Genomic DNA, 288,358 nt, shown 5'->3' on the forward strand with positions numbered 1-288,358 from the left:
AAATCCAAAAGCCTTTACATACATATATGAGAAATAAAGTATTTGAACTAACTTCAACCTAAGTTCACTATTTCATAAAACTTAGAAAATACACGTATATATATATATATATATATATGTGTATGTATGTATTAAAGCATGTGCAGAGATGTTTGCTATTCAACGCAGCTCCAGCAGCTGCGCTAGAATTATGCTTTTTTATTCTAATCTAAACATATGATTTAATCCTCTCAACGCACCAACACTACTAAATACTAGAATTAGCGGCAGCTGCAGTAAAAATTTACGATTGAAAGACGAGCACAGAGATCCAATTCGGAAAAGGTTTGAATAAATTTGCCACTCTCGCAGAAATTATTATTCCAGTTATGGCCAGTAATTTAACTTTATTATAATTATAAGGGTTTACTATTTTGTTTTAAAAATTATTTCGGGTAAGTAACCGTCTCAGCTGAGTCGAATCAATTCCAGGCGATAGGTTCTATGTTCGACCACTTTTTACAACAATTGGGGTCGAATGCCAAGATTAACGCGCCAAGTATTTACTTCCAATGCGTCAATCGTTTCGGATATCTCTGCATACTCAAGCGGCTTCACATAACCACACAAAACATTGTCCAGCGCTGTCGAAAACTCACCATCTCACAAGGCATTTCCTTTAACTAATTGGTTGTTTCGTTGACTGTTCGTCCACATCAGCATATTCCACCGAAAAAATTGTTAATAATGGTTCTAAACCGTTCCTCATTGACTGTAACATTATGAGTGGCATCAGTTTTGAGGAAATATGGATATAATTATTTTCTCTCTACCCATGGAGCAAGGCAAAGATTGACTTTTTGAACATGTAACGGCGTCTCGATAGAAGCAGGGGTGGATCCAGAAATAGTTTTTTGGGGGAGGCGGGATTATTATATTAAATATAGTAGTCTTTATACAGTTTAATATCATGGTGGAAATTTTGAACATCTTGTACATTCTGCTGTAGTAGCTCGTCGCAGGAAGTGTGCAGAATATGTGAATAAAACTATGAATTATGGAGTAAAGGTATACATCGCAGTTCTTCAAGTCGGTAATTTGTTGTCTTTTGACTTTTGCTTCTGTCCCCAATGGCACTGCCAGTGATTGTACACCCTTGAGCTTCAAATGTCGCATGACGTTGTCATTATTCAAAAGGTCTTGGAGTCTATCTATCAAATTTATTGAAAGCACATACTTTTTCTGTAAGCAGCAAACTCTGTTGATATCCATCCAATATTACTCTAGAAAAGCGTGTCTACAAATCTTCTCCGATTGTTCCCAACAGAGGAATGTAACTGAGACCCTGTTGTATTTTTGCCAAGTTCTCACACAGAAATTTTCGCATTTCATGGTTTTTCTTCATCAACTTTCAGTTCTGCTGCTACAGACACGAAAAAAATCTGAATAAATGGATCGAAAATGTTCCTCTGTTTTTTGTCTTCGATTTCGCACCGTTACAAGCAGCTCACCTTGCATATCTGATGACTATTAGTTGGAAAACTTGGAGGACAAACTGCGAATCGAACAGATCACAGATGGATCTGAATGCAGGATCTCTTTTAAGTTCTCTATCAAGTCGCGTCGCTTCAAATGTAGGAATCCGCCACTGTTAAAACCATGTGATGAGATTCGTCGCTGAACGTGCGACGCACTTGATGGTCATTCCGTCTGTTCATTATGAAATTATAAACTAAACTGAGTAGAAACCTAATAAGAGCTATCAAAACGACCAACACCGAAAAATATATTGCCTCACTGAAAAACACAAGTCTAAAAAAACATCCTGACTTTACAAGAATGAAATCTTGGACGATATCTTGAGATAACTTCTGAGAGCATAACTATGGGCTACACATAAAAAAATTTGTAAGTAAATATGCTTGAAGTTTACTGCAAAGAATAGGTTTGCTGTTAGGACCTATGCATCTCCTCAAGAGCTTAACTGGTTGGGCTTAAACGACTCGTGAAATATCTGAATCACGTGTAAAGGGTTGGAATAGCGCACTTGTACTAAAGACTACGCAGACTGTATAATACAATCACCCTTAGACTCTATAACATCACATTTACTTCCACTACCTATAAAGGTCTCTTAATGACTTTCTAATATCTCAAAAGTATTCGTGCTTTCATTGCGCAGTCCACACTGTATTTTCACTATGCAAATTCGCCGGGACTGAAATGTGTTTTTACCGCGTGTGAGTGTGAGCTAAGCGTGTGCCGCTGCTATGCGGGAGTAAGTGTTTCCAAGCGAGTGGATTTTATCGCTGCACTAATGTCGTCACAACAACACTATCACCGGCTTCATCAACATCACGCAAGCGAACGCGCACACACAAACAAGAAAGGGTGTGTGGGAGTCAGCGCAAAGGCAGGTGAAAAAGATGCTTTGCTGGTGCTGCAACAGCTGATGCACTGATTAGTTGATGTTGATGTGTCCGCTCCTATGTTGAATTTATGTGTTAGCTGGTTTGATTTTTCTAGCCACGCACACAAACATACATATTCACACACATGCACGCTAGAAGATGGGATTTAGGCTAATTAAGCTGCAGCAAAAACTTTAACTTTAGGAAATGACGCTAAAACGGCGCTTAACGCTACGTACACTTTCACATAGTCTACATAAATATTTATATTTGCATATATTACGCCGCTGAAGTGCTTAGATATGCATAGTTTTTATTAATATGCATATGGTGTACTCTTAACGCACTCAATCACAGAGAGGCACACACATGCGTACTTATTTTCGGCATTAAGCCCGCGAATTTCCGTCATCCACCGTTTAATTTATGGCATGCAGAGCTTTATAATCACGGCGGTACGTCGGTATCTGCTACATGCGTGTGCAGCGATTACATTTACGGTACTTAAATGCTCTATAGAGTGTGTATGTGTGTGTGCATAACAATTTCCGCCAAAAATACTGCCAGTAGGGATGCGCCCTGAAATTAAGCGATTCATGTTTGTGTTCCTTCAATCCGAGATATCAAAAATAATCAATTGAAACGTTTGATCTTAGATTTTGAGTTTCATGTACACGGGTTCCTTGGTAAAAAAATGGGGACGAGTTTGTATGTAGATAGGCACAATCGGACATTTACCACCCCCAGCAAATACCATTATTCGAAAGTTTATAAAATGTCAAAATTTAACACTTAATTAAGTTATAAACCTGTATTTGATAAAGGAGATTGCAACAGTGAACTAAAAGTTTTAAAAAAATAGGCGTGGTCCCGTCTAAAGGCGGCAATAACCAAATTCGATTAGGATTAGGAAACAGTTTATTACCCTCATATAATGGCGTTGCTAAAAACTTCTAAAAGATCTATAAATCAATAACTTCAAGGAGGGTTCCAAAGTAAACAGGAATCTAGCGCCCCTGGTGGCGCCTTCTATATGTCCATCGGTGCGTTAGAATCTGCTATCTTTATCAATTTTCGAGTGAGAATTTCATGACATTGCATCTATTGGAAGTGAAATTATTACCTTTTAAGTGTCAGTATGTTTGTGTTATCGGTGCGAAAATGAGCTTCGAACAAAGAGCCAACATTAAATTTTGCTTTAAAATTGGTAAAACTTTTACCGAAACGTTTCAATTGATGAAACAAGTTTACGGCGAACATCTCCAAAACATCGAATTATCGCATTTTGACCGAACATTTGGGCTTACGAAAGGTGTATGCACGTTTTGTTCCGTACAAATTGACTGATGACCAAAAATTGCTCATAATCCGTTTCATCGATCGACGCTTGTGACCAAAAATCGCATTTTAACCATTAACCACTCCCCATATTTACTTGATATGGCACCGTGCGACTTCTTCCTTTTCGGAAAAATGTATTTGCCCATGAAAGGAGAGCGTTATGCAGACGTAGAGGCCATTCAAAAGGCTTGTACCGGCATACTGGCGGCCATACCGGCCAACGAGCTAAAACACTTGTTTGACATGTTTTTGGACCGTGCAAAAAGCTGTATTGAAGCAAAAGGAGACTATTTTGAATAAACTAAATTGATTTTGCCGAAAAACCATTTGTTCTGTTTTTATTTTTTAAAGACCTGTTTTGAATAAAATAAATTGATTTTGCCGAAAAACCATTTGCTCTGCTTTTATTTTTTAAAGACCTGTTTACTTTGGAAGGCTCCTTGTAAAACCGCCAGAGGCAATAATTTTTACATTTAAGATGATACTAGAGGGGTTTATGATAGCCGTTGTCAAAATCAATCTGCGAGATATGATATTGAAATTGCTGGAAAATGTTGATTTGATAATAATATATTCTTATGTCAATAATGAGTTGACTCGGGTCAATACTTCCCCAAACCCCCTTAAACATAACACAAAGATTCCAGCTGACTTTATATCACATAACTCAACCAATGTGGGAGTTTATTAATTTATTTTTTTTTTTGCATATATTTTCAAAAATATGACCTTGGAAGGATTTTTAAAAATTCGACTTATTTTCGGAGATACAGCCGATTTTGTGACGTGGCGTCCGTGTTCACTAGAATTGTCTCCTAAACTTTAAATGCGTTTTTCTCGAAACTACTTTTTTGAGGTGGTTGACATGATATCTCAAGTTTTACTAAACCGATTCCATTGAAATTTGGTACATATCTTTTTTATACAATGCTCTATCGTGTCTGCCTTGGATTTCCAAAAATTTTGTTTGGAAGTATTTTTAAAAAATTCGAAAAGGTCGAAAAAATCGGGTAAAAAATTTTTTTTTTCAAGTCGACGCCATTTTGTTATTTTTTTTTTTTTTTGAAAATGGTCAACCCGATAACGACATCCTTACTAATGAAGAATCTTCTTGTTTTTTGTGTTTTAGATCTCTACAAGGGTTGAAATCACGTCAACCAGGACGCACCGTTTTTTTGAAGCCCCCACTCCACCGGCCCGTATCTCGACGAATTTTGGTTTTTTTCTTGCAATTTTTTTATATTATTAAAATGTCAATAAAAAACATATAAAAAAATGGATAATAAAAATGTTTTTCATTTTTTTTTTATATTAGTTTAACTAAAATGCATGCGTCTGGACCAGAATATCCCCTTAAGCAATTTTTATACCCTGAACAATGTCCGTTAAGTTCGCCACGACGTTTGTGTCATCAGAGACTTTGTAAAGTTTATAAATAAAAATTATCATCGTGACTAGATGAGTCCATTTTGCCATATCCGTCTATCGGTTCGTTTTGCACACGTCATTTTCTCATGAAGGAATCACCGATATCGGACACCTATAGCTGAAAGCTGACAAACAAACAGACTGATCCATCTCAATCCCTTACACGGAAAACTTTTTTCATTTGAGAGGGAACCTTCACAAAATTTAGTATAGATTATTATCCATGGCATCGCTAGAATAGCCGAAGAAATTACTTACATCGGACAATTAGATAATATCGTTTGGAAGAGGATAAATCTATTTTTTAATTCCGCAAGCTTTCAATAGATATTTCAACTTGTTTATTGATTTAAATATAAAGTTTCGTTAATTTTGGGGCGCATCTGGCATTTCTTAAGGGTTTAATATAGGTTGGAAGGCTTAAGGGTAAAAACCCTCAGCAGTACTGTATATAAAATCAACCTGGACTGAAGCTAATTCCAATAATTAATTCAGTATACTTGTATTGATTGTAATCAGCGAAAGTCTTTCCCGAAACGATTTGGTCTTCATTAAAAGATCCCCTAATTTTCCTAAATAATACCTTCTTAAATCTGTGATTAAGAAGACACACTCCTAAAAAAATATATATATAAAATTTAAAGACAATCCCACTGTGTAAATGTAAGCCACAATTAGAAGTCAACAAAGAGGAGAAAACAAAGTCGGTAAAATAAAATCGTAGTCAACCCAATAAAAGCTAAAAATGGAATTAAGGGCGACAGGAGAAAAGCACAAATCAAGCAATTAAATTATTTAGTTAGAAATGTTGAAACGTAAAATTAAGAATGTCCATTGGCAGTTTACGAGCGAGCTGACGGAGCAAATACGAACAGTCCGAGTAATCATTAAAAACACAGTACAACACAGTCAACGTCCATAGATTACGAGCCAAACGCTGCAGCAAAGAGAAGCAGAGGGAGTGGTAAAGTAAGTCAATCATATGAGTAGAGCAAAAACGAGAGTTAAAGCGACTTATGTGGCCATTTCGGTTTCACTACCCAAACAGCGTGCCACATAGTGGGGGGTATTAACCACAAAATCACATACAGATGCGCATTTACACACATTCATGATCTATGAATACACAGTTATATTTTTTCGAAATGTGTCTTTTTATACTCTCGCAGCATGTTACATCAGAGTATATTAGTTTGGTTCATTTCACAGTTGTTTGCAAAGCCTTAAACTAATCGAGGTAAATAAAGGGCTTTGCATAGAAATTTTGAAAGAGAATAATTAATACTGGATATATCTAATGCCTAGAACAAAATTGAAATATTACTTAAGAAATTTGAAACACAGGTTTTAAATTCCCCTTATGAGTGTGAATCCGTCTAGCGGAAAGTGTCAGAAGCATTAAAATTATCCGGAAAGATCGTGAAATGGGATTGCAGTTGAATTGCTGGGCGTGCCTCCGTCTACTTTCAGATGAAACCTCAAGAACTGCTCCATAAAGTCAGACCAAATTTGGAACATAATATTATCCTAGCCTCCTTACGCCACACATTCAAAACCCGAAAAAATGGAAAACAACAGCTATTAATTCCTCCATTTTTATCTTCTTTATCATTTAAAAATCAGTCACTAATGAGATAATGCAGGAAATTTTGTTCAAAATACAGATCTCGTACATAAATTAGTCAATCCGGAATATAGCTTTTCAAGCCACCAAATACCTCAAAACATACGGCGCGCTTTATTCTTACAATATTAACAACTTTCTGAAATACACTTTTGCGAACTTTTGGTAATAATAATCTGGTGTGAAAATTTTGTCTTAACCCATATACCTTGTTCTTACTTTCGGTTGGCGTTATATGGTACCTTATACATCGGTTAGTATATAAAGTAACTTAACAAAATTATAAGAACATACTATATTAGACATGCTTGAGGTTAGGTTAGGTTTGATGGCTGATCACTCTACACCGCAAGGGATCACACTTAGACTGTTATGTCCAGTCTTTTGAGAAGCCAAAACTTTCGTCGAAACGCCTTGAACTTATCACAAATCTGCTTAGGTGCTTTACTTCCAGTGCCGTTATTCCATCGTTATGATTAAAAGTATGAGATCCGAGGATGTGGCAAAGGCGAGAAATTCCAAGGGAGAGTGTTGAGATGATTCTATCTCATCTTCCAAACAGCTCATACAGCTGGCATCCGGTCTTAGAACTCTTACGATTTTCTCTATAGTCCAGCATGCCACAAGGACCTTGCGATCGCTGAGCAACTAGTAGTTGACCAACGCTTGCTAAGATAGTCTAAGATCCAAGATTAAAGAAGTGGACCATAAGGAGTTAACGGAGCTCCCATCCGTTCCCATTCCGTAGTTTTTGAGACTGAAATACCGGTTTTTACAAGCTCATCAACCTTGCAGTATCCTGAAGTAGCTCTGTTACACGATATCGAAACCAGTCTTATCATGTAGTGATTCGATGATAGAGATAAAAATCTAAACAATCCTTAACTAGCCTTGAGCGCAAAGTTGGCGAGATCAAGGTTAACATCCCTGCTCTAGTATTGGAGAGTATTGTCACAATTTTTAAGGAGGCTGCCCTCCGTAGCAGTGGATCTAATAATGCCTTTAAGGAAACCATCTCCGTTTGGAAGACACTTCAAGAAGCCTAAAACTGGAACTTATGAGATGTGAGGAAATAAAAGTGTACGAGGATTCCAGAGTGCTTAGTCAAGCGCCAGCTAAGTACTCAAACTCTTTGAGACTGAGAGCAGCTTTTGCAGCGGTTCTGTTCAGCTAGGCATTCAGCGCCATATTTGGTGTGGAGACCTGATGAAAACTGAAAATAAAACGTTCGGTTGTAAACGAACTTCGCCATTTCTTGGTTCTTTTTCAAGTTTTTTTTATAACTTTCTTTTATTTTCGACTACTTTGGTCAGCACGCAATGCACACTTCGTTAAACACACCCCAGAGAAGACTTTGCTCGCAGCAAGTTCCGACAACGGCTCTGTAGCTGACTATTGTGGTCGCTGGCGTGCTTTCTAGCAAACGCTCCTACTAATAATTGTATACGCTGTTGGCGACCACAACAGACCGACAAAGGGAAAGCAAAGGAAACTGACGACAATATAAAGACAGGAAATAAATATAACGGGGAAGGCGAACAGAAATGTGTGTGTGGCAAAAGCAAAAGACAAAATTCCGCAGGAAAATGCTGAGCAAGCTGAAATTTATTGTGGCGCAGGCAGTCGTGTTCAAAATGCTGTTTTATTGTTGTTATTAGTAGAGCGAATTTCTGTTAGTCCAAAGCGGACACGTTTCACCTTGGCTGCACACAGCCGGCAAATGTTATTAATTCTATTTGCCGAAGCATGTTGTGGCAGCGTTGTCGATAGCAACGTTACATATCTCCTCGCTCCGTCACGCTGCAGGCCAATGAATAGCTCGATTGGTGTCCAGTGTATGCCGGCATTGCAGCCCCCCGCACTGGCCCTGCTTTCGACGCTGTCAATTCTATGCCAATTCACATATGGCTTGAGGGCACTGAAGTTTTAATGGAAATTGAATCAATCTATGTCGTCGGTTATTCAAATACCAACGCATTGTAAATATGTTTAAATGTGAATAAGTGAAAGGCAAACACGGAATCTATTTCGGAAATGTGTATTTTCATATTTCTGTGCAAATACAAATGTTCAGGCGAAAACGACATTTTAAAGCCCTACAGGAACCAGGAACGCGCAATTGCAGTGTCACATAAACATTAGATAACTGTTTTACTTGAGCAGGTGCAGAGCTGAGTTCTGCTTAATGGAGCCTTATCTTCGCTATGGGGTCCGCCCTGAACCATACAAAATATGTTTCTACAGCTGATTTTGTATATTTTACTGTTTGACAGGGTCTAGGGTCCAGATAATAGTCTCATTCCTGTTATATAGTAATTGAAAGATCATTATCTTGAGCTGTCTTTTGTACGAATTCTTTAACAGGTTTAAAAAGTAATATATTAGAGTCGGCTCTCTGTTACACGAAGTGATAGAACATAGCATTGTAGATTACCAAAACTTTTAGGAAGAGTTAAAAAAATCACTTCATCTTTTAAAGCCTTCCATTTTCATTAAAGATGTAACAAGATCTAGGTTTTTCTCATTTCCCAAGAAAATTGAAAAAGAAATGCTTAAAATAGAACGGTTCAAATGTCAAGTATTATCCTCCATACATAATATATTCGAGAAGAACAATAACATGAAAAATCGTACATTACTAAATTGTTCCTCATTTTATTTCTATTGCAAAAGCCCCTTGGGAAAAGCTGGGATCTAAAACAAAAATTTTGGCAACTCTGGTAAGTTAGGTTACGTTAGATAAATGGGCTGATATTTCATCAGATCCTGAATAATCCCATTTGGACTACTAGAAATGCTTGTCCGTTGTGAACTTCTAAGTACGAATCGGAAAGGCCCTCATATATCTACAAACCGCCTAGAGTCGGCCACAAATTTATAGAGCAGGTCAATATACATCTACACCAGCTAAATGACCTGGTTCGTAGAAAATATGGCAACCTCATGCTTCATCCTTAAAGTGGCAAAAGCTGAACAGTGAAGGAGAAAGTATATAAATGTTTCCACCTCTCGTTCCGTCGTAAGTTCCGTCCTTCAAATTCTTTAGCCTCACCTCTAGTTAGGGCACCTATCGTTGCGGCCATGGGAACCTTGCTCAGAGCCTGTTGTTCCATTGACCTTTTCCATTCCACTCTCGGGGGCAGAACCTTTTGCAATGATAATTATACATTAATCCACTCTACTAAAATTCAATATTCAGGGCTCAGTAGCTGCATTGGACTAGGTACGTGGAAACGACATTATATGCTTTAAGAACAAGATTTTCAAATGATATTTCCTTCGAGAAGGATAATAATTGTAATAGATTACCAAAAGTAAAGTCGAATAAGTTCTAATCTATCCGATAACCTTAAGCAAGCGAATAGTTCCGCTTCTGATTTATACAGAAAATTAAAAAGCTGAAACACTGTCTTATGCTGGAACCTTCAAGAAGGAGTTCAAATCTCAGGGTTCACTTAAAAGATTTAGAACAGAAATTCAACTTTAAATTCCAGAAAAATATTTAATTATGGTCACCCTTCGGCAAGCAATTGTTGGATTTAGAGAACTTTTTCATAAAAAGTAAAAACTGTTCAGAACTGGCTGGGAACCTAAAGGCCCCCCAAATTTATCAAATACCATGAGGAGATCTAGCAGAAAGTAGAAGAAAAGCAAATCGCCTGAAACGTATGAAATAATATTTGATAATAATAGAGCGGCATAACCTTAGGTATAAATTCTTTACGACTCCGCGGACAATGTGCAAAAAAAGTAAAATAATTCGTTGTCCAAGTTGTTCGAATATCGGGGGAGTTTGATTATGCTAGACTCAGAGGTGGACCTTAACCGGAATCTCACTTGAACATCATAAAATTTAGATATCTACAGTATGATGTCCAGTAAGAACTGCTACGATTGCGGCCAGATGAACTATGCTAAGCGCAAGTAGTTTAGGAGATCTCCTATTTTCTAGACCAAAAGGATCTTGCAGTCGCACAGAGCCTGGTCATCAACCAACGCCTGCTAAGCACCCGCAAGGTTCATTGGTCCAGTACCAGAACGCATGATGACAATGAAGATCTAACTCGTTCTCATTCAGACGTGAGCGAGGTTCGCCGTTTTTTCAATTACCAGCGACTCTGCTATGTTCATCCATCAGATTGGTGCTGTTTCTAGTGAAAAACGTTGGAAAACTCACTGAACTCACTGTGGCCATTTCGGAAGTATTTCTCGTCAGCACTTTTATAAAGCCCGAGTAAGCAGAGTTCCATGCCGCACTGACCTTTTGCAATTGCATTGAATAGTATTTACATTAGTTGCAAATAAACTCTTACAGACTTCTGAAAAGTGTAGACTCATAGCAAAAATGCCAAGCTACTAGTGCTCACACACAATTCGCCGCCACAAAGCAGCCATTTCCGGTGGAAGTGCGAGTTGATCAGCAACGGACCGGAACCCCCCACCAAAACACACATAAGGTACCGTCTGTGCGTTGCACATGATAGTCAACAAAAAAGCAACAACACTTTCGGCCAGTGTGTGGCAAACAACTTTTGACGAATGAGTAAGAGTAAATATGTATTGTATGCAGGCATGGACATGTATATCATTTGGCAAACTGGCTAGTCGAGGCTTGCGGGACCGACCACTGTTGTTGCGCATAAAATGTTGCAAATGTTGCAATGACCGAGCCGTGCAGCCAGCCAGACAGGGGCCAATAGGCGGAGCGGACAAACAGCCGCGCGGACGAGGGGTCAACGAGCAGCAAGCAAACAACGATACATGAGCCGTTCGAAACTGGAGTGCAGACTGCGGTTGTAAGTGCCAGCAGACACACGGGCTTACACATTTATAAACGGAATTGCTGAAAACGCCGGCGGCCAAAGTGGGGATGACGAGCGATTGTTGGACCGAGAGTGGCAATTAAATGAATTTGAAAAGTGCAAGGGTATATTTGCACAGACGCATAAGTGAGTGTGTTTGCGCTCGCCTGCGTGTGTGTGTGTGCGTGTCGTTTTGCATTTTTGACAGCTTGCATATGCATTCTGTCATTCATGCGCTGCCGAGCGCTGGTAAGTGTGTGCGTGGCTCTTGTATCGCTTGCAATGATTTGCTTGTGCCAACAATCGCTTGAAAAAAAACAGGAAAAAGAAAACAAAATTTAATTTTGAAATGAAAATGTGTGTTTGCACAGCCACACGCACACACACAAACAAGCAAACAAGCTGAAATTTACTCATCTACACACACACACAGACACATATGTGTGTGCATTCTTAATTTTTCCAGCAATCGAGTGCAGACTTAAAACGGTTGCGGCCCCTCACTGCCGCCACAATGTTGCACGTACACTTGCCGCCGCTTTCCGCTGCATGCCAATCCACATAATGAGTGCCATATTGTTACACCCTTTTTATGTAGCGTGCCCGGGTCGCATCGTTTGTTGCACTGTTGCTCGTTTGTTGTTGCTTGTTTGTCGGAAAATTCATTAGAGTTAAACAAAAGTTGCACCATGGCGGAGTTTTAATTTAACCAAAAGTTCAACCAACTGCATCAATGTGGCTTTCGCACAAAATATGAGCACACGAACTCTACCCGCAACAACAACGATAACTGCAACGACACAGTGATGTGCGGGTTGCCAGGGTGACGGCGGTGACGGTGGTGCTGAATGACTGAATGCGTTTTCGTTGACAACTCGTGTGGAGTGCGAGGTGCGCGGTGAGGTGGGTGGAGGGGAAGCGAGTAATTTGGTAAGTGGACCAGTATTTAGTTAGTGGAGCGTGCTTTCGAGTGCATTATTATGGAATATTTAAAAGGTTTTAAATGGAAACTGCTCGACAGCGCACTTTCATGCACTTTCCGATGAAATAAAACATGTGACAGAGAGAGAGAGGGAGAGAAATGAAAAATTCAAGTCAAATAAATAACTGCGATTTTATATTTAATGGGTTATTTTACCTCGACCAGTAGCGCTTCTCCTGTATTCTTGATACTTGCTTATATTTAGTTATCCATTAATTCTTTTGTTAATGTGTATGGTAAGTCCACAGAAATCTCAGCACCGTCAAAAAATTTTCCGAAGATTAAAGTTTTCTTTATTGTTACTAAGGGTTGTTGGTCTTTACATATATTGAAATAGTTAGGTTATGTATGAAATGCTCTAATAACGAAATGAAATCTATTTGTTCATCAGTTCGTAAGATGCAATGTGGTAACTGACGCTCAATTCAGCCAGTTTTTTTCATTTATGGACGTACGAACAAGATGAAGAACAATAACAACAAAAAAACAAGTAAGGAAGGGCTAAGTTCGGGTGTCACCGAACATTTTATACTCTCGCATGATAAAGTGATAATCGAGATTTCATTATCCGTCATTTACATATATTTTTATTTTGCTGTAAAATTAATTAGAATTAAATTCTGAGAGATTTACCGATATTTTCGGTGAAAAATTAGGTTAGGTTAGGTTAGGCACTGAGTTCTTCGTGTTCGATATCAGGGACCTTGAAAAGTTATAGTCCGATCACGACAATTTTACCTCTGCTCAAATACCATATTTTTGTAAAGTTTTATTCCGCTATCATCATTGGTTCCTAATGTATCTATATATTATACAGAGAAGGCATCAGATGGAATTCAAAATAGCGTTATATTGGAAGAAGGCGTGGTTGTGAACCGATTTCACCCATATTTCGTACATGTCATCAGGGTGTTAAGAAAAATTATAATATACCGAATTTCAATGAAATCGGTAGAGTAGTTCCTGGTACCTGAGACATGGTTTTTGGTCCATAAGTAGGCGACGCCACGCCCATTTTCAAATTTACAAAAAGCCTGGGTGCAGCTTCCTTCTGCCATTTCTTCCGTAAAATTTAGTGTTTCTGACATTTTTTGTTAGTCGGTTAACGCACTTTTAGTGATCTTCAACATAACCTTTGCATGGGAGGTGGGCGTGGTTATTATCCATTATCCGATTTCTTCCATTTTTGAACTGTATATGGAAATGCCTGAAGGAAACGACTCTATAGAGTTTGATTGACATAGCTATAGTAGTTTCCGAGATATGTACAAAAAACTTAGTAGGGGGCGGGGCCACGCCCACTTTTCCAAAAAATTACGTCCAAATATGCCCCTCCCTAATGCGATCCTTTGTGCCAAATTTCACTTTAATATCTTTATTTATGGATTATTTATGACACTTTATAGGTTTCGGCTTCAGCCATTTTGTGGGCGTGGTAGTGGGCTCATCTTCGAACTTAACCTTCTTATGGAGCCAAGAAATACGTGTACCAAGTTTCATCATGATATCTCAATTTTTACTCAAGTTACAGCTTGCACGGACGGACAGACAGACATCCGGATTTCAACTCTACTCGTCACCCTGATCACTTTGGTATATATAACCCTATATCTGACTCTTTTAGTTTTAGGACTTACAAACAACCATTATGTGAACAAAACTATAATACTCTCCTTAGCAACTTTGTTGCGAAAGTATAACAAGCCAATAAGAACGACCAACAGAGAAACGACCAGGCTGGACAATCTAAGAAACCACAGCCCTCTTCGCCGAATATACGCTCGACAGCGATCAGCAAAAGGTCTGGCGGACAAAGAAGAGAAAATAGTCCTTCTTTTTCCGAGCTTACTCCGAAGAGAAACATTAAAAACAAACCAACACTCAAGACGTAGATGTATTTGGAGGCCCCTGTTAAAAGGACATATCGCGATACGAAGAAACACGAATCGGAACAAATTTCAAGCAAAGGAAAGGCACGAATGATACACAAAGAGTGTCTCATCCTCGACAATTTCACTGAAAAGACGAAGAGAAGGAAGAACATCGCCGAGGGAACCTCGAAGACAGGAGCGGACTAAACAACTCAGGACTAGACAACTCAGAGTAAATGAAGAAGCAACACATGTGACTCGCCAGGCAACAACCGTAAATGTAGCAGTGTTATAGACAGGTCCTCTCTTTGCACACGTTGTGGAAGCTCGGGATATGTGTCAAAAGCATGCACCAATACGCCAAATTGCATGCTGTGCAAAGGGGAGCATTCAGTTTTGAGCACGACTTGCCCTAAGTACATGGAGTTTGCTAAAGACAACGAAAAAATGAGAATATTGCAGCTGAACTTAAATCACTGCGCCGCAGCACAAGCACTGCTGCAACAAACCATAATTGAAAGCAACATTGATGTCGCCTTACTGAGTGAGCAATATTGCCAACGTTCGGAAAGTACTTGGATCACAGATATAAGTGGCAAAGCTGCAATATGGTCCTGCAACGGACAATCATTCACAGCTTGCTGCAGAGAAGCAAAAAATGGTTTCACATGGGCGCAAATAGGAGGAATATATTTCGTAAGCTGTTATGCCCGTCCCAGCGCATCCATTAGAGAATTTGAAGACTTCCTCCTTGAGTTGTCTTTAGAAAGCAGATGCAAATCACCGATAATAATGGCAGGTGACTTTAATGCATGGTCCACTGCTTGGGGTAGCAGATGTTCAAACCACCGTGGGCGCCTGGTTCTAGAGTTCCTGAGCCAAACCAGCCTCACAATTATTAATAGTGGCACCAAAAACACATATCACAAAGGAACTAAAGGCTCTATAATAGACCTGATGTTTGCGAATGACGTACTAAGCAGACACATTAAGTGGGAGGTGTCAGACATGTTTACATACAGTGACCACATGGCAATCATTGCAAAAGTTTCGTTCTCTCGGGCCCAGGAACGCTCACGCATTAACACTACACGTAAAAGAAGCTGGAAACAAACAGATTTTGATACTGACGTCTTTGAGATAGCCTGGAGCACAGCAGTAGCACCGGGCGAAGGCAGCGTCCACTTAGTAACCGCATTGCGAAAAGAACTGGTGGCAGCATGCGACGCTACAATGCGAAGGACGAAATGTCACAATAGGCGAACCCCTGTATACTGGTGGAATGAAGAAATTGCCACGCTGAGAAAGCTCTGTCACGCAGCTCGACGTCGCCTACAACGCAACCACAGCGACGAAAACGAAAACCGTCTGAAAGAAGCCTTTAAAAGCCACAAAAAGCTCTTAAAGTCAGCTATAACCAGAAGCAAAAGAAACTGCTTTGAAAAAATCTGTGGAGAAGCGAATATAGACCCCTGGGGGACTGCTTATAAAATCTGTATGTCCAAATTTAAAAATAAGCGGCAGCAACCCAAATGCCCTACGTTCATGAAGAAAGTCGTCGAGGCATTATTTCCGACGCATGAACCGTGTACTAACGATGAGCAACGAAACGAAGATGCTGAATCACCCCCACTGGTTACAGAAGAAGAATTATTGGCCATAGCCAAAAAAATCAAAAACAACAAAACAGAGCTCTAAAGGTAGCCATAATTTCGAAGCCCACTCTTTTTGCCAAAATGTACAACGCATGCATAAAAGAAGGGATGTTTCCCGATCCCTGGAAAGTCCAGCGTCTGGTTTTAATCCCAAAACCAAAAAAACCACCAGATGAACCTTCTTCGTATCGACCTCTGTGTATGCTCGACACAATGGGCAAAGTGTACGAAAGCATAATAAGAAACCGCTTGGAGTTTGCAATTCAGGAAGCCGGCGGACTATCAGAAAGACAATACGGCTTCAGAAAACAGAGGTCGACTATCGATGCACTGAAAGAAGTTGTCGACACTGCGAAAGGAGCAGTAAGTGGAAAAAGATGGAAAGGTGGTACAAAAAAATATTGTGCGCTGATCACCCTGGATGTGAAGAATGCATTCAACTCTGCTAAATGGGAAAATATATTCGAAGCCCTATACGGAATACGCGCCCCTCAGTACCTCATAAATATCGTTATGAGTTATTTTAAAAATAGAAAGCTGATATACGACACCACCGAAGGTATCAAGAGCTACCCTATTACAAGTGGAGTACCACAGGGATCTGTTTTAGGCCCTCTCTTATGGAATCTAGTTTATGATGGGGTGCTAAGAATTCCACAGCCTAAAAACGTTAAGCTAATCGCATACGCGGACGACCTTATAGTGGTAGCAGTAGGTAAACAACTTGATGACCTACAACATAAATGTAATGAATGCATAAATAGTCTACGCCAATGGTTTTCTTCCAAGAGTTTGGAACTGGCTGAGCACAAAACAGAGGTATTGCTCATAAGCACCAGAAAAATTGCGGAAAAAATAACTCTCACTATAGGAGAGTGCGTAATTACTTCACAACCACAGTTGAAATATTTAGGGGTAATATTGGACTCCAAACTGAAATTCAAGCAGCACTTGGCAAACATAGCAAATAAAGCAAATAAGATTTATAACGCCTTATCAAGAATGATGGCAAATAGAGGCTGTGTGCGCTCCAGCCGCCGACTTCTAATCGCAAAAGCTATGAGTTCAGTTATACTATATGCAGCTCCAGTATGGATACAGGCACTAAACATAAAAGCATATGCCAAACCAATAAATGCGGTGCATAGACTCACAGCAATAAGAGTAACAAGTGCTTTCCGAACTATCTCCATCGAAGCATCTGAAGTACTAGCTAGTATGCTGCCCATAGACATCCAGGGTGACGAGCTCACGAGATTATATGAGCTATCAGTGCCAATTACAGAAATTCAAAAGAGAGAAGAGAGAAAGAAGAGCATAACTATATGGCAGCAACGGTGGCAAACCTCAACTAAAGGACGGTGGACCCACAGACTTATACCTGACATCCATACGTGGATAAGTAGACGACATGGGGACCTGGATTTCCACCTGACCCAAATATTAAGCGGGCATGGGTGCTTCAGAGGCTACCTATACAAATTTCAAAACGACGTCAGTCCGTATTGTTCGACGTGTGCGGAGTCCATAGAAGACTCTGAACACGTGTTTTTCCATTGTCCTCGGTTTCGAAACATAAGGGAAAAGTTAGAAACTGCAATAGGTGGTAGCCTAACGGTGGAAAATTTGACTGCATTTATGTGTCAGTCCTCTGACAAGTGGATAGCTGTCCGCGAAGCGGCAACTTCCATCATGACTATATTAAGACAGTTACAGCAGAGTAGGCGTCAGTCCGTCCGTGTTATAGAGGAGACGTAAAATGTCTTGACACTCCCATGAAGTAATACCTTATCTGGTGGTTCCGTGGGAGAGTCTTGAGTTGGGAGTAGGTTAGGTTTAGCGGATTAAAGTCCCGCACTCCGGCTTTCGATGCTTCCTCCTACTATAAAAAAAAAAAAAAAAAAAAAAAAAAGGCAACAACCGATCATAAACGGAGCGATCAATCACCAGTGTTGAGGACCTCAGACCTCTACTAAGGAACATATCGCAAACGAGAAGTCACAGAACAAATAACCCAAGGGAGCACAACACTGAACAAGAACTTCCCAGTGTTGAGGGCCTTAAACCTCCACACAGATTAAATTCTCTGAGAAAGCACCGTCAGAAAGAAGAACGATGAACATGGGTATCTACCGTAAATACCACCGTACGTCACGCAATGAACGGAACGCACCTGGAAGTAGGGAACAATCTAATAAAGAAGGAACCACTTTCAAAGTAGACGATCTGGACGGCTCGAGTGAAAACACTCTCCGCCAGCAAATTGAAGAAGAGCCAGCGGAGGCACACAGAGGGGAACAAGCCTCGCCTCCAAGTAAATGTTAAAATAAACACAGGAGGCATAGAGGGCTAAAAGTTCCTGACCTGGGACGTTCTGGTGCAAGAGACGACCTAAGAAGACAGGGACTGAGTGGAGCAGGAATCGTAAGATACCTCAGGAGTCTGGAAATGAGTGTGGGACCACAATTTGCCGAGTCCAAGCAGATAAAATTGACCAAAAACCAGCTCAGCAATTGCCACTAGAGTTCAGCCGTCGAAAAGGCCAAGACCAGCATGCTCAACCAGACAAATGAAGCGGTCAAATGTTCCGAAGCCACAAACAATAAGGCCAGGAGAGTCGTTGACGCGATGTTACACATGTTTGCACAAGCTTAATACAACAAGTATCTGTAAAATAGATATTTCTTAGATTTGGAAGACGATTCAATTAAATATTCTCAACGTGAGATGACACATTATCTTGCTGAAACCTAATTTTGTCAAAATTTGTTTCACGCATTTTGTTTAGATTTCTTTTTACTGTAACCCAAAAATTGTGTGTTCAATTTAGAGGGTCAATCAGAGGCACATTATATAATAATTCTCAATTATTTTCAATTATGCCTTGTGACCAGAATATCCTTCCCTTTTTCTTAAATATTTGTTTCTTCGCAAATGCTACGTACATATCACTCTCCCAGTCATCCTTAAGTCCCTTACAAATCCCAAACTCCACCGAAACTTCATTAATAACACGAAAATGAGAGATTTATTTTTAATGCTCTGTAAACTGCAAACACGCACAGTTTAAGAAATGGCCATTCAAAGCGGCCAAAATGACTGCTTAACAATTATAATAATGACAAGCATAACAATAACAACAACAATAACGATATTATCATAGCAACAATAAAAGTCGTTTATTTATTATTGCGTAAAATTTGCTGACAATAAGCCACGGCACATAAATCTCTCAACGCAAAAGCGCAAACAAAACAAAAACGCAAACAACGGGGCCAAGCGAACGGCGCACAGTGTGAGATTTAGTCAATCTGGCATCTCGAAATTCAAAAAAAAAATGTTTTCGTAACTCGCTCATATTTTTTTTTACGTGAGAAGAGACCCCAATTGTAACGAAAACAAACACAAAAGAGAATAAAAAAATGTTATTGGCGTGATAACAGCTATCAAAACACGTGCAATTGCATAGCATGCTACAATTGATTTGCAAGCTTGCATTGATTACAAAAGTTTGAGTGATCAGGTCGAAGTTGTGAGCGGTTTTTTTGGCCTAAAATATTTTTTGTATTGAAGGTTATTACTTAAACTTAAAATTCTTGTTTTATACAATATTTATTTTTGCTCTCAAGTATTTTGAAAAAATTGTTTTATAACCACCTGAAAGGTAAGACAAATTTTAAAGTTTTCAAATATTTGATAGACTAGAACTTCCAAGTCCCACGGAGTTCCGTGATGGGAATGCCAACAGAATCTTTGTTAATGTGCCCAAAACAAATTTAAAAAATAAAATCCTGCCCATTTTTTGCCTTTTTTTAGTATGAGTGAAATATCGCGAGAGGAGCTGTTTTGGATTTGGTTGAGCAAGGTGAAAAGCGAAAAAACAGAAGCGGTCGAAAAGCACGTTATATCAATTTTTGGACCAGATGTTGACGATAGCAAAATTAAAGATCGTATAAAATAGCTTTGCTTCCAATTTCAATCGCGATGGAGCAAATGTCACCGTGGTAAAGCAAGATTTATGCATGACAATGCTATTTGGCTAAGTTCAAAAATGTCTGCTGTTGATTTTGCTCTTGATCACGCACCATCAGGTTCAAAACAAATACCTCAACGCGGAAGGCGAGCTTTATTTGAGTTTATATCCTTGGTACTATATGCCAGTAACTCTCCACAAAATATTGTTTCATGGAGGAGCTATCATTTCTTCATGCATTGTTCCCATAGGAAACTTTTCTGAAGAAGCGCAAGAAGCACGCAATAAAGAGTCGAGACAGTATCGCGAACTGTTCACAAGAAAAACGTCCCGAGTTGACACCAACATAGATTTATTGCAAAGGTTGCTTATCACGTCAGACCCTTTGATCGCAGTTTACGTTTGCACCCAAAAACCAAGCGTTCTACTTTACCTTCTGAGGTCATTGCACTTCTGTCTGACACCCAACTAAATGATGAATTTGATGATTTAGCATAAAAAACTCTGCTTGCAGCTCTCTTGAATTTTTATTTTTGTATAAATTCCTTATTTTATTTTTTTTATTTCTACTTTTCGCTTTTTACTTTTGCATAATTTGTATATAATTTCTTTATTTTGGTTGTTGATTAATATCTTATTTTGAATATTCTCCATTCTTTTAAGAACTTTCGTCGAATGTTTTAGTTTTTCCTTTTTATTATGTTTTAGATATCAATAAATTTAACATTGAAACAGCATTAACTTTTTATTTTTCTCATTTGCAAAGAATCATCGAAAACTAAAGTTCGAAACTTGAATAATATTATAGAAATGGTTGTATGTGGGTGCTTATATCAATATATCTACAAGTTTTTAGTTAGAAGAGAAAAAAAGAAGAAATTTTGAATATACATAAATGTGTAAAAAAATTGTCCCCAACTAGTGTTTTTGAGGATAGTTCGGAACTAGTCCCCTTTGACACTAGTTGGAACTAGTTGTCTATCACCATATTGAAGCTTATAATCTCCTTAACGATCGTGCCAAATTTCAAGTTCATATCTCTACAACTTCATATAAAAATTAATTTTGAGATGCTAGATTGACTAAATCTCACACTGTGCGGCGGCGGGGATTTTTACTAGCGGCGGCAGGAAGCAGTTAAGCAAGTAACTTTTTAGCAGGCCGTCAACGAAAGCCAAACGCAAAGGTTTAACTATATTTATGGCCAGTGCTATGAATATAGCACGTGCGATTATGCCCCGCTAAGTGTGAGTGTGCGTGCGTAATTGTGGGAGTGTGTGGGTGCGTGAGCTTTATATCGCCTTCTGAGAAGTGTAAGCGAATATTAAGAGTGCTTAGTAAACACAAATAAAAAGCGACACGAAGAAAGTTCTTAAAGCCAAAGCAAAGGCTTTTTGAAGAGCTACGCTTCCATACATACACACTTACACGCATGTGCTTTGTATATAATATATGTATGTAGTATACGAAGAGCATATAATAAATTAAAAATAAACGCAATAGAATTTAGACTCGTAAATTTTGCGAACAAGCGAAAATGTGGTTTAAATGTGTGAAGGTCAAGTGAGGGTAGTCTTGGGCTTTTACGCAGGCACGCACGAAGCACTCTTCCTAAGACAAAGCTTATAATATATGTGATGGTAATATGTTTTTGAACTTAGTGGCTGTATAATTCATACAACAACATTATTTAATGGGTTTCCTTCTTAAGTGGTGAGGGCCAAGAACCGCTGGAGGTCTCAAACAACTCATATAGTTATTATACATACCTATATAAAGCGAAGCAATGAGGGTATTACTGACTAAACTATCAAGGTCACGTTTAAATAATATTTTCATCCGCTCTGCAGTAGCTGAGTATAACTTTTATGCTCAAAGCAAGAACTTTGCCACAGAATCGGTTACTCACTACAATACAGATAGGTCCAATAAGGCATGCGTAGACCACTTTTGATTCTATGCGATACCATATGGAGTTCAGTTTTTAGATTTAAATGGAGTAGTCATCGTTTAGTATGCCTGCCCTTGCCTCGAATTTTAACTGACTCTGCGGTCTCTCTAGATGCTTACTGCATAGTCTTGCCAATGCGAGACAAGTGCGCAAGAAATACTCCATTTTTTTCCTAGTGTCCTGCTCTAGACATTTCTTGCAGTCTTCTCGTTCTGTCAGTCCCATCCTGCGGCTTGTGTCGCCACCAGAGAGAGACCTGTTAGTATTCCCACCATGTTCCTGCAGTCTCTTTTATCGAGTGCCTATAGGAATTTTGTGTACTACCGATCTACAATGACTTTTGTAGTTTTCCAATCAAGCAGCTCTTTCCATCGGGTTTTTATTTTCTCTACCATGCTTCTATCAAGATCGTCATATAGACAATGCGCAGTTTTCCAATGTTGATCACGTTTTTGATGCCTTTGTGGCTTGGCACTCCGTAGAAGTGAAGTTGCTTGCTTCTGTCAAGAATTTCCAGGGCCGCCCTGCTTCCCAAGACACTTCTGACCGATATGCGATATGAAGTTACCGCCTTGATTGCTGCTTGCCTTGCGGGATTGGATCTATTTGGAGATATTTAAATACTAGAAACGCTTTCCGGTCATTGTCTTCACAGCGACGATTACATCAATTAAATAAAGCCTCTTGTTCTGAAAAGGGATGTGCTCCCAAGAAGGAATATATTTGTGTATACGGATAATCAAGTGGCTTTAAAATCAGTAAAGTTTCTTATAGTTTCGTCGGGCATAGTGAAAATTTCTTAAGAGTTCTGAGGGATCTAACATAATATTTCATGATAAACCTGCTATGGGTTCCAGGCCACAGTAATATTCCTGGCAACTCCAAAGCAAGCGAACTAGCCGTATTAAGCACAATTAGTCTTCGAAAAAAGAGATTTATATGCTTCTGGCTATACCATATGTAGATATTTAATTAACAAACCTATTATAGATAAACCTGAATATCGGAGGAATTAATCCTTAAATTGCTCAACAAACAGAAAAACGTGGCACGAATAGAACATAGGCTTCGCCATTATTGAAATTCGAAAGGAATGACATAAGCATTTTAGTGAGAGTGTTAACAGGTCACTGTCTAATTGACAGATATATCAGCAGATTGAGAATGACCTATTAAAAAACTGTCAAGAGGTAGAAGAAGGAGAGACTATAGAACATCTTATATGTGAAGACAAAGCTTTTAGTAGGAAAATAATCGGAACTATTGGCTAAAGTTTCAAGGATGCTAATATTATAAAATGCTATAGTGGTTCGATCTGAATAACTTCTTCGAAAACTTAAGCGCTACATTGGGTAATAATCCGTTCCAAATTTCGTGATTATATCTCTTCAAATAAAAAATATTTCCAAATTTATATTGGCTACCATATTATTACGAATGCATGGATATGTTTTATAAGGTCTCCGATGTTATCTTCTAGGTGTTATAAACTTCCTGGAAGACTTAATATACCGTGCTCTCACAATTCTATAGCCGAATCAGATCCTTTTTGATGCACCCATGTACAGCGCATTCACATTGAGTGTTTCGATTTAAGTACTGCCAACGGCAGTAACTGATTTGCCACGTACGCCATTTTGGCCGTGAAGCAGCGCAGCACCTCAGCACGGCCCCTGTCAGTGTGAGCAGCGCTCAGCGCGAGCTCCGAAATGCGTACGTCAAAAACAGCGACAGCAGCCTGACACGCGAGCAGCACTGTGACCCCCCTGAGCGCACTCAACGCAAACATACGCGCCCGAGGCGCTGGTGTCTGCTGCAGGTTTCAATGGCGCTGCCGCTAGCGACAGCCATCGGCAGGCGAGTGCATGAAATATGAATTTAGCTTGCCAGCCGTGCCACCACTAAAGCCACCTAATCTACCGAGTTTGCTGCCGCAAAATATTTCAACTTGCTGTAGGTTTCGGTGAAAAGTTGTTTATTTTATTTTGTGGCACTGATTTATTTGTTTTGCTGTTATTGTTGCCACTTTGTTGCCACTTCCCGATTTGTGAAAGTTTTCTTTGCGCACATTTCTCCGCTGCCTGCTTATTTCAGCTGCTGCTTCTGCTGCCATTTCTAATTTTCGAAGTTTTTCCTTTCGCTTTTCGAAATTCACACTCTTGCAGCTTTTTGACAGCACTTGAGCGCTAAGCACTCTGCACTCGACAATTCAATAGCGTGCAAAACGCTTCAGTTCAGCTGCTGCAGCTGAATTTTTGGACCTGCCGGTCGACCTCACTCGCGCATTTTGCAGCGCATTCATTTTCTCTAACACCCATCCCACCACTGTGTCCCGTGACAATTGGCATTTGACATGTGGTGTGGGGAAAAAGTTATTTTCCAACTTTATTGGGTGTTTGCGCTTTTGATGCTGGTCTCATTCTCTCGCTTTGTTCAAATTTAATTTTTTTTTGCATATTTGCTGTTGTTTATTGTGAACGCCTTTTGAGAGGAAAAGTTTTTCGGGATCAAATTTCAAGAAGTTACCAAAAGTGTGTTCTCTATTAGATTTGAGAAATGCCATTCTAACTTAAAGTTCAATTAAATGTGGAGAAACCGTATTTTTGTTTTAGCAATTAACATAAATGTATAAATTATGATTAAATTTATAACTTCATATGTGCTCCTGTAATTCCTGTCACCTTTTTTGTAGTTGAAAAAGATATGTTTGGTTATAAAACTCTCGAATAGCTTTTACCTAGAGTATTGTCCGAGTGTTTGCTTAATATCCAATTGTGGTGGACTATTAGGATATGCTTCCGCCCCTTACGATTCAGTTTTTGTAATTACTCATAGTTTCTTCTTCTATTAATATTTTATAACAAAGTAGGATATACACAGAGGGTGTTTTTAGACATGTGGTTTTCAAGAAGAAATAACACGTTTCTCATTTGTTGGTCTAAACATGGATTTTACCGAAGTATTCTCTCAATAAATCCGTTGATTGATGCTATGTGTGGGAAGTGGCACCGTCTTATTGAAACCAAATGTCGCCGAAACAAATTGTCGGTTATCCTGGCCAGATAACGGTTGCCATTGACGGTTACGATCTCACCGGCATCATTTTTAAAGAAATATGGACCGCTGGTCGCACTGGCCAATAAGCTTCATCCCAAATGGGGCAATTCTGCTTGTTGGCATACCAATTGAGCCTGATCGCTAAGCAAAAGTTGGCTCGAATACATCGGATCTTCTTGGAACTTTTCAAGAGCCCATAAAATGAACATAGAGTGAAGCGAAGCTTTCAATTTAAGGTCTTGATGTAAAATGCGCCAAGTCATTCCATACGACAGTCCGAGTTGCTATGAACTATGAATACTGATTCCCAAAATGGGTGATGGTGTTGCGAATAGTATGCTCAGTAGGCCGATAATAATGACCAAAACGAACGAACATTGTTCAGTTAGAAGTGTTTCCATTATGAAATACCAAACACTACAGAACAGAAACCACTTGGCAGCTTGACACGACTCACGCGCGATCCTCTACTTGGATCAGCCCTTATGAGCACTGTGTTCACATATTCAGTAGCTAAGGGATTGAACAGTTTTGGTTCGATCTGGATGACTTTTAGTTATAAAGTGCCACAATTCAAGGGCACTCTATGCCGAGCAAAGTTCTATCCTGATATATTAATTGATTGAAAAAAAAAAATAAAATGTAATATAAAGCTCCCTTATTTGGGCAGTAGGCGTGGATTTAGTCAGCAATACTGTTTTCGGTGAACACTATACTGCATCTGTGAGAGTATGCAATAACAACCCGAGTAAACAGTGTGCGAAACCGAACTATGGATTCAAATATTAAACGCCGCGCTCGACGTATCGCCTGAACCTAGCCATTATTTTGGTAATAAATTTGCACAATTTTCGAAGTAAATCTGTTTATATTGAAATGGCAAACCAAGCTAAGTATACGCCAATTTCCAACTGTCAAGAAGACCAGGTCCGAAAAATTGTATTTCTTCACTGAAATCCAGACATGTAATAAAAATGTCCTTATTAAAATATGAGTGGATTTAGGTGAGCATTTATAATAAGGCTGTGAAGCTATTTGATATCGTGAAAGAAGAAAATGAGCTAATATCACTTCCTAGCATAGATAAAACTTAAAGTTTCGGTGAATATCTACCAACTGCCCCAAACATTGAATATAATGCTTCCATCTGTCCGTTCTCTTTCATAAGTAAGCTCCGACATACTATATATTGATAAAATCAGGATGACATTCTTTGCTAGGACTTTTATGTACAAGACCACTCAAATAACTTTCCTATAACTTTTCTATATCATTCCGATTTTATAGAAACCGTAAAAGTATTCGCAAAGAGTTGAGTCTAAAGCAAGTGCAAGTGAATATTCCACAATTTAAATAGTATTGAATTTGGGGTCAACCAACCACGCTTAAAACCAAGGACATAGTATTTATACATACTCACATACATTTGAATATAGATATGTATCTAATGATAATTCTCACAAAAAAGAGGACTTAAAATATCTATGCGATTATCCGTAATTTATTTCCCTCTCACTTTGTGCCAGTCAAAGTGTTTGCATAAATTCGCAAATGGGCCAAATGATTCACAGATTTCAAATACTGAAGGAGCACTCAAACGACAGCTACTAAGTAGATTATTGCTAATGATGTCATAAAGGGGAAAGCCACAAATAATCAGCAATGAGATAAACGAAAGCAAGCAAAAGCAGAAACTCCGGAAATATTATGGTTAGCGGAAGGCGGAAGGAATAACGGAATTAGTCATGTACATAGCGTGTGTCTGTGTGTATGTGTGTGTGGATAGACAGCTATGGCAACTGTTCTTCGTATGAAAATCAAATAAGCCCGCTCTCCAACGCCACGCAGATTGACAAACATCAAAAGGGTAAACGAATCAAATTGGAAGTAGCAAATAAAGTAAAAATAACTCAACATCAAATCCCTTTTAACGACGAAAATCCGTAGAATTCAATTCAAATCCACAAAAAACAACAAAAAAAAACCACGCAAAACATCTATGCGAGTGCAAAGATGCACATGTCGAGGACCATAAAGGAAGTGAATCGAAATGAAATCAAATGAAATGAGGAAGGGCCAACAGCAGGTCACGACGAATGGGTGCGAAAAGGTTGGATTGAATGCACGATTATTTGCAATTCGACAGCTGCATCCGCCCGACAGGAAGGAGCTCGGCGAAGGATAATGCGATGCAGAAATTGAATGCGGCGAATAAACAGACAGACACACACCCGCACACACAGCCGCACACATAGTTCCAACGAACTGCGCACGGTTAGACCGAGCAGATGCACTGCGGACGCGCCGCCTGCTGCACCAGGCATTAGTGCAATCGCAGAGTCGAAGAAACTGTGAATGGGGCACAGCGAAAAGCGAGGGAATGCCAGCTGTTATCATTCTTAGCACTGCCGCGCGCTTCAGCGTGGGGGACTGTCGCCAGAAGGACAGAAGGCAGGCGTGAAGTGCAAAGAAAGCAGTGCAAAGTTATTCATTGATTTCCGGCGACAGGACAACAACGATAATGATGATGATCAGCTTTTTGTTGGTAGAAAGGGAAACAAGCTGCATAAGCGAGTGCAATTCATTCACAGCCCCGACTGTTGTACACACGTTTGTACACATTCAACAAGAACAACAACTGCAATGGAAGAATTTATATTTACGCAGCGTTGTTGCGGACGCACAAATTTACCCCGATTTCTCTTTGAATGAGTAAAGCATAGGTGATGACTGACAGCGGGGCTTTTGCTTCCATTAATTTGGTGTGAAATCAGCTTACATGGAGGGAGTATTGTCTTTCTTAAATGTAACCAACTTTTCTCAATCTTTAAACGGGATCAATAGAAGTAAGTAACTGAAAATAAAAAGAGAACTTTGGAGCCAAAAAGATCTGTCCGAAATCAGAAAAGTCTCCTTTGGTTATCAATAATACGTTAGTATTAACCCCAGCCAAAGTCAAGGGCATTGTGCCAGCTTACTTTGATCACCCATTATTATTGAGAATTGACCCTTTATCTGTGACTTCCGTTACCAACACCTAAATAACCTTGTGTGTTACCAGTTTGAGTTGGTTTATCTCAGGTCAAGTGAAGAGTACCATCAACTTCCCTATATCCTGACATGCTTGAAGGAGGTTTAAAAAATGAAGGGTTCTCCATTCATTTAATAACTTTGCCACGCGAGCAAAAATATGGAAAAATAGCATAAAAATATTTTATAAAGTCTTCCTTCAGACAAAGTCGGTATCATCATCCATATCATAACCATTTCCAGGAACTTGAAAGAAACCTGGTCCGAGCAAAGAATCTTGCATGAGAACAAAACCATTTCAAATGGAAAAACCATTGGCTTACTCGTATGCGACAGTCAGACATACTCGTACATAAGGACGTAGTCAAGCAAGTCAACAAGCCAGAAGGAAACAAGGAGAGCAAGTGCAATTCCATGTTTTACACACTCTTATACACTTTCTTTGGCATTGCTTGAGTATGGAATGCACGTATGCATTTACATATCCGAGCACACTGTTTAAGAATGACTTCATTCCTCTGTATTGACATCCAGCAATGCCACAAACGCACACGCCGGATTGTGCAATGAGGTGTTGCCGGGATTTGCTAAAGCCGAAAGTCAATGCATTATGTACACACACTTGTCAGTTATAATGCCAGCCACATACACACATACAGACATACAACATATGCCGGTGTTTGACTTAAGGATAAAGACAGGCTGATGATTGAACGCAGTCACACATTTGCACACACCAAACACAAATGAATGAGAGCAATGCTTAATGCAGACCAAGTGCAGAATCCGTACCCGGTCACAAATATGAATTTAAAAAGTTTTTTTTTATAATTTTGTATGGAAAAACTCTTAAATTCTTTTAAAGATATTATTATTTATTTTTCTATAATTTTGTTCTGCTTTTCGTGCACAATAGAGTTCGATTAAAATGCCAACTATTGGTTATGATTATAGAAAGTTTTAAACTTTAAGCCGGTCAACCACAAAAAACCTAATTTTGGATCGAATACATCTTAGTGATAATTTGCGAAACAAATTTGACATATGGTTCCACTTTTCTTATTTTACATGTTATAAATAATATTTCATAAATTATACTTAAGGAAATAATAGGATACCCTCTACTCTACCTCCGATTTATTTCACACGTTCAAGAATACAAAGAAGCGTGTAATGTGGTAAAGTTATTCTTCTGAGTAAGCGTTACAGCCGTAGGACTTTACCCAATTCCTAGCCTTGCCTCCTGTAACGCACCCTGGTAACTTGAGTACCCATTGTGTAAGATTCGGTAGCCAACCCGCGTCGAGCTTGTGGTCACGGCTAAAAGGTTGGTTTAAAGGTTCGCTGAAGTCTAATTGCAACATGCAGAGGTCGGTCTTGGAAGCGTCGGTCTTGCAACAAGTATACTACTCGCCTAGCGAGTTGACCTGGAATTGGGTACCGCCACGTACAAACCACTCGCAATGGAAATTAAACAACAGCCATGGATGAAAGACCACACTTTTGATTACGACCACAGCAAACATAATAAAGATTATGATAACCTGGTACCCCAGGTGGTTGATGTCCTCGTTAAAGTAAAGGCTGACATCACCGCCGTCCAAGAAATGCGATAGACGAAACAAAAACGGAGGTGAGTAGGTCCTTGTGATATTTACTACAGCAGCCATGTATATAAGACCAAATTCTGTGTGGGACTCGTGGTGGGAGAAAGCTGCAGTTGTCGAGGCCTGGCACTCACTCTGGTGGATGATCCTCCAGCCGCAATCCGCATCAGAGCATAATTTTTCAACATAACACTGATTTGCGACCACGCCCCGATGAAGAGAAAGACGATATGACCAAATATGCCTTTTATGTGTGGCGGGGACGCATTTCCGCCAATTGCCCTCGCCACTACTTTTAAATTGTGCCTGGCAATTTTAACACCAAAAAAGATATCTTTGGTACATCAATCGAAAAATTCAGTCGCTATGATGACTATGCTACCATCGTTGAAGATGGAATAGACGTTCCACAGCTCGACTATGATGCGGTTCGAATAGCAAGTACCCGCCTGAAGTACAGAAAAACGGCATGGGCCGATGGATTACCCGTCGAAATATTCAAATACGACTGCGAAGAACTGACAGGGTTGGAACGACTGGAACATAAGTGTGCTTTGTCCAATCTAAATACAAAACGAGATATCTTACCATCTGTGCCAATTGCTATGGGCTAAGCCTTGCATATAAAACCTTATCGAGCGAACTGTTTGAAAGATTAAAGCACAACGCCAACAAACTGATTGGACCTTATCAGTATGGCTTCTAGCTTTAAACTCACCAGATATTCACTATGCGCCAACTCCTGAAAAAGACTCGTGAAAATAGTATCAATTAAAACCACCCCTCGTCGATTTTAAAGTCGCCATCGACAGCATGAAAAGGAACTGCCTCAATGCCGCTATATCTGACCTTGGTATCCCCGTAAAGCTAAAACGGCTGTGCAAGCTGACGTTGAGTACCAACAAAAGCTCCATCAAGGTCGGAAAGAACTGTTATTTTTCTTTTCTCCAGACTGGATAAGGAAGCGAAGCAAATGGGTCTGGTAGTGGACGAGGGTAAGACGGAATATCTCCTGTCATCAAACAAACAGTCGTCGCACTCGCGAAGAGGCTCCCTCATCACTGTTGACAGTCGCAACTTCGAAATCGTTGATAATTTCGTCTATCTTGGAAACAGCATCAACACCTACAATAATATTAGCATCAAAATCCAAAGCAGAATAACTCTTGCCTGCAGGTGGAGTAAGTAGGCAATTGAGAAGCAAAGTCCTCTCTTGACGAACAAAAACCAAACTCTAGAATTTCCTCATCATTCCCGTCCTGCTATATGGTGCGGAAGCATGGTCAATTACATAATTGGATGAGTCGGGCTTAGGAATGCTCGAGAGAAAAGTTTGTTGAAGATGAATGGTCCTTTGCGCATTGGTAACGGCGAAGACCGCATGTCGATGAGCTGTACGCAATCTACGGCGACAGTGACATAGTGCGGTGAATTAAGAGACAGCGACTACGGTGGCTGGGTCATGTTGTCTATATGAATGAAAACCACACATCTAAAAAGACCGTTTATAATTCCGACCAGTATGACAGCCTAGCCCCAATGACATTCGCAACCAACTTTTCTGAACTTAAGTGATGTTATGATGTTATCAAAATATAAACTTTTCAAAATCACATTCCTTCCATGTTTGACATATCTACAAAACCTTGTGCGTATGTGGCAAATTTGCACTTTATGATAAATATTGGAAAACAAATAAAGCTCTAGCACATCTCCCTTTTTACTTTTAGAAAAATTAAAAGCTGTGCGAAGTGAGGAGTCACCTACACCTTATTCCTATAAATCGTGATTTTAGCACCTAAATTATGAATTTTTTTTTCAGTTTTATTACGATCTTTACCAAGCTCAACCATGAATTGCTTTCAAAGGTGTTATTTCTGCCGTCCACAGCCTTCTCCGGTTTTTCATACCAATTTATGTTTCCCATCATCCGGTAGTTTGTTTTAGACTACACCTTTCCAAATCACACACACCTTTATTCAAACACACATATGAACTAAGATCTATTTATAGGCGCCTTTAAAAAGATTCTACTGCTAAGAATGCTAAAGCCTACCACACTCATCTCTCACTGCAAGATAAGAACAAAAAATTCTTAAGGACACTGCGGGCACAATACCTGCAAATGTGGCGTAAGGATGTATTTGAAATGGAAGCAAGGATTTATTTTTTTTTGTTTTGTCTTTCGCTTGGCAATCATTCAACTACACGCTTTCACTGCTATTCCACAATCCTTCTTATTCTGCTTCGTATTTGCCTCAAGTGATGGCTAAGGATTTGGAAAATGACAGTTATGCATAGGTAGGTATGCAATGAGTAAGGGAGGTCTAAGTTCGGTCTCAGGCGGATCTCACAATTTGCATATTGAGTTTTAAAGACTAATACGAAAAGAATTGCAATAGGTATGTATATAGTATATGGTTTAGATTATGTTCTGGTCCAATACCAAAGACCTATAAAATGCCATTTTTTTAGTTTTCAACTAAAAAGGGCAGTACCACGTCCATTCTCATTCCGATTCAAAAACATACTTACTAGAATCATGAAATTAAAATTTAATGTGTCCGGTGGATATCGGAAGGGAGTTTGATAGTTTTAAGTCGGATCGGTATAGACGGTAGATTTCTCCGTTTTCTTATCAAGAAACCGTAAAGTTCAACACTCCTTGCAAATGTGGTTTAAATAAAAGTAAAAATTTGAAATATTTGTGCGTAAAACACAGTAAAATGAGTTCTTTCGAGTTTTTTTGAAGATTTATATAACGATTTCGTATAGACATTACCAACAAACCTTGAGGTGGAAAACATTTTTACACTCAAGCCAACATAATGCGACAGCATAAAATGTAAGTATGTATGTATGTTGGCAAAAACCGTTGGGAATCTGTTCGTGAGTTAGTGTGAAAACTGGCACAACATTTGTATTCATAATTCGCTTTTGACCTCAATAACTCCGGCTCTCGCCGACACAGCGACACACGCACGTGCACTCAATTTGCGGTCTTAACAAGTTCTCGGTTTGTTGTTGTCTTCTTTATCTACAACGGGATTGAGATATTCTCCTTTCCTTGGCGCTAAGCTTACTCGTGTTTGATGTTTCCTTCTTTTCTCATGCCTTCGCTTCCAACTCTTCAATGCCAATCACAAATTGCATTCAACATTTATTGCAGTTTGGCTTGCTGTCTCATCGTTTGCTATTCTTCGACGAATTTCATATGCAAATTATGTCTGCATATTTCGAAATTGTTTGCATTGTATTGAGAATTGGCAAGGCAACTAGCACTGGGATTGATTCAATGCGAGCCACCTTTATTATTTATAATGTGAACTATCTGCAATTGCGTATTTCAGCTGAAAGTGCGAGTGGTTTGGGAGCAACATATAAAGGGAAGTTTTTAGAAGGTCTATGGTTTTCAAGAGGAAATAAAATATTTTAATATGTTTTCCTGACCAAGAATTTAGCTTAATTATAAAGATGACGGTTTGACATTAGCGGCTAGCTTAAATAACTTACGTCCACCTTTAGTAGTAATAGCGCGCCGAACATTTTCTTTCAAAGCAACAATGGTCTCGAGATTTCACATATCCCTAAAAAATATAGTCTAGCATTGTGTTCGATATTGGATATTGGAGACCACGCCACAGGCCTACGGGGCGAGATAATGCACACCCGAAGAGTCTTCAGTAAATAGGACTTGCTGGAACCAAAAGTCGTCCATATCAGCACATGCCATTTTAAGCACGAAAAAGTTATTAAGCATGGCTCTATAGCTTTCTCCATTGATTTTAATACAATACTATAACCGACTTGATACCGAGGAATGATTCCCTCTGCTCATAGAGAGGATCAAACAGTGACTTTTTTGAAGATGTTTCGTGGTTCATTCATTGCATGTGCGACGCGTTTCGTGGTCGTCGTTCGGCTTTTAATCTCGCACGAGTAGTGTTTTCTAAGCCCGCAAACCTTTATCATAGTTCTTTGAGAATTTTGTTTTTCGCTCTGCAGAGGTAGAAGTTTTACTCAATATCTTGATGAAAATGATAAAGAATATGAATCTATGTATATTTTTAACAATAAATATATCCCTGAACCCTGTTACACTTAACTTTACTTTGATTGTGAGGAAGCTAGTGCATATTTAATACAAAAAATTTTCGACCAAGACCATTTCTATGTGCATTTCTAACAATGGCAGAAATAGTTAAATACTTCCTAATGAAAAGAGTAGACATATGACGGGTCTTCGGTGCTGAACAATTTTATTGAAAGATGGAGAAGTCAAAAGATCGTAAAGGTGGAGCGCATCAAAATGCATAAAAATGAGATTAATATCGTGTTCTATAACGTTAAATAAATCAAAGTTAGCTTAACTTTAAGAGCAGCTATAGATATAATACTGTTAGATATACCCACGCAAGCACTCTTGCTTCATTTTATATCAAAATTAATACCGAAACCAAATCACATTAATGAATCACAACAAATTAGCCATTGTGGTATTAATTACTGCGGCACGGCAATAAACTGTCCTTGACATTGACACTAACTTGTCTCTTAATTCGGTTCACAGCACTCAGTGGCGCACACTTCGTCTCACTTTAAGCACGTTCAAACGCATATACACGTGTAGGTATCACTGCTGAGGTCAATACAAATACTCAGTAGTCGTATTACAAGCCACCCATGTGGCCTTTTGGTTTTGTCATTTAACAACATCAGATTGAAATTGATCCATTGAACACAAACGGTAAAAGTTAGCGGAGAAAAAAGCTAAGAGGATCGAAAATCCAATGGGCAAACTCTCACAAACTCTTATCTGAATACAAAGGGGATTATACTCGTGCAAACGAAATGATGCAGTGTTAGCATGATGCCCAGTAAGAATTCCAAAGCCTTTTTCAAGAAAAATAATCTAATATTCTATGTTGTTGCGATTTGGAGAACCATATTAGCTACATCTATTGCTTATCAACTTGGCTGTGGTTCGACTTCTGTGCTAGGAAATGTAGATACATCTTTAAAAATAATCGAATTTTGCTTGTTATTCAGAACAATCAATCACCTCTTTCCTTTAACTCAACCTGTTTATTTGTCTTTTGTCCTAACCGTTAATCTATAACAACCAGATAAATTGAAAACTTCTCAACATTTGACTTGTTAGCCGTCTAACGTCTTCTGTCGAGAGCTCTTCATCAACTCCAATTTCAAGCCTTCAGACCACTTTGCTGTCTTTCAAGCGGAGGTGGCTGCCATCAAGGTACCATTAGATTAACAGCTCCGCAGTTCAGCTTCTTTCAGAGATCTGTGTATTCACACCGTTAGTCGAGCACCCATACCGGTGAGCATTACATTACCTCATTAGCAGCAGCTTCAAGCCTTTATCATTTTATACTACTCCGGGTATCCAGTCACAGCGAAATTGTCGAAAGCTGCAAAGCCAATGAGTTTTCTAGAAACCCTTATCCTTACATCAGTTGCCCGATGTTCTCTTCAGTCCTAGCGCTAGACGTACAGACCTCTAGCGAGCTCGGTAAGCGTTGGTCATCTCTGTGACTGTGAGATATTTCTGGCTCGGAGTTAACCATAAAAGGTGCTTCAAGTACTTGCACTTTCCAAAGTCAGCATCGCTGCAATTGTTGGTCTTCTGGCTGAACACCGTCCAATGGGTACACACGCGGTGTGACTAAATATGTTGGCGATCTCTCGTTGCAAAGGCGCATGAAGTAAGGTGAGTTGGAATCATCTTGTCACATCCCCTACTCCTCGGCTTTAGCCAGACTTAAATCGCTCCATAAGTGGTGCACTTTAAGGGGATTTTAGGATAAAACAAAGGACAGATATCTGTCCAGGGAGATTCATCGACTTCGTTTAATCCTAATAACTTAGATCCCTTTAAAATAATATTTAACATATTGGCATTCCTTTTTCTTGGAATTTAAATGTAAAACCAGCAAATGCAAATATTAGTTATACAAAAAGGAAAACATTAATGTCAAATAATCGTTTGCGATCTTACGAACTTAACGGATTGTTGAACACTTTCTTCTGATCAAACGGGCTTGCTCATCGTTTTTATTGTATGCACTGCAAGGATGACAACACAAGGACAAACTAAGCCGGGCTGGGCTGAACTAACTACTATTTGACTTTGGTATGGAATTATGGTAAGATATAGCCGTTTTCTGAGACGTGTTTTTGAAACAGTATTACTACTAAAACAACAACTTACATACTTCTTCAATTTCCATTGAGAAATGGGAGGTGTATATCATCGAGTTTCCGCACACAGTCCTTCCACTTTTAAAGATTCTTGTAAGAAATACTCTACAATCCACAACATTACTACGTGTAAACCGATATGTAATAGGATTTCTCACAGGCCCTAAACGTAATCAAATTAACTTCGGTGAGCTTAAAAAATATGCTCTTAGTGATTCGAAAAAATCACTGCAACCCGGAGAAAAAATGCAATATCACGTTACACACAGTCTGCGTGTGTGTGTTTGTTTGCGTGTATATAAAACAAAAAAAAAACAGCAACCACTGTATATATCCATAAATCCGTGGTCAAAAATCGAAAAATAAAGTGCTGACGAAAAGCATTGAACTGCTGTTGCATGCAACCAGACTAACCGAAAGAACAACTGACAGCGGTCGCAAAAACAATGACGAGAGAGTAGCAAAAAACGCATGCGAAAAAGCCTTTTGAAATTTTTGCTGACAGCTTGAATTGTGTACGGAACAAAATTTCAAAAAAAAGATGTTAAAATCAAAACAAAGATGCAAAAAATTCCCACACCCGACCTAACCTCTGGTAGGCGGTGCAACACTGTGATGAAACTGCACACGCACAACAGCAACCAGAGCAATCAACAGGCGATGGGAAAAATCCAAAAAATTTAAAAATACAAGAAATGGCTCTTCATTCCGTTGCACCGTTAATGCTGTTGTGTTGTTTTACTTTGTCGCCAGTCGCACTGTTACAACGAGGTTTTACAACTCTGTTCACGTAACGTTTGGTGGCAACAATATTACTGAAGCGTGTTAAATGTATCAATGAATAAAATTTTGGTAGTAGTATTTTAGAAGGAAGGAGGATGGAGTCATGTGTAGAAGTTCACGCAAGTGAGGAAAGTTCTCTGAACGCCATTCACTTGGGAGTGGCCAGAAACGATTCTTTTACATATGACTCAAGCAGCTCACCAAGCCCTTGACCAAGTATCCTCTGGGTAGCCTAAGAACATCCGTTTGAAGGCGAGCTAAAGTGAGAAGGCGAAACATCCCCTGCATAGGGTTGTGCGCTGGGTTTGGGACCCGCCACGTAAAAAACACCCCCAATGAAAAACCACCAACAGCCTTTGATGAGAGACCCCCCTTTTGATGACGACCATGGCAAACGAATTAAGGACTAATATTTGAGGGCATGCACCTGGAGTGTCCGGTCCCTTAATTGGGAAGGTGCCGCTGCCCAGCTGGTTGATGTCCTCGTGAAAATAAAGGCTGACATCACCGCCGTCCAAGAAATGCGATGGACGGGACAAGGACAGTTACGAGTAGGTCCTTGTAGCATTTACTACAGTGGCCATATAAAGGAGCGCAAGTTTGGTGTGGGATTCGTGGTGGGAGAGAGACTCCGTCGCCGAGTACTATCATTCACTCCGGTGAATGAACATCTAGCCACAATCCGCATCAAAGCGAGGTTCTTCAACATATCATTGATTTGAGCCCACGCCCCGACGGAAGAGAAGGGCGATGTGACGAAAGATGCCTTTTATGAGTGCTTGGAGCGCACTTATGAGAGATGCCCCCGACACGATATCAAAATCGTGCTTGGCGACTTTAACGCCAGGGTGGGCAAATAAGGTATCTTTGGCACTACGGTCGGTAAAAAAAATCGAATGCTCTGGGACTTTTAAGATCCTATAAGAGTGAAGCGATGTCGCTTGCGAAGGTCGAACAGCTGCAGTTCTTGCATAAGCTGTATTTTGTACGCTCTCAATTTCAATTTAAAATCTCAACGCAAAATTCGACAAGTCGTTCAATGCGTCAGTCCGAGCTGCTGCGAACGGCACCGGCTCTCCATGGTCTTTGTGTACATTCTCAGCTACGGCTGCAATATTTACTTCACTGCGTATCGGAGGTGGTGTATTCTGTTGAATATTATCCATTAGTGAATGCTGGGTCTCAAGATTGGTGACTATGTTGCGAATAGTATGCTCAGTTGTCCAAAAGTTGAGCGTAGCGCACGAAACACATTCTTTACAGAAGGGGAATTTTCATAATAAAGTTGAACGATTTGTAAACGTTGTTCGGGCGTAAGTCTTTCCTTGATAAATGCCAAACAATGCTGAACAAAAATAACATTACAGTTTGACACGACCGAACCACGCTTGATCTGTCAAAAAATGGCTATTGAAGGAAGTACCTCTACCTGCACTCTATTTTCATCAAAACTCAAAGTATTTTATAATTACAAACGAAGCTTTACAAAAATCTTTATTGACTCCGAGCGAAAGTTGTTCTTTCCTACTTCTGTGTAACATGGGCTTTAGTGGATTTCTCGTTGGTTTTTAATTATCGGCATAGCGACAACAAATCCGTTAGCTACCATAAAAAATATTGTGTTTGCTGATATCCAGCGCCATAAACACATATGTAGATATGTCTGTATATCAAAAAATTTTGCTGCTGAGGTAATTTTTTATTTTTTGAAACAAAGTCTGGAAGCAAATATCGCCAGGTAAAACTATCTGTATGTTTTAGGAAGAATGTATACACATATGTAGCCATGAACAACAATAATAACATTGTTGTGAATTCCAGTGTGAGAGTGGTGTGTGTTGTCAGGGTTTCCAATTACCAAGCTCACACACATGTGTGGAGAACATAGTAATTGGTAGGCAAAGTAAATATTTTGATAAAAATTCCATCAAAACTAAACAGCAAGTATGCAAACGCTTAATCCGATTTTTCATAGAACAGTCGTATGCCTCGGGTGGTTTGGTCTTCAGTGCCTTCAGCGAATGACTTTTGGTAGCTTCAATGGTCTCCAGGCGCGTTCTCCGAAGCGGATTTTTCACATAAGAAAACAGTCGCAACACCTCAAAATGGTCCCATAGTATTCCTTATTGACCCTTTGTCCCTGTGGAACGAATTAATCGTGAATCACAACACAGGAATCAAAGAAAACGTTGAGCATCATATTGTTTTTTGAGCAACTTTGACTTGTCCTTTTTGCTTTCGGTTCATTCTTGCCATACGCTAGACTGTTGAACAGTTTCGACACCATATTCATAAACCCCCTATCATCATGACTAATCAAAAAATGTAGTCCTCGGCTACATTGTCAAGTATCTCTTTTGTGACCTCGATTCGACGTCGGGTTGTAAAATACAAAATTACAGATCAGGCAGGGTATTTTATTTTGAGGGTCTGTTTTAACAGTCTGAATACAGATTTCTATGCTCCTGCACACAGCGTAGCAAAAATGGGGTTTGCTCTTCTTTTGCAGTGATTCAAACCATACAAATTTTGCATTAGTTTTACAGCTCTTTCAGTTGTATCATTAACTGCCGTTAAAGAAAGCACTTTCCTTTTCGCCTCTGAATAGGCAACATCTTCATCCCATGTAGAAAGGGGTATTTGGAGGAAAAATTTGCAAATTTTTAATTGACAAAATAAATTTGTTGTTTTGACAGTCACAAAATCACTTAATGATTTTTTTGTAACAATAAATAGGGCAGTATTATTAACAATTTATCGAAAACAGTATAAAAATAGTTCTATTTAAAAACATACAATAATTTCACAATATACAATAAATAGTATTCATACAATTAATCAGACATATCTTTTTTAGATGGAATATATCTCTTGCCAGAATCATACAAACTCTCTCTTTGGAAATTCACTATAATGTTCGTTTTGGGTTGTTCATTAATTTCATCATCAAAGAGTGACAAAACGGCAATTTTTTCTGACAAGTACCAAGGATGTTGACAAAATTTGCTCAGGACAGCTTTGGAGATCAATTTGTCAAAAATTTCAGTGACTTGGTGGAAAAAGACACATTTTAAAACCAGTTCGTAAACGTGATGGAGGAAAGCAAAGAGTAGCAATTTCCTGTTTAGTTTTGGGTCCAAACGTACACAAGCTCCTTTCCATCGGCCCGTATTAGACGCAGTTGTATCACAGCACATTATTTGTACTTTGTCATCGAGGTTCTAGTCCTAAAGTGCATTCAACACAGCTTTAGCTTGATCCTGGCCAGAAGAGCTCTCCAGTTTGGGTACAGCCAGAAGTTGTTCCTTTTCTCCAAATGAAATTAGAATTGAAAGCCGTTCTCCTTTAGAACTTCTCACGTCAAATCCAGGTAATAATTTCCCATCTCAGGTATGCTATTCTGAAAATCTGATTTTATATATTCTGCTCTATCTTGAATACTCTGTATCACAGCTAAGAGTTAGTGCTTCTTATACAGCCTGAAGTATATAATATAGACAGAATCCCTAATGATTAATTGATATCTATCTAAACCTGTAACTAACTTTGGCGTGATTTTCCTTCCTCGTTTTGTAGTAGTTTTTGAAGTTTGAGAGTTGGATGCCAAGGGTTTCTCAAGGCTTTTATCAGAGCTGCTAAGTTGATCGTGAAATTCTTAAAATTCTGTTCACTGCTCTTGTAAATATCTTGTAATTATACCTTGAACAGGGTATATTAAGTTTGTCACGAAGTTTATAACACCCAGAAAAAAGCGTCGGAGACGCTATGAAGCATATATATAACTGATCAGTATGTTGAGCTGAGTCGATTTAGCCATGTCCGTCTGTCCGTCTGTCTGTATATATACGAACTAGTCCCTCAGTTTTTAAGATATCGTTTTGAAATTTTGCAAACGTCATTTTCTCTTCAAGAAGCTGCTCATTTGTTGGAACTGCCGATATCGGACCACTATAACATATAGCTGCCATACAAACTGAACGATCGGAAAACAGTTCTTGTATGGAAAACTTTTGCATTTGACAAGATATATTCACAAAATTTGGTATAAATGATTTTCTAAGGCAACAATGTAATTTCCGAAGAAATTGTTCAGATCGGTTAACTATAGCATATAGCTGCCATACAAACCGAACGATTGGAATCAAGGGCTTGTATAGAAAACTTTCACATTTGACAATGTATCATCACGACATTTGACATGGATTACTGCCTATCCTAATGTAGATGCTTAAACTATAAAGCGAGTAGAAAACAGTTTTTTTTATTTTTACTGTTGAAATTTTAATAAACGATTACTACCGTTCATACCAATAAGTAAGCGCCTCGCCTTGGACCTAAATAGTGCAACTGTTGAACATCAAACAAAGTCGTGCAATCTAAGGAAAATACTGAGTAATCTTAAATACTGATTCTAATATCGACAGTCAAGGAGTACTAGCGCCGATTATGAACAGTCGAATCTGCGCAATCCAAAAGAATCCATTTTTTTTATCTATAAGATTATCAACTCGGTAGCATTTCATAAAATTATTTGTGGAATAAAAAAACCGAAAATAAACATACATCGGAAAGTTTGGGAAAATGTTAGGCTTGAGTTTTATAATTTTACAGACAAGGAACTCAAAGCTCAATGGTTAGATTCAAGCCGAAGAGCTTACAGAACTCAAAAAAATACTGCCGAACTTAACCAAAAGGGTTTTCAGAGACATGATTAAGAGCAAGAAAAAGTAATACGACCACCTTTGACCCTGCCTAATTAAAAATATCTGTTTATTCGAAGTATTTATCTTCGCTTTTTCGAGCGAATAATGAGAAACAGCCACCAAATTCAAATAAAACAAACAACAGACCAATAAAATCCACCTTTACTGACCAACATCTTCACACAGATCCAACAATGATGCAATGAGAAATATAAATATGTATATTTATGTGGATGAAGGCAGATTGTAGGTATCCTGCTGCAGGTTTGTGGCGTGTAAGGACATGACAGCCAACATGTGTAACTTGCGGCAGCCGTAATAACAACACGGGCAGCTACAAATTTAATAAGGCTGGCAGGCTGGCAGTCTGGCGTGTGTGTGTTTGTTGGGTTAAAGCTGCGGCTTGTCACCGCAACAACAACGGCAATAATAAGAAAAAACAATCGGACAATAAACTGCATTAACCTGTCAGATGGCAACCTGTATCCCAACCGCTGCTGCCACCAATCCACACATACCCACAAACCACTGTACCAACGACTTGACACTGACCAACAGCACAGCTCAACGACGGCCCTTTGGACGGCGATGCATACAAATGTGCTTACATACGGTACTTAAGCCGTGGGACCAACACACTTACGCTGCGAGCTCCTTGTGCAGTTGCGCCTACAACGAGATTGTGGAGTAACCAGAGTGACAGCAGCGAAACCCCAAAAGAAAGAATTCAAAAAAATAAAAAAATAAAAATAAAAATCGGAAAGCAAATAAAATTGTGCAAAAACAACTGCAGGCAAAATGCAGCTTGCTTTCCGATTACATATGCTCGTAAGTGCTCGTTTTTATTTTCGTCTCGCTTAATTTTCGTTTATTTACTGCTTCCCTGACTTTGGGCCACGCACAGCACACTCCCGCCAGAGCAGCAGCTTTTAGTGCGAAATAATATTTGTTGGTCAGCCAGTTGTTGGAGCTCACGAAAAGTACTGCCAGCAAACTGATTGCGTTGCAGCCTGTGGCTTAAAGCCGCTGACAGACTTCCTGTTTCGCAAACACGTGGTCTCACATATGTACGGCCACTGTTGGCCCAGAGTGAGTGTAATCATTGCTAATAATTTCTCAGCATTTTTCTTCCGATTGCAACTGCTGAAAAGGAGCTCTACATAATAGCTGTAAATATACAGTTATTTCTACGCCTCAACCCCTGTAGACCCTTTCGTGTTCGGAAAACTCAGCTTCATATACATATGTGTATCAAAATACTACCGTTAAGTAAAAGGAGAATATGAAATAATCGCGTGCTTTGCATGGAATGACTACCAACTACACGTGGAATTGCACTCACAACTGTACACATCTGTTGCGAGTGCATACTTTTGTGCGCCAACGCAAAGCCAACCTGTATTGATGAATACTTAATACCACGGAAAATGCACGTTTACCGGAAATAATTCCCAAAAGTCCATGCTTAAACTTGATTGCAAGCGTTATGTGCTCGCAGTGGGTTTCGGTTACTCGTGTATTATATTTAGTTGTGTCAGTCCACAGCACAGACGCTTTGTAGCGCTACGGACAAAGTATTCATTTCTGTGCTTTTGTATATAACAACCCGTTACGAAAATGTTCGTCGGGACTCACTAATACACCTGTCAAACTGAACGAGATACTACTGTATGCAAAAAATAGTAAAACTTTTTAATTTAGCAAAAAAAAAATTTGACTGTCAGTGAATATGTGGTCATTAGTGTTTAGTACGAGTAAACTCTTTTCATTCTGAAGTACATTCAACTGATGATCAACATCATACGTCAATAAAATAACATTTTTTCGAAAAACAATGTCACGTTAACATCTGTGAAACATATATCAGGATATCATGAAACGTATTATGCTTAGGATCTGGAAACAGACGATCAATCGGCCGAATTTCGTGGAAAAGATAAACCGAAAAAGCCGAAAAAACCACGTCACAGCAGGTCAAAAATAAAGGTTATATTAACATTTTTCTTCGATTATCGAAATGTGGTGCATTCCGACCGATCAAACTGTTAACAAGGAACACTATTTGAGTGTTATGCGTTGTTTGTGCGAAGCCATACGTAAAATGAGTCCGGAATTATGGGGTAACAACTATTGGTTTTTGCACCATGATAATCCACCGTCGCATACTGTAATGGTTCTTCGTGAGTTCTGCCGAAATTTTGAACTATTTTGAGGCACTGCATCCAGTTTTCTTGTTTCAAAATTGGAATTTGTCTTGCCAGCTTCTTCTTCTTATCGAAAAATTTCTTTTCATTCAGCATGCGTTTGAGGTTTAAAGGCAGAAAAAGACGAAAAAGGGTTTGATCACAAGAAGTAGGCGGTTCATCATAATTATTTATCGCCCACAAGAGAAAAATGATGGATTTATTTTATTTCCATGGGTATGCTATTATTCGACACTCCATGGACAACTCAAGAACAACTAAGTCAAATCAAGCTCGCATGCATCGCAGCTAGCTCTAGCTGTTTCATAAAAGCTACTTGTGACATTCTACACTGGGCACTGCGAGCTCAAAAACCAAGTATATAATATGGGTATGGCCTTTGGTATGCCTTGCGGTTATGTCGGGAGGGGTCACAAGTTCGCTCATCGCAATATTGTCAAGTTTGATGGACGTTTTAGAGCTCACCTGCACGCCAACTCCAGATTTTGTTCCAATTTAGAGGCAGGAAATTAGAGTTTATAAAATCGAACGTCATCTACTTTAAGCTTGGTTTTATCTAATATGAACTTCTATTATTTGAAACTTCCTGAGTTCCATAATCTATAATTGAAAGCCGCAGAACCACCTTATTTACGCTTTTCGGTATTTCATATATTAAAATATTGCACACCGCTACGCAACGGCGAATGCTGAAAATCCAGGACAGTGAATGCGTTTCGCTTCACAAAAACAACGATTGCGAGTAGACAAACTGCAACACAACAACAACCAGCGCAACATGCGAGTAATTGTCAGCAGCACGTCCGCAAATAATTCATCGGTGACGTGTGCAAATCTCAGACACAAAATTGCAGCGTTACCCATGACAGTGACACTCGGAAACAGAGCAATAATGACAACGCCAAAGTCGACGCAAACAGCTACGAAACAAAAGAACCGCATTGTGTACGTACCGGCGCTGCAAGTAGGATGTAAAACATGGACGGCGTGATGATATGGCTTTTACGAAACGTACCGAAAATCTAGACATTCCGTGAGTGTCTACTAGTGCGTATAAACGCATTGCAGTTGAGTCCAATGGCAAGTCTCACTAGTTTCCCGAACTACAATAGTCCATTGTTCCCTCTTGCAAAGAATGATCTTGATATCAAAGACGAGCCATTATGCAGGGATCACTCATGCTAAATGAAGTGAATAAGGTGTTTTTCTCTTGTGTATTATTTTTTCCCCATTCGCACATATTTTTTTTGGATAATTCCCGATATCTTACCAATCCAGGTATACATTTTCAATAAATCTGGTCATTAATTATTTTTGAATGAAAATTGGCCATGCGGTGATTGGGATGAAAAAGAAATATGGTAGATGGCCTGGTCATTAAACTATTTTGTTATGCAAAAATTTTTTCAAAATTGCATTAAATGAAAATAATCTAATTAATATGCGTTAATTTGTTGCCTAAGAAATTATCGATTTAAATGAAATGCCAGAATGCACTCCGCATTGACTATATCGCAGCAGTAAATAGTAAAAACATGCGTTGTCAGTATCAAATGTAAGGGGCAGTTGAAATTCGCCAGAGTGCACCGAAATTAGGTAGCAGATGACTTGAAGCTTGTAATCTGATTAATCGAATCAAAATTTAATTATTTTCAACCGGTTGGCAAATAATGCTGTTGGCATTGCCATTCAAAGACACTTAAAGGAACAATTTTACACAAATAGTGAAATATGGTGGAAGGGCCGTTAGGGTATGGGGTTGCTTCCCATACTGGCATGTAGTACGTCTACAAAATTCTCAGGAATAATAAGGAAAGAAGACTACCCGCATATTTTGCAGACCATATAACCTATTTTTTGGAATGGAATGCTTGTCGTAAAAAAGAAATCATATTTCAACAACATGACAACTCAAAGCAAACAAAATTAGCTACATATTTTCTGAAAGTTTCTATAACCAAATTGAGCACGTAAGAGTTGTTTTGGTTTTATTTGTTTTTTTTTTTTTTCTTAGAATTATCTAATATATAAAATTTCCATGTCACAATGTTAGTTACCGTATTCCTCCGAAACAGTTTTACCGATTTTTACCAAATTTTATATGCGTATTCAGTAGGTCTGAGAATCGCATACTATCTATTTTCCATACCCCTAAGCTCCAAAAGTTAACTTTTTTCTACATAATTTTTTTGTTTTGTTTTCTAATATTTTTCTTTATAAATTATTTGAATCGTTCAATTTCAGTCGCTTGCTTTTTTATTCCGGCTATTAGAAAAATTATTGAAAATTGTTCAGTAAAAATTTTATGTGTGTTTCACACAAAGTGATCAATTACAGATTGAAATTTGCTACGAAGCCATGAAAACGTCGCGCTAATCTCGGTCGGCGTTCTCTTTGCCATCAACGTAAAGCAGCCCAAGACACATGAACGAGTACTCCCAGGATGATATACATGTAGAATTATGGATCGCGGTCAATCAGCAAGCGATCGTCACGATGTTACAGCACGACTTTTCCAATAACAGTTACGATGTTTGATGAACTTTACCTTTAAGCAACGTATGGTATATATGGACGGTGGTTACACCAGATCAAATTTATGAAATCATTTCTGCGGAAATTCCTGATCTCGAGATAGATCCAGAATTATACGAAGTGGTGAAAACCAATATGGTTCATGGACCTTGCGGACATCACAATCCCACTTCGGTTTGTATATCTGACAATAAATGCATGAAACACTATCCTCGTGCTTTTCTTTCGGAATGGTTACGCAGAAAGCAAGGCCAGATGGACATTCAGGTGTGTTCTCAACTAACGCATTAGACCGAATTTACACAATCCCCCGGAAAAACAAAGATTACTTCTACTTTCGGTTGCTATTGATTAATGTACGCGGTTCAACTTCACGATGGACAATGCGATAGCTACTTCGCATGCCACTGAAGTTCGCAAACTTTTCGCGATGATCAATTCGACATATCAGCCTTCAAATCCACATCACATATGGGATAAGAAAATAATGACATTGCCGAAGACATTTTAGATCGTATTCGCTAAGAATTAGAAACAGGCAAACTTCGTTTGATACTTCCAGTGGTTTGATATCAATTCCACCTTCTTTTTGTCAATTCACTTAAACGAAAGATGAACCCAACACGAATGATTATCCGAACATTGGCCAAATTATCGTAACTACGATTGCTTGAGTGCACGCGCAAAAATAACGATGTTTAGGACTTAAACTGGAAGATTCAAAGTCAAATTCCGGGGGTTTGCGCTCATACAAATCCATCAATCGTCCTGACAATAAATGGAATTTCTAAACGCTTTGGAGAGGCTTGGTATGTGTGGTTCGTGGCGTGCTCACAAGTTAAAAAACCATCTTCCCTGGACATTTAAGCACCGGAACAGAAACCAGAAAAAAATATTCTTTATCAAGCTGCGCTGCATTAAAAAAATGTAGAAAAATCACAAATAAATGATTTTCAATACAATATAAATTCAACTTTCTTCTCATTTCAAAACACATAATTTCACGCAGGACAACGCCTTCGGGATCAGCTAGTGTATATATAAAATTGCTTGGATTTCAATCCACAGGTTGACGTTTTACAGCATAAGGTATTTCCCTTTTATACTGACAGACACATAAGGTTTGTTAGAAAAACGAAAACCACTATATGTAGTACATATGTGGGAGTTGGAGTACTTAGTATCGATCCGATTTTATGCCACATATTAAAAAACCAATAATATAGAGTAATTTACCTATTTTACGCACAAAGATACCTTCATAAAAATCGTGTTAGACGATATATGCTATACAAAGTCGGCGGAAGTTCGAAAATCTTTATACTTGGTATATGGGGGCTAAGGGAACGATCGTAATTTGTTGTAATAACGAACCCGGAACCAAACAGACAGTTCTTCGATATTGGCAACCGGATTTTTTCATAATCTTGATCATTTATATATACAGTGTCGGACAAAACATATTGGACTGATGGCTATGAATGCTAAAAACATGTGGTATACTCCAAATTACAATTTTGGATATCAAAAAAAAATTCCCTTATTATAAAGGTATGTTGTTTATTTAGTGAAACAATGAAATACCATATAATTTTTTTTAATAGTTTACATTTTGTACGAAAGAAATTACAAGTACCCAATATACACTGCGACAAAACATATTGGACTAATCGGGTTTTTTTGTGATAAGAGTCGAAAATCCCGTTATTTTCTGACGATTTTGCATTCTCTCCGCAATTTGAACAACGACATAAAAAATCAGCATCATTTTAGTTTAACTAAGTTTCTTTATAAAGAAAGAAAACATTCAATTCTATTAAAGACATTTGTAACAAATTTTATATCAACAAATCCACAGTGACCTTTATTATAAAGAAATTTAGGGGCAGTGGATCTGTGAAAACTAGATATCGTGAAATACGATCCAAAGCTAGAACACGACATGATGATCCAAAAAAAACTTAGAGAACTAAACTAGTTTCCTGATATGTGGGCAGAGAGCGGGGTTAAAGCTTTAAATTTAAAAGTTCAAGCCGTAATGTACAAAGAAGAGCGTGTGCGGGTGGACTAACAAGTTATGGGGCAGCTAAAAGCCTTTTACATCAAGTAAAAATCGACGAAGAAGATTAAAATTTGCTCGGGAATGCATCAACTGATCAGTGAAACAATGAAAAACAATACTTTTCTCTGATGAATCACAATTTAATTTGAAAAATTCCGACGGAATGAGAAAAGTTCGCCAACCAAAAATAAGAGGTCAGATACCAAGGCTGGGTTAAGCATCTTGACGGTGGCAATATGGTATGAAGATGTTTTTCCGAGCTTGGTGTTGATCCTCTGCATTGAATCAATTGCAATATGGATCGATTGATATACAAGGATATCCTTGAGAACGTGATGCTTCCCCATGCCGAATGGATAATGCCACTTTCATGGTCGTTTCAACACGACACGACCCAAAGCACACGTCGAAAGCAGTGGCAAATCGGTTCGTAGCTCAAAATATTAATGTCCTAAAGTGGCAAGCTCAATCGCCGGATCTCAATCCTTTTAAGAATTCTTGGTATATAACAAATAGAAGGATAGACAGAGAAGGAGTGCATGGAGATAAAAACAAAATGTTCGAAGCTGAAAAACAAGCCTGGTTAAGCATTCCACAAGTAGTTATTAACAATATTATAGCTTCTATGCCAAATAGATGCAGTAAAGCAATTAAAAATACAATAATGATTATGCTATAAAATATTAAATAACAATGATTATTCCAATATGTTTTGTCGCACTGAATATTGAATATGTTTAATTTTTTTCGTATAAAATGGCAGGGAATCAAATAATTTCTACGGTTTTGTATGTTTTCATAAAATAAATAGTTATTCTTTAAATTTTAGTGATTTGTTTATATATAAAATGATAATTTCGAGAATAGGAGATGATAATGTAATTCCTTGATATGAGTCCAATATGTTTTGTCCGACACTGTATGTATATAAACCCTGCAGGATGGAGTCATGTGTAGAGGTTCACGCCAGTGAAGAAAGTTCTCTGATCACCATTCACTTGAGAGTGTCCAAAAACGATTCTTTTACACATGGCTCAAGCTGCTCACGACTTCCGGTCTGGCGCCACGTAGCGAAAAGAAGGAACGACTGGCGCGCTGTTGTTAACTCGGCTATAATCGCGTAAGCGGTGTCACGCCAGTAAAGAAGAAGATATAAACCTATATCTATCTCGTTTAGTTTTAAGTGATACATATAACCGTTAGGTTACTCTGTAGCAACATCTTGTAAAGGTATAAGAAGAGTTGGGTTGATTTAAAGTTTGCTTCAACTTCAGTTGAAAACTGTTCTGATGCTATATGTGAAATCTTGTTACAAGGGTATGAAATGTACGATTACACCCGAACTTAGTCACTCCACACTCGTTAAGAATAATACTTCTTTTACTTCTTGTGTGTTTAAAAATGCAGCACACGCTCTTTTTTCCATTCACATAAAACATAAAACCTCATTTAATTATTAATAATGCAGAAAAACTGGAGTCAGCCACCTGGAGCTAATTCCATAATTGCGTTTCGTGCATTCCTAGTGATTGTCACCTGCATGCGATATTTTATCAATTTGCAACATGATTCCTCGGCGAAGGACAACGAATGTGCCACATGCGCTGACAACTAAAATTGATTTCGCTCTAAAGGCAGACATGCAAATTATGCTCCTTCGATATTGGCAACAAAATAAATGGCAAGTTAATGACATGAAAAACGAGCGCATAAGTAGCCGCCGGCTGGACAACACAGATAGCACATAGAAAAACTGCCAAACGCAGCAGCAGGCAGACAAACAAAAAGCAACAAAAAATTAAAAAAAAAACCGAAAAAATGTGCAAAGTGAATAGAATAAATGCGGCAAAAAATAGGCTGGCGAAAATTTGACAGCGCCGTAGAAAAACTTCATGAAAACATAAACAGTTTGCTTATGAGTTGCGAGAAATTGAATAAATTGACAAAAAATGCAGAGAGCACATGGCGAGCTGACGCCTGGCTGAGGGCTCCGGCTTTGCTGTGCTGCAACGAATGTGCAAAAATAAAGTGAAATTCGCAAAGCACGTAGTCAAAGTGTTGTAGCAAAGTAGGGAATTTGCTTATTGTAATTTTGTTGTAATCATAATTATCTTTTTCGGCATTTTCGGTTCCTTACTTTGCTTCGTTAATTTTGTATACCCTAAAGTGCAGAGCGTTTGCGGCTGTCATGCTGCACTAATCACTACTGACCGATGGCAGCAGACAAAAAATCAAAAAACAAAACAACATTAAGAACAACTACTCATTATGTGAACAGCTGCTAAGGAGCAGTCAACCACAATAAGCATCTAATGCACTCGCAGGGCTAAACAAGAAAATCTATATCTATATAGCCAAGTATGTATTTGTGTTTGTGTGTGTGGAGCGACTGCCAACAGTAACAGTTAGCAGCTGTTGCTGGCAGCATTGACCACGCCGTCGGCAGGTGCAAATGTTTATATCACCGTCACCGCCAGCGCACCGCGTAGCACACACTCACACACACACATAAAACCATCTACCTGATTTAATCTTATGCTGCCAGCGCACAACGCTCCTTCGCCTTCAAGTCTCTCACTCACCCGCCAACCACCAGGCGCAAGTCAAATGATGTGCTGCCCGTTCGTGCGCTAGTTATATCGTCACATCAACCCCCACCAAAACCAAGAAGACACCAATAAATATAAGAACATATCATTAAGTTTATTTTATTATTTAAAACAATACAACAACTGTAAATAATACTTACTTCCTGTTATCAACTTTTGTGCACTCACTATTGTTTTTATTTTACTGACTCATCAAATTTATTTGCTTGACTTCATAAGACACCAATAAAATAATAAGAACATATGTATCATTAAATTTATTTTATTATTTAAAACATTGCAAAAATTGTAATTAATACTTACTTGCAAAAATTGTAATTAATGCTTACTTCCTGTTATCAACTTTTATTTTTACTGACTCATCAAATTTATTTTACTTGTTTGACTTGATGTAAAATTGGTTTAAGAATAAAATTCATTATTGGTGTAACCTTCGAAGTAATAAGGTGTTTCATTTTATTGAACGGATTAAAAGTTTGAGTTACATAACTAACGGATTAAAAGTTTGAGTTACATAACTGGCGCAGTCGAAAAGCCAACGGTTCGAGTCGAAAGTCTAAAAGTGCTATCGAAATAAAACTTTGTGAATCCTTGGACCACATAAGGGGCCGCCTGTTCTAAATCCGAGGGAATATCGGACGCAAAACAAATACCAAGAGAACATTGGTATAAGGCCACAAGGAGATACATAAGTGAACCGGTGGAAAAAAGGACCTACACCCCTCATGCACACCATTCTCATAGGGGCTCTGTAAGTAAATGAGCGGTTATTGAATTACATATATATATAAAATAAAACAAATAAAAATAAAAATAAATTTTGAAGAAAAGTTAACAAATGTACATAAATATATTGCGAAAGTAGACGAAATTAGAAAATTTGAAATAAAAATATATTAATTCAAAAGAAAGATTGGAAAGATCAAAACAAATTTTTTGAAGAGAAGTTAACATATGTATAATGCAAAAGTATATGAAATTAGAAAAATTTTAAATAAAATTATATTAATTCAAAAGGAAGATTGGAAAGATAAATAAAAAAAAAAAAAAAAAAAAAAAAAAAAAAAAAAAAAAAAAAAAATTAAGAAAAGTTAAGAAAAGTTAAGAAAAGTTAACATACTCGTATGTACATAAATATATTGTGAAAGTAGATAAAATTAGGAAAATTTTAACTAAAAATATATTAATTCCAAAGGAAGATTGGAAATATCAAAAAAAAAAAAAAAAAATATATATATATATATATAATCTTTACAATTTAAAAGAAAATAGTTATATTTTCTTGCCAAAATCAATAAAATTAAAAAGGAAAAGGACGAAGTGGAAAAGTGAAAAAGTGAAAAAAAAAAATAAAAAAAAAAAAATTTAATTACATATTATTTTTGTGTAGGCATTATTTGATTCCAAATTCCTAGCAATCGGAACCAAATTATCCTACGTAAATAAAACAAGTCATTATTTTTAATGAATAATAAATCTAGAAATTTTCCATATCCTAAAAGTTTTAAGATTTTTAAGTCAAGAAGCCTACCCGTTATATCCGAGGACAGTACATTAAATTTTAATATGCTTTCAAATACAGAAGTTCCAAGTATATCAGGGATTCAAACGACAAGTAGTAGTAGTATGAATAATATCGACATTTTTAGCTCACTTAGGATTCCAGATGCAATCAAGGACCTACCCAAATTTGATGGTAATCCAAGATTGCTCCACGAATTCATTAGTAATGTGGAAGAAATACTCCTTCACATTAGGGGAGCAGATAACACTCCTCATGGACTAATCCTCTTGAGGGCCATAAGAAATAAAATAGATGGTCAAGCCAATGAAGTCTTGAACATGTATGGCACATCCCTCAATTGGGATGAGATCAGAGGAAACTTGATATCGCATTATTCAGATAAAAGGACAGAAACATCCCTAATTAGAGATCTTCATTGTTTAAAACAATACGGCAAACCGATTGAAAAATATTACAGCGAAATAATGGAAATTCAATCAGCTTTGTCTAATAATTTATCTATCCATGAGTCCGACACTAATGTAATTAATGCAAAGAGAAATTTATTTTCTGAAATGTGCCTAAACTCATTTTTGTCAGGTTTACGGGAACCTATGGGATCTACGATTAGAGCAATGAGACCAGAATCATTGCCGATTGCCCTTGACTACTGCATCAGAGAACAGAATATTCATTATATTAGGTCCAATTTGAATAAACCCAAATATCCTCAATGGAGACCAAATTACCAATATAATCCATATCCTAAATATCCACAAAATTTTGTAAATAATGCACCAAGACAAGAAAATTATTACCAACCTAAAAGATATTCTAATTTTTCAACCAGACCTTACTATGTTAATAACAATAACTTTGAGCCAAATTCAAACAATCAGAATCGTAATTTGTTACTCCAAAATTCCCAAGTACATCGCGAGAATTTTTCAAATTTTAAACCCAGCCAACGCTTCGATAATTTTTCGAGACAAACAAATTGGAGGCAATCACAGCCTCCACCAGAACCTATGGATACCGGTAGTGGATTTTCAAAATTTGAAAAGGGTACAAACAAATTTAAAACTAGCCCAAGCACTCAATTTAGTAGGATAACAAATAGGAATGAAATGAATAATATTAACGAATTTAGAAGTCTTCGAAATGAAAGCTCTGTCCCATGTCTTGACCACGCTAACAAGATAAACCTGGACCAATATGAAAATTACAATATTGACGATAATCAGGATTTTTTACAGTTAGCCTCAAGAAACAAACAGGATATATAGACTGCAATAAACATGGTAGTATTTTACCCTATATCAGTATAAGCTCTCCATTTGGCAGACAATTAAGATTCCTAATAGATACCGGAGCTTCTTCTTCATTTATAAACCCGGAATTTATAAATCCCTTAGATATCAAGAAATGTACTCCAATAACTATATCTACCATCTTACATAAATATATAATTGACAAGCAAGTAACATTACCAATTTTCAAGGAAATTAGGAAAACAGGAACTCTTACATTCTTAGTTTTTAAATTCCATGATTATTTTGACGGACTGTTAGGCTTAGATTTTCTGACAAAAATTAAAGCTAAAATTGATCTTGAAAATAAAATACTAATTACAAATAATATTACAATACCTCTTAAAATGAAACCAAATTTTTCCTCTGATAAATTCACAATAGAGGCAAATTCGAAACAAATTGTAAAACTGCCAGTTGATTCTAAGGAAGGAGATATTATGATAAATACAATAACTTTGGACAACGGCTTAATTATTTCTCCAGGCATATATTTTGCGAAAGACTGGTTTAGTACAATAGAAGTAGTTAATCCCACGGGGAATGACCAAACAATTTTCTTAGAGCAACCCCTGAAAACAAGTCCGTATGATTCAGAAAACTTCGTCGAACTTAATAACTTTAATATGCATTGCAAATCAAACAGTGAAAGAATTGCAAATTTATCTGACTTACTCCGAATGGAACATCTGAATGGCGAAGAAAAGCATAAACTTTTGAAACTATGTACTAAATATAGTGATATCTTTTATAGAGAGGATGAAAAGTTGACGTTTGCAAATGAAATAAAACACAGAATTAGGACGACGGACGATATTCCTATTCATACAAGGTCTTACAGGTATCCTTTCGTTCACAAAGAGGAAGTTCGAAGACAGATATCAGAGATGTTGGAGCAAGGGATTATTAAACCGAGCTTTTCCCCATGGAGCTCTCCAGTATGGATTGTTCCAAAAAAGAAGGACGCATCGGGGAAAACGAAATGGAGACTGGTCATTGACTATAGGAAGTTGAACGAGAAAACCGTCTCGGACAGGTACCCACTCCCGAACATATCTGAGATCTTGGATAAACTGGGCAAATGCCTTTACTTTTCGACTTTGGACTTAGCAAGTGGCTTCCATCAAATTGAAATGGATCCACGGGACATATCAAAAACAGCCTTCACTGTGGAAGGGGGTCACTACGAATACGTAAGAATGCCTTTTGGCTTAAAAAAACGCACCCTCAACTTTCCAGAGGGTCATGGATAATGTCCTAAATGATTTAGTTGGAAAAATCTGTCTAGTGTATTTAGATGACATTATTATATTTTCGACGTCCCTCCAGGAACATATTGAGAATCTAGAAAAAGTCTTTCTAAAGTTAAGATGTTCAAATTTTAAAGTCCAGATGGACAAATCAGAGTTTATGCGAAAAGAAATTGCTTTTTTAGGACATGTAGTCACGACGGAAGGCATAAAACCGGATCCGACAAAAATAGAAGCCATACAGAAATTTCCAATACCACGAACTAATCGTGAAATAAAATCGTTCATAGGCCTACTTAGTTATTATAGGAAGTTTATCCCGAACCTGGCAAGACTTGCAAAACCAATGACAGAATGCTTAAAAAAGGGCAGAAGCATAACACTAAATGCCAGATACCTAGAAGCTTTCGAAACATGCAAGAACATTTTAATGAACGATCCAATACTGCAATACCCTGATTTCACAAAGCCATTTTTACTCACAACAGACGCAAGTAACATTGCGCTTGGAGCAGTCCTTTCTCAAGGTCACATAGGTAGTGACAAACCTATTTGCTACGCAAGTAGGACTCTTTCTGAGAGTGAGATTAACTATTCCACTATTGAGAAAGAGCTTTTAGCCATAGTGTGGGCAACCAAATATTTCCGCCCATATCTCTTCGGTCGTAAATTTAAAATAATTACTGACCACAGACCACTTACATGGCTAATGAGTCTCAAGGAGCCCAATTCGAAATTGGTGAGATGGCGCCTGAAGTTGGAAGAGTATGACTACGAGATCGTATACAAAAAAGGAAAATTGAACAGTAACGCAGATGCATTAAGCAGAATAAAATTAGACCATGATAAAACCGCTGATATAAATTTGTGTGATTCGGAAGAACTGTCTACAGTACATTCATGTAAAGAAAATGTGAATGATGGCATACCAATTTCAGAAAAACCTTTAAATGAATTCAACTTGCAACTTTTATTAGAAAAATCTGACAAAAAACCCAGTATGACTGTTGAAACCATCTTTAGAAACAAACAACGTAGAACTATAAGAGAAAAAGAATTTTCTCAAGACACAATAGTTCAGATTTTCAAAAAATTTATACCCTCAGGCAAACTAACTGCCATTTTCTCCGATGAACCAACCTTCAGAACTATTCAACTGATATACTCAAAATACTTTTCAAATGGAAAACAATTTCGTATTGTCCGATGCACTAAAATCCTATCAGATGTAACTGACAATGATAAACAAGTTGAACTAATTCGTACCTGTCATGAAAATAGGAACCATAGAGGAATTACCGAAATTTATGAATACTTAAAGAGACAATATTATTTTCCCCTTATGCAATCTATAATAAATAAAACTTTAAATAATTGTGAAATTTGCAATACACTCAAATATGACAGACATCCACCAAAATTAGAATTCCAAGTTACAGAAACACCAAATGAGCCTCTTCAAATCTTGCACATTGACATATATACTATAAATAGTAAATGTATTTTGACCATCATCGATAAATTTTCTAAATATGCGACAGGCTATACATTACCATCAAGAACAAGCGTTTGTGTGCTTAAAGCTTTAAAAACATTTATGAATCTTGCGGGAATACCTAAGAAAATTGTTTGTGATCAGGGTACCGAATTTACATCTAACATTTTTAAAGATTTTTGTAGACAATATGAAATTATACTTCACTTCACTTCATTTCAACAATCCAGTAGCAACTCCCCAGTAGAACGACTTCACTCAACCCTAACTGAAATATACAGAATTATAATGACAACCAGAAAATCCAAGAAATTAGAATTAGATCACGAAGAGATATTAGATGAGACGTTCATAACTTACAATAATACAATCCATTCATCTACAAAATTTACACCATATGAGTTATTCTTTGGAAGACCGTATAACTTCTCAAGAGACATAAAATACGACAACAAACACGAATTTTTAGTTAAGTTAAATGAATTTAAAGAAAAACTATACCCCATAGTTAAAGAAAAAGTTATGAAAGCTAAATTAAAAAATATTAGTCGTCTTAATAAATCTAGGAAACCTCCAGAGCGTAGGAACAAAGAAGAGGATATATATAGAAAAGAATGTAGGAGAAACAAAATAACTGCACGATTCTCAAAACATAAAGTATTAAAAGATAATGACGTTACTTTGCAAACTACTAAAGACAAAAAATTACACAAATCAAAAATTAAACTGAGACCACGAAAATAATAAACAATTATTTACCTTTAGAATAGCCTTTGCTTATGGACAAGTCTTGGAAATACAAAAATTTGACGAAGACCAGAATATGATAGCCCTGAAGATTGGACACGCGAGAACGATTGAAAGTTATTTCAATTTCATTCATATAATAGACTTGGACAATTATAATTCGCAAACTTCAAAATTAATTACTATCGTAGACAAATTTGAAAAAAATAGCCTTCTAAAAGATGCTGCTAAAATTTGTAAGATGAAACTTAAGGGACTCGAAAACAAACTACAGACACTAAATCCATATAAACGTACAAAACGGGGACTATTCAACGGCTTAGGCTCTGTAATAAAATATGTAACTGGGAACATGGACGCAAATGACGCTATGACTATAAATAAACAAATACAAGAACTACAGGACACAACATTAAATTCAAAAATAATAGAGGAAAATCAAAAAAGTTTGAATATACAAATGATACAGAGATTTAAAAATTTGACAGAGCATATGAATAGCAATCAGGAAAGCATTACAAACTTTTTAGAAAAACTCTCAACAAAAACAACTAATCATATTCTAAAAGAAGACAATGCGCTATTAGAAATCCAATACATGAATCAGCTTGATTATAATATAGATTTATTATTGAACCATATCTCTGACATAATAGAAGCTGTAATGCTCGCAAAACTTGGTATAGTATCAAAGCTTATTCTTCATCCAGATGAATTGGATGAAATAAGACACCATTTTAAGTCTCAGAATATTGACTTAGTTTCGGACGGACACCTTTACGAACTTCTGGAACTCCAAGCATATTATAATAATAGCAACCTAATTTTTAATATAAAACTTCCAAATTTGGCTAAAAGTACGAATTCGCTTTTCCATCTCATTCCTCTTCCTATGAATAATACGAAAGTAATTAAAACAAAACCATACGTAAGTTACAATAACCACGAGCTCCAGTACTTAACAGAGATTTGCCCAAAAATTGAGAATGTGTATTACTGCAAGAGGTCAAATGACTTCGAAAGCACCAATAATTCAACTTGTATCGGGAGAATCTTAAATAATAAAACACCAATATGTCCTGTGAACGATGTGGGGCCCACATCGAATATATTCCAACCGGAAGATAATTATATAATGGTTATCAACGTAAAGGGACTACCGATAATCTCTGATTGTGGGCAAAACTTCACAATTGAAGGAACCTCTCTTCTCCACTACACGAATTGCTCCGTCACGATAGCGGGAACAACATATAAAGACAACCCTTCAGTCCATTGGGACACAATCTTCGTAGCACCACCAAATCTGGAGAAAGTGCAGATATCAACAATAACAGAGACTTTAAGCCTAGAGAAGATCAAAGATTACAGTTTCATCAACAAAAATGATATTACGAGATTAAGAAAGGATGCAGTTCAAAGGAGAAACATAACAACGATAATAACATTGATACTCATCACCTTAACTATCACTTGTGTAACTCTGTTATGGAAAAACCCCAGAATTCGGTACTACCCTAAGCCTACTGAAGCCGCTCTGTCTCCACCAACTTCGTTGTGGCCATCGCTCTACTCTAAGGGGGGAGGAGTTATATCGTCACATCAACCCCCACCAAAACCAAGAAGACACCAATAAATATAAGAACATATCATTAAGTTTATTTTATTATTTAAAACAATACAACAACTGTAAATAATACTTACTTCCTGTTATCAACTTTTGTGCACTCACTATTGTTTTTATTTTACTGACTCATCAAATTTATTTGCTTGACTTCATAAGACACCAATAAAATAATAAGAACATATGTATCATTAAATTTATTTTATTATTTAAAACATTGCAAAAATTGTAATTAATACTTACTTGCAAAAATTGTAATTAATGCTTACTTCCTGTTATCAACTTTTATTTTTACTGACTCATCAAATTTATTTTACTTGTTTGACTTGATGTAAAATTGGTTTAAGAATAAAATTCATTATTGGTGTAACCTTCGAAGTAATAAGGTGTTTCATTTTATTGAACGGATTAAAAGATTGAGTTACATAACTAACGGATTAAAAGTTTGAGTTACATAACTCGCGCATTCGCTGTCCGCAGGCCCTTACACCGCCGCGAACACACACATACGCACACTATAGAAATCACGCACTCACGCGATGCCTTTGCTTTTTAGATGCTTTGGCATTGATGTTATCATTCAAGGTTGTTGCTGCCGCTGTTTGATCGTGCATGCACAGCGCAAAAACACACTCTCACTCATGCAACACACACACATACACAAAATACCCCTGCTTGCTCACTTTAGCGCTGTTTATCCACTCCACTGGATTTCTGCGTTTCTTTTTTATTTGCTTTCGGGCGCTCCTTGATTTCTCTTTCGTTTATTATGTATTCGTCGAAAATTGTTTAAAATGGATTTAAGTGGTCGCGTGCATGGACCTGCGGCATGTGGCACATGTTTTGTAGTTGCTTTTCGTACGTTTCATGCTCTTATTTGAAGTAGGGTTTTTGCAGTCTGATTTTATAGGCCTGTCCCCGCGGCGTTTCGACTGCTTGGCAAATAAGTCATGCAAAAAATGAACACCTGAGTTTACCCACGGCTGAGTGGCAGCTGTTTTGGCAATACACTCACACACCAATACATACCGACATACGCATATCTTTAATATACATATGTACATATAAACGTGTTTGTAATATTTCGGAAGTCGTACGGTTTTAAAATTCTGCGGAGTGGGGGAACTGGCTTGCTGGCAAGCTTAAGTGCGCTCGCTGGCACTCCTGCGCCTTCTTTTGGAAATCCAAAAGCAGATTAGCGAGCACGACAGAAATCAATAATTGTATCTGATATGCCTTGAAATGCATCTCTATGCGCAGAAATCAGTAGATACCCACTACACATGGTTGCCTGATCGAAATCATTAATATGATTTAAGCGGCTGTCATCAAGCGTCAAATAACTGTCAAATTTCTTCACTTCCATGTAATTTGTATTTCAATTTTATTTCAATGCCTTCCTTTTGAAGCTGGATGCTTGGGTCTAAAATGAGAAAGAGGTTAACAAAAATACGAAACCTACTATATGTTGAAATACTTGGATTAGAGGCTGATCCCAGTAACAGATAGAGCGTCTTTTTTGGGGAGTAGTTTTCAATAAAGCAATACTGTTTCCGGAGTTGATCCCTTTGATGGCTGCTACTTTATTTGTACTCAGTTTTGCTTGCTATTTGATGAGAAAACTTACTTCGGAACAAAATCTTTAAAAATGAAGCCGGCTATAGAGTAACAGTCAATGGGGAACGCTATAAAGCAATAATTAATGACTTGTTCGTGTCTGAATTGGAAGATATTGAAGTGGGCGACCTTTGGTTCTAACAAAGTGGCGCTCCATGCCACGCAGCCCATGAAAGCATCAATTTATTGAAGAAGAATTTTGGTGAACGCATTATCGTGGATGCGAATATTCGACGAGTTATTGCTGCCACACGGCTCCAATTATCAAAAAAATGGTCGAAACTCCGCTAATATATATCAAAGAAACACGTTTACCAATTCCAGCCAACTCGCTCGTTTTCATTAAAGTAATGAGACGAAATACTATATGTCTCAATCTCTGTTATTTCCACGATAAACAGCCTTAACGCTTTTCCTCTGCTTCCACCGGGGTACTGAATCGAAAACCTTCAAGGCTGGAGTGTTTGCTTCCATCCGGACAATATGACCTAGCCAGCGCAGCCGCCGTTTCTTGATTCGCTGAACGGTGACAATGGCGCCGTATTTATCGTACAGCTCATCGTTCTATCGACTGCAGTATTCGCCATTGCCAATACGCAAAGAACTTGCAACAAACTTGCGCAAAAACTTTCATTCCGTTTTTGGAGTTTTAAATTCGGTCACAATCGTGGCTAGATGATATGGTGCATCATTGTGTAAAATCTATGAATTGTTTTCATACAATTCCGATCATTTTCGACAGTTGTGCTCACGCAAACGCCTTAATTAGGCCAAATAGAACTCCTTATTGACCGTCTGTCCCTCCGGAAGAAACTTATGATGCACCAAACTAAGAATATCGAAAAAACAATGAGTATCATCTTGAGTTTTGCCTGGCCTTAGATTGGTTTTGTTGGTTTCATTTTTTCCCTCCATTCCGATGATTGTTGACTTGTTTGCATGTCAAAGTCATAAGCCCCATGTTATAATGCTCTCCATGAATGTGGGATCGGAACTCGCTCGATGAAGTATGCCCAAAGAGACCAGCTTATGGTACTGTTGAAAAAAATGCATCCTTATTGGGACGAGGCGAGATAGAACGTGTTTCATACCCAAAATATGTACCAGGATCATTCGAACGAACTCGCGATCTCTCCAACACTTGTATGACAAGTTGCAACCACAATATCCTTCTCTTTTTTTAATATATTCATCAGTTGAAAAGATCGAAGGTCGTCCAGAACGAGGCATGTCTTCAGTGATATCTCGACCGTTTTTGGAGGCTTTGTACCACTCGTAAGCTTATGTTTTTGACAAAACTGAATCGTCGTAAGTCTTTTTTTACATTTGTAACGATTCCGTTTATGAAATTTAGGACAGTATTTAAGGACAGTCTTACCAACTTAGCAAAAGAAAAAAACATTTATATCAACGAATTTGATTAAAGATTTGAGAAGAAGCTCTGACAAATAAGCTCACAAGGTTCAAGGAAAATACTTTTTGGTTTAAGTGGGTTGTAGGAACACTAGCTGTTATTCAGATAAGTTCAACTGGCTGAATCAACGTGTACTCGTAGTAGGATGGCAGCGTTTTTGGCTAATAAATAAAAGAGAGTAGTCTTTGCAATACTCAACTTTGTGAAAAATGTGGTAAAGATTAAAAGTCCTTAACAAACGTGAATTCAGTCTCATAAACGTGGTTTCTTCCACTCATTTTTGGCAAGGGCGAAGCTTTGTGATTTTTCAGTCACCAACGTTTCTGCATATCATAAAAAGAGTTATAGGCAACATCTGTGTCTTTTTCTCTCTCTGGGCTCTTACTTGAGTAACATTTATTAAAAACAAAAAAAAATATTAAATTTATCACTCCGACTAGTAAATAAATGCTCTAAATTCTACTAGTACCAGTTCAGCTAACCAACTGTACACAGATGCATACACGGAATGTATGTATGTATGCAGACGCATGTGTGAGTAGTAGCAACAGCTGCTGCTATTTGCATAGAAAAAGCGCATCATTTCGTTGCGGATCGTTGGACAGCCTTTGAAGTGTCATTGTAGTGTCGCATAGTCATTTACACTGCATACCAACACACACACACATGCTCGAGCACGTACAAAAACGCAGTCACAACGCGACTGAAAATATCGATATGTATGAGTGTGCAACTATTTTTAGAACACCACTTGACTGGGCAGCTGCAAATGAACGAGATTGAAAGTAATGAAACATGTAATCAAAGCAATTCCCTGTGGCAGGTGTCATTTCAAAAATAGCTCGCCAATATTTCTGCATTTGTAAACTAACTATATTGATGGCATTTTTTGTCACATAGCAACAAAAAAGCGATACGAGAAAAAAGTGCGATTATTAACATTTTTATTGCCATATTATTGAAAGACAATAAAAAGCGTTAAGTTCTGTTGAGCCGAAGCTGCTATACCCTTTAGAAACATAAAACCCAAATTCATACAAGAACTTGATTTCGATCGTTCAGTTTGTATAGCAGCTATATGCTATAGAGGTCTGATCTGATAAATTTCTTCGTAGTGCAACATTCTCTTAGATAACCACCCATGCGAAATTTCATGAAGATATCTTGTCTAAGAAAATAGTTTTCCAAGCAAAGACTTAATTTTGAGCGATAACTTTATAGGGCAGCTATATGTTATGCTATAGTGCTCCAATATTACTGGTTCCGACAAATGAGCAACTTTTTGAAGAGAAAAAGTATGAAAAATTCCAGATTGAGATCTCAAAGGCAAAGGGACTAGTTCGCGTATAAACTGGCAGACAGATGGACATGGCTAAATCGACTCAGTTGGCCACGCTGCTAATTTATATGTCTTTACAGGGCCTCCGTAGTCTCTTAATGTGTGTTACAGACTTTGTGGCAATTTTATTATTTTACCCTGTTCAGGGTATAAATATCAATTTAAAAATGCGTGCATAAAAAACCTGTTGAAGTACTCCGCTTTTTCTCCCTTACTTTTACATATATATTTTTAACATATTTAACATACTAAGTTTATATACACATGCACACACCTGTAAGTGAGTACAGTTGTGCAAAAGCGTGTGTGATAAAAATTGCACAGCGAGAAAAAAGACTAAGCACCGTATGCCATCACCATTGTTAGCGTTCCACGCCATTAACCCCAAAGTATGAACTGACCATAATGCGACCGCCAGGCAAAAACCACCAGTCACCGGTCGCCGCCACCAAACCAAAAAGCGAGGCAAAAGCCCAAACAAAAAACAGCCAACAGAAGGTTAATAAAAATAAATGAAAAGGGAGAAAAGTTTGCTAAAAACAAAAAAACAACAAAAAAGTTCAATTTAAGCCATGACAAACTCACTCGTTTCATTGGCAATAAAAACAATAACAAATGCTAACGAAAAATCAACAACACTCAATTGACAATAAAATTTAAATATGCAAATATCATAAAGTGAAACCGAGCAATACGAAGCGTCGAAGCTCGCTAATAAAATGCAGTTTGTTAACTGAAATTCACCCCAAGCTAGTGAGCGAATGACAACAAAGCAACAAACATGGGTGCGCGGGAGTGCGGGAGCGGCAAGTGACTCTTGGCATTTGCAATTGTAAATGGAATTTTATGTGTGAAGTGTGTTTTATTTTAAACGAATTTAGTAAATGTATGGACTTGAGGCTAGTAAGACTAGCGATTAATGCACTAAGCTGGGGTTGAATAGTGTTGAATAACAATTATTTCAGGACTTTCTCGAATTCTAACTCTAAATTCCTCAAAATACTTGCCGCTTTCAATAATTAGGTGGTTAAGAGAGTAAACTTTACAGAGAAGTTTAGTTTTATTATTGGCAGTAAGACGGAATGGAGTGATTCCACACTCGACCTACTACTGAAGGCATTGAAGCAGAAATTGCGGGACCGCATACCAAAGTATCCATACCAATGAATATCGCCATAATCAGTGATAGTCAAGCGGCACTAAAAGTGATCTCAGCTTATGAGGTCAAATCGCAAATCAACATCCCCCGAGACAAATTCCGTATCCTTACCGTTCTCTATACAGGGCACTGCATGCTTAGGAAGAACTTCTCTAACATGAGCCTAGTATCTTGCAACAGAAAAATCCAGAACACCCGATTCTAGATTGCCCAGCAATTTGTAGAAGCAGACTCAATGGCCTCGGTTCCATTTACGTCACATGGATGACATCACCTCAGTTCCGTTTACCAAGCTTCTTCAGAGTGCTGGACCTTTATGACCATATGGGATATAAGAGAGGGCATAATAAGCTATAGGTCACAGTGCAAAGACTCAATTATTTTCCATCTATCTATCTATCTATCTATGTATCTTATCTTTATTGAGTACAGTACTTAAAACAAGTTTTCCTTCAGTAGTTAGTACCAAAGATAAGTATGTGTATATTGGATTTTAATAAGACAAGCGACTTTAAGTTCTGCGGAGGCATTTTTAAAAATTCTTAAAACTGGATACTACTACCTGATCCACCGAGTTGCTGTTAGATTCGGAACTAATGAAGATCGTTTTATGAGAGTACTAATATCAACTAAGATTATATACGCACTTTTATCGAAGTTCTTTGCTTGGAAAAATAAAAGTTCATGATAGTTCTGACATTAATTTACACTACATACCGCTTTATTAAGAGGAAGCTATTGGGCTACCCAGACCTAACCTATCCGCTTGTTGATTTATGAGACATATATAATTTAGAATAAACTGTTATTGATATTAAAAACAAAAGATGGTTGAAAATCAATGTCTTGTAATAATGAGGTTATTCGGGCTCTGCGTCAGCCAAACCACAATCTAAACTACATATGGACCATAGAACTGAGGATAATGTGCCAAGTGGATATCAAAATGAAGCTGTTACGAAATAAAAAATCAAAAAGACCAAGAAATAGTTTTCGATGAATATAAAACATAACCATTTGGGCTCACATTACTTATGCAGTAACTTCACTCTCTGGTGTTGTTAGGTACATCGCTGCAACCCTGGGTTGAATTAGCTTTTCATGTACTATTTTAGTTATAGGACCTTATAACGTACTGTTGCTTTTGCGTTATGCTACTTATATCCGTTATGCCACCGTTTTGTGGACAGTCATTCAAGGTTGGCTGCCTGATGGGTTTCATGTATTCTGTTTCTGGCTTGCGCGTCATTTGGGCACTGTAATACGAGGGCTGCTATATATATTTCTGGCCTAATAATGAAAATAGGCATATTTATGAACGAAAATGTTATTTTCTTTTTTTTTTTTTCGTTGGATGTCGGGCTCATACGCATAGATCCATGATTCGTCACCTGTGACGATCTTATAAACGTCTTTTGAAGCACCGCTATCGTATTTTTCAGCATTTCTTTTCACCAATCCACACGAGCCTTTTTTGAGCGATTGTCAAATTGTGTGGGATCCAACGAGAACAACCCTTTTTTACGGCCAGGTGTTCATGCAATATCGAATGTATGCTGGTGGGAGAAATGCACAGGCATGCCTCTATCTGAAGCTATGTTACATGACGTTCTTGCGTTATCAGTTCACGTACGGCATCGATGTTTTCTGGCACAACGGCTGTTTCACGGAATTCGACTTTGAGCGAGCGTCGGCCACGATTAAATTCGTTGTAACAGTTTTTCACAGTGCTATAGGATGGTGCTTCATAGCTATATAAAGATTTTAGTTCATCGATGCACCCTTGTCGTGATAATCCACGTCGAAAATTGTGAAAAATGATCGCACGAAAAACGTTCTGAGTGATGTTATGCTAAAAAATGTCAAACTTTCCAATGGAAATGTCAGATTGCACCTGGCAACGCTTAGTGTTGCCTAGTCCAGAAATATATATAGCATCCTACGTAGAAAGTGAAAAACGGGTTCCTTATTCCCTAATAACTTACAGCTGTGGCTAATACTGTTATAGGGCAGATCCATTTTTAGCGCGTATTCTCCAAAAGGCCAATGCCCCGTTATAGGAGCTGTAAGTCTGTAAATATTATTTGCTAGAACTACCATGGTATGTAACATGTCCTTTGCTTTAATTTTATCATACTTCGGCTTTATCTGCTTCGTTATCTTGCAGTTGGTTATTTAGTTATTTTTTCAAAATGAGTTAAATTTAATCGCTGGATAAAAGGATCCCTCTTTACTCCAACATCTCCACCGGGAATATCACGATTTCTCAATCAAATTCGCTTATAAACTTTATACTTCATATTTTTCGCTTATACATATATATCGGAGAATACGTAGGCTTAGAAGGATAGTTTTCTAGTGGTGTTGTTTGTTACCAAAAAAGACTTGATAAGGCAGGTAAGTATTTACAAACACACACATATACTCATATATACATGTGTACAATTTTTAAAGGAGCATACATACATACATACACACGCCAAACTCTATGAATAAAATGCTGGCATTGTGCGCAAGGGTCACTGTTGCAATTTGCGTGCTCTTTGCCAAGTAATGGAGGAAATCACTTAAATGAACAATGACTATGTGTGCGTGTATCCACTCGCTTCCACACGCGTTCACACATACACTCTATTGTTGGATTTTCGCAAACTACAGCTCACTATATCGTGTGTAGGTACGCCACTACACGGCTACAGCAAAGCATACAGGGATTAACTAACTGCGCATACTGAGTTGAGGTGAATTAAATACATAAATATGCACATATGTATGTATGTATGTAATAATGTGGCTTACAAAACAATAGTGCTAAAGTGCAAAATTACTAGAGCAAGCAGGAGAAGGTCAGCGTAAATAACTTTGTTGAGTAGAAACTTTTATATGAGGGGGAAAGTGTATGAATGTATGAAAGTGTGAAATGCTAATTAAAGTGGAACTTAAGTCAGTAACTTAATTACCTTAATTGGTGTGGAGCTGACTTAAGTTCAAAGATACATTTATATAATGTAATTTCCAAGGAACACACGTTCCATTACCAAACTGCGAGAGAATTTCAATATCAATGGCGTGACTAACAAATAGCAAAGCTACGAGAACTGATGAACCGCCGGCGAGACGAACTCTTAAAATGGGGGCAAGACGTTGATAGGGTGTGTGGCCTTATCTGATGGGTAAATAGAAGAGCGGAAGTACATTCGTAGATTGAGATCTTTACGCGACTTCGGCAATTCGAAACTACGTGCTGGAAATGTTCAAGTTCTTATCGAATCAAGTGTGAACAAGTTCAAAGTAAGTGACAATTTTTGTTGAAACATTAAGCTTAAGAACTTGGAAAAATATTGAAGATCGCAGGAACGTCTAGTAAGGCGTTGAAGCCGGTCTTCTTTTCAGTTGTTTCTTTTTTTTGTAATTTTTTGTGACCCACACAGTAATCTAATATCATCCATCAAACCCAACTTTTCATTCATTTTCGAACAATTCTCAAACCTAACCAAAGACAAATGACAGAAGAGATATCGTTAATACTTAAATAATAAAAACAAAATCGGAACAAGATGACTACCTTGCAGAACACCGAAGGTGACATTAGTAAATTGAATCTAAAAGAGTATCCCCCAAATTTCACTGCTTGCGTTTAATTATAGAGATTAGGAAGATTCCCATTGAATGAATCTTAGTTGGAAGCCAAGAAAATCTAGTTTATGCACGAGAATCGAAATATTTATTTTATCGAAAGTTTTGCTAACGTCTAAGCAACATCTGCATGCTTTTGCTCCCTAAAATTAGTTAATATTTTTATACTCTCGCAACAAAGTTGCTAAGGAGAGTATTATAGTTTTGTTCACATAACCGTTGTTTGTAAGTCTTAAAACCAAAAGAGTGAGATATAGGGTTGTATATACCAAAGTGATCAGGGTGACGAGTAGAGTTGATGTCTGTCTGTGCGTCCGTCCGTCCGTCCGCCCGTGCAAGCTGTAACTTGAATAAAAATTGAGATATCATGATGAAACTTGGTACACGTATTTCTTGGCTCCATAAGAAGGTTAAGTTCGAAGATAAGAAAAATCGGCTCACTGCCACGCCCACAAAATGGCGAAAACCGAAAACCTATAAAGTGTCATAACTAAGCCACAAATAAAGATATTAAAGTGAAATTTGACGCAAAGGATCGCATTAGGGAGGGGCATATTTGGAAGTAATTTTTTTGGAAAAGTGGGCGTGGCCCCGCCCTCTACTAATTTTTTTGTACATATATCGAAAACTACTATACCTATGTCAACCAAACTCTACAGAGTCGTTTCCTTCAGACATTTCCATATACAGTTCAAAAATGGAAGAAATCGGATAATAACCACGCCCACCTCCCATACAAAGGTTATGTTGAAAATCACTAAAAGTACGTTAACCGACTAACAAAAAACGTCAGAAACACTAAATTTTACGGAAGAAATGGCAGAAGGAAGCTGCACCCAGGCTTTTTCTTAAATTGAAAATGGGCGTGGCGTCGCCCACTTATGGACCAAAAACCATATCTCAGGAACTACTAATCTAATTAATTTTACAGCAAAATAAAAAAATATGTAAATGACGGATAATGAAATCTCGATTATCACTTTATCATGCGAGAGTATAAAATGTTCGGTGACACCCGAACTAAGCCCTTCCTTACTTGTTTTCTTCTTGAAAATGTATAAAATAACATTCTCTATTTCAACTTATAAGGCCTATAAGGTATGTAGGTTGACAAATTAAAAGTTTTATAAGAAAGTGTTGGTTAACGGAATTTTAACTTTTTTGTCACTTGAAGTCTCATATTAATTTCAGCATATACGAGGGTCACTAAAAGATAACATGCGAATGAAAAAATAAAAAAAATAATAATAAACGTAAGGTTTTCTTTTTTCAAAACCATTAAAAATATTGGAGAAATTGTTGCTTAATATAGAAAAAGACTCATGATTTGTGGCAATATTTTCTGAAGGTCTTTTCGAAGAATCTAACTATAACTAGCTAGCATTCCTGCTCACCATTTCCACTGATAGAGCCTCTCCATTAAGATATGTTCTGATGAAATCTGTCGCCTTGTTCGCTTATGTATTTTAAAGAACATATTACACCCCAATATTTTATATGAAATTATGAGTTCATTATTGCTATTTTTCTAACTGTCGTTTCCAAGGAAATTTTGGACAACATTGACAGAACATTTTCAGGCAATTTTTGTTTTTTTTTGATAGTTCAGGTTTTCTTCTAAAGTCTTATCCTTTATCATCTGTAAGTGTTTTCAGATAAAAGATACAAGTTTCGAAGTAGAGTTGTAATTTTCTGGCCGATTTTGAGGCTTTGTCGTAGACAATGCGCCACTATGTAGAATGAAGCTGTTGTCGAAGACAAGCTTGGATACTGAGAGCCCGACAGAAATAACAATCACTCACACGGTACATTGGTATAACAAATGGAGTATGTCTTGGTTCTTATATAGTACTAACCTAATAATAGTTTCATACACTTTACACAACATTTATCTTGAGATTGAATAGTTAATACTCCACACACATGCTTTTTGTTATTTGGCGCAAATTCGAGTTGTCAAGTGCAGCCAGGTCTTTTTCCACCTGATCTGTCGAATGGAGTGGAGGTCTTCCTCTTGCGCTGCTTCCATCGCCGGGTGAGAAATTTGTTCAGATCGAACCCCTGTAGCATATAGCTGCCATTTAAACTTTCGATATATCAAGGAAGAACCAGTAAAACGTTTACCGTAGAATATGCTCCGTTGCCCGGTTACGATTTCCGATTTAGATATAAATATAATTGTTAGAAGACAGACCACTGAGAATCGCTTTGATGTAGTCAAAGTGAACTTTATTTTTGCTTTTTAGCAACTTGGAAAATCATTCTGCTGTTATAAAGGCGAAAGTTTGTGAGTGTGCATGTTTGCTACTTCTTCACGACTAAAGGACTTAAGCGATTTTACTAGGATTTGACATGTAGTTAGCTGACATCCTAGATGAACATATAGACTACTCTACTCTTTCACTGTGAACAATGCTTTATTCGAATGTGGAAACCGATGGAAATGAATTCGCGGATAATGTATGGAGAACTTTGTACATAATTTTTCCTTTAGAACGCGATGCTTAAAATGACGGCCAATTCATACTTACGCTCTTCGAAATATTGAAGAGTACAGTAGGCATGTTTTTGTTTCAACATCATTATCTTTACTGTTAATATACAATTTATACAATTTATTTTTCCTTATAAACCAGGGGTAACACCGCAGGGCAAAGACAATAACTAATAACTCGCTTTAACAAAGAATTTAAATTTAATAGTTATCTTACTAGACACTATATAGATATAAATTGTATACGAATATTGTCTGCAAATAAAACAGAAACCGAAAACTTATTACAATTTAATTTTATTTGCCATAAAAAAACCCAAAATGTTGACTAGCCAAGCGTACTCGCATAAACACGAATAGTGCTAGCCACAGATGGCAGTGCTGTTCGACACTGGCTGCAATAAAGTGCAGAAATTTGAATATATATATTCCGATATCATTCTGCTGGACATATGAACAAGTACTTGTGCAACCAACTGTTCTGAATGGCCACTGTTGTGCACCCCATTTGTGAAGTGACACAGCGTGGAACGCCGGTAACAGTTAGCACGCATATGCCAACTATCAAATATACAAACGCAACAACAACAACAGTGGTAGGCAACGCGATTAACACCGGCAATAGGACTGGCGAATTTGGCAGCGGCATAAAAAGCGAGGGTGCATGCGAAATGCGACGCAGCAACAACAAAAACAAACAACAACGTGGCAAACAACAAAGCAAGCAATAACAATAAGCGAGTTCATAAGCAACAGCAGCAGCAGCAGTTGGAGGTTGGCAGAGAAAAATGAATTGCGAGCCGGCAGACAAAAGGCTTTCCGTTTCCACCAACACTTGCACCAATCTGCTTGTAAGTGTGTACCTGCTATTAATAAAAGCAAGCAGAAATGTAACAGTCAAAGGGAGGATCCATAAACTAGTACAACAAAAGACCGGCTGTCGAGCGGTGGAGAGGGGAAGCGGCGCGAAAAGCACTCACAACTGGCGAAATTTGCGAAAAAGTTAAAAAACAAAATAACCACACTATAGTGGTTCTACGTACATATGTATATGTGTGTGTATGTGTGCATACATGTAAATGTTCGAGAGTGTGGAATGAGCGGCATTACTACAGTTTATAAATATTGCTGGTAAGCGTTGCAAATTAACAAACAAACAAGTGGGTAACACTTGCTACCAACTGCTGTTTGTGGCTGCGTCAGTTGTTGTTATTATTTCAGTTGCAAGTTGTTTTTGTTTGCACATCATGTCTTCTGCGCTGCTCCTTTGCTAACGTGAAGCCTTCAGAATTTCGAACATCTGTCGTCTTTCGTGCGAATTTCTCTCTTCTTTTGCTTGTGCTGCCGTGAGCGAGCGCTCTTAAATTACTGCCGGCGCCTTTTGAGAGTGTAAGCGATATAAAATTCGCGGCACAGTGTAGCAACGAATAGACGCAATCGAAAAACGGAACTCTTGACTTTGCTTTCGAAATCTATAAACTTAGAGGCTTTGTTGAGTAGTTTGTAACGTCTTTAAGAAAAACATATTTTTGGGCAAATTTTATTTAGTTATTGCTTACATGCATATTTCACAAAATCAGTTTTTCGAGACATTGAATCGTAATTAAAAACGTGTGGATTAAATTTTGCTTCAAAATAGTGCTTAGTCTCGATGATTGCCTGCTCATTATCGTTGAATTTCTATCCGAAAAGTATACTTTGGTTGTCTGAAGACAATGATAACTGCCGTGGTTCTAATATATAGATGGTGAAAACGAGAGCGATTTGAAGCCCAATTATTCAGTTCTCATTACTTTACGATACGGTGAATTGGTTTACTGGTGCAGCACTTTTCTTCTATAAATAATGACGTTTTCGCCTCTTCAAAATAAAATAATACCCAATTTTTATAGTTAACCGATAAAATCTGAATGATGAATATCTTTATTGGTTGAACATTTGCCAGTTAAGACATAAATATCAATTAATATTCCCTCTTTCAAAATTTTAATAGCTGTCTTACCGAAAAATTACTGGCTACTTCAGCGTAGGGAAATAATTTTTACCGATAAGAAAACATCCGAACCTATTTCTCAAATCGGTAATTGCCTTTGAATTTGAAAAAAATTGATACTACGTATGTAATTGAAATTGTTTGAAATGAAATAAAGCGATTTTCCCTTAACGTCTTCTTTGAATAATTGGAATTATCACATTCGTGGCTAAGGTTGCCCTTCCATTTGTGAGTCTCGTCTCGCTATTATCTGACAATTATTTACGTAAGTCGGATGTCTCTTGAAATGAAAGTCGTTATGGCAACTAGAGACTTCAGCAATTAACGCTTTTGTTCATTTAACTAAGGGGTATAACTTTATATTTGATTTTGAATAGTTAATCAAGTTGAAAACGTCTTACTATTTTTTGCCCAAAATCTGTATAGTACACGAGTATATGTACATTAGGATGATTCAAAAATAAATGTTTTTTTTTTTTCGTTTGGTACTCGGAAAAATAGGCTCCTAGACACCTCTAAGAAAGCCTCTCCAAGCATGAGTTCTTAATTGTAACGGGAAGGTCCTCCTTCTTACAGTTTTCTATTTTTTCTTATTATCAGATAGAAAATTTTATATCTCGCTTCCAACTACTTGAAATAATATCTTGTTCGTTAGATTTTGTAGAAAATTTACTGCTCTATAAAAATGGTCTTCTATGATTTTTCGATTAAGTTAAGCGTTTACGAGATATTCATCGTCAAACATCAATGTATATTAGGGTGAAACAAAAAAATTTTTAGTTTTGTTTGGTACACTGAAAAATAGGTTCCTAGACACCTCTAAGAAAAAATATTTTTTTTTGAATCACCTTAATATATAAATATATGTATGTAGCATATACCATATATACATATTATATGTGAAGTTTCTTCAATGCAACATTTTCCAAATATTAACATAATAAGTAACAGCTTTGCGCTCAAGTGTAAAAAAAATTATATTAACCGAAATAACACGTTCCGTCTCTTTACAAACGCTTGACTAATTTGACTGCAAATATAACTTTCAAAGCCACTGTGTCACTAAGCACGCTTCGGCCGAATCAAATTTTAGTACAAGGAGAGCAAAAGAGAGACCACTCAAGGTAATTTGAGCGTGAGCGAACAACCTGTTTGCAAACACGTTAGCGCTCTTCGACGCTCTTCCAATTGGCAGCAACAAAAACGGCTTGGTGCTGGCGAATGTCGGCAATTGGACACCAGCACCGCAGCCATAGGACAGATGGCAATGCGAAGGTATAAAAGGACGCACCGAAACGCGCGTTATTCAGTTTTAGTCCTGACAGCCCTTGCGGTAGAACGTGTAAAGGGAACTTGAGTATACCGACGAACGCGTAGATGAACAAATTGGATATAGAAAGCAAATAGTGTTGGCTTAGCTGAGCATGTGCGACGGTGTGTCCACAAGTGTACTTCTGTTACGGAAGGTGCAAAGCCATACAATAACAATAACAAACGAATATTGAAGTACAATAAATTATGCAAAAGCAAAGTTGACAGCGAAAAGTGTGTTAAAGTAACGGAAAATCGAAAATACGCAAATACTGTGCAAGTGCAAACAAGGAAAATTGGAAATATTTGTATGAATTATATATTTGTGAAGTGTGGCAAAGCATACTTTTGTGCGCACAGCCGTATATACCGACGCGTGATTGTGTGTTTGAGTGATTAAAGTGTGAAGAGTGACCGACAATCGCACGCATTTAACGCCAGCGGCTTAGTGGGCTCTTGATTTATACCCCATTGCTGCTTTTATTGTGCTTTTAACGGTTTTAATGGGCGTTGCGTGCGACGGCTCCGCAGAAAAAACAAAATAGAGTTGCGAGAAAAACACAAAAAACAAAGAATTACCGCATTTACGGCGGCAAAGTTAAAAAGTAGTAGAAACTACTAAGTGTAAGACATCGCAAGCGAACTTACAAACTTGCAATCGTACAACAACAGTGACAACAACAGTGTCGAATATGTTGCTTTTCACTCGCGCGTCGCTTTTTCGGCGCTCCGGCGCTTTCGTGTCGTTAATTGGCATAATCCTTGTTGCATGCCTCATGCAACTGCCCCACAGCGCGGCCAGTGTAGTGCACAGCACGCAACAACAACAAAAGGCGCAACAACAGCATCTTGGCAACATGTTGCGTGATGCCGCCTATAATAAAAACACTCCCAACGACCAAGTGCTTAGCGATAATGACGTTGCAACTGTCGACGAACTAGATGCCGACAATTATGTCGGCGATGATTTTGCTAACGACTTCGCCGCTGCTTCGGAGCGCTACGCGGCCAGCGATGAGTCCTCCAGTGTTGAGCTGCTGCGCTTTGTCGACGAACGCGACGATGCAACGCTGATACATGCAACGACAACCGGTGCGGCCAGCGCCACCACCACCACCACCCCTAGCTCCGCAACAACCACCACAACAGCGGTGCCACCGCATGAGCAGAACGCCGAGGCACTGCCGCTCGCCGAGCAGGTGCAATTACTTTCCAAGCAATTAAACGCGCTGATGATGCGCCGCCGTGAGGACTACGAGCTGCTCGAGCATAATTTGCGCAAATCGCTGAAAATCGACGCGACTGCGAACGATGCGCTGTCGGCCAACGCTGTCGATATGGATATGCGCACCGAGTTGCAGGATTTGCGGTAAGTAGCGGCATTTAATCGATCGATCACGCACGCATACAAATTTCACAGGATTCCGCGAAATTTGCATCAAGTCACAAATTAGCTGTGTAATAGGCGTTCGTGCGCTTGCTAAGTAGGTCAGTTGGATATCTATAAATAAACACACAGTTCACTGGCGCAGACAACGGCCTTGCCACAATTACCTTGTTGCAGCAGTCGTGTTTCCTCTGCGTTTGATCTTCGCTGTTTCCATTCTTGCACTTGCTTTGCCTGACCGACTTTATTGTGTTCCGCGTTGCAGCCACCGTTGCTGCCATAATTATTGTGCCCGTGGCTATCTTTGCGCTTTCTTCCTGTCCCTCTTGCTTCGCTGGCACATCGAAGTTTCGCCCATTTTGTCGTTGCTGCTGTTTGATGTGCAAATTAGTTATTGAAATGTTAATTAGCCAGTTGCAGCGCAGTGCCTAAACCTTCTCACCTTACGCTTCGCCTATAATTTCTGCTACACCTCGGCTCTTATAGTTGTGTGCTAATTAATATGCCACAGTGTGAATTGAAAATGCAGAATATATGTATTAGTTATGTGAATGCGTAATTTATAGTTTTTCTCCCTTTCCTCAGCTGTTTGGCTTTTGCTTTAAAGCGCTGAAATATTGGTTAAAGTGTAGAAAAGAGTGTTGCAAAAGGAAAATATTTTAGTGTTTAAAGCTAAAAAGCTTTAAATGATTAATTTTTACATAAAATTAAATATTTTAACAACTTTTGCTTATGACTTCAAAATTATTTTTTTTTTTGTGTACTCAAGCCTCACTAGTTTTTCTAAACAAAGAAAAATTTAAAGAATCGTATATTTTGTTTTCAAGTAAATAAGCCATTAAGACTAAATTTAAAAATTTGTAGAATAATAAGAAAGTATTATCAATCTTACATTCGTCAGTGAAAATATTCATTTCTAAAAAGTCACTGCTTTTTGTTAGTAATTTTAAGTTTCAAACTTTCCGATGTGTGAATTTTTCTCCAACTTATACTTAAAAAAAAAGCTATAATACCCTTCACAAATATAAAACAGTAATATATACAAATATTCAGGAACTTTCAATCTAAACAATTTCTTCAGAGATAGCATCGTTACCTTGGACCATAATTAATGCATAATTTCATGAAGATATTTGGTCACATATGAGTTTTTTCCATGCAACGACTTGATGCAGATCGTTCAGCTTGTATTGGGAACTTTATGTAATAGTGGTCCAAATTAAGTATAATTTCTTTGGATATTACAACGTTGCTTTGGTCTACAATTCAAGCCAAATTCTGTGAAGATATCTCGTGAAATGAGGTTCAGTTTATATGTATAACAGTCATATGCTAAAGCTGTCCGATATCGACGAAAGCGACAAATAAGAAGCTTTTTTGGGATACATGGTCGTGTACAAAATTTCAGGTCGATATTTAAACAAATGAGGGACGAGTTCGCGTATGCAAAGACGGACGCACGGATTGCTATATCGGCTCAGTTTATCATTCTGATCAATCATATACATATATATTTTATAGCGTACCCATTTTCTTCGAGATATTACAAACTTCGACCCTGATCAGCGTTTAAAAGATAATGTCCTTCAAAGAAAATCGCAAATCGCGTTGGAACTTTAAAAGCTTTACCTCCTTGATAGGATGAAGTGTATTGAAACATATTTTATTGAATAAGATTTAGTGCTAGCTTATAGCACATTTTGCTCAGTTACCAAATTAAAATACTTTGGCGAATTTTTTCTCACGTTTGTACCATCGAATATTTCGTCCATTTGGGTAATTTGGTTTTTATAAACCAATCGTGAGGTTTTAGTTAGCCCATCAGCTTCTTTTCACTTAGTTGTTTTTATAAATAGTCGTATTCGCATTATTAGTAATAAAAGAAGTTAAGTTTGATTTGTTGTAATATTTTCTGGACCAAAAATAGTAAAACTTTTTTATTTAAATTTCGCGCAAAAACCCATTTGACTGTCAGCGATATCTGTGCCAAATGTCGTATCAAAATAATCATTAGTGTTTAGCATACGTTTGTCCCCCAGACGTAGGTACATGAAGTGCATTCGGCGATTTTTACGATTAGTGAAATTATTCAACAAAAAAGTGCCATTAAATTTTGTGTGCTAAATCAAATTTCTAGTGCCGAAACGTTCAGAGTGTTTGAAAACGGCCTCGGTGATATTTATTTATCGCAAGCAAGTATTTTTGATTGATATAAGCTATACAAAGAAAGTTGAGAACGTGTTGAGTACGAACCTTCCAGGACAATACATCAACTGATGATCAACACGTCAATAAACTAAAAGAACTGGTGCTTGAGAATCAATAATTAACAGTTTAAGATCTTACTAGTTTTTGGAATATCGGAAAAATTAGTGAACACAATTTTGAAAGTGGAAATTTTGAAAAATGTAAACACGATTGGTTCCAAAATGATTAAATTTCTTCGAAAAACAGCGCGGCGTTAAAGTCTATGAAAAAATGCTACCAAGATGTCATGAAGCGTTTTAATACTGGCGATGAGTATTGGATCTATGCTAATGACCTGGAAGCAGACAATCAATCGGCCGAATATCGTGTCAAAGCTGCGTCGAAGCCGAAAAAACCACTCCAAAGCAGGTCAAAAATCAAGTTTATGTTAACAGTTTTCTTCGACTTTTTTATAAGCGTTGTTTGCGCGAAACGTTACGTAAAATGAGGCCGGAATTATGGGCTGACAACTCTTGGTTTTTGCACAACGACAATACACTGTCGCCTACTGCTTTGATTCTTCGTGAGTTTTTCGCCAAATTTTCATTCACATTATTACACCATATTCGCTTGATTTAACCCCGTGTGACTTCTGCCTAATCAGCAAACTCAAACGACCGCTCCGGGGAAAGGGTTTTGAGATATCTGAAGGCATTAAACGGCTATTCCGGAAATCTGAACTGTATATTAAACTAACAACTGATTCGAGGATTGCAAAAAATGTTGTTGCAAGGGTATTAGTGTCCAAGGAAGAACTTTGAGGGGGAAGACATAGATTTTGAAGAATAAATTAATAGTTTTAAAATTATGAACAAAGTCTTACTAGTTTTTGCTCATAGTAGTGTATATATTTAAAATAGTGTTTGAAACGTACAAGAGACAAGGTTTTACAGTATTTATATCAAAGGGAGTACCAGATCTCACAGCAAATCTAATTACTAGCCAACCAAATGCTGAAACTTTGCAATACACCAACTAGTCCATAGTTGAGAAATGGAAGTAATACTTCGTTTTTTGTTCGCTAGTATTTAATTTTGATCTAAATATGCTTCCACGCAGCACAATACTTCCTCTCTATATTCTTGTAGAAAGATAACTGCCAAATTATTTATAGTTTAATAGAGTGAAGCTAACTGTTTAGTCCGTCAAACTCTTTCTGTGGAGATGCGTTAAGTTAAGGTCTTATGCTATTCCCCTAAATACTGTTCAAATATTAAATATCATAATTTTAATATTTAATATTAAAAGCTTGGTAAATAACAGCCGATGCATATACATCAGACACCAAATAATTCAAATAGTACTGCAAGCACGGTTTCACAAGAATCACAATTTGCTAAAACGAAACTTTAAAGGATAAAATCATAAATTTTTACAAAAATTTTTTAAAAATTGTTGTTGGATTACATACAAAAATGAGTTTATGAGACTATATGAACCCCTAATTAATTATAGAAGGTGCAAAGAGACATACATAAGTCTCGAACGAGGAGCAAGAATCCGCATCAATAGAAGTTTCTTGGAAAAAAAATTCTCAGATAATATTTTCAACGCTTCAAAGAGGCTTGTCGTTTCAAGAGTCTTTCGATTCGGTGAATTTTTAGTATCAATTTTGCAATCATCAAGTTATACGAGATTGCGGATAAGTATAAAGAGTTTAGAGAAGTCTGGTTGCTAGACATTTTAATACAAAAATATTTTGTTGATTGCTGTGAGCTCACAATTTTGCTATTATTAATTCATGGAAAAGAATTTATGCTCCGTCATACATATATTTTTAATTTAGAAAGTAATGGAAAAAGGCAATTATAATAAATTATGCTGGAAATAGGAGTAAAAAATTAATGGCTTAATGAACTAATGGGATATTCAACAATTTCCGTTATTTTTATTTCATTCTCCTAAATACAAATAAATAAAAAGTCAAAAGTAGAGTCATCAAAAGTCACTGTGGTGAATAATAAAACTGGAACTTGAAAAAGAAAAGTTCTCAACAAATTTTTACTAAAGTTTTAAAATGTTTACGATGCCAGCTAATAAAATGGCGGCGTGAGTGTGTTAGTGACTGAGCTATTTATGGTAGAAGCAGCCAGCGGCAGACATCGTAAAGCAAATGTTGCTTTTTACGTTTTTCCACCACTTTATTGAAGCATAAAACATGCAAATCAATCACGAATGAAAAGGAAGACACTAAAAATTCGCTCAATATTACACAAAGATGCAGGCGAATAGCAGGAACGGCAACTGCCGCTAATAAAAAACATATCTCGGCAAGGCACAGCGGGCAGACAATCAAAATCCCATGTAAGGAAAAATAATAGGCGCAATAAAAAAGCAGTTGGTGGAAGGTAGTTGCCAAAATTCCCTCAAACCAGGCGGCAATACATCAAACTGTGTCTGCCATTCAATGTGACTAAGGAAGAGAGGGATCACATGCACACATATTTACATACATATGTATGTGTAGGTGTGTATATACACATGTAGGTGTATATGTTTGGTGTACAGAGAAGATATTGTATTATTGTATGTTGTCACAGCAGCATGTGGTAAAACATCAACGAAGTATGTAACTACAAGCCAAGCATACACACACACACCCACACATGTTCGGCTGAATGTTCGAAAATGTGTACAAAATTACACGCAGAGTTGTCAGGCATAAAAGACTACGAAGAAATTCACCAACACAGTTGCAAGCATGCGTGTGTGTGTGCACGTGGCAGGTGTGTGTAGCAAGGATGCCCGCAGGACACACCTACAAATGTACGTGCCGCTCAGTAAAGCAAAATATATCATAAGAGTAAACAACTACAAACGCATATACAAGTATCTGGCTGTGTGCTGGCACAAAAACAGTTACGGTGTGGCACGGAAGCGTGTGTGAAATCAAAAACCCGGCAGGCAACAAGATAAGCAGCGTAGTAAACGTGGCTGCAGCAGCCGAAGCAGCAGCAGATGTTATGCAATAACAATAGCGCCAATATGAATGCGAAATAAAGCAGATTGTAGTGACACACACACACACGTACACAAATACATACACTAACAGAACTACGAAGCAACGCTAACACTGGCGTAAATAGTCGAATAGTCTTGTAGTTGTGGTCTCTTACAACAACAACAAGGAAGGATTCCATAGAACCTGTTTATAACCGTACGTTTATGCTTACCTCACATACCCATACACATAACTACACACGTACATACAGACGTTCGAGCATCCCTGCCGCATACGGCACATGTGTATGTTGCCTTGACTCTGGGTAAACAAATCCACATTTCTGTTGTTGCGCAATTTGTTAACGCCTGCGGCTGAATTTCTAAATTTGTCTGCTGTTTGCCGCATTTTCGATGTTGCAACATCTTTTGCTCTCTTTATTTATTTATTGTCTGCTCATTATGTTTACTTTGCGTTGATGCTCGCACAGCAGTTGCCAAAACACCGAACCGGAAAGCAAAACAAAGACATAAAATATCAGTTAATATTTCATAAATATGCCTTAAAATTACTGTTATGTTGCTGAATTATGCATTAGCATTAATATAATTTTAATTCGTCGGTGTTTTGTATATGTTTTTACAACTGTTTCTGGTGCGTGAAGCTGGGTGTAAGCGGAAAGTGAGCCATAACTAGCTGGAAGATATGTTTTATTGCTTATTTGTCTTTAAAAATATTTTCTTTATATTTAAATGAACTTGCTTGATCAAGAACACTTTAAAATAAAAGTTGTTTAAGCAGAACTTTTAACATTAATAACTTCCCTAGCCTGATTACTGAGCCAAAGCAGGCAAATATCAGCAAATACTTAAAAAATATTGGAGGCATCACTGCGAGTTCCTAGCTTCTAACAGCTACTTTTCGAGTGTTACTTATCTTGCGCTCTGCCATTAAAATGTGGAAGAAGCTTTTTTAGTGGATCTCATGTAGGAAAAAGGCATCTTAAACTCCCACCCAATCGACTTTTTTTATGGGTTCCCTATCGTCAAGCATTCACCTTGCATTACCAAAAATTAGACCATTTTCTTTACAATTGTTACATAGTGATGACTCTTACCTTTAAAGCAATGGCTTGTTCATTAGTTTTGATATCGTCAGTAGAAAGAAAAACTCGTTTCCCTTTCCACTCGTCCAGAGGAAATAAACAGATTGTGGGATTGCAAGAAGCAAAGTGAGATAGACCAATAGAAAGGGATGGAGCGCATAAACGGCTTCTAAAATTAGCCGAACCTTTACAGCAATACATAATCCTTTGAAATTGGTTGCGTCTAAGAAAAGATAGGCATAAAAGCATAAAAACACTTTTCACAAAACGCCCATTGACTACTCCAGAGGAAAGGAAAAGATTGTAGGATTGTAGTAGGCAAAGTGAGATATACAAAATATTGATATAAAGACAGTTGGAAAAATAGATTCAAAAACTTTTGGGCAGAAGTGAAAACATATAGAAAAGAGATGAGACGATCAGGCAGGAAGTGGAATTCAGATGACATTCTCTGTATTTATAGAGGCTATGTTACTTTGTTAATGTGCTTACAGGGGTCAGAGCTTTAAAAAATTTATTACTTTCATAGTTTAATTTAATTAAATATCAGGGTCAGGGCTTTAAAAAATCTATTACCTTCATAGTTTAATTTAATTAAATCTCATCTCTAGAATATTGTCTTAAGTTCTCAAGTAAATCCGAGTAAATATTTTAAGGCCATAACGTTGTGTTGTGCAGTTCAGTTATATACTTATTCACTTAAAAATTCTAACTCGATTTTCTCAAAAATGTGCTTTCAAAAAAAATATTGAAAACACATTGTGAAAAAAAGTACCCGTAAATTCTACATAACACAAAAAATATTTAATGATTCATCAATATTTATTGTGTCGCCTTCAAAGTAATACCCACCAGATGTAACAGATTTATGAAAACGAGTTTTCCAGTCCACGAAACACTTTTCACAAGCACTTTTTGCGATGATCATCAGATCCACGGAGCAGCAGTTTCAGTTTGTGAAACAAGAAAAAATCACACAGAGCCAAATCTGGTTAATACGCTGGTTGATCGATGGTATCCATTGCGGTTTTGATCACAAACGTACTCTTTCTGAAGAAACATTCAGCTTTATCGGGACGAGTCAGGCAAGTACGCGTTTTATAGCCAAAATATCCACGAAAAACATTCGAACGGACTCGTGAGAATTTTCAAGCTCTCTTACCATCCCTCTAACACTTGCCTGATGATTTTCAAGCACCATCTCCTTTACTTTTTTAATATTTTCATCAGTTAAAGAGGTCGAAGGTCCTCCAGAACGAGACATCTCTTCAACAATCTCTCGACTGCCTTTAAAAATACATATTGCTGAAGTGTCATTTGCCCAGAAAGTTTAATTACAATTTTGGGTGGTTTTTCTTTGTTCGAGTCAAATGGATTTCAACAGCTTTAGAAATTAAATGTGAAGTAAAACAAGAATTATTTTTCTTTGTTGCAGTTAGTTTAGGGACATGAGTAGTCTCAAAAATCTGCTGAGTTGACTGATAAATTCATAAATAGTTAAAAAATTGCATCTATCATTTAATAAAAATAATAATATTTCTCAAGAGATTTTAAAATGTTGCTATAGTTATATTTTATGAGATTATTTTGGCGGCTTTCCTTTGAAATTAATTTTTTAATTGTAAATTAAGACTTATAAAAAGTTAAAGCTTTACATACTACTTATCATTATGTATCAGAAACTGTTAGTTCCAAGTCTGCACAATTTTTGAGAATGTATGCGTATTATTTTTCATCATTATTTCCATTTCTAAAATTTTTATTTTCAGCCTAAGCAATGTTGCATGCCAGTCATCAATTTATGCCTTGCTTTCCGTATTATTATATGTTAATGCCTTGTAAATATTATATTATTTACCATTAGAAACATAAATTGTTGAATTTTGCTTGATAAAATTGAAAAGAAAAATTACACACGGCCTGCTTTGCCCTCAAATATAACTATTTAGATTGTATGTTCTTTCATACTCGTAAATGCATGTATATATATGTATGTATGTGTAAGTACATAAGTATTCAAACACCGACCTGCCGCAATGCGAACTGGCTGTGTCTGCTTCAGTCCTGATTTTTAAAGCAACAATTTTTGTATTCGCCACCGAGCCAAAGTTTCGAAGCCCTGCAAGCATGTTAATGAATACCTGTGCGTATGTACTTGCAAGGCTGCGTATGCATAGATGTGTATGTGTGTGATATGCTGCAGAACAAAAGTGGGAGTATGCGTTCATAAATACACAAACAAAAGCATATTTACTTAAATGTTGATATCGGATATGCACGCAACAGGGGGAGACTCTGTTCATGCGAATTTCTACGTCGATACAGAAAGATGTACAAATATGTACATACATATATCTGTGTGGGTGGGTGGGTAGAAACTTTGCAGGCTTAAATAGCATCGTTATTCTCACTGAAATGCGAGACACATCGGTTAAACATACACACATATGCACATATCGAGGGAAGCATAGATATAATTGAGGTTTTGTGACAAAGCAAGTTGTCTACTTGAGTAAAAATGAGAGGCTTAAATATGTACTATGCATACTTTTCATACCCAATATAGTGCTTAAGAGTTTATTTTTATATAATTTTTATATATAAAATATTTTGAATAATTTTCAGAACATAAGTAAGTGAATATGAGAGCTTACAACCACATGTGCATTAATATGCTTCGAATGTTTCTGCTTTAAAGAAAAAATAATAATGAAATTAAAATATGTATTTAAAGACAATTTTCTCAGTTAAGTGTGTACTTTACAAGGACAGCAACATATGACTTCATATAATAAATGGTCACACACGCTGCCATACTCTGCTGTTATATACTGTCTATGCCAGATTTCTAACTCACATTATATAAGCATATCAGCTATATTGAATATTCAATATTTTCTTTTGTATGCTTATCGATTTTTCATTCTGCTCTGAAGCGTGCCACAGTGACAATTGATTGTTGTCTATTTTTAGGCGCTATGACGCATGTGTATACTGAATAGGTGTTGCTAACTGAACATATTAATTTCAAATTCAGCTAAATTGGTAATTTTATATTTTTATTAAGAAGTGAATGTAATAAAATGCATTTGGCAGTGATACGAAATTCATTTGCGATATCTTTTAGTTTCCTAATAAACATTATTTGAAGCATACCTGCAGGCGACAAATTTTAACAATTTGATAGGGAAATTTAAATCATTATCAAATTATTTATTTGAAAAACACTGAACCCAATAGAAATAAAAGCAATATTTATTTGTGTAATTAGTTCACGTGAATTGAAAATTCCAGTTTTTGCGTTCATGGGAAAATAAGATCCGTAAATAATGTTATGGTTCAATTGTGATAAAATAAATATAAAAGCCACTACACATTTAACAGCAGAATAATATTATACGGTCTCTTTTAAATTTTATATATCTTCATCTATCTCGATTTTGTATAGCAAGTTTGTAGGGTGGCTCTAAGCAATAATAGTCTGATTTAAAGATCTGAAATGAAAAATGTTTTCCATATAAGTACTTGATACCTTGTATGCCAGCTATATGGAAGGTCCAAAATATGAACAGCTTCTTGGGCAGAAAAGGAATTGTGTAAAATTTCAGCGCGATATCTGAAAAAATGAGGAACGATTTCGCGTATATACAGACAGGCGAACATAGCTAAATCAACAGAGCTCAATCATGCTGATCTAACTACGAGCCAAAATTAAGTTATCTTGTTTGGGGTATACAAGTAAGCATGCCTTGAGAAAAACGCTTTAAAAAATAAGCTGATGGAACTAATTAAAGAGAGTTACATCTTAGAAGGCTGTAAGTCAAAAATAATTTAAGGTACTAATATAATGTTTAAGTTTGTTGTTTTTGGAAGGATAGCATATGGAAATATGAAAGAATCGAAAATCGACTAAATATTGAAAATATCGAAAATATCTAAATTGATTAAATATCGAAAAAATCGAAAAAATCGAAAACGGTGAAATATCTAAATAATAGAAATCGATTATATATCGATAAAAAACTAAATTTATTAAATATGGGAAAAATTAGATCAATTAAGTATCAAAAATATCGAAGTCGATTAACTTTATAAAAATCGAAATCGATTAAATATCGAAAAAAAATCTATGAGAAATCCTTAAAATATCGAAAAAATCAAAATAGATTGAGTGTCGAAAAAATAAATATCGGTAAAATCGACTAAATATCGAAAAAATGAAATTCCATGAAAACTCGACAAAATCGAAATCGATTAGATATCGGATATCGAAATCGATGAAATTTACATTATAAGAGTGCTCGTAAATAACTCCAAATGAATATTAATGAATATTTAGTCAAATTAGAATAACAATGAATGCGCGTTGTGATTTTTATTGCATTTATTATTATCATTCATTCGCTTAGGTTTTTCTACTTCAGTTAATCCTATGAAAATGCATAATCTTTGCTTAAAAAACTAACGTTAAATTTTAATTATTTATACCCTAGCGCAACCAAACGCTTTTCAATTCATTAATTTGACCGCAAAAAACGCCTCGAAATGAATTATACGCATATTTAATCACTAATAAAAAAAGCTTCAATTTCTCGAAGATACAATTTTAATATTTCACCACAAATTATAACACACGCGCACATGCTTACGCACGAGCTGCTAAATAAGCGGATTTATTTCCCAAAAAATGAACTTTGTGCTCTTAAATGTAATTAGCATTTCACACGCAGCCGCAAACCGCACGCAAACGCACACACACACGCCGTCACACCGCTTTTAAGCCGCCATAAATACGAATGAAAGCCAAATAAGTGCGGGGAATTTTAAAAATATTTTATTTATCAATAAAATCGTATATCAAAAATTTTTTTCTGTTTTCAATTCGCATATATAGATAGTAGATATATACAAATGTAGCATGCGATTAACAAATTTAACTCTAACAATGCCAATTTTTACACAAATCCGTTATACATAGATAACAAAATACAATTTCCGCACCGTGCCACAAGTTGCCATTAAAAATCAAAATCTGCGAAAGGTTGCTGACACGCCACATATGTGCAGGCACACGCCGGCAAATCAAATCTGCGCGCGATAAATCAAACGTGCGATAAATTACGGCAGAACTGGAAAAATGTCAAGCACGGCCGCGAACGCAAAACTAAAAAATCAAACAACAAAAAAATCTTAAAAAAAAAATAAAAAAAAATTCACCAAAAAACTATAAAAAGTCTCAAAAAAAATGTTACACATTGCAACAAACCCATAACACTGCGCTCAGGATTACCTAACGCTAAGTGCCCGAGAGGAATAATAATCCATGCCACCGCACATACATACATATATCAATTCATTCATTTATTTGCACAGTGATGCGTTCAGCCATTCATTCTAATAAATACACGTGGGTTAGGCGCACAGCAACCGGTTTATATATTTAAGTGTGTATTTTATGGGAAAATCGTCATGCAAAAATTCCACACGAGTTTTCACACTCTCGATAACCGCGTGGCGGGAGCAAAGTGCGCACGCTGAAGAGGAAAATTCACAGATTTTGTTGTTGTTGGCGTATATATATATTCAAATATTATATAAATATCCATCTATAACTGTTATTCGGCAGCAGCAGTCGCACTCGCAGCTGCAAAAGTATTTATTTTCAATATTTTCCGCAAATAGATTTTCATATAAACACACACAAATATACATATTTTTGTATCCATATGTGTGCGGTGAAATTTTTATTTTTATCTTATTCATTTCCTATTCATGGCGCATCGACTGTCCCATTTTTTGTTTCCTCTTCACTTCCGCTACACTTGCAAACAATATTCATTTAAATATCCGCTATGCGATCTAACGGATGAAAGTGATATCCGCCGCACATACACATACTTGCAGGCCAATACAAATGCGTGTATGCGGTCTGAGTGTGTTTTTTGTGTGAGTGTGTTTGTGTGCTTATCGTGTGAGTGCAGAGTGCACGTGAATGCGAGTACATTCATTCTCATCAACCCAAATATGCATTCGCACATAGCCTTATCTATATTCTCGCTCCAATAATACCATTGAAAAATTACGCTTCATAAAAAAGTGTGGAAAAACTGTTATGGATTAAAAGTGCGCTGGTGTTAGTGTTAGACGAATTGGATGCGAAATTGAACTAATGGAGGTTTAAAGATTTGTAGCAAAAAACATATAAATTCAGTTGAAATCAAATTTGGACATAACAGGGAGAAAGAAACGCAAAATTTTTATTCACAAAAATTTTTGAAAAAAATTTAAAATTTTATATAAATTATATTTTTTATAAATACCAGCATTTTAATCAGTGAACCGTGTGAAATTTAAAATTATGCTATAACTGTTTGCTAACATTTTTTTCATAATTATTTTACCAAATTTTATTTTTCAACTAAAATACGAATGTTAATATTCTGCTCATTATAGAGAAAGCGACATCTGCCATCTCGTTGAGCAAGCAATGATTAAATTGAAGAAAAATATGATATTTTTTGTTAGTTTTATATAATTTGGTTTTCCGCAATTTAATTGTGTTTGAATCAATTTCCAATTTTTTCGCATATTTTGGAATAAATTTCCATCAGTTAACCACGATTTTTTACCGTCAATGGTAGGCTTGCTAGTGTACACTTCGCTTCTCCGATAGCAACAGATCAAAAATGAGATATCGAAACTGAAAATCTAACCAGAGAGTGTTTGACTGATATTTGAGGAAAAATTGATAGTATTATTTATGTTAAATGTATTATTTAAATTATGTACAAAAAGAATCCTATATAAAAAAAAATTTTAATCATACTGATACATACAAAATGCGCCGGAGTATAGATCTATTCTGGATTAGGCTTGAAATTACCAATTTAAAAATTCCCAAAAGTACTCATTTTTGCATAAGTGGGACTCAGCTACGTTCAAAAATTTCCCCAGCCGATTCAACAGGGGCGTATGATCAGTTCTTTCATTCATTTCTGAGCTAATGAGAAAGGTTCAAATGGTACCTGTTAGTCATTATACTATTGAAAACTTTTAACGTTTTACTTCAATTAATTTCTATAATTATTTGAAAAAATTCTGAGAAATTTTGTGTATTTTGCAAATTATGGAGTTCAAGTGAACAATCATCTCTTTGACAAGGCTAAAGAAAAGGGCTGATTTGCAGTAATGTTTCTTTAGGTGCTCCATATTCTTACATAACTTGTCGACTTTGTGAGTGACATAAGTTTTCGAATTGTGAGAAATAATCGAAGTAATATATATTTCTTTCATTTATTCATTTTTGTACCCTACAGAACACAACATATCTGAAAACTTTCTTAGTTAAAGTGTTTTCTAGTATTTTCTTCTCCAACAAGTTTCTTAATATAGCAACCATTGAAAGCACTACATATGATATTATTTTATTTTTATACCACGCATAGAGTAAATCAAGTTTATTATAGGGAAACGTCAGGGACCTTATAAAATACCATATACATATATAGAAATGATCAGCGCGACGAGCTGCGTTGATTTAGCCATAGAAAGGTATTACAGTTCCGGTTCAATTTCTTATTGAGAAACCTAGGTAGTTTCTCCATTAAATCAAATTAACTAATGTCCTCGCCTTCCGCACCTTAAACTACATCCACCTTTCCACTGACCCATGCACATTTCTAAATTTCTATACTATTCAACATAATTCCCTACACTTACTTATTAATTTTGCTTTATTTTTTCTTACCTCCCATTCCCTTCATCCATATTTCAATATTTATGCCATATTTTTCCCATTTTTCCACATTCATCAAATTTTCTCAGCTTTATTTTTAAATCTCTGACGCACCAAGGTTACTTCCTAAAAATACGCATCGCCAAGCAAATTTTTTTCGCCGCGCTTTCATTACATAACCGCAGTGAAGAATATTCATTACACAGCGACAGCTCTGTGACCACATTAACGCCACCACCAGCAGCACACCACTACACACGTGAGCGCGTGTGTGGCTATCCTTGCGCTGATGGACACGCACAAACAAGCCAACAAACAATAATCCACACGTCAGCTTTTTGACGTTGCCGCTTTTGATATTGAAAAGCGCTGCGCCATGAAATTTCGGGCAAAAATTTTGTCAGACTGCTGACGTAGGCACAAATACAGTGCTTGCAAATTCTATACATACGCATATATGCAGGTGTGTGTGTAAAAATCGAGTTTTTCGGTGCAGCGTGTGTATGGTGCCATATTTGGGAGTCAAATGAAAATGTAAAAATATACAAAAACGAAAAAATATACTTAAAAGAATTTGTATTAAAAATAATAATAAAAAAAATAAAAGTTATGCAATTTTAGTGTTTAAACGGAACAAAAAACTAAACTGAAACAAACACGATTAATATCAGCAGTCCCAATCAGCAATAATCAATATGCCTTTCAGCCAAAAACTTTTCCATCATTGGCTTACTTGCTTTTAATTACAACAAACACATACATACGAGTATAAGCCAATAACTGTTTAGTTATATAAGCACGAAAATCAAACAGAAATTCAGTTATATAAACACATTTGTAGGTACGGAAGTTTTGTACCTAAAATCCAATATTTTTGCTGAAAAAGACAAACATCAACTGCTAAAACCACCTGCAGTTATTAACAGTTATAACATCAACTTTCAACAAGCAACCAGTAAGCCCGCAAACAAAAAAGCAATTGCAATGAAAACTACATGAAACCGCGAACAGCAACAACAAAAACAACAACTACTTGTATATTGTAATACTGTGGCATTTGTGCTGTGGGTTTGCCGGTTGAAATGCCATTAAAAAGTTACTCATACGCAATGTAGTGCTCTGCACGTTTGCCGCTAAATACAAGTGTAGTTGGGAATTTTCAAAGACATGTGCGTTGCTGCAAAACACCTACTATATAACGAGCAGAGTAATAGTAAAAAAGTGAAAGCGATAAAAGTAGTGGTGCGTTGTGGTGGTCTTGCTTGTGGTGTTGGTGGTAATCGCAACCACGATTTATGACAAAGTGAGGTGTGGTATTGGGAAGGTAGCATTATTGAACAGCGAATCTGCTGTTGAAACTATCTAGATTCTGTTTGCAATAACTTTAAATTAATTAACACCGCGTTGAGGAAGCAAATTAGAGTAAATTATTTTAATTCGATGAAGCTTGCAGGCATGCCTTAGTAATATTCACTCTTTTAACGTTGTACCATTAAAATCTCAATTAATTTTTTTTTTTTCATTTGAAGATTAGCAGCCGCTATCATTTAAACTCTACGCAGCTAAAATTCCATTTTATTTTATCTTCTTTATTGGCATAGACACCGCATACACGGTTACAGTCTATTTTAGCTTATGTTAGATTAAACTGGCTGGTTGTCACGCCATACATAGACCTACAGGTCATTTGTAATGCCAGATGAAGGCTCATTATTAATACGAGCTGAAGTTTTGCGTAGTTCAATAGAGACTTGATATCTACATAGTACTGACACTTCACTCCGTCCCTTGATATTCTATTTTAAGTTATATCCAAACCGTAGGTAGGTATGGATAGTAGGTACGCCTACTAATGCTCGTACTGCTTTACACAGACAATTATATTATTTATAGACACTTTACTGCTGAATAGCCGGTTGATTCACTAAAATGTCAATCAAAAGTCAGTCAGTGTCAATTGAATTTAGAACAACAATTGTACACGCATATATTATTAACTCACATATGTGTTACTTATAGTCGTTTAGCCTTCAAATCGTATGAGCGATCAAATTTAGAAGTGCAAATTTGGATTTAGCTCGATTTCCTCGCCTACAGAGTAATTTTTGTTTGAATTAAGAACCCAGTAGGAACAACTAATCGATAGATACATAAAACTTGTACGAGAATGTATTATATTTTGTTCTTATTTATAGGATCTAAGCTCATACACATTTATCAGAAATATATATATATTTTTCACGCTTATCTAGGCGTCTCCTGTATACTATTTTATAACAAGTAGCAGCAGATATTGTGATTTGCTCTTACGCATTTTCAATTCTATCATTTTCATATATATTAATATTACATATAGAGCGCCCTTTTAATTCCTCTTTTATCATGCTTTATATTGCGCCACTAAATTTCCTCCAAAGTATCGATTAAAGCGTGTGGAAAGAATTAAGCGCCCCCACTCTTGGCATATTCAATTGTTGGCATCATTTCGAAAGAAAAATAATTGAAATTTGCATTATTCATGGCCGCCCATTTAGCATAAATAAGCTAGTTCACTATATATGCGCTCAGTATATGTATATGGTATGTACATGTCAGCAGGGTGAGCACACACACGGTCATTGCCAACGCGCGCTGCCAACAAATGTTATGCGAAATGTCAAAGCAATTTAAAATGTAAATGAAATTGACTTTAGAAGCACGCGGCCAAGCACAGGGGGTAAAAAAGAGATAAAGTGTGACGGAGAGAGAGTAAAAAAGAGAGATTAGGTAATGACACTATTTTTCGCATTGCGTGAAATTCGTGGAAAGGAAATGAAGGAAATAATTGACAGTTTGGATGTGCCAGTCGAGAAAAAAAAAAATAAAAAAATAAAAAAAAACCCTTAACTTCGGCTGCAGCGACGCTGTAATGCCCATTTCAGATGAACATAAGAGTGTATAAAAAGATCTTTATTTTGATTTTGATCGACCAGTTTCAATGACAGCTATATGCTATACTGGTCCGAACTGAACAAGTTCTTTGAAAATTCTAACTCTACCTTGTAACTACAATAATATGTATGTGCTAAATTTCGTGATGATATCTCGTCAAATAAAAAAGCTTTCCATACAAGGTCTGGTTTTTGACCGGTGAGTTTGTATGACAGCTATATGCTACTGTGGCTTAATATGAAAAAATTCTTCGAATATTATTTTTCTATTTTAGATAATAATATTTTCCGAATTTCGTAACGGTATCTTGTCAAATAAAATAGTTCTTTTATACCAGCTATATGCTGTACTGGTCCGATCAAGTCAATTTTTTTCGAAAATGGACAACAATAAGTAACAAATATCATGATGATATCTCATCGAATGCAAAATTGTTCCATACAAGGTCTGGTGGCCGGACATTGGCAGCGTTTTGAGGAAAAAAGTAAAGTACAAAATTTCAGATCGATATCGCAAAAATTGATAGACAGACGCTCATAAGGCTAAACTAATTTACCTCGTGATATTTCTTTCTAGTATAATGTACCTTGTTCTTATAGAAAGCCATAAACAAATTATTTCGAAATTTTTCTTATAATTTCAAGGTGACTGTATTAGTATTGGGCTTTTAAAACATTGACCAAATTATTCGCTTAAAACACTATTTTTCAATTATTACAATTGCTGTTGTTGTGTTAGGCAAGTTAAGTCAACATTGAGGTTAAGAGAAACCCGTCGGTATTCCAAACAAAATTCCTCTTTAAATTCCAAACACTCTATGCTATGACATAATTTCACAAATATATTATATATTTCCTTCACTTATATACTACAAGTACATAAATTTATATAACAACTAAAGCATATTTGTTTAAATAAGCATTTGTGGCCACATGATACTGGTTAACGGTACTTAAGCGAAAGCCACTTTCCATAATCACATTCACACACACTTAAACAGCTCTGTGTGCCTGCACTGCCACACTTTATTGCAGGCGAGTACTCTTTGCAAATCCACTTATTTGCGTGCACTTAGTTGGCGCCAGGTGTGCGCGAGTAATGAGGCGTCAAATGGCATTGTGATAGAGTTGCCGCGCGCAAAATGAAGTGGAAAATTATATGCAAAGTGTCACTTATGGCAATCGATATTTAAACTACTTTTGCGATATTAATAAATCGATTAATGTTTTCTGACCGTATAACAATTGCAATTCAGATGATGGAGGTTCTAAGGCTCACAAGCAATTTAAGTGTGAGCAATATTTTAGCGAGTGATTTCGCGTAAGCACAGAAAACATAAGACTCGCCTGTGTTGTGTTTCCTATAGAACATACTGTTCTACCTAAGCTGTACTAGAAGTCTATCCTTTTAGATAGTTTTCGAAACCTTTAACTTGGTACTAAATTTACACAAATTAATTGTACTAATTGCTCACATACAAAAACAAATAAACACTATACCTTTCCACATATGTATATATAGGTAGATGAGAGAAGCAGTTTGAAAATGTAGCTTTTAAGAGTTAGACCCATCTAGAAATTTCAAAAAGGGCTAATTTTTATAGTCTTTACTGAGAGTATTGGTATAAAGCAGTGCAATTTTTCGCTTACTGATTTAATTATGCAAGTGTTCAGATATAAAAATTTGTATACATACCGACAAGTTCATATAAAATGACCTTAGAATCACTATCGTTAGAAAGGGAGCGGGTCGGTACTCCCGTATCCAGCCATCTAACTTAACCTAACAAGTTCATATAAAATGGTCAGGACTCGTGCCAATATTCTATTCAATCCAATTTAGATATTCATTATATAATATTCTAGAACACTAACGTGAACAGTACATCTTAGGAAAAAACTATTCTGCGATTTTTGTGTAACCTGAACAAGGTTACGAAGAACGTTGGAGAACCTATAGAATAAAATTATAAGTATATGAATGATAAACATGACGAGTAGAGTCCGTCAGTCTGAATATACGCGAACTAGCGCCACAATTTTTCAAATATTGATCTGGAGTTTTGCACACGTCCTTTTCTGCCTAAAATGCTATTCATTTGTCGGCACTGCCTACATCGGACAACTATAGCATATAGCTGCCATACAGACTGAACGATCAAAATCTAGTCATCATAAGGAAAAGTTTTTCATTGGACCAGACATACTCACGATGTTTGGAATGAGTTGTATTTTTACTCAAGACAAGGCATCCCCAAAAAATGTTCAGATCACTGAACCACTGAAGCCTTTTACTGCCATAGAAACAGACTATTTTTAAAGTTTTTGAATGGAGCCTTTTCGTATATGTGAAAGGTATATTAGCTTCGGTGCAAACTTTTCTTGTTGTTGCAGCATGTCGGTACGATGAGCAGGTTAAGTTTTATTAATGATACTTTGAACATATTTACTAACTTTTAGCTTGTTGAAAATTTGTAGAACCTTACACTTTATTTATGTCTTATTTTACCGCACTGTTAACAATATTCTTACTAATTGGCCTTAATAACCTTACCAATAAAAATTTAATAGGAATCACAAACATCGTAAATGTGTACACGTATACTTAAATTTCCCATTCCAACTCCATGATCAGGAATCTATTATTTTCATTTTTTAACCTTTGTGGCGCACAAAAACCTATCACTTGCCAACCCTTTCTAATTTTGCGACAACGAGAGGCATCTCAAAATCATTATTCATTTTCCATGCCAGTTTGTAATTTAAATCCAATTACTTCGGCATTTTAGAATGCACCACATCAGGAGAAATTACACCTATAGACTGCTGACCACACCACACTGTGCCTTAGATCTATTACTACTCGTCTCGACTGTAAGTCACCGCTCCACCAGCTCGCCTGTCTGGTTGGGACAAAATTGTCATATTGTTTTACAAATTACTTATCTTAATCGAATTTTAATTGCTTTGCGGCGAGCTAAGGGCAGTGACACTGTCCCACACAACAACAATAACAACAACAGCTATAGTAACCACTACCAGAGCAAATTAAGCAAAAGCAACTCGCATTACAAACTGCCACAGTGATTTTTATTTTATTTTTACTTTTTACTTTTTGATTTGATTTTGTTTTTGTTTCTGTTGTAAGCTGAAATTTAATATTTGTGCGCTCAGCTGGCGGCGTGACACAATGCGATTATAAAGACATTTTCGCAATGGCCAAAAATGCAAATACACCAAAAACAAAAATACTTAGGTACGAAGGTGGAAACATAAATATAAATTGACACAAAGGAGCAGAAAGCTTAAAATTGCTTTACGCGCCGCACAAACTTTAGGCACGAGGATTTATGACAACAACAGCAACAATAACGCCACCAGCAAATGTATACATAAATAACGAACTTAAGTCCAAGCTAAATTTAACAAACAATAACGGCGTTTGCCATAAAGCAAACGAAAAACGACCAAAACACGAAGTGGAACGAGCAGGGCGACAGCTGAGTAGCCCGAAAAGCAATTATGAGTGGCCAAAGTCAAAGTAAACAAATCACACACATACACCCATTCACACACACGCATGGTTTACATAACTCTAGAACGCGTGTGCTTGGGCAGAGGGCAAGGACACACTGAAGGCAAGCAAGCGAGCGAGCAAGAAAAAGCTATAGAAAACACATTTCCGAGCATTACAGCAAGATATGAAAAAGTAAAGTTTACCTCTAGTAAACAGTATGGAAATGACAGATTGAATACCACTCGGCTGGGAGTACAAACACACGTTGGCGCAGCAGTTGGAGACACAATGGTATCAATGTGACTGCACAGTGTGTTGTTTGCGTTAGGAAGTAGTATTTAGGAAAATATATACTCTGTAGAACTCTTTCCAATTAAGTAATTAAGTATTTTTTAATTTTATAAAAAAAAAGTTAGTTTTATGAATAAGGTGTAAGAAAAAAAATTTGTATTAGGTATAAATACAAATACCAAACACTTTATAGTGTAAATAAAAAACTTCTTTAAAATTCCATAATTTACTATTGAAAAATTAAGATTTCTGAGACTATAATAAAAACTATTTAAAAAACTTAACTTTTGTAAAAACAATTTTATAGCGAAATTACTCACCAATGTAAAACTGTATGATGGTTCAGCTGATGCGATCCCGTTGTGTCAGCGTAAGGTAGTAGAGAGTCAGCTGACTCTTTCATTTTTTAACACTTTATTTATTTACAGAATATATTTGAAGGCAAATCAATTAGTAATCTAGTCAACCCCACCCTAGGTGCCTCATTATTTCTATAGTATTAAAGTGGTGGTTGCTGCGTTTTCCTAATTACAAATAATAAACTGTGAAAGCTGATTATATAATATCTTCTTTAGTGCTTCTTCATAGGCATATATATCCTCAGTAGCGGGGTTTGCAATAGGGATGCTACAAAAGTAGACCGATAGGCACAGCAAAGGACGCCATATCTTTACCCGCTCTTTTGATATTTCTCTTCAGTAAGATTTTCCATTTCATCATGGAAAGATATACGATCCAACAACGAGTCGAAATTATTAAAATTTACTGGCGAAATTCGGAATCAGTGGCTCTACCTTTAAGAGCGCTACGTCCAATTTATGGTCGTCATAATCGTCCTGTCAGATCAACAATTGAGCGTTTAGTCGAAAATTTGAATCCGCATGCACAGTACAAAATGTTCCCGTGCCAATGAGATAAAGAAATGCCCGTTGAGAATATTGCTGCCACATCAATTGAAAAAGACCCAAATCAGCCTTCCACATGTCGTTCTCAAGCGTTGGGCATCTCTTTGACGTCATTGTGGAAAATTTTGCGAAAAGATCTTGGCCTACATTCTTATAAGATCAAACTGACGAAAAAACTGAAGCCGCCTGGTCACTAGAATCGTCGTACTTATGTTCGGAAACTGGGCTGAGCAACAACTTTAAAATGATCCGAATTTTCGCCCGTGGTGGCCATGCAAAAAGATCGACTTCTATAGATAATGACGTTGAATGTACTTTCTCAGGAATAAGGAGTTTCATATTTTAATTGAAAAATTCATTATAATTTCATCGTTTAAATGATAAGAAGACTTATTTTTATTTTGAGATTAATATTTAACTAATTGAGGCAAGTTAAGTATAGTCGGAATAAAGCCAATTAGTCCGGGCTTCAAGAGTCGCAAAAAGACCTGCGAAGCGCAAGTTAAAGTCCATCTTTCAAATTCGAAATTTTATGCAAAGTGTAAGTTAATATATGACACATAAAATATGTTGTCAAATTGGTACAAAATACACTTACTATAATTTCTTGGGACTAACTGTAACCCTGAATTGTTTTTGAATTTTTTGTTTATTTTTTTTTTTTTTTGCTCCACTTGCACCAGAGCCAATAATCACTAAAATGTATTTCCAATGTGTATTCAGTGTGACACAGGCTCTGCAAATTACCTGTGCTGCAACCCGCTTGTCGCTTTTCTTCTCTGTCAAGGCTTTGGCCACTTAGTTGTGCCAGTTTTTGTTTTGCTGTTTTTTGTCTGCATATTTTTTCTGCGCACTGTTTGCCAGTGGACGCCACCAATTTGGTTGGGTGCAAATTCAAAGTAAACACTCAAGTGTGTAAACAACAACGCCCTTCAACGAATGCCAGATGAGTGTGTGGTGTGACCCAACTGATTGCAATTGTTGTTGTAATTCTTATTGTTGCAATTGTTGGTTAGATATCGGGCTTGCCTGAGAGCATGGCTGCTGCTGCTGGCAGAGGCACAGGCTGTTGCAGGCTGCTGCTGGGCTTTACACTCAATTTGATGATGGCCGGCTAAGGGCATGTAATTTTTTGCTGAGAACGACACTTTTTCGCACATCACACACACACACACTTACGCACACTAACTACAGCTTGTGCTGACCGCATGGAACAATAAAAACGCTGAGCCAACAAAATCGTTGTTTGTTTAAGCCAACCATATCAGTGCTTGTGAGCATAATTGCTTCTTTGTTTGTGTGTATGTGTGTTTGCACGTGTGTTTGATTTGCATAAAGACTCGATGATCTGCGAAATAGCAAAATAATATGATATTTTATTAAAAAAAGATTAACGCAAACAAAGCAAAGCAAACGCCGAAGACAAACAGCACACTGCGGCAGTGGGGCAGCAGTGAAAAATGCCATTATAAAGAGTAAACAGACGACTTTCAAATATCCCATTTACATTTTTTACGCTCTTCCATTACACTTTTCCACAGCAACAATTCCTTCGTGATTTCCTTTTGCAAAAACTAACTAACTTCTCTCCTTCTACTCTTGCCTTGCAGCCGCGAAGTCGCCGCCTTGCGTGATGGTCATCTCGGCGGCAACAAGGAGCGCCTCACCGTCGAGTGGCTACAGCAATCGATCGCCGAGATACGCAAACAACTCGTCGAACTGCAGGGGCTCGCCAGCGAAGCCAGCAAAAGCATTAGCCATCGCACGCAGAGCTACGAGGACATGGCGACGGTGCGCAACGACTTCACCCAGCTGAAATTGGAGGTGGCTGCGCTGCGGGAGCGCCAGCAGCAGAGCGAGGTATTCGTGCAGGAGCTGCGCGAGGAAGCGCTACAGCAGGAGGAAGACTATAAACGTTTGCTCTTGCGCGCCACGCCGTCGCCGACGGTCGTCAAGGACACGCCAGCGAAGCCGGCATTGGTGTTGGAGCAGCCGCAAACGCAACAACAACAACTACAGCAAACAGTGCAGTCGAGCGAAGTCGATTCGGAGAATAACGAGGTGAGTGTGTTGCATGCAAATGATTTTTATAATGTGAAAAGTGCTTATATTTTATTCAAATATGTATTAACTGCCGAATTGCCATTGTGATGAGAATTAAGCTGGCAACTGCTTGCAATTCATTCATAAGCAAAGTGTTGTTTTCCAATCACTTGTATTTTGTGGCAACATTTTTTTAAAGCAAAATATTTTTATTTTTTTATTTTTTATGGATTTTTTGTGCTCTCTCAGATTCAGAAGTTCATATGAGTTCATGAATAAAAAGTATGCGAACTTATATGCAAGGTATCAATTCAAAAATTATATTTCGATCAATCAGTTTGTATGACTTTAGCGAGAATTTGTAACTAATTTCGTTAAAACACTTAGTCAAATAAAAAAATTTACCATAAGGACTTGGATTTGATCCTTCGGTTGTATGACGTCCAGATGCTAAAGTGATCCGATCTTAAATATTTCTTGGAATAGTTTAGCGTTTCTTAAGAAAATAATTTGTGCCAATTTTCATGAAGACATATTGTAAAATAAAACAGTTTTCCGTACAAGTGCTTGGTTTTGATCGATCAGTTTGTACGGCAGCTATATGCTATAAAGCTCCGATAGCCGTGGTTTCGAGAAATAAGCAGCTTCTTGGAGAGAAAAGAACGTACGCAAATTTTTCAGACTGTTATCGCAAAAGCTAACCCTATTATGTATGGATAATATAGGAAGTGCAATGTATCTATATTTGGAGTATATAGAATAACCAGATACTAATCAAAGAAACTGAGAGACCAGTTCTTAGTTTTGGAGTATTAAAATAGTATTTCTATTATATTTTAATGTAAAATTTATGAAGAAATGTCTGATTTTTTTATTATTATCTGCGTTTTGAAGAAAACTGAGAGCAGACGCCCCAGCAAATATACCTCAGTCCACTCCCATGTGCTAATAGGGGCGTTTTAAAGAAAGTTCTCACGCAAATTAAATATGTCAATTTATTAAAAAAGACTATGTTAATTCCCCTTCAAATAACCCCTTCGACACTTTATATGAACTTTTTACGTCCACCCCAAATAACTGTCCTCGTATCACATAAAAAACACTTTACCCTAAATTTGGATGACAATTGGTTCGAAAACACATGTAAATAGTCGCATCCAACGCACACACACACACATACACCTGCACACAACCTGACGTGCCCTAATCAATGTTCTAATCTATCACTATTTCCCTAATAACCATTAAGTGACACCCCCAAAGCGCCAGTCACGCAAATAGTCCACTAAATTGCATTCACGCGCTTATTGGCATGACTCGCCAAAACCGAGCAGCGCTGCCCGACAGTGGATTACATGTGAAAACTCAACAATCCGCCAATCAATTTAATGCCGCCAAGTGCTTTATGGGCCAATGCAATGTCATATCCAGTTCCTGCCTCTCAGCTGTAGTATTGATGTAGTCCCACTCATCATTACACGTAAATAATGCGACTAAATGAGTGTGTGTGAGTGCTTGTAACGGCGCTGTCGGTCTACTAATTCACACGTTTAGCCTACACACAGGCGCTGCTCAACTAACCGAAAAATGTAGCACTTAGCGGCACATGGGGGAATTGTTAGCTGTAAGCTGAATTAGGGCTGCTTTGCTGCAATTTTGTATATGGCTGGTTTGTGCTAAATATGTCCATATGCTTGCTGTTATATAAAAATGTATATAAACACACATTTAGACTTCAATTTAAACACATTTTATCGTGCATGAAGACACAATAATTTAAAAAGAGTATACATTTTATAAAGATATTAAGCATTAGCTTATTTTCTGGCTTAATAGTGCCATAAACTCATTGTCTTCTGTTTGCAATGAAGCTTTATAATTATATGCATTATGCGTAAGCTTGAATTCTCCGCTGGCAAGCATTCAAATTACATCAGCAACTTTGGTCAATTCCCTAAAGCACCTTTTGGTTTCATATTAATGCTCGTAAGCTTGCGAATAAATGCCAAATTACTTAAGTGTGCACTTAAGTACCTATGTATGTATGTGTATGTGGAAAGACTTATTTAGCTGCTTAGTTTAAAGCACTCTGGAGGCTGTTTAAGCGTTGAAATTGCTATTGTGGGCAATAAAATAATTAATTTTAGTAAATAGTTTAAATTTTTAGTGAAGAAGAACTAAGAGTGTAGCTTAGTGCAAACTTTTTTTCAAATTGAGAGCCAAAGATATCTAGCACTTATAAAATTCATAAACAAATACAATATTTATTGCGAAGAGAAGTCGTTTTAGTCACAATCTCTGACTATCCCTGTGCTTTTAAATCCTGATTATTGAGCAAGAGAGCTAGCGAACTTCATAAGATCGCATATTAACCCTTCCTTAGTCATTTCCAGATTGCACTCTACTAGAGAAGTAAGTATGGAAAATACAAATTCTAAAAATTCTATGAAAATAACTTAATCGTTCAGTTGGTAAAGCAGCTAAAAAGACAGCTTCTTGAGAAGAAAAGGGTGTGTGCAAAATTTCGTATCGATATCTCAAAAACGCGTATATACAAACATATGAACGGAAAGACACATGAACACATCTAAATCGACTCAGCTCGTCTTACTGATCATGTATGTATAAACATATATATATTTCATAGAGCCGTTCAGGGTATAATTACCTAAGCCATGCGGTTATTGAACTGCAAAGTAGCAAAACCCTTGCAGCAAATCACAAGTAAGGCAAACTCATCCAAAGCCGCCACATTCAGCTGTTATTTCTATGGCAAGCCTGCCACTTGACTTCGTGCGCCACACCGACCGAAGTGTATTACCTCAGCACTTCATCAATTGCCTGCCTGCTGTAGTGCATCGCGGGAGCCAATGAAAGTGAACGCTTGCACCTCGCTGTTGTGTAGTTTAAGTATAACGGCAGTTGCTGAGTTTTCAATAAACTTCGCGTTAACCCACTCAAAGCACTTCTCAAGGATTGCCAGCACTTCAGCCGACGATCGATGCTCGCGCCAACATTGTATCATTCACAGGTTCTTTTCTGCAATTTGCCAACTCCACTGTGCGTTGTAACTCTGCTTTAAGGTATGCCGTTAAATCGCTTGAATGGTGAGTACACAAGCGCTGCCGAGCTTCAACATAACAGTATTTTTCTACAGAGAATTATATACTACTCAATAAACTTTGGATGGCAAAAATATATACCCAATTCGGTGTGTCAAGTAAAGTACTCACCTCTTGCTATCTTTCCGCATTTCGAAATTCTAAACCATTACCTCTTTCGCGCCCCTGCCACACCCTGTATGTTGTAAAGGGTGATTTTTTAAGAGCTTGATAACTTTTTTTTAAAAAAAAAACGCATAAAATTTGCAAAATCTCATCGGTTCTTTATTTGAAACGTTAGATTGGTTCATGACATTTACTTTTTGAAGATAATTTCATTTAAATGTTGACCGCGGCTGCGTCTTAGGTGGTCCATTCGGAAAGTCCAATTTTGGGCAACTTTTTCGAGCATTTCGGCCGGAATAGCCCGAATTTCTTCGGAAATGTTGTCTTCCAAAGCTGGAATAGTTGCTGGCTTATTTCTGTAGACTTTAGACTTGACGTAGCCCCACAAAAAATAGTCTAAAGGCGTTAAATCGCATGATCTTGGTGGCCAACTTACGGGTCCATTTCTTGAGAGGAATTGTTGTCCGAAGTTTTCCCTCAAAATGGCCATAGAATCGCGAGCTGTGTGGCATGTAGCGCCATCTTGTTGAAACCACATGTCAACCAAGTTCAGTTCTTCCATTTTTGGCAACAAAAAGTTTGTTAGCATCGAACGATAGCGATCGCCATTCACCGTAACGTTGCGTCCAACAGCATCTTTGAAAAAATACGGTCCAATGATTCCACCAGCGTACAAACCACACCAAACAGTGCATTTTTCGGGATGCATGGGCAGTTCTTGAACGGCTTCTGGTTGCTCTTCACCCCAAATGCGGCAATTTTGCTTATTTACGTAGCCATTCAACCAGAAATGAGCCTCATCGCTGAACAAAATTTGTCCGAAAAAAAAAAAAAAACCGAACACTGATTTTGGTAATAAAATTCAATGATTTGCAAGCGTTGCTCGTTAGTAAGTCTATTCATGATGAAATGTCAAAGCATACTGAGCATCTTTCTCTTTGACACCATGTCTGAAATCCCACGTGATCTGTCAAATACTAATGCATGAAAATCCTAACCTCAAAAAAATCACCCGTTATTTTAACTTGCTTTGGACTTTAACATTCCTCCTTTATTCATCCATTGTTCTATTTCTTGTTTTTTCCTCAGTTGCTGTAGTTTGGTTTTCGCTTTTTGTTTGCTTGTTCGCATTGTTGCTTTCGTTTTCTCTGGCTGCCGCTTTGTGCTGTTAACTTGTTGTTTACTGCAACACTTCGACTACATTCTTGCAACGCTCTCACATTCGATTGCGATAAAGAAATCATTAGTAATAACAATAGAATTTGATGGGCACTACTTAGTTGCCAACACTCGTTCGTTGTGAAAGTCATCAGTGCTATGGCCAGTCAGCCAATGCGTCTGTCGGTTTGACGATCAAATACGAGTATTTACTGAGCGCTATTGAGCCGAAGCAGTGGCGGAATCAGTGGTGTAACAGCAGATAGAAATCGACGGGTAGGTCTAAGGATTACTTTTTTCAACATTGAGAACCTAACGAGCTAGATTTGATTAAGAAACAAAAATTAAAAAAAGGGAAGCTCGTTTATGATGATGTCTATGAGGCAAGTGAAAACTTACTTTTCACTGAGGTCAGTAACTTTTCATGTTGCATACTTAGTGCCTTACGGTTACCCCGTTTCCATGTTTATCAAGAGATGTGGAACTGTTTTATTATCCGGAATCCTTGCCTAGTTTTAGCGTATATTTTTCATGAGAGTCATTCGTATTCCTTTAAAATCCCATAATCCGATATTTGTTTGAGAGCTTGTAGTTTGGGTTTCACGTCCTTCGCTTGCAGCTCTTCCATAAAGTGGATATACACGCGTCCTTTTTACTATTAACTATCGACTGCAGATATATTCGCTGTTTTTTATTGCCCACCCTTCACTTAAAACCTTTAGTCAGTCATAAGGAAGTTAACAACAAAAACTGGGTTGATTGGTTTACGTGGAAAACGAAATTCGCAGAATAATAGGAAAAACGAAGAATGACAACAAAATGATAGTGTGATTATGTTAGTCCGTATATCCAACAGCATAAACCCTTTTGTGTTTAGTTGGAATCGCTTAATTTCTAGTTTAAAATTAAAGTTACATCAGCTGAATTGTTGAACGCCTTTCGAAGTCACTTGCTATGCGCAGGCGATGACTTTATAGTTTACGTGTTCATATGAACATTAGCACATATATAGTATATATATATATATATATGTATATAATATATATAACTTTTTCAATGCAACAATTTGCCGTGTTCACTTGTACAACTGTACTTGCCATTCACCACTGTCACTGCACACTTTTAAGCCACATTCGCTCGTTAGCCGATGTATACTCTGCTGATTGCTAAGTGTTCTTATAAATTATTTAATTCCACTTTATGGCTGCTGACCTGGTCAGTTGAGCAACACGTCAGTGGCGTATTTATTTCTTAGCAATCAGTGCTGATGCTTTTCATTTGCCAGATTATTTGCGGTGCTTTCAAGTTTTCTCAGAAATACGAGTTTGATTTTCAATTTTTGATTTTATTTTCAGTATCACGAACTCGATTTTATTGATTGTGAGTTTCCAGTTCAAAGCGAAATGCAATCATTATATTCCATTTCAGCTTGAAGATTCATAATGCTTATGAGAATGCTCACGTATACACACATACTCGTATATGAGCGTAAATAATTGATGAGTATTTCTTGAAATTCATGATTCTGCACTAATAAAAGCGTATTTTTTTCACACAAAGTGGATTTGGAACAAACAATGGTTTGTGAATACATATACCATATATATGTGTATTTATAGTATATATATTTTATTGTGTGCAATGATGTTTAGATATTTTTTGATATCTGTGGTTCAATTGGTTGTTGGTGGAAAAAAAGTATTGTCATACTCTTGATTATATTTGCTCACACATCTAAAATTTTGCACATGTTCTTTTCTCTGCAAGAAGCTGCTTCTTTGTCGAAACCGTCGATGTTGGACGATTATAGAATATAGTTGCCATACCAATTGAACGATCAAAATGAAGTTTTTGTATAGAAAAGTATTTTATTTGATAAGATATTTTCACAAAATTTGGTACTGATTATTGCTTAAAGTAGCGGTACAAACCGCCAAAAAATTGTTCATAGCGGACCACCATAGCATATAGCTGCCTTACAAACTGATCGATCAAAATCAAGTCCTTCTATGGAAAGCTATTTTATTTGAGGAGACATACTAACGAAATTTGGCATGGATTATTGTCCAAAGCTGTACTAAAATATCCAAATAAACTATTCAAATTGGTCCACTAAAGCATATAACTGACCAAAGAAAATCACATTTTTGTACTGAAAGTATAATTTTTGGACAAATTATCTTCACAAAATCTTGGATAATAAAACAACGATACAATCGATCGAACATATTGCTTAGATCGGTCTAGTAAAGAATATACATACCTTTGAAGAGTACTGTAACTTTGATTTAAGTAAAGCTAACATTTTGTTTGTTTTTATTAAACCAACCGTGTGTTACCACGAACAATTCAAATGAGTCCGGCAGGTCAAGCTAGTATTAAATAATTTCACATCTGAAGTAAATTTCACTTTATAAATTAATTCGAAAGAAATATTTTGAGTGGAAAGCCAATGAATATATTAGTCATATCTTATGCAAGTCGTGATGTGGAAAAGAAAATATACATATATATGAATATTTTCAAAGGGAATGTTTAAAATATCTGGATTTATTTCTTGTTTAATTAAAATGCTGTTATTGATTAGTAGGGAGATATGAGTAATAGCAAATCAAATTATATTTTTCTCGCATGAAATTCCTTTTCAACAGATAAAAGAAAAATCTGAATAAATTAGATAGTAGAAAAATATCTTCGAAAAGAATTTCATGTGAGAAAAATATAATTGAGAATTTCAATGTCGTGATAGTTTATAGAAAATGTAGTTATAAAATGCTGTCTTTAATAAATCAAATGTTTCTACAAATGATATATCGTAAAAAATGCATATCCATCAAGGAAAGTCATCGGTTGTTGTCACAACTTTCATTATATACTCGTTTACATACTCATATGTAGATTAATAATCCTGCTCTCTACATCAGTTAACTTTAATCCAAACTCAATTTGCAAATACTTTAATACGATTGGAAAATATAACTTACTTTAATAGAAATTTTCTAAATTTTTACAGCATATTTAGCCATCAATAACGCAACAAAATGCGACTGTAATCTTATTAAAATTTACGCATATTAAATGGCAAATAAAATACGCATCGAAAAATACTGAAAACCTTTCTATTTATGTACCATACATGCGCTCAAATAGCAAGCCCCTCGAAAACTAAATATAAGCGCTAACACCATAGAGTATACACGCGTACTTATATTCTATATAAATTTGCATATTTTCTAACATTACTCATACGCCATGTACGACTTCGTAATTTATTAAAATATGGCTGTGGAAGAAAATGTGGCACGTAAATTAAAATAGAGCCCTGCGCTGAATTCAACAGTTATAGCAGTAATGGAAAATTTTCAAACGCAGTACTGTACGAATTTATAGCGGAGCTCTATATACTCTTATGCACGTGTGTGAGAGTCTATTTTGTTCGCGAAAATACATGAAAAGGCAAACTCGTTTTGAATTAAATATTTAAATTGCAGATTTTAAGCTGCAGGAAAAAATATTGTTTTACTTAATTATACTCAATTATAAGTTTGACAAAAATTGTGCCAAAGTCTCATTAAATTTGTACAAGTGCTTAAAATAAAAACGTGATTTTTGAATTTTGAATTTTGAGTTGTGAGTTTTATTTGCATTTTTAACACATGCCACAAAATAGTTTCGTTGGTTAAATTAATACTTAGTTTTCTGATTTGATTTTTGAAACGAGAACTGTTGAAAAATTTCAGTGCGTATGCAATATAAGCATTTTGAGGTTATGATATCAATTTTGAAAAACATTTTTATTGACTATGCCGCACCTAAACTACTTTCAACATAATTTAATTCTTATATAATTCCCAAATTTGCCAAGTCTTAAAAATTAAGAATTTTAGATTTCTCATTAGGAGGGTTTTCTTGCCTAATTTACCGTTGGTTTCATACAGCAATTACAATGATTATGGTAAAGCAAAGTCATCTTTTTCTCAGCTTTTTCTTTAGCAGTTTTTAACATTTTTCAAATAATACATAGGTCACAAATATCAATTTAAATCCAGTTAGAAAATATTTGTTTTTGGTAATGAAATTTTTTGAGAATTTTTTTTTTTCAAATTTAAGGAATTTTTCGAAAAAAAAAATTGTTGGAGAAATATTTAATAATACAGTGTATATATAAGTTAAGCTTACTTTGCATAGCGTCTTCCAGACTAGATAATCACGCAATTTTTATAACACTGCTCTCTACTCATCAATAATACGAAATGTTACGAATAACAGCATTTTTAGAATCAGATGTGCCATAGATCACAATAAATGCATTCGCGGTCCGAATAAGGAGTATTTTTTAAAAATAATTGCCTACATTTAGGCGCATTGCACATAATATACGATTTTGTTATGAAATTTTTCGTTCAATAAAAATATTTTTAAACTATCAGGCTCCTAATAAAAGCTGAAGTTTGCTTTCAAAAGAGAATTGCCTACATTTGGGCGCACAGACACTAAAATAGTTAGCAAAAAATTGTATTATATACTAATTTATTAATTTTAACGTAAACCAGCAGCTGCTTCCACACACCTACGCCTACTCAGCGCAGCATGCGTTTATAATCATATTAAGAAATTCTTCTGGGATAATTTTAGCATATTTTATGTGGAAAAGTTTGATAATTTGCTTTGCTGCATACTTCACACATTTAATGAAATTTTGAATACAACATGCGCTCTGTGCCTACGGGTAATTTTTAATAGACATTTGACAAAAATTAATAACTTTTAATAGCTGCCTGCATAATTTCAACAATAAAGCGCCAAATTACCGTGATTCGAAAATTGTGCTTGTGAATTAGAGCAATTAAGCCACTATGACAGACAATTAAAAAACTGCTCTTCATATTTAATATGAGCAAAGGACGCGCTAGTTCACTAAATACCGTTATTGCAGCAGCGTTTACGCTAAAGCCAAGCACAAAATTGCTATGAGTTAAGTAAACCAATTTCAAATGCTGAAATCGCAACAACTTTGCAGTGTCATAGAAAAAAAGACGTGCTAAAAATTATTAAGTGAGTGTAGCAACAATTTTGCATAACAGAAGTTGATCAACAACAACAACGCATACCAGCTAGGTAGTAGTGGCGGAAAGCGTACAAAATCAGTTTTGTAACAGTTTTCGAAATTTAATATTTTGCATTTTACCTGCTCATATTCCCATGTCAGCACGTCCCTTGAGCGCGCACTCCACACACACACGCAAGCACGAGTACGTGTAAACATGTCCGCATTAAATATTCGCTTGTCATATTAGTTGGCAATATTGAATAACGGCGATTCTTTTTGCATTGCCAAAAACTGGCAAAATGCCTTCAAAATAAATTGAACAAAGCACACCCGCACACATACAAATGCATGTGCGCGCGCTTACAACAAAAACCGCGTCAATCCCAACACGCACGCTCGAGCAGCTCGTTAGAATGCTGTAGCGTTTTCGTAATTTCGTTTTCTAGTCAAGGCTCATTGCATGCGCACAATGGCGCACACACGCACACGCATACATCGCTCTCACACACTCACTAGCATTCACTCACTTGTGTCGGCGTGGCGCATAAGTGAAGCGGCAAAGCAGTCAGCACCTTTTTGGGTCGGCCGCACACCAAACACACCGAAGATTTCCTGAATTTCCTAGATTTTCCACATTTTCCGCATTCTTCGCCGGATTTCGGCTTCTAAATAGAACTGCAATGCACCGACAAAGCGCCTGTTGTGAATTCCTAAACAGGCGGCGCTTTTAAACGCCTGCACTACATACACATATTTGCCTAGTTGCCACTCCTCCCTCACTCTCGCTCTCCTCCTCCCGTGCTGTTGATGATGACTTGTCTGCTCAAGGCGTTTGGCTGAGCTGAGACTGCTTACGGTTGCTATTTACATGCCACACACACACACGCTTACATATATGAATGTGTTGTTATTGTTGTAATTTATGTAGCAGCAACACATTTTCTCGTCATTTTAACAAGTCTTACACAAATAACTATCAGCATACCTGACAACAAGCAAGCAGTAATAACTACAAGTTCTCCTTGGCGTGGGTGCATGGCGTATACGTAACGGCAGGCCGACAATACAATGACTTGTGTATAAATTTCCATCATGTGTGTATGTGTGGGTGTAGGACAATTTTCGCACAATCATGCAGCCAAGAAACTTAGTTAGCAAATATCACTTTGCTATGTCAGCTTGAAGCGCAAATAATTCAAAATCGCATGGAAATTATTTTCTCCAGCACAACAATGAAAGCAACACAAACAAGGCACCACTACTAGCTACTCCATTTATATGTAGTGCTACTACATAAATGACGGTGTTTGTTAGCAAATTCTTACTGCAAGGCAAGCGAGTCTTTACGTGCCTGGTTGACTGCCTCGGCAATGGAAATGCCAAGTGACATAAATACATACAAATACTTGTGTTGGCAGATCTTAACTGTGTCTTCAGTGTACCATTGGCTACTGCTAATCCCTCTGTGGCATTACGCATTTGCATGATAGCGCAAATTTTACCTGGCTTTATGTTTAAGTTTTCGGATATGTATTACAACTACATATATATATTATTACCTCAATGCCTTGATTTATGTGTAAAATTATTAAATTGTGGTCAAGAAATGAACAAAATTTTAATTAAGTCAGCAAATTAATTGCAAACTAACAAATAAGTGCAATAAATTAATTTTAATTATATAAACTGCTTTCAGCACATTTTATTAAGCAAAGAGGTATTGTTTCGTAATGATTTTAAATATGAAATTACAAACGAGTGAAAGAGAAATTAGTTAAATATCACAAAATAACTTTGCTTTGGATAAGTAATTGCTTTGTGTGAGGAATATTGAGCTTTTATTTAGCATTTATGATAGTTCAGATCACATCTTATATTATTTAATGAAGGAAAATTTGTTTGCTGGTTGGTTGAAAGCATACTTGACCATAAGTGGCCGCTAACAGTTCCTTACTAAACTTATTACGATGCCAGCTGAGTCGCAACCAAAAGATAATAATTCATAATAATTTCTCCATATTTTTTTTATTTTTATCAAAAATAAATTGTTTATTTTTCGCTCAATGTTAACCGTGTCCAATAAAACGTACTTTTGCTAAGGCTTCTTCCAGTCAAAGTAATATTTTTTCTATATGGTTTTGAAGAGCTTCTTATATTCGGTTTTCAATACCATTTTGGTTTTGAGATTTGGTTCCAAAAATAATACATACTACAAGTTTCTCTATCCGTAAATAGAGTTTTTTGATGCCATGAATCTTGTAGTAATTTGACACAACACAATCGAGATCCTATGAGAGCAGTGGTATTGTGTATGGAAAAAGAAAAAATAATAATTGTTCATTTCGATTCCACTTCCATACTTTTATCTTGCTTTGAAGAACTTTAGAGGAAAACAGGGCAACCATCAAGTAATGATGATTAAACTGAATATAACATTATAGTATTGTAGGCATTATTTTAGCTATTAATAGTTATTTACTCATTCACAAAGTAACTTTCTATGCACTAAAACACTAAATTTATGACTATTATTAGATTCATTCAAAAATTAATACATCAAGTAAAATTTAAATTACTCAAGTCACTATTTTCTTTAATCAAACTCTAAATAAAAAAAAAATAATTGTGAATATGAACCCGCTTAAAATGAAAATTGATATGAGAAAAGTGTTTTTTGCAAAACCAAGTTTAATAAAGCATACACACCACCATTCGAAAACTATAATTTTTCAACACCACGAATTTGCCTCAATAAAATATGCAAATAATACTAAAAATTCACTTATACACGGCCGCTCGAAAACTCAATGAACCTCATTGCGCATATTAAATGTGCGTTTAACGCCAGCAGTTACCGATTTTCGTACGTGAAAGCATTAACGAATCGATGAACATATGTATAAGTATGAACATATGCATTTTAATATAATATAAACACATATTTTTGTGCTTTAATGCGCCAGTTGATGTGCGGGTTTTATTATTTTTAATATTTCATTAAACCGCTTCGATTGAATGCGCCGCAAGGCGTGTCTGCGCTGAGTGCGGCAAGTCGTAACATCAAACGCCAGCACCCACAGCTGCATATAACTGTAATAAAATCAGCATTTAGATATCTTCAAAAAGTGTGTGTTAAGAGTATATTATTTGCACTTAAGCTTATAAGAGCACATGTGCGAGTGAAAGCTCAAGAGCCACGCAAGAAAAAGCACCGCGGGATTTGTAAAATAATTTCGAAAGAAAAAAGAAATCTAAATAAAGCAAATATGGAGATTGAGCGGAGTTAATTAGGGACTTTCAGTAAAAGAAAATATATATTGTTAATAATATACATATATGTATTCGGTAGTCGAAAAAGTATTTTCGTATTTTGTCAATAGATGTCATTGCAGTCATATATCTCCACTGCTATCAATCATATTGTGTCATACCATATTGTGTGGTGAAGGTGAGACTTTAAGCTCAATTAAGCTTAAGCCAAAAAATAAAATTCGGAGAAGTTGAAGACGATTTACAGCTGTTCAAAAATGAGTGAAAATAATGAAGAAACGCTATATTTTGAAATTTTTGTGTAAAAATGGGAAAAATGCCACGCAAACCATCAAGTAAAAGTTTGATTAAAAAGACGAAAAGACTTTTTGAACTACCAATATAATAAATATAAATATATATAATTTTAGTATTTTATTATTAAATTTTTACACGTTGGTAATCTAACTTCGTCAAAATGTATTTCGAGTTTATAATTTTTTTTTATAAAAGTACCACTTTACATTAAAATAAATACTATTTTAACAATCCGTGGTTATGAAAATGCCGTTATTTCTAAGTACCTTAAACAAATCGATAAATTTTCTCAAAAAATCTGTTCAGGTGGGTTTTAATACAAATGTGATCATGTAACTGTACTAAATGTTGTCAGATAAGCGCTTTTGAAGATCGCAGAATCTATTTCATTCTCTTCAACTAATTTTACTAGCTTTTTGTAATAGCGATCGCCATCGGCAGATCAAAATAACACTCTACTATATTTCTGTCATGAAACAAATTTGTCATAAATTTCAAAAGCAATTTGCAGTCAGTTGAAAACTACTTTTTTCCAGTTATCTCTTGTATGGAATATCACCAAAAGGCACGATAAAAGTGTAAAAAGGTATCATCCTCACCAAAAAAAATAATCAACTCTTCTAAAAAAGCCTTGGCAATAACCTTACGTAGAGAATATGTTCCTTATTCAAGTTTCAAACTTTGCACTTTGACACCTAAGCAGCTATTCGATAGAAATTTTTTTCCTACTAGACCAACACATACCATACAGCAGAACAAACATAAGCACATCCAAACACAAATAAGAATAATACAGAATTCAGCAAATATATCCAACAAAATAATCACAACCGAAAACAAATGAATTTCGAGTGAAAGCAGAAGGTCATTTGGACAATTCTAAGCAAATTCGCAAACACACACACACGCATACTTGCTAAGCCTTCCACACGTACGCCCAGGGTCTGGCATTGAGCAATTTTAAAACTCATAAACTTTTATGCGCCATATTGTGTCATTTGCCGTTATAAAAAAATTACATTCTATAGAAATGGAAAATGGCAAATAAGAGGCGAGAAGGCGAGATTTGAAATTTGAGCGTTGTAAGCAAATCTACTGCGAATTTGTGTGTCTACTGTTCAAGCTTATAAAAATGCTAGAAAAATATGCCGAGAAAGAGCCAACAAATGGAAGAGATTACACCCTACATATTGAAGATAATCAAATTTTACGATTTTGTTGCCAAAAACAAAGGAATTACAAAGGAAGCGCTTAATGACACATACTATATGCTGCATTCCACGCATACTTCTAGGGCTTATGCATATGTGTATGTGTGCGTGTAAATGTGCACCATATGATCATAACAGCGAAATAACAGTGAAGACTTTTCACACGTGCGTTGACAGATTTTAACCAAAGGCGAGCGAGGCGCATCCTTTCACCTGCCTTTGGTGCCTGGGTGCCGCGTACTGCGCATATCGGGCCGTGTACATATGCGTGCGATAGTGAAAAAGCCTACGCTTTTGAGACAGGTGCCACATGACTGAAATGCTGGCGCTAAAAGTGCTAAAAGCACGTAGCTGGTGGCACGCTTACTTGCCACATGCAACCACGCAGCTTGTCGCCGCGGTTTCAAGTTCTGCAGTAAAAACAAAATTTCGAAATTTTTGTGACATAAAATGTTAGTAAAGAAATAGTATGTATTAACTTATTATTTAGTGCGTGGCAATAAGTGTATATATGTATAAGAGCAAGTGAATAGTTACTATTAAAAACTAAAATTCTTTCCAAGATTAAAAACTCCTATTTCCAGTTGCCTCATTTATGGGATATCACCAATGCGCACACTAAAAGTACCAGCTGGAAGTAACGTCATTAAAAAAGGTTCAACTCTTCTGAAACAGCCTTGCCTTCTTTCCAAGATTTTATTTTAATTAAATTTACAGATTTTTTCAAAAAACATATGATGAAGACCAGATGAAGTTAGTAAAATATATTTATAATATAACTTTGTTTGATAAGGCTAGTCTAGAGCCGTCAAAAAGGGCCAAACATGGACAATTTATTCTGAGGGTAAGAAAAATGCTCGAGAGCGTTCAACTCAGCAGCCCTCAAGACTCCACCAACCAAATCAATTAATGAAAATTTGGTTTTTAAATGAAGGTGTGCTTGAACTTTCATAAATCTTTGAACGCTTTGACTTCATACCAGATGTTTTGGATAATGGAGTCCTCGAACCAAACTTAAGGTACTTTTCTCTGCACACATACCTGTGATGGAGTTCTGGGTGGGTAGAAGCGGATTTTCTGTCCGAAGGGCAGCTTATTTGATTATTGAGTCAAAGCTTGTGTGGAAGATTGGTGGCAGGGTATATTATCAGGAACTCTCTATCCACTACAGTGTCAAACTCTGTGACTATAGCAGTGTTGCTATTAAGTTAACAGTAGACTTATTTCTCCAGAGTGTAGCTTTCCAGAAAAGTGTCTATCTGATAGCGGGCGGCGATATAAGCCTTACCTCGTTATTATTAGCATCGAAACACTTTGTGATAAAACAAGTATGGGTGACAGACACAGCTAGATCATAGGTAATTGTGTAGCTTACAAGCTGGCATGGGTTTAGCTATCATTAGAATGGGAACCAGTCGGTGTTCTGCTGTCTTCGCGTGTTCTACTAATGAATAGCTAGGCTTCTCGGAAGTTTGGCCAGTCTTGGACTACCATCGGCTCATGCGCTGTAGCAAAATTCATTTAACCTAAAATCTACCATAAGAGATCCAATGAGCAATTTGACCTCAATAAGGCTAGCCTCTCCTTAGCCGTGGGAGTTCTAACAGTCAATTGCCAGCTGCTGAAGCTACATGGAAGAAGATGAGTTGGAAACATCACAATATTTCCTTTTTGATTGTCTTACTAGCACTTGGTATCTTTTACTTTCAGATATCATAACGAGCTGGTAACAAAAAAAAATCATTAAAAATGAATCAATAGTGTATTTTAGTGACTTGTGCAATGGCTAGCTGTACCCACTAACTTATGAAAGACTTTTATTTTTTTATTGCATACTTTTTCCTGCACTAAATATTTAATTTATTTAAAAATTAATTGGCAACATAAAAATTTACTTGAAGTTGCGAAATTGTTAAATGACTCATAGTGTCGGCATATAATTATTTTCGCTACTGAAAAGCATGTAAATCTTCAATACAACAAGATTGTCTGTATAGCGCCGATAACAATCGCTCTATATCATAAACTTAAGATGTTAAAATTACATTAAAAAAATACAAGAAGGTGCAAAAACAATTTCGAAACAACAGCCTGCGAAAACTTTACTCTTACACACACAACCCTTGAAAGCCATCTCGGAGAAGAGTGGTTGGGATGCCTCGCTGAGGCTGCGTTCATGTATCCACATACACTTGAGTGTAAAGTTGCAGCTGCTTTCGCGCAAAAACTGCCGAAATTTCAAATTTTAAACATTGAAAGTGCTGCGAACAAAAACACAGTTATTTTTACGCCCAACTCATCACTCATTCAAGCCTCCGTCTCAACCTGCAATACGCACATCCCATAAAAAGCCCGCGGGCAGATTGCCAAAAAAAAACACGAAAAATTAAAAACATTGAAAGATGCGAGTGCAGCGTGTTGTTTTTGTTACGTTTTTTTCACCAACAAATAACAGGTCTTTAGCCAGCAACAACCGGCTACCTGCCTGGACGATAAGAGGCGCAGTAAAAGGAATTATTTAAAAACGAAGTTCGCACAGCTTCCAGAAAGAGCTCGCCTGCAGCTGCGAGAGACTTCATGTATTTGTATGTACGTATGTTTATTTGTATAAGTGTGTATATGTGCATATAGAGCGTACTCACTCGAAAATGTCCAGTAGCCACAAGTAGTTGTTGCGTCTGCGGCTTAAAGACTTTCCAATACACGCATATTTATAGCAACAAAAACACTGGGACAGCATAGAAGGCCGCACTTACGAGGGGAAAGCGCAGGACGATCACAGTGAGCTGCGGTAAAGAAATACGCACTCAGGTAGTCTGGTAAATCCTTTGGTAAAAGGTGTGCCTCAAAGTGTTTGTTTTTCAACAAACCGAAACGTTTTTATTTAAATAAAATTCACTTAATTCCATGACAAACAACAATTTTCAACACATTGGAGTAATTTTTTATGGGTTTGATAGTTGTTATATAAATGAACAGTGATAATTACTGACTGATCGATGAACTACATATGTTTGCATTTCTAACCAAAAAGTTCGTGCTCGGGATCGTTACGAATGTTGGGAAAGGCTTACGGCGATTCAGTTTTATCAAAAACACAAACCCAATACACGAATGATACAAAGCTTTCAAAGTCGGTCGAGAGATTATTGAGGACATGCCTCTTGAACCGATGAAAATATTGAAAAAAATTAAGGATATGGTATTTGAAAATTCTCCGACAGGTATTAGAGAGATGGCAAGAGAGCTCGACATCTCTGGCGAAGCCGTTCTAATGAGTTTAGTGGATATTTTGGGTAGGAAACCCGTTTTTGCTTGACTTTTCCCGTTAAAGTTGAATTATTTTCAATAAGAGTACGGTAAACAGGTCTTTGTGAACTTGCTTAATTGTGAGAATCCATATCCCATGATTCATGAAAGGTATTATACTGCCCATGAGATGTCAACACAACGGATGGTTCAACAGGGAAGAGCAATGTCTTTAAGTGAAGTGAAACTAACTTCACTATTCGCCTTGTTTTCGCGATAACTTACGAAAGCGAGAGTACGCTTTTTTAGAGTAGAGAAAAGTCGTTAGCCGGAGTATGCTAAATATAGACATTGTCAGGGAACCTCAGGATTACATATGACTTTGTCGGAGTGACAAGACTTCTTTGTGGTATGAGTAGACTACCGCCCAATCTGCTGAGAACTTCCCTATTTATTCAAAACTAAAATGAGCGCAGCGAAGTTTTACCTCGCAGAATTACCACCGAGCGCAGTTTTGAGCTTTTAGTTTTTGCTAAAGAAACGAGGATATTTAAAACACAGCATTCAGGGATTTCAATGTATACTTGTGAACTCGATTATATGGCAATGAACTCTATAGAGTCTGCTTCTAAAGCCATTCTGTTCACTAAGTATTTTAGAACACAGAAAGAAATTCAAATCTCTTTTTAATCTTTCAATTCATGTATGGATCCCACTATCAGTCTACGAATCCAACTTTCTTCGGATGAAGTTTCTCACCGTTGATGAGTCTTAGGTCTCCTCCAATTTTTGATTTCTGTAAGTGATACTGATAAATGTAAAAAACGCTAGCTCATATTCTTGTGTATCAAAGGGTCAAAAGTCAATGATTTAAACTTGTCTTTTTAGAAAGAGAGAGAGAGAGATACATGTTTCAAAATAAGTTCTCTATAATGTCTAGTCCGAACAAAAAGCTCATCTATGATAACGTAAATACTACCTAAAACTTTTATGTGGATCCCTTCATATGTACACTTAAATTGCTGGCAATATTTATCCATTGAATTTATGCAACTTTCATCCCCCGCATGGTGGCTCGCCACTGTGCCACTTGTCGATAAGCTGATGCCACAGCTGTGCTTAGATAACATTTTTATTGCGTTAATTATGTTGATAGAGAAGAGGTCAACCATCAAAATGTGGCAACAACAAAAGGCATGCTTAGCAAATGTTGAGGTTAACGTTGACTAAGCGCCACCAAATGAACAACAGCCGCCATCAATTGAGATAAAAACCAAACAATTTGCGGCCAACCAGCCAGACTGAGTGCGGACGGACTGAGAATGACGAAAGGGTAGTGGCAGCAGGCAGGTTAAAAAGCACAAAAAGCACCGTTGCGACCAAATCACTAGACAGCTCACTGTTATTGGCTACAAGCGATGCTGCAAAGTGCTTAGCGCCATAATGACTTTCGCCTTTGAATGCGGCACTAAAAAATAAAGAAGAGCAGCGATGCTACAGACAAGCAAGAAAAGGTGCGCCAACCAGCTGCGCGTTCAACACTAACGATAAAGAAGCTATGCGCCACTTTCAGCTGCAGCGATTAACCGTTATCACGGCAAAAGTTTTATTTCGCTCATTTCACCAAAGAAAAAAATGGGTTATTTCCAGCTGATTGCGCGCGACAGGTGTGCACGGCGAGCGAAGCAGAAAAGAGTTGTTTACAAACTGTAGATAATTGAATGAGAAGAAACAACAACAAAAAACAGGATAAATGTACCGCGTTGCAGCTAAAGATCGTATTGATGCGCTCGAAGACTGGCCGCAAACATGCTGCTGAAACAACGGTAACTTAAAGCACGCCGAAGTGTTGCGGATGAGAGAAGGCACACAAAGTAAACGAAAATACTTTCAATAAACTCACACACACACACATACACACACATCTATGTTTATGACACAACCTTTGCTTGGCTTGTTTGCGCACCTTTTGTTTGCTATTTTTACTTAATGAAATTTTAATTTCTACACCACATTTGTTCGTTGTTGTTGTTGTTGTGTGTGCAAACAGTTTTTTTGAGCTCGCCAGATGGATTTAATTAAAAATCAAATACACGCATTTGTACTGGCCCACCCAGCATGCTTGCAAAAAAGAAAAGGCGCCGACAGCAAAAACAACAAAACAACAACAAAAACACAAAATAAAATGGCTGAAAGAAAATTAAAATGGCATGGAAATGTATTTTAAATAAAATTCACTCAATTGTGGCAAAATCCCACACACATGCACATACAACAAACATTACAAATGCTACAAATGCAAACGCACACACACACACGCGTGTTGCGGCAGCATTCTAAATGGCGCGCTGAGCGTGAGCTGGTGGTTTTTAATTGAATTTGCGTAAAGAAAGGTCGGACTGAGCTATTATTTACGTCTAACAACAGCTTCCCTGTGTGTGCACGAAATTAAATTTGCTACGAAATGGCTGCACTCACACACACACAAACACACGCAGTTGCATGCCTGATTTATTTGCTTATTCGCTTTTAATTGTTTGCCTTGTTTAAGGTGAGCGTTTTAATTGAAATTTACCCTTTCATGTCAACGATTTCCATGTGATTTTCTAAAGCTCAGTTCTCAGCTTGAAGCTCGAATTTCGTTTGCGTATTTCTTTTGTGCGTCAGCAGAGTCGTTAGTGGAAGGCAGTAAATGCACAGTTATTCAAAAATGCCAGGTAAAGCACTAACTAGCAAGTTTAAAAACAAAAACAAACAACTTTAAATTTTTACCTTTAGGTATGGTGTTTCTTTAGAACTTTCAAAAATAGTGGCTTCTGGGGCTTGCCTTTTTCTAATCTGCCTATTTTCTGACTAATTTTGACTGTCTGGTCAACTTATATATTCAGTAGAGTAAGCTGGTGTAAAAATATGTTTACCTGCACTCGATAAAGATCATTTGATACTCACTTGATAAATGCAGTTCTCTCTCAACGAAGAACGTACATTTTTTAGTACATATATACACAGGGTGAGCTATTCTTTTTATTGATATATAGAAACTGAATGGCTAATTAACAAGAAGCAAGGTTAACTTCGTTTACGCCAATCTATAAAAAATAAAGAATTTTCATACGAACACTTAATTTTGGTCATTCAGTTTGTATGGCAGCTATCTGCTATAGTAAACCTGTCGAAACAGTTCGTTCAGGGATTATATCGTTGTATGAGACAATACTCATTCCAAATTTCGTGAAGATATTTTGACAAATGAAAAGTTGTCCATACAAGAACATTATTTCGATATTCCAGTATGTATAGTAGGCCATATTAGATCGAAACTTGATTCCGTCATCGTTCAGTTTGTATTGCAGCTGTGCTAAAACACTTATATGTATGTGTTAGTTTTCCGATATTGACGGAACGGAGAAATAAGCAGATTTTTGTTCAAAATCTCAGAGTGGTATCTCAAAAGCTGAGGAACCACATCACATATATACTGACAGCAAAATTTGCTCTAGCGGCAGGGTTTTCTATTACCATTCCATTGACGCCTCGAACGGTTTGCCAATGACTTCAGATGGAACCATTTTTTATAAGTTGTTAGGAGTCAGAAAATGTTTAAATAACTCCATCTGGATTCAAGGGGAGTAAAAACTGTAGTTTTTTGATGACCGCTTAATGTAACGCCTTTTTGACTTCTTGTCGTTTAGGGAATTTTGTAAATGAAACTACATAAATAGTTTTCTTCGCAATTTTACATGGCCCGCCAAGATTCAAGTTTTTACGAGCAGACATCATGCACAACTTTCAGCTTGTATGTAAATTGCAGCTTGTGCAACAACTGAATCCGCTCGACATTCCCTAGCGACATCGCTTCGCTATATGGGCTCTTGAAAAGTTCCAAGAAGATTGAATTTATGGTTCAATGGATATCTAAACAAGCAAAATCGGCATAATTGGGACGAAGAGCAACCTGAAGAGATTCAAGATCTGTCATTTTATCCAGAAAAAATAACGGTTTATTGTAGTTTAGGGGCCGGTGGAATCATCGGTCTGAAATCGCGCTATGATAACCGCCTATTTGATGCCTGAAGTGGAAGTTCGTGACCTCGGCGGCATTTGGTTTCAACAAGAGGGCCCCACCTAACGCTCATCACTTCGATGAATTTATATATTGAGAGAACACTTTGGTGAGTAGATAATTTCACGTTTTGGGTCGGTCGATTAACCACCAAGACCGTGTGATATCACACCGTTCGCCCGTTACAAGTCGAAATGCTCGAACGAATCACTGAAATTCGGACTCAATAGATAGGACATCTGTGGCTTGTTCCAGCCAACATTTGAAAGAGGTAATCTTCAAAAAATGAATGCAAAGAATGTTTGTTCGATTATTTTACGTTTCGGGGCTTGTTCTTTAAAGGAGTATGTTCTACCCTATGTTCATTACAACATACTGTATGAAAAAGAGTTCACATTTCATCATGAAAGTATTTTCGACATCTATAGTCCTATGATGAATGTTAGAGACCCACAGAGTCTTTGTGATCCTTGCTTACCGAAGCTAAAGTCAATCACACTAATATTTTGAAGCAAAATCCTCAAAGTTTCGGCTTCTAAGAACAGGGCGAGAGCACTAAGAAAGAGAGTCAAGCGTGAAAACTAAGTGTTATCCAACTAATTTAATTTATGCATTTTTCGTATTGTCGAGCCAAGCCAAAAGCTCTTATAAACAGGATAAAGCAGGATTAAGCATTCCAAAGCACTACCAGACATTAAATGTAGAAAGAAATGTTTTTATAAATAAATTTATTCATGTGTGCTTACGCGGCGATATCTTGCAAATCCATATCACATTTTACTCTGTCTTTACGCTCTTTGATGCGCCTCGTCGCGCCACACTTTAGCCGCTAATCCACTCACTCGAGCTAAACACACACACACACATTACATCGTGTATGTATGCGGATGCTTATGCGTGAGTATTATTCATTCTAATTATGTCACATTTCATTTGCTTTCAACACAGCTGCTACCCAAATGCCACAGCTAAATCCAATTGCCGCTGCCGCGATGCGAACATGCTGCGCATATTTATCAAGGCTATAAGCAAGCGCGACACCCAAGCGAACGCCAGGCAAGGCAAAACGAGCGCGTAAAAGAGAAATTCAAATAAAAACGCATAAAATTTTTTTAATCATGCAATAACGACAGCTTTGACAAACGCATATAAATGCGAGGCATATGCAAAGAATGGCGCAGGTTATGTGATAAAACGTTACAAAAACAATGAGAACATAACAGCAAGCGCTGAGAAAGAAACGGATGTGGCGACACGGCGGCACAGCTGTTGCTGTTGGCACATTTTTCTCCGTTTTTGTTTCGCATTCATGCGACACACGCTTTGCCACCGCCAACCTATGGGCTTTGTTTGTTGTTATTGCAGGCAGCGCTTTTGCCTTTGCGGCTGTTGATGTTGCTGTTTGTGTTGCGAATTTTCGCTGATTAACCGAGCAACAGAAACAACGTCGTCGCCCTCGTTGCGCGCCTTTGCAGTGGCAATTTTGTACGCAAATACCTGAGGGTGTTGGTTTGAGCGTAGATGAAGTCAAATGTACAATGGAGAAACCGAAGGGATGGTAGTGGAATACCGTGGATTTTACTTTGAAAGGCGATATGTAACGAGAAGAAGTACTAGCTCGCAACTGAAGCTAAGAACTGGGTGGTTTGAAATAAAAATTTTTCTCCGAATAAAAAATAAATATTCCATTGAAAGAAAAAATAACTGTCGTTTGATTTCATTTCTGAACGAATTCGGAATTTCATCCAATGCGGAAGAAGTGAAATCTACTGGAATAACTCAAAATCAGATCGATAAATGCTAAATTTTAAATTATAAAGAAACCCCATTAGAAAAAGTATTGTTTTCAAATACAATGATTTCTGTTTTAGAATAAGATATCACTTTCAAATATCGAAAAAAGTTCGGAAGTTTCTCTTTTCCAAAAACATATATTTTTCAGATCCTAAATTTTACATCCATAATTTGTTATGTAGGCTTTTCAATGTCGAAATTTGTAGTTCGGGTCCTATTAAGGCCATCGGTCCGATACACTAGGCTTTCGAAAATCATTTCGTCACTTTTATAAGAAAGGAGATCTACGTTCGATTTTCTTCACAATTTTATAGCTGGAATGTAACGGTATTGGAACCAACCAAGCCAAAAGTGAAGGTCACTTACTTCCGTCAACTCAGTTATGTTAGCCTTGGCTACTGAACACTAAATAAGCTGCCAGTTTGCTATCCACTTTATATACCCTTGGCAGTTAGTCTCTCATGAGTTTAATCGTTGCTCAATTTACTTCAAAGACTCGTCGTTACTTCAAACACTCGTCGTATAATCCAACGGCGATGCGACTTATAGTTGTGAAGTATGCTGCGGTTACTATAAATTGTAAACGCTGACATATGATGATATGATATTCTGGCATGAAGATAAGTAGGTGGGATGAGTGTGGACATTTTCCATAGGGAACTAAAAGACTGAGCTGAGGGCTGCTAGTTGTAGTAGTTGATCTTTACGCTGGTCTCAACCCAGTCTCTATACTCAACAACATTTTTTCTCAGAGAATAACTAAAATTCATTGACGCTCTTTGCACGAAACTGCTTCCTTCTAAAACTCAAGCGCTTGTACTACTAACTGTTAAAGACAAGGCCGAGCCTTGTAAAACTTTCTAATATGAGTTTATAAACAAGAAGCTGAGAGCTGTGCAATCGATACGGTGCCATTTCTGACAATTTTCTCCAACTATTGTATATTCTGTAAAAAGCGACCCTCGAAACACTGCAGTCAATCAACATGCATTTGAAGTGTCTTTAGATGAAGCAAAAGTCTTCAAATAAAAGGGCAACTTATACTAGCACCAAGTAGAAGAGGAACCAAGAAAACACAAAGCTACTGACATGTGTAAGAAGAATGCTGCGATCTACGAACAGCAAATATATTACAACAACAACAAGCTTCAGCATACAATTTGTGCAAAACAAAGGAGCCAACATTAGCCGACATCCGCTTTCCGCTTCCGCTCACGACTCAACGCGTCTCTCCGACCCACCGCCACGACGAATAAGCTGAGCATATTTCAGAGCTATCAAACGGTTTGCTTATGCAACTCAACTCTTTGAAATATTTCACTTTGCTGCTTAAAAATGTTGCTGTAAAATTTTATTATTTCCAACAAAGCAGATAACATAAAAGCGCGAAAAAGTTGAATGAGGGCAAAGGAATGTAAAAATTCGCCGAAGCTGTTGTTACTCAAAGGTTTCACTCGCATTTAAGCATATTCGAGCCATTGCTGTTGTTATTGTAGTTGTTGGCATTGCTAAGGTGTTTGTTGCTGCCATTATTTTTGCCTTCTCAGTTGTTGGCGCTGTTATTGCTTATGATTGCGAGCGATGCCGTTACACAGGTGATGCTAAAGAGCAGATAATACCCACTTTGAATGATGCGCGCGGCGAGCGATACGAGCATATTGCTGCAGGATATTAAATTCGATGATGGCGAAAGCATAAAAGAATGGCGAATGCACAGGTAAAAGGTGTAGGAGAAGCAGTTGTGTGTGTGGGTGTGAGTGCGATGTACATCAGCATACATAAAGCGTGTAGGAGTGTGTGGGTCGAGCGCTCGTTGCGAAGATGAGCTGCGCAAATGAGTTGGATATTTTATTTTTTATTACAAGCAATTTAAAATCCCGAAATTTATTAGCATACGGTGCGCTTTTGTGTGTAAAAATTCATTTGGAAAATTCAGCAGCGCAAAGAAAATGTAATGAATGACGTAATCTTGGCTGTTAACAGCAGCATTCGCGGCGATTAAATGGGAAATATTTCACATGCACGAAATTTAATGACGAAGTACAAAAAAATGAAATGAAGGAAAAATTTGAATTATGTGCATTTATACATAATTTATGGTTGCATAAAAATATTTTTAATGGAAACTATAACTTAAACTAACCTTGAAAAAATTTCAAAAAAGTTGAGACCACCCTAGCATTTTCAAATTATTTTATTTTTTTTCTGAAATAAATAATTTTTTATACAAGTTGTTGCTTAAAATATCCTTGAAAAATTAAAACAAAATGTTGAAAGGTTAAACCACCCTAGTATTTCCGCCATTTTGCACAAAATTTATGAAAACTTAAAACATGTTTAAATAAATATTCTTTTAAACAAGTTGTAACTTAAAATATTCTGGATTTTTTTTCAAATTTTAAAAAGTAAGACCACCCTAGTATTTTCGAAAGTTGTATTTTTTGGCTTAAATAAATATTTTTTATACAATTAGTAACTTAAAATATTCTTGAAAAAATTTCAAAAAATATTAATAGTTGAAACCACCCTAGCATTTTAAAAAATATTTAATATTTTGGCTTAAATAAATATATTTTTTCTACAAGTTGGAACTTAGACTGAAATAAATAAATTTTTAAACAAGTTGCAACTTGAAATATCCTTGAACATTTTTTTTTAATATTTAAATGTTAGACGACCCCAGTACTTTCAAAAGAGCAAAACTTTTTGGTTTAAGTAAATAATCTTTTTAACAAGTTGTAACTTAAAATATTCTGGAGTTTTTTTTCAAAGTTTAAAAGTAAGACCACCCTAGTATTTTCGAAAGTTGGATTTTTTGGCTTAAATAAATATTTTTTATACAATTAGTTTCTTAAAATATTCTTGAAAAAATTTCAAAAAATTTTAAAAGTTGAGACCACCCTAGTATTTTAAAAATATTTAATTTTGGCTGAAATAAATAATTTTTCTTACAAGTTCTTGCTTAAAATGTCCTTGAAAATTAAAAAAAAATTTGAAAGGTTTAACCACCCTAGTATTTTCACCATTTTGCGCAAAATTAATGAAATTTTAAAAATATGCACACTTTACTAGCGAGCCTAATGTATGTTCAGACCCTCTTTCTAATTTTTTTCCACCTGAGACCAGTTCGTCCGGACGCTCTTCACAAAAGTTATTGATGCAGGAGCCGCCATTTTGTATTAAACTGTCAATTTAATATCTTTTGATCATTCAAATATACATATGCTCAATTTATAGATATTCGATTGATTTTCCTTACTCCAACAATAATTTTTAGAGCTCGGGACTGCCTTAAACTCTTAATATTTCAGTAGCAAGTTCATTGGCATGCCGACCAGATCACCGAAAAATACTTTCGAAAAAGCTACTTACACGCAAACTACCTGCACAACCCCAATCCTGTGCAAATTTTCGTAATTTTCTACAATATTTATATAACCGAAATTACATGTCTATACAATAAATATACATATGTATGTGTGTGTGTGTGTGCGCACTTCCGCTTACAAACTCGATTTTATTTTGCACCGCCAACATTTTCACATGCAGCCAACTGCAATTGCTTTTAGGCCACACATACTCATATATTTTAATGCACAAGTACAGTGCGGTGTGCAGCAGTGGCAGCTCATTGACAGCTCTTTACCAGCAAGCAACCGTGAGCCTAACCTCGGTGATAAATTCGCAACCCAGCACACAAACACTACTATACATTACCTTACTATACCTTTGCCCACAGGTGTATACACATACAAACATACAATGTTTGGGCGAGTGAAGTGAGCATGCAACCGGCTGCTGCTTGCCACTCTTCGTGTGTCTCGACAAACGGCATGGCACTTTACGCTGCCGCAGACACGCTGCGAAATGCAAACTTTCCCACAAATGCACACATGCTTAAACTCGCAAGTGTATGTGTGTGTCTACTATAGTGCAAAAAAATATATTACCCAACAAAGTTTTACTAGCTAACATCGCAACTGCGGTTAGAGTAACTATCAGCACCATTATACAAATGCATATGCATGTGTGAGTGTTTGCATGAGCGTTTGTGTGTATGTGTATGTGGAAACTAAGTTACTGTTGCAGCACTCGCATTTCATGGTTATGTGCCATTGTTCAACACTGTACTTCTATTTTTATGCTTGCTTTCATTTCATTTTATTTTATTTTATTTTATTTTATCTTTTTTTTTGAACATTTTGTTGCGGGCAACTTTGTATTTTGTTAATATTTACTGTGTGGAAATATCCGCAAGTACGCATAAATACATAATGCCATATGAAACGCTGCTAAAGTCTGAATGGAAAATGTGTTAAATCGGGCCTTCTGTTAGTGAGAAGACATTGAAAGATTATACTAGATTTTGGTGGAACTTTAACCTAAACTTTAACCTGAACTTTAATCTATACTATAACCTGAACTTTAACCTGAACTTTACCCTGAACGTTAACCTAAACTTTAACCTAAACTTTAACCTAAACTATAAAAACTTTAACCTGAACTCAACTCCTTCCAGATACTATACCCTTTAAAAATTTGCTCTACAAGTTTCTGGACCATCGGCCCTACACGATTCTGTTAGGCCTCACGTTTCTTATACTAAGCTATAAATACCTGCTTTCGCCCAAGATTAGACTTTTGTTACCACCCTTTTAAAATTTAGTAAAATAAATAAAAGCTATTACTGCCCTTTCTTCGCTTTCCAGATTTCAGTTTTGCTGCCTTACTTTCTTCTTCTCCCAAAAGTCTCAATAAATCTTCACAGAGGGGTTAATATTTTTCCAGAGTTTCCTGCTTATTATTTTCTGTAAAGTCTAGATTTTAAAATTGCTCCAGGTCTAAAAATATTACTCAAAAAACGCCTCAATTCAAAAATATATACTGCAGGTGTTGCTGCCAGCGTAGTGCGTAGCAAATTAATATTGCTTGGAGAATATATTGCACTTCTTATATTGCCGATCTGGTCACAACACTAATGTCTTCAGCGCCCTTTCTCTTCTAGAAGCATATTCATCTAGGTTATCTTGAAAGAAGACTGTACTAAATGGATCAATTTAGGTCCAAAAGCAGACTCAATGTAAATTCAAATCCAGGCTAGATCAGGTTTTATGGCTGGTCACGAAGGGGGTAATCACACTTGATTTGCTAAAAACAAATTTATTGTGAAACCAGGCAACTGCTACAGTAGGATCCCCTGTTCACCTGGTTAAGTGAAAGTGTCAGATCCAAAGTATTAAAGAATTAATCTCGCAATGAAGATGTCACGTATAAAATCTTGAGATAAATTTACCTTATATTGGTCCAAAAACTTTTACATTGAGGATGTGAGGAGAATTTTAGACTTAGCATATAGATTTTTGAATACTTTACTGATTTATTTTTTATGTAGCCATTACGGTTTAAATATATTCAACAGTTCTTTGTAAAAAGATCCGAATTAAAGTCTGCGGGTAACGGCCAAAGCGTAGTTCCAAACCTTATAACTGGTTTCAGTGTGTGCTACTATTAGAGACTGGAACCATTCCTCCTTTTGAACAACGTGCTGGCGCGGAACTAAGGAAAATTATTCCTACGGCAAAAAGTTCCGCAGTATATCTTCTTCAGCGAAAATATCATATCGAGGAAGTAGTGCTAAACCAGCTCGGAGCTCTAGCGCTTTTCCTCACAGGGCTTAGTAGAACGCAACTCTTTTCAATCGAATCGCACATGTGCCGCCTCCTCGGTATGGCAACCCGCAGTGCCACAGTTGAAATTTTGTGCGTTTTTGGTGCAATGAAATTGGAAAATAAAAAGAAAACACAAAGTGAAACATTCAAATACCGGTTTTCATTGGCTAATGCTGTGCTCAACTCCTTTATTTCCAGTTTGAACACATTTCGTTTTTGCTTCGCTTTTGTTGTGAAGTTTTATTCATATTCACTTGCTTTCTTTACATTTTTCGCTTTTGCTATTGTTGTAGCAGCGCAACTCGACTGCCGAGGTAAAAAATTCGGTGCCGAAACTATTTCAGCGCTAAAAGCCAAACTTTTGCTTCGCCGCTGCCTGCAGACTCCGCTTGGCGCTGCGCTAAATTGCAATTTTTTAATTAAAATTTAAGTTAATTTTTCGCTCGCGTTAATTTCTTTTGAATGGAAAAATAACGGTTGTTAAAATAGTGAAAATCATGTGACTTAATTCTTGTTGTAGGAGTTGCTAATTATATTTTACCGTTCACTCAGTTGAAAACTTTCGGCTGAGACAGTTTGGAAACCATCGGACGGGAGGCATTCGTACAAAATGAATGAAATCGGGGGAAAACACGTTTTTCAAAGCTCGTGTCATTGTTTTTTTTTCTATTTGAATATTTCGAACTCGTTGTTTGTTTAAAATAGTTATTGTAAATTTTGGTAAAAATATTAATTAAAATCAGCCTCAGTTATGGAGAAAAATATATCACAGAAAAATGTACAACTGAATGTAAAAACCATAATTACCACTGATCGCCCAACTTATAAATACATAAAAACGTTATCGGAAAAGCAAAAACAACAAACGTGGAAACATGTTTCGGAATCAGTATGAGATGTACTATCACTTCATTAAAATTCTATTTAAATATGCTCCCTGTAATACCCCTACAGCAATCTACGAAATTAGACAGCAAATATTTCTAATGTAAAAAGCAACAAAAAACATCAAATTTTAAGTTCTTCAAAACCTCAAAAAATTGCTTATTAGCGTTTTTACGGCCGGAAGTCACAATGAAAATAAATCAATTGTTGACAAAAGATTATTTTCACCGCAACGACATAACAATAACAACTGAAGCTACAAATCAAAATAATCGGCTTAGCAAAATTAAGCATAAATCCCTAGCTGACAGATACGAAACAAACAAAATAACTGCATGTCATGCGAAATTTTAATCACTCAATTTGACAATAACATACATACAAATAATTGCAATCGAACACACACGCGCACAAAACAAAAACAATAAGCACACCGGAAAAAATTGATGACGAAAATTTGGAGTACTACTTTGGAAGTAGACAGTTTTGTACCAGAAGACTTTTCGATTTCAGAAAGTTTGGGTAATGAGAGAATTTTTGGATAACTGCCCTAAAAGTAGTCATATTAGTACCAGTTAGTGTAATGAGTTGCTGAAGCAAGCTGAAGAAAGTCTTTTCAAATCAAAAACTTTAGATAACTATAACATAACAGCTAGTATAAAGCTGGGTAAAAACACGTCAAGTGGACCCCCCATTTTCCACTTGGTCATCGAATTTGAATGTGAGTATTTTTTCATAAAGTAGTCACTATGAACAAATAATCCCCCTCCAAGTTTTTTTTTATTTTAATTTTAACAACCTTTTTTTTTAATTGAAAATGTTTACTACTTTTTTTTGTTTAAATTAATAATTAAAAAACTATTGGTGATTTTTTGATAAAATTTTCAGGAGTTATAGTTCAACACTTTTACTTTCAGAAAATATGCATGAATTTTAATTATTTTTATTTATTCATATTGTTTATTAACTTTTAAATTAACAAATGAACATTTTAATGACTTCTCCCTCAAAATATAAAATTTGTTTTTCAGTATTTTGCAATAAATATTCAAGTAACGAAATCCGCGAAAAAATTTCACTGATCGCAATTAGATTAAGCAAAAAAATTTTTTAAGACGGGCGGTCAGCGCTTTATAGCTTTACCCCAGTCGAACTTACATTATGATTATAATTGAGAAACCAGTTTTTCCTTTCGCACACCGGCTAACCGATGACTGAAAGGCTCGATTAACGATCAGCTATTTTACTTGTTTGTATGCTTAAATTTGTATTTTTTCTAACGATTAAAATTCTTCAGCTGATTACTATTTTATCAAGGCACACAACCAAATTTACAGCCTGGACAACAACCGTCAGAGTTTAACACAGCAAAATTTACAGTGCGGATCAAAACCGGCAGAATTGCATTCTAGTTTCTATTCGATTCAGAATTAATTTAGAAAAATAAGATTTTCAATTTGTATGGTAAATTGATCTAAATTAGCGCTTTAATCGAGCAAGAGCCCGTTAATTGTTAATTGATCTCCTGTTCCAAACGGCTATTACAAATTAAACAGGGCCAGATGAGCAGAAGGATTGCTTATTTAGTCTAACGCGCAACAGATCATAATTTATTACAGCTGACCTTTGATCAACAAAAGGAAAAGCAGATGAGAGTAGCAAATTAACGATTTGCACATATGCTGAAGTCACCTATTAACTACGCAAATAAAATAATGGAATTCTTGTCAAATTACTATGGCGACACATTAGAAACTCCCGTGCTTAACTGAATACAGCAGTTTTACGAAATTCGAAAAAATCATCCGAAAACTTTCTTAATAGATTTAAAGCTAGTTTTCAATATTTGAAATAGGGTTTTGAGCATGAAAAAACTGCACAATACTTTCCACATTAGAAGTGATAGTAGTAATACGAAATCCACTAGTCTCTAACCAGTTCGAAAGTTATGTGTTTAAAGAGGGTTTTTTGAACATCTAAGAAATGCACAGACTTTCCGCACAAAAGTGCTGGTAGTAGTCCGATATACACTAGTTTCTAACTAGTTAAGAAGTGGTGTGTGCCTCGAAGATTTTTATTCTATTGACGCCGCACGGGTTTCGGTATTTGTTACGCCCAATTATTTCACTCAACATATAGTATGTATGAGTAGTATTTGACTAATAGCAGACAATCAGGCGACTGTCAGCCGGCAACTGATGTCTACAATTATGCCGGAATCATAATGACAAGTACACGTACAAGCATAACAACAACAACAGCAATATTACAAGTGGAACATATGTGTATTTGCTTGGACAGACAGGCAAAGCTTCAAAACAAACATATTAAAATTGCTATATCAAAATAAATAATGGCAAATAACAACAATAACAACGCAGCATTGCCTGATGACAAGCTGTCACAGCTACAGATCTGTGTATGTATGTGTGTGCGTATGCTATCGGAAGCAATAAACACTGCTGCAGCGCCAGAGATGTGTGCAGAATTTAGATATTCCGTAGATTTACGGTTATGTTTATCACAACAACAACACGCACGGATATAATTACTGGTTGTTGACATCAAATCAACAAATTAATTAAAAATCTGCAGTCAGTGCAATGTTGTCCTAACTGACTGATTTATGCAAATTGCCAGCACATGTGTGTGTGTTTTATATTTGTGATTGTATGTGTGTGTATTGCGCTGGCAGCCTAAATATAGGCAACGGCCAGTGTTGTCTCGGTGCCCACAGCTTATTTAAGATGTCATAGGTGGTTTATTTGTTTTGCTGCTGATCCATGTGCAATGTTGCAACGTGTTTCGGACAGTTCGAGTCAACACAAGGCGTCAGAAGATAATTGTTATGCAATGACTTCGATTGTAATTGGTTTGACAGCTGTGTTGTGATTTCAGCTTGTTGTTAAGCTTAATTTGAATTATGTAAAATTTGGACAATTATTTAGTTATCGTCGCTTGTAATATTAATAACAGTGTTATATAAACACATATTAATGGCAGTCAACATGTCGGTGAGGTGTTAATCACTGTTATGTTATATAATGAGTTCTGGGATTTGCCTCAATTAAATGCGTGTTGTTCATTTGCTGCTGTCGAATGCATAAGTATATTAAATTTAAATTAACTTGATTTTAATAAAGATGAAAATTTAACTTACACACAAGTAAAGCAATTCATATGGTCTTTAGTGTTGGGTGAAATGTGAATTTATATTAGGTTATGTTCTTTTGGCTGTTTTTAGCAGACGTGCTTTATATTGTTAAGTAGAAACACCGAGACGGGATACGCACAGCCTTATTAAGTGTCTTTTCTGCAAGTAGGCATTATAAAGGCATTGACTAGTTTTCTATTCCTTCCCATTCCGTCTCTCAATTACTAAATTATTATTATGAAATCACTACATGCCGACATTCGAGATATCGACATTTGAGTTCCTGACATTTCGAGAGAAGATCTAAGAATTTTCGTCTCGTTGGAGCAATACTATGTTTAGTAAACTATTGAGGAATAATCAACTATTCTGCACTTCGAATGTTTTGATGTAAAAATGTTCTAATACTAAGTATAAAAATATATGATATTACAATATATGTAAAATGATGAGAATTGATTTACGGCCAAAAAGCTATTCAAGCCCATACACATTTAAGGTGCTTGCGAACAAATGAAGCACTTATGAAAAGTTTATCGTTCTTTAAATGGATAATATATATAATGACCACCAGATGACTAGGAATACTGTTTCGAAACCAATTTTGAACAATTTTTAGGTTAAATCTAAAAAGCCAGCCCATGTACTTAAAATACACTTAATATTTTGTTCAAAGAAAGTGAACACTGAGCACATTTCCTACAGGGTATTCTGCTGTAATTCACATTATTATTTCACTTTTCTTTGATCCGTATTGATTAACGTTGCTCCTTTGGGATGTGGCGTTTCCAATTACCCTCCACCTCTTTAAATACGCTTTTGTGTCTGTTAATTTTCGCAATCATCAAAATCGTTTAAGTGTTTTGGCCTATGGGGAATTTTAATCAAACACGCAAATGTCTTCCCTTTTTTAAGCTTTCAAAGCCATGACTACACTTTAGATTGTACACAAATTTTTTATTGATTACAGAAAATTTGAATAATTCAAAAAGCCAAGAGTGCAAAAGAGGGGTCTCCATAGCTCAATATTTATTCGACTGTGCGCATGTAGGGAGTTGGAACGGGGGTTGCGGTTGCCATGATTGCGTTGAGGATGCATGAACCGTTGGCTGCTTATTAGTCAATAAGATTGATTGAGTGATAGACATTGTCACTGTTGCGCTTGTCAATTAAAAGGTTTTTATTGCACACTTAAGGGCTTTGCGGTGGGAATATAGGCATATGGTTGTATATGTATGTGCATATAAAAGTATGTATTGTATATATTTTTATCTTTTTTTTTACCTATACGTTCGTGAAATTCATATATGACAATTACTTCTGTTTTAGAGTTATTTCAGTTTCTTCTCATTTTCCTGCGTTGCCAAAGCAATGTTCATAGGTATACATATAAACTAGGGTGTTCAATATTTCTTAAGTTTATTATATATATTTTTTCAAAGGCCCACTGAGGTTCCATTTTTTGCCTTATGATAAGGATTCAATGCGAACAAACGATTTCTTCAAATTGAACCATGCTTTTTCCCCTTTTTTCCTCACATACATATATATCATGGGATTTTTTGATATTTTGCAGTAAGAAAATAAATCTGAAGAGTTAATATTCTAAATCAAAATTTTCCACCTTAACCTTCAAGCGGGCGCGCGTAGTCGAATCGACGACGCTTAGTACATTTACGTTTATGTTACTGTTATTACACATTACATTTTTAATAATTTTAAATACTTTTTTTTGACGAAATAGACTGTAAGGACAATGATAATATATCTAAGTACAAATAAATAAATAATTACTGAATAATTAGTGCTTTATTTCTTTTATTCATCTCAAACGTCTTTTCGGTTACGCGCGCCCGCTCCCGTTACAAATAACCGCGCGCCCGCTTGAAGGTTAAAAAACAAGCCATAATGATTTTTTTTCATAAAACTATTCGTTAAGAAGTTATACGCAGTTCTGAGCGTTCATTCATTTACTCTAACTGTGTTGCTCATACGACATGGTGTACTACATAAAGCACGCTTTCGTAGAGCGAAAGATTTTTAATTTTAAAACAAAGCATGAAACTACAGGAGCGTTAAAAAACAAATTAAAAAATTGTGAATACCCTAATATATGTTTATAATATGTTAAGGTGTTCATCAAGTCAAATTTAGTAGAGAAAGTCTTAATACATACTTTACTACCGCTTTCTTAAACCCTCAGTACGTACATATATATACAGATATATATTTGAATATGTATATATTTTACACAACATTATACTTTTTAGCTATCTTCGCTTCCATTTCGCTCTCCCACTTCCACCCTTCAACCGCCGGCGCGGTTTGATTGCAATTTGAGCGCACTTACACTTAACAGTCTGAAGCACTTGAAAATTTTCACTTTGACCAAGTTCACAGAAACCAGTCATTGAACACCGCTCACTGGAACTCAGCCATCACGTTCGCTCTTTCTCACTAATTCGCATTGAGTGCACTACAACTTATACATATATATAACTGCCGCTATACAGCGATACATATAGGCGAATGTATGTATGTAAGGATGTGAGTGGGTAAGTGCTTAAGCGGTCTAGCGCACTTAAGTAAGTAGCTGCAATTAAAAATTCAACAAGCAGTTTGTAGGCATGGTTCAAAGTTTGTGGTGAAAGTGAGGCAAGGTTGTCGCCATCAATGGCGACATAAAATGCCAACAACAAAAAATACTAAAACAACAACATAAAAGACTGTTTTAACATATTATTGTATTTCTAGTGCGTAGAAAGAGAGTTTTCGTAACTAGCATATAAATATGCTTAGCGTAGACACACATAGTGCCGCTGAAAGTAAGAAGATTTCAATAGTATGTGCGAAAAGTAGTCAGTTAATAAATGTCCTTGATATATTGGGTAGCCGAAAAAGTCTTTTGGAATTTCGTAATTGGATGTCGTTACAGTACATCTTCAGTGCTATCAATCACATTGTGTCATATAGTATTGGAAAGGTGAGATTTTAAGCTTCACTTATAGCTATTTTTCTTGCACTCCGCTATTTTTTCGACGAGATCCTGGGTAATATTCAGAGCAACTTTGACGAATATCCACCAGTTCGTGGAAGTGTAGAAATAAGGATATACTGCAGTTTCATTACAGAATTGTTGAGATTGTTATTCGGTCCTGCCTGCAGAGAGTGACCATAAAGGAAGTAGAACCGATTTAAGTCATGGCAATTTTAAGAATGTTCATACAATGGTTGCCACCTATTTAAAATTTAAAAAAAAACTAATAAAATAAAAAACATAAGCATCAATAATCGGTTTTTAAGAGCTTACTTCTGAATTTTTTTAAAAAAAGTTGTCACCTGTTTGAAATTATTACATACATATGTATGTAATCAAGATATTTAATTTTTTTTTTGGTAATTTCAAGAGAATTGATAAAGTAACCACTAAAAAATATATTTTACAAAAGATTTACGCACATTTATTTTATGGTTGCCACCTAATCAAAATTTTTAATTAAAAAAAATTGACAAAATAAAAAATAAGTTTAAATAAATTTTATGAAAGCTTACTCCTGATTTTTTTTTTTTTTTTTAAGTTGCCACCTGATGGAAAATATGTAAATTTTAAACATTTACAAGTTACTACAAGATATCTTCAAAAAATAAATTAAAATTATTCGAATAAATGTATTGATACAATGGAGGTACCTAACTAAAGATCTGCTTCTAATTTCTGTTTAAAATATTCTTTAAAGAAAAAGCCAACTAAATAAAAAAAATTTAAGTAAGCGGTGTATTAAATTTGTATTACAGTATGGGTATAAAACTAAAAACCAGAAAAGAGGGACAAAAGCATAATATTAAAAAACAAAATCGAAGAGTTGCCACCTGTTAAAAAATTAATTTTATTAAAATTGATCAAGTAAATTAATTATGTATGGCTTTATTTTAAAGCTTTGTTAAGTAAAAGTAGCTTAAAATAATTTTTGAGCCTGATTGCCACCCAATTAAAATTTTTAAATAAATTAATGTTTAAATTCATCAAAGTAAACACAATATAATATGTATGAGCAGTAATCTATGGTTTAAGGTGGATTTCTTTCGTTTCTAGTTTTGAGTAAGGTTGCCACCCTTTCAAAATATTTCATTCTAATCTATAAATAGTAATGAATAATTTACAATACTAGTATTAAAATATGAAGGGTTGCAAAGGATTTTTATCAGAAATACTTTTGAATAGAGTTGCCACCTATTTTAAAAGTTTCATGCGCACTAAGAAAACAAGTCACAATATAGTACATATCAATAATTAAAGTTCTGAATTCAGTATATTATGTTTATGTGCATATAAATGCTATAAGAATCTGTTATTCATATATGAAGGAGCCCATAAAATCTAAAAGGCTTTAGGAAGTAAATAAAATTTTTGGATATATTTATAAATGTATATTTCTTTGTATATAAATAACTGAAATAAATTCACGGACTAAACAATAATTACTTGATATATGGTATTTTATATGGCTATTATTGCCGAATTGTTCTGACCAAACCTAACATATTGCTTAGTAATTCGGCACATATGAAAAGCAATCAAAAGTGAAAGATTCATGTGAAGGCCGCTTTCTTCCTTAAGAAAATTAAAAACGCATTATTGTAATGAAAAAAATATCTTTTCTCTTCTCTTCGGAACCTTGAATACTACACTGATTACACTAAAGTAAGAAACTTTTCAATTCATTGCCGCTTTCCAAACCACGATTTTCACACCGCCGTGTCGTTCCGTTCCATTGGGAATATGAACATTCCAGTATGTGATAATGTATACAAAATATATGAACTCGAGCAATTTTTTGCGAACATTTTCAAAACAAAACATGCGAGTCTCTTGAGCATTGCACAGCGATAAAACGAAATAAAAAGAAAAATGTGTACAACAAGAAAAGACAGGAGGCAAAACAATAGCGGATCAAAAATCACTTGAAACACTAACGATATTTGGCACTGAGATGTAGGAATAAAAAACCAGCCAAGAAAAATGTTGTGGCATGAAAAAATAAATAAATAAAAGAAGCCTAAAGAAAACAGAAGGAAATCAGACAACAACAAGCACTTTACCCTAGTATTATATTGCTAAAATAAAAATGCGCCGTTACAATATTGAATACGCTCGAGGATTGTAGCGAGTGCTAGGGTGTGGCTGGAGCAACTGCTGCATTAAACAAGAGAAAAAATTAAATACGGTTGCATCGAAGCTGTAATACCCGACACAAATACAAAATTATCCATATAACAACTTGATTTTGATTGTTCAGTTTGTATGGCAGCTATATACTCGAGTGGTTTGATCTGTATCTGTGAATACAGAGTTGCTTTGAAAAATAATTCGGGCAAAATTTCAGGGAGACAAATAAAAACGTTTTCCAAACAAGAACTTGATTTTGATCGGTCAGTTTGTATGGCAGTTATATGCTATAGTAGTCCGCTATAGACGGTTCCAACAAATAACCAGCTTCATAGAGAAAAAAGACCGTGTGCAAATTTTCTGATCAATACCTCGATAACTGAGGGACTAGTTCCCGTATATATAGGCAGACTGTCATCGACTTAGCTCGTCATATATATTTTATAGGGTCTCCGACGCTTCCTTCAAGGTGTTACAAAGATCCTTGCAAACTTCACCTGTGTACTCTGTGCAGGGTGTAAAAATGGCGGATGAGCGAAACCCAGAGGAGATGTAAACGGGAGAATATATTTTAAAGTAAAAACTGGAAGCGCCAAATTGACAGTGAGTTTATTTACATATCTGTATATATATATGTTGTATTTGTAGGCAAGTGAAGTGGTACTAACAACAAGAACTACAACAACAAAATCCACTGAAATATTGGCAACCGAGCAAAGTGAGCCTCGACCCCTGCCAAACCGCAACGCTAAGCAAACTAAAACTAAAGCAAACTGCATTTCGAGAAGAGCGCTTGCAGACACACTGCGAGCGGAAAGTCTGTGTACACTGGCGAATGGCAAATATTTTCTAAAATCTTTTACTTACTTCCTGTAAATTGTCTTGCCGCATTCACTACCGTTCTATATTTTTTTTATTTTCACTCAACACCGGCTGGGCACTACTTGCTACTTGTAGAACTGCTGTGTCTTTTTTGTGTTTTTTCCCGTTTTCTTTTACTTTCTTTACCATGTCTCGCATGCACCTCACTGTCTTGCCGCCATTGTTCGTGCATTACTTATTTATTTGCGCTTACAATGCAAGCAATTTGCACAGCATGTTCGCCATATTTCCTCCTCGGGGAGTAGGTGCAATGGCAATCAGTTTGGTGGAAGGACATGTTGTGGCAACCTTAAGATCGAACAGCAATGCTGTGTGGTTTCTTGTCGGTTAACATTCACCACTTCGCTTTCATCTCACGGCACATGCATGTAGTTGTTGTTATTGTTGTTAGTGCCTTTGTGCATGTGTGGGTATCATTACCGTTGTCGCTTTCGTACAAATAGCTGCGTCTCCGTTTACATGAGTCCATGAGTCCGTACAAATTGGCATTTATTGTATATTTACTTTGTCGTGTGTGTGTGTGTGTGTGTGTGCCAATGCGAGTCGTTCATTGATATTTATTGATTGTTATTGCAAATGTCCTGTTGTTCCATTCTCGTATAATACAAATATTTTCAATTCTAATGAAAGGACTTGGTTTGGTGAATTATTTGGATGAGTCGGAGGCTGGTATGAAGATTGATGAAAGAACTAGACAGCTGGCAGTAACTTCAAGTGTATTATTATTATGCTGATTTGATTATGAAACGGTCTGTCGCATGGTATTATACGCAAGCAAAGCAAGGCTAAAATGAAATTAGAAGAATTCAAAATTGAGCAAGTTTTTCTCCGAAGAAATGAGCATTCGAAACGGTTTTAAAAATATTTTATAAACAAAAATTTAAATCAGATAATAGATGTAAAAACCAAAGGACCTTAAAAAGTCTTTCAATTTTTTGTTTTTAATCAGAAATTTTTTTTAAGATAAGATATTCTCACTATAGAAGTGCAAAGCTCTATTTTTTCGAATAAGGTTATTTATGATGTTTTCGAAACTTAGTAAACGCTTATTAAATGTTACAGTGGGCAAATCCTAATCAATTTTGAAGAATTATCGGTTATAAAAACTCAAAAATTCTGCTTTCAGAGCAAAAAGTTCTACATTTTTCCATTTCATCAACTAATAAGTGCGAAAGTTGCCATCAGACTCAGAGAGTGGGTTCTTAAAGGAGCACGTGTCTGAACACTCAGATATCCTCACACACTTTGATTTCATATCGGGTCATTTGGATAATGGCGTCCCCTAACCGAACTCTGGCGGCTCCTTCTCTGTCCATATACCGGAGAGAGAGTTGTGAGTGGAAAGAATCCGTTCGAAAAGAGGGACTGTAAGCTTATTTCCGGATGAGTCAAAGTTTGAGGGGAAAGTTGGTGGAGAGGTTTACTATCAAGAGCTTTCTATCAACTCCAGTTTCAGACTTTCTAAATGTTTCAGTATCTTCCACGCCGAATCATTAAGGTAGCAGTAGATTTACTGTTTCGGAATGTAGTTTCCTGCAGAGAAGTGACCATCCACTAACTTTAATCTCATTAATATTGCAATCATTGTCCTTAATTGTATCTACTACTGGACATCTTCTTCTTAAGAGCCCATATCTTCAGACACTAATTCGCTCAATCTCGTAATTTTTATCGTGTCATTGCCCTGTTTTTCGGCATAAGAATTTCAAAGTTATTGTTTATAAAAATTTTCAGGACAACAAACAAAAAAATTAATTCAAATTGTTGCGTCAAGCGACAAGATATATATGTATATTTAAACCTGAAATTAAAATTAAGAAAAATGAATCATAAAAAATTATAAAATATTGAATTATTTAAATTATTGTATACTTACCTTAATTATGCATTCATTCTACTAATCTACTACTTACCTTAATACTTACCATAATCTATTACAATAGTTAACGAAAAGTTGAAGATAATTATATTTACCCCTTTTTTATACATATGAACATTACCACTAGTTTAAGCCGTTAGTTTAAGATTTAGGCTAAGCAACTAAATGAAATTAAATAAAGAAGTATTGTATTAAGAACCATCGAATCGACCGGACGCGTTTTTATTTATTATCGCATTTATTTTCGAGACAGGCAATTAGGCTTCTTGTTTTATTCGCGCATTTCCCAAGTTTATATTTTCTCTTCTCAAAAACGCTTGAGATTTTTCATGGCGCCCGAGCAGGGACTTAGTGCGTGAACTAAGAATATTTTATTTAACTTTCGTTTTCGGTTTTAATAACCATATCGTTTCTAATTGCCTGTTAATCGTTCGGTTTTCGGTCATCGGTAATGTGAAGTGAAGACAAGTGTAACTACATAAAAGATACAAAGACAAAACATAAAAAAGTATATACATGAAAAAAATTATACAAAATACATAGTTAACTAAAAATACATATACATACCAATATAGTGGAAGTGCCAGGTGTGCAGTGATAGTGATACCTAACTACATGAAAAATAAGAAATAAAACATAAAATATAAAACACAAACCTAAAGTGAAAATAAAAAGAAAAAGTGGCGGGAAATGTGTTAATACTAACGTGAATACTTGACAAAAACAAATATACAGTGGCCAAATATAAACGCAAATACACATATATGTGAAACAGAAAAAATTTAAACATAATATAAAAAACAAAAAGAATACATATATACATACGTGACGAGTGGAAATCTGTAAAAAATAATATACATATTTACATACATACATACAGTGTAAAGTGCAGTGCTGAACTACTTACCCGTATACTTACCTCAGTGTAAAAATCAAAAAAAAAAAAAGAAAAGAAAAGGGAAGTATTGTAGAGTGTGTGAGAATTCGTAGACATAGTGTAAAGTGAGAAATAACTAAAGAATATAAAAAGTTACAAGTGCACGAGGTGAATTAGTTATGCGGTACAGTGGTGGGCGCAAATAAAAGAACAAAAAGTTTCTGCCCTAACAAAAATATATATACATATATATACATATATATATACTTATATATATATTAAGTGACAGTTTTAAAAACAGTTTTATAAACTGTTTAGAGTGCCGCAAATTAAAAAACCGGTAAGCCCAAAAACCGTTGCTATCATCCGTTGTTGCCAATCCGTTGCTGCGGTAATTACTTTGTTGCCATCACTTCGCTGTTTTCGCACCGCTGCTGCCATCGTCGCCGCTACTCTCAAGCCGCTGCCACCATCACGCCGCTGCGGCCATCAATCGCTGCTGACACAACGTCGCTACCATCAAGTCGCTGCTGCCATCATTCGCTGCTACAAACACTTCGCTGACATCAACCGCCGCTGTCATCACGTCGCTGCTGCCCTCACTCGCTGCTGCCGTCAAACCGCCGCTGCCATCAAACCGCCGCTGCCGTCGTGGGAATGAGCTGCCGCTGCATCCTGTGCCAAAGGGACGTAAGCGCCGGCAAACAGCCGACGCACCAGGTAACGAGTGCGATTTACTGAAAGCAGTGCAAAAGAAAAAAAGCAAACATCAAACAAGTGCACTTTCAGTTTTTGGCTCTCCCTTTTCACTTTATACATATTATATTTTATTACTAGTATATATATATGGTTATACTCGTACATATATATACATACTTATTGTTGCGTATATTGTGATTTACATATACGAATTCAAAGTGAACAAGGGATTCTGGGATCTTGCGGTAGCCCTTTATTTTGAAATAAAGGTGAAAAAATTATTCATTGCAAAATTAAAGTATCTCGTTTTTCGCAATTTTTTCGATCCGCGTTTGCAATTATCGGTCGTTTTTTCGCAATTTTTGTCGATTTTCGTTCGGACATTTTCCGATTAAATTACTTTTTTGTGCTATTGCTCATTTTGCGCATTTATCGGTTTGGCTTTCGTATACTTGGGAATCGATATTATTTATTTCTCGTTTTCGTCACCGATTCCAAATATATTTGTTGCCAACTTTTATTGCGATTAGTTTGGCTTTCGTATATTTGGGAATCGACATTTATTTTTCGTTTTCGTTATCGATTCTTAGTATATCTGTTGCCAACCGTTATAGTCTTTTTTCGTAAATTTAATTTAAACAAGCAAAATGAGCAAGCCAAAGCCAACTCTCGCAAGCCTGTCTCCAAGTAAGGAGTTGACGGACTTAAAATCGTTAAGACGTCAAAGAACGGTTGCGAAGAGTAGTATTTTGCGCATTAAAACGGGCCTTCTTGAAAAGACAATGTCTTTAGATCCAATCGAATTGGAATGTCGTCTAGATATATTAAATTCACATAGTGAAAAATTAATGAAGTGCCAATCAAAGATTGAAGAAATTGATGAAGACGACATGGCCCGAGGGGAGTTAGAGGACATAATCGTTGAAACGAAGTCCATAATAAAATCAATTTTAGCGAAAAATAGAACTTCACTTGCCGAAACATCTTTTGTAGCTTCTCACAGCTCAAGGCTCCCTAAAATGAATTTGCCGAAATTCAAGGGAGAATATTCAGAATTTAAAAACTTTATGAGTTTGTTTGAGAGCTTGGTTCATAATGATCCAAATATCCCAGATATAGAAAAATTTAACCATTTGGTAAATTGTCTATCTGGAGAGGCGTTGGGAACAGTTAAAGCGTTTCAGATGTCGGATGAAAATTATCCGAAAGCGTTGGCAAGTCTCAAAAAGGTTTATGATAATAAATGTTTGATATTTTTCAATACAATATCTAAACTTTTTGAGCTGCCAACAATCCCAAAGCCTTCTGCGCCTTCCCTGCGTTCAATGATTGACGAAGTGTCCGCGGTATATGATTCATTGCTATCGCTGGGCGATGAAAAACAAATAACGAATGCAATAATCATACATATTGTAATGACAAAGGTTGACCCTGCCACCCGATCCAAATGGGAAGAAGCGCTGGACTATGACAAACTGCCACTGTGGAAGGACTGTGAGGCCACCTTAAATCGAAGATACCAGCAGCTGTCAGCGGAAGGAGCATCACACTCTAGGACGAAGCCCATACCTACAAGCAGTGCGCATCATGGAAAGCAACAACATATGGATAGGACCAAATCGGCGCTAGTTGCTGCAAATACGAGGCAGCCTCTTTGCCAACAGTGCAAATCGAGGGATCACCATTTGACTGCCTGCCCCACCTTCAAAGCGCTTCCGGTGCAGCAGAGGTTCGAGTTCGTGAAATCGGTGCCCTTATGCATAAATTGTTTGCGTAAGGGTCACACGGTTTCCAAATGCAGAGCGGATCGTTGCCGTATATGCAATCGATCCCATCACTCGCTGTTGCACCAGTATCCAGTGTCCTTCCCCGCTGTACCTCATCCGCAACCATCAACCACACATGCCATGCATACAGCCAGTATGCCGGATCGGGTCATGTTGGCAACAGCAGTAATTCTAGTGAGGACCAGCTGCGGAGATTACCTGCCTGCGAGAGCCTTGCTGGACTCAGGCTCCCAGGTCAACTTTATGACGGAGGACTTGGCACAAAAGTTGTGGATTCGACGTCAGCATAAAACATTAAGTGTAATAGGAATTGGCAATTCCAATACAAAAGTGGGGTCTAAACTAAGCGCGTTTGTCAAGTCGCGGTTAAATAATTTTGAATTTTCGGCGGAATTCTGGGTAATGCGATGCATTTCGGCAAATCATCCAGACCATAACATCAATGTTAATGGCTGGCAAATTCCGCACAATATTGAATTGGCGGACCCAGAATTCCACAAATCTAAAAAAGTGGATATCCTATTGGGTGCTGAAACATTTTTCGATCTTTTGGCTGTTGGTCAAATTAAAAATGGTCCTAACCAACCAACTCTTCAGAAAACCCTTTTAGGATGGATTGTATCTGGCAAATACGCCAGTAATATAAGTTCTCCTCCCAGATTACATAGCACATTATGCCAAGCTGAAGAAGACTTAACGTCAATCGATTCAGTAGTCCAAAAATTTTGGGCTCTAGAAGAATTACCTTCAGAATCAAATGGCATCAAATTCACACCAGAGCAACAACAGTGTGAAAACTTTTTCGTTAATACTACTCAAGTATTGCCTTCAGGACGGCTTCAAGTCAGAATGCCCTTTAAAGCTGACCGTAAGTTACTCGGTCACTCATATGAAACCGCAGTTCGGCGGTTTCAGGCCCTGGAGAGAAGGACATTAAAAGATCCAGAACTTCGCAAAATGTATCTGGACTTTATGAATGAATATAGAGCATTGGGTCACATGAGCCCAACGAACAATAAGATCCCGAGTGAGCCACACTACTTCATTCCGCATCAATGCGTTTTAAGGCCCGAGAGCACAACAACCAAACTACGTGTTGTATTTGATGCTTCGAGTCGATCTTCAACTCAAATAGCGTTGAATGAACTTTTGATGGTAGGTCCAACCATCCAAGAAGAGTTATACTCAACTCTTCTTCGTTTTCGCTTAAATAAGTATGCATTAACAGCGGACATTACTAAAATGTACCGTCAAATAATGATGCATGAAGAAGACAGAAATTGTCAACTTATTGTGTGGAGAGAGCATCCTTCTGAGCAAATTCAAATTTTTCGTCTTAACACCGTAACATACGGCACTGCGCCTGCTCCATTTCTCGCAACACGGTGTTTGCAAATGCTCAGTGATGCCAATACAAGGAAATACCCACTCCGTTCATTGGCCATCAAAAGAGACTTTTATGTTGATGATTTATTAACAGGGTCCGAAAGTTTTGAGTCTCTAGATCTTTTGAGAAGTGAGGTAATTAAAATATTAAACTCGGCAGGATTCTCCTTAACGAAGTGGTTTTCGAACCACCCTAAATTTTTCGACAGTGATTGCACTGAAAAGTCATTAAGCTTCAATGACAAAAGTTCCACTAAAACGTTAGGAATCCATTGGTTGCCGAACGAGGAGTTGTGTCGATTTGTTTTAGATGACAATTTTAATGATCTGCGAGCCACCAAACGAAACATATTGTCAGTTTCTGCTCGCCTTTTCGATCCTCTTGGATTACTAGCCCCACTAGTTACCAAAGCAAAAATCTTATTGCAAGAGCTTTGGATCCAAAAACTAGATTGGGATGAGTCGATTCCATTGCGCCTTGACACTAGCTGGCAGAACTTTAAAGCCAACCTAATGCAGCTCTCATCTATAAACATTCCTCGTTACGTAAACGTTGAGTCGAGTGCCATCTGCCAAATACATGGCTTCTCCGACGCCTCAATAAGGGCGTACGGATGCTGCATATACATACGAAGCCAATCTGCTAGTGGTATTAAATGCATGCTGCTTACTGCAAAGTCTAGAGTGGCTCCGCTGAAGACCAAATCTCTTCCGCGTCTTGAGCTCTCGGCAGCACATCTTCTTTCGAAATTATGGTCAAGAGTAGCGCCTATGTTGAGTCGACATTTCGAAAATATTACATTTTGGACAGACTCTGAAATCGTTTTACATTGGATTAAAACACATCCATCTTCACTACAAACCTTCGTCGCAAACAGAGTGTCCGAAATCCAAGAGTTGACTGACAAAGTACATTGGCGACATGTGCCAACGAAACAAAATCCTGCGGATCAAGTGTCTCGGGGTTGTAACGTGGACGAATTGAATAATTCAATATGGTTTGGCGGTCCACAGTTCCTCCTAGAAGACCCTGCATTATGGCCAATTAATAACCACTTCCAGCTCTCACCAGAAGACGAAGCATTAGAGAAGAAGAAAAATACATTTACATTACTTTCGACTACTGAGAAAAATTCAATATTGGACCTTATTGAAAAATTTTCTTCTCATAAAAAATTGCTTCGTGTGGTCGCATATATATTACGATGGATCAGGCGACCACCAAAATCCTCCAGAGGCCAAGATCTGACTTCAGAAGAGCTAAACTTGAGCTTTCTAAAAATTGCACAGGTGGTCCAACATTCAGAATTTTCGGATGTTATTCAAAAATTGCATAAAGGCACCACCCTACCCGCAAACTTGCAAAAACTCAACCCGTTTTTGCATGAATACTCGGATAAGTCGCTGTCGTTCAAATTAATCCGAGTAGGAGGTCGCTTATTAAATGCACCTCTCCCATACGATGCCAAATTTCCGCTTTTATTAAATAAAAGTTCGCACTTCGTTACAACGTATTTACGGTTCCTGCACATTCGAAATCACCACGCTGGGGCTAAAGCGTTGGTTGCGCTTCTTCGAGAACGCATATGGCTAATTAATGCCCGAGAAGCTTGCAGTAGAACCGTAAGAAACTGTATACATTGTTTTCATTACAAGCCGAAGTTGCAAAACCAAATAATGGGAAATTTGCCAGTCGAAAGACTTCGAGCACTACGGCCCTTTCTTATATGTGGCGTAGATTTTTGTGGTCCGATATACACAACTTTAAAAATACGCGGTCGACCACCCGTAAAAACATATATTGCAGTTTTCGTTTGCTTTACGTCCAAAGCAATACATTTAGAATTAGTTTCAGACCTGTCAACTAATTCATTTATTCTCGCCCTAAAAAGGTTCATTGGACGCCGAGGAATTCCGACGAAGATATTCAGCGACAACGCCACCAATTTCGTCGGCGCCGATCGCAAGCTGCGCGAATTGAAGGAGGCGTTTCTAGCAATGGGTCCAGAACTGAAGAGATTCGCAGCAGACGAAGGGTGCAGCTTCATCTTTATACCACCGCGGGCGCCGCACTTCGGCGGATTATGGGAAGCCGCGGTGAAGTCCGCCAAACACCACATCGTTCGGGTAACCGGCAGCGCGCTACTCATAGCAGAGGAGTTAGCAACAGTGTTGGCCGAAGTGGAGGCCATCCTCAACTCTCGCCCCCTAGTACCTCTCAGCCAAGATCCCAACGACGGCGAGACGTTAACACCAGCGCATCTATTAATAGGATGCTCCCTGCGGGCATTACCCCCAGAGAAGGTGCCAGTGGACCCAGTTCGTTGTTGCGAGAGATGGCAACTTGTTTGCTGTCTCAAGCAACAGTTCTGGCGACAGTGGTCCAAAGTATACCTGACGGGCCTTCAGGAGCGCAACAAGTGGCTGCACCCCAAACGCAATATGCAGCTCAACGACCTCGTTCTCGTCCACGAGGACAACGTGCCGCCGCAGCAGTGGGTACTAGGGCGCGTCGTCGCAACCGTCGAAGGGCAAGACGGCAAGGTGCGAGTCGCAGAAGTAGCAACCAAGACGGGCACGATTAAGCGCCCCATCCACAAACTGGCTGTCCTTCCACTGGATATTGAAGGAATCTGATCCTGTCAAGGTGGCCGGTGTTGCGTCAAGCGACAAGATATATATGTATATTTAAACCTGAAATTAAAATTAAGAAAAATGAATCATAAAAAATTATAAAATATTGAATTATTTAAATTATTGTATACTTACCTTAATTATGCATTCATTCTACTAATCTACTACTTACCTTAATACTTACCATAATCTATTACAATAGTTAACGAAAAGTTGAAGATAATTATATTTACCCCTTTTTTTATACATATGAACATTACCACTAGTTTAAGCCGTTAGTTTAAGATTTAGGCTAAGCAACTAAATGAAATTAAATAAAGAAGTATTGTATTAAGAACCATCGAATCGACCGGACGCGTTTTTATTTATTATCGCATTTATTTTCGAGACAGGCAATTAGGCTTCTTGTTTTATTCGCGCATTTCCCAAGTTTATATTTTCTCTTCTCAAAAACGCTTGAGAATTTTCACAAATATTAACTCAATTATTTTTTAATGCATTATTTACAACCCTGTTTGTTACTAGCAGTGAGTGTACATTTGCTTTAAACTAGTACCAAAAATTGGGAATACCTATTCTCCTATTGATACGGATACAAAAATAACGTATAAGTAAATAACTGCTTATTTATATAAATGTATACGTTTTTATATTTTTAAACTTATATACACATGCAGTAACAGTTTCCTTTCCAATACAAATAGTATATATATAAATACTTTTCTCATGAAACAATATATTTTCACCAATAGAGAACATAACAATAAAACTTACTGAACTCATGTGTATGAACATGTATCATATTTATATAAATACAAATCGCTTAAACGGAATGTACTCTATACAAAGTATGTTAGAAATAAATACAAAAAAATAACAATTCTTGTCGCTAACAGGTAGATATTAAATATTTCTACGGTACACACATTTTTTTATCGATTTATTTGTCAAAAGCTATGAATGTGTTGACAATAAATCAAATAAATATTGCTATATATGTATATATACATGTATATGGCATTTACATTGGCAAGTATGACTGTGACACACATGAAATTTGTTAAGAACTTTGTTGCAACTTTCAAACAATTTCTGATTTCCGTGCGCGTTCTTTTGACTATTTGCTGCTTCCCCCCCTTTCTACTTTACAAACTGTATTCAATTGTATTCAAGTCGAGGGTCACTTGATATTTTGATTGAAAATTTGTTTGGCAATATTTAGTAGCTATGTATGTACATTAGGGTGTTTTTTTTTAACTATTAATTTTTTTCAGTCCCGTTACGAAATTTCCTTGGAAACACCCTAAACAAAATTCCCTGAAAATAACTGTGAATAACTCGAGAAGTATTAATGATAGCGATTTTGATCTTTTTTATAGCAAATAAAATTTCCTACAAATTTGTCACGTACATTTTTTCTATAGCTCCTGTCATTTACGAGAAATATAAAAAAAAAAATGCGAAATTCTTAGAAAAATCGGGTTTAGAACCCTGCACTACCTCGCCGGTGTGAGTTACGACTTTGTTGCAATGGCCACTTTTGTAGAGTGAAATATTCTGAGAAATATGCGTATAAAGTCAAAGCGATGCCATAAAATACCTCTGATCTGTAGGAATTTAAAGATAAAAACTCACGATTGTAGTGTATTTTCTATGGAGAATTTTTACAGGCCTTGGTCCAGTTCTTAATGTTAATATTAAGGGCTAAAATTTTCAGCAAATTTTTTTTAGGGTATTTCCAAGGAAATTTCGTGACGGGACTGAAAAAAATTAATAGTTCAATAAAACAAAACACCCTAATATACATATGTATGTATTTGAAGAAGAACAGATAAATAAAAATAATCAACCATAGCAGGGGTAAAATGGGTGGTTATTATAGATATATACCAATTTTTATTCATATACACATGTAGTCTGATACGAATTTGTTGTTGTTTGCCATTTAAAGTTGACCCATCTGGCAACGCTGTAACTTTTAACAGCGCTGACAAATCGGCTAATGTCATACCGCGTTAGAAGCGTCATTCGAAGACAATTTATACCATGGAACAGTACACTCCAAAAGAACGCGCTGAAATTGTTCAGCTTTATATTCAAAATAACTTTTCAATTGTGTTAACTCAACGTGCGTTTCGCAAAAAAAATAAAGTGAAAAGTGCTCCAGTTAAGAACACAATTAAGTCTTTATACGCAAAATTTGTGAACACCGGTAATCTCAGTAATGCCAGTCATGCATCCAGACAACGCACAAGACGTTCTGATGAAAATATCGAAGCTGTACGAGCCAGTATTGAGGAGACTCCATCGACATCAAGTTATCGCCGCTCTCAGGAATTAGACATCTCTCGCACCACTCTCCGACGCATAATTCATAAAGATTTGAAGATGTTTCCATATAAAATTCAAATGGCACAAAAACTAAACCCAGCTGATTATCCGCGACGCCTTAATTTTGGCAAATGGGCCATCGAAATGGCTGAAAACGAAAAATGGTGATGTTGACTGGCCACCGAGATCACCAGATTTGACGCCACCAGACTTTTATTTGTGGGGTTATTTGAAATCCAAGGTATACGCTAATAAGCCAAAGACCTTAGCTCAACTGAAAGCCAACATTCGACGTGAAACAGCCGCCATATCATCCGAAACATTGGCCAAAGTCATGGAAAATGTCGAAAAAAGAGTGCATTTAGCTGTCAAAGCTAAAGGTGCCCATTTACGCGATCTAATTTTTAAATATTAGCTGAAACAAATCCCCTTGGACCAAAATAAATTATTTTTGAAATGAACAAAAAACATTGTTTTCTTTTGTTCTTTTTTTTAGAAACAAATGGGTCAACTTTAAATGGCCTACCCTGTATATATTTTCTTTGAAATACATAAGCTGCAAATTAAATTTGCCTTTTCAAATATTTAATATTTATCATTAACATCTGAATACTTGTGTGTATGAAAGAAGGTAATATACGAGTATATTTGTATTTGTGTTAAAACTAAAATGAAAATAAAATAATTCAGTGTCTAAATATTAATGAAATTTGTATGTATGTATGTAAATTTTGTTCATAATGAGCGACTTCCATATGAACATACATCGACATGTGTTTTGAGGTGAGCTGCGCCTTCTAAAAAAAAAATATTTCAGCGGCAAATGTATGCTAATATATTTTGATAATTATTCCAAACTGATTAAATTGTATGCGCTCAGCTCAAAAAATTTTAATGCTGAATTTTAAAAATACTAACATTTAATTAAAATTTTCAATGGCGTACATATCTAGTTTCAATAATGTGATTTTCACATTTAGAGAGAAATTTTCCTGAAAATAAAAATTATATATATATGTATGTATATTAAATGAAGTAAATTCGTTATTTGTGATTTTATTCAAAAAGTCTATATATTTTATATCGCTGGGAATCTTTTGAAATTGCCAAATTTTGTAATTTTTTTTTTTTGTTAAAAGAGTAAGAAAAAACTTAAAAACTTTCAAAAAAAAAAAAATTTCAAGTACATATAGAAAATATTTACATAAATTTTGAGGTTAAGTGAGAAAGGTGTTGGTACAGATGTTGTTAGTCTTTTCATTACCTACAACTTTGTCATATAATATCCTTCTAGAGGAGTCGCAGTTTTTCGTTTTTAATGGGTTTCGTTCTACTACGATGTTTCTTTTGCATTCAAAAATAATCTAACCAATTAAGCCAATAAGCAATTCTCTTTAAACAAATACTAGAACATGGTTACAAACTTTCCGTTTGTCCGTTCCCACGTCAATCGGGTATATATAACTGAAGCCGACACTGCTTTTTATCCCAACTAGAACTATCAACTCGCCAGAAATCCTATAAATTATTTCAGGTATGTTTTCCGCCGTTACAAAAACAATATAAGGGACATGCCACTGAAATTGGCAATCTAATAGGGCAGTGAATTTTTCACGTACCAGTGTGTTTTGTATTTTAAAATGATTTTTTTTCATTGAGTTATAAAATCCTGAAGAAAAAAATAACCTTAAGATAATGAAACTTAAATTTTTAGCATCTTTCAAATCGTTAGATTTAAGAAAAATTGCAACAGACTTTTTTGGAGAACCTACAAATTCCTATAAAATCTTTAAAACGCGATATTATTGAGTAGTTAGGAACCATATTCGAATTTTTGTAACTGATTATGAGAAAAATATAGAAAACTGCAAGGAGAACCACCCGAGATACTTTCGTAGAGATGTCTAAGAACCTATTTTACGTATGTATAATATAATATAGCTGTCTTTACTACTCCAACACTACTCTCCAACTAGAGTCAAACGAACGATACCAGATGCTCAAATAAGAGAGCAACACCTGTGAAGCAACCCTGCACTACAATGTCTTCTGACGCATACACAATAGTGTTACGATTATTTCCTAGTGGAGAAACTGTGTTTTTTTTTTTTGGGTTAAAACAACGTTGGTTTAAGTCTTAAATTGTAAAAGTAAGAGAAAAAATATAATTTATTTGTCATTTGAACCACACTCAATGGTGAAACTGAGCTTAAATGTGTAAAACAGCTTGGTGGCAAAGCCTTCTCTCTTGTACGAATTCAACTCGATAACTTTGTTGCTGCTCTTTAATGTAACTTTTAAGACAAGAGAGTAGAAGCGAGAATAGAAACTGTGAAACGAAGGCATCTTATATCAATCAAATATTATTATTAGTTAAAGTGGTATCAGCATGCCTTTTGAATGAAATTCAGCTCACTAGCTTTGTTGCTTTTTATATGAAATTACTAAAAAATATTCAAAATAGGATTTGGAATGCAAATCCTGTATAATGAGCAGTTTAAAATGGAATCTCTTTATATTTTTCTTCATATGCATATATATGTTTGAAAGCTTTATTTATGAAGCTTATATTAGTATCTCAGCAACCGTTTATCCTCAGAGAAAAAATTGTAAACACTCACTCCAAGTAAGACAGATATCCCCAACTTATACTAATTAGTAATATACAAAAGAGAGATATTAAGTATGAGTTCCCTGCAATTACTACATTATGTCATAAAACAAGCCTACTGCAAAGGTGAAACAAAAATACAAAACAAAAAAAAAAACAGTAACTAAAAACTTAAAAAAAAATGTGCTACCTTTATAGCTGTAAAACTATATGCTCAGCACGGCAATGGAGACAGGGAAAGTTCTAAATGCATCCAGTTATTATTTATGAATAATTATATAACACTAAAAGGATAAAGGCAAAAAATGCGCAACCCAAAAATAAAAATGAAAAGATAAAGAATGGAAGTAGAACACATGTTTGTATGTCGCTCAACACATAAACCCACTTAAAGCCCATATATGACACATAATGTAAACGTCAAGGCCAACACGAACACGGCGTGTCGGACGACTTACGCTGAAATCCATATGTATATGCTTATACAGGCTTTTTATACACCTGAGGTCACATGCCTTTTATATGCGAATACAATGAACACACAAACGCTGAATTAATTTTATTGCATAGACACAGGCGCGCTTCGTGCGCTTTTGCCCGCACATGCCGAAGGGACGAATGGAGGTGATATTTAACTAGCGCGACGCAAAATGGCGCGCAGAATGGCTGTGAGTTGAAGTTTACTAAGTGAGCAGGCTAGCAGGACAGCGAACCGAGTTAACGAGGTAGGCGGGTCATAAATATGGGTATAAATATACATATATATGTATGTATATATTTATAATTGTATAGGCTTCAAAAGGACTTTGAGTTACATGTCATTCGCATAAAGCGCAACAGCAAGACAACAAATGGCGACAAGCATCCACCATTAATGATGGCTGCTGAAGGATGTCGAAATTATAGCGTAGACTTTAATAAAATGTATAAAGTCAACAAAACAAATATGCGAGTTTTTATGGTTGCATGTTGTTGTTTTTGTTGTTGTAAATATGTGCAATTCCACCTTTGTAGAAGGAGCTGACTGTCTCACGTGCCTTTGCGTATATGTATGTGTGCCCTTACGGCGAGCAATTTTTATTTTAATGAGAAAATCTTTATGTGTCCTGTTACACTTTGCTGCAATCGTGGGAGTGGATTATTGCAACTGATTGCAATCAACTGATATTGCAGTTTCAGGGCTTTGTGCGTGCATTTATGCACATACACATATAAAGGCATTCTTGGAATTGTGTAAAACTGGAGCGAATATAAGGTGGAAACATGTAGAGCGCCAGAGTGGGAGAATGCAATTTTTGTTGTCAATAAAGTAATAAAATTTAAGCATGACATTTCATATACCCATAAAAAATGTAATAAACATGTATATGTATTTATGTGTGGACCATAGTATTTCCGTTACCTTTTCTTCAGTACTCCTGCAGCTATTAATAGGAAGGGCTGATAGAGTAATGTTTCAGTTTATATAATGATTATGGCTGAAGTACAGATAAAGATTATGAAATAAAAATTGAACTTCTCATAAAAACAATAAGTTATTTAAATTCGGGACCCTATAAGATTTATATATAAATAGCCAGTGTAGCCGATGATACGATTTAGCCATGTCGGTTTGTTCGACTATCTGTATATGTCCCCATATGGAAAGAACGTTTATTTCATACAAATATTTTCAGGTCATTTGGCACACATTAATATCCAAGATAACGGTGTAAGCTCCGAGAAATTGTTTAAATTGACCGCATAAACTTATTTTTTTATTTTATTTTATTTAATTTAATTTAATTTAATTTAATTTAATTTACTTTAATTTAATTTTATTTTATTTTAAATTATTTTATTTTATTTTATTTTATTTTATTTTATTTTATTTTATTTGTTCTATTTTATTTTATTTGATTTAATTTAATTTAATTTATTTTATTTTAATTCAATTTAATTTAATTTAATTCAATTCAATTTAGTTAATTTAATTTACCTTAATTTATTTAATTTAATTTAATATAATTTATTTTATTTTATTTTATTTATTTTATTTTATTTTATTTTATTTTATTTTATTTTATTTTATTTTATTTTATTTTATTTTATTTTATTTTATTTTATTTTATTTTATTTTATTTTATTTTATTTTATTTTTATTTACTTTCGCAATATTATTTTAACTTCTTTCTCTTTCCAATATTCGACACACACAAACACCCGCCGTCCATGCCAAATAAGCAACCCGAAAGCAAAAAAGAAAGAACCATAAACAGTCTGGCACTATGCCACGCACGCGTTCGTAGATAGCAGACGCTCTTAAGCGTACTGATTCACATAACCTATAAAGTTGTTTGCAGACGTTGAAAACTGTCAAATGCAGCCGTAAATGAGTCTGTCGTGCCAACGTGTCACAAAAAAAAAGCACATAAAAACGAAAATATATGGTGTCGATGGCAGACATTTATGTCAATCATACGCCATGGCGTACAAACTTTCGAAGCAAAATGTTCTCTTTTTTTGCTGAAATTGAACTTATTTCACACATACCCAAAGCCAGAGGCTAAAATACTGTCAACAAGTTCGGCAGAAAATAAATAAATTAACACATATAAATAAATATATTTGCCTTTTATGTACACATATACATACATATGAATTTATTTATACATAAATAAATTTGGGCAGAGCTTAAACAAATTGGCACACGCTTCAAAAACTCTTGCTCACTGCTCGTTTTTTTGCTTATGTATACATATATACCATTATGCATATGTTAATATATATGTATACACACATACTTACACGCTTTTATTAGCACCTACAGCCATTTGCACGCACTTGCACCCGAATGCCCTCGCCGTAGGCTGCTACTTTTGCGGCACTTTTAATGAAATTTTCGCTCTGATCCTTAATGTAGGTAGTTAGCCCAGCAGACGCGAAACTTTTCGTCATTATCCTCGCCATTCTTTCTGCAATAAAACGTACGCACAGCTCGTGCTTTCTTAATTGTCACCACTACACACACAAGTAACACTAAGTCTCCGTTTTTTTCACACCGTCACTGCCACTACTATTCGCACAGTTGCACAGTTTATCACCGGCTGCTGCAGATGACTTTTCTTCGCTTCTTCGGGAATTCACGTCCCCTGCTCGCCACCTTAACGTCGACTGTAGCAAAGTTTCTGCGTCACTGTTGGCTGCTCGGTTGGCCACCATTTCATTTGTGTTCGCCGCTACTTAATTAGCTGGATGTGGCTAAATACAAATGCAAGCGTCAACTGTGTGCATGTATGACTGTGTGTGTAATGATATATGGTTCTACAAACTTGGCAAAGCGAATCGAATACACACAACTACAGCAGTACTGGCATACAGAGCACATGTGTTGCCGAATTTATGCTCGTTTGTCTCGGCGTATGAATGAAATTGACTTTCAATGTTCCGCTATCAGCCGTTTCTGGTTTTGGCTCTGACGCGTGTGTGGCGCCATTTGTCAAATATGTGTGTATGCGTGTTGTTGTGCGTATGCGTTTAATTAACTTAAGTAACTGTGAGCCAACTTTGACGGATGTTGAGCCTTTGACTTCCGCTCATGGCTACTTAAATGATTTGCGCAATAATATTAATTGATATGCAGCTAATTAATATGCATTTTACTATTTATTTATGCCGCGTGTTTACATAGTTGTACATATAAACAGAGAGTGAGAATAGCTGAAGACGTATGCATGTTTAAAGTACGTTAGGGGAAGGGACATTGTTGAGAAGGTGATAAAATGAACCGTTAAAATAAATTTTACATTTTCTATGTCAAGAAAAATTTTATATTTACACAGAGTTTTAGTTTTGTCAATATCGCTAGAACTGATTTAAATTACATGGCTTAATACAGCAAACATTGTAGATATAGGCTTTTGAAGTATCACTGATGAAGATAATAGTAAGAGGTTACCAAACTGTATTACAGATGAAATGAAAGCCAGGAGTTCTTCTAAAGCTCATAAACTGTTTCGTAAGTAAATCCATACTATTTGTAACCGCTTAGTAATTATCATTAATAGTAAAAGATTAATCTATGGTTTGAAAAGACACATTTTAGCTCATCCTCTGAATGGTAGCGCTACCATATTGGTTTCTTAAGCAAAAACGCTGACAGAAGTGATCTTATGTGAACTTAAACTTTATATTGGACATTATTTCAACATTAGACTTGACTTTGTCAAACTACCAACTCACGATTTTCTGCATCCTCTGGAAGTAAAAAACCGTCTTTTTAAGACCAAAATATAGACAAACAGAAAGAAAGCTGCTTTTTTTCTCGAAAAGTTCAAAATGAAAAAGTTTCCAGAAATCAAAAAAGTATGATAATTCATTAAGAGCTTGTCTTAAGCAACTCTCTTCCAAAGATGTTATTTTTCACCAAAATCATCGAAGATATTCACCAATATTTGTGCATAGCCTATGAAGGAATAGTATTATTCATGTTGCTTATTTCCAAAATCTATTCCAAATCAGTTATTTAAGAAAATAGTGTTGCTTCTTCTTGGGTTCATCGAATTTTCTAACTTATTTGAAAACGAACATTCCTCAAGAAAAAGTACGTACAGCCATATGCCCCGCATGGCAGCCTGAAAATTTTACACATCAGGAAGAAGAATAGATGTATATATATATATATATATATTAAACAAATTAAAGACTGTTTACTTATTATCTCTTAGTTCTCACTTGCACTGTCATGAAAGCTAACTTAAGCTACACGAAATATCTTCGGCTTTCCAATTACTCATAATTAAGAACCGCCTTGATATATCAACATGAATTTTATTATAATATTCATATTTGGTCTATAAGCCCTTATTTTTTATGACGCTTTGGCATACAAGATTTTCCAAAATTTCTTTGGGTATAAGACGCCACTCCTCAAGCAGCCTTTGCCTTAAATTTTCGAGCCTTGATGGAGCTGATTGATATTTTTCCAATCGTCTTTTAACTATTGGCCACAAATTTTCCATTGGGTTGAGGTCAGAGCTTTCAGCCGGCTACTTCATCAACTGGAAATTTTGATCCGCTAGCGATTTCTCTACGACTTTTGCTTCCGATCTCCATCTTGCTGAAGCACTATTTCAGCTTCGTTGTAAGCACAGCGATCAACAAAATCGATAATAAGCTCCTTTAGTATAATATATTTAGATATTGCTCTTTGTTCATTATTCTTTTTATTTGTACAATTTTGGTTCAAGGTTCCACCAGGTGAAACAGCTCCAAGACATTACATTGCCTCCACAGTGTTTTACCGTTTGCTTAACGTGGTGTCGTTGGATGGATGGATTCACCGGTCCGACGCCTGCAATATAATTTTTCAACTGACTTAAATCTATTGAATTTTGTTTCTTCTGACTAAGTTCCTCACTTCCAGTTATCTATGGTCCAATTCAGCAAAATTAAGGAAGTAATTATATATATATATAATAGCGAATATAAAAATACAAATTTTTCTCCAACGGTTTTACAGCAGAAATATCAGTTTTTGAAAAAAAAAATTGTGATTCAATATTTATTTATATATTTCATCCCCATTATTGTGAGCAAGTTACTTGAACTTTAAGCCCGCAGCACTAAATTTTAATTAACTTTGTGTTTTTTATACTTTTCTTGTCGACTTTGAAGCATCTTTTTTCACAGCAATCAATTTTACAATTATATCTTGAGCATTTACGAGGAAAAGCCACAGTATTTTGCCTGCTTGTGCGCATTCTATTTAAATGAATAAGAAAGAACATGGCCAACGGCAATGCTATTCACTTCCAGCTTACAGTGGTAGCATAGTAGCGGGTCAGAGATTAAATATATTTCGATAGAACATAAATAACCGCCGGCCAATTTCCAGCAACTGAGCGTGGCCAATTTCAAAGAACTTGCAGAGGAATAGAGGAAAAGCAGAAGAATGGCATTAGACAACATTGAAATGTCTTAATAAGCCAAAAGGAAACAAAACAGCGCAGCATAGTGATAAAGAAGCGCAGAGCGAGAGGCAGAGAGATTGCTAATAACAGCGTAGAACATCCTGTTGCCGGCATTTTCTACATTTGTAAAAATAAAATTATTGCATAGAAAAGAAAATATGAAAAGTATAAAGTGAAGCAAACGACCAAGGGCTGCATGTAACGCATTACGCCACTGGACATGAGTTGCACAGCAAAGAGCTGCAACAACTTGCCACACACACACACACACTATAACTGTAACTAGCCAGTAAAAGCAAAAAAGTATACTTTTCGTATTTCTACAAAGAAGCAAAACGAATGGGTTGAAACTTTGCAGCGACAGCCTATCACTTAGCATTTAGCTGCAATGTTGCATGCAACATTAGCTGGCAGGACAAGGTAGCCTTTACTATCCTTTCCAATTTTTTGTTTTTGTTTTTTTTTTCCTTTTTTTGTTGAATGCAATTTTCCAACAACTCCCTTTCGATTGTCCGCTGCAACTTTGCTTGCAAGTAAAAATCATTGCATTCAACTTGCCAGCTTTTGCATTGTTTTTGCAACTTCTCACTGCCAAAGCTTTTGTGCTGCTGTCCGTCAGTGCTTGCTCTTTCTGTGTTTTTTTTTTCTGTTTCTTACTCTTTGTGTCTGCTGCATTCATTATTAACGCTGTTGTCATGACCAAGTTGACAATTTTATTGCCCTCACGCGCGCCAACTTCGACGCAGCGCCGGCTCGTCGTCGACTGCTTTTTTGTTTTCCAAAAACTTTTCTTGCTGCTTTTGCTTTCTCACAGATTTCAATCCTCTTTGCTTCATACACTGCCGTTGCACTTTTCTTGCGCTTCACTCGCTGCCGCTCACTGCGATCTACTTACTGGCGAGTGTATGCAGTCAGCGGCCACCTTTGTCTTGCGTTTCGCAACTTTTTCGCTGTTCGGCTGTCGCCTTAATAATATAATAAAGTGTTTTAGTGCAAACTTTCTCGAAGATTTTATCTCTGTCTCAGCGCTAATACTTTGTTTACAGCGGCATCAGCAGCACTAGCAGCTTGTGCGGCTTGCTGTCTGTCTGGCCACCTCAGCTTCGCAGCTGGCTACCGTGCGCGCCTTAGGCTGCGTACACAGTGGCGTGCAGTGTGCTGGCAATGCAGCAACAAGCAAACGGTGAAGTGAAAAGTCATCGTATAAGATCTGCACTCTTTCCGCATTACCAATTTCCATAATGCCTTCATTTCCCACTTCGCTCTGTTCCCAGCCTTACATGCGCTGGCATCGCACACTTGCCTTCGTGGCAGTTGCAGCGAGTACCGTTCTTGCTTTTGCTGTTATGTGTGCATACTTTCATTAACATAATTAACGAGTTGATCCAACGACAGTTTCATTACATTTTTTCTTATCAACTTCCATATTATGTCATGTTCTTAATTGTTTTTTGTTTTATGCCAATCTTCTTGTCAATTAAGTCGCGCTTAGTTCTAAATTACAGTAAACAAAGTGCAAGATGTCAGTGCAGTTGAGTCTGATATTTTCAGCAGCAAGTAACTACCTTTTTTAATTACGCCGTTAATAATGTATGTAATTAAAAAAATTTAATTTTTACACAAACGGAAAGTTTATTTTTATGTGCTTATACCATGTCACTTGATTTATTTTTATTGTTGTAACTAGCTTGTAAAAAAGTTGATCCGTAGCTACTTCTCTGAATCAGCAGGCTTCTTTGACAAGGACTCATATACTCATATGGTAGATGTAAGCGAATTACTTCGTATAGCCCGCTCACAATTTAATTTTTTGTAGAAGATTCTCTGGATATGTTATGTTAGTCGAATTATGAAATTCAGAGAGATGTGAAATTTATACCCGCGGCTTTTGAATACTGGGTCTAACTTTAAAGTATCTGACAAATATTTAAATAAATGAAAAATTCTAGTTCCTCATAGAAGCCGTACTAACTTTTCTGCCTACCCTGTACACATGTAACATCCAGTCAATGTCAACGATTTTGTTCAGTCTTCGCATGACGACGTTGTAACATCTCGGCAGTCTTAGCTTCGGCGAACCAGAAGACATAACCGAAACTGATATTAGTCGACTCGGCACATTTGTGATAGGCCCAAAGCGTTTTGTTGATTTCTGATCAAGTTCACCGGACTTTTAGTTCTCACAATGGACCAGTGTTCTGAGCTGTTCAAAAGAGGTCCTTTTTAGGATCGACACTTTAACATAATGTAACATACTTATGTAGTACCTTATACGCACGTATACAGATCAACGCAATATTTTGAGTTACTCTAAACAACCATTAGAACAACAAAAAAAAAACTCGTCTAGTGAATTACAACAAAAATAAAATAAAATTAAATAAGTTGTCTGCTGAATATAGCAACATAAAAATTTGTCGTAAGATCACGCTAAAATGAGTTTTACAGTGACTTATGAGTATGTAAGTAGGTAGGTAGACTGGACATTCGTCGATGCTGATAGGCCTTAGAAGGTTCATTGTGAAAGCACCGGAACTTAAATCCTCTCGCTCTGATATATCCTCTCTAAACCACCCTGTACTGCTGATGAAGTTCATCAGTACAAAAAATTTTAGTTGTGCAACCCCGGAGACATCGTTAAGAAACCCGTGACTGATAGTTGCGATTCTCTTCCCATACAAAGCCTTGCGCTGCATGTCCTATAATCTCTTCTTCTTCTATATCCTGACAGATTCTACAATAGTCATTTTATGTTGGTATAGTAAATATAAGAGGCCTACTTATAACAGCTGACTTAAGTTTTCCTACTAACGGGTGATTTTTTTGAGGTTAGGATTTTCATGCATTAGTATTTGACAGATCACGTGGGATTTCAGACATGGTGTCAAAGAGAAAGATGCTCAGTATGCTTTGACATTTCATCATGAATAGACTTACTAACGAGCAACGCTTGCAAATCATTGAATTTTATTACCAAAATCAGTGTTCGGTTCGAAAATTTTTTATCGACAAATTTTGTTCAGCGATGAGGCTCATTTCTGGTTGAATGGCTACGTAAATAAGCAAAATTGCCGCATTTGGGGTGAAGAGCAACCAGAAGCCGTTCAAGAACTGCCCATGCATCCCGAAAAATGCACTGTTTGGTGTGGTTTGTACGCTGGTGGAATCATTGGACCGTATTTTTTCAAAGATGCTGTTGGACGCAACGTTACGGTGAATGGCGATCGCTATCGTTCGATGCTAACAAACTTTTTGTTGCCAAAAATGGAAGAACTGAACTTGGTTGACATGTGGTTTCAACAAGATGGCGCTACATGCCACACAGCTCGCGATTCTATGGCCATTTTGAGGGAAAATTTCGGACAACAATTCATCTCAAGAAATGGACCCGTAAGTTGGCCACCAAGATCATGCGATTTAACGCCTTTAGACTATTTTTTGTGGGGCTACGTCAAGTCTAAAGTCTACAGAAATAAGCCAGCAACTATTCCAGCTTTGGAAGACAACATTTCCGAAGAAATTCGGGCTATTCCGGCCGAAATGCTCGAAAAAGTTGCCCAAAATTGGACTTTCCGAATGGACCACCTAAGACGCAGCCGCGGTCAACATTTAAATGAAATTATCTTCAAAAAGTAAATGCCATGAACCAATCTAACGTTTCAAATAAAGAACCGATGAGATTTTGCAAATTTTATGCGTTTTTTTTTTTAAAAAAGTTATCAAGCTCTTAAAAAATCACCCTTTATATGTATATATATATGTATATGAAAATTTAACTCAAATGCGGATATTAATAATATATGAGTACATATATAGTTAAGCCAAATAATACCACCACACAAAATAAAGAAGTGAAGCCGCCACAAAGCCGACGACGTTATTTTGAGTATTTTGAGATTATTCATAAAGTAATTATATATATTATTGAAATACACAATATACTTACCGTAAACATATACCGTATGCACTGCATTTATTTATGCAACATTTGACTGCAATCAAGTGTTGTTGTTCCACAGTCGCCTTGTGTGAAATTCGCTTATAAATTTCAATTTGCAAACATGACTCGAGTAAAATCCGCACAGCAAGCAACCACGCCAGACGTAAATGCCAAGAATTGCACAAAGCTGCGTTGCAAATTTGCAAGTGTGCATAAGTGTATGTGTGTGTGTGTTTCATGTGCATATTGTTTCTGACAATCTTGTGTGTTTTAAAGCAAATGTAATTGTATGCGCAAGAAATTTACTTCTTAGAGCTGTGTGCATATTAGGGTGTCAGTTATTTCTCAATTTAATTTTTTGTGCAAGCGTTGCCAAAAGTTTTTGTTCTTGCGCCAAAAAAAAGGTTCCAAACTAAACAAGCGCTTTGTTCTTAATTTAAACCCTGTCTAAAGCAATTTAGTTTTTCTATATACATATTTTATGTGCGATTTTTAATATTTTGTCATAAATTATTTCGCTCCCGAGTAAATTCAACCACAACTTTAAGAGAGTGATATTCCAATATAACATTTTCTACTATATACAAACTTCTTATTGATTTTTTTTCATACAAACATTGCTTTACAAATTATACGCAGTTAAATTTATGTTTCAAATGTAATTATGCATATAGTACACCACGACGTATGAGCAACCGAGTGCGCCTCAACCAGTTGTTCGAATACTCAGTTCATTTGATGTGTAACTTTGACTGCGCATAACTTTTACAGGATTACTTTTATGAAAAAATTGTTGACACCTGTTTTTAGAGCGGAGAGTATAGTATTATATTCCGAAATTTTGGATTTATTTGTTTAATGCAAAATATCAAAAAATCACATGTTAAATATATGAGAAAATAAATCTGATTTAAACACGGTTTAAATTGAAAATAAAGACTTGTTTGCGTTGTTTCCTTATTTGTAAAGCTAAACCTGCAACTTCAGCGAACGTTTACGAAAACACAACCAATTTCGGAAATAACGAACACCCTAAAGCATAAATGATTGTATTTGAAAACACAAAGCTAGAAGTTGTGTGCTGAGCTAAAGATGTACGAGTATACGAGTATTAATAATATACTTGTATGTAACAGTAACATATGTATAAATATATATTTTAACTCTTGTAAAAATTTCCGGTTCATAAACTTTGCTGACGCTGTAAATGCGACTTGGAATTTGTTGCTTGCAATTGAAAGTAAAATCGCAGACAAAGCTGATTTTTGATATTTAACACATAAAAGAAAACAGCTGAAGAAATTTTAAAATTATTATATATACATAAATACCACTTAAGTAATACAAAGATCAGAGGTATATTTATACAAAAATTCTGCTTATTTCACTGTCTACATATTAATTTAATCTCGTTAAGGCGTTTGAGTGAAATGACTTCTATGTCAATACAACTTGTGTATAGCAGTTAATAGTAATATTAAGAAATTGCTGCAAATTAGAAAACAAGAAGACAAGTAAGCGATATTGCCAAAAAAACTTGGAGGCAAACATTGCCAGATATTGTTTCAACGAACTTAAAATTTTCTGAACTCCTTAAGGAATCTATAAATTTCTACGAAAGCCGCTAGCAATATTCAGTTCAAATATGCTTCTATGTATATTTACAAGTAAAACGTAGTACTTGTCTGTGCACATATTCTTACAATTTTTCTCAATTTCTCAAATTTTCAATGGTGTTCCACATTTCGTGCGGTTTTCGGTTAGCCTTACATATTCATAGCTATAGTAAATACTCATATGTATACAGCATTTTCCTTAACTCCGTTTACAGCATAAGGCCAAATGCATGTAAAAGACTGAAATTTGTGAATGAAAATTCGCCACTAGTCTGTGGGGTACCACAATTTGTCGTAGCCTCCGGTGACCGCGCAGCTGGCAGTGTGCTTGCAACATTCATACATGTGTTTTCAAAATTTATCTTTCATTCATGGACTCTGGTCGTACATATGTATACTGTGTTTGGTTGTATTTTACACATACAGTTATATTTTTATATTTCATTTATAGTTTCCACATTTCACCATTGAAACTTTAACAGAATTGCTCAGACTATTTATGAATATTTTATAAAGAAATAAAATTGCTATTTTGTAAAATTGGTAAATACCAACCTCGAATTTCAAACCACTAGAAGCTGTCTGGTTGCGTTTGAGCTATAGTTTCAGAGTATATATAAAGTGGCAACTCTGTAGTCTGAAATTTAGTGCATTAATGTTACTGAAATGGGTATGCACAGTATACCGAAAGTGAAGTCAAATGAAAGCTCTATTTTTGATGATTAGATAATAATGGCTTGCTAGAAGCCAATGCGCGTTGTCTTACCCTACTTTGGCAACTCTAGTCAACACTATGAGCACATTAGAACATGCTTAAAGTATTTCCCAGAAGCGATAGAGCTTTTAAACGGTTGACTTTTGCCACACTTTTGGCTAGAATTTGCTCAGACACTTTTTTCTCGAGTGATGGCAACTCTATTCTTAAATACCGAGAGAAAAACAAGAATTTGCGAATGATTTAAAGATAAGCTTTTCAGAAACCTTCTCAGGCTGACAAAAAACAATTCAAAAAAGTGACAACTCCATCCTTAAGCCCGCTTTTCAGAGCATAAAACCAGTCTTTGTGTTACAATAAGCTGGGTAATCTTCTCAAAAATATGTGTAAAATAAAATGTACCTGAAAACATAACCAAAAATCGTCGTTTTTCGTTTGGTCGAATCCCGAAAATATGCTGCAAGACTGCAGTAAGTGTTAGGCAAATGCAACTGAGATCTTATTCCCTATGTTGATCTTAATCCTCCTCCGTTTCGTTTATATAGACCCGACTGTCGTTAAAACAAGGTGCTGAAGCAACACCAGCGGCAATCTGATTGATATCACTATCATTTTTCCTTTCAAAGAAGTCAATTAATTTCGCATTAACTACATCATGCACTGACACTAACCGATATTCTCCATTCTACTCCACTTTCAGCTAATCAACGACCCACTAACCGCCGATCACAAGCGCCGCCACTGCCGTTTCCAGCGACAACAAATCCATGAACTCCAACTGGCACAGCGCTCACTCAAATCCCAATTGAACGAACTGAAGTATCATCGCATTGGCGAACGTGTACGCAACTTGGAAATCGGACAGCATCGCATGGCCGATGCCAATTTCAATTTGAGTCGACAAATTGCCTCGCTCGATAAATTGCACACTTCAATGCTGGAGCTGCTCGAAGATGTCGAGAGTTTGCAAACGAAAATGGATAAAAGCCTGCCCGAGTTGAGGCATGAAATTTCCAAATTAGAATTCACCAGCGCACAACTTACCGCGGAGGAGAGTCTGCTGCGTGAGGAGGGCAAAAATGTGGCGCGTTCGGTGCAGGCGATGGCGGTGAGCGTCAGCACGTTGCAAGATGAGCGCGATGCTAATAAACAAATGCAGGTGGCGGTGGCGCAGTTGCGGGGCAAGTTGGATCGCCTGGAGAGCGTGTCACAGGACATGCAACGTGCAGTGATGCAACAGCAGAAACAGCACAGTGCGGAACACAAGGTGAGTGGTCTATATGTATGTATGTGTGTCTTGTATTCGATGCGTGCGTTTGAGAGAGCCTTGGGGCAAATTAATTGAGTTGTTTCGCGAGACAGGGGTTTTCCATTTCAGTTCTGTTGCTGGTTGGGCGATATTTGCTTAACGGAAGTTACGCAATTAAATTGATACTTGAGATTAACTCGACGAAATAACTGTTTGTCTATTAAATCGATAACTGAATCCGATATTGTTAAAAAAAAGTCTTGGAGATGTAAGTTGGCCTATTCCAGTCAAGTGCTCACTTTAATTTCGATTTCACAAAGTCTTCGAATATCGGACGGCATCACCAGGTTTTTAGCAAAAATATTTGTACTGAGATTGCCAATAGTCAGTCACTGTACTCGCAAAACCCCAAACAATATCATATAGTCAAACCGAGAGATCCCTATGACCCGTTTTTTACATGATACCTCTGCCACTATAGAGTATATATACTTGTATATAATATATACATATATAAAAAAGCTGTATCCAATACCACCATGTATCATTAAATTTATTTAATTATTTTCCAACAGTTGGCAACGTCTGCAAAAATATATTCGAAAAAATCAAATCTTAGAGCCTACATATTTGGCAGAAGTCCTCTTTGCATTTTTCTTATTTCAGATTATTTTAACTGTTTTTTTTTACTTTAATTATGTCGCAATTCTTTTCAAAACTCTTTTCAACCGTTCGCTTTCTTAAAGCTTTAGTTTGATAAGTAGACTATATGCAATACTGTTGTAATACATATTTCAATAATTTTGTTTTCAATTGGGTGGCAACGCCATTCAAAAATTCATTCGACAAAAATCTAACAAGCGCTAACTGTTTATTTTAGTTCTCGATCAATAGATAGTAATCAATTTATTTTCACAATTTTTAAGAGGTGGCAACCCTTTTGGAAATTTTTTTAATCGTTTGCTAATTTAAGACACAGATAGATTTGATGTACTTACATATTGTTAAAATTCCCAAATGAATATTTTTTTAATAGGTGGCAACGCCATCAAAAAATAAATTCGACAAAATTCTAACAAGCGCTGCCTGTTAATTTTAATTTAATTACTTTAACAATTTTTGTAAATAAAAAATAATAATTATTAGGTGGCAACCCTTTTAGGAATTTTCTATCCGTTTACTTTCTTAAGGCTTATTTAGCTTTGATCTGCATACATATTTTTATAATTCACAATTTAATAATTTGATTTCTAAATAGGTGGCAACGCCATTCAAAAACTATTTCGACAAAGATCTGAAATGTGCTAACTGCTTATTTCAGTTCTCGATAAAAATAATTTAATCAACAATTTTTAAAAATTGAAAAATATGTGGCAACCCTTATAGAATTTTTTATCTTCATTTCCGTTAAATTTGATTTATTTTAACAATTTTTATAAAATAAAATAAAAAAAAACTGGTGGCAACTCTTTTAGAAAATATGTCCAACTACATATGTATGTATATGCACCTTAAAACTCTCTGTACATTAATTTAATATTCAATAAATTTGTTTTCACATTTTTGGCAGCCAAGCCTTCCCCTTACCCAGTGGATCCGCCACAGCAACCGCCTAACTTCCTGCCTTCAAACCTGCTGTTTGCACCAAACACAGAAAATATACGAATTAAATTCATTTAATAAAATGGTGCTCTGTTCATGTCGATCGAGGACCTCAACTATTCAACACTTTTGCTGCAGTCAAACTAAATTTCGCAATTCCTAGAAATCTTTGATTGTTTTGCAGCAGCGCTTTGTTTGCCTTTCGCACACCACTTTTCGTTCATCAAAATTTTCCTCGTGCGACAATATATTTTCATTCATTCAATAATTTCCAAATTGCCAGCGCAATGTAATGTAAATTTCCGTTATGGCAGCAAGCAGCTTAAACGAATGGCGAGCCAAACATTACAAATTCATTGCTGGCAACCACGAGGCAATCAGTCCGTGTCAACATATGCAAGGCCATCGTGTTAATGACCGGAAACACTTTGCTCTATTCATTTCCTGTGCAACTTTTTTTCCAACCGTTTCTGAGCACAACTCATTTTTAAGCAATTTTCTATTATACTTTGGCAAAGTGCTGAAATAATAAAGCGAATTTAAAATTGCGAAAAATGAGAGGAAGCTCAACGAAAATGGTGGTGCACGGTCCGGGGTGAATGGTGAGGGCGGAAGGCAAATCACATAACGAGCGCAAATCTGCAGCATACGAGCTTAAATGGCAGCAATTTAGTGTGGCCAACGACGCGTGACTGTTTTGAAACTTTTACCCCCCTCATCCGTGTGCACTTGTTGGTGTGCATGGAGCGTTGTCGCTTTGGTTGCCAGCACATTTTGTTTTCACTTCGCAGAGCACGCTGCTCGCATTACACAGTTACAGGCGTGCAAACATTTCTTGCCGCCATCCTCTGATTTTTCTTCATTATTGTGAGCGTCCTTCGCTTTGTTCCCGGCCACACGCCCAGCCACGCCAACATCCGTGCGTTCTAAGTTAGCATCCGTTTCCGTTGGCGTGCTGTGCGTGTTGTCGCTCTCTTTCTCTCCCTCCTTCTTTCGTTGCTTTTGTCACTAATATGTACTACTTACTTGTATGCGGCGTTTCCTGCGTATGTATTGTTGTTGCTGTTTTTCTATTATTTTCTTTTTTTCTTAAATTTATACTTTCCGGCAGCCAGTATCCGAGTTTGTCACATTTCGTTCGCATGTTGACAACAGTCCACTCACTTCTCTAGCACAGCCTCTCACATCCCCGCCCTCTCTCTCTGTCGACCAGACTTTGACAGTCACTCGCTCAGTCACGCAGAACTGAACAATCAAAGCGCACTCGCACTTCCGTCTCCTCGCCGCCTTCCCTACATATTCATCTACAGCTAAACTGCCAACATGACTAGATATTTGCACTATTCCCCAATATACATATACTTCCATCACATGCCCTACCATTCCCGGTTCTTTTAGCTGCCGTTAGAATCCGCGTGGTCACCCGCTAACTGCCCGCCACTCAGGCACTCTTGAATTTCACTTTGTTGACACGTTCTTTTCAAGCGTACCACACTTAAATTGTATTTCCGGCATAAAGACGACACAAAATGATTTCCGACGTGCTCCTGACATACTCTATTCGCTATCACTTCCCTTTACTATGCACTTCGCTGCTGATTTCACTGCCTGAAATCGGAAAGGGCGCAGGACACATGATATCACAGTGCAAATTAATGTGATGTTGCAGGGAAAAGATGAACAGTATACAAGTATTTTCACTTGTGAACTTTTGAAAAGAAGCAAGTGGAAAGTCTTTAAAAAGTAACAGTCCACCTGTTTTTGTAGAAACTGTGAAGTAATAGTTCACATTTCTATTGTGGCAGCCAAAGCACGCGAAAAGTAGCAGCATCTTTCCGAGAACTTTTTAAGTCCTATGGTGTGGTTAGTTCAGGCAGTAAGTGTGTACCAGGTTAGAATTTACTGAGAGGTTAGGTTAGGTAGTGAAGCTCCGACTATATTTGGGTCGTTCCTTTGTGGTATCAGGAAAGCCTTTAAAAATTAATCAAGATTTCCTAGTACCTCGTGGATCTACAAAGTGCGTTGAGTTTATTTGAGGAAATACTATGATTTTTGATTTCAGCTACATATTCTGACGATTATGTATTTCAAACTCAGTCTTGAGGAGACTATAGAATCTAATAGAACAATCGTTAAATGTCGGAAATTGGCATAAACGAGGAATGAGCAATGTATAGTTAGAAGCCCAATAACTTGGACTGGAAGATAAAGCTTGAATTTGCCCAACTCTTGCAGCGACGGAGGTTCTAGTGGTTCCTTAACTCGCAGGAAACCCAATTCCTTGAGACTGCCGGCTACGTAATGATATTAGGACCACGTCGCGCTTCCGTCAAAGCTCATGACTTCAAATTATGTTATGACTAGACATCTAAACATCCAGAAGTCTGAAACTATAGTCTATACACAGATCCTTATAAAAATAACGGGTGATTTTTTTGAGGTTAGGATTTTCATGCATTAGTATTTGACAGATCACGTGGGATTTCAGACATGGTGTCAAAGAGAAAGATGCTCAGTATGCTTTGACATTTCATCATGAATAGACTTACTAACGAGCAACGCTTGCAAATCATTGAATTTTATTACCAAAATCAGTGTTCGGTTCGAAATGTGTTTCGCGCTTTACGTCCGACAAATTTTGTTCAGCGATGAGGCTCATTTCTGGTTGAATGGCTACGTAAATAAGCAAAATTGCCGCATTTGGGGTGAAGAGCAACCAGAAGCCGTTCAAGAACTGCCCATGCATCCCGAAAAATGCACTGTTTGGTGTGGTTTGTACGCTGGTGGAATCATTGGACCGTATTTTTTCAAAGATGCTGTTGGACGCAACGTTACGGTGAATGGCGATCGCTATCGTTCGATGCTAACAAACTTTTTGTTGCCAAAAATGGAAAAACTGAACTTGGTTGACATGTGGTTTCAACAAGATGGCGCTACATGCCACACAGCTCGCGATTCTATGGCCATTTTGAGGGAAAACTTCGGACAACAATTCATCTCAAGAAATGGACCCGTAAGTTGGCCACCAAGATCATGCGATTTAACGCCTTTAGACTATTTTTTGTGGGGCTACGTCAAGTCTAAAGTCTACAGAAATAAGCCAGCAACTATTCCAGCTTTGGAAGACAACATTTCCGAAGAAATTCGGGCTATTCCGGCCGAAATGCTCGAAAAAGTTGCCCAAAATTGGACTTTCCGAATGGACCACCTAAGACGCAGCCGCGGTCAACATTTAAATGAAATTATCTTCAAAAAGTAAATGTCATGAACCAATCTAACGTTTCAAATAAAGAACCGATGAGATTTTGCAAATTTTATGCGTTTTTTTTTTTAAAAAAGTTATCAAGCTCTTAAAAAATCACCCTTTATTACGCGCTTACATTCCCTCAAACTCACTACGCCATTTCTACAGCGGCCTCGACTGGTCCGCATATCTTTCACAAATATGAGTGCTTAAGAGAGAACTCTACCAAGCATAACTAAAATGTAACAAAATGCAAAAAAACAGTTCTGTGAGGCGGCTGAAGTTTAGGTTTCCCACAAAACTTGCTGGCATATTGCCAACATTAGTAGTCCACACAAGTTACGAATTATGAAAAGACAAAATGTTAGACATTAAAGTACTAACACTTGTGTAGTAATCTTTCATTATAATTCATACTCAGAGAGGTACTAACAGATACATACTCCAACATTTTGGTCGTTGTTGACAAGAACCAAATACTTATATACTAACACGAGACACATTATATACTAAATATGTATATAGCAAATGCGTTATATGTATGCATAACATATGGGTCAGTCAACTTTGAACTCCCCACATCCCAAAGTATTGTGAGTACTTTTAACACAGACGCGTCCTTTTTATTCTCTTTTTAGTTACACCACTCTCACCAGAAGCATCACAATCACCAACATCGTGACACCAGCAATAAGGACAACAAAGACGACAACAACATGGCAACAGCAGAGGCACATGGCGCCGAGTCGCTTGTCGCCAAACTAGAAAATGTCGAAGAACAATACGAGTCCATTATACAGAATCTCCCACAGGACTGCAGCGAAGCGCCGACTGGCAGTGATGCCGGCCTCTTCATGATTTCACCAGCCGGTCAGCAACGACCACGCATGGTGCATTGCAGCGTAGACGGTTGGACCACCATACAGCGACGTTACGACGGCAGCGCCGACTTCAATCGGTCTTGGGCTGATTACGCTGCCGGTTTCGGGCAACCAGCCGGCGAATATTGGATTGGTAACGAACAGCTACATCATTTGACACGTAATAATTGTACTCAACTGCGCATAGTCATGCAGGATATCTACGATAATGTTTGGCTAGCACAGTACGATCGCTTTTACATTTCATCGCGAGCCGATGGTTATCGCCTGAATACCGCCGGCTACAGCGGCAATGCCTCCGATGCGCTCGACTATCAACAGGGCATGCAGTTCTCGGCGATCGATGTCGATCGTGACATCTCACAGACGCACTGCGCCGCCAACTATGAGGGTGGCTGGTGGTTCTCGCATTGTCAACACGCCAATCTAAATGGACGCTACAATCTCGGTTTGACTTGGTTCGATGCGGCGCGCAATGAATGGATTGCCGTCAAATCTAGCCAAATGCTAATTAAACGCCAAACGGCGGCTAAGTGCAGCGCCGAATCGACAGCTGCGGAAGCGACGACGACAACATGGCAGACAGCGGCGTCAACGTTGTCGTCGTCGTCACCATCATCGCTGCCGGCAGCGCTTGCGACTGGCCAACAACAGCGCGTGACGGACGTAGCGCACTCGGAGGCAATGCCTGTGGCGGCGGCGCCAGCCGCAGTGAGTAGCGCGACGCAGCGGCCAGTGCGCTCGCCGGCAACGATAGCGTTGTATGCTTCCGCGGCGCGTCTGTAAGGTGCTCTCTGAAATCGCTCGCACAAAACCGCCAACTAATATGTAGATGATGATGTGCGCGCCACCACAGTCATGCCTGCGGCAGTTCACGTGTGCAGTGCGTTTGTTGATAAGTATGTAAATATGGTTAGATCGGCGCGACATATACGCATATATGCATATGTGTGTAATGAATGCCGAGAACTGATTTGATTTTCCAATTTATGCGTGTAGGTATGCAAAACAATTGCGCTGCAGTGTATTTATTTAGTCCAAAGTTACTAATTGATTTAAGTTTTTATGCGTGTGTGTGTCTGTGTGGGTGAGAGTTTAGAATTTAGGGCTATAAAAATAGTATTATTAAATATATAATAATAAGTATATTATATATATATATATATATATATATATAATGATAAGTAAACTAGTGACAAGTATTTGCTTTTTTAAAGTAATATGTATGCACTCGGCAACGAGTAAGGAAGAGATTGAGGTAAATGAGGGCTTGTCAAACGATTTTATATTTCAGCTACATTTTCACTACTTTAAGCTTAGACTAAAGTTTAGTATATACTAAAAATATTTTTTTTTACTAACTCGCTTGTATGTTTTACATAAATATACGTATATTTTATAATTCAAAATTTTAATTAAGCAATTTATAATATTTTATACACATTTGATTACATTATTTTTTTTTTTCGAGAGGCACTAATATACCTCCCAATGCAAATACTTCAGACCTTCAGAGAACTTTCCTCACTTGCGTGAACTTCTGCACATGCCTCCATCCTCCACAAATACCTCAATAACTTACTTTCTTATACTTTAAAATTGCTACTTTCGAAAATGGTAAAAAAGTGAAAGAAGTAAAGGTAAAATATCAAGAATGAAAAGAAAAATAATTTACGGATGCTCCTAAGTCGGGAAGAGTAAAGAGAGGCGCGTAGTTGAATTTTTGAGGATTAAAAACGGTTTATTTCCACTTCAGATACCACTACGAGTCCTACAAAAAATTTATGTAGCAAAGTTGTAGGTAACGATAGGATCTATAAGTCTTGTGTCGAGAAGTTTTTTGTTTTTGTTTTTTTTTAATTTGTACAAAAAAGTTTTTTCTTTCACGAAATTTGGCGCATACATACTCTCTTAGGTCCCAAATACACTATATTTATCTTTTTAAATATTAAGAAATGAACGTTATTTCGAAACGAATTGAAAAACCCCCAATAAGAATTTATTCTAATATGATTTTTTTTCCAAAATAATCGACCCCTGTTAAGTCCCCATGCTTCTAAATAACAATTATTACTTTCTTTTAAAATATTTGAAAAACATATTTTTTATGAAAGAAATTTAGTTTTTTTTTAAGAAATTAATTTTTTTCCAAGAAATTAATACTTGTATTTTTGAGTCAATGTGTAGGATAAATATTATCGCCATAAGTTACTTTATTTCTTTTAAAATTTTAAAAGTAAACTTATAACTTTCTTCCAAAAGTTTTAAGTAAAAAACAAAATAAGAATTTACCCACCCAAAAATACAAAAATCAAACACAAAAACACTCTTTATAAAGCCAAAATATTTCAATATTTCAAACAAGGCACAGTTTTACATATCAATTAACAACATTTCGGTGACAACTGCTGCAATGCCTTAACAACTTGACAACAGGAATTTCTACTGAAACCATTACTACTCCAAATATGCTTTCAGCCGAATTATTTTCATGTCTGCTTTCAGCAGAAAACTTTTAATTAATGATTTTCAACTAATAAACATTTGTGAAATGTAGCCGAGTTCCAAACCCTTCACAATGTTAGTTAAGCATGCAACCCACCTGTAAACGCATTTCAATGATACCGTTACAGCAAGTACCAAACTCAAAAAAACAATACAAAAACGTGCAGAATATAAAACTTAATGCATCTACATACTAATTACAAGAACAATGTTGCAAATATTTATACAATTACAGAACACATAATATATTCAAAATTGGCAGCAGATAAAATTGTTTGCAATTTTTTTCAATAATATTTCTTCTCCAATTAATCCACCTAAGTAATTAGAGTGCACTCTTGAAGTTCATTTCATTTACAATTTCAATAAAATATTTTCCTTCTCAATTACTTCGCATAATTCGCTTTTGATTGTACAAAGAGCAACAGAAATTTCCATAAAAATAATTGAAACTACGGTAAATAAATTTCTAAGAAAACAGACAAGCAAAAAATTATATTTAATTTCCATTCACCCATTTAAAAGCTACTCAGTGTTTGAGCGTAAATAAAAGCTTGGGTTTGTGTGCACTGCATTAGGGTTGTTGCTGCTTTGCAAATGGATGAAGAAAAGTTTTTCGTAATAGTTGGGAAAGAGAATAAATTCATTGGCAGTAAAGAGTAGAAATAAATGCAGAATGTTTTTGATTATAAAGATTTTTAAACACCGGCGAGGTAATACGGGGCTCTAAACCTGATTTTTCCACCAAATTCTCATAAATGACAAGAGCTATAGAAAAATTGTAGGACATTTTATTTGCTTTAAAAAAGGTCTGAAGTCAAAATCGCTATCTTTAATACTTCTCGAGATAATCGGTTTTTTAAGTAAGGTTGTACGCAATTTTCATAGATTTTTTATTACATACCATCTATCCAGTACTTAATGTTAATATTATGCGCTCAAATTTTCAGGGAATTTGTTTTAGGGTATTTCCAAGGAAATTTCATGATGTTATTGAAAAAAATAGATAGTTAAAACAAAAAACAAACACTCTTATATATATGTCTGATATATCAGTCATTTACTCTTGTACGGCTGTCTCTCTGTATGTACACACACGTTTACAATATATTAGTTTTTGAGTCATCGATCTGAAATTTCCCACATGTTCTTTTCTCCCAAAGAAGCTGCTCTTTCAACTGAAGTGAAGTAGAGCTGTATACAACCACAACCACAAAAAATGTGTTAAAGGATGGCAACTCAATTTAAGTCTTTTGTGAGCAAAAAGTTTTAAAATTTCAACTGAATGGAGTTGAGTTGCCAATAACTGCAACTAAAAAAAAATTTTTGGGTAATAACCCGCACAATTGCTAAAAGAAAATATATGGTACAACATTAATGTACAGAAATACACTTACAGTTTCAATTTGCTGACATTTTTAAATAAAATACACATCAAGTATGTGTAGTCATGTGGAGGCTGCTGTGTACTGAAAGATTAATTGAGTTTAATTGAATATTAATGTGCACACTTCACATTAAAACGGACGAGAAACATGAACAAAGAGGGTGTAGTAGGGGGAAAGAAAACAGGCATTGGAAGGTAAAGGATAAAAATGAACAGCAAATCAATAGAGATGATTGGTATTGCATTCTCAGTTTGCTTTTCATTTTAAATTATTGATTCAATACAAACATGACAAAGGCATAACATTTGCCATATAAATTATTTATGTAATTTAAATTAGCTCATTTTTGTTGTGGTTGGAAATCGTGTAGAGGAATTTTAGACAGTTTAGTTAATAGTAGGAGGTAAATGGGTTCTTTGCATGTAGTACGTCATTACAAATGTTGTTTCAATTGAAGCGTTTGAAGTAAATGCTCAGTGTCAGAAGCCTTGCAGAGAGCAAAAACTTACTGGTTCTCTTGCAATTTACATTGAGCCAGTAAAATCTTGAGACCGTACAAGTACAAATCGTTGGTCAGCGTCATCCATGCAACCGTAAGACCCAAGACCCAACAGCCCAGTAGTCAAACCCAAGAAGACATGTCCGCCTTGCTCCATTTCTATCAAAATCGAGGCTGTCGTGTCTAAACTCAAAATTGTATTTCAACAACTTACATATTTATATTATGAGAGATGAGTCAAAGCGACTTAGCTGATATTCACCGATGGTCTGAATTTAATTAGGCACAACAGCCTTTTTTCAAATTTTTTTATTTGACAAGACATCTCTACGAAATTCGATATGGATAATTGATTACGTTCTCAAGTTCTTCTATGGAAAACTTATTATTTGTGAAGGGTATTCTTACAGTTAACGTTTTATCTAGTTTTTAAGAAAATCTGCCTCCTATTTTCAACTCAAAAAGTATCTAAACCATATCAGCCAAGAGATAATTACAGTGAAGCTTACTTCACGCTTATTGAGAGTTCAGAGCCGCACAAATGATTAATTATTTCACATGTTAATCGGTAAGCAACAGTTCTAAAATACGCCGACGCATCAAAACAGGCATGAAAATTCAACTTTAACTGCTGCGCTGAGCATGGTTTGGCGGCTCACTTACTTTACTATATAATGCATATCGTCAGCTAAAATGCAGAACAGCGTATCGTCAAAAAATCAAAATTGAGTTTTTTGTGGCTTACGATCCACTACATCATATTACATATATATAGCATAAACTTTTCAACTCCCGGCGTCATATACATATATATAACCATTTTATAAACAAAACTCAATTTTTTTCAATATGAGTAGTTTCTATTATAACGTTTTTCCTTCGCCTGTAAACTACTGAAAAGTGATGTTATGTTATTCTGCTTTTTAGGTGACGATGTATAGAGTAAGATTTGCATAACTAGCGCGCTGCAACGGCAACAACAGCAACAGCTGCGAAGCATACGCGTTTATTTTGTGCATAACCGTGAAGGCAAATATTTTGACAAGCACACGCACACACACACACTCACAATGCGTCTACATACCAATTACTTACTCGCCGACGAATTCGCACAAAACCAAACCAGACATTTTAGCCATATAATTCAACAAATTGTCGAATCCACACACATTGAATGCCCAGCAGCCATTCACGCCGGCGCTGCCTTACTCGCTTCCCACCGCTGACCTACTTCCGGCGCACTCGCAGCATGTTGTGCTTCGGCATACAATTCAAACTAGACATGAAAATTGTAACTGGCTGCACCGCAACGGTATTCGTGCTGCCACGCAGCAACCAACAACCAGCAGCCAGTGCGCAACCGGCGTGCAGCGGAGCAGCCTCCGCAGCCAACAAATTAATCTAAAACAATTGCTGCGCAAGCATTTCGTGAAAATAAACAAAAGTCGCACATTTACAGGCGCACTTCGCTGTGTGTGCTGTGTGGGCATGCAATACGGGTTTTCTAACATTTTCACGCAAAAATAATCCATTTCCATTTGCATTCGCAAAACTCTCAATGCGATTGCTCGGCGTGTGCGGCAATATGTCTAGTGGGGATTTAATAGAAACTGACCGAATAACGAATTTATGTTTCTTATTTTTATTTCTTTATTTTATGTTTCGTGGTGCAGTTTTGTGTGTGCCATTCATTCAGCGAAATTAAATTTTTTATCATTGCACTTTCTTATTTAGATTTGCCTGCAATGCAAGGCTACACAAAAGACACGCTGAAGATTAAATGAATTGGACCTACGGCAAGTGGAAAAAATATTCGCATACAATACATTCAAGAGAATGTTTATTCATACACAAAATACACACATAAAAATGTATGAATTGCCATCACTACTTCTTTAAGGCTTACTCGGCTCATACTATTACTTGAGCGGTATTACTATTTTAGTAGAGCTCCACATTTTGCACTTTTTATACCCTGAACAGGGTATATTAAGTTTGTCACGAAGTTTGTAACACCCAAAAGGAAGCGTCGGAGACCCTATAAAGTATATATACATATATAAATGATCAGTATGTTGAGCTGAGTCGATTTAGCCATGCCCGTCTGTATATCCGTCTGTCTGTCTGTATATATACGAACTACTCCCTCAGTTTTTAAGATATCGTTTTGAAATTTTGCAAACGTCATTTTCTCTTCAAGAAGCTGCTCATTTGCCGGAACTGCCGATATCGGACCACTATTAGAGATAGCTGCCATACAAACTGAACGATCGAAATCAATCGCTTGTATGGAAAACTTTCACATTTGACAATGTATTTTCACAAAAGTTGGCACAGGTTCTTTTCTAAGGCAACAATGTAATATCCGAAGAAATTGTTCAGATCGTTTAACTATAGCATATAGCTGCCATACAAACTGAATGATCGAAATCACGTTCTAGTACGGAAAACTTTCATATTTGACGTCGTACCTTCACGAAATTTGGCATGGATTACTGCCTAAGGTAATAACATAATCTCTGAAGACATTGCTCAGATCGGATTACTATAGCATATAGCTTCCATACAAACTGAACACATAGTTATTAAAAGAAATGCACCTGTGAAGGGTATATTAGCTTCGGTGCAGCCAAAGTTAAATTTTTTCTTGTTTTTCATGCCACCATTCTTTCTTTTTATTCTTAACAGATTTTCATTAAACCATGCTCATGCCATCCTTTTGCATTTCTATTTTTAGTCAATAAGTTTTGTTTTCATTCTCCCCTACCTTTTAACCACATTGGGTTCGTAAAATCATTTCTCTCGCCACAGATTTACGTTGATATTAGCTTTGCGAATTCTGTAGATTAGTTTTTTTTTTGCTTCCTGTGTTTCTCTTTTTCTTCTCAATTTGACTAAATAGTTTAGGAATGATAAAATAACGAGTTTAAAGCACGCAAATGCTATTTTTTCATCTTTCTTTTTTACCGGAATTTTTTTGCTTAATGAACAAGTATAAAATATTTGCATAGATATATATTATTACCGACTTATTTTCGATAATGTGGAGAGATCTAAGCTACGATTGTCATTTTCAGTATCTAGAAAGATGCATCGAGCATCCAATGTGGAGGACAAATTTCCGCAGAGGTTCAAAATTACTTACAGTATACTTTTGTATACTCAGTACGCAGTTTATTAAGTTTGTCACCAAGTTTTTAACACCCAAAAGGAAACTTCGGAGACCTTATAAGGTATATACTTGTATAAATATACTATACGGATGACGTGGATTTTGAAGTATTAATTAGGAATTTTAAATTTATGATCAAAGTCTTATTATGTTTTGCCTTTAGTTTGTATACATGCTCAGAAAGATGACCTAAGTCGATTTAGCCTTCTTCATCGCCCTGTCTGTTTTTCTGTATATGCCCAACTTAATCCCTCAGTTTCTGAGATTTCGCACCGAAATCTTACACACGTCTTCTTCTCCTCCCGGGACTCCTTATTTGAGAATTTCAAAATGCTTCATACATCGTCTGGAAAACTGTATTAATTGACGTGAAACCCTCACGAAATTTTATTTGAATTGTTGTCTGAAGGAACGCTCGAATTGCTGCAGAAATTGTTTGTCAGTTTTTGTATGGAAACTTTTGTATTTGTGAATAGTTGAATCTTCCTAATTACACTCTTGTATTTAATTTATCTGCAAATATACGAAAATGTAAAGACAATAAAAAAATACAGAAATTGAGTTGTCAGCACGCTAAAGTATAGTGTTACGAAAAATGTACATCAAAAGTGTGATCCCACGAAGAAATAAGTGTGAATTTAACGCCTCACAGCGCGATTGTCATGCAATTCGTTGAAATTTTGAACTACAATAACAGCGAAAAAGTTAATTTTTATACAATCAACCCAATAAACCGCACTTAATAACAATTTGCTTATAATTTTCCATGCATCCTTCAAGTGATTAGCTACATAAAGCAGACAAATATATTATATTTTCTGAAACGTTGGGGGTCCGCTTAAAAACTATAACCTTAAATTGGAATATTTTGTATTCAAATATGCGCACCAAAAATGGAAATATTCAATTGGAATATGCTGCCAGTGGCAACACTGAAATATTCTCTACAAACACGTTGGCTTACATGAAAATGTTACTCATACGTCATGCCGACACTGAACACTACTGCAGAAGGTTTGGGTTTTAGGCGGTATATATCGCGAATAGAGCTACTTACAACTCTTGGAATTGACAACTAAAAAATAATATTACTCACAATAGTCCTTGATGTTTGAAAAACAAAAAATCAATTATTTCATTTACATATGTATATATGTAATATAAATATTTCTGTTCATATAAAGAATAGACTTAATTTTATTTTTTTAATCGAATTGAATTTTATAAAAGTCAGGCTAAACAGAAATTGAAGTCTTACGGACGAAGCAGTACTGAGTGATTACTTACACTTTCTACGACTATTTTTTGAGTATAATTTTTATATATTTGTCAAAAGTACTAGACCTTCGGCACTGATTTTGAAAATGGTAAAATGTTAAAGCAATTCATAGTAGGTTGAAACGTTGGAAACAAAAGATAAAAAAAAAAAAATAGTAAAATATTTAACGGAAAATATAAGTACGTGGAGAAGAACGGGCGAGTTTTAAAGAGATAAAAACTACGTGTCCTATGGGAAAAAGTTGCATGGCAAGGTTGTAGATAATGAAAAGAACTACAAGTTTTGTATTAACACCTTTTCCATACAACTTCAAAATTTATGTAAAAAATTTAAATATATTTGTTTTTGGGGTTTTTGTTAATTTTGTTAGTTTTTTTTTACTTATTTCTGATCTTTGTTTTTTTATAATAAAATAGATTCTAAATGTATTGAATTTAGTAATAAAAATATTTCTTTATATATATTGCCTCAAAAACGTGTTTTTTTGTAAAATTAACTCGGATATGGAACTGAAGTTACATGGAAACACAAACAACTTATTCATGATTACTGTATTTTTGCATGAATATGGATATTACATAAAGTATTAATTTGAAATTTTCGCATTTGTTGTAAATTCATATTTTCTCTGTTAGCTTTTCTCTTTGCTCTTTGCGGAAAATGAAGCGCCAATAATAATTCGCAAAATGAAAATTTTCCTTTGCATTACAAACTCATTTCTACGCAATCGTACACTTATCAACAATAAAACAGCATATCAATACAAGAAAAAATTCATGTATTTTAAGAAAAAGTAGTTTAATAACAATTTATGTAAGTATAAAAACGTCAGAATAATAGCTTCTAAGAAATTGAGACAAATAATAAGTATATAGCGCAAATGTAGACAAGAGAAATATTTGAAAAACAACAAAACATATTAATTTCGTAGCTCAAAAAATGTATTTAAGTAAAACATGTAATGTTTAGTAAAACAAAAGTTTGTGTATGTCGCCATATCAGTAGTGCTAACTGAGAGCGTTTTAGTTTTTAGAGCAAATTTATTACGAATTCACATACATACATATTTGTATATTGCTGTATAAGTAACTAAGACATACTGTTATCATTACTATACTATACATATGTGTGTGTGTGTATTGAATTGAATTGTAAATCAATAAGGACAAAAATATTGTAAAAGCGTTTTGTCAAGAAATATTAGTGTATTAAAGCATAAAAATTAAAATAGTAAAAATAATATTTGTATGTTATAGTGTAAAAAAATCTGTATAAAATGACATTGTATGCATCACAACCCCTCCAAAATGGAAGCAGGCATTTTTTATGACTCCAATAGCAGCTAATAAAAAAACGAGAAAAAAATATCATATGAATGTAAAGTGAGAAATGACTGTAAAAAACTCTAGTAATAATGCCAAAGAGTAAACGACACAAACAAAAAACAGAAACAGAAAATAATGAAAATATCAAAAACCGAAAATAAGAGAAAAACCTCAGTTATAAGCATAAGCATTAGACATACATACATATTTCAAGTGGCAAACGATCTCTACCAAAAATTATTTGTACGCAAGAAAACAAAAATAACTAAAGAAAATAAGCATATTGACGCAGCAAATTGTTGGCGAAATGTGCGAAAAGCTTTCAAAAGTTGCGAAAGCAAAACCGGTGCACGCCAACACTTTGCCGCCAGACAGGACACACTTGACAACCCAGCTATATGTGTAAACTTAGCATGTACTACATATAATTATATATTTGTATGTGTATATATAACCATATATGCGAGTATATAAGCATAAACACATAAATATATACAAAAACATACATAAAGACGTATGTACATTAAGTTCTTGTAATTGTAATTGTAATTGTAATTGTTGCTAAGCTTAAGTGTAAGTATTATAACTGTAAACCACTCTTGAGCTAACCTATATGTATGCATGTGTATGTACAGGCGATTAATTTTCAATACATGGCAGTAATGTGCTGAGAAAGAAAAAATATATATATATATAATGGAAATTAATTAATAAAAATGTATGAATAAGTCCTCAACTTGCAACTGAGTTTTAATTTCATTAACTTAATTCTTTTTGTATTTAAAATTTTCAATTTACTAATTTTTTCCATCTGTCGCCTACAATTGAAGTTTAAAATTGCTTGACCGCAGCAACATTAATGATGGCCACTTATTTTTCACAATTGCTCATCAACATAAATATTTAATTATACGCAATTAATGCAATCGCTGGCACATATGTGTCTGCAGCGGCGCTTGCAAACACCTGTGCGTCGCGCGTTGTGTAAATGTGGGCTTGAATGCCCTGCAGCGCATGCGCTTTTGTGCTTCGCACCGCCGGCGGCTAGAACAGTTCTTAATTATGCTTTTATTTACGGTGAATGCTGCAACTTAATGCCAAATAATGCCGTAGTCAAAGCTCCAGGTTGAAAGCTGACTTGCTTTTTAAATTCTTCTTATTCTTCTTTACACCGCTTACGCGATTATAGCCGAGTTAACAACAGTGCGCCAGTCTTTTTTTCTTTTTACACTGTGGCGCCAATTGGATATTCCAAGCGAAGCCAAGTCCCTCTTTACTTGGTCCTTCCAACGGAGTGTCTTTCTCTTCCTCTGCTACCCCCGGAGGGTACTGCATCGAAAAAAGTTGGAGTGTTTTCGTCCATTTGGACGACAGCGCAGCCGCTGTGTTATTTGTCTATATTATGTCTATATTAATGTCGCAAAAGATCATAAATTTCCGCTCGTCGATCCATCAGATGTTGTCATCGTCCATGCCTCTGCACCATATAGCAGGACAGGAATAATCAGTGAGGACTTTATTTCTCAATTGCCTACTTAGTCCGAAGTGGCACCTTTTGGCAAGAGATATTCTGCGTTGGGTTTCGACGTTGTTGTTGGTGTTGATGCTGGTTCCAAGATACACATAGTTATCTACGACTTCGGAGCTATAGCTGATATCAATATCATCGGCATACGCCAGCAGCTATACACTCTGGTGTGGTACCTTCTCAGATTAGCTCTGCAGCTCGAATTACTTTCTCCAAGAGTAGATTGAAGAAATCACATGAAAGGGAGTCGCCTTGTCTGAAACCTCGTTTGATATTGAACGGCTTGGAGCGGTCCTACCCGATCCTGATGGAGCTTTTGGTGTTGCTCAACGTCAGTTTACACAGCCGTATTAGATTTGCAACGGTACCAAATTCAGACACCGCGGCATAAAGGCAGCTCCCTTTCGTGCTGTCAAAAACAATTTGCACACGTCCTTTTCCCTAAAGAAAGTTGTCATCTGTCGGTTCCGCCGATATCGTACTACTATAGAGTTTAGCTGCCATACGATCAGAATTAAGTTAATTAATATATAATTGAATTGTTTAAATTTCTTTTGAACTTAGTCAAGTTGCAAATCACAATAGCGCAGATGAAAAAAAATTGTAGAAGAATCCATTAGAAAAATTAATTTTTATGCCAAAAAACACAACTAAACTGTTTCCTTATGAATTTTCATAAGAATTAGATCGGTATTGACCAGTAATAGCAATTTCTAGGATAATATATTTATATTTAAATGATTTTTTTCTGTTTTACTCAACAATACCTCGCCTTCTAAGCCTAAAAGATTGCTAAGTTAAGACGATTTTTTTACATTTTCCTAGAGGGTTCACACCGTATGCACACACACCCTTTCATTACAATTTACACTGCATAAATGTATTGCAAATTTCATAAATAATGCAACACTGCTCATTAACAACGCTCATTCATTTATTTTGTTAATTACATTTTGCAGTGCGGAATTAATAATTAAGCCAAAACATTTGGGCTTTTTATCGTTTTGCGTCGAACATCGCGAGGCCGACATTTACCCAAAAATAATGTGTTGTGACGAATTTATAACTGCACCCGGCACACATCAAACAGGCGGCGAATGTGACCCAAGTGTTTATCCGCATCTTCATTCAAGTTCTACGTATTCCACTTCTTGAATTGGATAAATCTGAAAGGTGGTGGAAAGATATGTTTATAGATTTATTCTTAAATTTTTGACTTACTATAGTTCAAAGTAGTTAGGTAAGTAGACTCGAACCACGAGGCAAAAAGTCTTAGGATATGGTATAGAAGGAAGAATATAAATAAGACGCTTGAGTCATGTGGGAACTCTGTCAGGTTCAAATCTGGTAAAGTAGGAATTTAATCATGCTAACTCATTGGACTAAATGGAAAGCTAAAATGCATATTTGGACAAGCTTTTTTAAATTTTAGTTTTGAGTTTAAGTTTCTTATATTCCGGCTTGAAAATCGAAGACCACCATTTCTTCACTACACTGGAGAAGCCGGCATCACCTGACAGCGTAGATCTTGTTTGACATTGAGAGTGCCATCGCTCCTATTGCTCTGTAAGATAAGAACTTAATGTTAAGCGTCCAGACTACTGTTGCATACGAATTTTGAAATCCGTATTAAACCAAGAAAAAACGTTAATGTAGTACGTATATAAAGCCGAACTACACTAAGAACCATTTTCTAGAACATCAAAGAGTATAAAAAGCATAGGTCATTTTATATGAAAGCTATATGCTCTAGTATTGGACATACCTCGTTATGCTGAAAATTTGTGTCTATAATTAATATAGTATTCATCTTTTCCAGTCCTCGAAACACTTTTCATAAGAACTTTTTGGGTTGGCCTTCAACTCCTTCGACGAATTTTGTTTTATCTCTTTGAACGACGGAAAACGGGTTTCACAGAGCGGAAATTTAGGTTAGGGGAACAAGAATAAAGCATACGGAGCCAAATGTGGCGAATACGGTGTTTGATCGATGCTATTCATTTCGTTTTTGGCATTAAATTCCAAATTGTTCTTCCAGAATTCTGGCCGATGTTTTCACGCAAAGGCGTCAATAAAACTTTTTACTGATCGTATATCTGTCCGGAACAAATTTTTGATGCTCTATAAATATCGAAAAATAAAATGAAAATCAGTTCGATTTTTGAACGGCTTTTCGAAGTGATTTTTCGGCTCGAACGTTTCGCAAGAACGTGTTTCATTCCCAAAATAAACACCAAAATCATTCGAACGGACACTCGCTAATTTCGAACACTCTTGTCCTTTATCTACCACTTGCTTGACGATTTCCAAGCACCACATTCTTCATCTTCCTCAGTTGAAGAGGTCGAAGGTCGTCCAGAACGGCACGTTTTCAACGTCTCTCGACTGTCTGTAAAAGCTTTGTACCACTCGTAGGTTTGTGTTTTTGATAAAACTAAATCGCCGTTAGCCTTTACCAACTTTCGCAAAAATTCCGCACACGAAATTTAGTAAGAAATATAAAATTTGAAAAAAATTCTTTGTTTGATATTTTTATCCTTTGTAAAAATCGCAGCGCACTACTGAGGTGTACCTGAACAAACTGGTTTACAGATCACGCTCATATTTACCAGAGTAATTAAGGACAGGCCTAGCAAACTAAACAAAATATAAATATATGCAAAGAATTTAAATTACAATTTCCGGGTACGTTTTTGTAACAATGTAAATACAAGGTGCGTTCCATAGTAAACAGAACTTTTAAAAACAAAGCAGAACAAATGGTTTATTCGGTTAAATCAATTTATTTTCTTCAAAATAGTCTCCTTCTGCTTCAATACAGTATTTTGCACGGTCCAAAAGCATGTCGAACGAGTGTTTTAGCTCATGGGCAAATGCATTTTTTCGAAAAAGGAAGAAGTCACACGATGCCAGTGTTGGAAACCCTATAAAATGTACGTAAAAGTATACAGGGTTTGTCCGGAAAGTAATAAGACTGAGTCGATTTAAAAAAATGTATTGAACCAATCGTTACAATTCTCTAAAAACTTTCAAAATAGGCTCCTTCTGCGTCGATACAGCGCTGCCAGCGCGATTTCCAAGCATAGAAGGCGTCACGGAAGACATTCTCCGAAATAGCATTGAGAGCCAAGGAGCATGCTGCTTGGATCCCCTTTGATCGACCTTTTCCAGCAAGGAAACAAAAAACACTCCACTGGGCCACATCTAGTCCCTCAGTTTTTAGACATTGATCTGAAATTTTCGCACACGTTCTCTTCTACTCAAGAGGCTGGTCACTCGTTTATAAAATAATGCAACTGTGGAGAGTATTAAAGGTGCGACCAAAGTTAACTTTTTCTATTTTTTCTGAAAAAATCCTCAAAATTTATTTGAAGAAACCCTGAAATGGACAAAAATATCAAATAACATTGAAGAATTTTAAAGTATTTGACCGGACATTTATTAATTTTATTACGAAATACAAAATAATTTCCCATTTTTTGCGCAGCAACATCAACATTTAAAAAGTTATTTAAAGTTAACTGCAATCGCACCGCTTTGCATTTCTCTTATATATAGTATATATACATATGTCTAAATCATATCAGCCTATTTTAAACAGATGAACTCGTCAAGAGCTTATCGAAAAACAGAGACCCTTATCATGAATCAAATATGTGTGTGAATGCGAACACTTTAAAAAGCGGATATAAATTTTCATGTTTATTCAGCAGTTAAAACACTTCAACAGAGTCATACACATGCTTAAGTGCGCACACACACTCCCATCACGCATACACTTGCACTTGCAATTCATGAATGCTGTCATAAATCACTTTTGCGCTTACTCGCTTTTTCCACAAACCCCCGGCACTGCCTTTTCCTTGCTGCTTTTCGATGAATCAGTATTAATTCTGTAAAACCATCGCCAACACAAATTATTTATCATTCACGCCGTCGGGGTAATGTTTGACATATTTGTTGACATTTTCGCTGACATAAGCGATAAAATCAAATTTGAAATGTCACACGCAGAGAATGACGACAGTTAAGGCATTGATATCTCACGCTCTTTTCATGCTTAAAATGTTAACGCGTCAAAAAGTGTGGCAGCATCTCTGAATTCGACATAAAACAACAGTTATTCCCTCTATTGAATGTGTGAATACTTTTGCTTGCATTGTCCAGCCATGGGTCTCGAATTGAAGGAGCTTTCGAGTACTTAGCGATTTTGATGAAGCTGAGCTCAGCATCATGCTGCTTAATCTTGAGAGTTTCGCAGAGATAATTAGCGGAGATTGCGTGGATAGTGCAGAGTACACTCATATTTATATCATGAGTGTATTTCAAGTTCCTCGCCGCAGGTTTTAAACAACTCACACGGTATTTTATCGGCCACTCGGTCTGGATTAAGCAAAATAGAGAGGCGAATGTGGAAACCTTTGTCTGCTTGTCTTGATAGTAACTTTTCAAGGTACATACGAATACATCCCGAAGAAGTAAGGTTAGGCTAGGTTCTACAGATGATCCCTGATATGAAAATATGAGAAGTTCATCGAATCCATCATAAATCGGCTGTGTAATATGTGATTTTCAGCCTTGATAGGGCAAATGAAATTCATATGATTTTACTTTAATTTATCTATTCTAAAGCACTGCTCTAAGTGCCCGGTAAAATCTTTGACGCAGCTAAGTAAAGGCGAACCTTATTCAAGGACTCATTCATAATTTAATTGTTTTTGCATTAAAAAATATGATTAACTAGAAGTTGTTACATCTTATCTGTGCAATCGTTTTTACCTGAAACGTTAACCAAGCTCACTTCATCGATTAAACGCGCTACAAGCATTAAATTTCGCAACCAAGATGCTTTAGAAAAAAATGTTAAAATTAGACCAGGGGTGTGGTATCGCCCAACTATCAGTAATATATGATTTTAGGGAAAATCAAATTGACTACGTGACATTCTTCTTACATTCCTATGTAAGAGTGCGAAAATGGGCGAAATTGGACTGCGACCACGCCCACGTCCAATATAACCCAATTTAAAATTCTGTCTGATTCTTTTACTATCCAGTATACAAATCAAGAAGCAACTAATATAACGAAACCAAACTTTGCACGAATAGCGTCTTTCAAGTATGTTACATTATGATAAAAAAATTACCAAATCGAACCAAACCTATTCAGTAGACTATGTACCGAATATGCGGATTCCAGTGTCTATAGTTAACTATACCAAAAACTATTGACCGATGTTGTGAGATTTATAATTGATATTCAGGGAAAATTCTTTCCTATTAATGGTCTATCTAAGTATTAAAAATGGGTTAAGTCGGATTGATACTTCCCTGATCCCGCATACACCTAATATAAAGATGTTCGAACTTCCCGGTAACTTTATACTGCTTATGTCAGTCAACATGTGAGTTCTTCTTCTTTATTGAAGTAGACACCGTTTACACGGTTATATCCGAGTTTACAACATCCAGAAGCCAGTTCCTTCTCCAGTTTGTTTTTCCATCGGAGAGGAGGTCGTCTTTTTCATTTGCCTCCACTGGCGGGTACTGTGCCGATCACTCTCAACTGGTGTGCTTTCATCCATTCAAACGACATGACTTAGCAAGCGTAGACGCTGTCTCTGAATTCGGTAAACTATGTCAATGTCGTCGTATATCTCGTACAGCTCATCGTTCCATTGAATGCGACATACGCCGTGGCCAATGCGCAAAGGACAATAAATCTTCCGAAGAACTTTTCATCAGATTTTTCAGACTTTTACAATTGGGCCTCTGCTCATTGAGGGAGGACTTTACTCTCAATTGCCTATAAAGTCCTGCGTTCTGCATTGGATTTCGAGGATGTCGTTATTTTTGGTGTTAATGTTGGTATCAATATAGACGAAATTATTTACGACTTCGAAATTATAACTGTCAACAGAGCTATTTCGTCTTGTCATCTTCCACTACCAGACTCATTTTTTTCGCTTCCTTAGTCAGTCTGGAGAAAGCTGATCTAATGCCGTGGTTGTTGAAGCCAATGATATCGCTATCAACGGCGTACACCAGCAGCTGTATACTCTTATAGGAGATGGTATCTTCTCTATTTAGTTCCGCAGCATGAATGATTTTCTCCAGGAGTAGATAGAAGAAGTCGAACGATAGGAAGTCGCTTTGTTTGAAACCTCATTTGGTGTCGAACGGCTCGAAGAAGTCCTTTTCCAGTTTACACAGCCGTATTAGTTTGCGGGGATACCAAATTCAAACATTGCCGCATAAAGGTAGCTCCTTTTCGTGTTGTCAGAAGTAGCTTTGAATTCGACGAAGAGAGGGGTGTGTAGAACTTCTTTTTTCACGTTTTCCGAGATGTCATGCATATCTGGTCAATTGTTGATTTTCCAGGGCTAAAGCCACACTGATAAGATCCAATCAGTTTGTTGTCGGAGGGCTTTAATAGTTCACGCAATACGTTCCATAGAACCTTCTAAGCGATGTTGAGGAGATTTATTCTAAGGTAGTTAGCGCAAATTGTGTGATCTCCCTTTTTGTGGATTGGGCAGAACACACTTAAATTCCAGTCGTTGGGCATGCTTTCTTTTTCTTCGCCGTCGTCTTTGAATAAATCAGCCGGTAATCAATCGGCCCCCGCTGCTTTTTTGTTCTTCAGACAGATAATTGCATAATTTGAACTTCTTCATGGTTGAGCAATGAAACGTCCATCTCCATCGTCATCAATTGGGAAATCGGTTTCACAATCTGCAGATGTCAACTTCGCCTTGATGCGGATTGTGGCTAGGCGTTCATTCACTGATATGAAGCCAGGACTCGGCGACGGAGTCTCTCTCCTTCTACGAACCCCACGCCGCTTTTTTGTTCCTTTATATGGCCACTGTAATAAATGCCACAAGGACCTACTTCTACACATAACTCCATCTTTAAACTTAATATTTATATAATTACTTGTATTTTCGAGCTTTCAATTTACTTAATACCGCACCTTTCGCTCAATATGTAAGAAATCTTATTGAGAGCCAGTTAGTCTGTTGCCCAAAATGGTTGAAATATGGGTGAGACGCTTCTAGTACTGTTTTTCAAATATCTCGGCTTTGAACCTTGCGAGAGTATGAAATGTTCGATTAAGACTGACTATAGCCTCTCCTTACTAGTTTAATTAAGAAATTTTGATCGACGAAAAAGCTTTAATTGATATCGGCTAAGGCGTTAATCACAACTCTCGTAATTTTTCCCCAGTCAAATACTAATTAAGTATAGTTATGCATATTTGTTTAAGCTTTACATTTAAGTAACCAGAAAAATATCTATTCAAATGAGTAAATGCCTTCAATGAGAATTTATATTGTGAATTAATGGAATTTGCGCAACAAGGCCTGTAATCGAGAATATTTACTTAATTTGCAAAAGAGCAACAAATTAGCACATTTCCAACATTAACCTGCAAACAAGTATAACCAAATGCTGTTAGCAGAAGCAAAGTGAGCAATCGGAAGACATTTGCCTTTCAGCTGCTAAAGAGCCTACATACACATGTACTTAGTAAACAAACGACAACAATAAAAGATTGCCTTAAATTTTGCTCAAATCTTCACTTCATGCCATCCACAGATACAATGACACAAAAATAACGAAGAATATATCTGTACGTATTCAATTATAGGGTGTTTTGAGAGATACAGAGCATTCCGTAGTGATATAGAAAATTATAGCTACCAAATGGTCTTCTGAAATATGTGTCTAGACTAGTCTTTACTACCGTTATTACCCTTTTTTGTACAGGTAAGTCAAGGCCGATACGAGTACACTGATAAGCTGGTTTGTCGGGATATTGGCGAGATAAATCCGGCTATCCGGATATTGGACCACTAACATCTTCTTGATAAGGGACAATTCGCAATAATCATGTGACCAACTTTTACTCAAAGCCAAAATGACATAAAACTTCAAAACCAGCTAAGTCAATATTTTTAACTTTTCCGTATTTGATTTGAAATAAAATGTCCGCACTTCTTTAAAACACCTTATATCTAAGGCTATTCGACGACCAGCGCGCTGAAAGAATACTGAGCGAACATTGATGGCATGATTACAACATAAACAATTTCCGCTATGCCAAAGTGCCATGTTCAAAGCATTTAGCTTCACGTCATTCCCTATCCTTGTTGTATTTGTTTTGCTGATAGAATTTTAGCGTTTTATATTGTTCTAGCTGTTTGCCTCTTCGACTTCGTTTCAGGCATTTTGACATTCATAATGTTTTTTCCTTCACTAAGCACAATTATTTATATACATACGAGTACATATGTATGTACTTATACAGTATGTCAACTATTTGATCACATACATTTCCAAAAATATTCTATTTTGTTCTTTTTTATTTAAACAAACTTTTGAATAAAAGGGATAAGTTCACTAAGTAGGCCTATGCAAGAACAGTTAGTAAGTGCGAAATTGCCCAAAATGTGCCGTTACTTTTTAGAGAATATTTACAAATGTAGACAAAGGCATGGGATCAATTAGTTGAGTTTGTGAAGTAAATGGGTATTGATCGCCGTAATATTGCTCTCTGAGATTCAAGTATTTCTTTAGATTCTTTAAATAATAGTTGTGGAATCGTTATATTCTTGTTTCTAGTAAAAGGTGAGTTTTTTTTATTGTTTTTCATTTTATTTTCTTAAGTTTGGCTTGACTTTAGATGAAAAAACTAAGTGCAACAAAAATGGACGAAATCAAAAGGCTTATTCATTTAAACACAACGCATAGAGAAATTGCAAGACTCGTTGGTGTTTCTGTAGGCGTGGTTTCAAAAATAAGACAATCAATGAGCCCATTATGTGTAAAAAACACTCCTGGACGAAAGCCAATTTTGAATGCCACCCTAGAAAGGCGCATTGTTAGGCAGATAAAGTTTGGTGTGCATGAGAATGCGGGCCAAATCAGACGTGATCTCCTCCATAGGGATGAAGTAAATGTAACAAGTGAAGCTATAAGGAAGAAATTGCGGAAAAACGGATTCCACGGACGTGTCAAAGTTAAAAAACCACTCTTGACAAAACGACACCGTAAATTGAGACTCCAATTTGCAAAAAAATATAAAACCTACACCCAAAATGACTGGATGTGAGTCATATGGTCCGACGAAACAAAAATAAACCGTCTGGGAAAAGATGGGCGTCAATGGATTTGGAGGAAACCCCGAGAGCCATTGACAAGCCGTATTGTTCAACCAACGGTCAAGTTTGGAGGCGGTAATGTGATGATGTAGGGGTGTATGAGGATGGAGGGGTAGGAGAGTGCGTAAGAGTGTAAGAGTTACCGGACGAATGGATGCCAACCAATATGTCGATATCATTCAACAAGGTTTGTGCAAGAGTCTGGAAGTGTGGGGCAAGAATGTGTCGGACGTCATCTTCCAGCAAGATAATGATCCGAAACATACTTCTCGTGTACCTAAAGCTTGGCTTCAAAACAACGGTTTTTAAGTACTCGACTGGCCCCCTCAATCGCCAGACCTCAACCCAATCGAACATGCTTGGGTTGAGGTCAAGCGTGCGATTTCTGATGACCAAAGTGAGTGTCAGAATCTAGACGATTTATGGCAGAAGGCTAAAAATTTCTGGCAAAATTGAGGCAGTAATCAAAGCAAAAGGGAGTCATATTAAGTATTAAGTAAAAAAAATCGCTCATGTCAACCAATTGATCAAATGTGCAGCGGAGACATTTTTTAAAATTCTATAAAATCTAGCAAGTGTTTGAAAAACAAATGTGTTAATTTTATTTCACTACTTTTAATTGTTTTGTATATAAAATAAAACTGGATTGTCATTATAAATAAAAAAGTTGCAAACAAAAACCTTTTTCTGATACCCAGGTGTGATCAAATAGTTGACATACTGTATATACAATATCTATCTATCATACTATACATACAGATATATACCATATTTATGGCAGTACGTGTGTGAGTTCCGCTGCGCCTTGACGCCCATCACAAATGGGTCATTAATTTAATTTCATTGCCTTTCACCGCAATTTCGTTGTCATTTGCATTTTACTTGTCCTCTGGAGAAGCCAAATACATGCATATATATTTGTCATTAAGTAAGTGTTCGAAATCGCCTTGGGAAGTTTCAAGAGAATTTCTCAAAGCGTTGGTATTTAAGATGCTTTAATATTCATTTTAAATTTGCTGGCTTTTGATGTTTTTCATGTTATGTCAGCTACGTGTATGTACTTGTTTGTAATAAGGAACTAAATAAAAACATCAGTAAAGAAAGATATGGGGAGCCAATGTAGAAATTATTGAAATTTAAATAGTGTCGATAGAAATTCAATTAACTAAACCTTTCTATATTCCGTTCTCCGAACACATATCCTTTTTAGCAAGCTATCATACTATATATTCTCTATATATATCGGGACGTATCGAGCAAGGACGCGTTTCATACCAAAAATATTCACCAAAATCATTCAAACGGACTCGCAGGAGATGTCGAGCGTTGTTGCCATCTCTCTAACATTTTTCAGACTATTTTCAAACACTATTCTCACTTTTTTAGTATTATATTTTCATCAGACGAAGAGGTAAAAGGTTGAGACAACTTCTTTCTTCGATATTTTATATGGTACAACGTCAACCACATATTAAAATCCATATGTTAGTATGTGGAGGCTGGGGGGCGTATTAAAACGATTGGATCAATTTTAGTCACAGTGTTGTTAGAAAAATATTTTCTGTCATTTTCTCTACAATGTCTAACATTTTGACCGATATTGCGACATGAGTTTAACCAGAATTTCGAATATATTAAGATTAGGTATATGGGAGCTGGAAGTAACATTGACCCCATTTTACGCATTTTCACATTTACATTTGGTTGACCGAAAACTCACATATCACATATATGGTACGAAGTGAACCGAAATTTAGAAAATCCTTATGTTAGGTATACGAGGTATGACAATTAAGTAATGAGACTTATTCCATAAAAAGCGTATATTTGAAAGTTATTCTACTTGTACAACTCTGCCAACCCCTTCAAAGTAGTCTCCTTGGGCAGCTATACAGTGATTTCAACGCGTTTTCCATGCTTCGTAACATTTCTGGAACGCTTCGACTGGGATGTCCGCGAGTAACCTCGTCACGGCCGCCTGGATGCCCGTAATCGACTCAAAATGGGTTCCTTTGACCACCGATTATGTTTTAGGAAACAAAAAAAGTCACAGAGTGATATGTCGGGCGAATAAGGCGGCTGCTGCAACACGGCGATTCCTTCAGAGGCCAAATACTGGGACACGCTGAGGGCGGTGTGGCACGGCGCATTGTCGTGATGAAGGATCCTGTTGACTCGTTTTCGCAATCTTTCGAGTTCTTGGCAATAGTAGACTTGATTCACAGTTTTCCCCGGTGGAACGAATTCTTTGTGGACGATTCCACGGCTATCAAAAAAGGCAATAATCATTGTCTTCACCTTCGACGTGCTCATGCGAACTTTTGGGCGGGGGCGCGCCGAAACCAACATTGTGAGCTTTGACGTTTGTTTTCCGGGTCCTGGGCACGACGAAGAGCACTATCACCATACACTCTTATAATTTTAGCGTATGTTTCCGATGCTGTTTCGCCCAATCTGGCGCAAAATTTTATCGCGACGCGTTGCTACAAACACACGTCAACTCAACTTGACGCAGCAGGCGAACTAAATAAGCTAGAGGAGAGTGATGCCGAAAAAAGAGAAAGGGAATTTCAAGGTCACAGATTGTGGTAAATAAAATCAGTCTCATTACTTAATTTTCAAACCTCGTATTATAAGTAGCTATGAAAGGAACAGAACACATTCTCCAGGTTTCATTATTTATCTTAGCAAGGGGCGGCTATTTTTGCTACAAAGTCAGCTATAAGCATTCAAGCCCGTATATTTGATGTCTAGAATCTTAAGAGGTTAATGTCCAACTGCGATCATTTTGAAACGTTCGATTATTGTTGTTTGACTTGTATTCTGCAAAGAAGAAATCTAAAATTTTGTACGTTGGTAGCTTAATATTTCTGTTTGATTTTGTTTCGTGTGGCATGATTTCTTAGAATCACCGTCAACCGTTTAGGTTATGTTGAAATAGAGCATTCCAATATTTGACCCATTAGACGACTTTTTGAATTAAACAAGTTGTACAAAATTATTACCAATGCTTGAGTGAAAGAAATATGATTTCTTTTTCCCCTCTTGCGGAATGAAATTTCAGAGTTAATACAATTTTGAGGTTTCCTGCTGATAAATATTCAACCGGTGTTGACCTCCACTTGAGTTTTAAAATTCTTGCATTGCATTTCAATTTTTAGAGTTTTTGCAAGTAATAAATCCGGCTTTACTCAACCCAGTTTAAGCCGTTTTTACTCTTTGAACTTTGTTATCAAATTTGTCACGTTTTTGTTGTAAAAATCTGCATTTGCAATTTAAAATTCATTTCAGATTACACTATTGGATCCATTACAATAACTTTCAAAGCGCACAAACAAGCGACTCCATACTTCGACTAAACCAAATGAGTTTTTCTTGTCCCAGACAATTTATAGTTCCGACGTTGTTTATAGTCACACACTTATCAGCCTACAAATCTCGAAACGCGCTTCCTGCAGCACAGCTTTGAAATTCCCGTACAGCGCCATCTTCAATTAAGCCAACCTTCAAGCTCAGTCTACAGTATTCCCCCCATATAAACAATACCTCCTTCCAGTTTGAGTTTTAAGCGCAGTGACACGCAAACACATACATACAAGTATATAGACGCGCGCAGTTTTCGTGGTAGAAAGCTCCAGCGACTCTAGCGCGGCCACCAAGCCCCCTCCACTCACATACCTGCTGCCAGCCACTTAGGAAGTTACATAATTGCGCAACTGATATTTATTTTGGCCTCCATCGGCCGCCAATGCCACACTGCGGAGACACATTCGTGCGCGCCACCTTGGCGGCCCAGCAACTACGCGTCTGGTTCCGCTTTCACTTCCGCGCGTCGTTTCAGTTGAACTTTTATTGTCCTGAGGATGAAGCAAATATACGAAGAAGAAGAAGCGCTGTGCGTTGGGATGCATTTCGTCTTTTTTTATTTGGTTTTTTGCGCTTTTATTACTGTTGCCATAGCCATTGTTGTTGTAACTTTTGCTATTAACTATTATTGTTATTGTTGGCAGGCGCTTCAGATTTCGCCAAGCCGGCTACCCAAGTGGCTGGCCAATTCATTATGGCAGGCACTCAATGCCACGGCTACGTGTGCTCATATACAAGTGCATTGTTGTTGTTTGTATACAATAACTTTAACTTTTTGGCGGTCCCGATGGGAGAAAAGTTTTCGGCTCATTTTATTTATGCTCCATTTTATGTATGCACGTTGGCGACAGCAGCGGCCGCAACGGAAGCGGGGGCGGCAGCAGCGCTTCTTTGACTGAACGCTTCGTTTGGTCCACTTCGGTGCGCCTCTGCGCGTACGCATTCTTCTCGTCTCTGCTTTATTGTTTAATTCTTTGTTCTGGATCACGCTAGCTATACTTCCTTCAGTGCGCTTGGCCTTTCACTGCATGTGTAAGTATGTATGTTTGCGTTGTTATTTGGAGCAGTAAATTTTTCTTGCATTCGTCGCCGCACGCGTCCTGCTCGGCCTTTTGGACAAGCTCACTCATTTGCCGCCGATGTGTATGTGTCTGCTCTTTCTTATTTTATCTATCATCTGAAGTCGCAATTAAAGGGTGTTCTTTTAGAGGTACACATTCGTTTTATTTCAATAAAAAAGCTTTAGGGTTTGCGCATGGATACTGGAACTGCGCCTGGTGCATTAAGCCCAGTTAATACTGTGCTCAAATTGAAAGGTAGTACTGTTAGTGACATCTATGCTAAACTTCACGTCAAAATTTCTATAATATTTGAGATACGCGTCGTTTTGTGAGGTTGTAAAATTGAATTCTTCGATTTTTACAGATATGTATGAATTTATTGAACAAAGAAGTGCGATTAAAGTTTGTTTGCGGAATGAAATTTCGCCTGCAGAAACGTTGAGAATGTTGCAAAAAGCCTTTGGGTTTTCCCTTGGAGCTTCTGTCTTCTGAAAGTGGTACAACGAGTTCAAAGCCGGTCGTGAGAGTGTTGAGAAAAATGTGGTGTCAAATCGGCCAAAAACATGGACTGAAGAACATCATGTCAAAGAAGTCAAAAAAATGGTGCTTGAAAATCGTCGATTTACTATTAGAGACATTGCTGATAGCTTCAGCATATTATTTGGATCGGTGCAGTTGAGTTTGAAATACGGATTGGGCTTGAGAAGAATCAAATCTCGAATGGTTCCAAAAACCCTAAATTTTTTCAAAAAGGACCGTCGCGTTAACATCTGTGAAACAATTCTTTCTGACTATCGAAGCGTAATGAAACGCATCATAACTGGAGATGAGACTTGGATCTACGTTTACGATCCCGAAACAACAAACATCAACAACATCAATCGAGCGAATATCGTACTAAAGGCGAGCAGAAACCGAAAAAACCACGCTCAAAAATCAAGGGCATGTTAACAGTTTTATTCGATTATCGTGATGTGGTGCCTTATGAATTCCTTCCGCAGGGCTATCAACAAAGAATAATAAGAGTATTTGAGCATTATGCGCCGTTTACGTGAAGCTATTCGCCCCAAGAGCCCAGAATTGTGAGTCGAAAACTCTTGGTTTTTGCACCACAGTGATACACCATCTCATACTGCATTTTTGAACCCTTTTTCTGACAAATTCCGCCTTATCTCGCCCATAACATGCCAAATGCTAGTCTCAAACTGTTCTAAGTCTAAGCTTATTCAGCAGAATAGACCACTGATTCTAGTACAACTTTATCTATATACATACATATTTTTCACCAAATGTTCATCAGTAACTTTTTCTAAAGACAGCAGCGTCCGAACAATCTTTGTACCCACTACTAAAATGAGGTATGAACTTTCTCCCCAAAAAGCTGTTCATTTATCGGAATCACTCATGACGGGCCACTATAGCACATACGTACCTGCCATAGAAGCTAAAGCATCGTAATCAAGTTCTTGTATGGAAAACTTATTTATGACGAGATTACGGGATATAAGTATTTAAATGATTTCCTGTCACAACCAACTAAGCAAAAATGCCATTGTTTTGACAACTGATTTGACAGCTATTTTTCTTTGAAATTCTATACCTTCGAAGAGCAGACACTCCGGAAAACACACCCTATGTATATATGAATGTGTGTGTATTGGTAAGTGTGTGTGACTCAGCCGACTAATGGTGTTATTACTTTTGGCCAAGATAAAAACTTTTTGCGCTTAAATTTTGCAGCTCACACAAAAATTTGTTGAAAATTTGTTTTTAACACACTTTGTGCCCAATTAAGTGTGTGTTGGTTGCCGATGGCATCAAAAGACCTAAAGAAAAACTCAAAGCAATGAACTTAAGTTATGCGCAACAAGATTGTATGTGGGCATAAATATATTCTATTTGTTGGTGCATAACTGAGATAGGGGCATTCTTAAATAAATTGAAAAATTATTGTATGGCGAAAGTGAGTGAGACAATTGACCCGAAATATTGTTGTGAGACTTTGTTCTGTTTAAAGGAACTCCTAAATACTTGAAATTAAATATAATTACGAAAGGTCAACGCTTTTCTTTTCGATTCGATAAATAGATAATTTTTTTTCTTTTTTCACATATCTACGTACATTCTTTACAGTCTTTATGCCGCTAATGAACTCTCCATTTATGCTGGTGTGAATGACTTACGTGTAAGTGTAACATTAGTAGTTGGATTTCAGATGGGTTTTTGGCTTAACAATAAGGAAGTTCAAATTATGCTATCACTACCTTAAGAGTTTTTCTATCCCAATGAATTATTATAAAGGAATTATACCAGAAATTGCTCAGGGGTGATAGTATTTACCCACGACACCAATAAATAAGAAAAGGATAATCTTTAAGACAAAGAGTACAAAGTTCGTCCGGAAAGTAATAGGATTGAGTCGATTTAAAAAAATTTATTGAACCAATCCTTGAGAGCCGAGGTGCATGCTGCTTGGATCCCCTCTGTCGTCTCAAAATGCTTGCCTTTCATCGGCCTTTTCAGGCAAGGAAACAAAAAAAGTGCGGGGACCACATCTGTTATGTAGAGCGGAGCGGAAGCGTTGGAATGCCGGCCTTGGTTAGGTAGTTATTCACAAGAAAGGCGGTGTGAGCCGGAGCGTGGTGCAATTTCCAATCGGCTGCGATTGTTGGATCCGATTGACCCTTCGTTTTCCCACTGCGGGGAGGGGGATAGAGAATATCTCCGCGGTAAGGCGTGCCTGTCGTAAGAGGCGACTAAAATCCAAATGCACTATGTCTAACATTCACATGTCTGGTTTATTGAATGTCGGCATGGTCTGAGATGTCAGAAAAGTGCTATAATATTATCTTGAAATAATATTATAGTTTTTATATAAGTTAACAATTATATAACAAACATTTGTGGTTCAAGCGACAAATGTTACCAGTCTAGAGTTGGGATTACTATGAACTCAAACTGGAAGTAGCCAAAAGTTACAAAAGTCATACCAAAGACTATAACATGGTACCACGGCGAGCAGTTAGCCCTTGGAGGAAACTCCAATCTGCTTATTGGGTTCGGCTCTTTGAGGAGATTCGTGGTGGCTGTGGTTTGTACCTAAATGCAGGAAGGGCATATTGTCCAATGTGGAGTCGCACTGCGGCCGGGTGTCGGACCCAGAGTACGGCAGAGGTTTTAGGTAGGCCTTGAACCCGACCAAGGTGGAAAGGGAGTCCCATCCTACCAATAGGAACCAAGGTGTAAGTGTGTGTGGCGGCACTCATGCTTTGGTTCTCCCAGAGTGTGGTGTTGTGCATGCACTTATGCTTTGGGGCGCTGATCAACGCATTGATTTGATCCGCTGTGCTTCTGGGCACCGAGGATTTGAGTTTTCGCAGACAGGTATTCACGTTAAAACACATTGACAGTTGACCCTTCGTTTGAGTCTCTTGAGGACTTCCATGTAAAACTTGGCGTTGACGATTTGTCAAGGACGAACAAATTCATGGTGAACGATGCCTTCGATGTCAAAACAGTCAATGAGCATCCTTCACTTTGGATTTGCTCATTCATCAGCGACTTCTTCCCGGCCCTCCTAAAAGGACTGGTGGCACCAAAACATACCTTTTCTTTCTGCGTAAGCCCGCTTGATCATATCAAAACGAGTTCAATCGCGTAATTTATATATTAATGACCATTTTGGATGAACATAAAGTGTGGTTGGTCAAGATAACAAGTTATCCAAAGATATCAACTGAACATGTATATCATATTATGTCTTCCACGGGCATGGGAAGGCCATGTGAAAAGCGGGTGCCAGCTCACTTTTAAACAAAAACAACGGAGCTGTATTTGGAGACGTTCAAGCATCCAAACCCGAGATTTTTCGTACTGCACCATTTAAGTACACAATGAATCGCTCAAAAATATCCGCATTTGAAGATAACGGATTCACCAAGACCAAAGCTCGCTGGGAAGAAATTTTCGTCATAACTCACTGAATAATTTAGCCAAGTGCATTGGGATTTACGAAAAGGATGGTCAGGAATATCCTCATAGAAGCAGGTGTTAAAATTGGAAAATAGATTTGACGCAGAACACCCTTCGATGAAATCCGGTATCACAAGAAATACCTCACCCATTTATATTCTGATGTATTCTATGATCTATGAAAATCCATCTACTTCCCATATAACACACTTTAAAAATCCGTCGAACTTTAATACGGTATCAGAATGAAACTTTGTATATAGGGCTCCTCAAGTTATTTCATCTTACGCCTAAAACTTGTCGACATCGGCCTATAATATTTCAAGAAACCAGACATCAAAAATGTGGACTCCAGTGCATAGAGTTGATTTTTACCGAACACATCGGTAAATCTGAGAGGTCTAGTATTGAAATTCGTCGAGAATGTTTTTGTGATCACAGCATACCCGAAAATTGCAAATAAAATCCAAAAAACTTAATTATTCATCAATATTTATTTTTTCGCCTTTAAACTAATCCCGCCAAATGTAATACGAGTACACCCTTGCCAACGATTTTTCCAGTCTTCAAAACTGTTTCATATGCACTTTTTGGGATGGCCTTCAGCACCTTGAGCGATTTTTTTGTTCAATTTCAGTTTGGGGAACAAGAAAAAAATCGTACGGAGCCAAATCTGGTGAATACGGTGGTTGCGCTTGATATATATTTTTTTTCATTGTAAAAATCGCAACGCACTAATGAGGTGCACCGACTTAAGGGTCACATGGGTTTAAGGGTTTCCTAAAATCGAAAGTTTTTATTATCTTATTCAATTCCTCAACACTTCTAGAATATTGTCTTGAATTTTCAAGTTGATCCCAGTAATAGTTTCGGAGATACAGCTTTGAGAACTTGTGAGCTCGAGGCTAGCTGGGCTGAGTGCGCCGTCTTTAAGCAGTTGCTGTAAACAAACTGGTTGACAGATCGCGCTTATATTTGACATAGTAATTAAGGACAGTCCTACCAACTTAACAAAATACATATTTTAGAAATATGGGGGAGTTTAATCAGAATTTCCGGTTGCTTTTTTGTTATAATGTATGTATAATGATTTTCGTTTTTCTAACCTTCTGTCGAATATGTCGGTCAGTGTATGAATTATATATACATATCTATGTACTTATATATATTGTATAATTGCTTGGATTCCCGTACAATGGTTGAAGACATTCGTTACTTATTTTTTCATTTGATTGTTTAGATTTTAATATTAATAATAATTATTATGATAATAATGCTAATAATTTAGAAATATTTAAATAATATTCATGACATGTTTCGTCTCATTAGAGCTTCAAATATTGTGGCAACTGCATCGAAAAAGAAGTTTCGAGAAAAAACTCGTTTAAAGTTTTCTTTAATGCTTAAGTTGCCATTCCGAGGAAAACTTCTATTTTGAAGTCGATAAAATATCAATACATATTGTTTCTAGAAAGGTTTTGCAGCGAGTTAAGAATCGTCAAATAAACACTCCAAACATTCTCATCAAAACTGCTGACAGCATTAAGTGCACAAACATAAATAATAAACGTCTCATATAGCTGTAACAAGAGACGCTAGCTTTAAGATTAGAAGTTAAGTCATGTTATATTAAAAATTAGGAATAAATGTTAGAACGACTTTGGCATTCAAAGCTAAAACATTGTCTTTTATTTAATTTGAAGATTTGTAATATATTTTATTCAGCGTACGCATAGCCTTTTGATCAAGTACTGCAAAAGCTGTGGTGATACTTTCCTCATAGCTAAATAATCGCCTAAGCTGTGATTGCCAACTGTGAGAATCAATACACCAGTTACCACATATGTAGGTTTATATTTAAAATCACAAAGGTTTATTTTAAATTGTTAAATTAAGTTTATTTAAAGTTACTGCAATATTTTAAATTACGCTGAAATACGTCTTACAGGTTTGGTGACCATCAAAAGACTGGTCGATCTCGTCGAGTCACGCGATAGCGTCCCTTCATCCACATATATTGGACAAGATACTTCGGCTTACTTTCAGCCTCTGCAAAACCCATTTAACTAGTTGTACTCCCATAATAAATTGAACAGAGTTGAAGTTATATAAGTTTCACTCAACTAATGGTGGTATGTAGCACTAAAAAACACCAAGCACTTTAACTCTAGCACTTAAGTCCAAAAATGATTTTATTTCGAAATTCGGAGCGTGCGTAACGAAACGGCAGTAGCAAGTTTTTCTGGTTGAACCTACTTCCGATATTATGATCCCATTATATTCTTAAAATTTGCAAGAGTGTCTAGTACTCGCTTTCCCCCGCATATAACCTCTTGCATGTAAAATATGATCTTGGTCCGTTTCAAAGTTGCTCCAACATGAACCGTACACTTTCTGTTACTTAAGAAACTGCAACAGCTGCTCTCTGTGGCAAATTCTCTATTTACCTCTGTTTGTGTATATAAATGACACAACCGCCAGGTATCCGCACGTTTACGCCACTTTCCGCACAATTGTGCAATAGTTTGGCATACTTTCGAACACGTTATCGCTTTTAGTATTCTCATGTATGTTCGAACCTAAGTATCCCGGAAGAGAGCCATCAATTTCTTTTCATATTTAGCATAAGCGTTTTGGAAATTTTGCTGCGGAGTGTGTATGTGTGTGCGCCTACAAATGTGGCAAGCAAGGAATAAAGTAAAATGCAAGAGTATGGCATTTCATAGAAGTTTTGACAGCTGCCGTCAATAAACGTTGGAGAATGGTTTGATCCTGCGGTTTGCAGTGTTTCAAGTGACGTTGTTGATGTCAATGTAGAAATGAGGTCATTAAGGAGCATTTGCATGTTTTAAAATCTCTTTTCTGAAATGGTATTTAAACAACTTTTTAGGAAGCTCATAAACGGATCGCTTTTTAAATCTTCGATATAACAGAAATATTTTGTTTTAGAAATCTTAAATACATTTAACAATTTACTAGTAATTTTTCTATGTAAAATTAAGGTAAGACATATTATACTATATAATAAGAAGAAAAAGTATGAAAGTACGGATGCATTTGGACATATGTGCAAGATAATTATATTTTACATATTTTCAGAATCCATGCCAAATTTCGTAAAGATGCCACATCAAATACGAAAGTTTTCCTTACAAGTCCTTGATTCGGATCGTTCAGTTTGTATGACAGCTATATGTTATAGTAGCCCGATATCGCCAGTTTCGACAAATGAGCAGCTTCTTGAAGAGAAAATGATGATTTTTAGAAAATTTAACAAGTAAGGAAGGGCTAAGTTCGGGTGTCACCGAACATTTTATACTCTCGCATGATAAAGTGATAATCGAGATTTCATTATCCGTCATTTACATGTTTTTTTATTTTGCTGTAAAATTAATTAGAATTAAATTCTGAGAGATTTACCGATATTTTCGATGAAAAATTAGGTTAGGTTAGGTTAGGCACTGAGTTCTTCGTGTTCGATATCAGGGACCTTGAAAAGTTATAGTCCGATCACGACAATTTTTCCACAAGGGATACCTCAGCTCAAATACCGTATTTGTGTAAAGTTTTATTCCGCTATCATCATTGGTTCCTAATGTATATATTATACAGAGAAGGCATCAGATGGAATTCAAAATAGCGTTATATTGGAAGAAGGCGTGGTTGTGAACCGATTTCACCATATTTCGTACATGTCATCAGGGTGTTAAGAAAATATTATATACCGAATTTCATTGAAATCGGTTGAGTAGTTCCTGAGATATGGTTTTTGGTCCATAAGTGGGCGACGCCACGCCCATTTTCAATTTTTAAAAAAAGCCTGGGTGCAGCTTCCTTCTGCCATTTCTTCCGTAAAATTTAGTGTTTCTGACGTTTTTTGTTAGTCGGTTAACGCACTTTTAGTGATTTTCAACATAACCTTTGTATGGGAGGTGGGCGTGGATTTTATCCGATTTCTTCCATTTTTAACTGTATATGGAGGTGCCTGAAGGAAACGACTCTATAGAGTTTTGTTGACATAGCTGTAGTAGTTTCCGAGATATGTACAAAAAACTTAATAAGGGGCGGGGTCACGCCCACTTTTCCAAAAAAATTATCCAAATATGCCCCTCTTTAATGCGATCCTTTGTGCCAAATTTCACTTTAATATCTTTATTTATGGCTTAGTTATGACATTTTATAGGTTTTCGGTTTCCCCCATTTTGTGGGCGTGGCAGCGGGCCGATTTTGCCCGTCTTCGAACTTAACCTTCTTATGGAGCCAAGAAATACGTGTACCAAGTTTCATCATGATATCTCAATTTTTACTCAAGTTACAGCTTGCACGGACGGACGGACGGACGGACAGACAGACATCCGGATTTCAACTCTACTCGTCACCCTGATCACTTTGGTATATATAAACCTATATCTGACTCTTTTAGTTTTAGGACTTACAAACAACCGTTATGTGAACAAAACTATAATACTCTCCTTAGCAACTTTGTTGCGAGAGTATAAAAAACGATGTCTTAAAATCTGAGACAGACAGACAGACAGACGGACATGGCTAAATCGACTCAGCTCAACATACTGATCATTTATATCTACACTTTATAGGGTCTCCAACGCTTCCTTCTGTGTGTTACAAACTTCGTGACAAACTTAATATACCCTGTTCAGGGTATAAATAGTTAAGAAATATTCATATTTTATATGAAGAAGAGGATGGAAAATCTGAATTCCATTATGGATTAATGCAAAACATTCAGTGTACTGTATGGTAGCTAAACCATAGTGACATAATACTGGATCTCTTTTCTCTCAATATTTTTTTTCAATAATTTGTATTGACCTAGTAGTATATGGGAGTTGGGGGTAGTATCGACCCGTGTATCATACAATGAATATGCCACATACTAATAAAATGTTCCCTGAGTCTATTTAGATACCTGACCTACCATTACCAATTATATGGAGTAAAATCACCAGAATGTTATAAGTTCGTTTAACAGGGGCTACAACAACGCCAAAAGCTCGAAAAGAAACCTGCTTCTTACTTCCAACCAAAAGCAAGTTTTAAGCACTGCTGAAGTAGGTAGTGGGACACAATTCATGGCAAGAGTCAGATAAATGTGTCAGTGTAAGCATTAAATGTGTAAACAGGTACGGATTTACTTCGAAGGAATTCGGGAAAATCAACCAATAGATATTTACAAACACATACGTATATATTGGTATGGTAATTTCCAACGAAATGGTCTTAAACATACAACTATGAAATTACAAACAAATACGAGAACCAAAGCGCAAAAGCCCAGGTACACTCGGTTAAAACCAGTCAGACTCGGCAAAATAAATGAGGTGATAAGCAACTAAACAGGAAAGGCAAACCAAAAGTCACATCAATGTGTGTAGAATAACGGTATTTTCAGTAAAATAGGCCTCAGTACACAAGTCACACACCTGCACACACACTTACCAACGCACACACACATACGCCACTTTCACATGGAGTTTATAAAATGAAGTGCCAGCCGCAAATAATAAAGGAGAAATTGTGTGGCCAACACTTCAACCACAATGCTTCGGAATTGCTACTGTGAAAGAGGCACTAACAGAGAACTGTAAACAGTCAACTAACCGCAATTGTAGCAAAGCCAACTACCAATGTGAGCATAGAGTTTGTATAGGTAAATATCTATGTATTTAGCTATAATCAACACTAGAGGGACAATACAGAGTGTCAATACAAAGCGTCGGCGTGCCTTTTGCCTCCATACATATGTGTGTCTTTTTGCCCATTATTTGCGCAAAAAATGTGTCGAATAGGAAATATGGTAAATTCATGGAAATTTGAATATTTTCAGCACTTATTTAAGGGAAGAAAAGTCTCGTATATAAATGATATGTATATGACAACAAGTCAGGAAGTGTTAAGTTCGGGTTCAACTATTCTCACATTTTGTAAGAACCAAAGGTATTGGAATGATGAAAGACTCATAGAGCGTAATTTTTTTCATCGAGAGGAGATTTTGCTTCTCAATTCCCTATCAAACCCAAAGTAGGACCTATTGGCAAAAATTATTTTGTGCTTGATCTCCAGGGTTACATTGTTGGTGGAATTTATGCTGCTTAAGGGATATAAAGGCATTTACGTTTTCAAATTTATAACTGCAATCAGTGACATAGTACCCAAGACGCGAGGTTTCTTTGTTGGTGACCCGAAGGTACTTTGTCTTGCCCTCGTTCACTACAAGGTCAAATTCAACAAAAATTTTTGAATTTTCCTTCAAACATGTTGCATCAAATTGTCAATGGTGTTGAGAAATTGATTTATATTAAGAATCCTAAACGGAAAAAATCATGGGATAATCCGGGTCAACCACCAACATTGACTGCAAGAAGCGATCGGTTCGGAAAGAAGCCAATGTTTTATGTTTGGTGACATCCGAAGCGGTTTATCATGAGCCTCTAGAACCTGGTGAAACTGTTAATACTAATCGCTACAGACAAGAAACGATCAATTTGAACCATGCGTTGATCGAAAAAGAATGGGCCAGAAGATACTTTAAGTAATTTTGTTACACGACAATGCTCCTGCAACAAAGCAAAATCTGTTCAGGATACAATTAAAGTACTTGGCTGAGAGCTGCTCCCCGCCGTATTCACCAGATCGAAAATGGGGTGTCGGATTGGTTGGCTTCTATTGGCATGGCATCCATAAATTTCCAGAAAGGTGTTCAAAATGTGCAAATAGCAATTGTCAATACTTTGAATAATTGTTTTTATTTTCGTATTCTAAATTAATAATTCGTTTTTCACAATAAAACGCTCATTTCATGGCGGTACACTTGGGGGACAATGCCACTGCGGTTCAAATAGGGGTACGTATTTTCCAGCATTATATTGAAGAAACCCAATAAAGGGAAATTACATTGTCTAAAACCTTTTGTATTGAACGGCTCGGAAAGATTTTTCCCAACTTGGACGGAGCTGATGGTCATACTGAATGTCATTCTACATAATGGACATAACAAATTGAAACATGGCGTCCAATAGGCAGCTCCTCTCAGTGCTGCCGAACGCGGCTATAAAATCGACAGGTTTGGACGTATTGTGAAGAAGACTCAGGATCTTTCCTCTTATAGATAGTTAGTTATAGGGGAAAGTACTTTCATATTCAATCGTTGGGCATGTACTCATCCGATCAAATAATGTTTAGCTGCTGAAACATGCGCCTCTCCAGCTCCTTGACGCCGGCATTAAGCTGAAATACAATGGAAAAAATATTTCTATTTTATTTTCGATACGATAGGTGTTATCAAATTTAATTTATAATAACGAAGCACGCAATAAGTGTGCTTTTAAATCCTTGTTTTCGGCACTGAACTGAATCCAAAATAATATGTTCAACAAATTTTTTGAAGATATTACACGTACTGACCGAAATATGTGTCATGAAGCTAACTCGAATAACAAAAGTAATTACATTAATGATATCGTATGGAGCTAGTTGAAGTACCAAACAAGTTTTATCCTTTTGTAACTGTAGACTACATATGTATTAGTAAAGAATTTTCGTACTTATTTTCTTAAAATCTTAGGCAAATTGAGTGCTATTGTTTGTATAAAGTCAGCTGTTTAAATGACTTAAGCATCTACCCGCATGTACACCTCACTCTACCTGGAAAAAACTGGCGCACCCTAGCAAGACAGCTTAATACACCACATCCGATGGCACCATACACTTACATCACCACACCAGACCAACACAACTCACCACACCTGTACCCACCCAAAAAAAAGATGGGAAAAAGGATAGCGGGCACAATTCGTTACACACATTCGACACGTCAACCCACAGCTCGCACATCAACTTGCGATTCGATACTGCGCCGCGTCGCCGATTTACAGCGATCCAACAAATTGGATATTAACTCAATAAAACCACAATTTTATGTAATATCGCATAAAATAAAGGACAATTACAAACATATTGTACTCTTCCTAAATACAGTGTTTTTTTCTTTCAATTGCTCACGCGAGTGTAAGTGCAAATCGTAACATTTAAATACAGTGGATTGTATTCCCCGATAAATTGGGTGAATATTTATTCATCAGCCATAGATAGGACAGTTCTCATATTCGGCATGAGCGACTTAATCTTAAGTGGTTTTCAACCGAAAATCAAGTGATCTCCATTTAATATTTAAGATATGGATATTACAATAATGTTCTATGCAACATGTTACGACAGTATAAAAAGTGTGAAAAAAACACACATATTAAAAATATTTGGATATTAATATTTTACGGATACAAAAGATTAGCTTTTCAATTCAGTTATTACTTATAATCCAGAAAATTTATTTTCTGATTTGTTCAGGTAAATATATTGTAAATTTACGGTAATCGTTCTAATACATATACAGTAGTGTTCGATACAATAGTACCGCAACAGCTTCTTATATTTAAAGATCTTTTCTAACATATTCGCACTTGCCAAGTTAACAAGAGCGATTTTATTATTTTTTTAAGAATAGAAATTTCCAATTATAACAGGTAAGGAAGGGCTAAGTTCGGATGCAACCGAACATTTTATACTCTTACAACTTTCAGGAATCAAATGAAGAGAAATACCTTAAGATGTCAAACGTCAACCTGAGGGTCGAAATCCTAGCAGTTTTATATACATTTATTTACTATATATAACTTATATGTTGACAGATACATAAGGTTTGTTAGAAAAACGAGTACCATTATATGTAGTATATGGAAGTTGAAGAATTTTATTTAATTTTCCCAATACCACATAGTGTTAACATGTCACTTACTAAAAAATCATATGGAGTAAAGTCAGTCGGATGTTCGAAAATCCTGATATTTCTTATATGGGTGATAAGTCATGTTTTCGCTCAAATTTATTTATTTTGGCCGATTTATGCGGCATAAAAATACTCGGAAGTTCAATTATCTTTATATTAGGGAAATATTAGTCCGATTCAACCTAGTTTTGACATACAGACATACCATTATGAGAGAAGTACTATGCCTGAATTTCAATTATATATCTTAGATATTGACCGATATTTTCGAACAAAGGTCACATATAGGTGCAAGGGTCAACATATTCGGTACCTAGGGGCGTAAACAGTTTTTTTTGGATTTGAACCACTAAGTGTTGCCAGGTGCAATCTGACATTTCCATTGGAAAGTTTGACATTTTTTTGCATAACATTACTCAGAACGTTTTGTCATTTAATCGTGAATTATTTCATTTACACGGAATTAAAAAATTAATCTCGGAAAAAAAAAGTAATTAACTCGTGAACATTTTCGTGCGATAATTTTTTACAACTTTCGACGTGGATTATCACGACAAGAGTGCATCGATGAACTAAAATCTTTGTATGGCTATGAAGCACCATCCTATAGCACTGTGAAAAACTGTTACAACGAATTCAATCGTGGCCGACGCTCGCTCAAAGACGAATTCCGTGAAGGTCGTCCAAAAACAGCCGTTGTGCCAGAAAACATCGATGCCGTACGTGAACTGATAATGCAAGACCGTCATGTAACATACTTTCAGATAGAGGCATGCCTATACATTTCTCCTACCAGTATACATTCGATATTGCCGTAAAAAAGGTTTGTTCTCGTTGGATCCCGCACAATTTGACAATCGCTGAAAAAAGGGCTCGTGTGGATTGGTGTAAAGAAATGCTGAAAAAATACGATCGCGGTGCTTCAAAAGACGTTTATAAGATCGTCGCAGGTGACGAATCATGGATCTATGCGTATGAGCCCGAAACAAAACAGCAATCGACCGTGTGGGTCTTCCAAGACGAGCCAAATCCAACGAAAGTTGTTCGTGGAAGAAGCACTTCGAAGCAAATGGTCGCCTGTTTCTTCGGCAAAACTGGTCATGTGGCGACTGTTCCGCTTGAGCAACGTAGGACGGCCAATTCTGAGTGGTACACCACCATTTGTTTGCCTGAAGTCTTCGGAGAAATTCGAAAAACGAACAAGAGAAAACGAATCATGGTGCACCATGACAATGCGAGCTCTCACACATCGGCTTAAACCAGTGCCTTTTTAACCGGCCAAAACGTCGAATTGATGGGTCATCTGCCGTACAGCCCTGACTTAGCACCCAATGACTTCTTTTTATTCCCACACATCAAGGAAATAATGCGTGGTCAACGTTTTCGTCGCCAGAAGATGCTATTGAAGCATTCAAAAACCATGTTTTGGAGGTGTATCAATCGGAGTTTAAAAAGTGCTTCGAAATTTGGTTTGAGCGCATGCAAAAGTGTATAAATCTTGATGGAGAATATTTTGAAAAACAATAAAACCATTTTCGTTGATAAATATTCCTATTTTCATTATTAGGCCAGAAATATATATAGCAGCCCTCGTATAACTGGTTATAACTTTGAAAGTATGTTGTATAAAAAAATTACTTTCACCAGTTTTGTACAGCCCAAAATTTTTTATTAGAATGTAATTATTTTAAAGTCGTAGATTTACTTGCTTTGGAGCTAAAAAAATGTATTGGAAAAGTTAAAAAAAAATTTCACAAAAAAGTAAAATGATTTCGACACGATTTCAATTTAAAATAATGGGTTTGTGTATCTTGGAGTTTTTTCTTTGGAGCAAACACTGAAACTTAATAACATTTATATACACATGTACATATGTTTAGTCCAACTGAAGGCTATAATTCTATAAACACACCCTATTTTTTATTAGATTTTTTAACATTCATGAGAACTTTTCATTCAAATACAAAACTAGAGCAAAAGCAGCAACAGGTCCAATAAATCGGCCGACAGGCAACGAATAAAAAAAACACAGAAACTACTGCTACATACCCCAACAAGCGGTAACGAATTTTATGACCCTCACCGGAAGTCTATTATTATGCATGCTCACATTTATCGATGAAATTTCGCTGTGGTGATTGTTGTTTTTGCTGTTGTTATGTCGGCGAAAAAATATGGCACACCAAAGTATGTGAATTGTCGTCTCGCCTCACTCATATTTGTGTGTGCGTTATTTACGTGTGCGCAACGGCAGAAGGCGTCGCGAACCTGCTGGGCATAATGGTTCGCATTTTGAATAATTTATATGGCAAATAGGCTGCGGTCAACGGTAGTCAGCGGGCAGCCGAAGCAGACAGGCGGCCAACTAAACGAACCATATGCACAAGTGCATAAATATAAATGTTTCCAATGCATGCATCCGTGGGAGTCTATACATACATAGTATATAACATACATATATACAAATAAGCTTGCAGACAAAACCGTTAAAGGCGCACAACGCGATTTACACACCGGTGCTGGAGCGGCAAAACATGGAAATCGAAAACTTTTTGTTGCAGAGTGGTAAAGTTTGTTAATTTAAAATGCTTTCAGGGTGCTTCAGTTTATAATGGGAGTTTAAATGGTAGTAACGTTTTCTGAGAATAGAAAATGCGTATTAAAAATAAAGGAAAGTGTTAAAAATCACAAAAGCTTAATTTAAATTCACTAAAGCAATCCATTGGCTGCCTTTATTTAAGCAGGAGAGTCCACAGGACTCAACCTTGAATGACCCCATCCTGGATCAGCTTATCATCTACTACATTGAACTTGAAGTCATACAGCGAAACTTCCTGAGTTAGACAGTTTGGCATTTTCAATAGCATATATTCATTCGCGAAATTTAATTTTAATTTTACTCAGCGATGAAGATTACTTCTAGTTGTCACATTTGGAGTGACGATATACCCAAACCACGAACGAAAAACCATCTAAATCCAAAACAACCATGAGTACCAATGAGTGCTAAAGGAGGAAAGGAAAAGAGGAAAAGGAAGAAAGCCTTGTATGAAGTGGGAAAAAGCCGGTACCAGAGGGAAGTCTATAGACTAGGTAAGATTCCACAGAATCAGGCTGCCGGCACCTCAGGTGATGAAAAGCACAGCAAGCGTCAAAAGAAAATAGTGGAGGAATATAAAAATTTCCTAAAAAGGAAACAATGGGAGCATCCATCTGATTCTGTAAGCAGACAAGATCCCACAAAAGAAATCGCTCTCAAAAAGTGATGGAAACTCTGTCCAAAAAGCCTAAACAAGAGCAGAACAATACAACAACAACAAGGAATTTCAGTGAACTGGTCAGGGACCACCTACAAGGGGCTGTCATATAACATCACCGAACATTATAGAGGGGAGATAGGTGAAGTGTTAAGCTCTGTGCACGACAATCCCCTTGGTTCTCATTCAGAGCTTTACTTCCCGAAAACCCCTTGGGAATAGGAGGTCATCAATTACGCAGACCAGGTCTCCCTAGATTTTCTTAAGCCTTTGTAAACCTTAAACTGAGACTTAACCTCGCCAGGCATATGACAAAGAAGGTTCGTGTCCGCATTTTGCCGCCCTTTTGGTCAATGAAGCTGCAAACAAAGTCCTGGTATAGACGACTGGCAGCTGATAATGGAAGAGAAACCCAACAAAGCCAGTAAGCCAATACTAGTGGTCATATGCGTGGAGTCGATTTCAAGGTGACAAAGTGACCGACAAAGCCGGCAAAGTAGAAACGATGTCAGGAAGCTGCTAAGGGATATTTCAATAAGAGAGCAGCAAGATTACCCGCAAGTTAAGATGTGTGCAAATTAATCTGCAGTACTCAAAATGTGCTACAACAAATCTGACAATCCTCGATATGAGTTTAATTCAAAAACCCTGGAGGAAACTCAACACGATCAAAGGGGTAGATAGCAGAGACTACATAGGTTGCTCTTTAATTCCGGGGTCTGGCGAGCCTAGTGCTGCAATCCGGAAACTGACAACTTTATTATAAAGTTTGACATTTTTGATATTATACATACTCTGAACGATTTGACATGCGATCGCTATTTGTATTATTTACAGTAACTTAAAATATTCATCACGGAAAAAAAATAAAATTACGACAAATTGTGAACACTTTCGCGTGATTATTTTTTACTAAGATAAATTTTTGATTATGAAGTTCCATCAATGACTCTAAGTTAGATTTCGTGATGGTCGTAGAACTTCAACGGAATGCCTCTAGATACCCACTATCGAACATCTGCACAGTGAGGCCTGTATACTTCTAGCTAAGGAGAATAATGAACTCATATCCAAGCAGTTTGTGCTGGGGTGTTTTCATAGAAGACATCCCTGCAGTCACCTGATTGAAGCGGAACCGCCTCCTCGGAGCATCAAAAGGTCCTTCTTTAACTACGTCGCATATAATATTATACTTTGGGCACAACTAACTTCAGAAAGGCACTGACCGCCATTCACAGTGAAGCTATAAATACCTCCACCCGACTTCGTCTCCGTGAAAGGCGTACTTGCAGTCAAACCACCACCCATTGAAGACGACGAGCTCGAGTTGCCGCAAGCATCGAGAGTGACTCTTGCGCAGAATCGACGCCGACATACCAAATATATGTCCCTGCATGACTCTAGGCATCTCTTTGAATACTTAGCTAACCCTACACATCTGACACTCCTCTCCCAATGACAACTTATCTAAACCTTACTACCCTAGCGGGGACTAGATAACCGTTACAACAACAACAACATACACTGTGGGATGCACTCACTAACATTACTAACTTTTCTTAAGCCCCTTCGCCATCATAAAGCGACCAACGCTGAAGGTGAAACTTTCCTACGCCACTTGTCTTCTTCAATTCACTAAAATTTAAATTTCTCTATTATTATATTAAAAGTGGGTTAATAACGACCATCTCTTACGGCTATAATTTAAAGCATCTTATCGCTCATATTCGCACACCTTAAATACACTACTGACTTCTAATGAACGCCAATCTGATCCCAATTATGGTTGGCGTTGACTGAGGAGGTAACCCGTTGCTTATGCCGGGCGAATCGCTGAAGCATGTAACGCCCTTAATAAACTCATTTGCGCTGCTTCTTGCCAATATTTACATTAACAAAATGCACACATACACAAAAGCATAAATACTGTATCCATTAGCACCCTTTACACGGACGACTGATACCTGAGAGCTTTTGTTAGTTGCGTTTTCTTTCGTGCGCTCCCTTGTGCTTTCTCATTATGGCTTCGCTGGAGCACTTTTCATCTCATTACCATTTTCTTGGTATTGATGTTGGCAATCATTTGCAGCCCTCATTCGCATGTAAATTAATCAGAGTGGTCGTCTGTTGGATGGTACACAATCTAAACACAAGCAGTGAGTTAGCTTTTGAACACTTAATCCGGAAAGAAAACTAAAACACTGTTTCAGATAGAAAACTTCACTCGGTCAGTCAGTCAACTTGTGGAGACTGAAAATAGCGAATGTCACGTACGTATCTGATTCTTCATTAAACAAAGAGCCCTTAACTGTTATCTCAGATATATTACAGCCAAAGAAATAAATTCGAGGAGCGAACAAAACGTAAGAAATCTGCATACATCTGCAGCTCTGCATATAATCATCGCCCTTTACTGCTTTCTCTCCACCTGCCACCACACGAAAGTCTCTTGGTAGACAGTCGCTTGTTTAGCATCGCTTCTCAACTCATTACTTCCACCGGGTCAACGTCACTTACAGATATGGGCACACCATAAAACTGGCTGTCGTTTCTACTGTTTCTTCCCTCTTTACACTTCGCCGCTGTCGGGCTCATTGACAGGGCATTATGCCGTTTACCTCGATAAAGTTAGTAAGTGAGTGACAAGCATTGAGGTGCCCACTCAGCCGTCAGTTACAGCGATAGTACAGGAAATATGTCATTATGCGCCAAACGATGCAATGATTAAAATAGTAGTGCCGGCAAGTGAGCATGGAACATGGAGCAGAAGAAAATCGACGAATAACGTATTGAGGTTGTCAGCCAATTTTGTATGCATATTGGAATCCTTGCTGTTCGACATTCACGTACACTGAGGAAAATACGACGAAGTGTGCAGAGATTTTCAATGAAAGCTTTTAAGTCAATCGTTGAAAATATATAATATTAATTTACTTAGGTAGTTTGAGCTTAGTATAGACAACTCGATTACGGTGATGACGCGCTGCGAAACGAAGAAACTGTACCCCTTTTTAAGAAAGCTATATATTCTTCCAAATATTGTCAACTCTGTAGCATTTCCAAAAACTTTCTATTTAAGGTTTTATGCCTCAATAACAAAAAAATAATACAATACTTTTTTCATAATAACTCTTAAGATCGAAGTGTTGTTATCAAAATCTCTTTATTATTTATTTTTGAGCAAGCCGAAGACGTTATAAAAGAAGTACAGTAGATTTTTCCATGGATCCAAGTTAAGAGGGAGGAGAAGGAAGTGGAAGCTTCCGTCGGAGCTGTCCATCAACTCCAGTTTCAAGCCGCTACAAAAGCATCTTTCCGGCGGAGGTAGCTGTCATCAAGGTAGCAGTACGTAGACTACAACGAAGTGCAACTTCCTTCCTACAGTTTTGCATTATCGCCGATTGGCTATACTGGCTTTGAACTCTGGCACAAAGGGAACCGTAAGAAGTCATCCGAACTACTTGCCTTAGCAAAGTCAATATATCATGGCAACTGCATGTGCTTTTTGATTGAAAACTGTCCAATAGGTATTGTATGCATGCAGGCAAGGTGGAATCATCTTATAACTTTCTCCTCCATTACCCGGCTTTTGCCATTAACTACCTCAACAAATTTGACGTGTGGATGAGTTTCGATCGCGTTACAAAACGATCTGCGGGTTCTCTGTTTGACCGACTAAGCTAACGCGAAAAATTGTTGTATAATCGAATAAGAACTAGGAACGATGATTAAATCCCTTTTCGTAAGTTGGATGTGCGATGAATACGTTATAATGTTATGTACTACGACGGAGAGGATCAGGCTCATTTAACCACCTATTTTTGGGCAAAAACTCATTAGACATCTTGCGATCAACTTTGAACTAGAAGAACCTTTTCACATGTAGCCCAACCATCTAGTAATAAAAGGCACGAAGTTAAGAGTTAAGAAGCTTTTTCCACCAACTCATCACATTTATGAGCTCAAGGAAAAAATCCCCGCCTTTCTACAAGAGTATCTTTAAGGCAACGGGAACAACAAACAGAATATAAGAAAAATCAAAAAATTAAATATTCCGTAAAGGAGGAAGTATTTTCTGTGAATTCCTGAATAACTCTTAATTTCGGTAACGCAAAGAAGCCCAATGTACCCAATGATAGTCTAAATGCGGCCGCTTCCTGTCTTGCGCTTTTGTGCCACCCTTTTCAACCAACCAATAAATCAATATAAAACAAGTAAGGAAGGGCTAAGTTCGGGTGTCACCGAACATTTTATACTCTCGCATGATAAAGTGATAATCGTGATTTTATTATCCGTCATTTACATATTTTTTTATTTTGCTGTAAAATTAATTAGAATTAAATTCTGAGAGACTTACCGATATATTGGGGTGAAAAATGAGGTTAGGTTAGGTTAGGCACTGAGTTCTTCGTGTTCGATATCAGGGACCTTGAAAAGTTATAGTCCGATCACGACAATTTTTCCAAAAGGGATACCTCAGCTCAAATACCGTATTTGTGTAAAGTTTTATTCCGCTATGATCATTGGCTCCTAATGTATATAACTATTATACAGAGAAGGCATCAGACGGAATTCAAAATAGCGTTATATTGGAAGAAGGCGTGGTTGTGAACCGATTTGTTCCATATTTCGTACATGTTATCAGGGTGTTAAGAAAATATTATATGCCAAATTTCATTGAAATCGGTTGAGTAGTTCCTGAGATACGCCACGCCCATTATCAATTAAAAAAAAAGCCTGGGTGCAGCTTCCTTCTGCCATTTCTTCCGTAAAATTTTGTGTTTCTGACGTTTTTTGTTAGTCGGTTGACGCACTTTTAGTGATTTTCAACATAACCTTGTGGGCGTGGTTATTATCCGATTTCTTCCATTTTTAAGTTGCATATGGAAATGCCTGAAGGAAACGATTCTGTAGAGTTTGGTTGACATAGCTATAGTAATTTCCGAGATATGTACAAAAAACTTAGTAGGGGGCGGGGCCACGCCCACTTTTCCAAAAAAATTACGTTCAAATATGCCCCTCCCTAATGCGATGCTTCGTGCTAAATTTCACTTTAATATCTTTATTTATGGCTTAGTTATGACACTTTATAGGTTTTCGGTTTCCGCCATTTTGTGAGCGTGGCAGTGGGCCGATTTTGCCCATCTTCGAACTTAACCTTCTTATGGAGCCAAGAAATACGTTTACCAAGTTTCATCATGATATCTCAATTTTTACTGAAGTTATAGCTTGAACGGACGGACGGACAGACAGACATCCGGATTTCAACTCAACTCGTCACCCTGATCACTTTGGTACATATAACCCTATATCTGACTCTTTTAGTTTTAGGACTTACAAACAACCGTTATGTGAACAAAACTATAATACTGTCCTTAGCAACTTTGTTGCGAGAGTATAAAAACCGGTTCTTTTAAAAATCCTTTCATTTCATGAGCCTTTTTTAAGTATTACAAATAGAGGAATTTTAAGGCGACCGCTTCGGAATATTTAGCAATATTGCTGACCAATGACATACGAAAACCACATTATTAATTTGTGTATAATTAAACCTCATTTTAGCTATAACCAACCAAATCGGTCTATCGTCTTGAGTTTAGTTTTCCAACGTTAAAGTTACCAAGACTCTGAATTTTATACAACTTAAAAGAATTGATCTACAAAAATTTCAAAATGCTAACTAAAAATCTCCCAGTACTCCTCTCTTCTATATATAATTTAGTAGCTTGGGTCTCTCTCTTAAGCTCTTGCATTAACATTGGTCAGACGACGCCTAGTACTTAAAAACATGTAGAATTTTAAAGAAACTTGAATGGAATATAATAAATAATTTAGACTTTTGATTTCATATCAAGGCAATAATTTTAACACAATCCAGAAGCTAAACTCTTTACTGGAATCATTCCTCTAATGTTCATCTGCGTCCTGTTAAAGTACTTTCACGCAAATTTGTACCTTCATTTCTCTAAGTCTATCTCAAATATGCCTTGATGATTATGACCTGCACTAATGAGTAGCATTAGCAATTTCCATTATGAATGTATTTCAAACTGCCGTTAGAGTTTGGAAGAGAGTGAGCATATTCTTAATCATTTGAGTTAAAATTAATGGCAGATAATATAAATTTAAAAGATTAATGTTGGTTTTGTGTCTCTCTCTTGATATTGAGATTATATTTTTTTCGTTAGCAAAGAATTCAGTCCAAGTTTGATTGAAATGATTTAAATAAGTTATTTGTAATACTATAAGTATTTATGAATAATATACGCAGTCAGGCCAATAACAATGAAAAAACAGTTGAGGCCAAAATCTTCTGTTTAGCGCTGCCTTTAACAAATCTGAAGATTTCTTTTACTAGGGATATAATTTCGTTTGGAAACAAACAGAAGTAAAACGGGTGTGTACCAATTTGTCCGAATTGTGCAACCGAGGCACTCACGTAGTCTTTTGAGATGCTTACTGCCTCGGCTATCTCGCGCATCTTCAATTGATCATTTGTCGATACGAGATCTTGGGTTTTGGAATCCATTTCTTCTATGTGTGGCAGTGTAGTACGCGAACACACCTATCAGCCAAGGGCAGCACCATCAATTTGATGGTTTGGCAGCACTCATTTATTTATGTATCTGCATCGCAGTTGGCAGAACTGTGATTATTCTTTCTTACAGAGATCACACCGTTCGTTTACGCATATCCAGTTAGAACACGCCACTTTTCCGAATATAAAGTATTACCATAACCAAAAAGTTGAAGCACGTTTTTTAATCAAATCAAGAAAATCCATACTGGCCTCCCATATATGTATACAAGCCATTTTTAAAACCCCTGGAATAGAAACAAGTTATAATACTTTTTATTTCGAAGGAGAAGGTCACCGCATATTTTATCGAGATGATGATGATCGCACATTCAGTCATAGCCACTATACATTTGGATACAAAATTTTATAAAACCATGTTTTTGAGTCCAATAAATTGTATCAAAAAGAATAGAATAACTATTTTAATGAAAGTTGCCACTAACTTACCGAACAGCCCCCATATCATTAGTTATAACTTTTCCATTGAGAACGCGAAATATTCGCTTATAAATATGCGAAAGTCAGTAAACACTATTAAATCCTTGTATACACTCATGTTTATTACTTAAATACAAATACAAATACAAAACCCAGTGGATGTCAGCGATGCTATAAACACCATTTATTTTCTCCGACTATCAACAAGCACACTTAATTCAATATTTGCGCGAATAAAATGCACATATAAAGTGCTGGCTCAGACTGCTTCCTACCTCTTCTCCTTCCACGCTGTTTGTGTATCAAATATTTTGTTTGTACTCATAATAAAACGTACCAGATAAATATGTGAACAAATGGCCCACTTACTCGGAAAGGAAAGCAAGCAATGTCATTAATAAAATTCTTCATTAGAGCGCCGTTTAGTAGTCGGTGGGAACACTGACATTCTGGTACATTCTGTTTCACAAGTAACCGGATTATAAATTTCTTTTAGTTAATTAAATATATCTGTTTTATAATGGTTTACTAATTTGTCTTAGTTGCTCTTTTGGCGGTTTGTTAAATTTTTATCATAAGCGATATCGAACGCATTGATTTCGTCAGAAATCCGAATAATTCAAGTTAAGTTTTACATTCATATTCTCTGAATCCAATTATTCATTGAGGAACTTTCAGTATACATATTTTCCCTACATAAATAACCGGCTTACATTCAATTTATCTCTGTATCCCTTTTGTCCATCGAGTATGATTTTAGGTATCGTATAAGAGCTCTTAGTCGAGATACCAAGAGCAGGCAGTTCCTTCTCCACCTGATCTCTCCAACGGAGTGGAGGTCTTCCTCTTCCTCTGCTTCCCCCGGCAGGTATTGCAACGAACACTTTCAGAGCTGGAGTGTTTTCATCCATACGGACCTAGCCAGCATAGCCGCTGTCTTCCGGCAATTATTAACCTATCTTAATATTGTTCTTATAAGTTTTCCCCGTCTGCATAATAACTATGAAAAAATAACATTATCGTAACTTTGAAAACTATTCTGAGAAAATATTTTTATAAAGGTCCGGTAAACTTTTCTTATTTTTATTCAAATGCATTCCTGAAAACTTGGGTCACTGCGTCGCATAGTCTAGTTTATGGTCTTTTTCTCCGCTCACATACCGATAAGAGATACATGGATATGGTGAAGATGCTGGAGAAGATCGGAGGATAATTTCGATGAAGAGTTTTCAGTAAGGAGCTCTCCGTTAAACTTGGTTTAAGACCAGTAAGGCAGCTGTAAAAAAAATATATCTGCAGTGTCGCCTCTTTCAGAAAGTGGACATTCACTCTGGCATCATAATGACAGTATAACTGCTGGGTTCAGTGTGCTCAAAGTAAGTCAAAGGATATCTCTCTTCCAAATTATAACCTAAGCTACTTCATTATCAGGCTCGTTTGAGTGTTTGGAAACCGCAAAGCTAATGAGCTTACAAGAGGAGAAGCCTTGTGCGACTTACGTCGGAGTAAGAATGAACTCCGTTGCTCTCCTGTGTTCTAACATTGGAACTACGGACCTCGCGTGCGCTAAGCAAAGGTTAATCGCTGACCTGCCCCTGTAAGACTGCGAGATTCTTCTAGTCTGGAGTACAACGCAGAACATTCCAATAACCGACATGCTCTTGGCATAGTTAATCTTACCGTAATCATAGCAAATCTTACTGGACAGGCATGTGGTAAGGCTACATATTTTATCGGAATACAAGTTTTATGGAGAAGGATGATACGTTCTCCTCTATTACACAGTTTTTGCAAGACTAAGGTTTAAACATCTCGGCAGTCATACTTTCGGCGAATCTTCAGAGAAAACAAAAACAAATTTTTTTATGGTATGTATGTATATAATATAAAAGTTTCAAGTATCACAACGACCCAGCGTTCTAAGCTGGCCAAATGAGTTCCCTGTTGGCCCTTATAACATGATCGGCCATTTAACCTGGTCTAATATAATCGATGAGCTTTCAGTTACTTATTGCACTTAGTGTTTGACAGGCGAGTCCTCTTTTCCACTTTCGAGCACATACTTACGATAATTAAATTTTTTGCAGTCCATTAAGTGACATTTTCCCAAGTCACCAACGGAGCGGTTTAGCAATGGGGCAACCAATAAAGAAATTAAGACCAAGTTAAGAAGCGTAAATGACAAAAATGGTAAAGACTTTAATAATTGATTATTCCTGTTAGGTAAAGAAAATGATTTCTCATACATACTTACATATACACAAATATTTTTTTGTACAGTTGTGTTATTTTAGTAAATTTTGACAAGCTTGAATAAGCTTAGTCACACGACTTGGCGGAACAAATCATAGGGAAGCTAAAGCTTATACAAAAATGGGGTGGGGCTATGCCGGGGCACACGTTGGTTTTAACGTGAAACGTCTGTGTTAGCGAATCGCTTTTAAAGTAAAAGATTAAAATGAAAACAAGGTTAACGCTGTTTTAAGTATTTTAATAAAAAAGAACAGGTACATAATAGAAATATAAATTACTTATTATTACGATTAATATTCGACAACAATTTTATTTAACATAGGTCTGTGATATGTGAAATAAGCAACATACGGCATAATGTCAACATTAATATTTGTGGTGAATGTACAGTCTATAGTGGTATTGCCTAATGTTGTCGGTCATGTTTGTAAGTAGTGGAGGCCGAATTCATTCCTCATGAACTCAACGAGATATCTGTTCTGTTGTGGATCGCAATTGAAATCGCCGCATAGAACGATTGGAGTCTCTACGTCTGGCTGAGAGTTCGGTATTAATTTTGTTAACTTTGCTAAATATGGCAGGAGTGATTGATAAAGACATAGCTTAACAGCTTCAGCCGACGCCTTAGGAGAAACAGCGTATGATCTTCGACTTTAACGTCCACCAGGCATATGTCACCATCATTATGTTTTCTCAAGACTGAATTTCCGCATGACTTATTTGCATTTACGATGATTTTGCTAAAGTTCATAGAGCTTTGTAGGTTTCTGTAGATGGCAGAACCTCCGGCTGCAGAAACTCGTACGATGTTCAAGTGCGGTGTTATTACGAGTACTTGCTCTTAGTTCGAAGCCATTGATTATCACAGTATTCGCACAATTCATCCAAGTCTCGCTAATTACCATATAATCGGAGTTCATCAATATATTATCGCTTTCAATATCTCCTGCATTGGCAACCAAACTTTGTGCATTGAAAACAGATACGATCAAAATTAATTGCCGTCGTTGATGTAGGTAGTCGCCCTGGTCTTCATTGCATTCGGCTAGGACGTCTCGGTTACAGAAGGCTCTTGCTTGCATTGACAACGTGGGAAGGCGTTGGCGCCGTGCTGCCTCGCCCGTGATAAAATTTAAAATCGTCTTTATCATTGGTGAGATACAGACCGTCAATCGATGTAACTCTACTCAGCGCAACGTACACAAGCTTTGTCTGTTGTGACTTATCTTAGTTGAAAACGCCTTAGTCGAATGTGCCGCCTTACGATTTATGAATGGTGATCGCGCTTGCGGACACAATCGGGAATTGGTTACGACTACACTTGATATTCCCACCGAGCGGTATGTTGCCGACTCTAGTCACAATAGATGTTCACTTTAAATCTAGCACATCACATTTGCACATGCACATAACGTGGAGCTTCGATTATGAATAAGTTTCTTTTTTATATTAACATTAAAAGCAAAACAGTCGTCTATCCGCCTCGATAATTGCTGCACCATGTTGTTTACATCGACAGGTACATTGATTACCTGGCCGACTATACCATAGTTTGCATAATTTGCATAAATGGTAACCGCGGTGAAATCAATCGAATGCTGATCGGGTCAAGCAGCGGCAGTCCGCTCAGTTTTGGAGGATAACGAAAACCGTTTGAGCGCGACAGCGTTTGGATTTTATTGGCATCTATCGATTTGCTAAAGGTACTGCATAAGAGAAATTCCGTCACATTTTCATCTGGTAATTTTGTTTGAAGGAAAGAAATATTGCGGTGTTTCACTTTCCTTAAGTCTCTTTCGAACCAAAGTCGATCACAAACGCTGCAAGACAACGGATTGGCTTCAAATACCGTTTTTAAGCGTTTGTCCGCTGAACGCCAATGATTTTGCATTGCTTTACTTCTACAGATATTGACATCTCTCAGTTCCGTGGCAGATCCAATAGATATGTCCATCGTCTGTTTATTCGTTACTTTATATTTGTGGTTAGCTCTTGCACGAGCTGAGGCCGACATAGCAAAATTTTATATATTTACTATGTTATGGTTATTTTAAATATAAATACTGTACAAATTACACTTATTTTTGTATAAATCAATAGCTTTAAATAAACTTGAGAAACGCACGAAATAATCACCGCGTTATATAGTCGGAGTCACGAGTTACACTGAATAGAAACAAGCGAGAGCTTCGGTTTCGCTCAGTTAACGCAGTATGCCTCCCCGCCGCCACGCTCGACCCCGACACGAACTCGATGTCATTACAGAGAGCTGACTATATAAGCAAAATATTCACACCACATTTTTGTTTCTAAGACTAATAGTTTTTTAATTATTAAGGTACACTGATATAGACCTTTTCGTTACGGTCCACTTTTTAAGCCTGGTACCCGTACTTTGCTATGGAATTCATGGTGGCACGCGACCGCGTCTTAGCATTCACCCCAGTGGATGAACGTCTAGCCACAATCCGCATCAAAGCGAAGTTCTTCAACATATTGCTGATTTTTGCCGACGAGAGAGCTGCCCCCTCCACTATGTCATATTCGTAATTGGCGACTTGGCATTAACAAGGTGGACAAAAAAAAATATATTTTACACAGTGGTCGGAAAATTCAGCCTCTATGACAAAAGGTCGTCAAAAGAGCTGAGGCTGATCGACTTCGTCGGGTAGTACTAGATTCCAGCACAGAAAAATTCATAAACTACCTGGCTGTCTCCGGATCGAAAAGCCACTATCCAGATAGATAATGTTGTAATAGACAGAAGATACGTATTCAGTGTTTTAGAAGTGCGTACGCTCCAAGGTCTTAACGGCGACTCGGACCACTATCTTGTTGCAGCCAAAATACGCATTCTCCGTGCAGCAATAAACGTACGCCAAAAAACACAAGGAAAGACCCGTTAAAATTGCATCGACACAAACCACGTCTCCGTCGATTTTGAAGGTGCTTTTGAACTGACGTTGAGCAGTATCAAAAGCTCCGTCAGGATCGGGAAGGACCTCTCCCAGCCGTTCGATACCAAGGTTTCAAACAAGGCGACTCCTTATCGTGCGACTTGCTGGAGAAAATAATTCGAGCTGCAGAGCTGAATAGAGAAGCTACAATCTTCTACAAAAGAATCGATATCATTGGCTATAACGACCTTAATGTAAGCGAAGTAAATAAGTCTGATACCGAACGAGGGCGAGACCACATATATCCTGTCATCAAACAAACAGTCATCGCATTCGCTACGAGGCTCCCACGTCACTGTTGGCAGTCATAACTACAAAGTCGTCGAAAATTTCGTCTATCTTTGCACCAGCATTAAAACCAACAACAATTTCGAAATTCAACGCGGGATAGAAATAAAGTGCTCTCTCGACGATATGCTTTATGGTGCAGAGGCATGGTCGATGATAACAGAGGAAGACCTCCACTCAGTTGGAAATACCAGGTGGAGAAAGACTTGGCTACACTTGGAATCTCCAATTGACCCCAAACTGCGAAAAAGAAGAACGACTGGCGCGCTGTTATAAACTCAGCTATACAATAAAGAAGAAAAAAAAAAAATTTCGTAAATATATCTGGTAAAATGAAAAAAATTTCTATACAAGAACTTGATGGCGAACGTTCAGTTTGCATGGCTATATGCGGATATCGGCGATTCTCAACACCACAAAAAACAGCTTCGTGGTAAGAAAAGAGGGTGTGCAAAATTCCAGACCGATACCTCAAAAACTGTGGGACTAGTTCACGTATATACAGACAGGCGGACAGACAGATGTTCAGGCGGACTTGTCTAAATCGTCTCAATTTGTCACCCTGATTATTTATATATAAACTTATAGGATCTCCGGAGTTTCTTTTGGGAGGTCTCAAAAATTGTGTAAAATCAATATACCCGGTTCAGGAAATAGCGCTCACAGACCTGCGATGTGTATTCTAAAAACTGTTTTCGTAAATATGTATCCTCTTCAAATCCCTTCAAAATATCAGCAATTAAAAGTAAAGACTTTGTACTTATAACTCAACTCAGCCAATGTGGCTGAATTTTAATTTTGGAAAATTTCCGAATCTGTCTTTATTTGGGTGCAATATTGTACATTGGGATTTTCAGGTATGCTTTGACTATCGTTACGAGTATACCTTGAAAACGTAGGTGCTGGGCGCAACGGCTGTCATTTCAAAAACAAAGGTCGTAAGTACTCGCTTATATGTCAGCCCACAGAATAACCAGATACTCGTATACTTGTATGTACATAAATGCACACGTACTTATGGATATGATATCATGGATAGTGATGGTGATGATGATGAATAACGGTACACACATGAATGCACACAAACGCAATGAAGTATGGATGCAATCGAAATATGCGCCGAATATGAATGCGTATTAAAGAGAGGAGTAAGGAATGTTTTAAAAGACAAAAACAAAGAAACATCAATGCTTTTGCATCAATAACAAACAGAGCGAAATATTCAAAGATTTAAACGAAATACACATAAGTGCATACAATTACAATTGTATGTTTGTATGTGTGCATTTTCTTGCTGGTATTTCTCATTGCTTACTGGTATTTTTGCCACAACTTTCCTTTTGCATCAATCAGTAATTAAAATTCTGTAGTTAAGAGCAGATATTGACAGTGATAAAACAGAGAAGCGATACCTTGCGGCCGTAAATCCTTGTAAGCTGCGGAGTATGCTGCCATTCCGAGTAAGTTCGTTGCGTACTGAATTCTTATCGCAACGATTTTCGAAGAGTCGATAATAACAGCTCAGAAAGGTCTCCAGGTATTTGGTATTAATTCGAAAGTTTGAGTATAGCTTAATTCTTCTGCAAATGCCCTTTCCAACACTTAAGTTATGTATCTTTTTCTGCTTCGAACAGCTGCAATATTGAATATTTTCAAATCGAGAGGCTTTGTATGTAATCGTATCGAGTACTACGTCTCCTGTGTTTCTCAGAAAATCCATTGGATCTCTAGCGTTCCAAGTTTATGCTCCCAAATCAGAATTTGACTGATGTAGAGATCTTTTTTCTTTGGAGTCTTTATTTTACGTGATGAAATCTAGCATCAGGGCACAATCTAATAATTGTGGGGGCATTACTAAATATTCATCATATTTACGAGTATATAGTACTGGCTGCTGTATCCATTGGTGAAATATTCGTATGGAAAAGCACCTAAATTAAATAACCTTTTTCTTCAGCTCCTTCATTTTCTGGTTGAATTGTATTCATCATTTAAGGTGGAATCGGTAGCTTGTAAAATCATTGAAAATGCAGAAAATAAGGAGGTGATAAGTTCGAACGCAAGGTCGGCTAGCTTCAATTTTCTAAACTGTTAAGCACCTGATGACCCTTCTTGGCCTGGTAGCCTGCGATAAATTTGAGTGTTGTAGATTATTTGGGAGACTTTATGGAACACTAGGCTTGTAAACATGATCATAGTGCAATACTGACCACATCTAGCAACAACTTTCTCAAGAAATACATCAGAGCAGGCTAATTTCAACTGAATTCAACTGTCCCCAAAAAATAAGGTTGAATTTAAACTGCGCGCGTCGAAGGATTTGGAGAATAATTTTTTTTTTTAGGTTGCTAGTACTGTCAGTCATATTTATGTCAAATTTCATGTAAAAATATTAATTAGTGTTTGAGATACGTGTCGTTTTGTGAGCTGCTAAAAGTGAGTTTTTCGTTTTTTGCGATGTCGAAATTTGTTGAGGAAAGAATTTGCATTAAATTTTGTTTACGGAATCAAATTTCTGCTGCGGATACGTTGAGGATGGTGCAGAATGCCTTTGGTGATGAGGCTATGTCTAAAAGAAATGTTTACAAGTGGCATAGTGAGTTCCAAGCCGGCCGTGAACGTGTCGAAGACGAAGAGCGTCCAGGGCGACCATCAACCTAAACCGACGAAGCTCACGTTCAACAAATCAAAGAGTTGGTGTAAAAAAACCGTCGATTAACAATTAGAAACCTTGCTGATGAAGTTGGCATATCGAAAGGCTCAGCCAATACCATTTTGAAGGATGTTTTGGGCCTCAAGCGCGTCAAATCTCGACTGGCACCGAAAACATTGACTTTTTTGGAAAAAAGGCGTCGCGTTGAAGTGTGTGAAACGATACTTTCCGACTACCAGGGTGTCATGAAGCACATTATAACTTGCGATGAGACTTGGATCTGTGCTTACGACCCCGAAACAACCGATCAATCGAGCGAATATCGTGCCAAAAGAGAGCCGAGACCAAAAAAATCGCGCCAAATGCGCTCAGAAATCAAGGTCATGTTGACTGTTTTCTTCGATTATCGTGGTGTTGTGCATTATGAATTTCTTCCAACCGGTCAAGCAGTCAACAAGTAATATTATTTGAACGTTATGCGTCGTTTGCGTAACGCTATCTGCCTAAAAAGGCCGAAATTGTGGAAAGACAATTCTTGGTTTTTACAACACGATAATGCACCATCCTATACTGTCCTCGTAATTCGTGATCATTGCGCCAAAACTCAACCCATATCGTTCCGCAACCACCGTATTCACTTGATCTGGCGCCGTGCGACTTCTGGCTGTTTACCAGGCTCAAAAGACCGCTCCGAGGACAGCGTTTATATAAGATAGAGGAGATTCAAGCCGCAGCGAAGACGGAGCTGAAGGACATCCCGGAAAGTGACTACAAGTATATGTATCTAAAATAAAAGTACGAAGTATTTCAAGAGCAAGAGCTACTTAAATATTTCTCCTTAAATTCGCAAAGGATATAAGCTACAAAATTATTTATTTGCCATTTCAAATTTATGGAAACTCGTAATTTCTGCACTTTTCCTTTAGAATTGCTATATTTCAAATATACTCTCATATGCTTCAAGTTAGCTTTGTGCTCCTCTTTTTCTAACTCTTCGCATAAATTCCACATCTTTAGAGCACATGCATATATTAAATGCAAAAGTGCATACACTGAGATACACACAGACTTTCACACAAACAGATGTTTAATGCGCGTTGTTGCTCATCAGTGTCTATGATTTGCTTTGCAATGTCTATTATGTCTAACGAATACATTACTCATACGCAGTGTTGGCTCTGAAATTGCTGCAATAACCCGCAATAATATATAACAAAAGAAAGGGAGACACAAATGGTGGATATTGGAGGAGTGGTAGTCCATTTAATACCATATGCATATAAAATATCGGATTTATATAAATTTTTACTTTTTTTGTGTTTTCTAGGCATAATACTAAACATCTACTATGTAATGCAGAATCAAACTCACTTTTTAGCAAATAAATTAAGGTTTTAATAAAACATACTTTAACTAACTATTTTACTATCTGGTTCTCTTTTATAAATACATATAAGCATGAATGATTGAACGAATGCTTTTGAGTACAAAGATTTTCTCCATTTTCCGCATTCATACGAGCAGCTCTCGCAATTCCAACTTTATGTGTATAGTGTAATCAAGCAACATCATTGTTTCGTATATCAAAGTTATGCGCTGGCAAACTGACATTTGGAGCGACGTGTACGACTGTCTGTACATGTGTAGTATAAAATGCGAGTTATATCTGAATTTTTGTGGCAATGTAGGCGTCCTTTAGATTGTAGTTAGAGGCGTGTGCTCAGTATTTATTTATAAACTTTTGAACTAATATTTACACAAACATATATATTTTATTGTATTTTAAGAGACGTAATTTTAACTGAAGGAAACTTAATATATCTCTCAATTATTAATTAGGGCAGTAATATAAATATTAGATATGGAATCTAATAGCAAAAATAAATTGGTCTCTGAGCCTCTTTTCTGTGTTTCCATAATTACCTCATTGTTAGTAATGCCGTCACAACTAGAAAAATATTTAAACTGTAAGCAATATTGGTTACATTGCCGACAAAGATGAAATAACAAAAAAACAAATGCTTAACAAATTGGCCATCTTCTCCTTTTGTTTTATTGACATACATAGATACCACTATAATGCACGATTATAGCCAAGCTAACAACAGCGCGCCAGTCTGGTGTAGCTCCTTCTACACCTCCTCTTACTCTGCCTCTGCTTCAACCGGCGTGTACTGAATCAAAAACTTGCAAGGCTGGAAGCTTCTCTTCCATAACCTATCAGCCGCTGTTTCTTGATTCGTTGCATTATGACAATGCCGCCGTATATATCGAGGTACTAGTATATGAGACCGTATATTATCCTTTGTCATCCTCTTAAACAGCCTCATACTAATATTGATGGAACTCTTCACCTATCTTGTTTCGCTGGAAGAATTTCCTAGAAAAATCATTTTCACTAAACCTTAAAAAAAGTAAAATAAAACGCAATATAATAATTAATAATGCATTTGGATATTTGATTTACCGTCATTTTTAGTAGAAGCCAATGAGTTTTAAGTTATGAAATTGCATAAATAAATGGTGCAACTGAAACAACAATCTTTCAAATGAAGATCATTGGTCCACCAAGGGTGTCGAATAAAAAGGATGCTCGCTATATGGAACAATTAATAAGTAAAAGCCCTTAACTAATACCTATAAAGCTTATTCAAGTCACTAACTAGCCAGCCAATAAATCTATGGATCTTCATGTCATACAGAAAACCTTCGCAATCGCCTTAAAACGTGTAATTTCTCCACCTGCCATATGATATTACGACACACACTTCCAAAGTTTGGGAAAACTCGACGTCTTAGAGATTTATCATATTTTTTACTGTGAAAAAATAAGACTTTTTCATTTACATTTTACTCGAAAACCTATTCGTCGAAATAATTTCCTAGTTTGGCATGACTATCAGTAAAAGCTTTGCCAAATATCACAACAAAATAATCATTAGTGTTAAGTATAGGTTTATCTTTTTGGAGTGCATAAACTGCATTCGGTGATTTTTACGAAGAGAGAAATTATTCAGCAAAGAAGTTAAATTAAATTTTTTGTGAGGAATCAAGGACGAATCAATGATGTTAACAGTTTTCGATGTTTTTTTCGAATATCGATTTTAAATTTATGAATTATGTCTTGCTAGTTCATATTAGTAATAAAATTTCTGACAAGGCGTCATTAAATATCAATATATATTTCGTATATGGCATGTATAAACGAAGTCGTGTACTTTAGGTTGCAATTGTAAGCTCCACAGCTAAAAATTTTCATCTGCATCTGAGTTGCCGAAATCTGATATTTTCAAAGCCTCCTAACAAAATATCAAAATTTTCTAATTTTATACAAAAGGGAACGTAGTAATATTTCAAGGGTAATCCCAGGGCACCTACCATTAAGGTCCTACCTTCTGACAATCGACAAAATGGATTTGGTGGCATGCGAGAAAATGATCAGATGCTGGAACATTATTTTTTATTTGTGAATGTTCAGCCTTCAGCCGGCTGAGAAGAATTAACTGCCTCGACTCCCAATGCTTCCATCTTGAATCTGTATAAGGCTTAATTTGATTACAACCCGTGAGCACAATGGGTATAATGATGGTTTAAGTGCGGCCACGTGCGGTCCTACGTCTATCAACTCAACCAACAAACCTAATAAACATACAACCATATTCTGATTACTAACAAAATTCTTCGAAAACTATTATTAGCACTCTATTTGTCTACATCTCCATCTTAACTCAATAGAATCTGTTCGAAATGAAGAGCACCCATTACCGTGGCATATTCACTCTCTACTCTAAGAAAATTTAGCTTCGTTTGGTTTGTTGTACTGATTAACCGCGTAACGACAAAATTTTATTCGCTCTTTGGCTACAACTTCATTTTGTATTGCTGTCAGTGCTGGCATTTTCGTATTTTATTTCTATGGTGAGTTTTTGAGGTGTTTCCGGTTTGGAATTTATGTTTTCCATATGTAATTTTCTCTGTATAAATATGTGCATTAGAGCTAGTCGATTTATAAGGAGCCAAAAACACGGAAAATCGCGTATGCATAAAATGTCCAACAGATCATTCTGAACAATGTTGCCTAAGAAACAATGAATCAAAAATCGGTTTCGAGACAGCAATTTTTAAATCAAATTTCTTAGGAATTATACAAATTAGTTCGTCAGTTTTTGCATTATCCGAATGAAATTTAGTAAGTATGTGCATTTTGATATTATATCATTGATTTGTCAGAATCGGCCAGATCAAACAACTATATCACATATCTCTTCCATACATACATTATTCGACTTAGGTTTTAGACCCAAAATCTCTTAGGCAAATCCGTTCAGAATGATGCGTTGAATATTTCCAGAATACGCGATTTTACAGAAGAAATCAACCGCATATATTAATGTGCTCTCGTCTGAGACTTAGCCAAAATCATTCTAGCAGTGGATGCTTACAGGCTTTCTCGCTAATTATTTTCACCCAAATCCTGCCAGAAAGTATCTTTGTCTATCATGAGTTTCTATAAGAAATTTGTTTTTATCAACAAATTTGTGAAAACGAGACGAACAAAGGTTAGGCCGCAAACTAGCTATAGCGCGATATCTGTCTAACAAACAACGCCAAAATCACTGTAAAAGATTTAAAGTATACCATTAAAAATTACAGTAGGCTTACTTACGAATGAGGATAAAAGAACTAGATCCATACAAACGGCTCTCTTTTAGATGACAAGTTATACGTTAACACTGACTCAACCAATTTAGATGATAATCAACCAAACCACAAACATATCGTTCCAAAATAACAGAATTCTTCATTTCATCATATTCTTTCACTTTACTAAAAATAAAGCAAGCACCAAAGAAGCCACCGGAAATTTGCGAAAAAGTGATATACAGAGACACGTCATTCTGCAAGAAATGGTCTGTATCGAACTATATATTGTCAATATTCCAAACTCCAGTACTTATGACGACTTATAACAAAACAGTTAAATTGTGATATACATATATCTATGTATTAATGAAATTAAGAGGAAATATTTCAGAAAATAGGTTTCTTTGAACAGAATGGATAAAATCAGCTTTTTAGTTCACATAGCCTCCACATGCTTTGTAAAAAGAATTTCAAACTTCCAATTGACTTTACATTATTTATATCAATATGTGTGAGATAAGTATTTTAGCAAGTTATTCTATATTCTTGGAAATACTTTAGTTTGGCTCCAATAATGGGTGAAATCGGTGCAAGAATATAAATAAATTGTAAACGTAAAATAATTTGTGTTATTTGCTAGTATCATCAATCTTATTCCGACGATTATTACTTACTTGACTGATCTGAGAAGGTCGTTTTTTCCGGTCCAGTCGTTTCGAAGAAATTTTGCTCACCAACTTTGAAAACTGCACTTCGTTTTGGGAACTGATTACACTTCAAATTATAAATTACGTATAGTCACCGAATCGATTGTAACAAATGCATATGTAAAAGCAAGTTGTTATTTTTTGTTATTTCATTGTAACTAGTTAACATAAAATAAACTAATGACAATTCGTTTTGCTTATTGTATAATACAAAATAATTAAAGGTGATCTGTGTATAAATTGCAGAGAGATTACTGTATAAGGTGATACGGTTTTTTGCTCTTAAGCTTTTCTTTCCATTTACTTTGAGCGACAAGAGCTCTGGCTTCAGTGTTCACATGAGACTTCGCGTATTTGTTGATTGATGGGGAAAGTGAATAAATTCCGATATCGCGTCCAAGATCGTGACTGCGAGCATACAAAGGCTCATTGACGGCGCATTTTAAAAATTTTTTTAGGAATCGCTGGATTTGTACTACAGTGCCATAAGGCCAAAATGGCCTGAACACCTGCCAGTACATAAACAAGATATTTGAGTTATTTGAATAGGATAGAGTTTCTACCCACTGCCAATACATGTTTCTGAATGTTGTTTCTAATTCTTTTTTTTTTTTTCTTTTTTGATTTGTGCACTCGATCAACGTTTTTTGTCCAGGGAGATACTTATCTACATATTTCGCACTATTATGATATGGGAAGGGATTTTGCGCCCTTTAAGCATATTGTATTTTTGTATTGTAATTTGTATTTTTAAATGTGTAATCAATATGTACTGATTTAGTATTATTTAATTTTATTCGCTATTTAGCTGTCATTCAAATATTTCATTTAAATGACAGACAATACCGCAGTATCATCAGCAAATGTTGCTGTAATACAATTGTCCTCGTGTGGTAAATCGCACGTAAGAAGTAGACAAAAGATGGGCCCTATGACACTACCCTGGAAAACATCTGTTTTTATTTCCTTGAAATCAGAGTACATACCACTGTGATCAAATTGAAAGGTGAATTTTGTCTATTCCATCTTCTTCAAAGTAATCCCTTCCCACTGCCATACACTTATGAATTTTCCAGTCATCATAGCACTTGGAAAAATCCTTCGTCGTGATGGCCATCAGAGCCTTCTTCGATTCAGCTTTTATATCCTCAATTGAGTCAAAACGGTGTTCTCGGAGTGGTCATGTGAATTTGCTGAATTGCCAGAAATTACGCGAAGGCAAATCCGGCGAATGAGGTGGTTGCGGCACGATATTAGTTGAAAATGTGGCAAAATGATGACGAATAACCAATGTACATACTATGTAGATGGTGCGTTATCGCACTTCTTTGTTCAATAAATTCAGACATAGCAAAAATCGAAGAATTCACTTTTAGAGCCTCACTAAATGATGCGTTTCTCAAATACTAATGAACATTTTGACGTGAAATTTAGCATAGATGTCACTAACAGTACTACCAACTTACAGAAAAAAAATGACCTATTCTAAAAATACGAGAATTATAAATTAAAAATTCACCTTTCAATTTGATCACAGCAGTAACTCCATGTTTAATTCAAAAAAACGTTCTAAAAAGTATGATTTTAAGATATTGTAATATTCGCTTGCTAAAAGCATCTTAATTTTGTTTATGAGCCCGCAATCAATATATCAAAAGCTTTAGAATCGTCGAGGAAACTTTTTTCTTCAAAGGCATTTTCAATGACTCGATTTATTCAGTACTTTGTCAATAGCGGAGTGATTTTCGAAATCCAAACTGATACACCGGAATCAGCTTTCTCTCATCAATTATATTGTTAAGACGCTCAGCAAGCAGTTTTTTCATAAGCTTTGATAGTATTGGCAGGATAAATATGGCCCGATATGGAGTAATTTCATGCGCCTTAAGGTAAAAAAAAAGACTTTTTTGCGAATTTATTTATTCAATATGGATTGAGTCATTTTATTTGGACCTTTTGTACACTATTGGGCATACCTTTCACAATTTAAGGTAATTTTTTCATGCAGAAATATTGATGCATAAGCCGGCAACAGAGCTTTACCCAGAACGTCTTGAGTAAAACGCACTTTGCAGCGTTCACCATAACCCGGCTGGAAATTATCCGAAAATGAAAAACCAAGAAAAATTAGTCAAATTATAATCGAGTCTTTCCCTCATTCTTCTCTCATATTTTGTTTTTATTTAAACATTTTTGGCAACCAAATAAAGTGAAATCTGTTCTTAAATTTCTTTGATATACTTATGTTTACTTTCTTTTATTAGTCAAATTCATGATTTCGTTATCTAGCTCGGAATTACAACTTATTTTACGTGACTATCAACATTGGATAGCATTAGCTTTAAGTATGCCCAGTCAGTGTTTTTATATGTTAGCGTAAGTGTTGCATATAGTGTTAAATATATTGCGGATTGGTCAGAAGTCATATCCAAACCGTTTTCCATGCACATATAATTTGAAGAGATATATTTGGTAATGAAAAAAAAATCAATAAGATCTGGTGTTCTAAGTGGATCTCTTGGCCAGTAAGTTGGTGTTTCAGTAGACATTATACTGCACCCAGTCAATAAAAGCCTCGAGCGCCAATGGTTATGTCGAATATCGAAGACGAAGTTCGTCCAGGGCGACCATCAACCTCAACCGACGAAGCTCATGTTCAACAAATCAAAGATTTGGTGTTGAAAAGCCGTCGATTAACAATTAGAGACCTTGCTGATGAAGTTCGCACATCGCAAGGCTCAGCCAATACCATTTTGAAGGATGTTTTGGGCCTCAAGCGCGTCAAATTTCGACCGAAAACATTGAATTTTTTGGAAAAAAGGCGTCGCGTTGATGTGTGTGAAACGATGCTTTTCGACTACCAGGGTGTCATGAAATGCATTATAACTTGGAATGAGACTTGGATCTATGCTTACGACCCCGAAACAACCGATCAATCGAGCGAATATCGTGCCAAAAGAGAGCCGAGACCAAAAAAATCGCGCCAAAGTCGCTCAAAAATCAAGGTCATGTTGACGGTTTCCTTCGATTATCGTGGTGTTGTGCATTATGAATTCCTTCCAACCGGTCAAACAGTCAACAAAGAATATTATTTACAGGTTATGCGTCGTTTGCGTAACTCTATCCGCCTAAAAAGCCCGGAATTGTGGAAAGACAATTCTTGATTTTTACACCACGATAATGCACCATCCCACACTGTCCTCGTAATTCGTGATCATTTCGCCAAAAACTCAACCCATATCGTTCCGCTACCACCGTATTCACTTGATCTGGAGCCGTGCGACTTCTGGCTGTTTACCAAGCTCAAAAGACCGCTCCGGGGACACCGTTTTTATACGATAGAGGAGATTCAAGCCGCAGCGAAGACGGAACTGAAGGCCATCCCTGAATGTAGTCACTTTCCAGTGTTTCGAAGATTGGAAAATCCGTTGGCATAAGAAGGGGATTACTTTGAAGGGGATGAAATTGATTTGGAAGAATAAATAAAGAATTTTCAAAATAAATACAATGTCACCTTATATTTTGGGCACAGTCGTATAACACATTTATTTGACTTAATATATTTTAATAAATTAATTTATTGTTTCAAAAGGTCGAAGAACTGCTTTCAGAAAAAAACAATATCTGTGACCTGGTCTACGGAAAGGGGGCTTAGGTGTCAAAAAATCAATTTTTCACTTTTTAGTTGATTCGGATGTTGAGTTGAGTTGTTTATTTTTAACATTTTTTTTCAAAAAAAAAATTTCGCACGTTAGCTCCCTTTTCGTAGACCAGGTCACATCTATAATTTTCGATTTAGAGCTAACCGTCTCTCAGCTGTTTCGAAGTATGTAACTCTATTGTTAGTCAAGTTTTGTAACACCACTGCGTATACGTAACATGGTAACAGATTAGACTATATAGCACGCCATAAGTAAAAGCGAAGCACTGTATACATATTAGTACACTACAAGCGCACACACTTTAACTACAAAGTTGGCATACTACAAACAATGAAACGCGACAAATTCCATTTAAATCTTCTGTGAAGTAGCAATTTGACTGCGATTTCATTTTCACGCATTCAGAATACGAAGCAATTTGCAGTAAAGAGCGCGCCTGCTGTTTCGCTGCCTCTTTCAACCCATTCAAGCGGATCGCGATTTGTCACAACAGCAACAGTAGTAGCAGTAGCAACACCAACAACAACAGTAGCAGCAACCAATAAAGCCGCACGCACAAGCACACACACACACAAGCGCATTTGATTTCTAGCAGCGCCACGCTCTATTTGCGAATGTGGCGGCCAATTTGACCCGAGTCATATTGAAAGGGCTGGCAGCGAGACTCTAAAAAAATATCGCGCACGTAGAAATAGAGAATTTCGTGAATTTCGTGGCAATGCAATATGCGCAAATTACTTTTAGCAGAAGCAAGTGAAAACAACACACACACACATACAAACACACGTAGATATGTATATTTACAAATGAACACAATTGATCAGCGCGTCAATTGGTGAGGCGTGCGAGAGCGTGTCGCATTTTTAACGCTTTCGGGCGTACGTGCCACAAAACCCCACCAGCACCACCAAGACCTGGAGCAGTCTAGAAATTGTGGTGTGTCCAAACTTTAACACACAGCTTTTACCCTTTTTTGCTGGAAGTGAGTTCTGCAGTTTATGTGCAATGTAAGTGAAATTTGGAATTTATTTTTTTTCGCTTTTTTCACTGCAATCATATTTACTTGCTTTTTGTAAACGTTTTTGTTCAAATGGATTTCACTTGTATGCGTTCTCTCTTACTTTAATTCAGCTTTGCAGTCGACTGACATAAAATACAGAAATTTCTGTGGAACTCTCATCATGAGTTTCTCGCTGTGCTCAATCAAAATATGATTGATGGCTTGTGAAATTGAGGAAGGAACGTGCGAGTAAATTGAGTGACCGCTGGAGCGCGCTCACATACGTCGAACTGCTGGCAATGGGCAATGCTTATATTTGGAATACTAAGTATTCGGAGTTATTGGAGTTGGTGAATCGAAATTTTATGGTAGGGTTTAAATGGGCATTTCTGCTTTTAAATCTATTTTACGGATCTCTTAAAAAAGAGATTTCAGTTATTGTTTTGCATATATCAGTGAACTTATTTTCCAGCTCCGACTATTGGCATCTGAACTGCTCAAAAACAAAAAAGCTCTAAAAATGTTATCCACAAAATATTTTATATCAAAAAATGTTCTACTTTTTATATTCTTGCAATATGTTGCAACAGAGCTTAATAGTTCACGGGTGTATATATCACCTAAAACTATTCGAGATGGATATAAGGTTATTTGTATATAAATGTTCTGAATGATGAGAAAAGTTGAAATCAGTCCGCATGTGCAAATGAAGAGTGTTTAGTATACGCTTGTCTTTCTGAAGAACCAAAAGTGCATTCGGTAATAATTTTTTTTAATCATTTCAGTATAAGAACAAACAACGATTCGACGTTCGACTTTACGACGAAAATTTCATTTAAAGTTAGAGCACACTAGAGGTCAGGAAGCTCTTTGAAAGATCGGTGGTTAATTTATGCCATTGACTGTAGATCCATGAATAATTTCAAGATGCTAAACTGCAAATTCCATCATCACATTAAGGGACTGAACTGGACATAAATAAAACGTATTTATTTTGTGGTCACTTCGTTCGTGTAACTGATCAAAATTGAAGAAAAAGAAACAACCCATAGAAACATCAAACTTCTACCTTAGCTCTGCTCAGTATACTTGTTTCTTCAATTCAGTACCGAATTTGTCAAGGAAATTTACCAGAACAACGGAGCTCCTATCTGAAGTAAGCTTTCGACACGGACAAAGATAGAAAAGACTTCGCAGTGGCTGAGTTAGCTTGTGTACTCGTAGAAAGTACGTATTTACGGAAATTGTCCGCAAATAGAGCAAGTTGATGCCACATAGAATAAGATTTCAATAAATTTGGGAGTCCGTTGAGGAACATGAAACAAATGCATGTTAAGACATTTATTTGATATTAAGTTAAATAATTTCAATCCTAAAATATATCTTTTTGTATTATTCTATCAAACAATGATGCTGTTGTAAACAGATGTGAACACTTCACTGAGTTTGTGATTGCTTCGAATATTGATTCACGCGAAATAAGCCCTCTAGCCTTCCTCCGAAAGCAAACCTGAGTCGTATCAAGCTATCACAGTATTTTTGTTCAGTGTTTTTTTTTTTTGCATTTTATTATGGAAAGACTTACAAATCGTTCAACTTTATCACAAAAATTCACGTTCTGTGATGAGTGTGTTTCGTACGCTTCGCTCAACTTTTGGTCAACATAGTCAGTATACTGAGCGCACTATTATCATTACACATCTTGAGGCCCAGCTCTCATTACTGGATATTATTCGCAGCCGTTGTTGTTGTTGTTTTAACGGAATATCTAATCCCCATTAGGATGGTAAGGGTAACTTGTGTTGTCGTCGACGTCATCTAACGGCAGGCCCAAGAAACGTGCTGTTTCGCGGGGTCGGACCATAGGGAGGAGGGTGTTAGATGAGTAGGGCATGCAAAGAGGTGGCCAGTATCATGCGGACATAGATTGAGTATGTCAGGGTCTATTCTGGATAAGTAGGAGTTGAACCTGCTACAGTATTTAGAACGAAGTTGCGCTAGGGTCACTCGCGTTTCTCGCGGCAGCTGGAGCTCTTCGTCTGCTATGTGTGGTGGTTTGACTCCAAGAACGCCATTCACGGGAAGGGAGTCGGTAAAGGTGTTGATGGCTCCGCTGTGAATGGCGGTCAGTGCCTGTCGAAATTCAGTTGCGTCCGAAGTCCGGTCGGCGTACTGTACGACATCGCCACCGTAGTCAAGGAAAGAGCTTTTGATACTCCTAGGAGGCGGTTCCGCTCCAAGCAGATGGCTGCAGGGGTGATTTCAATGAAAACATCCCAGCAGGAACTTCTTGGAGCGGAGTTCATTATGCTTATTAACTGCAAGATGTTCTATGGGAGACATCAAAAGGCATCCCGTCGTGGTCCTGAGTGCAGTATTTTGACAGGTCTGAAGTTTCCTCATCTGCATGCCACTGCATCCAGGCGATCATATAGGTGCTGCGTAGTTCAGGATCGGCCGGTAGATTGCCTTGTATGTTGCCAACATCATTTCTTTGTCTTTTCCCCATGTGCTGCCGGCTAGCGACTTGAGGATTTTGTTACGGCTCTGTACCTTGGCGATAATCGCGGTCGTATGGGGAGAGAAGGAGCATAGACTATCGAAAGTTACACCTAAAATCTTAGGATTATTGACAGTCGGAATTTTGATGCCGTCGACTGCAATATTAAGCTGAAGTCTATACTCCTTCGTCCAGTTTGTAAATATGGGCGCTGTGGATTCGGTGGGGGAAAGTGTGAGGTTCCGTGCAGTGAGGAAACGAGAAAGGTCGGTGAGGTAGTTGTTTACCTTCAAACACATGCCATCGATTCCATTGTCCGACGTCAATATCGTGCAGTCATCAGCGTACGAGGCTATGGAAACCCCCTCTGGTGGTTGCGGGGAGAGGACACTACCCTGCGGAACCCCCTGTTTAATTCTTCTCAGTTTAGATGTTTCACCTCGAAATAGTACGGGTGACTGACGACCGTTCAGATAGTTCATGGTCCACCTCTTTAGCCCTGGAGGGAGCGTAGTTTTTTATAGCAACCGTAGTTGCGAGTGTACACGAAGACCGTGGAGAGTCGGTTTGGCGCCGTTCGCAGCTCGGGCTGACGTATTGAACGACGTTTTACGTCGAGATCTTAAATTGAAAGCAGACAACATACAGTTTACGCAAGAACTGAAGCCGTTTGACCTTCCCAAGCTTCGCTCTATGGGCTCTTGAAAAGTTGCAAGAAGATCCGACGATTTCCAACCAAATTATGTTCAGTGATGAAGCCTATTTCCAGCTACCCATTAATGTAAACAAGCAAAATTGCCACATTTCGGACGAAGAGCAGCCTGAAAAGATTCAAGAGCTGTCATTTCAGCCAGAAAAAATTCGGTTTGGTGTGGTGTGTAGGTCGGTAGAATCATCGGTCTATATTTTTTCGAAAATTCGATTTTTTCCAGTGGGATCAATCCCCCTTATTAGAGAAGGATAGAAAAATATAAAATCGAATATACAAAACGAGCAATTCATCGTAAAACAAATGCTTTTCTAGCAATCCAGAACTATAACACCGCCAAAACTCATGATTATGCCTCAGCATTTTCATTGGCTTCTTTAACGATATTCACGCATTTCTCGGAATTTCCCCGCTGTTAAATTGCTTTCAATAAATACGAATTAAATAAGAAAGTTATAAAACTTTATTTCAATTTATATGATAATGCCTTACTGTACTTAAATGCTGCTTAAGCATCAGAAAATATTTACCATTCATTCGCATTCATTTCGCCGAACCCGCAACCAGCGCTTCAGGTCTCATTATTTTCACATTAACAGCTCATGCATGCCAACACACACACACGCACACATCGCTGTTTATATAAAAGTAGAAGAATGTGTGAGTGCAGCTTGTGATATATTGGCGCAGCAGCTGGCACCATTTGCCCACGCCCAACGCCCAGCGCCGATCGCTGGCCGGTCCAACCGCGCTTGCAGCAGACGAAATTTGCTCATGATTTATTAAAAGCGCTCCGTGGTGATTGAGAATACCAAAATGAAAATGAGAAAAATGTAATAAAATTGAATAAGTACTATTACTTGCGCTTCCTTCCTGCCACACACACACATAACGCTAAAACATGCGCTGCCAATGAAAGTGTTAACGTATTCGTAAGTCAACCGCATTTATTAAAGCAAACAACCGCCAGTCGTTGTTGTTGGTGTGAAGCGATGAATTGATGGAACGACCACGTGAGTCGCTCATTCACTATGCGCTTACAAATTTACATATATGTGTGAGTGTGTATGAGAGCACAAGTGGATATGTGGTCCACACACACACACACCAACGAATGAAATCTTCTCAACGCAGAAATTTTCAATTTTCAGCTGCTTCATGGCGCTTTGCTGGGCTTCGGTGACTTATTTCCCCGAAAATGTCTGCGCGTCACCCATTTTTGGTTGACTTAGACGCTGTTGCTGTTGCTGTTTAAGCTTAAGTTTTCGTTGTTAATATTCCTTCGCTGTGTTGTTGTTGTGCTGTTGTCGCTGTCTCGGCCGTCGTTTCTCGCCCGCACTACTCTCTTCGGCGCTGCGACTGCAACGACTTTTGCGCTCCGCGCTGTCAAATTTCGGAAATATTAAATTTATGTCAAACTGTCAGCGTTATTGTTATTTCTGTTGTTGTTATTATTATTATTATTATTATTTTTGTCATCCTTTTGTGGCATTGCACAGCTGTCAGTAATGCGATGCATTTGAAGCGTAGTCTACATTTCTCAAGACGCTTTCTTCAATTCCGTTATGTACATATTTCAACTCTTTTTTCTTCCGTATCTTATTCAAATGAAAAATGACGTTGAAAGTGGCTTTGTGTACTTCAAGGTTTGTGGGTCGAAGTGCTAACTGTATACACTCACTTCATAATCACTTTTTTAAACATTATTCGGAAGTCTAAATAACTTTATTTATACTTCTTTCAATATTTATACCTTAATACACCATAAGTTTGCTAATAAGTTTGGAACTACCAAGAAAAAACGTCGAAGATAGTTTAAAACATTTGGAAAGCCTACAGCCTGGCGCTATTAAAATGATTGATATCGAAGAAAACTTCACAAAAATCTACATGGTCTAATTCCGGATGACCATAAAGTGTAGTTTTTCAAGATAGCAGGTACTCCCGAGGTATCAACTGAACTTGTATATCATATCATTCACGAATATTTGTCATGAGAAAGGTCTGTCTAAAGTGGATGCCGAGCGAACTTACTTTTGACTAAAAACAACGACGATTTAATGATCCAAAGCACTGTTTGGAGATATTCAAACATAATAAGCTACAGTTCACCAATTCACAAAAAGGTAGACCCCACAATCTGCGCCAACTACCGTGAGGTAAGCCTCCTCAAAATTGCAAGTAAGGTTATATCGAGTAACTGAAGTCCACCGCCAACAAGCTGATTGGACCTTATCAGTGTCGTTTTAAACCTGGCAAATCACAACTGACCAAATATTCACCGTGCGCCAAATCGTGGAAAAGACCCGTGAAAGAGAATCAACACGCACCAAGTATTCGTCGACCTCAAAGCAGCTTCTGACAGCACGATAATAAGCTGCCTTTATCCCTATCTGAGTTTGGTATCGCCGAAAACCTAATACGCCTATGGAAACTATAGTTGAGTAATACCAAATTCTCCATCAGAATCTGGAAGAACCTCTCCGAGCCGTTCGATACCATACGAGGTTTCATGCAAGGCGACCCCGTATCATGTGAATCCTCAATATACTCCTGAGGAAAACAATTGGAGCTGCAGAGCTGAATAGAAAAGGTACAATCATCTATAGTACTTCTTATAGTGTACAGCTGCAGGCGTATGCCACTGATATTGATATCATTGGCCTCAACAACCACGCCGTTGGTTCTACTTTCTCCAGACTTGGTAAGGAAGCGAAGCGTTTGTGTTTGGTTATGAGTGAGGGTAAAACGAAATATCTCCTGTCATTAAATAAACAGTCAACGCACTCGCGACTTGGATCCCACATCACTTTTGACAGTCATCACTTCGAAATCGTAGATAATTTCGTTAATCTTGGATCCAGCATTACCAGCAACAACAACGTCAGGAGTCGAAATCCAACGCAGAATAACTGCAACAGGTGCTACTTCGGACTGAGTAGATAATTGGGAAGTAAAAACGAAACTCTATAAGTCACTCATCATCCCCGTCCTGCTATATGACGATGTCAACACCTGTTGAGTTGATCTTACGAGTTTTCGAGAAAGAGGTTCTACGGACGATTTATGATCCGCTGCGCATTGGCAATGGCGAATACCGCGGTCGATGGAACGATCAACTGTACGAGATAGAATTAAGAGACAGTGACCACGCTGGGTAGGTCATGTTGTCCGCATGGATGAAAATACTCCATCTCTGAGAGTATTCGACACAGTGCCCGCTTGGGAAAGCAGGGAAAAAGAAAGGCCTCCACTCCAAAGGGAAAGAGAAAGACGGCTGGCGCCCGGTTGAAAACTCGGCTATCACGTTATGGCGTCTTGATTTTGGGAGTCATTGAATAATTATATAATAATAACAGCGTCTGTTACATATCGCTATTGGATTGTTTAAAGGACAGATCGCCGAAAAACAGCCGCTTTTAAGAAAAAGAAAGTGCTGTTTCACCTTGAAAATACACCGTGTCGCATGTCTATGAAAACGATGGCCATGAATTGTGCTTAGAATTGCTTCTGCGTTCACTGTGTTCTCCATATCTGGCCCGTACCAACTATTTTCTGTTCTCAGATCTCAAAGAAGGTTGGTTGGTTGAAAAGAAGTTTTTGTCAAACGAAAAGCTGATCACCTAAACTGAGACTTAAACTAAACTAAGTCGATTTAGGCATTTCCGTCCGTCATTTTGTCTATCTGTATTTACACGAAACGCTTTGGATTCATCTAGCTAAGTGAAGAATTCCTCGCGGCGAAGTATTACACATCTTATTTCGAGGTGATTGATTCTCGACAGTATTTTACCTAAGGAGATAATTTAAAATGTATTGTGCATTTAAGTATTAAAACAATATATTAAGAACTTTAGCAGGAATACTCTCAATCTCTGCGACAACTTTGAAAACAATTATTGGAACTCGCATACTCGGCTGTAATGAAAAAACTCAGTATTCGCCACCAAGAACCAACCACCCTCCAAATGTGGGTTTATTCGTATTAAAACGCCTAAAAAGGGAATAATTTACTCCAATGAACTGTCCGAGAACCACTTCTGCTTCAAAAATGCAAACCCCAAAATCGAAATAGTAAAGCTAGTGAACAAACTTATTAATTTCAGTGGAAAACTTTTTAAGGCTGGCACCTCAGAACACTTCAGTAAAACAAGCATTGCCGGCATATAAAGCCAGTAAAACAAAAGTCTTTCTCGTCACTTTGGACGATAGTTTTTAGTTCGATTTTTTACTGGTGGAAACACAGTTTCAATGGCAACCATGAGTTTACTTTGTCAAGGTCAAAAAATAATATAGTAACACCGACTTTGAGGAAATATCGCAATACTTGCACTCAAATTACAATGCTCTGGCCCCTTCTATGGCGGCAAATTTATTAAAACTTTGTTGTTTTCTTAATACAAAACAACGAATGAACACTCACTCAGTTGAATGCTGCATTCGAGTGTGAAAATTGCATAATTGAAAATTTCGTCAAGAAATTACAGAAAACAAGGAACTGGCTTGTATAACTGCCAACACCCATTAAAAACAAAAAAAAACTAAAAATATTGTTAAGAACTCTCGATTGGAAGCGCTTATTAAAGGGTTTCAAGAGTATAGAGTAACAATAAAAGGGCAACAATAGCAAAATACAACAAAAGCCGTACACGGCAAGGAAACAAATGTGTCAAGGAAACCCGAAAATGGTTAACAAGGCAGCACTTCGACGATGCCAACACCACACCCGCAGAGAATTCAATAGAATCCAAAACAACAATTCACACCCTCGAACAGGATAAGGAAAGTTAAAAAGCAAGCATTCGTCCTTTTGACAAGGAACGAAAAAAGACTTGTTGCAAAAAAATGGCGAAGGATCTGCGTCAGTCAGCATGTTATTTTCCCCTTTTACTAGGCTGCAAAAGATGAAAGGCAGCAAATGTTGCGTATACGCCATGTAGTTCGGTGAATTTGCGCGCGTATGAGCGCACACGTGTGGGCGTGGGTATGTGTTTGAATAGTGAAAACAATTCACAGGCGCCCATTAAGTCGCACCCGGCTCTACAGAATGCCACGTGGATATAAGATACAGAACAAAGAAAAAATAAAGCAACAACTATACGCAAATGTTTACAGGGTGTGTGGAAAACATGTTCTTCAGACAATTATCTACAAAAACGAATTATAACAATGTAATATGAAGAAACTTATTACAACATATTGTTCATTTGGGGAAAGATATCGAATTTTTTCATTAATAATTATGACTAAATCACATAATTCTTGGTGAAATATTGTATTCTTGCTTTATTAAGATGTTTTAAACATTGTTCGATATAAACTTATCCGAAGTAATGGGAATCACCAAACGCCACAAATAAGGCTTCGATTTTGGCAATTGTCGATATAGAGTTGGTATGAGATAATATCAACGTACACAGATGTAAGGTTTCTTCGATATTCGTAGTTATTTCGGAGGAACAGTAGGTCAAGAAAAAGTTCTATTTGGTCATATTGAGACGTTTACGTGAGAGCCTCTGTCGAAAACGACCGGAATTGTGGAAAAACAATTAATGGATTTTACATGATGTTCATCGCATTGAGACACGATTGTGACCGCATTCAAAGTCAAAAACACAACGAATACCATCAATCAACTACCGTATTCACCAGAATTGGGTTCGTGTGACTTTTTCTTGTTTCTCAAACTGAAACCCGTCGACGTGCTGGCGTAGTCACCATCGCGAACATAATCAGCAATTCGAGCAATCATGGATCAGTTGCTCACTATGTTTACTCTAGTGGATAATTTGAATCCTTAGAAATGCTGTACAATATGCACCGAAGACATTGTTGCTGGTATAAAGAGTATCAAATATCGCACAATAATTGGAGCTGTGCTCATACACTTTATGAAAACTTTTGAAGAAGGGTCGAAATTTTTGAGTGTTTACAATATTGCTTTCATAAAGCTGTTCTTTGTTTTCGAATTAAATTGAAGAGTTCATTTATCACTTGGAAGGTAATATCATAATTATGCGTACTTTTCACCAGCAAATCCATGCGCTATAGAAAGAAATTGGTAATAATTACTTTATACGTAGGAATCTTCCAATCAAGCTCCCGGATTTTCTGGCGAGTCATTTTCCATGTGAGTGGGCTGACGTGGTCCTGATGGAACACCATTATTTTCCTATTCACTATTTGCTTTTGAGCTATTGCTTACATCAGATGGTCTATTTGTTGATAGTACAGGTCTGAACTAAGAGTTTGGTCGTAGGAAAGCAACTCATAGTAGATGATCCCTGCCAATCCCACCAAACACATAGCAACATCTTTCTGATCATCAATCCTGGCTTGATCGTTTGCTGCAGTTCGCCAATAAATTTTTTCCCTTGGCGTTGTTATTCACTTTTTATAACCAGTAACCGGACCGGTTTTCTTTCAATTTAATTGAGCTGTGATTCGCAAATAGAAGTTCGAATACATTGATCTCGTGTTGAAAGGTTCTAATCGAGCTTTTGTACAATCTTTAGTTTCTAGTAGTTATGTATATAAAAGTCGGTTTTGATAATTTTCACTAGTAGTGCTAATTTGACTTCCAGAATGTGGTGCATCTTTGACTCAAAAGTACTAAAACTAAAATTACGCGTGATAGAACCCTATAGTATTAGAATTTACGGTTTAGACATTTTCAAAAACTTGATTTGCGTTTACGCTTATGTTGAGGAAAAGCTTTCCCCTTTTGGTATTCAACAATGAAGCCACAAGCATTCAAGCAATACTGTTTCAAAAAATCACAAAACTGTCTGAGAAATGTGTTTAGTACCAAATTTTATCTTTCTAATTCCATATAGCATAACCCAATAGAGCAACAGATTACTAAAGCCATCTATAGGAGATATAGTGGATTTAATTTTCCGACCTTTGAGAGTATCAAAGCGCAATGGGAGTACTTTAGGTTAGGCAGGCAAAGGAATCTCAGGGAAAACCAAAAGTCATGGTATAACTGCTGCTTACAGGATACTCTTATTTAATTTGAATCTTGAAACATCACCCCACAATACACAATACTTCATTTAGTTCCAGAAGCTCAGAGGGATTCCTTCGCTTCAAAGGTTGAGCTCATGAAGCAGTTTAAATTTCCGATTTTCTATAAATTTGAGCTTCTGTTATCAGTATCATTGCAGCTCCCACAGTTTTTAGAAACGAATCTCCGTCACTATCAGGGAACCTATTTGTGTACAACCCATTTTTACAAGACTAGGTACTCAGTGACGCATATGAAAAGGGTTCTTATTGAAGGGAGTATGGATGCGTGCGTGTGTCTTTCAATGTGTTGCCTACAATTGAGTGATTTGCTGTGAAGTACAAAGCAGGCAGGCAGCGAATGTTGACAGCCGCCAATCGACAGGCGAGCAGTCAGTCGGCTGTCAGTAAAGTGCATTCAAGAGTAACGGCACACTTACGGCCTTTTATGGCAACGGCGAGCATTCACACACGAACACGCGCCATTTACATGCACCAAATCAGACACAAAAGCCGGCTGGAAGTGACTTAACTGGCGCAACAACAATGTGAAAACCATTTAAAAAGATATCATGTTTTATTAAGGAATTAAAGTGCTTCACCGGCTTAGCTGCTGTGCCGACCGATATACATATGTATATATGGTATATAGTACTCCTATATGTATGGCACGTGAATATTCGAACTGAACACTCAACACTCACTTAAAGATGTGTTCTTGTTGTTGTTGTATGTTTTTGTGCTGTGCTTTTTGGCGTCTTCTTCGGCGCTTGCGACTTTTGTGCGCGCTCTTAATGCTAACAAGGCATTATTGGCTTGTAAGGCGTCTTTGCCATTTTGCTGCGATAACGAAGTTTAAAGACAAAACCGAAAGAAGACAAAAGCGAAAAGAAAGCAAAAGTGCAAACAACATATTCACAAGAAAAACAACAACATAAGTACACAAGCAGCAAAAATGCAGGGAATACAAAAAATCAAAAGAGCGTAGACTGCAAAACCAACACGTGGGTGGAGGGTTGGTGGGGAGGCAGGGCATTTTTCAAAACAAAATTAAGCAGTGAAAACTACGTCACTGCGATGACGGCAAAGTTTGCGCCAACTGTCGAAAGTGATAAGTGTCGAAAGAAGCCGCGTGGGTTGGCCATGGCAAGTGACTGGAAAGTTTGCTGCTGCTTCCTTCACTCGAAGCCACCCATCGTTGACTGCGTGTGCGAGTGCGGCAATAAATTTTCTGGTCAAACTTTGTAACTTTCTCTGTTGAGATTTTTCACAATTTGTACTTCTTTTTGTTTTTGCTTTTCGCTTGTTGCCTCATGTGGCCGGTCATAAATAAAAAGTTGTGTGTAATAAAATTGATAGTTTATGATCTCTTGTGTATCCGCTTGTTCACTTTCATCGTAGCTTCTTTTAATTTTACATTGTTTAAAGCGATCGAAAAGTATATGGGCTATAAAGCGCTCACACTTTGATTGCTCACGAAGTGAGAAATGAGGAACTTTTATATCCTTCTCAGCGGCCAACTTTGCATGGCTTCAGGTGAGGAAGACGCGGCGGAAAATATTAAAGCAGGATTATAAAGTATCCAGAACTACCGACATAACAGCCATTCTCTTGAGCTCTACTGTTTATTGTGTAACGATAACAACAATGTAATAACAAAAATTCAATTTAAGAGAGTATCTGAGTACTTCATTCAAGTGACACAATTGCTTGATTTGAGCTGTTTGTTCGATTCACCACTGTCCCAACCTAACCGGTAGACTGAAAATGCCCTCATGAGTTAAAGCTTTAAAAAGGTTTTGGTAATTTTAAGCACAGAATTAAAACAGTCAGAGTTTGCTTTGTCTGAAGGTTTGACTACCGGAATGTGTTAATATCCGTCTGGTAAAAACTGCCAACGAAGGGAAATCCGTCAAGATTTTTCCATCTTATCTTCCTCCACAGAATTTAGTACTTCTGCCAGCGTCAAGATTTTTAATCTCACCTCATGTATACCAATTGAATCTTCTTCTTTTTTATTGGCGTAGTCACCGCTTACGCGGTTATAGTCCAGTTTATAATAGCGCTCCAGTCGATTCTCCTTTGCGCTGTATGGCGCTAATTGGAGATTCCAAGCCAAGCCAGGTCTTTCTCCACCTGGTCTTTCCAACGGAGTGGAAGGGGTCTTTTCCAAAATTTGACGCGTGGTGAATATGAATGTTGATTGCCTAAAGATGATAAGATTCATTCAGTTTGTTGACGGCGAGCTTTAATCTTTCACACAATATGCTCGATAGAATCTTATATGCGATATTAAGGGGGCTTATTTATTTCACGGTAGTTGGCGCGGATTGTGGGGTCTCCCTTTTTGTAGATTGGACAGCCAACACTTAAATTCCAATCCTCGTACATGCTTTCGTCTGACCACATTCTACAAAAAAGGCTTGATCAGTTCTTCGACACCATATTTGAATAGCTCAGCCGGCAATCCGTCGGCCCCCGTCTTTTGCTGTTCTTCAGACGGATAATTGCTTTTGGAACTTTTCATAGTCGGCTATGCAACGTCTCTTCATCGTCATCGATTGAGGATTCGAGTTCACCATATCCTGATGTTAAACCTTCACTGCCATTCAGCAGTTCCATGGATAATTTCAGTATTACCTGGGCATCAGTCACTATATCAAATCGGGGGTTTCTATAAGGGTTTGTAAAGCTCTTCATTCTCACGCATTTCGGCCTCTCTCCTTTTTGCCTGCAAATACGTCTCGCTTCCCTCTTTAACTCTCGGTATATATATATTCTATCCCGTTCGTGTTGTAGTCGATTGTGACGTTGCAAGGTAAGCAGACTGTTTTCTCTCCCCTGCGACAAGATACACCTCATCGCATCAGCTGTTCAATTGCCTTTTCGAAAACCAATGGTTTCGTTTACAATTGTATGTACTCTAACGAGGACATCAGCCAGCTGGGCAGCGTCACCTTCCCAATTAAGGGGACGGAGATTCCAGGTGCATACACTTAAATCGTAATTCTTAATAAGTTTGCGATTGTCATCCTCAAATAGGGGCTCATCCGAGGCTGTTTTGACTTTTTCATAGGAGTTGTTTTTTTTTGCGGGGTGGGTCCAAAATCAGCGCACAACCCTGATTTGTCTTCTTACTTAAACTTGCCTGAAAACATATGTTGTTTGGCTACTCGGAGGATAATTGGTCTAAGACCGAAAGTCGTAAATTGCATAAGTTTCTTTCCATTCCGAGAACTTCCGTTCTACACACGGCTCCATAATCTTACCGTCCGACACTCGAACCAGCTGTTTATAAATTTGCTGAATGACAGTTCGGAGTATTGTTCACAAGTCTACAAAAGCGTTTTGCCAAAAGTGAACACAAAAAAAGTGATCAGCGATGGAATTCAAACGCAATAGTGTGATTGCTTTATATTTAGCTAGAAAATCACAGCCAGCAATTGTTCGTGAGCTCAAACACCTTAATGTAAATAAAGTTTTTGTTTATCGCACCATCACTCTTTACAATAATACTGGTAGCATCGCAAAACGCCATGGAGGGGGATATCAAAAGACTGCATCGTCACGTGAGATGGTTCGGAGAGTGAAGAAGGGACTTGAGCGAAATCCACGACGAAGTGCCAATCAAATGGCTAAAGAACTAAAAATATCTGATTGCAGCATATTGAAAAATGAGCTCAAGGTCAAGCCTTACAAGTTTCAAAAGGCCCATGATCTCACACCGAAGCAGCAAGACTTGAGAGGGCGAAGCAGGCCGAAAGCGGTGAAATTCCTAACATTGTGTTTTCTGATAAAAATTTTGTTTTAATTGAGCAATTCGTAAACTGCCAAAACGATAGGGTTTACTTGACCGACCATTCATACCAAAATCTAAGTCATTGGTTGGCCACCAAGAGGCAGCACCCGCCACAAATAATGGTTTTGGCCACTGTCACCGCAGATGGGCGCTCTCCAATTGTTTTCATCGAGCCTGTCGTCAAAGTAAATGCGACATGCAAGTATTCTGGAGGCTGCTTTGAAGCCGTGGGCAAACAAACATTTCGGTCGCAAACCATGAACGTTTCAACAAGACTCAGCACCGTCTCACAAAGCGCGAGTGAACCAAGAATGGCTGAAAAACAACGTTCCGAACTTCATTACGACCACACAATGGCTCTCGAATTCACCAGATGCGAATCCAATGGATTATTCTCTCTGGGCCATTTTGGAGAGCAAGGTCCGAAGTAAAAAATACACCAGTCTCGAGATGCTGAAGAAAGCCATTGTTCGTGAGTGGGCCAAAATACCGGCAAGTCACATTCGGGCAGCTTGCGATTAATTTTTTGACCGCTTCAAGGCCATAGTTAAGACAAAAGGTGGTCATATCGAGCAAAAGTGTATTGGTCCTGAATTTGTGATTATTTTCACACATCTTGTACTTTAAAATAAATAAAAACTATGCATAGATGTACATATGTAGGTAATTCTAACACTTATGTTCCACTCAGGGAAAGATGGATCGCTCAGCAGCTTAAGTTCTGTTTCTTAAACAACGCTTTCCCAGCTCCGTCTGAGCCCACAGATCGCAAGCGGTCAGTAAAGGAAAACCTATTTGTGCTCAATAAAAAATCGATTAAATATAAACAAGGCTGACTACCTGCACCATCTCACCGGCCTTGCAGTTTCCAGCGATTCACTTATAACACTGGTAGACACATTTGTGACATGAAAATTCTTAGGCGTTTCTAATTCAGTTTTATACCCTGAAGTCAAATTTGAAAACAAAATTTTTCTATTACAGATATTCCGGCTGTAGATTTTAAAATCTAAAAGCGATTAAATTGAAAGGTGAATTTATTTGAATTAATTTATACTTCTCGTGTTTTCCGAATAGGTGATTTTTTCTGTAAGTTGGTAGTACTGTTAATGACATCTATGCTAAATTTCACGTCAAAATATTCATTGGTATTTGAGATACATATCGTTTTGTGAGGCTCTAACGGTGAATTCTTCGATTTTAGCTATGTCTGAATTTATTGAACAAAGAAGTGAGATAATGCACCATCTCATACTGCATTTTTTATTCGTGATCATTTCGGCACATTTTCAACTAATACCGTGTTACATCCGCCTGATTTGCCTTCGTGTAACTTCTGGCTATTCAGCAAACTCCCATGACCACTCCGCGCAGTGGCCAGTACGTTAGGCACTCACTCGGGGACAAAAAATGTTACCAGTGAACCTCTAGTTGATCCCAAAAAGGTATTACCACAACCTTTGCATATTAAATTGGGTTTAATAAAGAATTTTGCTAAAGCAATGGACAGAAATGGAAGACAAAAATTTCCAAGAGTGAGTGAAGCAAAAATAATTAGGGCATATTTGTGGGTCTACAAATAAGAAAGTGGAAACATTTAAATGCGTTGTTAAAAAATTTTCTTGGAAATGTGAAATGTGAATAATATAACAATAATATATTTATCGCTGTTTTTTTTAAACAAAAATTCTCATAACAAAAAAAAAAAACTATAGCTGATAGAAGAATTCTGTAGCTATTTTCTGCATTTGTGGCAATTTTTACATAATAAACACTTTGTTCTCTTCATATCACAAAAAACAAGTAGATTTTTGTTTTTTTTTTTTTTTGTTTACCAGTGTATCAGACGCCTAAACAAGCTCAATTCAGTCTCTTGCTCCTTTGTACAACGATATCAGATAATCCATGACTAGTCTTCAGTACCATAATCTCGAGCCCAAGGCCAGTATTGTCGCACGATCTTCGGTATATATGAGCATTGATTCATTGTATGAATTGTGTTAATAGAAAATTTGCCAACTTAATAAAATGACAAATACTTTTACAAACCACCATGACCTCGAGAGATAAATGAATATCAGCCCAGCTTATATTTCGGAGTTAAAAGAAATGTAAAAATTTGTTACGGATTATAACCCCGAAATTTATAATTTTTATTTATTGAGTTATTTCCTTCTTGTCGAAAGCCTTGACTTGAACCGAAATATTAAAAGAATTGTAGTTTTTGTATATTTTTCCGAGAAGGTCTTAACTATATCACTCTATAACATAAAAATCTCTTCTACCATAGGTACATATTAGGAAGAGTAGGTAGAGTGGATGTTTGACCACACACCTAGGTTATTAGGAGGAACATAGTGAAACCACCGGAACGAAAATCCTCTCACTGTATTATGCCGTCTCTGAACCACTCCGTGCTATGATGAAGTTCATCAGTAGAAAAAAGTTATTTATCAACTTCCGGAGTGTTTTTTGGTTTGACCTGTTAACACTTTTATTTGAATTCTTATGTCATTCTTCTCTTTCTCTTCACTCTTGAATTTAATAGACGCCCTCTGCATCCCATATTCTGTTCATACCACGTTTGCCGGCTTGTTGAGCATGTAATATGTTTGTCATTTAAATATCTACGAATAGCCAGAGTCACATAAATTTCCTGTTTTTCGGGGTTTAGCTGTAAGGTGGAGCCTACTCTGACCACTTCATCTTCTTCGCAGTTACCCGGAATAATACTATGTCCTGGAACTCATTGCCGTTTTATCGTGAGATATATCTAATGTTAGGTCTACTAAGAGATCAACTTACATACTTAATGTACATATGTATATAGAATGCTCCACATTGTTCACACCTCCAACCTTTGTAGGTCTTAATATATTTAATTCATTTTAAATATCCAGAGAGGTCTTTGAAGTGTACCTTAAGTGTAGCATTAAAATTTACGTTAGAAATTTTTAAGTATCTGCCACCACCGAGCGAATACCGTTTCTCTAAATTTCCCTTCAGAAAACGCATGAAGCGTAACTTGTTTCTTGTGGGTTGGAGAGCAACGTTCTTAAGTGGAACGAGGAAAGACTAATGCCTGAAAGCCTGACTGAAATTTAAACTCTTGTCTTGACTTTGATTCTTAAATTTCCACTTTAATTAAAGACTTAAAAGGCGCAAATTTTCACAGAGAATCGAAGCATCTGCTTCATATGAACCAAACGAGGCATCGCGGCGCAACTTTTGATAATAAAATCAGCAACCACTTGTCCGAAGCATCGCAGTCACTTATTAAACTGACTCAACTATACACTCGTTACTCACGAACTTACGTAAGCGATTTGGCAGTGATGCCTACGCAGCTGTTCCATTATGTTGCCAAGCAATATTTACAAACGATTTGCAATGCAAATGAAATAATTATAAGTTCTTCAGCTTATTTACCCTTCTGCCACTTTGGGCGAGTAGAGCCAGCAATTAAAAGTAATTCCTAATGAAGATCAAATTAATAATGGCAGCGGAACGTGGGCGCGTGCTCTCTCTACGCGGGTATTTACATTTCTGTGAGTATGCCACCGTTCCTCTGTTTGAGTGTTGGGGTATTATGGAAAATAATTTAACGCGAGCATATGCAAGTAAATTTAGTGCAAATCTGCAAAATTAATGCAAACAAATTCGGAAACTAATTTTAGCAGCGAGGCTACGGGGTATTTAATGAAAAAAGGGGAGAGAGCAAAATATTTGCTTCATATTTATGAAGGTTACTCCAAAAACTTGAAATATATAACTGGTATATTTACTTCACTGCGTGCTGGATGTGCTCTATTCGGTCGAATATTATCCAATAATTTAACCAATAATAAATGCTGGGTCTCAACATGGGCGATGATGTAGCGAATAGTGCGCTCAGTAGGCCGATTATGTTGAGCGAAGCGCACGAAACACATTACAGAACTTGTTTCTTACAAGATAGGTCCAGTACGAAAATAGCCCCCAAAACAAGCCAAAATTTTTGCGAAATTCGTCTCTTATTTCTTCACAAATTGTTCTTTTACCTAGGTGCAGTGTATTTAGAAATGCTTCAGCATCTCCAACTCGTCTGAAGATTTTCCACGTAGGCCACCGTAACGATGATAACCTGACTTTTCCAACTTTGGAACCAATCTATCCTGAAAAATACTGTGGATTTGCCACTGTTTGTAGCCGAATTCGACCAGATTTATCTTTAACAAAAGAATTAATTTTTCAAGAAATTTGGCATTGAGTTGGCCCATTCATTTGATGTAGTAAAGCTCTGGGAAATCCAACAAATTGTGGCCATCACCTTTCCTGGACAATCTTCGCCTTTGTTGTGTACTAAGCGATTCATGTTTAGTAGACGATTACGAATCGACTAAGATTTCGAAACAGTTTCAAACACTGACGTGATATGTTTTTATGATGGCGCTTGTTGTCTGGAGAGAGCAAAAGTGACACTTACCGCGTCGGCAACTTCTATGTCAGGATATGACCCACGCGATCTTTTAAGCTGGATACTGCTTGATCAATCTCTAGCACTTTCAATCGACGGTCTTCCAATACGAGGTCGTGAGTATTTATCACATGTCACACAGACGTGGCTCATCCAGAGAGATGTCGGACCACGTTAAAATCAATTTTGTCAATTCAGGATGCAGTCGCTCTTGATTTTAAGTTATCATACAAATGTTAGCGCTATTTTTCCCCTCATAAATACTAGTAAATCATCTCTCCCATTTTCAGATTTTTAACAATACTGTTATATGACACCCGGGCGTGGTTACTATCCGTTTTAACCCATTTTTAGCTCTAAAGTAGGGAAGTATTTTACTAATATAGGACACAGACCAATAAGTGAGAGTAGAAAATATATCCGATAGCACTGACTACAAATAGACAACTTTACAGAATCCGATGGCACTAACGCTGTCAAATCCTTTAATTGGCGCATATGTCGTCCGGAAGAGTTTGAGGATATGTTCCCATTTTCAAATTGTCTTACTAACAAGTTGCTAACGCCAAGTCTCATTTTCCGAATGTTTACAATTTCGACTTTTAACCTCAATTATTTGCAGCATGGAAACTCTTTATGTGTTTTAGATTAAAAATCGGCTTTGAGCTCTTGTCGAACAGACATAACTCATTTTAAAGAGGCCTTAAACAACTATAAACCTTTGTTCAAGTTATATCAAAAGTAATGGATATATTTTAATTATGTTGACTCTTCGTTCCTTGTTATTTTTCGAAGCTTAAAACTATTCAACGGTCGAAATTTAATCTCTTTTAAATTACATGCATTTGTATGTATGATTAGTTTTTAATTAATTCGAAATCGCTGTTAGTAGATCCGGATAATTTCAACTTTCAACAACTATAACTATGTGAGTTTGCCGATTTACAGTCTGGAAACATGCCATACTTTTATTTACATATACAAATACCAGCAAATTAGCATATTTAATCAACTTATGAACAGTGATTTTAATTGTCATGAATTTTGACATATTCATGACTCGCCTCAAACACACATTAACATTTGTTGCAAAACCAAATCCTAAACCAATTAAAAGTGCAAATAAAATTACCGACAAAACAATAGCAATTAGCACGGGGAAAACGCCTGCATGACTAAGTGTTAATTAAAATAAACAAATGAATTGTGTTAGTCACTCACCACGCACTGATAATTGGCCCGCCAAAAGTGCCGTCAAGCGCCAATCGACAGACGCCGCGCCACGCAGTTTCCGCGCTACCCAAAACAGTTCGTGCAGTGATTATTAACTGAAATGCCAACCACTTTCAAATGTCACTCACGATTGGCATCAAGTTCGGGGGAAAAAAGTCAACCGTATAGAGACCGCATATAAAAACCATTTTCGGACGGTTGCGTCGCAATTTCCAATTTATTGAAGCGCGAGCCGCGAAAAGCCAGTGACAGCTAAGCAATTCTAAATAAGCATTTAATTGCCAATATACTCGTAGAGCTTGCAACATTCGGAGAGAAGAAGCGCAAGTAAATTAAATCGGACTACAATTCGGTGTCAACTGTCAATTTGAATAAGAACGCTGTCCATTAGTGGTTGTTAAGTGTCAATCAATGACAAGGAAAGGCATACAAAAATTGACAAACTATGCAAATGCTTTGTATTCCCGATGGGACTAATTTATTAGGAATTAATAATGAGGTCACTTCGGTTTTCCATTGAATGAGTGATGGATAGTAGATTTATACCTTTGTAATATTAGTAAGTATGTGTCCTTTATATTTACATTTACATTACATTTGGGAATATTTTTGAAAAGAATTTTAATAATTCGACTTCGATGAACCGAAATATTAATCTATGACTTATTTAAAAGTGTTTAATGAAGCTTACTACGAAAACTGTTCAGCATTTTTGTGTTTTGAAACAACAAAGATCTACCTTATCAATTTTCAGAAAATGTATTTTACCAGTTTGACCTGTAATTATTATAATGGAAGATTTTAGACGTGTAGTTTTAAACAAGGTCTACTTTTCATGAGATGGTCTCTTTGATATATTCATACTTATACTCAGTTTGGTTTGACATTTCATAAAGAGCAAACGTACTTTCCAACAGTGGATGCAAATCGTGCAAAAGCATAACCAAAATAATGGTTCTGTTCGCGACCAATATTCGGTCGGCATAATCACCCAGCAGAGACGGTAATTCAAGCAATCATGTATAGGTTTCGCAACACATATACTCTGATGTATAATGCGCATCATCACAAACGGTTTACGGTAAACAGCTGTCTTGTTTGACGTGACGATAATCTATAAGACATGGTTGAGATGCCGTTACATTCTCAAAAAGTTACTGTTTGGTGTGCTCTGTGAGCAGAGGGAAAATGATTGATCCATATTTCTACAGAAATGAAGTCCGCCATCATTAGCATACCAGACTAATCTAACCTAACCGAAGTATGGCCGTAGGTTCGACAACACTACACACTGAAACAAATTATTTTTTTGTTTTTCAAACCGTCAATGACTATAGTGAAATATTATATTAAATTATTTTAATATTACAAGATTGTTTACAGATATTTTGGCGGTAATGAGGTGCAAACCAGCTGGCAGTATTAATATACGCCTGCTATTAATTGCTCATTTTTCTACCTTTGAATAAAGTTGCTTTTCATAACCTCAAAGTTGATCCATGAACAGCATTTTCAAATTGCAGCCGAAACACAAGCATATTGACGCCAGTTGGTTTCCACTACTCCAGTTGATATGCCAAAGGCAGAAGTTATTAATTACCATTTATAAATTCCACTTTAAAAGCCGTTTTAAAAGGCGCTTACACATATGTATGCACCACAGAAGTTCAAACGGTAAAATTATAGTATTTTTATAAGCGCTGGTGCCACTAATGGCACATATGCCACACCTACAACAATTAAGCAAACTATAAAGCGGCAATTAGGGAAGGACTAAGTTCGGCTGAACCGACCTTTTTATACATTCAAAGGTTAAAATATTCAAAGATAATGTTGTGATATTGAAAATGTTGCATAAGAGCTTTGTATTCATTATTCTATAAAACTCTGAATGAACTACAATCATAGGCTCATTTAGTTCCTTACTACGTATAAGTTCATGTTATGTTTTCGTGCCTATCCTGATATTGAGCTTATAAGGAACTCAAGTTTCCCATTTTTGAATCATTCTTAGCTTATGTAGTCGCTTTGAAATTGATTTGACACAAATCATCATCGAGAAACGTCTCCAAATCCAACAGAGTAGAGGTCTTTCTTCTCCTATGTTTCCCCAACAGGTACTGAGTGGAATACTCTCAGAGCAGGACTGATTTCATCCATTCTCTTAATTCGCTAAACTATGTCAATGGCGTCGTATATCTATATATAGAGTTCATCGTTCCCATAAATCTTTCGCAGAACCTTTCTCTCGAAAGCTCGTAATGCCGACCAATCATAATCAGATATCGTCATCGTCCATGTCTCTGCACCATATAGTAGGACGGGAATGATGAGCGACCTGTAGGTCTTTGTTCTTCGAGAGAAGACTTTTCTTCACAATTGCCAACTCAGTCCGAAGTAGCACCGTTTATTCTGCGTTGGATTTCGAGGCTGACATTATTGTTGGTGTTAATACTTATTCCAAGATATACGAAATTATCTACGCCTTCAAATTGACGACTGTTAAGAGGGATGTAGGAGGCAAGTGCGCGTGCGACGAATGTTTGTTTGATGACAGGAGATACTTCTTTTTACCCTCGTTCACTACCATATTCATTTGCTTCAATTCTTTGTCCATCCTAGAAAAACTACAACTTACGGCGCAATTGTTATGGCCAATGATACAGATGATGGCGTACGCCATCAGTAGTATACCCTTGTAGAAGATTGTACCTTCCCGAATCAGCTCTGCAGCTCGAATTGTTTTCTCCAAAAGTAGATTGAGGAAGTCGGACTAAAGGGAATCGCCTTTTTTGAAACCTCGTTTGGTATTGTACGGCTCAAAGCGGTCCTTCCCGATCCTGACTGAATATTTCCAGAAAAATAATAGGTTGTCAAAAAAGTCTTGAAGTATTTTCGCTAGTTGGCGCTGAGAGCGCGTAGTTCTAGTTTTATTCGTCGCATTGGGCCGTGCTGTACCTTTTCGGAAAGCTCATTTCATTTTATTTCATGATTGATTGCCGTTTCTTTTAAGTCGTTCGTGAATTATAGCGTTGCAAACATGGAGCAAAATAAAGAGAAAATACGGTATATTTTACAGTACTACATACTACGATAAAGGCAAAAATACATCTCAAGCCGCCAATAAAATTTTATGGACCCGATACAGTTTACATTTCCACCGCACAACGATGGTTTTAACGTTTTCGTTCTGGTGTAGAGGTGGTCGAAGATGCGCCACGCTCCGGAAGGCCTGTCGTCGCAAATTGGTCGAAAGAGACCGGCATAGTAGCAGCCGTAGCATCGGTCAAGAGCTGGTCATGAGTCATCAAACCGTTATAAACCATTTGAAGAAGCTTGGAGCCACTAAGCAGCTCATGGGTGCCACACGAATTGACGCAAAAAACATCTTTTACCGTATCGACGCATTGGAATCGCTTCTGAATCGCAACAAAATCGACCCGTTTTTTCAGCGTATGGTGACTGGCGATGAAAAGTGGGTCACTTACGATAACGTAAGGCGTCGAAAGCGGTGAAGCGGCACAGATACCAAAATACCGCAAGACTTTTTTGACAACCTATTATATTCTCTGACTTTCGTAAAGGTACTCTAAAGCTTAACCAACAACTGCGGTCCATAGATACCCGGAAGTGCGGAAATCTCTATATACTATATACAATGAAACTCTATCTATCACTATTAATTTTAGGTCTTAAAAACAACGATTATACAAGAATATATGAACAAGGCTATTATACTCTGTAGCAACATGTTGCGAGAGTATAAAAATAAGAGAAAATAAAATAAAACATTATTACTTAATATGCATAATGCATGTTATGCCCATAAATTATAGGTTAAAAAAGCAATCAAAAGATGAATTCAAAAGGAAACACAAATACAATTGCCAATAAAAAGTGCGGAAAAATTAATTAAACGCTTTAACTCCTGGAAATGCTTAACACACAAAGAGACTTTTTCAGCACAGTTCAAAAGTGGAAAAATTGTGTTGTTGAAAAACAGATGTGTGTGTGTATGTATATGTTTGCATCCGCATGTGGGCGGGCGTGTAATTAACGTGACTTTAATTTTGCCACTGTAAACAATTCGCGCATAAACCAGCTCGGCTACCCCTCGCCTGCCGCTCGGCTGCTGCCACGGCTATCGCGCTTATTTCGTTGTATTTCTGTTCGCCGACACTTTGTTGCTATTATTGTCATTATAGCAGCTATAGCATTATTAATACACTTGACAGCGCCTACAAAGCCGCCAAGTGTGCGCATAATTTATGCAAAACGTGTGAAAAGTGTAAAAATTGAAAAATGAACGTGAAAAACCCACACAAGCGGGGTATGTGCGAGTGATTGGGCAAATGCCCGGCGATGGCAATGTGCGGAAATCACATAGCTTTGCTATAAGTGGGCGAAAGTGTGCGGAGGTGTTGGTGGAAATTCATTAAAATTCTCTCAGCTGAAAACATTCATGCAGAATGTGCGAAATTTAGCCCAACAATTTGCTTTAAAATATTAATTTATTAAAGTTAGTTGTTTTTTTTTTACTGCGACCTATTGTTATTGCCATCATTTACGATTATACATGTGTTTGGAGATATTAGTATTTCATAAAACTATGAATAATTAAATTTTAATAATTTTTATAAATAGAAGTTAGTCGGTTGCAAGTATTGTTGTTCTACAACGCCCACTTGTACCGAAAATATCCACTCACCTGTACAAAGAGCTCAACAAGGAGTAAATTAAATAGATGACGTATCTTGAATTTACTAATTATGGTAATTTCATTACGAAGAAACCAGAAAACTCCTCCATAACCGATTTAGTTTACCCTTATAGTCACCAATTTCAATTAATGTACTCTTATTGTACTGGAGTACTGGAGGATGGAGTCATGTGTAGAAATGCACGAGAGGAAAGTTCTCTGGGCGCCATTCACTAGGGAGTGGGCAGAAACGATTCTTTTACATCCAACACTAACTGAGCTCTTAGTGGAAGCACTCCTTCCTAACTACCTACTATAAATTTTTCCTACAGTTATAGTGATAAATGGAAGCCTACGAAAACAATTTATCTTAACCGCTCCTTACAAATTCTTATTGATGTAATATGTTACACAATTTATTTATAATAATCTTCACACCCCTCGCTAGTGTTTTTGTTTTGCGGACATTCTATTTACATGACACCTTCGGAGTACACCATGGCGTATGAGTTATTTCTCTATTGACCGTATGCTATATACCCACTTGTTATAACTTTCTACCTGTTATAATTCTCTCAGCTGAAAACATTCATGCAGAATGTGCGAAATTTAGCCCAACAATTTGCTTTAAATTATTAATTTATTAAATTTAGTTGTTTTTATTGCCATCGTTTACAGTTATATGGGTCTTTGAAAATATTAGTATTTCATAAAACTATGAATAATTAAGTTTTAATAATTTTTATAAATAGAGGTTAGTCGGTTGCGAATAATGTTTCACCTGAAAGTTAAAAAGTCTTTATACTAGATATATGAGGGCTAAAGTATTGGCCGAATTCAACCCGTTTCAAGCACACCATCAGGAAAGGACTCTCTATGGTCCAAATGATCGGTACCTGTGGACTTCAACAGCTTTTATTGGAGTTGGACAATTTTTGTACATAAGGTGGCATACTCTAATAGGCGTTCAAACTTTTATCCCGTTATATTAATTTCTTTTTTATCTATACGCTCGAAAGGAAGGAGGCAGAAGGATTATACAATTATGTAATATGGAATGTATGTGTGGCTGTAATCCGATTTCTCCCATTTTCACACTATCAGGGGTGTTGTGGAATCCAAGACAGAATTGCTTAGCTGTCAGAATTGCAAACCAATTCTGATTTTCAATGGTGTCACAGAATCTGATTGGATTTTGTCTTTTCGAACATACGCAAAACCAATATTCGAATCAGCTGTCTACTAATGTGACGAAACTAGCAAATGAATACATTTGGAAGCAATCATACTAAAGTTTGTAATGAGTTCCGAATTAAAGAAATATTTTAAGAGATAACATTTATCAAATGAATAAAAACGCATTTGGGTGTTAAATTACGTTTTGTAAATCTTATTTAAGGGGGAGCCTGCTTTAGAAGCAGATATGTGAGCGCAGGATAGTCGTCGTATGGAATTGGGGCAAAGTTTATTATCTTAACCAAAAAAAACTAAGAAAAGTTAAGTTTGAACCTATGTTAAAACAACATAATGTTAAATTTGTTTGGTCAAAAACCATTTTTTTTCAAATGCCTTAAGCTTACAAAAGTTGTTTGCCCACGGGTGCCCCTTGCTATTGGTATTATGGCACTTTATATCTTTTCGTTTAATTGCGATTTGTAGGCGTGACAGTGGTCAGATTACGCCTATCTACGAAATCTATTTTTTTCAAGGATACGTGTTCCAAGTTTGACCAAGATTTCTCAATTTTTACTAAAATTGGAGCATGCACAGACAGACTGACATATAGATAGTCACCAGAGACCTGCATTGAGTATGATCGATCCGGTTTGTTCAGCCTCGCTCAAAACGGTCACAACTCAGCACAGCGGTTCGCAACAAAATTGTTCGATCGAGTTTCGTGCTCAAAACGAAGGAGTTCGATCAGTTGATTGAATTGCTCTGCTTACTGATTGAAACTGATTGGTTGGTTCCGGTATGATGATTGGAAATGATTGTACAGAAAAAGACGATCAAGTCCAACGATGCACGCAAACTCAGACATCGATCAAGTTGCGTTTGAATTGATTGTGATTAGACCAATCAGATCGAGAATTGCCCTGCGAATATGTATATACATAGTTTGTATGTACATATTTGTGTGTTTTAAAAGGAAACAAGTTGCGATGCATAAAATTAACCAAAACATTACTGCATATATTTCTTCATTTGTAACACTTAAAACTAAACTTCAATTAATGCTTAAAATTAATAAACAAAGGTAATGCTTAGGGAACACAAATTTCTAATTTTAATCACTTCTTCATTGAGATCCACAAAAACTTAAAATTAAAAAAAGGTTTATTTTCTGGTTTCAATCTTAATCGCTAAAAATTTTATAAAATGAATTAAAAAAAAAAATAAGCTTTCAACTGAACATGGTCCGAGCCTATTTCTTTTTTCAGTTATAATATTTCAAGCTAAAGAAAAAGAACGCTCAGCGACTGCGCTGCTGGCAGGAACCAACCGGTATGACCAAACGGTATGATTGTGATCGATCGGAATGCAAGCAGCATTCTCGAACATTCTTTGCTGCTCACACAAGGCTTTCGATCGAGAAAAATCATGACGAAACAAGCAACAGTGATTGAAACTGATTGTTCGCTTCGAGCACGCTCGCTTACGATCATTCATTTTTGTTGAAGCAAAGTTTTTCGTCACAAAAAATCTGAGTCAATGATCTGGTATGATTGAAAAAATTGTGATCGTTGCAGCTCTCTGATAGTCACCCATCTCGTTAGCCTGATCGTGATCGGATTTAGTTCAAATATGCGTCGTTTCATTCGATAATCTGTTTCCATCTAGATGGCAACTTCATAATACTCCCTCGTAGAAGCCTCCTCCTTATTTGCGGAGAACTCGGACAGCCACTCTTCACAAGCCTCTTTTGAGTTCATCTTTACACCAACAAGGGCATTCGCCATGGGCAGGAATAAGTGGTAATCACTTGGCGCTATGTGCGGGCTATATGGTGGATGCGATAAAATCTCCCATCCGAGCTTCATAGCTTCGGACGAGTCATAAATGAAGTGCGTCGTCTGTCGGTGACCTGGTGAAACACTACACCTTTCCTGTTCTGGACGCTTCTGCTCGTGCTTCAAGCGGTCCGGTTGTTCGCAGTAGATGGTAGAATTAAGCGTCTGGCCATATGAGAGCAGCTCATAGTGGATGATTCCCTTCCAATCCCACCAAACACACAGCAAAACCTTCCTGGCCGTCAATCCCAGCTTGGTCACTGTTTTGGACAATTCACCGGCCTTCGGCTACGACCGTTTTCGCTGATGTGATCCATTTTTCGTCGCCAGCCACCATCCGCTTCAAAAATAGGTTAATTTCGATTCCGTCAAATCAGGCGGCTAGCATACATCAAGGTTTTTTGTGTATCCAGCTTACTGCAGATGGTTTAAAATGGTTTGGTGACTAACTCCCATCTTCTGAGCGATGTCACGAGATGCCACATGCCGGTCTAACTCGATGTTTTACATGATTTGATAGGTATTCGTCATCACAGGTCTTCCGCCGGCTTGCTTATCCATGGTGTTGTTTTCACCCGCTTTGAATCGTCGAAACCATTCCTCCGCAGTTCGAAGTGATAGAGTACCATCCCACAAAACAACATTCTCACGAAATGTTTCTCTAGCGGATTTGCCTTTAACAAAGGACAGCCTCAAAATAGCGCGAAATTTCGTCGTTGGTGAACTCCATGTTTACACGTCTATGACTGTTGAACGCAGTATCCAAACTAATCATGCATAGCGTCGTTTTGTAGGTTATGTGAAGACCTTTCAAATATGTATAGCACTGCAAGATACGAGCTCTGTAGCGCTTTATACATATTAGCGAAATATAGGGTGGGCCATCTAACGTTTTAAATTTGAATACCATTCGGAAAGTGACAAATATTCAGTAAAAAGTCTAAAATTTACGAAATGGGTCACTATTCATTATTCTACAGTTCGCAGATTGGGCAGAAAATCGTTTGACCGAGGATGGTCAATTTTACCGAAAAATCATCTTTTCGGACCAGGCTCATTTCCACCTCGATGGTTACGTTAACAAGCAGAATTATCACATATGGGGTACAGAAAACCCGCACGTAATCGTCGAGAAGCCAATGCACCCAGCACGAATCACTGTATGGTGCGGATTTTGGTCTGGTGGAATCATCGGCTCATTTTTCGTCGAAAATGAAGAAGGAACCGCCGTAACCATCAATGGTGAGCGGTATCGCGAACCGAACCGAATTTTTCTTCAAGCAAATTGAAGAGGAAGACTTGGACAACATTTGGTTCCAGCAGGACGGCGCTACGTGCACTCGCTACACTCAATCTTTTACGCCCTATCTTTAAATTTAAAATTTTATATGGCCCACCCTATACAAAAGACAAAAATGCGGAATATATTTAGCCATTTATCTATCTCGCTTAGTTTTAGGTAATACGTACAACCGTTAGGTGAACAAATCTGTTATACTGTTGCAAGTGTATAAAATGGTTGCATTGGGATTTTAATACTGCACGAAGCGAATGATCCGAAGCATTTGAGCAGTCTCTGTACTCAATGGAAACAAAAAACCATATTGTTACTTAAGGTGGGCAATCATAGTCACCAGACGCCAAAGCAATAGAGAATATTTGGGTTTTAATTAAAGTCAAAATATGAAGAAAACATTTAAGGCGAACAAGAGGGTTAATTTTGTTACTATAAAATATGTACAAACATTAGTTGTAAATTGACATCAAAGACGAAAACGTTATTCTTTAAACGCAATGTAAAAATATAACCTAGATGTTTGGAATCGCTTAAGACAAACAGTTTGCTAAGCTGAATTCAAATTTTGGGAATAATATGTCAAAACATGTACCGGAGCACTAGAAATCCTCACTTCTCCTCACTGTTGATAAAGTGTATTGAACTTGCCTACACGCCGAACACGCTCATGCTAACTTTGACAGCTGTCTTTCTACCTTTTGAAATTTCTATACCTGCGCAACACCCTGTAACCGTACTCTTCACGCTTATATAATTACATTTAAAGTTGATATTATATTCACATATGGCTTATAGAATTAAATAAATCACATAAACGCAAATAAATGTCATTAGGCGTAATTACATAGTTTAATCCAGCTTTCACTTGGTAAATAATATTTGTATATATCTTTTCATGTATACAAAATCATATAGTATGTTTGGGCGATTTGTCTGATTTAATTACGAAATATTTATTATTAATTTCTATTTCGTGTCAGTCGTTTTTCCAGCTGCCACACACACAAACGAAAACAAAACCGCTTGCATAATGTTAATTACATTGTCAACTTTGCAAATAATCAAGGCTTAGCATTACATGCAATGACCCCATGAAAATAATGCCGAGTAAAATAAATTCGGATTATGAAATTAAATAGTCTGCATATGTTAATGAAATCATACAATAATAATAAACAATATTTCATCGAGGTTACTGTGTTTGTTGTAGGCCAACTCTACCTTCACTGGAATAACTGTTTACAGTCAGGAATTATGACAGTTAATTAACAACACTGCAGGCAAAATCCTTTGTTGTTATATTTTGAACATAGCTGTCCAGTTGCAGCTATTGGTCAGATAAAAATATTTCTTTTTAGGTTTTGTTGTTGCTTGATATGACACTTTCTTGCATTGTAATAAGAAATTACTTAAATTATTATTATTATACTAGCTGACCCCGCAGTCGTTTTCCTGCGTGAAATTATATGTTTTGCAATGAAAAGAAAGTTGAATTTATATTGTGTTGAAAATCATTTATTTGTGATTTTTCTAATTTTTTTTTTTAACGTAGCGCAGCTTGATGAACAAAATTTTTTTGGTTTCTTTTCTAGTGCGTAAATGTTCAGAGATGATGGGTTTCGAACTCGTGAACACGCCACGTATATCTGGCCGTGTGAAAAACGCATTTCAAGATTTATCCCACACTCTTCTAGCTACTATCCTAACTAAATGGCAAATTGTTGGAACTCAAAAGAATTTGTAGAATCAAGCATTCTGCCCCCCTGTATTCGATAGCTGCGTCACAATCAGTCGGGTTCCATTGCACAGTTTCGGCGCATGAAGATTGCCAAACATAATAATGACAGATCCAACTTTGAGACGCAAATGATGCTGCGGCATACCAAGCCTCTCCAAAGAATTTAGAAATTCCACTGGATAATTCACGACTTCGTGTCATTGTCAAGACAATCGGAATTTGCCCATTTCCAATTCTTAGCGAATACAATTTAAAATCTCATCGGCAATGTAATTTTTTTCGTATCCCGTAATTGACGCGAATTTGAAGGCTGATATATCGAAATGACCATCGCGAAAAGTGTGCGAACTTCAGTGGCAGCTATCGAATCGTCCATCGTTTGATTACGTTTATTATCATGTTCCAGCAATTGTAATTGCTTGCATGCTTCTCAAACACTCTACCATTCACAGTGCGCAATGACTCAAATGAAATTGAACCACATAAATTTATCAATAGCAACCGAAGGTATTAGCAATCGTCGTTTTTCGGGTAGATTATTTAAATTCGTCCTAAGAAATTATTTGAGAACACACCTGGATGTAAATATATTGATTGGCCTTGCTTTCTGCGTACCTATTTCTTCGGCGATACATTCCATGCATAATATCAATGCATTTCCAAATATAGCAATGTTCTCACAACCGAATCACTGACGCAATTTGAGAAAAAACTCGTCAATGTCCATGTCAGTGTTGTTGGAAGTGTTTCCGCTGGCTGTACTGTATTCTCTGGGTTGAAAAATACTCTTTAGCCATTCTCCAAATGAACTGCGAAACGCACAACAGTCGGAAAAGTCGATTTCACCAAACTACAATACCAAACATTGGCATGAGTTTAGAATGTGAATTAGACAATAGTGGCGAATATGGTACGATCCATATGTTGTCGACTTCGATATTCACTTCTCTAAATTGAATGGTAAATGTCCTGCCATTGCCGTCTGATGAGCTACGACGATAGAGTGGATATCCATCATTTCCAGTTTGCGTTTCCGAAAGAAAAGCACGTGGATAGTGTTTCGTGCATTTATTGCAAGTGGGATTGTGGTGCCCGCAAGGTCCATGCACCATATTGGTTTTCATTACTTCGTAGAATAATGGATCTTTCTCTACATGAGGAATTTCCGCAGAAATGATTTCATCAATTTGATCTGGTGTAACTACCAGCCACCATTCAAAGAAAAATGTGTGCGTGGGGCAAACCTCTTTTTTGCAACTCAACAGAGTACATCCAGCATCTGACTGCACCATACTTGTATATACAGTATATTATCGTGATGATCGCTTGCTGATTGACAGCGATCCATAATTCCACACATATGTCTTCGCATCCTGGGAGTCTCATGTAGTTCATGTGTCTTGGGCTGCCATACGTTGATGGCAAAAAGAACGCCGACCGCTATTAGCGCGATGTCTTCCTTGCTTCGTAACAAATTTCAATCTGTAATTGATCACTTCGTTTGAAACACACATAAAGTTTTCACTGAATAATTTTCAATAATTTTTCTTTTAAATAGCCGGAATAAAAAAGTAAGCGACCGAAATTGAACGATTCAAATAATTTACAAATCAAAATATTGAAAAACAAAACAAAAAAGAACTGTATGAAAAGTCACTTTTTGGAAAATTCCAATTTTTCGACTTTTCCTTATGAAAAAATATGGTTTTTTTATACATATCTAACCCTTTCCAGATCCACAGCGAACAACTTCTGATTTCATGAAGATTGGTTCCGCCATTCTCGAGCGTTAGCGTTACTAACAAACAAACAATCATTTTTACTTACATATGTACAGATGTATGTATGTATGCATATACAAAATAAAACGTTTGTATGGGGGAAAAGGGCTGTTTTTAGGGGTTTTCCGGCAACTTTCGTAATTTTTTCTTACATAAGAACCTTCTGCTAACAATAACAAATACAACAAAAAAAAATCAGCCAAATCGGTTCAGCCGTTTATGAGTGATGAAATTACAAAGAAAGTGGCATTGATTTTTATATATATAGATTTAAAAAATGGTAATTTATGCTAACTGAACCATCGGTTGTAAGGAAACTATAGTCACCCAACCTTAAATTAGAAATGAATCTAATTTGCATCGTACATTTTCTTTCCTGATCACAAACATGTTTATTCGCTATTTAGTGCCAATTAGAGTTACAAAGTGTACCTGGTATTTCCAACGGAGTGGTGGTCATCCTCTTCCTCTGCTTCCCCCGGCAGGTACTGCGTCGAATACTTTCAGAGCTGATGTGAATGGGGAATATCTGATCAGATGTTGATTTTTTGTTGACGGTGAGCTTTTTCACACAATACGCTCAGTAGAACCTTATATTCGATGTTTTTATCCATTCGGACCACAAGGCATAGATAGTGCAGCCATTGTATCTTAATTCGCTGAAATATGTCAATGTCGTCGTACATCTCATACAGCTCATTGTTCCATCCAAAGCGGTGTTCACCGTGGCCAAAAACCACATTATTAAGGTCCAATCAGTTTGTTGGCGGTGGGCTTCAAACTTTCACAAAGTATGCTCGATAGAACCTGATATGCAATATTAATGAAGCTTATCCTTCGGTAATTGGAGCAAACTGCACTATTTTGGGACGCTTGTTTTATTGAAGCGATAAAAATACCACTTCATACCTACGATTTCCAGTCAGCCTTAGGTCACCAGAAGTACCATATTTTTGAGCCTTCACTTCACTCGCGTTAAATAATAATAAATGAAAGCGATTGTATTATATTAAATTTTAGTTGATTCGCTTCCTTTATCTAATCGAGTAAGGTAACCACGTGCGGAGCGGTGTCGATAGCCATCAACGAATTAGATAATCGTAGATCACAGGATCCCTATCGTGTCGAATGAGATGTAGAAGCGATAATCCATACTTTTTTGTTTTTTTTTTTTTTGTCTTGATGTATGGTGTACCATCGTGTGTTCTGTTCTCCGACGGTGAGTATGGTGGTGTTTTCGTGTCGGGGGAGATCGTTTGAGTGTTCCCAAGTGTGGTGGGTGTCCTAAAAATTCGCAGATTTGAAATAATATTATATTATTATATATTATATACATGCGACAGAAAGGTTTATCTCAATTATCCAAGAAGGAAAACGAATATTCAATTTGGAAGTAGAAAAAGTCAAGTTTATGAAACTACCAGAAAGAAAAGAAAATTTGAACTCGTAATCCCCAGCTTTTTTGGAAACTTTCAATTTTTGTATTGTCACGATCATCAGTTTCGTCCGATTCAAAACGAAGCAGTGAATTAGCGGAGACCTCCTTTGAATGTTAAAGGTTAATCTGCTGGGATCTTATCTTTCGGACTAACTTCCGGGAGTTCAGTGCATACGTCGTCCTCAATCTGCACCTCATCAAACAGTTGTTCAAAACTTGAGAGGGGTCAATTGATGAACGGCCACAAAACACGCTTTGCCCAGCTCGACGAACTCCATATTTATCGGGATCGAAAGAAGAGATCCTCTTGCTCTACAGCTCCAATCTGGCGGCTAGAGCTATGGAACTCTCCCACCCTAAAGTCTCCTTAAATATAGTGGACTTCCGACTATCCATCAGATAATCTTATAAGCTTGTGGCTTATAATGGCCATAGGGCCATCCGGTACTTCTGGAGTGGCTCAAGGTCTTCTCTCTTCCATTCTGTGGTTTTTTTCCTTCTTCTCCCCAATCGTTCTTCCTTTTCGCTGTTTGGCCCCAATCGGAGATTCAAAGTGTACCCAGGTCGCTCTTCACCTGGTCTTTCCCACGGAGTGAAGGTCTTCCTCTGAATTTTTGATGCTGACGTTGTTGTTGGTGTGGCTGCTTCCAAGGTAGACGAAATTATCTACGATTTCGAAGTTATGACTGTCAACAATAACGTGGTGGCTAATTACCGAGTGCGACGACTATTTGCTTGATGAAAGGATATATTTCGACTTGCCCTCGTTCACTACCAGACCCATAAGGCTTCGCTTCCTTACCCAGTCTTGGGAAAGCAAAACTAACGACGCGGTTGTTGTGGCCGATGATTTCAATATAATCCTCGTACGCCAGTAACTGTACACTTTTATAGAAGATTGTACCTTCTCTGTTCAGATCTGCAGCTCAAATTGATAATTATTAACGCAAACACCAGCGTGGGATCCTAAAGTGCTAGACTTACTCATAATCAAATTCAAAAACGAGTTCAGGAGTTGCAATGCTGTAGGCCACTTAGCTTTACCAAGGATGCACCTCAATGTAGGGTTGAAGATAAAATCAATTTCTATAAAAAACTCTTCAGCCCTTCATTGGTCATCATCTATAGATTTTCTCATATAAAAATCAAGCTATCTCCCCCTTATTTCTAAGTAAAATTTATAGAAAGGCGTGAACACTCTCGCTAAATATGCACGAAGTATAGAAGTAAACCAATATACAAGGTGCATTCCAAAGTAAGCAGGACTCTAAAAAACAGATCAAATGGTTCTTTCGGCAAAATCAATTTATTTTATTCAAAAAAAGTCTCCTTTCCCTTCAATACAGCTTTTAGCATTGTCTAAAAGTGTGTTTTTGCTTGTTGGCCGGTATAGCCGCCAGTATGCCGGTGCAGGCATTTTGAAAGGCCTCTACGTCTGCATAACGCTTTCGTAGACAAAATCATTTTTCCAAAAAGGAAGGAATCGCACGGAAACATATCAGGTGAATACGGGGAGTGCTTAAATATTAAAATGTGATTTTTGGTCAAATAATCGCTCACAAGCGTACATCGATGAGACGGAATCTGAGCAATTTTTGGTCGTCAGCCAATTTGTGCGGAACAAACCGACGCACACCTTTCGTCAGCTCAAATGTTCGATCGCGATAAATCGATGTTTTGGAGATGTTCAATTCCATTTCCATGAATTTCAGTGATGATTTCCGCTGATGTTTGATGAATTCACGCACAGTTTCGATGGATTGATGATTTCCGGTGATCACGGATTTTGATTGGCCCACATGTTGATCGTAATTTATGTCCTCACGACCACTTTGAAAACAGGAAACTGCTCGTGCACTGTGCTACGAGATAGGCCATCATCGTCATAAACTTGTGTCATCAATTGAAACGTTTCGGTTTTACCAATTTTAAAACAATATTTAATGTTGGCTCTTTGTTCGAAGCTCATTTTCGCACCGATAACACAAACATACTGACACTTAAAACACAATAACTTTACTTCCAATCAATGAAATGTCATGAAATTCTCACTGGACAATCGATAAGGATAGCAGATTCTTCGCCGACTGGTGCGACGTATAGATAACGCCACCAGGGGGCGCATGATTCAAAAAGTCATGTTTACTTTGGACCAAACTGTAGATCCATCCTACAAATCAAGTTCAATCAAAACCCAGAAACATAAAAAAACGTCACTTTTTGGCTTTATTTTTGTAAAGAGTAAAAAAACTATGGAAAAAGCTTCAGCTAGACAAGAACAGTAATAAACAACAGCTGCAACAAAAACAACAAAATATTATAACGGAAAATGTCGACCGCACCGATGGAAGCAATTTATAATCGTGACGAGCGGAGCGTACAGTCATCACTTTGAATGGTTCTTCTTGTTGTTGTACATTGATGTTATTGTTGTTGTTCCAGTAGCCGCCGTTGCGCATTTTATGATATGACATTGTGACAAAAATCGCCAACACATCGCCCAATTGCAGCATTGCAGGCAACAATCACAACAACAACAACAACATATGTATATATGTATACCACAGATATATGTTGCACTCAGAGGTCATCGCAACAGCAATCACTGCAGCATGCAACAAAAGCAACACACGCAATTATGACGCAATAAAAGCTTGGCTAACAAAAAGAGTCAACAAAAAATTTTCAAAAACTTTTTCAAGTGAAGACAACACAAAAAGCAGACCGGACAACAACAACAGCGCAAAGCAGTGCCAGGCAGCAACGAGTATTCCCACAAGCAGTAGCTGCATTTAGTCAGCAAAAAACTGCACACAGCTGCAAAGCGTATTGCGGAAGCACATGCAACAGCAACGGTGCCACCAATGCGACACTTACACACACACACACTGAGGCAGCTGCGGTCGGCTATTAAAATGGCTGCAGTGGCTGACAGCCTGGATGACTTAATTGTGTCTTCTACGAATGCGCTCAACGTACACTATACATATGCATGTATGTTTGTGTGTATCATAACAGTAGCGTGTATGTGTGTGTGTGAGGAGGGTCTGCACTTTGTTTGCACAAAAGTCGGCGCCATAAATAATTACGCACACGAAATAAGGTCAGCTGACCACAAGATTGGTCAGCCAACACTTAAAGTGAGTCCAACATGTGAGTCTACTTATATGGATGTATATGTAGGTATAGTGTAGTGTGTGTGTTGCATGCCACACTTGTGGCGCTCCTTTTGGCTTTGATGAGTAGACTGAAAACTTAGTTATTTGCTTGTTGTCTAGTATGGTTTGAGGGCTCACTTACAAACTAATATACATACGTACCCATTCACATATACAAGTAAATATATATAAATATATTTCTATATCACATGTCTCCATGTGTTTGAAAGGCAAATTCACCCGATAAAGTTGCAACAATGGAGTCATAAACATAAGGAAAACTTCACAGCCCGGCTTTGCAAATCACTGGTTGACACAGCCATGAGCGCCGCTCGCACGTACGTACTCAAGAGCACCTACACACACACACACCCATGCACACTGGAAACTGTCACACTCGGCGCTAACAAATTTCGCCATAACACGTAAATATTTATGTGCGCGCCTAGCAAATATTTCAAATACTTACTTAACAATAACCACATTTACAAGTTGCAAGTCCCAGTGCATTCGTTGGCCCTCGACCTTCTTCGTAACCCTGCATCGTGGCTTTATCTTTGCGTGCCGTGTGTGCAGCACCCGCTTTGCGCTGCATATAGTTGTTGTCATGTCGGAATTTATGTGCTTCTGCAGCTTTGTGGCACGTTGTAAATTTAGAAATAACTTTGTATTTTCCTCAACAATAAATTTAATTTCACTTCACGCAACACAAACAGAGTTACGGAGGCCCATACCCTCACCATACGTTTGATTGTATGTAGTTTGCTGCACTTCGAGCACTCAAGTTCGGCTTGGCAATGGCGCTGAGGAAGTAATTGCCAACACAAATTCAGGAAAATTTATTTAAAGTTTATTTCAATAAATAAATGCGAAACGAAGACATCTGGCATGAACTTGGAAGGACGCATAGGGACCTCATCATTGGCTGGATAATTATACACTCACGCATAATTTCTTCCGTAATAAGATCCGCTGAGGATAATGTTCCCTGCATTTAGCCGAACTCACGCAGATAGATCACTTCAATGTTTAAATCGTCTGCAATATACTGTGAATCCGTCGAACGCACTCTAAGACAATTGGAACTATGTAAAAGGAAATCAGACTACATTCTCCCAAAGCTGGACTTCAATAGACACTTCCAAGTGAGGATACCATCTAGACGAGAAGGGAGAAGAGGTTCAATAGGAGAGGAGGATACTATCTCAGTCCATACCGACGGGTCCAAAATGGACTGCGAAGTAGGCACAGGGGTATTCTCCGCTGATCTAGGCATATCTCTCTCCATACGTCTACCGAACTCGGCTAGTATCTTCCGGCAGAAGTACTAGGCATAGAAAAAGACTGGGAAGTTCTATTAGAAAACCACGGGAATATACGTAAAGCAACTATATTTACGGATAGCCACGCGGCGCTCCTGGCCTTCAACCAACGACATATTAAATAGGTCAAGAAAAAGTATCTACAGAGTAACAGCTACCACAACAGGGCACTGGCCATTTGGGGAACATGCGTCCAAAATGGGTATGCCCTACAACGACATCTGCCGTGGCTGCGGAGTAGCAGGGAACCTGGAAACAGTCCTCCACTTTCTCTGCGAATGCCCAGCTCTAGCACATATCCAACACAAAATACTTGGAATCCATCAAGCACCAAACCTTGAAAGGATTTCCACTAAAAGCATATCGGACATAAGTAGTTTCATCGAAATGGTTTGAGAGAGAAGGTGAAACGTAATAGCAGATACAGGAGGCCCGAAAGGTAAAAGGCTACAGAGAAATCCGATAACTTCTCTGGTAGTACACTTTGATAGTTTATTTTGTATTGATTTTACAATAATAAAAAAGTTACTTAATTGTTGGCCTACATTTCTGTTATGTCATCCTATGTTACTGATATGTTGGTCGGCCAAATCATCCACCAAACCCTATCAGAGTGTGCCGACTGGTAATAGCTCTCGCTAAGTTTTGATTTTATAGTTGGGTGTTCGTTGTCTCTCAACAGCACAGCATTCAAATACGAAGTCTTACTATGGTTTTGGGTACAAAAAGAGCTGAACTAAGGTGTTATATGCCTCGTATGAGAATCAACCTAGCTTATTCTTCTTCTTTTTTATTAGTGTAGACACCACTTACGCGGTTATAAGCGAGTTTACAACAGCGCGCTAATCGTTCTTCCTTTTCGCAGTTTAGCGTCAATTGGAAAATCCAAGTGTAGCCAGGTCCTTCTCCACCTGGTCCACCTGGTCTTTCAAACGGAGTGAAGTTCTTACTCTTCCTCTGCTTCCCTCGAACTCCGTCGAATATTTTCATGGCTATAATGTTTTCATCTATTCGAACGACATAACATCGCCAGCGTAGCCGCTGTATTTTAATTCGCTGAACTATAATATGTCATCGTATATCTCATACAGCGACTGCTTTTTGGTGCCAGAAGATATATAGTCTTGCCCTCGTCCAACTTTTAGAAGCCAAAACTAACGGCGCACTTATTCAACCTGACTAGGGGCACTTAAATAGCCCATTCTCGAACGATGATTATAAATAACTGGTGCCCGCCTTAGTAAGATAACCTTACTTGCGTAAGGGGGGAATATTAAAGGAGTCCAGCTCTTCGGAAAAAAACCAGAAGAAACTAGTTGTGTCTTAGAAAAGGCAGCATTTTTAATGAGCTCAAAGGCAGACAGCTCAAAGAGAGGAGCTAAACTTGGTGGCGCAAGGGCTGGTACTAACACTGGAGCTGAAGTTAAGCTTAGCTCCGGGAAGGCAACAAAACCAGCGGTAGCCAGAAAAAACGTTGTAGCCAAAGTAAAGTTAAAAGTCTAAGAAATATCAAAAGTGAGGTGGCTAATAGTAAAACCCTTAAAATTGTTGATAACCACATAAATCATTAGCGTACTGAATATGATCCCGAAGAAAAATTCTCAGAAACAAATGGAAACGCTATTAAGCAATCCAAGTTCGTCACCGTCATACACAGACACCGCCTGGTACCAGAGCCATATCAAAATTATTGCGTGCGACAATAAAAAATCGATCCAGCTTTATAAAACTGCTATTGCTCAATGTTAATAGTTCAGATATTTAAGCCCTCATAGCTCACTATTCAAAGGAATATTTTTTCATTTCTGATAAACACGGTAATTCACAAAACGTGCTTTTGTTTCCACTTTCAAACTCAATATTTTTAGTAAACTAAAACTTAAGCAAATATTTAACGATGATATCAGTAATAATAATGCTTGAATGCCTGCATGACATGGTAAACTAAGTACTTAACTTAGCACTATGAGTTTAAGTACTTACCACCGTGAACTCATTGCCACACCCACATTACAACAGAACATATTCACGTTTAATTTTCGAATTTTTTGATAGGTTTAATTTCCGAACATAAATCTACCAAAACTCATACCAAACTCAAAACAATTCCTTGAAATGTATGCCTCAACTCGAACAACTTAAACTCCATTGACGTTAATTCAAATGGGTGATGCATTACTTAATTTCTTGATAACAAATACCAATCAAGCCCAGCCCTTCCTTGCAAATTCCAAAGCGGATGACTAAGCTAACCAGAGATTTCTCCATAAATATCATCATCACTTAACCGCATCGTGTCGAGCACGTACACAGCCGTACGAATTCCCATTTCCATGTCGCTTTCTCTTGATTTGCTTTCCAAGTAATTACAAATTCACATTTTGATTTTGAATTTAAAATGAGGTTTTGTGGTTATAGTTTGTGCCAGCAGAGTCAACGTGTTCCACACACAAAGCAACACGTCTCCGCAAATACGTCGCACCCACGTTCTTCCCCACTTCCTAATCTGCTTCCAATTTTGCATATTAAGTAAGATTAAAGTTAGTACTATAGTTGAAACAAAGTCCTGCATTGAAATATTGCACCGAAGTTAGGCGAAACTCACCCACCCACGTACTTGTGGCGAATTATGGTATGTGGGAGTAATGGGCGGCATTGTTTCAACCGCTGACGGCATTACAAATTTCGGCCAGTTTGTTGGCACAGCTGAATAACTGCCAGCAGCGCTTCCTAGCTCAGCAACTGCCTCGTCTGGCCAAGTTTCGTGCGAAAATGACCGATTATCAGTCTCAGAAATTTGCAACAATTTCCATTCACTCTTCTCGGTCTTGTCTGGCAATTCGGTAGCCTATTACGTATGTTTCTGCGTGAGTTTGTATATAATATTGCCATATAATTCAAAACCCATCTTCAATTGTTCTGATTGCAATGGATTTTCGTAAGACTATTCTGTCTGTTGATTATTTTGTTATTAACTCGAGCTCGGCGCTCAGTGCAGCCGTTGCAGACAGAACCACAATCAAACAATCAAGTTCAACTCGCACTTGTTTGCATTTCAATTTCAATTTATTTGCAAATCCTAGCATAGTTCATATCGCAAAGTAGAGTTTAAGGTTTATTCAGAATTCTCTAATTACTCGCATTCACCTTAACTAAATATTAAGTTTCCCTGTGAACTTGCCCGACTTTTATTTATTTATTGCGGTATTTTACTTAAATGGTTTGTGAATTCGGAATAATTTATTTAATTGCACGAATTCTAATTTATTTTGGAATTTTTAGTCAAGGCCACGTAGTATTGAGAGCTAAATATTAATTTCTGGACCTTCAAAAAATCGAATCCTAGCGCCTAAGGCAAGCAAAAGTAATGCCGACCGAACATATTTAACATATTTCTGACAATACAAAGATTCTCACGAAATCCATTTGCCAGCCGGCGTCGATTATAAATTTATGCAGTAAGTCTCTCTTTTTGTCAGCGCCAACTATATATATATATATACATATCTGTATATCATATGTACATATATCTAACTGACCAAATATTCACCATGCGCCAAACCTTGGAAAAGAGGCATGAAAAAGGATCGGCACACATCAGGATTTCTCTGAGCCGTTCGATACCAAACGAGGTTCCAAACAAGACAACTCTTGTTCATGCAACTTTTTCAATCTACCCTTGGAGAAAACTAAACAAACTACTTTCTTCTGACAGTATAAGCAAGCGAGGAAAATGGATCTGCTGGTGAACGAGGGCAAGACGAAACGAAATAACTCCTGTCATCAAACAAACAGTCACTGTTGACAGTCATAACTTCGGAGTCGTAGTTAATTTCGCCTTTCTTAGAACCAGCAGTAACACCAACAATAACGTCAGCCTCGAAATCCAACGCAGAATAACTCTTGTCAACAGGTGATACTTCGGACTGAGTAGGCAATGGAGATGAAAACTTGTCTGTCAACGAACAACAAGTCGCTCATCATTCCCGGTCTGCTATATGGTGCAGAGGGATGGACGATAATAACATCTGATGAGTCGCCGTTTTCGAGAAAAAGGTTCTGCAGAAGATTTAGGGTTCTTTGAACATTGTCAACGGTGATAGACGGAACCATGAGCTGTATAAGATAACCGACGACATTGACATAGTTCAGCGAATTAAGAGACAGTGGCCACGCTGGCTAGGTCATGTCGTTCGGATGGATGAAAATATCTCCAGAAGTAGAGGAGAGGAAGACTCTTTAAAGAGGAAGAAGTATATATGTTTAATGAAGAATTCGTGTTTTTGAACAATCTAATCAATTCAAGGAAATATTATAACTTCGATTCTTCCGTCAGTGCTAAAGTTCAGGACCGAGAAATATTTTCTGATAAAGATAACATCATCCAGATGGCCCGTAATTTCAAGCGGAAATAACAGCTGTTGAAAGATCCTGTGTAAAAGGCAGAATTGGGAAAGCTTATACCTATTCAGAGGGTCAAACAGGACTGTATTGGATTTTGAAGCCCACACCATAGGTCCGCGACGCGAGACAGTGCGTCCACAAATGCTTTCTTCAATAAATTGATTGCGTCGTTATTTGTATTCAACGCCTTCTTGTTCGAACCAAGGGCCGTCCACCATGCAATTCAGGCACAAACAAGGCAAGAATCATAGCTCTATACGGTTATCCATTGCTTGTAACGTTATGGCCGCCTTCTGTTTTGAAAAACCAAATACCACTGTTTCGCTCTGCCTATAAGACACACCAAACTGTAACATTTTGATGATATTACGACCTCTCAACAATAGCTTGTGGACTCCAAATGCGACAATTTTATTTTTTAACATACCATTTCAACCATTATCGCTTAACAAAATTTTTTTGAGTGGGTACAGGTGTGGTGAGTTGTATTGTGGTGTCATCGGCTGTGGTGTTCTGAGCTTGGTTTAGCTAGAGTGCGCCAGTTTTTCCTGGGTAGGGTGGGTGGAGGCTTAACTCATTCAAACAGTACCTATTTCGAAAAAAAATATTGAAAAATTCGTCTCCAGAGAAGCTTGTGTTTAAAATTGTGGTATATGAGAAGTAGTCGTGCTTTTAGTCCGATTTCGTCCAATTTTACACTGCGACTCAGAAGTGTGAGAAGAATGACGCGGACTAAATTTATTTCAAATCGGTCCGACAGATCCTGAGGTAGGAAATTTTTACCTCGGATCCCATAAAACCCTCCCATGCCATTCAGGGGTAGAAAATATAGCCAGTAGTTATAAATTTATCGTAGTTTAAATAGTTTTTAACAGTAATGTTATACGGTGAAAGGGTGAGATTATCAATCGATTTCATCCATTTTCGTCATACGTCTTAAGCGTATTTGGCTTTTGTAGCTTTAGTGATTTGGGAGATTGGAACATTGAACCTTGCTACAGCGATCCCCTGCGTCGATTAATGGCGTTTTGTGGGCGTGGCAGTGATCCAATTATGCCCATCTCTCCGCCTTCCACCTTGCTTTCCTACTAAAGAACATGTGTACCAAGTTTCATCAAGAGGTCTTAATTTTTTCTTAGGTTACAGCTTGCACGCATGGACGGACGGACAGACAGACGGTTTCACGGATTTCAACTTTTCTCCTCATTCTGATCATTTCTATATAAGTATATACTTGACTCTATATGTATCTCGTCAAGTTTTAAATGATACATACAACCGTTAGGTGAAAAAAATCGTTCTACTCCATAACAACATGTTGCAAGGATGTAAAAAGTAATAAGTTCCGAAACCATTTAAACTAATTTGTACAAAAATTACACCAACTTTCCAACTTAACCCCACAAATTATACAGCAACAAGTTGTCGGTCGTTTACACAAATGAAAAATGTGTGAATTTCAACCTTCATTTGAGAGTATTTCTTGTGATTTTAGTATTCGAACGCTGACGTCTTTCTTTTTACCCGTAAGCAAGTCAACAAGTTTCCATTAACTTTTCCGCCATTCCTCAAATGATTTTAATGTAGACGAATGAATCTGCTATTTAGTACTGCTTCACCCAGCAGCGCCATTCAGCTATTCTCTCAGGCAATAATTTGTCCATTTGGTGTCCCATTCAGTTTTTTATTTTCTTCATTTGCCGTTTTCCTCTTCACTTATCCACATTCTTTCGAAGTTGACGGTTCGCATTTAGGATATTGAGATTTTTGTTTCCAGAGTTTGCCATTTTGACAATTTTTACATTTTTCCACGGCGAGTGAAATACGTGGGATTTTTTCGTGCAAACTCTTTCAGTTTTTTTTCTTTTTCACTTTTGTCTTTAGTTCCTTTCAAATTCATTTTGTATTTTATTTAGTTAAGCTCTCTTTTGGCTGGTCGCATTTCAATTTCATGAAGCGTGTCGCTTGCTACGTCAGAAATGGAAAATAGCTCCACTTGGCGAGGTCGAAAGCGGAACCGCGCTTGTGCGGGCGTTTCAAGAGCTTCGAGAGTTAAGAGGTATGAAATATTTAAATTGAAAATCGCTTAAATGTTTGTTTGCCCTTTTATTCCCCATTTATTTTGAAGTGTTTTGAAGGGAAATAAACAAAAGTTAAATTCTCGTTATTTCTGCTTTTCTCATCCTTGTCGGTTTCAATGTGTACATTGTAGGCAAGTGGGGTAGAATCCCTAGCTTAGTATAGTCAGGATTCCGCTTCGATTGATAACTAAAGTATATACTATATACAAAAACCCTAATGATATTATAATATCTAAATAACAGGTGATCCAAGTATAAATACTTTTTTCAATAGCTTTGGCATTTCTTCAGGGAAAGACCCTGAACAACGTTTACAAATCATTAGTCTTTATTACGAAATTTCACGTTCTGTAAAGAATGTGTTCAGCGCCCTTGTTTCAACTTATGTACAACATAATCGGCCTACTGAGCGTACTATTCGCAACACCATCACAGGGGTTGAGACTCAGCATTCATTATTATATAATATTCCTCCAGCACGCAGTGAAGAAAATATAGCGGCCGTAGCTGAGAGTGGACAAGAAGGCGGTTCGGCGCCGCTCGCAGCAACTCAGACGACTTGACGCATCTTACGTCAAGATCTTAAATTAAAAACGTAAGAAATACAGCTCGTCCAAGAACAGTAGCTGCTCGACCTTACCAAGCGAAATAGCTTCGCTTTATAGGCTTTTGAAAAGATCCAAGAAGATCCGACGTTTTCATGCTAAATTTTGTCATCGCTGAACAATCCCATGCCCAGGCTCACCTCTGGCTCAGTGAGTACGTAAACCAGCACAATTCCTGCATTTGGGATGAAAAACAACTTGAAGAGATTCAATAGCTATCATCTTATCCAGAAATAACAACGATTTGGTGTGGTTTGTAGGCCAGTGGAATCATCGTTATCGCGCCATGATAAACGACTATTTGTTGTCTGAAATTGAAGCTCGTGATCTCGGTGACATTTGGTTTGAACAGACTTCCCACACATCGTATTAATTAATCGATTTATTGATAGAACACTACGGTGAGCAGATAATTTCACATTTTGGGCCGATCTATTGGGCACCCAGATCATGTGATATCACACCGTTAGACTTTTTCCTGTATGGATATGTTAAGTCTTAAGTCTATGCAAACAATCCCGCTTCGATTCAGGCCTTGGAGCAAAACATCATGCGTGTAATTCGCCAGTTATTAATCGAAATGCTCGAATAAGTCTTCAAAAATTGGACTCAACGGATGGACCATCTGAGACGTAGGATTTGGAAGAGATAATCTTCAAGAAATAAATGCCAAAGAATGTTTTTGAAAAGATAATAAACATTCCGCATTAAATTTGAAGTTTCTGTTTTTTTTTTAAGTTGGGAACGTCGAATTGAATACCCTTTACGAGTATATATATTAAATACTTCTATATCAAATGTTAGAAGAATAGTATAGTATTTCTAAGTTAGTTTTGGCTTTGTGATGGAAATATCGGTTAGTTTTGCTTATTACTTTCTAGGATGAAACCAAAATAGATGACATAACATTTTCACACTACCATATATGATTCGAGATACGTATATCTCGTGATCTTGATAATATTGCGTGAAAGTGCATGAAGCAAGTAAGAAAGAGCTAAGATCGGGTGTAAGCTATCATTTCATAATCTTGCAACTGGCAGAATTAAGAAAAAAAGAACTCTATTGGAACTGATCTACACATTCGGTATCTGTGGACTTGAATAGTTGTACTCCGAATTTGTCAATATTTGCTCATTAGGTGCCACATTTCAAAGGCCCTTTTCGTCCAAACTACCCGATACATTCAATGCTGTGCGACAGAGAACCGCTGGGGATTTAGTTGTATTTCCGAAGCGCACAGGATCGGTGTCGATAGAAGTTGAGTAACGTAGGTGTCGACGCGACGAAGTATGTATGTTAACGTGCGATTTGTATAGAACAATTTGATTCGCTATCCTTTTTCCCAGCCTTGTTAAGTGGGTTGATAGAGGTAGAAGTGTGGTGAGTTGTGTTGTGTGGTGATGTATGAGTATGGTGTCATCCGATGTGTTATATTAGCGTGAGCCAGTTTTTCCGGGTAGACTGGGCAGATGCTTAACTCATTTAAACATTCGGTATATGGCTAATTTAACATCCATGTCCTCTTTTTGTTCCCTAATATCCAGAATGGATAATTAAAGTATACAAAACAAATGTATCAGGGTTCTTTCAATCAGAGGACTTCTGAAATTAGTTCAAAGTAATCGATTACCATGAAGAATGTTTTAAAAAGCAATTGAGACGATTCAACTATTTCCATTGTTAAGCCAGAAATATAATATATGTAGATATGGAAAATTATTTCAAATAACATCAGTAAATTTTTTTATCGCTCCGAACTTTACGAAAACGATATTCAAAAAGGATTCCTCATATATTTACAAATACAGCCAAAGTAAGTTTCACACTCCCTTTTTGAGTATGCAACCGTTATGCCAAATATTTATCATCACTTTCTTTTCCGCATCACTTAACAAGTAACAAAGACCCAAATAAATAATAACTGTTAAAGCGAAGAGAGTACAACCTTTTTAGTGTTTAATCTGCAGACCGAAAGGCCAACCGCCAACTGGGTCAACGATTCCCAACAAGTGACCGACTGATTGACCATCTAAGCCGTTATATTGATGCAGTTGAGCGTTGAAGCTATTGCAAAGCTAACAATTCGCCAAATTTCGGCCTTTGGTCATCATTAACATTTCATAATGGAAAATGTGTGCAGACAATGTGGAAAAAGAGACTACAAACTTGCCAAAAGGAATGCTGATACCGCTTGATTCATGGGTTGGGACGCCAAGTAAATAACAGACAGTGAATGCCAAGGGGAGGGTGTGAGCAACAGCAAAAGGCGAACAATTGGAAAACTGACAATAGTAGTAATGGGAAGAAATAGATTTGATAAAACGTTGATATTTTACTTTCGTAATTTTTAAATAAGGCTGGCTGCTCTCACATACCTAGAAGCGAGCGGATGTGGATGTGGCGAAGTTCGCAACAGCGAACCGACTCACCGCCTCCAACACACGTTGTCAACTTTTGAAGAATGTGCTGGCTTGTAAAAGCAAACTAATGTCTACAACGAAAAAAACAAAAATTTGGTCGAGCAATTTTTCATTTGTCGTGGCGAAACAAGAGCACAATGGCGTGTAGTGTTTGCCTGTCAACCGGTAAATTGCCGACTTGACGAAGCACAAAGTAAACATACAAATAAATCCATATTTGTCCACGGCCTGCCACTGGTAAAAAAAACATACACACATGTGCAAACAAATGTGGACCGAAGCGAACTTGAGTTATTTTTAGCTTATTGCAGTGGCCTATTTCCTCGATATCTCAATTTTACAATTCTCAATGCTTCTTCTTCACGACGTCGTTGCAGTGTGAGTCCCAGTTGAAATGTTGGAACGATTTATTTGCTGCCTTCAATTTCTTTCACTTACTCGTATTATCGTTCCCTTGGCTTGTGTTGACAGAAGCGATTTGAAGTAGTAAATTTTGTATCAATGTTTTTATTGGTTCTAACGGCACTACCATTCGTCTCGGTTGCTTTCATATGTGTTTGTTGAGAGCTTCGTTGTGGCTGTGCTTGTGTCCTCATGTTTTCATTCTCAACTCGCCCTTTGGTACTAATAACATTCGCTTAATAAGCGTACTGGATATTGGTATGCGCTCCTTGCAGCGATTGGAAAAGAACACACTGGTGTGCGATTGAGTAGTGTTCAGAGGAGTATTAAATTGATGTTACCAGTAAATTGCTAAAGAGGACTTTCAATGAGTTTCAAGGGATATGCTTTGAGAGGTGAGCTTGTGAAACGGATTAATGTGGATAAAATGTATATTTAAAATTATAATATTATATTTAAATGCATAACAGTAGTTCAAAGTGCTAGATGAGTAAAAGTATAGTATTATAAAATTTATATGTAATTTGAAATGTCTTGACAAGGGCATATGCATAAAGTGGAGAAGCGCAATAAACTAATAAAAAGTGTTTTTTGACATGTGATCTTCAAGAAAAAGGAAAACGCATATGATTTAATATTATGGCAAACAATTTAGGTTTATTATAAAAATAAGGGTTTACCATTATGCTTTTTTTTAAATGATTTCAGGCGAGTGCACGTTGCGACTAATTCAAATGAATCCAGCCGATAGAACCAATTTTCGACCACTTTTTGCAGCTTTGCGGCCGTATTTGAGCAATAATGCCGGATATTTTCTTCCAATGCGTCAATCGTCTCGAACTTATTCATGGTTAATTACACGACCTTGGAGGCCGCATCTCAAGCCCACGACGCGAAATAATGCTCTCAACAAATGCTTTCAACAACATGTAGCGCTGGCCTGGTGAAAGCAACATCTTCTAATTCGGGCACGAACAAGTCTTCAATCATTGCTTTTAAGCGTTTCCCGTTGGCTGTAACATTACAACTGGCTTCATGAAAAAATATGAACCAAGTATTTTCTCGGCCGGTAGAATACCACAAACAGTGACTTTTTGGATTGTTACGGCGTTTCAACAACGGTTTCTGGATTATCATCATTCCAAAAGTGAAAATTTGGCTTATTAATGTACCCATTTAAACAAAAGTGAGGCAAATGGACTCAATCGGGCCTTCTTTGGTACTCTGCAGCAATAATGCCTTGGGTAAGCACTGTACAGCGAGTATGGGGATGAGCATTATTCTCGAGAGTAAAAATTATGCGAAACCGAACCATTCTTGTTCGAATTACTAACTCTGCTGAGCGATTATGTCGACTACTGTCTTCTTAAAAAAAATCTCACATGTTATATACGCTTTAAATTCGACTGAAAGTTGTAAAATAAAAATATGTATGTGCTGACTAGCTGAAGTCCTTAACCTATTTTTTTGCGTTGACACCACACCACATTATGGCGAGGAAAAGTTGTTCACTCAGTTTCGTTAAGATATGTCACAGATTCAGTATAAGGCCAAGATAATATTTGAAAATGGTTTTATTAGGGGAGCCAGAGGAAGCATTCATCAAATTTTATCCATTTTTGTCTTGAGGGCATTAATCCATTAAGATTTCAGTAAAAAGTCAGCCAAGGGCGCTTAGGTCCCCCTAACCTATGTTATTGTCCGATATTGGAAATTTTTAACCTAATCCGCAGCATGTGACTCACTTTGTTGTCGGTGCCATCCTTTCGCTAGTTAGTTCCTCTCTGATGGTTCTCTTCACTGCATACCATGAGCAGGAAAAAAAACGTGCTTCCATTTTCTGCGGCATTTCCCGATAAGAAAACGGCAACTCTAAGGGCGCATAACCTGGACACAGCCTTTGCCTTATTTTTTTGTAAGCCAGCCTTTAATTTTCACCACGGTCTCATTGCATATGTTCTGCATTTGAACAAGCTACGATACGATACAATGTCGTCCGCATAGCCTATTATATTGTATGTGCTTCTTTTGGCAGCGGTAGTCGTAACAACTCATCGGACAGCACATTCCATAGTAATGGACCTAGTACGAAGCTTTGTGGTACCCCACTTGTCACCATGTAGCTTTTTGGACCTGTATGGATATCATACAGCAGTAGTCTGTCAGTCACATAGCTGCAAATTGTCCTCAGCAGAGACGTCGGTGTGTTTCCTGCCCCTAATGCCCTCAATATAAGTGGCCAGTATATACCAAGTTGAAAACGTTTTTCAAGTCAAGCGAGACACCTGCGCAATATTTTTTGCGCCATGCCCGTCACTTTTCCGACTACCATGTCTTCTAAATTCAAATTGGTTTTCATATAACCCAGGAGACTCTTCTTCTAGGTGACGTTCTAAGCGTGTGCAAATCAATCTTCCCAATACTTTCGCCCTCGGCTCTCCCGCCGATTTGTTTGGCTTTTGAAGAAGAACCAGCCACAGCAGCTTCTAA

At 37.1% G+C, this 288,358-nt stretch overlaps 1 protein-coding gene across 1 annotated transcript; it reads left to right on the forward strand.

Annotated features, from left to right (window-relative positions):
* The first annotated feature begins 73,687 nt into the window (after positions 1–73,687).
* LOC105232947 (protein scabrous) lies at positions 73,688–172,434 on the forward strand. The gene is made up of 4 exons (XM_049450934.1): positions 73,688–75,088; positions 98,388–98,838; positions 165,023–165,589; positions 171,056–172,434. The coding sequence occupies exons 1-4, from the start codon at positions 74,412–74,414 to the stop codon at positions 172,082–172,084; spliced, it is 2,724 nt and encodes a 907-aa protein (XP_049306891.1). The 5' UTR covers positions 73,688–74,411; the 3' UTR covers positions 172,085–172,434.
* Positions 172,435–288,358: the final 115,924 nt, after the last annotated feature.

This window comes from Bactrocera dorsalis, chromosome 3, assembly GCF_023373825.1.
Source record: "Bactrocera dorsalis isolate Fly_Bdor chromosome 3, ASM2337382v1, whole genome shotgun sequence".
NCBI classification, from domain to species: domain Eukaryota; kingdom Metazoa; phylum Arthropoda; class Insecta; order Diptera; family Tephritidae; genus Bactrocera; species Bactrocera dorsalis.

Coding starts and splice junctions, on each gene's coding strand:
- LOC105232947 (XM_049450934.1), top strand. CDS start 74,412: ATGTTGCTTTTCACTCGCGCGTCGCTTTTTCGGCGCTCCGGCGCTTTC. Junction 75,089..98,387: donor ACCGAGTTGCAGGATTTGCG/GTAAGTAGCGGC, acceptor CTTGCCTTGCAG/CCGCGAAGTCGCCGCCTTGC. Junction 165,590..171,055: donor AGCACAGTGCGGAACACAAG/GTGAGTGGTCTA, acceptor TTCTCTTTTTAG/TTACACCACTCTCACCAGAA.